The sequence below is a fragment of the Coloeus monedula genome, assembly GCF_965178545.1.
Source record: "Coloeus monedula genome assembly, chromosome: 3".
Taxonomy (NCBI): Eukaryota; Metazoa; Chordata; class Aves; order Passeriformes; family Corvidae; genus Coloeus; species Coloeus monedula.
The window spans coordinates 29,555,664-29,801,047 of NC_138783.1; the positions used below are offsets into that span (position 1 = coordinate 29,555,664).

The window sequence follows — 245,384 nt, forward strand, 5'->3', positions numbered from 1 at the left end:
TTGAAGGGGAAGGGAAGCCCACTTACCCACAGGCAGCAGGATGGCCACAAGGAAGCGGGGGAAATCCATAGAGAAAGGCCACCTCCTTCCAGCAACCTGGGCCCGGTGACAGCACAGACACGGAGATGTGCAAAGAGGAGAGGAGGAGAGGAAGAGATGCGTCTCTCAGTGGGTGGGCAGGGGAGGGAGAGGGAGTCTGAAATGTGACAAGGCAGTTGGCTGTCCGGGAGCGGTGGGGAATGACACCTGCAGGCAGCCATGAGGTGCATGTGCTCTGCTCCCCTGGCTTCCTGCTGGCTGTGAGCGTGGGTGTGCACGAGCAGGTGGGAGTTCAGTAGGTGGGAGAGTTCAGTGCTCTCACGGAGCATGATGGGGCTGTGTGGCAGCCTGAGCGTGTGCACAGGAATGCACAGAATGGCAGAAAAGGATGGGAAGAGAAGAAGATCCCAGGAATGTGTCTTCGTGTCTGTGTCCCCCAGTTTGTGTCCTCTGCAGCCACCCTCAAGCTCACAGATTCCCAGCCCTGCAAGCTGCAAGGTGGAATCCCTGCTCGTCCCAGTCGGAGCTGAGATGATGTCCAGGTATGGGAAAAGCTACTGACCTGTCAACCTGGTGTCTCCTGTAGCAAGACAGAGAATAGTTCTGTAACTTTTCGAGCTCCAAAGGGGGGGTCTCAAGGAGACAAAAGGCTGGTTGTGGCTCTGCACTGGGACTGCCCCTTCAGAGGCTGCGCCTCAGAGAGATTTCTGAAGAGAAGGAGAATGCCCCACAGGATATGCTGCTACAGACTGCCCTTCTCCATGCCAGGGAAGAACTGATACTCTCCTTGTCTCTTTGTTGCAGCACTCTGCAAAAGAGCAACAGGACACAAATGGATTGAGCTGGAGAAAAGAATGTGTTCTTCTCTGCACATGGCCTTGTTCAGCAGCCCAAGGCAGTGGGAAATCAGTGTAGGCAGGAAGAGACACTCGTCGTTTGTGTGCACTGAGTTTGGGTACAGAGGTCTGACAGAGACCCAGCCCATCCGTGCTGTGCTGTGTGCCCAGTGGTGCACGGCAGTGTAAGGCTGCCCACACAGGACATCAAGTGACCCAGCAGCTCCAGGCTGTCATGGGCTTTGCAGTGAAGATGTTCCCCTGTGTCCTCTCAGCAGAGGGGAGCAGCCATGCCTCCAGCTCCCAAACCCTCTGCTGCAGGTCTAAGTGTGTCCCATTGCATTCATTTCCCCAGCTGCCTGGAGAAGATTCAGGAAACACCCACGGTTCCTGTGAAGAAAAGGGAGAAAAACGCAAAGAGGTTGAGCTGCATTGTAGAAACCCCAGATCCTCACAGCACAGCAGCACTCCAGCTGAGAGGAGGCTGTGCCTGATGGGTCCATGGAAAGGGTCTGCAATTCCCTGGGCTGTGCAGAGGGCACAGCAGTGCGTAGGGAGCCTTGCCGAAGGCACGGTGTTTGAGGAGTTAGTGATGTTGAACAGGCGTGGCTGCTCTGTGGGGCCCTGTGTTTAGGTCCTGAGAAGCTTGTGTGTCAGCATGGGAATCTGCAGGGTGGGAACCACCTGGAGTGGCCCATGCAGGCCTGTGCTGTGCACCGGTGTGTGTTATGCATGACAGAAACACGGAATGGGTCAGCTGAGAAGGGACCTCAGGGAGTCATCTGATCCAACATCCCTGCTCAAGCAGGGGCTTCCTAGAGCACATGGCACAGGATTGCATCCAGATGGTTCTGGAGTATCGAGACAGAGAGAGACTCCACAACTTCTCTGGGCAATCTGTTCCAGTGCACAGTCACCCAACACTGCAAAGATCTCATCTCATATTCAGGTGGAAGTTCCTGGGCATCAGTTTCTGCCCATTGCCCCTTGTCCTAGTGCTTGGCAGCACAGAGAAGAGCCTGGATGCACCTCTTGGTGGCCTCCCTTCACATTATAGACATTGATGAAGTGGCCACTTTGTTGTTTCTTCTTGAGGCCAAACAGGCCCAGCTCCCTCAGCCTTTGCTCATGAGAGTGAGATGCTCCACTCCATTAATCATCTTTCTTTTCCTCTGCTGGACCTGCTCCAGGAGCTCCATGTCTCTGTGCAACTGAGGAGCCCAGAACTGGACACAGCACCCCAGATTCACCTCACCAGGGCTGACTGCAGGGGCAGGATCACCTCCCTCGCCCTGCTGGCAATGTTCTTCCTAATCCAGCCCAGAACACCAGTGGTGTGCTTGGCCACCATGACACACTGCCGGCTCATGGACAGCTTTTTGGCCACCAGGACCCTCAGGTCCTTCTCTGCAGAGCTGCTTTCCAGCAGGTCAGCCCCCAGCCTGTGCAGGTACATGGGGCTCTTCCTCCCCACGTGCAGAACCCTGCATTTGCCTCTGCTGAATTTCAGAAGGTTCCTCTCTGCCCATCTCTCCAAGCTGTCGAGGTCCCTCGGAAGGGCTGCACAGCCCTCTGGAGTATCAGCCACACCTCCTGTTACGATCCGGTTTAGACCCAGGAAAGCAAACCAAGCTAAGTCTCTGAGCATAAACCGGAAAGAACTTAGAACATTCAAAATATTCCCAGAAATGAGATTAAAACCAAACAAGGTTAGATGTTGTTTCCAAAAAATGGATGTATTTTATTTAATAGGAAAAGAAACAGAAGGGAAAAGAAAAGAAAAGAAAGAGAGAAAGAAAAAGAAGTGTGTGGGGGGGGTGGGGGAACAGGGAGAGGTGACAGGGGTTAGGTGGAAGCATATCACCCACCCGAGGGTCCCAATGACGTCTCATTGCTCCCTTCCATCTGCTCTGCTGGTGGTGAGCGTCCCCCATCGCCGCCGTGGCCACACTGCCACAGGCTACACCGTGCCACCACACGCCACCACTCCCCATGCCGCCACACGCCAAAGAGTGCAGAATTCCGTGGATTAATACACACTTCGGGCCAGGTGGGAATGCCCACGTGCCTCTCTTGCAGGGGCTGGCTTGACACACTGTCCCTTGCAATACTGGGGGTCTGCTGCATCATCTCTGGTGCAGGGTCTGGGAACCCCTTTGGGGAGGGCCCCTGTGATGGGCCATGTCACCCCCTCCTGCTGTGGATAAGCTTCCCTCTCTGGGAAGGACCCCTCAGCTGGGCTCCTCTGCACAGTGGAGGATGGGCAGCCACTGCACCTCTGACCAGAGGATTTTTCAAGATACCCAGAGCCTGTCCTCCCTCCACCCCTTGGTTTGAGGGTCTGTTCGAGTTTGGCAGCTGATAGCCCTCGGGCTGTGGTCCTCAACTTGGAGGTGTTAAGCCTATGCTCAGTGAATGTCCCCAGCCCTGAGTTGTTATTTTATCTTCATCAGTGAGCAGTGTCAGGCCTCAGTCGGGGTGTGGTAGTCTTCTCTTCAGCTTTTGTAATACAGTTTTAAAAGTCCTTTAAGAAAATGCTTAAGTCATAAAATATATATTTCAGTCTCTGACACCTCCAGCTTGGTGGCATCAATGAAGTCGATGAGGAGACTCTCTAGCCCTCCATCTGAGGCTCTGATTAATGGAACACTGTAACCTGTTGGAAATCTCTATTAGCTGCAGTTCTTGCTAACATAATCTCATTGTTATCATGTATTTGGTAAAGATAAGCTGAGTGTGGATCACGGGGTGGAAGGCAGGTGGATCCTGCCCCAGAGGCCACTGTAGAAGGAGATATTACTGATCCACAAAACACTTAACCTGAGTAAGCACAGGCTTTGGCTCTGCTGTAAATACTCCTTGGCCACAGAACAACCACAGACAAGTCATTGTAACAGAGGAGCATGTGGGCACCTCCCACACACTACTGGCTACTTCAGCACCTGCCTGGCCTTGCCTTTACCTACAGGTGCACCAAGAACTTCCCACACAAGCATTCTTTCTGTTTGGCAGTGAGAATCATGAGCAGGCTTGACTGGACTTAAGTAAGAGGAAGGCAGCGGAGTGCAGATTGAAGGCAAAAAGAACAAGGTGGGGATGGAAAGGGAGGCAGAGAGGAGAAGAAGGGTTGGCAGAAGTTAAGTGTATTGCAAGTAAGAGTTAGACCAAGAGTAACAAAAAGGGAGGCGTGGAGTGGCAAGGAGAGAAGGCAGGACAAATAAACTCTCAGCATGTGAGAAGAGGAAAAAGGGAAGGCTGGGAAGCAGAGGAGCTAATGAGTGAGAAGAGATCACCCTGCCTCCTGCAGCACCCATGAGGTGGAAAGCAGGTCCTCTTTGTGCAGGGAGAAGTTTGTGCTCAGCTCCCTCAGCAGCCTCACCACTGTGTTCACTCTCAGCACAGAAATATGTGCCAGAGTCATTGAGAAAGGCATGGTCTATCGAGAGGGTGATACTGTCTCCTTTTATATTGCTGCTCTTGAAATGGTTCTCAAAGTCCTTCTCCACAGCTGCATTACTGCCTTGTATTGCAGAAGCCAGTAGGGTCAGACTGGAATTCTTCTCTGAAGGCAGCATGAACCAGTACATAGCTGTGCTGGTGGATTTCTTCTTGGAACATTCCACTTTCACGGACTGGCCTTCTTTTATCACCATGTCTGGAGACTGTTCCAGGGCTAACACTGGAAAGGAAAAGAAGGAGCAGTGAGGAGAAGGAAAAAATGGGAAAATTTTTAACTAGGCACGGTGGGTTGGGAGGGCAAGAGTGAGAAGAAATAGGGCAGGCAAGGGAGCGGTTCAAGGCATGGGACAGATCTCCAGATCAGCAAGTGAATTTCCAATCTCTCTTCAGTAGGCAAGATGCATTCCTGGGCAGTTTGTGTGCAAAACCAGGAACCATCTATGGGCTGCACAAAGAAAGACAAATAGACAGCCATTGCAGAAGATTCAGGGATTCCTGCCCACCACATTCATTGCTTATCCTCAGCACAGGAAGCTCTGCAGAATGAAGCACTGCCAGCAACTGGCTACACAGCTGGGAGAGCAGCAGTGGGATGGATGGATGGATGGATGGAGGTGCTCAGGGCTGAGTTGAGTTCACTTACCCAGAGGGGCCAGCATGGCCACAAAGAAACAGCAGGGAACCATGGGGAAAAGCCCCCTACCCTCTCAGCAACCTGCCCCTTGCAGCTGCCCAAAGATATGTGAAGAGGGAGCAGTGAGTGAGGGTGAGACACCTTGGGGTGGGGCCGGCCAAAAAATGCGAGCAGGCATTGGCTGGCTGGGACAGCCTGGGGAATGACCCAAACTGTGGCAGGAAAGCAGAAACCCTGCAGAGATGCAGCAGGTGGAAGGGGCAGGCAGGGCGTGGGTGGGTGGGGAGGGAGGGAAGGAAGGAAGGGAGGGAGGGGTTGTATGGGCAGAACTGTGCTGAGCTTGCATGGGAGGCTGAGTGCGTGCAAGGCCGAGGAAGGCTGGCCGCTGCCCTCCTGCTTCTGAAATCCTTGGGAGATGGAGGAATGAGGGATAAAGGCCACATAGGGCTCCCTTGAATTTTCCCATGCGCTTTCCCTGTCTTCCCCAGACGTGGCTGGTTCACTTCCTGCCTGGCCACCCCACTTTGCACCCAGCTGTGTGATGGCTCTTCTTCTCTATGCAGCACTGTGGGCACAGCAAATAACATCAGTGAGAGAGAGGCAGGAAGCCAAAGACACCACAGCAGCCCAAGCACTCGGACTTGGGCTGGCTCTCATGGGCGTTGCTGTGAGAGCCGTAGGAGAGGAAGGTAAATACCTGTGAAGAGCCGAGGGACAGTCAATGCCCTGGCATGGGAAGAGAGAAAGGATCGAGTGTGGCCCACAGGGACAGCCGTGAGGGTGACAGGGTGCTCAGGATGGGTGTCAGAGTGGCCTCTCCTTGCTGACTGGAAATAGGCAAAGTTCCCCCAGAGATGGCTTCTCCGTGGCACCTGGGGCCTAGCTGGGGAGCCCAGGCTGTGGCAGACTGGTGCTGCCTGTGGCACAAGGGCTTCCAGAGGTTTGGCTTCAGGAACACACTGCATTTGGCAAATCCAGGGCACTGAGAGCATCAGTGTCATTGCCCCTCTGCCCTGTGAAGTGACCTGTCCAAGGAGATTTGCTTTCCTGGCAGGACTGAGCTTGTCCTCCAGCGGGGTGTGGAGGCTGCCGCTGGGATTCAGCCAGTGGGAGCACTGGGGTCTAGAAAGGAGCTGCACAGTGCAAGTTCATTCACTCGTGCTCTGCCAGTGACACCTCTCTGCTGCTCTGCTCCCAGGCTGAGGTGACCCAGGCCACTGCATCCTCTCCACTGCGCCCTCAGGTGTTTCTGCTCTGAAGAACATCCACGTGGCCTCTCCTGCGTGGGACAACCTCTGCATAGGATAGCTGGGGAACGCGATGAGCACAGGGATCAACATCTGGGACAGTGGGAAGGGTGACAGGAACACAGGGACCGAGTGACAGGCCATTCTACTGAGGTCTTCTGGCATCACATTTCCCTCATCCTTCTCCTTCCTGTGCCTGGAGCTCTGCCTGACAATAGAAAGAAAGGAGAAACAAGTTGAAATGGGATAGGTTCCCTGCTGGAATTTCTGCCCATGGACTCTGGGAAGGACAAGGCTAGTGGGGTGTCAGCCAACACAGTGTTCCTCTGAAGGAGAAATTCAGTGGAAGTCCTGAGAAAAACCCAATGCAGGTGCTAAACAGGAGACAGGATCAGCCAGTGGAGACCGTGTTACAGTGCTGTGCTCTGAATTCACCATGAGAATAATGTTGATAACAGAGTTTTAGTTGTAGTTAAGCACTGCTTGCCCCAAGTCGAGGACCTTGCAGTGTCTCATGCTCTGCCAGAGAGCAGGTGCACAAGCAGCTGGAAGGGAGCATTTCCAGGACAGCTGACCCAAACTGGCCAAAAGGATATTTCCTCCCATGCAACATGATGCTCAGGATGGAAACTGAGGGGAGCTGGCCAGGGGCTGCCTATCACTGCTCAGGGACAGGCTGGGCCCCGTGTCAGTGAGTGGTGAGTGACAGTATTGTGCATCACATGGATTCTGATGAGTTTTATTTCTCTCTCTTTCCCTTTTTATTTACTCCTATTCTTGCTCTGTTTGTATCTCAACCCATAAGTTTTACCCTTTCTCCCATCCCAGCAGGAGAAGGGGGTGGTGAGTGAGTGTCTGTGATACCGAATGGCTGATTGGGCTTACACCACTACAACTTGAGCAGCAGAAAGCACCTCCCTGTCCCCACAGCTATGGGCTGAGCTGCAGCACCTCTGACCAAGCCTGTGCCTCACACTCCAGTAAGGAATTTCCAGCTTCTGTTCTTGACGGATTATGAAAATTTCCGTGAGCATACGATTCCCCTGGGCCCTTGCATTCTGTTTTATGCTGGAGATAAAGAGGAATAAGCAAGTCAGGACAGCCCTCATGTCTTGCAGCAAGCAGCAGGGGATGTAGTGGATGGGCCAGACAAGATGCTGGCAAACACCAACAACCCCTGCTGAAGAGTTCACTCAGACTTCTTCCTCCCAGTCCTTGCCCTGGTCACCAGGGACATTCCATGGCCAACTTGGGCTGTCCCTCCAGTGCACAGGGACAGGTCTCAAACATCAGATTCTTCAGATGCCAGGGTAGTGGTGTGACTTGGGGTCCCTGCTGCACAGCAGTGTGCCCATTGCCTGGAGACCAGTGGGGCCAAGGACCAGTTGGCCTTGTCCTTCCTGCTGGTGGAGAAGGAAGGTGCTGTGCAAAGCATTCCACATCGTGCTTCTGCATGAGCTGAGGTAGCAGACTGAAAGGAAGGAGAGATGGATGAGAATGAAGGAAATAGGAAGGCGTCAGGGGATGGAGAGGAAAGGTCAGGGGGACAGAGTATTTCTCTGTGAATGGCAGAGAAATGAGGTGAGACAGTGAGGACAAGAAGAAAGGAGAGTCAAAAGGTGATTCCCCCATGAGAAAGAATAGAGAAGCTGCTAGAGACCATGAAGAAGACAGACAGATGCACAGACAGAAAGACAGACAAGCATAACCTCGTCTCTCCTGGAGAGCTGGAGGGCAAGTGAAGAAAATGGCGTTCTGTCAAACACAGGGCTCAGTGTGTGCTGTGGCAGATCCCTGATTGCCTGGAAAGGTTTGTGCTGTGCTGCACCAGCCTTTGAGTCACTGTGGATCTTGTTCAGCACAGAAATATGTGCCCGAGTCATTGAGTAGGGCATGATCTATCTTCACAGATAAACGGTTGTTCCGAGTCCCATTACTCTGGAAGCGATTTCTGAATTCCTTCTCAATATCTGCTTTGCTACCGGCAGCTGAATATACAACCAGCTGCATGCTGGCATCCTTCTCCATGGGCAACTTGTACCAGTACATGTTTACAAATGTTTTCACAGACGCAGAACATTCCAGAGTCACAGGGTCTCCCTCCCGGACGACTGTATCTGGTGATTGCTGAAGGGCCCAGCCTGGAAAGACAGGAGAAGAAATGTGGGAAGTTAAATACCTTGAAGAGGACAAAAATACACATCGTTGAAGTGTGTCATGGCATGGAATGCCACCAGGATACCAGAAAGCTATGGGACAGTGCCCTGTGTCTGCAAAGAAGACATATGGGATCAAAAAACCCCAAACAAACCAGTTTCAAATAGAATGGGAAATCTGCTTTGAGAAAGAATGACTTTGGTACTTTCAGGTGAAGTATTAAAATGGGACAGGAAAAAAGAAATCTGTAGCTGTGCAGAGTTTCCTGATTCAATAGGTGGTGGAAAAGCTCCCTTGGTTCATTGCCCATCCTCCCCCTGGAAGCCTTGGGGAAGGGGCACTGCGGGCACAGCTGAGGAGGCAGCAGCAGCTCCAGTGCAGCTGTTGAAGGGGAAGGGAAGCCCACTTACCCACAGGCAGCAGGATGGCCACAAGGAAGCGGGGGAAATCCATAGAGAAAGGCCACCTCCTTCCAGCAACCTGGGCCTGGTGACAGCACAGACACGGAGATGTGCAAAGAGGAGAGGAGGAGAGGAAGAGATGCGTCTCTCAGTGGGTGGGCAGGGGAGGGAGAGGGAGTCTGAAATGTGACAAGGCAGTTGGCTGTCCGGGAGCGGTGGGGAATGACACCTGCAGGCAGCCATGAGGTGCATGTGCTCTGCTCCCCTGGCTTCCTGCTGGCTGTGAGCGTGGGTGTGCACGAGCAGGTGGGAGTTCAGTAGGTGGGAGAGTTCAGTGCTCTCACGGAGCATGATGGGGCTGTGTGGCAGCCTGAGCGTGTGCACAGGAATGCACAGAATGGCAGAAAAGGATGGGAAGAGAAGAAGATCCCAGGAATGTGTCTTCGTGTCTGTGTCCCCCAGTTTGTGTCCTCTGCAGCCACCCTCAAGCTCACAGATTCCCAGCCCTGCAAGCTGCAAGGTGGAATCCCTGCTCGTCCCAGTCGGAGCTGAGATGATGTCCAGGTATGGGAAAAGCTACTGACCTGTCAACCTGGTGTCTCCTGTAGCAAGACAGAGAATAGTTCTGTAACTTTTCGAGCTCCAAAGGGGGGGTCTCAAGGAGACAAAAGGCTGGTTGTGGCTCTGCACTGGGACTGCCCCTTCAGAGGCTGCGCCTCAGAGAGATTTCTGAAGAGAAGGAGAATGCCCCACAGGATATGCTGCTACAGACTGCCCTTCTCCATGCCAGGGAAGAACTGATACTCTCCTTGTCTCTTTGTTGCAGCACTCTGCAAAAGAGCAACAGGACACAAATGGATTGAGCTGGAGAAAAGAATGTGTTCTTCTCTGCACATGGCCTTGTTCAGCAGCCCAAGGCAGTGGGAAATCAGTGTAGGCAGGAAGAGACACTCGTCGTTTGTGTGCACTGAGTTTGGGTACAGAGGTCTGACAGAGACCCAGCCCATCCGTGCTGTGCTGTGTGCCCAGTGGTGCACGGCAGTGTAAGGCTGCCCACACAGGACATCAAGTGACCCAGCAGCTCCAGGCTGTCATGGGCTTTGCAGTGAAGATGTTCCCCTGTGTCCTCTCAGCAGAGGGGAGCAGCCATGCCTCCAGCTCCCAAACCCTCTGCTGCAGGTCTAAGTGTGTCCCATTGCATTCATTTCCCCAGCTGCCTGGAGAAGATTCAGGAAACACCCACGGTTCCTGTGAAGAAAAGGGAGAAAAACGCAAAGAGGTTGAGGTGCATTGTAGAAACCCCAGATCCTCACAGCACAGCAGCACTCCAGCTGAGAGGAGGCTGTGCCTGATGGGTCCATGGAAAGGGTCTGCAATTCCCTGGGCTGTGCAGAGGGCACAGCAGTGCGTAGGGAGCCTTGCCGAAGGCACGGTGTTTGAGGAGTTAGTGATGTTGAACAGGCGTGGCTGCTCTGTGGGGCCCTGTGTTTAGGTCCTGAGAAGCTTGTGTGTCAGCATGGGAATCTGCAGGGTGGGAACCACCTGGAGTGGCCCATGCAGGCCTGTGCTGTGCACCGGTGTGTGTTATGCATGACAGAAACACGGAATGGGTCAGCTGAGAAGGGACCTCAGGGAGTCATCTGATCCAACATCCCTGCTCAAGCAGGGGCTTCCTAGAGCACATGGCACAGGATTGCATCCAGATGGTTCTGGAGTATCGAGACAGAGAGAGACTCCACAACTTCTCTGGGCAATCTGTTCCAGTGCACAGTCACCCAACACTGCAAAGATCTCATCTCATATTCAGGTGGAAGTTCCTGGGCATCAGTTTCTGCCCATTGCTCCTTGTCCTAGTGCTTGGCAGCACAGAGAAGAGCCTGGATGCACCTCTTGGTGGCCTCCCTTCACATTATAGACATTGATGAAGTGGCCACTTTGTTGTTTCTTCTTGAGGCCAAACAGGCCCAGCTCCCTCAGCCTTTGCTCATGAGAGTGAGATGCTCCACTCCATTAATCATCTTTCTTTTCCTCTGCTGGACCTGCTCCAGGAGCTCCATGTCTCTGTGCGACTGAGGAGCCCAGAACTGGACACAGCACCCCAGATTCACCTCACCAGGGCTGACTGCAGGGGCAGGATCACCTCCCTCGCCCTGCTGGCAGTGTTCTTCCTAATCCAGCCCAGAACACCAGTGGTGTGCTTGGCCACCATGACACACTGCTGGCTCATGGACAGCTTTTTGGCCACCAGGACCCTCAGGTCCTTCTCTGCAGAGCTGCTTTCCAGCAGGTCAGCCCTCAGCCTGTGCAGGTACATGGGGCTCTTCCTCCCCACGTGCAGAACCCTGCATTTGCCTCTGCTGAATTTCAGAAGGTTCCTGTCTGCCCATCTCTCCAAGCTGTCGAGGTCCCTCGGAAGGGCTGCACAGCCCTCTGGAGTATCAGCCAATCCTCCCAGCTTGGTGGCATCAATGAAGTCGATGAGGAGACTCTCTAGCCCTCCATCTGAGTCTCTGATTAATGGAACAATGTAACCTGTTGGAAATCTCTATTAGCTGCACATAACCTCTCATTGTTATCATGTATTTGGTAAAGATAAGCTGAGTGTGGATCACGGGGTGGAAGGCAGGTGGATCCTGCCCCAGAGGCCACTGTAGAAGGAGGTATTACTGATCCACAAAACACTTAACCTGAGTAAGCACAGGCTTTGGCTCTGCTGTAAATACTCCTTGGCCACAGAACAACCACAGACAAGTCGTTGTAACAGAGGAGCATGTGGGCACCTCCCACACACTACTGGCTACTTCAGCACCTGCCTGGCCTTGCCTTTATCTACAGGTGCACCAAGAACTTCCCACACAAGCATTCTTTCTGTTTGGCAGTGAGAATTATGAGCAGGCTTGACTGGACTTAAGTAAGAGGAAGGCAGCGGAGTGCAGATTGAAGGCAAAAAGAACAAGGTGGGGAAGGAAAGGGAGGCAGAGAGGAGAAGAAGGGTTGGCAGGAGTTAGGTGTATTGCAAGTAAGAGTTAAACCAAGAGTAACAAAAAGGGAGGCGTGGAGTGGCAAGGAGAGAAGGCAGGACAAATAAACTCTCAGCATGTGAGAAGAGGAAAAAGGGAAGGCTGGGAAGCAGAGGAGCTAATGAGTGAGAAGAGATCACCCTGCCTCCTGCAGCACCCATGAGGTGGAAAGCAGGTCCTGTTTGTGCAGGGAGAAGTTTGTGCTCAGCTCCCTCAGCAGCCTCACCACTGTGTTCACTCTCAGCACAGAAATATGTGCCAGAGTCATTGAGAAAGGCATGGTCTATCGAGAGGGTGATACTGTCTCCTTTTATATTGCTGCTCTTGAAATGGTTCTCAAAGTCCTTCTCCACAGCTGCATTACTGCCTTGTATTGCAGAAGCCAGTAGGGTCAGACTGGAATTCTTCTCTGAAGGCAGCATGAACCAGTACATAACTGTGTTGCTGGGTTTCTTCTTGGAACATTCCACTTTCACGGACTGGCCTTCTTTTATCACCATGTCTGGAGACTGTTCCAGGGCTAACACTGGAAAGGAAAAGAAGGAGCAGTGAGGAGAAGGAACAGTGAGGAGAAGGAAAAAATGGGAAAATTTCTAACTAGGCACGGTGGGTTGGGAGGGCAAGAGTGAGAAGAAATAGGGCAGGCAAGGGAGCAGTTCAAGGCAAGGGACAGATCTCCAGATCAGCAAGTGAATTTCCAATCTCTCTTCAGTAGGCAAGATGCATTCCTGGGCAGTTTGTGTGCAAAACCAGGAACCATCTATGGGCTGCACAAAGAAAGACAAATAGACAGCCATTGCAGAAGATTCAGGGATTCCTGCCCACCACATTCATTGCTTATCCTCAGCACAGGGAGCTCTGCAGAATGAAGCACTGCCAGCAACTGGCTACACAGCTGGGAGAGCAGCAGTGGGATGGATGGATGGATGGAGGTGCTCAGGGCTGAGTTGAGTTCACTTACCCAGAGGGGCCAGCATGGCCACAAAGAAACAGCAGGGAACCATGGGGAAAAGCCCCTACCCTCTCAGCAACCTGCCCCTTGCAGCTGCCCAAATATATGTGAAGAGGAAGCAGTGAGTGAGGGTGAGACACCTTGGGGTGGGGCCGGCCAAAAAATGCGAGCAGGCATTGGCTGGCTGGGACAGCCTGGGGAATGACCCAAACTGTGGCAGGAAAGCAGAAACCCTGCAGAGATGCAGCAGGTGGAAGGGGCAGGCAGGGCGTGGGTGGGTGGGGAGGGAGGGAAGGAAGGAAGGGAGGGAGGGGTTGTATGGGCAGAACTGTGCTGAGCTTGCATGGGAGGCTGAGTGCGTGCAAGGCCGAGGAAGGCTGGCCGCTGCCCTCCTGCTTCTGAAATCCTTGGGAGATGGAGGAATGAGGGATAAAGGCCACATAGGGCTCCCTTGAATTTTCCCATGCGCTTTCCCTGTCTTCCCCAGACGTGGCTGGTTCACTTCCTGCCTGGCCACCCCACTTTGCACCCAGCTGTGTGATGGCTCTTCTTCTCTATGCAGCACTGTGGGCACAGCAAATAACATCAGTGAGAGAGAGGCAGGAACCCAAAGACACCACAGCAGCCCAAGCACTCGGACTTGGGCTGGCTCTCATGGGTGTTGCCGTGAGAGCCGTAGGAGAGGAAGGTAAATACCTGTGAAGAGCCGAGGGACAGTCAATGCCCTGGCATGGGAAGAGAGAAAGGATCGAGTGTGGCCCACAGGGACAGCCGTGAGGGTGACAGGGTGCTCAGGATAGGTGTCAGAGTGGCCTCTCCTTGCTGACTGGAAATAGGCAAAGTTCCCCCAGAGATGGCTTCTCCGTGGCACCTGGGGCCTAGCTGGGGAGCCCAGGCTGTGGCAGACTGGTGCTGCCTGTGGCACAAGGGCTTCCAGAGGTTTGGCTTCAGGAACACACTGCATTTGGCAAATTCAGGCTACTGAGAGCATCAGTGTCATTGCCCCTCTGCCCTGTGAAGTGACCTGTCCAAGGAGATTTGCTTTCCTGGCACGACTGAGCTTGTCCTCCAGCGGGGTGTGGAGGCTGCCGCTTGGATTCAGCCAGTGGGAGCACTGGGGTCTAGAAAGGAGCTGCACAGTGCAAGTTCATTCACTCGTGCTCTGCCAGTGACACCTCTCTGCTGCTCTGCTCCCAGGCTGAGGTGACCCAGGCCACTGCATCCTCTCCACTGCGCCCTCAGGTGTTTCTGCTCTGAACATCCACGTGGCCTCTCCTGCGTGGGACAACCTCTGCATAGGATAGCTGGGGAACCCGATGAGCACAGGGATCAACATCTGGGACAGTGGGAAGGGTGACAGGAACACAGGGACCGAGTGACAGGCCATTCTACTGAGGTCTTCTGGCATCACATTTCCCTCATCCTTCTCCTTCCTGTGCCTGGAGCTCTGCCTGACAATAGGCAAGGAGAAACAAGGGGAAGTGGGCTAGGATCCCTGCTGGAACTTCTGCCCATGGACTCTGGGAAGGAGAAGGCTAGTGGGGTGTCAGCCAACTCAGTGTTCCTCTGAAGAAGAAATTCAGTGGACGTCCTGAGGAAAACCCAATGCAGGTGCTAAACAGGAGACAGGATCAGCCAGTGGAGACCGTGTTACAGTGCTGTGCTCTGAATTCACCATGAGAATAATGTTGATAACAGAGTTTTAGTTGTAGTTAAGCACTGCTTGCCCCAAGTCGAGGACCTTGCAGTGTCTCATGCTCTGCCAGAGAGCAGGTGCACAAGCAGCTGGAAGGGAGCATTTCCAGGACAGCTGACCCAAACTGGCCAAAAGGATATTTCCTCCCATGCAACATGATGCTCAGGATGGAAACTGAGGGGAGCTGGCCAGGGGCTGCCTATCACTGCTCAGGGACAGGCTGGGCCCCGTGTCAGTGAGTGGTGAGTGACAGTATTGTGCATCACATGGATTCTGATGAGTTTTATTTCTCTCTCTTTCCCTTTTTATTTACTCCTATTCTTGCTCTGTTTGTATCTCAACCCATAAGTTTTACCCTTTCTCCCATCCCAGCAGGAGAAGGGGGTGGTGAGTGAGTGTCTGTGACACCGAGTGGCTGACTGGGCTTAAACCACTACAACTTGAGCAGCAGAAAGCACCTCCCTGTCCCCACAGCTATGGGCTGAGCTGCAGCACCTCTGACCAAGCCTGTGCCTCACACTCCAGTAAGGAATTTCCAGCTTCTGTTCTTGACAGATTATGAAAATTTCTGTGAGCATCAGATTCCCCTGGGCCCTTGCACTCTGTTTTGTGCTGGAGATAAAGAGGAATAAGCAAGTCAGGACAGCCCTCATGTCTTGCAGCAAGCAGCAGGGGATGTAGTGGATGGGCCAGACAAGATGCTGGCAAACACCAACAACCCCTGCTGAAGAGTTCACTCAGACTTCTTCCTCCCAGTCCTTGCCCTGGTCACCAGGGACATTCCATGGCCAACTTGGGCTGTCTCCTCCTGTGCACTCAGGACAGATCTCAAACATCAGATTCTTCAGATGCCAGGGTAGTGGTGTGACTTGGGGTCCCTGCTGCACAGCAGTGTGCCCATTGCCTGGAGACCAGTGGGGCCAAGGACCAGTTGGCCTTGTCCTTCCTGCTGGTGGAGAAGGAAAGGGCTGTGCAAAGCATTCCACATCGTGCTTCTGCATGAGCTGAGGTAGCAGACTGAAAGGAAGGAGAGATGGATGAGAATGAAGGAAATAGGAAGGCGTCAGGGGATGGAGAGGAAAGGTCAGGGGGACAGAGTATTTCTCTGTGAATGGCAGAGAAATGAGGTGAGACAGTGAGGACAAGAAGAAAGGAGAGTCAAAAGGTGATTCCCCCATGAGAAAGAATAGAGAAGCTGCTAGAGACCATGAAGAAGACAGACAGATGCACAGACAGAAAGACAGACAAGCATAACCTCGTCTCTCCTGGAGAGCTGGAGGGCAAGTGAAGAAAATGGCGTTCTGTCAAACACAGGGCTCAGTGTGTGCTGTGGCAGATCCCTGATTGCCTGGAAAGGTTTGTGCTGTGCTGCACCAGCCTTTGAGTCACTGTGGATCTTGTTCAGCACAGAAATATGTGCCCGAGTCATTGAGTAGGGCATGATCTATCTTCACAGATAAACGGTTGTTCCGAGTCCCATTACTCTGGAAGCGATTTCTGAATTCCTTCTCAATATCTGCTTTGCCACCTTCCACTGAATATACAACCAGCTGCATGCTGGCATCCTTCTCCATGGGCAACTTGTACCAGTACATAGGCCTAGTTGCACTCCCCGATCCAGAACATTCCAGAGTCACAGGGTCTCCCTCCTGGATGACCGTATCTGGTGATTGCTGAAGGGCCCAGCCTGGAAAGACAGGAGAATTAATGTGGGTAGTGAAATACATTGAAGAGGACAAAAATACACATCGTTGAAGTGTGTCATGGCATGGAATGCCACCAGGATACCAGAAAGCTATGGGACAGTGCCCTGTTTCTGAAAAAAAAAAAAGTGGGATCAAAAAGCCCCAAACAAACCAGTTTCAAATACAATGGGAAATCTGCTTTGAGAAAGAATGACTTTGGCACTTTCAGGTGAAGTATTAAAATGGGACAGGAAAAAAAGAAATCTGTAGCTGTGCAGAGTTTCCTGATTCAATAGGTGGTGGAAAAGCTCCCTTGGTTCATTGCCCATCCTCCCCCTGCAAGCCTTGGGGAAGGGGCACTGCGGGCACAGCTGAGGAGGCAGCAGCAGCTCCAGTGCAGCTGTTGAAGGGGAAGGGAAGCCCACTTACCCACAGGCAGCAGGATGGCCACAAGGAAGCGGGGGAAATCCATAGAGAAAGGCCACCTCCTTCCAGCAACCTGGGCCTGGTGACAGCACAGACACGGAGATGTGCAAAGAGGAGAGGAGGAGAGGAAGAGATGCGTCTCTCAGTGGGTGGGCAGGGGAGGGAGAGGGAGTCTGAAATGTGACAAGGCAGTTGGCTGTCCGGGAGCGGTGGGGAATGACACCTGCAGGCAGCCATGAGGTGCATGTGCTCTGCTCCCCTGGCTTCCTGCTGGCTGTGAGCGTGGGTGTGCACGAGCAGGTGGGAGTTCAGTAGGTGGGAGAGTTCAGTGCTCTCACGGAGCATGATGGGGCTGTGTGGCAGCCTGAGCGTGTGCACAGGAATGCACAGAATGGCAGAAAAGGATGGGAAGAGAAGGAGATCCCAGGAATGTGTCTTCGTGGCTGTGTCCCCCAGTTTGTGTCCTCTGCAGCCACCCTCAAGCTCACAGATTCCCAGCCCTGCAAGCTGCAAGGTGGAATCCCTGCTCGTCCCAGTCAGAGCTGAGATGTTGTCCAGGTATGGGAAAAGCTACTGACCTGTCAACCTGGTGTCTCCTGTAGCAAGACAGAGAATAGTTCTGTAACACCTCCAGCTCCAAAGAGGGGTCTCAAGGAGACAAAAGGCTGGTTGTGGCTCTGCACTGGGACTGCCCCTTCAGAGGCTGTTCCTCAGAGAGATTTCTGAAGAGAAGGAAGTGCCCCACAGGATATGCTGCTAGAGACTGCCCTTCTCCATGCCAGGGAAGAACTGATACTCTCCTTGTCTCTTTGTGGAAGCATTCTGCAAAAGAGCAACAAGACACAAATGGACTGAGCTGGAGAAAAGAATGTGTTCCTCTCTGCACATGGCCTTGTTCAGCAGCCCAAGGCAGTGGGAAATCAGTGTAGGCAGGAAGAGACACTCGTCGTTTGTGTGCACTGAGTTTGGGTACAGAGGTCTGACAGAGACCCAGCCCATCCGTGCTGTGCTGTGTGCCCAGTGGTGCACGGCAGTGTAAGGCTGGCCACACAGGACATCAAGTGACCCAGCAGCTCCAGGCTGTCATGGGCTTTGCAGTGAAGATGTTCCCCTGTGTCCTCTCAGCAGAGGGGAGCAGCCATGCCTCCAGCTCCCAAACCCTCTGCTGCAGGTCTAAGTGTGTCCCATTGCATTCATTTCCCCAGCTGCCTGGAGAAGATTCAGGAAACACCCACGGTTCCTGTGAAGAAAAGGGAGAAAAACGCAAAGAGGTTGAGGTGCATTGTAGAAACCCCAGATCCTCACAGCACAGCAGCACTCCAGCTGAGAGGAGGCTGTGCCTGATGGGTCCATGGAAAGGGTCTGCAATTCCCTGGGCTGTGCAGAGGGCACAGCAGTGCGTAGGGAGCCTTGCCGAAGGCACGGTGTTTGAGGAGTTAGTGATGTTGAACAGGCGTGGCTGCTCTGTGGGGCCCTGTGTTTAGGTCCTGAGAAGCTTGTGTGTCAGCATGGGAATCTGCAGGGTGGGAACCACCTGGAGTGGCCCATGCAGGCCTGTGCTGTGCACCGGTGTGTGTTATGCATGACAGAAACACGGAATGGGTCAGCTGAGAAGGGACCTCAGGGAGTCATCTGATCCAACATCCCTGCTCAAGCAGGGGCTTCCTAGAGCACATGGCACAGGATTGCATCCAGATGGTTCTGGAGTATCGAGACAGAGAGAGACTCCACAACTTCTCTGGGCAATCTGTTCCAGTGCACAGTCTCATCTGCAAAGATCTCATCTCATATTTAGGTGGAAGTTCCTGGGCACCAGTTTCTGCCCATTGCTCCTTGTCCTAGTGCTTGGCAGCACAGAGAAGAGCCTGGATGCACCTCTTGGTGGCCTCCCTTCACATTATAGACATTGATGAAGTAGCCACTTTGTTATTTCTTCTTGAGGCCAAACAGGCCCAGCTCCCTCAGCCTTTGCTCATGAGAGAGAGATGCTCCACTCCATTAATCATCTTTCTTTTCCTCTGCTGGACCTGCTCCAGGAGCTCCATGTCTCTGTGCGACTGAGGAGCCCAGAACTGGACACAGCACCCCAGATTCACTTCACCAGGGCTGACTGCAGGGGCAGGATCACCTCCCTCGCCCTGCTGGCAATGTTCTTCCTAATGAACCCAGGACACCAGTGGTGTTCTTGGCCACCATGACACACTGCCGGCTCATGGACAGCTTTTTGGCCACCAGGACCCTCAGGTCCTTCTCTGCAGAGCTGCTTTCCAGCAGGTCAGCCCTCAGCCTGTGCAGGTACATGGGGCTCTTCCTCCCCACGTGCAGAACCCTGCATTTGCCTCTGCTGAATTTCAGAAGGTTCCTCTCTGCCCATCTCTCCAAGCTGTCGAGGTCCCTCGGAAGGGCTGCACAGCCCTCTGGAGTATCAGCCAATCCTCCCAGCTTGGTGGCATCAATGAAGTCAATGAGGAGACTCTCTAGCCCTCCATCTGTGTCTCTGATTAATGGAACACTGTAACCTGTTGAAAATCTCTATTAGCTGCAGTTCTTGCTAACATAACCTCTCATTGTTATCATGTATTTGGTAAAGATAAGCTGAGTGTGGATCACAGGGTGGAAGGCAGGTGGATCCTGCCCCAGAGGCCACTGTAGAAGGAGGTATTACTGATCCACATAACACTTAACCTGAGTAAGCACAGGCTTTGCCTCTGCTGTAAATACTCCTTGGCCACAGAACAACCACAGACAAGTCATTGTAACAGAGGAGCATGTGGGCACCTCCCACACACTACTGGCTACTTCAGCACCTGCCTGGCCTTGCCTTTACCTACAGGTGCACCAAGAACTTCCCACACAAGCATTCTTTCTGTTTGGCAGTGAGAATCATGAGCAGGCTTGACTGGACTTAAGTAAGAGGAAGGCAGTGGAGTGCAGATTGAAGACAAAAAGAACAAGGTGGGGAAGGAAAGGGAGGCAGAGAGGAGAAGAAGGGTTGGCAGAAGTTAAGTGTATTGCAAGTAAGAGTTAGACCAAGAGTAACAAAAAGGGAGGCGTGGAGTGGCAAGGAGAGAAGGCAGGACAAATAAACTCTCAGCATGTGAGAAGAGGAAAAAGGGAAGGCTGGGAAGCAGAGGAGCTAATGAGTGAGAAGAGATCACCCTGCCTCCTGCAGCACCCATGAGGTGGAAAGCAGGTCCTGTTTGTGCAGGGAGAAGTTTGTGCTCAGCTCCCTCAGCAGCCTCACCACTGTGCTCAGCCTCAGCACAGAAATATGTGCCAGAGTCATTGAGAAAGGCATGGTCTATCGAGAGGGTGATACTGTCTCCTTTTATATTGCTGCTCTTGAAATGGTTCTCAAAGTCCTTCTCCACAGCTGCATTACCGCCTTGTATTGCAGAAGCCAGTAGGGTCAGACTGGAATTCTTCTCTGAAGGCAGCATGTACCAGTACATAGCTGTGCTGGTGGATTTCTTCTTGGAACATTCCACTTTCACGGACTGGCCTTCTTTTATCACCATGTCTGGAGACTGTTCCAGGGCTAACACTGGAAAGGAAAAGAAGGAGCAGTGAGGAGAAGGAAAAAATGGGAAAATTTTTAACTAGGCACTGTGGGTTGGGAGGGCAAGAGTGAGAAGAAATAGGGCAGGCAAGGGAGCGGTTCAAGGCATGGGACAGATCTCCAGATCAGCAAGTGAATTTCCAATCTCTCTTCAGTAGGCAAGATGCATTCCTGGGCAGTTTGTGTGCAAAACCAGGAACCATCTATGGGCTGCACAAAGAAAGACAAATAGACAGCCATTGCAGAAGATTCAGGGATTCCTGCCCACCACATTCATTGCTTATCCTCAGCACAGGGAGCTCTGCAGAATGAAGCACTGCCAGCAACTGGCTACACAGCTGGGAGAGCAGCAGTGGGATGGATGGATGGATGGATGGAGGTGCTCAGGGCTGAGTTGAGTTCACTTACCCAGAGGGGCCAGCATGGCCACAAAGAAACAGCAGGGAACCATGGGGAAAAGCCCCCTACCCTCTCAGCAACCTGCCCCTTGCAGCTGCCCAAAGATATGTGAAGAGGAAGCAGTGAGTGAGGGTGAGACACCTTGGGGTGGGGCCGGCCAAAAAATGCGAGCAGGCATTGGCTGGCTGGGACAGCCTGGGGAATGACCCAAACTGTGGCAGGAAAGCAGAAACCCTGCAGAGATGCAGCAGGTGGAAGGGGCAGGCAGGGCGTGGGTGGGTGGGGAGAGAGGGAAGGAAGGAAGGGAGGGAGGGGTTGTATGGGCAGAACTGTGCTGAGCTTGCATGGGAGGCTGAGTGCGTGCAAGGCCGAGGAAGGCTGGCCGCTGCCCTCCTGCTTCTGAAGTCCTTGGGAGATGGAGGAATGAGGGATAAAGGCCACATAGGGCTCCCTTGAATTTTCCCATGCGCTTTCCCTGTCTTCCCCAGACGTGGCTGGTTCACTTCCTGCCTGGCCACCCCACTTTGCACCCAGCTGTGTGATGGCTCTTCTTCTCTATGCAGCACTGTGGGCACAGCAAATAACATCAGTGAGAGAGAGGCAGGAACCCAAAGACACCACAGCAGCCCAAGCACTCGGACTTGGGCTGGCTCTCATGGGTGTTGCTGTGAGAGCCGTAGGAGAGGAAGGTAAATACCTGTGAAGAGCCGAGGGACAGTCAATGCCCTGGCATGGGAAGAGAGAAAGGATCGAGTGTGGCCCACAGGGACAGCCGTGAGGGTGACAGGGTGCTCAGGATGGGTGTCAGAGTGGCCTCTCCTTGCTGACTGGAAATAGGCAAAGTTCCCCCAGAGATGGCTTCTCCCTGGCACCTGGGGCCTAGCTGGGGAGCCCAGGCTGTGGCAGACTGGTGCTGCCTGTGGCACAAGGGCTTCCAGAGGTTTGGCTTCAGGAACACACTGCATTTGGCAAATTCAGGGCACTGAGAGCATCAGTGTCATTGCCCCTCTGCCCTGTGAAGTGACCTGTCCAAGGAGATTTGCTTTCCTGGCAGGACTGAGCTTGTCCTCCAGCGGGGTGTGGAGGCTGCCGCTGGGATTCAGCCAGTGGGAGCACTGGGGTCTAGAAAGGAGCTGCACAGTGCAAGTTCATTCACTCGTGCTCTGCCAGTGACACCTCTCTGCTGCTCTGCTCCCAGGCTGAGGTGACCCAGGCCACTGCATCCTCTCCACTGCGCCCTCAGGTGTTTCTGCTCTGAAGAACATCCACGTGGCCTCTCCTGCGTGGGACAACCTCTGCATAGGATAGCTGGGGAACGCGATGAGCACAGGGATCAACATCTGGGACAGTGGGAAAGGTGACAGGAACACAGGGACCGAGTGACAGGCCATTCTACTGAGGTCTTCTGGCATCACATTTCCCTCATCCTTCTCCTTCCTGTGCCTGGAGCTCTGCCTGACAATAGAAAGAAAGGAGAAACAAGTTGAAATGGGATAGGTTCCCTGCTGGAATTTCTGCCCATGGACTCTGGGAAGGAGAAGGCTAGTGGGGTGTCAGCCAACACAGTGTTCCTCTGAAGGAGAAATTCAGTGGAAGTCCTGAGGAAAACCCAATGCAGGTGCTAAACAGGAGACAGGATCAGCCAGTGGAGACCGTGTTACAGTGCTGTGCTCTGAATTCACCATGAGAATAATGTTGATAACAGAGTTTTAGTTGTAGTTAAGCACTGCTTGCCCCAAGTCGAGGACCTTGCAGTGTCTCATGCTCTGCCAGAGAGCAGGTGCACAAGCAGCTGGAAGGGAGCATTTCCAGGACAGCTGACCCAAACTGGCCAAAAGGATATTTCCTCCCATGCAACATGATGCTCAGGATGGAAACTGAGGGGAGCTGGCCAGGGGCTGCCTATCACTGCTCAGGGACAGGCTGGGCCCCGTGTCAGTGGGTGGTGAGTGACAGTATTGTGCATCACATGGCTTTTGATGAGTTTTATTTCTCTCTCTTTCCCTTTTTATTTACTCCTATTCTTGCTCTGTTTGTATCTCAACCCATAAGTTTTACCCTTTCTCCCATCCCAGCAGGAGAAGGGGGTGGTGAGTGAGTGTCTGTGACACCGAATGGCTGACTGGGCTTAAACCACTACAACTTGAGCAGCAGACAGCACCTCCCTGTCCCCACAGCTATGGGCTGAGCTGCAGCACCTCTGACCAAGCCTGTGCCTCACACTCCAGTAAGGAATTTCCAGCTTCTGTTCTTGACAGATTATGAAAATTTCTGTGAGCATCAGATTCCCCTGGGCCCTTGCATTCTGTTTTATGCTGGAGATAAAGAGGAATAAGCAAGTCAGGACAGCCCTCATGTCTTGCAGCAAGCAGCAGGGGATGTAGTGGATGGGCCAGACAAGATGCTGGCAAACACCAACGACCCCTGCTGAAGAGTTCACTCAGACTTCTTCCTCCCAGTCCTTGCCCTGGTCACCAGGGACATTCCATGGCCAACTTGGGCTGTCTCCTCCTGTGCACTCAGGACAGATCTCAAACATCAGATTCTTCAGATGCCAGGGTAGTGGTGTGACTTGGGGTCCCTGCTGCACAGCAGTGTGCCCATTGCCTGGAGACCAGTGGGGCCAAGGACCAGTTGGCCTTGTCCTTCCTGCTGGTGGAGAAGGAAGGTGCTGTGCAAAGCATTCCACATCGTGCTTCTGCATGAGCTGAGGTAGCAGACTGAAAGGAAGGAGAGATGGATGAGAATGAAGGAAATAGGAAGGCGTCAGGGGATGGAGAGGAAAGGTCAGGGGGACAGAGTATTTCTCTGTGAATGGCAGAGAAGTGAGGTGAGACAGTGAGGACAAGAAGAAAGGAGAATCAAAAGGTGATTCCCCCATGAGAAAGAACAGAGAAGCTGCTAGAGACCATGAAGAAGACAGACAGATACACAGACAGAAAGACAGACAAGCATAACCTCGTCTCTCCTGGAGAGCTGGAGGGCAAGTGAAGAAAATGGCGTTCTGTCAAACACAGGGCTCAGTGTGTGCTGTGGCAGATCCCTGATTGCCTGGAAAGGTTTGTGCTGTGCTGCACCAGCCTTTGAGTCACTGTGGATCTTGTTCAGCACAGAAATATGTGCCCGAGTCATTGAGTAGGGCATGATCTATCTTCACAGATAAATGGTTGTTCCGAGTCCCATTACTCTGGAAGCGATTTCTGAATTCCTTCTCAATATCTGCTTTGCTACCGGCAGCTGAATATACAACCAGCTGCATGCTGGCATCCTTCTCCATGGGCAACTTGTACCAGTACATGGACCAGAATGCATTCCCCGATCCAGAACATTCCAGAGTCACAGGGTCTCCCTCCCGGACGACTGTATCTGGTGATTGCTGAAGGGCCCAGCCTGGAAAGACAGGAGAAGAAATGTGGGAAGTTAAATACCTTGAAGAGGACAAAAATACACATCGTTGAAGTGTGTCATGGCATGGAATGCCACCAGGATACCAGAAAGCTATGGGACAGTGCCCTGTGTCTGCAAAGAAGACATATGGGATCAAAAAACCCCAAACAAACCAGTTTCAAATAGAATGGGAAATCTGCTTTGAGAAAGAATGACTTTGGTACTTTCAGGTGAAGTATTAAAATGGGACAGGAAAAAAGAAATCTGTAGCTGTGCAGAGTTTCCTGATTCAATAGGTGGTGGAAAAGCTCCCTTGGTTCATTGCCCATCCTCCCCCTGGAAGCCTTGGGGAAGGGGCACTGCGGGCACAGCTGAGGAGGCAGCAGCAGCTCCAGTGCAGCTGTTGAAGGGGAAGGGAAGCCCACTTACCCACAGGCAGCAGGATGGCCACAAGGAAGCGGGGGAAATCCATAGAGAAAGGCCACCTCCTTCCAGCAACCTGGGCCTGGTGACAGCACAGACACGGAGATGTGCAAAGAGGAGAGGAGGAGAGGAAGAGATGCGTCTCTCAGTGGGTGGGCAGGGGAGGGAGAGGGAGTCTGAAATGTGACAAGGCAGTTGGCTGTCCGGGAGCGGTGGGGAATGACACCTGCAGGCAGCCATGAGGTGCATGTGCTCTGCTCCCCTGGCTTCCTGCTGGCTGTGAGCGTGGGTGTGCACGAGCAGGTGGGAGTTCAGTAGGTGGGAGAGTTCAGTGCTCTCACGGAGCATGATGGGGCTGTGTGGCAGCCTGAGCGTGTGCACAGGAATGCACAGAATGGCAGAAAAGGATGGGAAGAGAAGGAGATCCCAGGAATGTGTCTTCGTGGCTGTGTCCCCCAGTTTGTGTCCTCTGCAGCCACCCTCAAGCTCACAGATTCCCAGCCCTGCAAGCTGCAAGGTGGAATCCCTGCTCGTCCCAGTCAGAGCTGAGATGTTGTCCAGGTATGGGAAAAGCTACTGACCTGTCAACCTGGTGTCTCCTGTAGCAAGACAGAGAATAGTTCTGTAACACCTCCAGCTCCAAAGAGGGGTCTCAAGGAGACAAAAGGCTGGTTGTGGCTCTGCACTGGGACTGCCCCTTCAGAGGCTGTTCCTCAGAGAGATTTCTGAAGAGAAGGAAGTGCCCCACAGGATATGCTGCTAGAGACTGCCCTTCTCCATGCCAGGGAAGAACTGATACTCTCCTTGTCTCTTTGTGGAAGCATTCTGCAAAAGAGCAACAAGACACAAATGGACTGAGCTGGAGAAAAGAATGTGTTCCTCTCTGCACATGGCCTTGTTCAGCAGCCCAAGGCAGTGGGAAATCAGTGTAGGCAGGAAGAGACACTCGTCGTTTGTGTGCACTGAGTTTGGGTACAGAGGTCTGACAGAGACCCAGCCCATCCGTGCTGTGCTGTGTGCCCAGTGGTGCACGGCAGTGTAAGGCTGCCCACACAGGACATCAAGTGACCCAGCAGCTCCAGGCTGTCATGGGCTTTGCAGTGAAGATGTTCCCCTGTGTCCTCTCAGCAGAGGGGAGCAGCCATGCCTCCAGCTCCCAAACCCTCTGCTGCAGGTCTAAGTGTGTCCCATTGCATTCATTTCCCCAGCTGCCTGGAGAAGATTCAGGAAACACTCACGGTTCCTGTGAAGAAAAGGGAGAAAAACGCAAAGAGGTTGAGCTGCATTGTAGAAACCCCAGATCCTCACAGCACAGCAGCACTCCAGCTGAGAGGAGGCTGTGCCTGATGGGTCCATGGAAAGGGTCTGCAATTCCCTGGGCTGTGCAGAGGGCACAGCAGTGCGTAGGGAGCCTTGCCGAAGGCACGGTGTTTGAGGAGTTAGTGATGTTGAACAGGCGTGGCTGCTCTGTGGGGCCCTGTGTTTAGGTCCTGAGAAGCTTGTGTGTCAGCATGGGAATCTGCAGGGTGGGAACCACCTGGAGTGGCCCATGCAGGCCTGTGCTGTGCACCGGTGTGTGTTATGCATGACAGAAACACGGAATGGGTCAGCTGAGAAGGGACCTCAGGGAGTCATCTGATCCAACATCCCTGCTCAAGCAGGGGCTTCCTAGAGCACATGGCACAGGATTGCATCCAGATGGTTCTGGAGTATCGAGACAGAGAGAGACTCCACAACTTCTCTGGGCAATCTGTTCCAGTGCACAGTCACCCAACACTGCAAAGATCTCATCTCATATTCAGGTGGAAGTTCCTGGGCATCAGTTTCTGCCCATTGCTCCTTGTCCTAGTGCTTGGCAGCACAGAGAAGAGCCTGGATGCACCTCTTGGTGGCCTCCCTTCACATTATAGACATTGATGAAGTGGCCACTTTGTTGTTTCTTCTTGAGGCCAAACAGGCCCAGGTCTCTCAGCCTTTGCTCATGAGAGTGAGATGCTCCACTCCATTAATCATCTTTCTTTTCCTCTGCTGGACCTGCTCCAGGAGCTCCATGTCTCTGTGCGACTGAGGAGCCCAGAACTGGACACAGCACCCCAGATTCACCTCACCAGGGCTGACTGCAGGGGCAGGATCACCTCCCTCGCCCTGCTGGCAATGTTCTTCCTAATCCAGCCCAGAACACCAGTGGTGTGCTTGGCCACCATGACACACTGCTGGCTCATGGACAGCTTTTTGGCCACCAGGACCCTCAGGTCCTTCTCTGCAGAGCTGCTTTCCAGCAGGTCAGCCCTCAGCCTGTGCAGGTACATGGGGCTCTTCCTCCCCACGTGCAGAACCCTGCATTTGCCTCTGCTGAATTTCAGAAGGTTCCTGTCTGCCCATCTCTCCAAGCTGTCGAGGTCCCTCGGAAGGGCTGCACAGCCCTCTGGAGTATCAGCCAATCCTCCCATCTTGGTGGCATCAATGAAGTCGATGAGGAGACTCTCTAGCCCTCCATCTGAGGCTCTGATTAATGGAACACTGTAACCTGTTGGAAATCTCTATTAGCTGCACATAACCTCTCATTGTTATCATGTATTTGGTAAAGATAAGCTGAGTGTGGATCACGGGGTGGAAGGCAGGTGGATCCTGCCCCAGAGACCACTGTAGAAGGAGGTATTACTGATCCACAAAACACTTAACCTGAGTAAGCACAGGCTTTGGCTCTGCTGTAAATACTCCTTGGCCACAGAACAACCACAGACAAGTCGTTGTAACAGAGGAGCATGTGGGCACCTCCCACACACTACTGGCTACTTCAGCACCTGCCTGGCCTTGCCTTTACCTACAGGTGCACCAAGAACTTCCCACACAAGCATTCTTTCTGTTTGGCAGTGAGAATTATGAGCAGGCTTGACTGGACTTAAGTAAGAGGAAGGCAGCGGAGTGCAGATTGAAGGCAAAAAGAACAAGGTGGGGAAGGAAAGGGAGGCAGAGAGGAGAAGAAGGGTTGGCAGGAGTTAGGTGTATTGCAAGTAAGAGTTAAACCAAGAGTAACAAAAAGGGAGGCGTGGAGTGGCAAGGAGAGAAGGCAGGACAAATAAACTCTCAGCATGTGAGAAGAGGAAAAAGGGAAGGCTGGGAAGCAGAGGAGCTAATGAGTGAGAAGAGATCACCCTGCCTCCTGCAGCACCCATGAGGTGGAAAGCAGGTCCTGTTTGTGCAGGGAGAAGTTTGTGCTCAGCTCCCTCAGCAGCCTCACCACTGTGTTCACTCTCAGCACAGAAATATGTGCCAGAGTCATTGAGAAAGGCATGGTCTATCGAGAGGGTGATACTGTCTCCTTTTATATTGCTGCTCTTGAAATGGTTCTCAAAGTCCTTCTCCACAGCTGCATTACTGCCTTGTATTGCAGAAGCCAGTAGGGTCAGACTGGAATTCTTCTCTGAAGGCAGCATGAACCAGTACATAACTGTGTTGCTGGGTTTCTTCTTGGAACATTCCACTTTCACGGACTGGCCTTCTTTTATCACCATGTCTGGAGACTGTTCCAGGGCTAACACTGGAAAGGAAAAGAAGGAGCAGTGAGGAGAAGGAAAAAATGGGAAAATTTCTAACTAGGCACGGTGGGTTGGGAGGGCAAGAGTGAGAAGAAATAGGGCAGGCAAGGGAGCGGTTCAAGGCAAGGGACAGATCTCCAGATCAGCAAGTGAATTTCCAATCTCTCTTCAGTAGGCAAGATGCATTCCTGGGCAGTTTGTGTCCAAAACCAGGAACCATCTATGGGCTGCACAAAGAAAGACAAATAGACAGCCATTGCAGAAGATTCAGGGATTCCTGCCCACCACATTCATTGCTTATCCTCAGCACAGGGAGCTCTGCAGAATGAAGCACTGCCAGCAACTGGCTACACAGCTGGGAGAGCAGCAGTGGGATGGATGGATGGATGGATGGATGGAGGTGCTCAGGGCTGAGTTGAGTTCACTTACCCAGAGGGGCCAGCATGGCCACAAAGAAACAGCAGGGAACCATGGGGAAAAGCCCCCTACCCTCTCAGCAACCTGCCCCTTGCAGCTGCCCAAAGATATGTGAAGAGGGAGCAGTGAGTGAGGGTGAGACACCTTGGGGTGGGGCCAGCCAAAAAATGCGAGCAGGCATTGGCTGGCTGGGACAGCCTGGGGAATGACCCAAACTGTGGCAGGAAAGCAGAAACCCTGCAGAGATGCAGCAGGTGGAAGGGGCAGGCAGGGCGTGGGTGGGTGGGGAGGGAGGGAAGGAAGGAAGGGAGGGAGGGGTTGTATGGGCAGAACTGTGCTGAGCTTGCATGGGAGGCTGAGTGCGTGCAAGGCCGAGGAAGGCTGGCCGCTGCCCTCCTGCTTCTGAAGTCCTTGGGAGATGGAGGAATGAGGGATAAAGGCCACATAGGGCTCCCTTGAATTTTCCCATGCGCTTTCCCTGTCTTCCCCAGACGTGGCTGGTTCACTTCCTGCCTGGCCACCCCACTTTGCACCCAGCTGTGTGATGGCTCTTCTTCTCTATGCAGCACTGTGGGCACAGCAAATAACATCAGTGAGAGAGAGGCAGGAACCCAAAGACACCACAGCAGCCCAAGCACTCGGACTTGGGCTGGCTCTCATGGGTGTTGCCGTGAGAGCCGTAGGAGAGGAAGGTAAATACCTGTGAAGAGCCGAGGGACAGTCAATGCCCTGGCATGGGAAGAGAGAAAGGATCGAGTGTGGCCCACAGGGACAGCCGTGAGGGTGACAGGGTGCTCAGGATGGGTGTCAGAGTGGCCTCTCCTTGCTGACTGGAAATAGGCAAAGTTCCCCCAGAGATGGCTTCTCCCTGGCACCTGGGGCCTAGCTGGGGAGCCCAGGCTGTGGCAGACTGGTGCTGCCTGTGGCACAAGGGCTTCCAGAGGTTTGGCTTCAGGAACACACTGCATTTGGCAAATTCAGGGCACTGAGAGCATCAGTGTCATTGCCCCCTCTGCCCTGTGAAGTGACCTGTCCAAGGAGATTTGCTTTCCTGGCACGACTGAGCTTGTCCTCCAGCGGGGTGTGGAGGCTGCCGCTGGGATTCAGCCAGTGGGAGCACTGGGGTCTAGAAAGGAGCTGCACAGTGCAAGTTCATTCACTCGTGCTCTGCCAGTGACACCTCTCTGCTGCTCTGCTCCCAGGCTGAGGTGACCCAGGCCACTGCATCCTCTCCACTGCGCCCTCAGGTGTTTCTGCTCTGAAGAACATCCACGTGGCCTCTCCTGCGTGGGACAACCTCTGCATAGGATAGCTGGGGAACGCGATGAGCACAGGGATCAACATCTGGGACAGTGGGAAGGGTGACAGGAACACAGGGACCGAATGACAGGCCATTCTACTGAGGTCTTCTGGCATCACATTTCCCTCATCCTTCTCCTTCCTGTGCCTGGAGCTCTGCCTGACAATAGAAAGAAAGGAGAAACAAGTTGAAATGGGATAGGTTCCCTGCTGGAATTTCTGCCCATGGACTCTGGGAAGGAGAAGGCTAGTGGGGTGTCAGCCAACTCAGTGTTCCTCTGAAGGAGAAATTCAGTGGAAGTCCTGAGGAAAACCCGATGCAGGTGCTAAACAGGAGACAGGATCAGCCAGTGGAGACCGTGTTACAGTGCTGTGCTCTGAATTCACCATGAGAATAATGTTGATAACAGAGTTTTAGTTGTAGTTAAGCACTGCTTGCCCCAAGTCGAGGACCTTGCAGTGTCTCATGCTCTGCCAGAGAGCAGGTGCACAAGCAGCTGGAAGGGAGCATTTCCAGGACAGCTGACCCAAACTGGCCAAAAGGATATTTCCTCCCATGCAACATGATGCTCAGGATGGAAACTGAGGGGAGCTGGCCAGGGGCTGCCTATCACTGCTCAGGGACAGGCTGGGCCCCGTGTCAGTGGGTGGTGAGTGACAGTATTGTGCATCACATGGCTTTTGATGAGTTTTATTTCTCTCTCTTTCCCTTTTTATTTACTCCTATTCTTGCTCTGTTTGTATCTCAACCCATAAGTTTTACCCTTTCTCCCATCCCAGCAGGAGAAGGGGGTGGTGAGTGAGTGTCTGTGACACCGAATGGCTGACTGGGCTTAAACCACTACAACTTGAGCAGCAGACAGCACCTCCCTGTCCCCACAGCTATGGGCTGAGCTGCAGCACCTCTGACCAAGCCTGTGCCTCACACTCCAGTAAGGAATTTCCAGCTTCAGTTCTTGACGGATTATGAAAATTTCCGTGAGCATACGATTCCCCTGGGCCGTTGCACTCTGTTTTGTGCTGGAGATAAAGAGGAATAAGCAAGTGAGGGCAGCCCTCATGTCTTACAGTAAGCATCATTGTTCACACTGAAGGTACTGGAGAGCTACACAAGGCGGAGGCAGAATCCTGAATTGGCCTTTTTGAAGTGAGAAATGTGGAGGATCTGACATAAATGAAAGGTTCCAAAAACAACTTAAAATAGCTGACTGATAGACTTCTAAAAATGAGTCTGTAAAGTTTTCCAAGATCCTTCCACTTCTACATGACTACAAATATTAAATACTTTCTCCTGAGTGGCATTCACTGCCTCTGTGCTCCATATCACAGCCCATTGAAGTTCCCAAAGAAACAGTGCACAGAGTAGGGGTGCCTGAAAGTCTTTATTTGTTTTTCATAATTTTTGCTTGTCCAGACCCAAAAGAGCAGAAATGATGATGAGAAAATACAGGTCACACCAAAGGAGTGTCTCAGTTGGCAGCTATGGTGGACTGGATCCAGGAGACGTAGTTGCAAACCTTGGTGTAAACTCCGGGATAGCCCCTCTGGGCACATCCGATACCCCAGGAAACAATGCCCTGGAGCTCTCCATTGCAGACCACGGGACCGCCGGAATCTCCCTGTGCACACAAAGGATAGGGATATTCAGCAAATGGCATCAGCCTGAGCAACGAGCCAGAGATCCCTGAGATCACGGACTTTGGAGGAAGCCCTGTCAGGCTTACTCTGCACAGAAGTTCTACAAAGGCCCTTTCTGATTCCCCCTCTCCACCTGATGCTACCGTGCCTGACTTTAGCTCCAAGGGCACCACAGCTAAGGATGAGTCAGCTGCCAGTTTTTGTGGTACTCGGCAAACATTCAGGATACGTGCGCCTGAAGCCTCAGCTGTCATTCAAAAACTCAGGTGTGCCAGTGCAGTGAGTATAGCTGACTCTAATGTGAAGGCCTCTTCAGCTGGGAAAAGGCAGGAGAGAAATGAATGGGAGAGGCAGATGATTTACCTGGCAGGAGTCTTTTCCTCCCTCCAGGAATCCTACACACATCATGTTCTCGGTAATTTGCCCAGGGTAGGAATCGGAGCAGTCGGTGGCGGAGAGGACCGGAGCCTTCAGGCACTGCAAGGTGTCTGGGTAGTTAGCTACAAGGAAATAGGGAGAGATGGCTGATGGCATTGCTGAGTCCCTTCCAGAGCTCAGAGAAGATCTTAGCAGAAAAGCAAATGCTGGACATTCTGTTCTTGCAGCCATCCTGCTTCCTCTCAACAGTAAGCACAGCATGGGTTCCTTCTGTAGAGATGCAACAAATTCTACCCATGGACCCACCACTCTACACTGCAGCCACCTCAACTTTTTGGGTACCTGGAATTCCATCAATTTACAACAGTGGGGCCACTCCTGTGCCAAATGCCCTGGAAGAAACCAGAGCCTCAGGAAAACCATCTTCTCCTCTGGTGCAGGTTTAGATGTCATCAGTGGAATAGACACCACTCGCCATGCACATCTCTGACCATTGGTGTAAGAGAATGGAGCTCTCTAGTAGGAATTCTAGATCCACAGTCTCAGACTTCACCCTTATTCTGAGAGAACTGACAACTCTGTTGACATGAGCTGAATCCACTATGCTGTCCCTACACTGACCCATCGCTCAGAGAAACCCGTGCCACAGCACTTCTCTCTGTTTTAGCCTGTCCTGGTGGGGGTTAATGGTGAGGTCTTGGAGACTGTCCCGGGCCCCCAGGGAGCTGTACATTCCCCCAGAGTACTCACTGCCACTGCTGAGAGTGTTGCCCCAGCCGGAGATCAGGCAGGTGGTGCCGGTGGCCACGCAGCTGGTTGGCAGAGGAATTGTCTGGACAGCTTTGGTGAGCTGGGCTGGGGTGGCCAGCTTGATGAGCATGATGTCATTGTCCAGGGTGTAGGCACTGTAGCCAGGGTTGCGGATGACTTTAGCAGAGTTGATAAACTGCTGTGTGGATTCTGTGAGTTCCAGGTTGTGTTTCCCGAGCTGCACTTGGATGCGACTGGAAAAGAGAAGGCACAGCACGTACTTTACTGCTACTGGCAGGTTGAGAGGAACCTCCCTGTCACTGAGTGCACTTGCTCCAACATCACTGCCACAGAAGCTCTCTGGGGGAGGTGATCTTTCTTGTCCTGCAGGGAGCCCTGGGGATCCACAGTGAGACTTTAACCCACTCCCAGTAGGAGTGGTGAATTTCTCCAGGTTTGCAACTACATGACAGCAGTTAAATACATAGCAGCGCTTCATACAAATGTTCTGCGACAAATCAAACTGCTCTAGCCTGACCTCACTCCTTTTCCTGTTCTCCAGGGAGAATGCTTTAGCAAGATTCATGCAATTGATAAGAAATCACTTGATAAGAGCTCAGCACTCGTTGCTTGATTATCCCCTTGTTATTTCAGACAGTGCTCTGCAGTCACAGAAACATTTGCAGAAGTGGAAAAGGCCTCAGGATGCCTCGGCCCAGCTTCCTGAACGATCCACCCATCCCTTGGCCGTGTCCGGTCAGAATGGAGGCACTTACATATTTCTATCTCATAGCTCAGAATTCCTGCTAGAAGTGAACTGGAAGACAGAAGTAGGTTATAGGAGGATGTCATTTTTTCCACTCACGATTTGTAGCAGTGAGCAGCTGACACGACCCACTGGCTGCTGATGAGGGAGCCTCCACAGAAGTGATACCCAGAATTCAGGGACACCTGATAGGGCACAGAGTTTGCTGCACAGGTGTAGCCTCCCACAATCTTGTCATCATCATCTTCAGCAAAGGTGGGGAAGGCAACTGCAAGATAAGAAGTGCCATGTGTCAACAGCTGGCCTAAGGTAATCTGGTGCCCTGTGACTGCCTCTTTGAAGCCCCTCATTGTAGGCTCCCCTTCTATGGACACTCAGGGCAGCAGTGGTGGGCAAGTCTAAGGCACATTCATTTGCTGCAGCCTTAGAAAAGAAGGGGATCAGACTTACACTGGTGCCTCTCATATCTGCAACTAAAGCCCTGCTGGCTACTCCCTGAGGGAACATAAGGACATAGAAATGTTCTTATGTTGGACCAGATCACAGGTGTGTCTTTCCCAGGACCCCGTTTGCAGAAACAGTCAAGAGTTGACTGCGGGAAAAAGTCAAACCAAATGTGCAGTGACATTTTCTTGGAGCACCCACCCAGCGTCCAACATTTTGCAGTTGCTTTAGGACTTCCTGGGCCAGAACTATTCCCTGTGCACTCCTTAGTCCTGAAGAGGGAGGCAGCCTTTTTCTGAAGCTATGGCCACATCTCTATAGCTGGGTCAGGAACCTCTATGAAGGCGTTCATTCCCCAGGTTGTGGCACAAGGCATTATGAACAGACAGAAGACAGAAGTTGCAGGGCTCCACCTTCAAACTTCTGCAAGTCAAAACTGGACTTGGCTTTCCCACAATAGGCCACCTTGCAATTTTGCTTAGAAAATCAGCGTCCTATTAAATTACAGAAATAGAAATAAAAAATATACTCACCAGCCACCCCAATAAAGGCGAGAAGCAGCAGGCACTTCATGGTCTTGATTCAACCTCAAGCCCAGGCAGGCCAACTGGAAGTGGGAGCTGCTAGAAATACGTTTTTGGTAATGGCCTTATCTCTAGTCCAAGGTTTTCTCCAGACAAAAAGTACACAGTGGAAAATTTGAAGATCCAAATGTGGGCATTAACAGGCATCGGTAGAACGCACAAATAACATACCTGTTAATCATAAACCTCTGCTAAGATAGAGAGCTATTTTAAATTATTCTAGAGGGTAGCCTTCAATCTAAAAATACATTTTGGCTTTGGAAGATGTGTAGTTGTTTGTCTGTCTGATTCTTATATGCAGCACCTGTTGAGAAGAACTCTCAAACTTCTTTCAGATTCCTCTGTGCTGATGGTGTCTTTCTAAAAAATGCATATTTTTACCAGAAGCTGAATATTGTAGGTAGCAGACAGAAAGATACAATGAATTTATTGGAAAAAAAAAAAAAAAAAAAAAAGCCAGCAAAGCCAGTGGTTAACTTTGTTAAGTTTATTTCAGCAAATTCCTTTTCTTGACTAATGTGTGTTTTTATCGTATGCAACACAGTGTTTTCCTAAATCAAATTCCTGCATTGTAATTTCAAAAGGGAGGATAGAAAAACTATCCTGTGCCCCCCATTGCTTCCCAAGTTAAATAATTCCACTTTGGCAATGCTCAGCATCTCCCTTTCCTAATTTCTCTCTCCTAGCCTGTATGAAAATATCTGCCTAAGTACCAAACCATGTTTTTATTCATCTTTGGAATGTTCTACAGAGACTAATTTTTGCCCCACAAGAACTTCAGTATAATGCTGATGTTTATGAATGTAATGTAGAGGAGCAATAATCCTGCAAACACAAATAGTGAGGTCTTCTGAAATCCCTCTCTGCAGGAGTGGGGATTTCTGTCATGATGCAAAGTTTACTAAAGCTTAATGCTTTGCTGAATAATCATTTTCATTTTCCAAGCAGCTGCCAACTTGATCATGTTAGCTCCTGAAAGACATAGGATTCTCTCCAGAGACAGTAAAGGGAAACGTTTGTTTGGAGATGCTGGAATAGCTTGAGAGACTAAATAGGAATACTCTTCCTACTCCATTTCTTGATTAATTTTTTTGCAGGCCTGGAGGATTGATACACAAGTTTTTCAGTGTCCAGATGCAATTTTTTCTTCATGATAAAGTACAAGTCCAAGGCCGGTGACTCCTCCAAGGGGGTGCATGAATTCTGTTGGCCTCTAAACTGGCATCAGTGCACCACTTTCTTACAAGCATGTTTTATCCTGTGACAGAAAGAAGGATTAGAAGCTTCCTGTGGCAAAGGAGAATGTCCATAATAGGACTAAGAGTGTCAAAAAATACCAAAGCTGTCCAATCCTGTCATAACTAAGCAGAGCAAGAAAAGTTTCCAGTTTACAATAGTGTTTAGTTTGAAATTTCTAATTTCTTTGTCCAAAACATGCTATTGGCGTAGACAAAGGCTGTCATCAGATGTGCTGCTGAACATTCCATAGACCTGTTGTAACATTTTTAGCAGGGTCTTTCAAAGAATACACTCAAGGATGTACGCCTATTATTGCAAAGAGTTTCTCATATCGTGTATTGATGCTGCAGTAGAAAGCTGGTGGCTCTAGGGGCACAGGATGGGGGAGGGCTGGTGACTGAAGGGCAGCTGTGTTAGGTTTTATCAATGGACAAGCAATGGCAGCTGGTATTTCTAGAACTCCATGTTCCTAGTTCAAGTATTTCAGTCAGCTGTATCATTACAGGACTCAGATAAAGGAAATATATTTGTCCAGACTGATGCAAGATCCTGGGAAAGAGAAACCTGGTAAGACCATGGGCTGACAGAGATAAAACTTCCTAGGAGCATAAATCAGGAGGAGTTTCTGAGGGTAGTCCTTTTATACCTCACAGAACTTGCTGGTGGAGCGTCCATTGATTCTCTCTTCCCAACTGTTGTCTCCTTTCTGGGACAAGCTGGTATATACTCCAAAGCTTCTTATCCTCCAGCTCTCTGCACCTGAACAAAACTGCTGTCACAGCCTCTTGCCTTGTTCTCTATGCCTGTATTTCTCTTTCACATATGGCTACAATGCTTTTCTTCTATCTCTGTCCTTGCCAGAGACATGGATTCTTTGTGTCCCATAGAGAAAGAGGATGTAGGACATGACAGGGATTTATAAAATTATGAGTGGCCTGGGAGCCTGGGGAAGGATGGATTGCTTTTTGTCTGTTAGGGAGTAGCATGCAAAACTTGCCAGGGATGGCTGGTTCAAAACAAGGAAGGGACACTTCCTCTATTTTAGGAAAGCTGTGAAGTCCTTCCCACAGGTTTTTATGGATGCAAAACATTTACATGGCCTAAAAAAGAGAAGGGACACATTTACGGAAGAAAAATCCTTGGAGGGCTATGAGGTTGAAGGACACCCACTCCAATCTCCCTCATCCCGAGGAATGGCCTGGTGTTGGAATGTTCCCTGTTACTACAGGCCAGCAAGACACCAAAGATTATTACGGATCTCTCTGGACTCTCACCCTTCTGCCAGCGTGTCACCCATGACCCAGAGAAGGACAGTCAGGGTTGCTTAAGTCCTACATAAGTTTGGAGAGTTACCCAAACTTATGCCTTCATTTGCTGGAACATAGAAGGTCTCCTGGGAGCACCTCAGCCCCTTGAGTAGGATAGGAGGGCACAGGTCAGGTCTGACCTGACAGAGATGTGTGTTAGAAGGTGGGTTTATCTGACAGTGCTGCTGGGCTGTTCTTGTTCAAGCAGAGATGGAAGTGGGGATAGAACTCAAATAATGGGAACAGTTGCCCTAAATGATTCTGAGTTCTAAATGGTTTGCTGGGGGAGTAAAATATCTGTCTTTCCTGGGCAACATAAAGACTACTCAGAACACTGCTTTCCACACAACTTTTCTCTGTCTCTCAGAAAGGATACTTAGACAGAGATACTTATATCTTCCTTCCTCTAAAGCTGGTTTCTGTATTGCTTACATCATTATTTAAATCTGATCCAGAGAGCAACGGATGGTGATGCGCAGTTTCTTCTCCAGCCTTTGAGCAAAATTTCCCCATGTTCTGGAAATTCTCCAGTTGCCTTGGTATAATTTTTTCCTGCCCTCTTCTTGCTTCCTTTTCTGCAGCACAGAACCCAGGCATCCAGAAAGGAGTGTGGCCAAGCAAGGCTGTGGCAACTAAGACACAGTCTCCAGTTTTGGTGGAGAAGGAACTGGGAAAGTAGAAGAGGGAAGGGCAGAGTCAGAGGGAAGTGAGAGGCTTTGGGATGGTTAAAAACACTCCCCAAGGAGAGCTCCTTGTCTTCTTCCACTGCTGTTTTCTACCACAACCTGCTGTAGTTTCCTTAAGTCACCTCATCCTCCTTTTCTTCTTCTGCCATCTTCATCCACTGCCACTTCCACTGACTTATCTTTTTTTAATTCTGCTGCCTTCTTCCATTGTCTTCTCTGTTGTGTCTTCCTTCTCTAGTTATGTTGCTTTTCTTCACCACGGTCAACTCTTCACCTCTGTCAACTTTTCCATTGCTGCCTTCTATTCTTCTGCCATATTCTTTTGCCAGCTTCTTTGGTCACCTCCTCTTTTTCTTCTAACACTGCCTTCTTTTGCTGCCTCCCTCTGTCCCTTCCTCTGTCATCTTCTACTGCACACCATCCACAGCCCTGTTCCTCCTCCTCTTCCTGTTCTTCCAACACCACCTTCTGACATGTTCTTCTGCTACCTTATTCCACTCTGTTCTTCATCCCCTTCTCCTTGTCTTCTACTGCTTCCATCTTCCTTTCCCTTCTTTTGCCACCTTATTCCACTGTAATTCCTCCCTATTCTTCTACTGCTAGTATCCATTTTTCAGCTGGAATATACAGACCTCAGATCCTCTGTATCCCTGACTCCAAAAGCCTACCTTTCAACCTTGAGTCTCCCTTAGTGCTTTCTGCAAGAGGGTTTGCTAGAGGCTCTGCAAGCAGTTCCAGAGAGGGGAGGGGCGGGGAGGGGAAGGGAGGGGAGGGGAGGGGAGGGGAGGGGAGGGGAGGGGAGGGGAGGGGAGGGGAGGGGAGGGGAGGGGAGGGGAGGGGAGGGGAGGGGAGGGGAGGGGAGGGGAGGGGAGGGGAGGGGAGGGGAGGAAGGAAGGCAAAAGGTGTAATTATTAATAGTTCCCAATAGATGGCTCTCGAAACACAGAGGTGACGGCGATGCTGAGCACACGGATCAGATTAATTTCAAGAACAGTAATTCTATCATGTAAGCTGATAAAAATGAATGCTTTTTTTCTTTTTTTGAAAATATGCAAAAATTATTTTGTTTCATCACACTCTGGTCAGATCTGTAGTTATCTCAACCCTTCGTGCCCCACACTGGCACCACAAAACGATCATTATGCTTTAACCCCAGCCAGCAACTAGGTACAATGCAGCCGCTCACTGACTCCTCTCACTTCCTCTCCTCCAGCTGGATGGGGAGAAGAATCAGAAAAAATAGTAAAAAACCTTTGTGGGTTAAGATAAGAACAGTTTAATACTTAAAACAAAATATAATAATGGTAGAAAAAGAAAATGCAAGAAAAACAAAGTGCAATTGCTTACCACCCGCTGAGCGATGCTCAGCCTGTCCCTGGGCAGGGATTAGTCCCCTGTCCAACTCCTCCCAGTTTATATTCTAAGGATGACGTTCTGTGGTGTGGAATATTCTGTTAGCCAGTTAGTGTCTGTTGTTCCAGCTATGTTCCCCCACGGCTTCTTGTTCACCTCCTTGCTGGTAGAGCACGGAAAGCTGAAAAGTCCTTGACTTGGAGTAAGTGCTACATAAAAACAACCAAAACATCAGTGTGTTATCAATATTATTCTCATATTAAAAACATAGTGCTGCACCAGCTACTAAGAAGAAAATTAACTCTATCCCAGCCAAAATAAGGACAGCCACCTCCTCCATCTCCTCCACCTTCTCCTAATCTTCCAACATTTTCTTTCATTGCCTCCTCCTTCCTTTCTGCTGCCACCTTCTTCCACTGCCTCATTCTATTCTACCTCTTCTGTGTCCTCCTCCTTTTCTTTTTATACCACCTTCTTCTACCACTTTCATCCTCTGCTTTCTTCTGTGGCCTTCTCCTCATGCTGCCTTCTTCCATTGCCCCCTGCTCTTCCAACACCACCTTCCATCAAGTCTTCCTTCTCTTTTTTTGCTGCCTTCTTCTGACATCTTATCCCACCACCTTCTCCATTCCCTCTGCCTTCTTTTCCTCTGCCATCTTCTTCTGTCACCTGCACCATCATGTCCTCCTTTTCTTCCACCAGCTTTTTCTGGTGTCTTCTTCCATCACTTACTTCATCACATTCTTCATCACTTCCTTCTTTCCTAATTCCAGCACCTTCTTCCGTTGCCTCCTTTTCTTTTTCCGTCACACACTTCTGCTGCATTCTCTTACCTCTGCCCTCTCTTCCTTCACTGCCTTTTTCCACCACCTCCATTGCTGCCTCCTTCACTTCTTCTGTCACCTTTTTCCTTCACCTCCTCTGTTGTCTCTTGCTTCTCCTTCCATTGCCTTCATCACCATTGTCTTCCATTGCCTCCTTAGTTATTTCTTCCTTGTTTACTTCCACAGCCTCCTCCTACCCTTCCTTCACTGTCTTCTTCCATAGCCTCTTTTTTCTCTTCTTCCAATGTCTTCTGCCACCTTCCTTAATTGCCATGTCTGTAGCCTTCTCCTTCTCTTCTTCCAACACTTTTTCTTTGCCTCCTCCATTTCCTCCTCCTTCTTTATTCTGTGGCTTTCTTCCTCTGCCTTTTTTTGTTCCCTCCTCCATTGCCTCCTCCTTCTATTTTTCTGCCTGCTTCTGTTGCCTTCATCTGCCACAGCCACCTTCCAACGCAAATGCCTTCCTTCTGCCACCTCCACCTTCTTCTGTCTTCTTCCACCACCATTTTTCCTTCCACCACTGCTGCCTTCGTGCACCGCCTGTCTCTGCTGTCTTCTTCCACTGCTTTCTGCTGCCACCACCTCCTGTCAATGCAGTCTGCTGTCACATTCCATCACTGCCTCCTGTTGCTGCCTTCTGCCACCTCCCACTGCTGCCACCTTCCACTGCTGAATTAATCAGGCACTGCCTCCATATGCCAAAGCTGCCTTCTGTCTCACTGCCTTTACCACTGCATTTCACCACCACACCCTTCCATGACTTTCACTCTTTAGCCACTGTATTCCTCCACTTTTGGCCTTTGCCACCTTCCACTCCCTCCACCTTCCTTTATTCCTCACCTTTTTCTTCCAGCTTCTTCCCTCACCTACTCTGTCATCTCATCCATCACCTTCTTCTCTTCCACCACCTTCTTCGGCCTCCTTTCTTACATCACTTCCTCTGTCACCTCCTCCTTCTTTGCTTCTGCTGCAGCCTTTGCAACTTCTTTTGTCACCTTCTCCATTGCCTCCTCCTTCTGCTCCTGCATGGCCTTCTTCTGCTGCCTGTTGCCACTCCTTGCTTCTGCCACCTCTTCCACCATTTCCTCCTTCCCTTCTTCCACATTTCCAAGACATCCTAATGAAAATGTTATTGGCAAGCCCAATAATTGTAACTATAGTTGTTAATGACTGTATAGGAATTTCTGTATCAGGTCATTGGCAAATTACTACATTGGAAAACTTGTATTTTTCAGTATAATTATGAGAGAAGTGTAGCATTTTAACAGCATAAAGAAAATAGTTTTTTTCCCTAGTATATTGCTCAGGGGTATAGGTCCTAACTCTGCCTCCGACAGTAATCTTGTACTATTCCACTGATCCTTGAGTAAATAACATCACCCTTCTATCTGTTTGTCTTCCTGCCTTTTTTCTGTGTCTTAGCTATACATTCTGGAGATCTTAAGACAGGGACACTTTACATTAGTTATTTTCACTTTTTACCCAGCATGAAAGAAATACAGTGGGATCTTTATAGCAAAAAGTAATACTGAAGTTCCATATCCAGTGTAAGTGTCTATATACTTTGTGCTCTTGACAATCGAGAGACTACTTCATAGAATCACTGAGTACTTTTTGCCTGGAGGAACATCCAGGGGGTGGGGGTCTGTGGTCCAACCTCCAACGTAAAGCAACACCAGTTTATAACCTAGAAGAGGTCCTTAGGGACTTACCCAGTGGAGAATTGGAAACCTCCAAGGAGGGAGATTCTACAGTCTTTCTGGGCACCTTCTGTTCTAGCACAGTAGGACCCTTAAGGGCAAATTCTTTTCCTTTTATTTCTGCAACTCGTAACCATTCCGTCTTGTCATTATGTCTCCATTTCCCCATGCCTGCCTTTTTTGCTAGTGAAAGGTTGGAATTATACCTCCCCTGGCCCCACCTGCCCTTAGCTTTCTTCTCTCCAAGTCAAATAAAAACAGGTCTCTTGTTTTTTTCTTGTATGTCATGTACCAGCTAATCATCTTGGACACTAATCAACTCGTTGGCCATTTGCTGGAAATTCTCAGGTATATAACACTACTTTTGCATGGAGGGGAAGGTGTGAACAAAACTGGACTTTATTCAGCCCTTTACAATAGTCAGCTCTCCAAAAGGAGCAGAAGGGGTTAGTCATCAAAGTCAGTAACACAGGTCAAGCAGAAAATGGATGAAAAAGCTTTTTGCTAATGACGCAGTACATGTACTATTGACCTAGCAATGACAAATAGTCTATGATCCATCTTGCCCTTAATTATTGAAGACCAGATAATTTTTTCACTAGTTTTACATGGTGCAAAAGAAATTTAACTATTTTTCCTAGCCTAGGAAGCAGGATAAGAATAATTTTGCATTTTCCCCAGAAATTTAAGTCATTGTAGAGTGCCGGTGCCCTGGAACAGAGTTAAGTTTTTTATCCAAAAATAATAATTATGGCATCTTAGCATACTAGATTCTTTCTGTAGTGTGTGCTTGTTGACCAATAACATTGGTGTTTGGAATGCATGAGAGAATGGGCAGGTCCAAGTCACAATTCTTTGGTACTTGTGCAATCATTTTCATTAGTCAACACGATAAGAGTCAAAAACTTTACTTGAGCCTGTTATTACTCTTGCTCACACACAAAACTAAATCATTCCATGAAATGTACATCAAGCACCATGTCCAGGAGATTTTCCTTGAAACGTATTGCATTGAAACATATTGAAACGTATTTATTTAAAAATACATCCTGTTGGATGCACCAGCATCTGAATGGAAGGAGCACATGTGCATTTTCCCTGCAGGTGCTTCAGGGGTACACCTATCTCTGAAGGAAAGTGTAGGTAAGCCACCAGCTCACTTAGGGCAAGTGAAAACTAGAGCTTTCAAAAAATGATGGCCTGGAAATATGGTTCCTCACTGAAATCAAGGACTAGATCAATTCCACTGAAACACAACATAGAATCATAGCATTATAGAATCACATAATCATAGAATATTAAGGGATTAGAATGAACCTTAAAGACCATATAGTCCCTTTTCATCCCCCACCATATCTCTGGGTCACTAGTTTGGCACTTTAGTTGTCATGGTGCTCACATAGCCTCTTCTTATGCCTGTGACTGATCCCTCCTCGTTAGCCAGTTGTCTTGCTTTAGACCAGCAAATGAATGTGGTATTGAAATGTTCTGGGTTTCAATACAATTTAAAGGTGAAACTTCAAGGGTTTTGTGGACCTTGCACTTAACATTGGTGTCTCAGTTCCAGCAAAGCTATAGCATGTCATTTTACAGTTGTAGAGATAGAGAGGACTCTTCAGATGCAGCTGATAATTTATTATAGTGTGTAAATCTGCAGAGAGGTTAGGAAGACTTCCAGCAGGACAAATTTCCTAAACTTTTAATTAATCCAGAAAACAATTCTGGTTTTGTGAGGCCTTTTCACTATTTCCTTTCCCCCTCAAAATGTTTTATTAACTTTCTAAGGACTATGAATTAAAACTCAGACAATTGCTTTCTACTTACTGTATATTATGTATGACACTCAAGAAAATTCTCTCAGAAGTGAGGATAATCAAGAATAGAAGTCTCACTTTAAAGATTACCAATATCACAGAGTCTGGAGTCAGCCAGGCTTCCCCAGCAAGGGTCCTGTCTTGTCTGGGAGATCTTATGCAATGAAGCTCTTGCAGAGACGTTCATTTTGAGCAAGCAATTAGTTATTTTTCATACCTTTTTGATGTAAATACATAAGTAGGCATAGGACATCCGTGCCTGGAAGAGTTGTTGCTGAGTCCTAGTTTTCTGCAAAGTCAGTTCTTCACACAGTTTCTTTGTCCTGCACCCACCAGGTTTTGTTTGTGGGTTTTTGGGTTTGCTTGTTTGTTTGTTTGTTTTTTCTGAAAGGAACATCCTCTTACAAATAAGACTGTTCGCAAGAGAATTCTGTCACTGCACAAGACACGTTTGCCAGTAAAATAGACAACAGATTTGCTAAAATACTCTTTTTTGTGGAAAACCTTTGCTATTGTTATCTATCATTCTTCACAGCAGTGGCTGAAAATGATGAATGATGCCACCCATCTGTTGTGCAGCACAAGCTAATATTTTCAATAATGAGTTGGGCAGTTGGACAGAGTGCACCCTCAGCAATTTTGCAGATGATATAAAACTGGGAGGACTGATTGATACACCTGTTGAGATAAATAGAACATCCTGTACATGGGAAAGAATAACCTCATGTACCAAAGCTGGAAAGCAGCTTTGCAAAAAAAAAAAAAAAAAAAAAAAAGGGATGTAGGAGTCATAAAGCAAAGGTTGAAGATGAGTCAGCAACATGCCCTTGCAGCAAATAAGTCCAACAGCATTTCTGACTGCACTAAGAAAAGTGTTCCCAGGTCAAGGAAGTTATTACCTGTATTACACACCAGCAAGATCGTATCTGGGATATGTATTCGGTTCAGGACTCCCCAGCACAAGAATTATATGGACATGCTGGAGTAAGTCCAGCAAAGGGCCACTAAGATCATGAAGGGACTGGAGCACCCTTCATATGAGGAGAGGCTGAGAGATCTGGGATTGTTTAGCCTTAAAAAAGAAGGTTCAGGAAGAACCTTGTTGATGGGTATGAATGTCTGAATAAAGAAAACAACATCAGCCTATTCTCAGTTGTGTAAGAGGCATAAAATCAATTCCAGAAAATTCTGTTTAAACATAATCCCCCTCATTTTTTACTGTAAGGGTAGTCAAACACAGGAACAGGTTGCCCAGCTATGTTGTATAGTTCTTGAGTATCTTCAGATACTGAGTATCTTTGGAGATGTTCCAAACCTGATTGAACACTGAGCAAGCTGCTCTAGCTGACTGATTCGAGAGCAGAGGTCAGCCTAGACAATCTCCAGAGATTCCTTCCAACCTCAAGATATTTGCTGTGATTCCATAAATGGAATCTTAAAGCCAAAGAATCTTAAATATTCTTTTAATTTTTGAGATGTTTGCATAAATAAATGATAATTTCTAAATTGACTCTCACACACCCAGGAAAGAGGAAGATATGTTTTTCTGTACCAAATAAATTGACTCTTTGTATCTGCACTACATTCCAATGTTCCCTTTGGAAATTACTGTAATGCTGCCTGCAGTGCACTGAAGTAAGACACATTAAAAACAATAAAATTGTTCCATTAAACTGTATAGGTTTATGATTGAGGTCCTGCTCTCCTAGCACTCTTAATAAGTTGGAAGAAGCAAATCCTAGTCCTAGTCTCACAGGAATAGTTATATTACCTACTGAAACTACCAGAAATATATAGTCCATTTACTGGCTTTAAAGTCAACTAGGAGAGATTTTATGCACAATTTTAGCTGCAAGACTGTAATTTCTGTCTCCATTAGTCCTATAAAAAATGACATCAAGCACTGCAAAGTAAAGACTTCATCTATCCTTGACCCTGTAGACATACAAGCTATCCTCAAATTTTGGAACCTATACCTATCCCAGCCCAGACTATTTCAAGAGATAGGTCCCCCTCAAATCCTATTGCTCATTTTCTGCTTACTTTCTCTTGAAAAAGCTAAACAGAAGAGACAGCTAAGTCTGTAATGGTTCCTTCTGAAATGTCTAAGCTTGTGTAAATGAATTGCTTTAAAAGACACAACCTATTATACAAATCCCACTTAACAACCATTAAAGCTAAATGAATTCTAAGCAGGAAGAGGAATTATCCTGTGGGCCACCATTAATTCACTAAGCAGCAGTCTCTTCCTTCACCTCTCTGTTTCTCTTCTGCACTTTTTTCCTCTTTAATCTTGTCAGAATGCCTGAGGAAAATAAAAACAGTTGAAAGTGTTTTCCCACAGAGAACAGAGCTGTGAAGAATTCATCTCACTATTTCCTCAAGTCAGTGTGTAGGAAACCAGGATGGGCTTGAAGGAAAGATTCTGTGGGAATAGATAAGAAAATCCTAGCTCAACCATTCTGATCCTTGCTCTTCCCTATTTTTTTCACTGTCTCTTCAAAAAGTCTCTTTGGGCAGTTCACTCCTGAACAACTGCATGAAAACAGTCTCTCAACACAAAGGTCTTTTAGTTGCGGAGGCAAAAGGAGCAAGATGAGTATTTGGCACGGGCTTCCAGAATCTGGAACGCTACCAGTAAACACTGAGTAGTCGACAGCTTTATGGTGATGTAATTGCTAAATGATAATGGTTTCAACAGCTGTGTCACAGACCAAATGTTTTACACAATCCTATTCAGGTCATATTTATCCTAGTCCACACAATTTCAGGCCTTGGAGTCTGTTTATGAGATTATTTCAAGCTCCATGACTTGCTCAACAGGAGCACAGTGAAGGTTATTCATTAGACCTAATTGATTAAGGGACTAGAGCTCCTCTGCATCTACTGAACTTAGTGAAAAGTAAATCCTTCCCCTCTGGAATGCTTTTCATGATCTGCACCCCACATAAGGAGAGTATCCCAGTCACAAAGTCTGGTTGATACACAGCCTTACAGACACAGGCTACTGCTAGTACTGCTATGAATTTCACTGAAAAAAGATTGACACAGTTTTTGACATTTTCCCCTGTCCTCCAAAGGACAGCATATTTTCTTACATAAGACCACAGTTTTAATTCAGTGCAATTTCAGTCTTCAGGATAGGAGTAATTTTAAGGTATAAAAGCTGTATCACCCTAGCATGCATCCTTAGTTGCAAGGCTACTATTTAGAGCCAGTGTATGTTCTGTGCAGGTAAGCTGTAGGTAACACTCTTAGAAGTCAGATGAAGAAGATATGGAAAGACAATGCTTTGACACAAGCAGTTTGTGAAGGAGAGAAAACTTTCATTTGAAACTCTGCAAGTGCAGGTCAGTTAACAGTGGAATCAAGCTCAAGGGTATTTATTATTCCTATCTCTCTCTATTGCTGTATTAAGAGCTAGTGGTTATGGGACTTGGAAATATCATTCTTATTGGACAGCACAATTCTGTACAGCTCTTTATTGATTTCAATGTTCTATAATTGGGTTTATATGGTTTTGTAACCCAACACATCAGGCAGAACTTCTGTTATTTGCGGTTTATAGGAAGTCAGTGGCAGGAAGATGATACTTTAATCAGTTTGAGCAACACACTAATGCCTTTGGAATAAAAATACTCTCTGGATCAGATCCTGTGATTTCAGAGCTCTTTCCTATTTGAGTTGCTCTCACTTTTTGGGGTTTCACTTGATGTTATTCTAGCCTTTTTAAAACTAAGTATTTTACTGGGCAGCATACTGCAGCTTCAGGGAATACTGAAGGGCACTGCTATGACATTTTATTGCAGTTGACAAAGAATGTGGTAATATTTTGGGTGTGCTTGTCTTTGGAGTGTTCCCTTTGCATTCTGTTACCCTTCTTATTTCCCCATTCCTGGATGCTAAAATGGATCTCTTTGTAACTATAAACAAAACAAAATTTGAATCATGTGAATGATTCTGGATGCTCTCTGAGTAGGATGGTGTTTTACTGGAACAGAAACTCCTGTGGGCTTCCTGCACACCTGGATACAAGTGGTGAAAAATTATCTTGGCTTGCCCGTACTCTTGGCAGGACATGAAACAAAATCTGTTCCCAAAGCCATTTATACATGTTAACATAGGACTGAACCTGATCACAGAAACTCTTAGTCTCAAGACTGCAAAAGCCTTCTGATCCAGAGGCAGTTCATGGCGAGAGAGGACCTAACACACAACTATCTGATTAAGAAAGTTTTGTCTTGCTACAAAACCTTTATTTTAGAGCAACTTATTTTGCTCCCAATTTCTCCCAATAAAATACATGGCAAATTGCATGGCACTGATTTTTTGGTGGAACTTAGCACCACAGCTTTTTATTAGTAGTCATAGGGAGAGCATGATTTTGTTAGGTAGTTTGCAATGTCATGCATTCATAGCATGCATTCTACACTTGTAAAACTGAGAACAGAAATTGGCCAAGTAATCAGAGTCCTTTACTGTAAGTACTGCATGTTATCAAGCTTTTGTCAGTGGCCAGTTCGTTCTATGACCACTCTTTATATGTTCCTACTGAATATATACAAATACTTTTTAAAACAGCTTTGCTTTTTCTTTTCCCAGTTTTCTGCTAGTTTTTTTTACTGCATTTCTCAGAACAAGGTCTTTGATCTTCACTTGCTGACTCAATGACTTACTGAGATTTTAAACAAGATGGACTCATTCAGAGAATTCACAGAAACCTGAAACTTATGAAATTATTCATATGTACTGAATTATACTCTTGAGCCATTAAAAACTTTTGCTGCAACCTAGCCCCAGAGAGGAATGAGTTCAAGAGGCCAATAAAATCTTTGTTTGGGCTTTTGCTCAGTAAGCTTTCTGAAAGCCATTAAATCTTAACAGTCATTTCACACATGTGCTCTGTGTACCTTCTGAATTGTCTGACTGACAAAAACAACTAAAACAGGGCTAAAGACCTTGGAAAGGAACATCAAATAATGTTTACATTTATCCTGTCACTGATGTTACTTAAGAATCATTCTTTTGATGCCATTGTTCAGTTGCAAGAGGAGAAATTGGCTTCCCCTGGACAAACATAGAAGAGAAGCTGACTTGGACCAAATAGTAGCAAAATCTAAGCCCAATGTATGTTGGCTCAGTTCTTCAGAGCTCATGTATGACTGGTATCTTTTTCAGGCCTGAAATGTGAAGTTTCCATAGATTTCCCCAGTTATGGGAGGTGTTTTTTCACAAACTCACACCAATTAAAAAAAAAGTTCTACTACTACTAATAACAATTCTCACTTTATTTTGGAAAACTAGAATGCAATAAAACAACCTATAATGTCTCTCAGTCAGACATCTCTGGCAAGAGGATCAGGCAGTCAGGCAGATGGCCTTATTGAGTCTCTCCCATCGGCTGAATATACTGTTCTTAGTTCAGGTAAGCAGTCTGGTCAAGCTGATGTTAATGCCAGTGCAGAACACAAACTTTGATAGCGAATGCAGAATTTCTTTCCATGTTTCATTATTTTTAAAGCATGAAAAGATTACAAAGACAATATCCCTGTTTACAAAAAGAGATCATGGTCTTCAGAGCCAATGTGCTTACATACTCACATACCTGCTCACAGGTATGTAACTGTGCACAGCTGCAGCTCTTCTGGGGAACTGTCGGAGGCATCATGTCTCAGGAAACAAAAATTGGCACTGTCAAGGCACAAGATTTGCAACCAGTAGTGACCAGCAGCAATAGATTTTAACTATGAAGAACAACAAAAAAAACCCACCCCACCCAAAAACAAAAATAAAAAAACACCAAAACAAAAACAAAACCAAAAAAACCGACAAAAAAAAAAAAACCCAACCAACCAAAAAGCTCCAAACCAAAACATAAAGAGTTGCGGGATTTCTAAATTTATTTCTTTGTTAAGCAGTGGCTTTGATTAACACATGTGAAGAGTTTAAGAAACAGAACTACAAAAGGGTTAAAAGAGACAAAGTCCATTATTTCCTGGATGAAAGTCATCTTTAATCCAGGATGAGAGAAAAGTTGTGGGGCATCTAGTAAATTTCCCTTTGAAAAAGTCATTCTTTAGATGTTTATTCTGAGGCTTCTTGCATCTCCTTCTGAAACACCGGGTACTGGCCTCAAGGTCAGTCTATTACTCTGTGTTATCCTTAGCATGTGATGAACTCTTTCTGGTTGGCTGTAGGCTTGGAAAGAAGTGGAAGAAAGATGCATTTACTTCCTTTACCTTCATAATTACAGCAAAAAATATACTGTCTTTACTGACACCTTAGGTGTCAAACTATGAGTTAAAGACAAATAAAGACCAAGCATATTTTGCTGCAAAATTGCATTTATTCTTGCCATTTTTATCTGGATATCCCCTGTTCAGTTTGTGGTGAAGGAAGATGAAAACCATCATGTTGCACTTCCGATCCGTTAACCAGGGGATGTTTAGAAAACACCTGTATTTTGATCCTCTTCAAAGCTCCAGACGTCACTGCTAGGAATATTTTATGACTTCCAGAACTCCATGCTCTCTAGCATTGGCAGCTTGCAATTGTTTTTAATCTTTCCTTTCCCAGAGATCTTTATATACATGATTCCTAACAGCTAGAGGCATAATAAACCTTTATTGGATTGTTTTCTTTTGGAGAGCATAGTTTGATTACACTGAATTCAAATTTTGCAGCAATTGAAAATACACAGAATATAGGTCTGAATACATATTATTCTAATGTAACTTCTTGAAGGTCTAGTGACTGAAAGGCAGCTGTCATAAAGCCATATAACTAGTATTTTCTACCAGCAATTGCCTGGCTTTTTTTACTGCCTTTATGTACTTCAGTTGCTTAAAAATCTTTTTATGTACCTTTATTGATGCTGATATGTGTTCATTATACTCTGATGTCAGTGCCTGTGTTTTGGTATTCCTGCTTATTGAGTACTCATTACTTGACCCAATAAAGTTGTAAGATTATCACTTAAAAAGTGAGTTAGAGTCAGCTGCCATAAATCTGTTTGTGATCCCCAGAATGTGAGCGCAATCAATCAGCAGTTCCAGCCAGCAGACTTTAATGAATCATATGCTTTGGTCTACTTTTGGTGGTTGTATAAGATACATTAATCAACAATCCATGCATGTTTAGAAAATACTAGAATCAGTCAGCCTTTGCTTTGAGATTTTAATTTTTCACATTGCTTTGATGATTATAACATCATTTGGTATAGAGGGTGGTTTGCTCATCATGGTCTGATGATTTGCTTATGATTTAATCAAGCACTAAATTCAGAGAGGAATGTGACTGCATCTGGCTTCCCCTACTATTTTTAAAGAGATGGGGGGCAGTCAGTATTCCAGGAACATGACAGCTTTGCAATCATAGTGCTTATATTTAAGTTTTTTGTAAAGAGGTTCATTATGTGAAGTGTTTATGCTAAGGATGATTATGAAATCAGTGGTGAATAAGGGACTGCCGTTGCCATTTATGAAGTCTTAATGGGACCCCAGACCACTCTTGCAATGTCCAGCACAGCAGAGTACCAAGACAGTGGCAAGGTGGTCTCCTGAAAAACTTCATATGCCTTTTGAGGAGCTGGTAGTACAAGGTGTCTGCTCAGAGGAGATGGATTTCAGTGACTACTGTCAGAGAGAAAAGCACCCTGGCCTGACTCATATAGAGAGAAAATTGCCTTAAGATCCTACAAGAATTTAAAATATCAGTATACAAGTTTTTAAATCCTTTTCAAAGTATTGGGAAAGGGGGGTTTTGTTTGCATGAAATTTAAGAGTAATATGAGATTGTTCACAAAAAATCAATGGTAATCTCTGCATATAGAGCTATCTAGAAGACATGTTAATGATGAAAAAGAAATTGACTTTGTAAGATTTTTGTTGAAAAATGTTGCAAAGTAATGTTGGCTTTATGACTGTTCATCTCTTGCCAGTGTATCTTCCAGGTTCCTTATTTATTATCCTATTTAATACTTAATCTATGCCCAATCTCCATTGCATGTAGCAGCTAAAATTTCAGACATCATTGATCATTTCTGAACTATATGGTTCCAGAATTAATTTTCTGACTAATTATCACAACTTTGGCTTCACCCATCAGGTATGATCTAACTAAAATTACTATCTTATCAAGATAAATGTGACCGAAACATCCTTTCCTATTTCTCATGAACAAGCTGTGACATGTAAAATGTTACACATGATGCTCCTCTGACTGACATTAACATTCTCCAACAGAGTCTGTAGAAATGGATGGGCACAGTTTTAGTCACTTTGTCTCGTGGCCTAACATATTGTCTTAAAACATATCTTAAAATGGAATTTTGCTATGATACCAGACCATGGACATGGGTGTCTGAGGCTCAGATCTATCCTGGTTATTCTGCAAATCACTACCTCCCACGAGCCTCATTATGTTGTATTATTGTAAGAGCCTTTCAGGTAGCAAATCTATTATGATAAATGTCTATGTGAAGATGGCAACTTCTTGTTGAATAGACTTGCTCCCTGTATATATTCCTTTTGTACCTGTTTTTACGGAAACATCTTTTTGCTAGTTTTTATTTCTATTTGTCTTTCAATGCCTGAAAAGAGCAATGAGAAGACTTGGAAAGAGTGGTGATATGCTTTCTTTCATGTTATCAGTCTTTTTGATCTAGCAGACAATCATTTACTCCAGAAGCTAAACAGAATTCCCTGGGAGTTGTTACAAGAATGGGACTGAGATGGTACATTTGTAAAGGAAGAAAGGGAATTAGTCACTTAGTGTAACTTATTGGCATTAGTAGGTAGACATGCTGAAGCCTCGGGCCACAAGTTGTAAACTTTTTCCTAGATATGCTGAGCTCTTTATCTACTTAGGTAAGGGGAGGTTGCACACTGGTTCACGGTGGAAGATAAGGAAGCAAGGAAGGTCACTACCTCTGTCAGCAGAGGCTGCAGCCTTAGATATAGGAAGAGAAACAGTCTGCCTAGAGAGAGTGAAGAGAACCAGCAGAGAACAAGAAGACTCCAGACACTAGTACAAACATTGAAGCAAACTGTCACATGAGGGGTGGGAAACTTAGCTTATAACAGTATAATTCCTATGGATTCCTTTGGGGTACTCAGCTTGAGCCAAACCTAGTGTTTTACCACTCAAATATTAAATTATTTCTTCCTTGTATCAGACATCTGAGCCTACTGTGGGAAACCTAGGGTGGAGACATTTCTTTAACACATTCACATAGATGCCAATGAGCATCCTAATTTATCCTGCAGAATTTTGTTTCCTGTGACAATAGAAAGGAATCTCAGTTTGGTTCAGACTCCAGATTGTATTTCGAGGGATGACATCTAAACTGAAAGCAAGAACTATTTTGACTATACTTTCATCAAAAGCTTAAGCTTGGTACTTCATTAATTTTTTGTGCAATTAGAGCACAACAAAGCTTTATGAACTATAGTTCAAGCAATCAATTGTTTTTAATATTTGTTAATGCATCATACTACCAATACATATTCCCCTTTACAAAGTCCAAGAGGGAAGTCCTTACCTTTGCAACCCATTCTGCCTGGCAATGGTAAAAGCAAAAGAAGAACACTCTAGAAGTCTTTTCACAAGAATGACACAGGTTGACAGAATCACAGAATGGGTCCGTTTGGAAGGGACAACAGTGGGTCATTTGGTCAAAACTCCCTGCTGAAGCAGAGTCATCCTAGAGCACATGGCACAGGATTGCATCCAGATAGTTTCTGAGTATCTCCAATGAGGGAGATTCCACAACCTCTCTGGGAAACCTGTTCCAGTGCTCGGTCACCTGCACAGCAAAAACATTCTTTCTCATGTTCAGGTGGAACGAACTCTGCAGACAGCTCACTCTTGGACAGGTCTAGTAGTGGAAATTACCCATTTTGTTCCTGCCCATACAAGCTTCTAATAGACAAAAAGAAGTGTGAAGGTTCCTTTTTTTTTTCCTTTGTTTTGTTCAAACTTCATGATTCATGCCTGAAAACTTTCTCACATATGGTGAATTTTCTATAGCTTGTGGTGAAAACAGTGCTCCATCTGTGAGAGAGCACGAGGAGAGTGCTAACAGGAAGGAGCTATCTGTTTACTGTCACTTTCGGCAGTGTAGATTATAAGGGTCTCTGAGCCCTGCAAGGAGTGTTTTTGCAGTTTGCTTAACTATGACCAACAAAAGAATGAGTTACCAAATCAGCAGAACTACAAAAAAAAAAAAAAAAAGAGCAATCCTGGCAAGTATTGCCACTATTGGAAATGGCCTCAAGTTGCATCAGGGGAGGTTTAGACTAGATATTAGGGAAAAAAACTGCACCAAAAAGGTTGTAAAGCCCTGGAACAGACTTCCCAAGGAAGTGGTGAAGTCACCACTCCCAGAACTGTTCAAAAAATGTGTGGATATGGCACTTCAGGACATGTTTTAATGGTCAACATGGTGGTGGTTCTGGGTTGGACTTGATGATCTTAAAGGTCTTTTCCAACCTTTGTGGTTCTATGACCCTATGATCCTAAGAGCTAGGATTTTGAACATGATAACTGACAATATGAGGTGATTGCAGAATATGGGACAGCAGCAAGGAACGGCGGCCTTTTCCCTGTGATTTCTCTTCAGGGAAAACATCTTTTTTCTACTATGGTTTCTATGTAAGTTTGCATCAGAACTGCTTCTAATAGGGACCTGAAGCGACACATGTTGCTTTTCACAAGGTCAACAATGAGCAACTGACCGTTCTTAGTGTGCGATGTTCAGTTTGCTGCCACCCTCATCACTCAAAAAATGGATACGTGTTCTTCTCAAAGACCTCATCGCTGTTGGATGAGATACTGTGTGGAGATGGAAACAGGCTGACTCCAGAAAGACTGAGCTTTCTTGGCATCTTAGATGCCTTCTAGTCAGGACTGAAAGTTGAATGTGTTGAGAGAAAGCAGTTCTAGTGTGTCAGTGAATCATCTACATGGAACTGCAGATCTAGGCCAAGAATCCAGAATCTAGTGTTCAATTTGATATAGAATAACACAAATCATATGTGGAAAAACCCTAAACCATGAGGATTACTCCATGTCTTCAATGTTACAGGATTTGTTCTCTACAGTGCACTTTCTATTAATTTTCAGTACTGCTGACCACTATTTATTGACTTGGAAGGGTTTAAGTATTAGATTAAATTTCCATTCTTTACTCATCTCTGCCCAGTCGCAAAGGCTGGTGATTGCAGCTATGCTCTTTTTTAATTCCTTTAAGTTATTCCTATGATATGCAGAGTTCAGCTTTATTATGTTATTAATTAAATGTCTTCAGTTACTCAGCAACACCACAGTAGTGTATAGCATTTTGTAAATGAATTCTTGTCCTGGTTTCATATGGGAAAGAGTTCATTTTCCTCTTAGTAGTTGGCACAGTGCTGTGTTTTGGATTTACATGAGAAAAACATTGATAACACGCTGAGGTTTCAGTTGTTGCTATGTCGTGTTTACTCTAAATCAAGAAATTTTCAGTTTCCCATGCTCTGCCAGCAAGGAGATGTACAGAAGACTGGGAGGGAGCTTGGCCAGGACAGCTAACCCGAATTGGCCAAAGGGATATTCTACACCATGGAATGTCATGCTCAGCATATAAACTGGGGAGAGCTGGCCAGGAGCTGTTGATTGCCACCCAGGGATGGGCTGGGCATCTGTCAGCAAGAGGTGAATGAATGACTGTATTGTGCATCACTTGTAGTATTATTATATTTCATTTTGTTTCAGTTATAGAACTTTTCCTATCTCATTTTATCTTGATCCTCCTCCCCCAGGGGGAAGGTGGGGCCAAGGCAGCTGGGGTGTGAGAGAGCAGCTGTGTGGACCCTCATTACTGGCTGGGGTTAAACCACAATAATTTTGTATGTTAAACACATCCTGCTTTCATACCTTCTGTGGTGAATATAAACCCTAATGGTTCCCAGTTCAGTCCCTGTGAAATGAAAACAGTTGCTAAGGTAGTCAATTAAAAGGAGCTTAAAATAGGAAAAGATAGCATTTTTAGGACAGGAATATTTTTAGGATTTTTTATTTTCTTTTCTTTTTCTCTTCCTTTTCTTCATCTGGCTTTGGTTTTCTGAAAAGGTATGTATCTTCAGAGATTAATGTAATCAAGCTAAAGAACAATGTTTTGTTCAATTTCAGCCCATTTCTGTCGGGATTTTTGAACAGGACTCTTGCATCATTGAATGACTCAAGGTAAAGAAGACTGACTCTTACTGCCCTGTTATTATTGTCTAAGCTGAGTGCTATGAAAATAGTAAATGCTTGGTGCTGACACTAAAAAAACTGTTTAAAATCATCACCCTTTTTATTTCCCCCTAATTCATCTTAGGGTATTATTAAAGTTATCAGATTCCATTTTGATCATGGCATCACAATGGTATTTGTTATTCTTACCCTGCTTCTGCAGAGTTTACATTCAACAATATTTAGTGTCCCTACGTGTTGCTGGCAGAGTTTACTGTTTAGTTGTGGTGTGTATTAGCACCATCCCGTACAGCTTGTGTCTATTCTTTAACTAGAATATTCTCTGAGTTCATAAATTATATATATATATATATATTTTAAAGCCTAGAGGTTATCAGCTATAAGACATTTTCATTTAAATGTAGTATGGTCATAATGGTCCCTTCATGCCCTCCTTATACACAGCCCAAAACCTTTAGCAGTGATAGACTATACCATGCTACATGGGATATTAAAAAAAAAATTTGATGGATTGGATTCTTAGTAGTGCTGTTCCAGTTTACACCACTGAAGCTGTTGCCAAGGGTCTTTTCAGATATCTTTAAAGGTAAATTCATGTTTTATACAACAGCTTTTTAATACAAGTTTTTTCTTCACTTTGCTTTAAAGATGCTTATTTCTGGAAACCTCACTGAAAGTTTCTTAAACATTCTCTACTGTTTATATTACAGGATGTCTGGCTATAGATTGCTTTCAAGCACACAACTCTACTGCAATGTTGAGGGAGAACAGGTTGCTTGCCTTTTAGATTTGCTTTTTTATTAGCTTTATTTTAGCTCTCAGGAGGAGTATTTTCAGATACTCTATTTGCTCTCTTCGACCTGTTCTGACTTAAGTAGAAGTTTTTACATGAAAGAGCCAAAATTTGTTCACCTTTAATTGCAGCTTGCATCATGCTACCAGAACTTTGTGTAAGTTGAATTGAAAAACTTCACTTTTCGGTTTGGAAAGATTAAACGACTGAACAGAGTATAGTGGAGAGAAGCAGGGGTTGAATGTCTGTAGTTCACATTGCATAGGTAGTTGGAGTGCTTACATCTTATCCAGTTTTTGGTTAAATATGAGAGTACAATCTGAAGTACCTTGCTGAGATGTCCATTCTAGGTATTTTCTGTAAATATCTACCTTTGTACAGCATTACAAACAGTGAAGGATATTTGAGAATCTGAATGAAGCCTCTTTAACAGCAACACAACCAACCAAAGAATTATGTTTCCTAGAGGTCAATCTCCTTCACGCCAACAAATGGCAGAAAAAGATTGAGAATTAGGTTATGTCTGCATAGATTTAGGTTTGACTGAAGTCAGTGGAAAAACGCATGACTTTTAGGGAAGTCAGTATTTTAAGATAACGTTTAGTCAAATTAGTCAGATTTTTAAGACCAGGAGAAACGAATAAAATCTTTTCTGGTCTACTCCAAAATGCAGACTGTAAAATTTAATTCCCGGATATTTGTGCTGAATCTGTTCTGATTGCTCTTACAAATATATTTGGTTGAAACTTGCAAAGTAATTTAGCTGTTGCACAAGAATGAATAACATCTAGACCCCTGGCTGAATTGTGTGGGCTCTGCAAGGAGACAGGACAGGAATAAAAGTTGTAAAGGTATATTTTTGTCTTTGAGGTAAATAGATCTGACTCTGAATAAACACAGCAATCAAATCTGTTGAGTAGGAAGGTGCAATTTTTATGTAATCACTTGTGGAATAGAACTTCCAATATTCTATCCAGTTATCCAGTTTTTAGTTAAGTAAGTGAATACAATCTGACTTTAAGTACCTAATGTCCATTTAAAGTATTTTCTGCAAAATAATGCATTCAACATTTCCATTTGAACTTTCAATATAAACCTGAGTGCTCTCATATCTCCTTGTTCTTATGGGAGCAATTTAAATTTTGCTGTCAACTTTTTTAGGGTTTCACAACTTCAGCACTGTCATCTCTTCCTAAACACTTCTCAAGACTTTGTGCCTCTTGAGCCTAATGTGAAGTGTGTCTCTTTCTTCTTTCTTTATCCCTTTATTTGGCTTGCTCTGTTTTTTGTTTGCCCACTGAAGATGCACGTTGTCTTTGAAACAACACGTAACTCATGCGGAACAACAAACTGCCATTGAGATTGAGAGCATTGTGTTCTTAAAGAACTCTTTGCACTTGCCTTCTCTGATCAGTGTGCCTTAGATCAGAAGTTAAAAACTTGAGTGCACCACTGCATGCAATTCTTCCTCTTTCCCACTGCATTTGACAGGTAGAAACTGTTTATATTTAACTTTGGGCATTTATTTTGTTCAAGCATACAGCTCTCAAAGAGATATTATACTCCTCTTTGAAATCTGCTTGTCAGCCTCATTTCTCTGCACTTGGTTGACTTCACCTGTTCTCTATTAACTGCAACATTAACTGATTTTACATGGGCTAATTTGCATAAACTGTCAATGGAATTTTAGCTTTCCCCTCACAAAATCCAACATAAAACTTTTGTCCATAACTTCTAGTCTGTTTTCAGGCTTTCACATGGACCCCAATCAATTTCCTTACTCTTAACTTTGCCAATACATGCAGGGGTACTGGGATGAATTTTCTCTAGTTTTCTGACAGTGCAACTCTTACTAGGAATTGAAAGATCCTTTGTTCTTTAGTTGGTGAGTTTCAGAACAGAAATCAATTTTAACACCTCCTACCTTCACTATAAACAGCCCAAAATTTTCTTGCAACAAATATCAAATCAGGATTAAATTAAAAAAAAAATTAGAAAACTAGTCAGTGGCTTAGTTAGCAAAAATATTAAAATTTTCCTAGTATTTATTTTCCAGAAAATTCTCACAAAGGTTTGGATTGGGTTGGTGTTGGTTTAGTTTTTGGTGTGAAATTTCAAAGGCATACAGTGAATTTGTTTTTAACTGATGTCTCCCATGCGCAGGATAACAGTGCCAGTGGAAAGGAAGGGAAAATGGCAGAACATTGCAATCAACACACATTTGTTTATTTTACAGTAAATCCTGTTTTGTTTCTAGTGTATTTTTCCTGGAAAAGCCACCAAAAACCCCATACATGCCCCACATCACCCTGTCTTGTATCAACCCTTGAAGTGTAGGGGCTGCCTTGCTCTGAGAAAAGGTGTCTCTGCTCATTGTTAATGTCTCACCATGTGAGCTGACATCTCTAAATCCTTTAAAGCTTCTGCAGGACTTTAGGTGGTGTTGAACATCCAGGCAAGGACAGAGTGGTGGTGTTAAAACAGAGAGGGATATTTGTCCTGGTTTCAGCTGGGACGGAGTTATTTTCTTAGTAGGTGGCACAGTGCTGTGTTTTGAATTTAGTATGAGAATAACGTTGATAATAGACTGATGTTTTTGTTGTTGCTAAGAAGAGCTTACTCTAAATCAAGAACTTTTCAGTTTACCATGCTCTGTCAGCAAGAAGGTGCACAAGAAGTTGGGAGGGAGCATGGCCAGAACAGCTGACACGAACTGGCCTGAGGGATATTCTGTACTAGAGAACATCATGCCCAGTACATATGCTGGGGAGAGTTTTGCCAGAAGCCACCAAATGCTGCTCAGGTGTAGGCTGGGCAGTCAGTGGGTGGTGAGTATTGTGCATCACTTGTTTTTCTTGGGTTTTAATTTGCTTTCTCCTTTTCCTTTTAAAATTATTTTTGCCATGACTGTTATTATTATTAAACTGTTCTTTTCTCAACCCACGAGTTTTACATTTTTCCAATTCCCTTCCCTATTCCATTGTGGGTGGGAGAAGCATGAGCATGCGGCTGTGTAGTACTTAGTTGCCAGCAGGGGTTAAACCACAACAGTCCTTCATGGTGCCCAGTGTGGGGCACAAAGGGTTGAGAAAGAAACAGATCTGACCAGAGCATGTTAAAACAGAATGCTTTAAGCATTCATTTTATTAGTTCAATAGTCACTGGTCAAATTCCTGATTTATTTGCTCTCAGAGTTTCTGCCTGTGTGCTCATATAATACCTTACTTGATGTATGTGTTCTCTGTTGTGGTGACTATCCTTCTTGGGGTCTGGGCTAAGGTTGTCATTTTGTTGTTCTATGCAATACTGGCTTATGATTAGATAGAGTCACTGGTTGTGGAACTAATCTGGTATGTGTGATCCGTGTGCTCAGCATCGCCGTCACCTCTGTGTTTCGAGAGCCATCTATTGGGAACTATTAATAATTACACTTTTTGCCTTGAAGAGCCAACCTCGGGGAGAACCAGCCTCCCTTCCTTCCTTCCTTTATGTCTGTAGAATGGGATAAAGTTCCTGTAGTGGACATAAAAAACACGCTGGGAAAACAGTCTGGGTTATTCCTGCCTCAGGCAAAGGCAGCCCCATCCACAGGATTGCTTTAACTCAGAAGCCAGAGTGCCCTCAGTTGCTAAAGTGGAAGGATGGGGAGGGCTGTTGTGTGCCTCAACGGGATTTGATTTGGGGTAAGGATAGCCAATCAATTAAATTACATTATGTTAATTGCTAGATAGCACTGTATATTATGACTTCTACAGCAGCTATATTCTCATCATCACACTGGGATCTGAACCTCCCTTCCTTTTGCTTGCCACATTAATGAAAACTGACTTTGATGAAACTGGACAAGGGCAGCGGTGATGGAATCAGAACTGAATTCAACATGCAACAATTCACACACCATCTTTGCTGCCTTGAAAGATTGTTATGACAGATGGACCCCGATTTCATGGACTAAATGAACTCAATAAATGGTCCATAGACTAAGAGAATATATCTGTGTGCATGTATCAAAAAACAGGAAAGATGATAGGGTATTGGAAGTGTGGCATGACATGCATTATATGGAGTAAGTGGTGGATGCTGTACTGGTTTTAGCTGGGATAGAATTATTTTTTCTTCTTAGTAGCTAGCACAGTGCTGTGTCTTGGATTTAGTGTGAAATAATATTGCTAACACACCGATGTTTTAGTTGTTGCTAAGTAATGCTTACTTTAAACCTAGACATTTTCAATTCCTCATGCTCTGCCAGCAAGCAGGTACAGAAGAAGCTGGGAGGGAGCATGGACAGAACAGCTGACCTCTGCCAGCAAGCAGGTACAGAAGAAGCTGGGAGGGAGCATGGACAGAACAGCTGACCTTAACTGGCCAAAGACACATCCCATACTATGGAATGTTATTCTCAGTATATACATGGAGGAGAGTTGGCTGTGAGCCACTGATCTCTGCTCAGGGATGGGATGCGCATTGGTCAGTGGGTGGTGACTGACTGTATTGTGCATCACTTGTTTTCCTTTTTCCCTTTTAAATTATTTTTCATCATCATCATCATCATCATCATCATCATCATCATCATCATCATCATCATCTTTTACTTTATTTCAATAATTAAAGTGTTCTTAACCTGTGAATTTTACCTTTTCCCAGTTCCTCTCCCCATCACGCTGAGGGGAGAGGAGGGGGCATGTGGCTATGTGGTACTTACTGAGTGGCTGGGTTTAAAACACAGCAGTATTGCAGACATGGAAGCAGAGAAGCACATGATAAAGAACTGAGGAGAGAGCAGTGGGAGATGAGGGTGAATAAGGTTAATTCATCTTTTGGGTGAGTTGAGTGGCAGTGACAGGAACATGGGTTTGGGTTTCTGTTTAGGAGGTGTAAAAATATGTGATGTAAGGGTTTGGAGCTGGTAAGATAGGAGATGTAGGATCACACAATATTTCCAGTGAAATTTCTGCTTCTTCTGCCCTCTCAAAGGCACATAAAATCAGGAGTGATCTGTAAGATCATTTTAGAGACAACAGTGTGTTGTCTTTGTAGTATGGTGCATGTTTCTCAGGAATTCTTCAGTCACGCCAAAATAGCATATGTATGGTATCTAGAAGCAGTTAACCTGCTAGACCCACTTGGCTTAGAAGAGAGTCGTAGAAGGAGTTGTGAAACCAGAATGTCTAATACAATAATCTTGGAAGAAGGATTGGGAAGGATTCCTGTTTTCATGATAAAATTTCAGTAGCATGGCTAACTGATTAATTAATTAGTATTTATGAGTGTCCTTATCTAAGCATATGTGGCATACCAAGAATATTTGGTGCAAGAACATAATGCAGGATTGGGAACAGTTATGAAAGAAATATTGGTGTTGAGGGGGAAGCAATAACTAAAAATGTACTGTTGTGGTGTAACCTGGGTAGGCAGCTAAGCACCACCCAGCAACTCGCTCACTCCCCTGCAGTGGGATGGGGGAGATGAACGGAAGGGTAGAAGTGTGAAAACTCATGGGTTGAGATAAAGATGGTTTAATAGGTAAAGCAAATGCTGCATGCACAAGCAAAGCAAAAAAAAAGGAGTTCATTCATTACTTCCCACCAACAGGCAAATATTTTGCCATCTCCAGGAAAGTAGTGCTCCATCACACATAATGGAAAGACAAACACCAACACTCTGATCTACCCCCTTTCTCCTTCTTTCCCAAACCCTTATTGCTCAGCATGATGTTGTGTAGTACAAACATCCCTTTGGTCACTGGGGTCAGCTGTCCTGGCTCTGTCCTCTCCCAACTTCTTCCACACCCCCAACCTACTCATGGAGGTCCATATGAGAAACAAAAAAAGTCTCAATCTTGTGTAATTGATACTCAGCAATAATGAAAACTGTGGTCACAAATCCAAAGCATAGCACCATAACCTATTGTGAAGAAAATTGACTCTCCCTTAGCCCAAACAGTGAGTACTTATAAATTTTTAATCATATTAGTTGTTAGTAGAACATCTGCAAATAATGAATATTCATAAAAATCGTGGACTTTTCTTCTAGCAGCTCCTCAAGAGTCAAAATTTTCTCCCATTCCAAAAGGAGAAATAAACTGAGTTTGTGTTTCTATTGGAGATATTAACTATTGACCAAACCTAATCTATTGCTTGTTTTCATCAAAGGGAACTGTTATCCTGTACCTTGGAGCTCTTTGGATCATGCTAACTTTAGACATATTGTCTAGCTGCAGATGGTTCATTTTATTTAGAATGCAGAAATAGAAGGCATTCATTTAAATGCAAATTTGTCACTATGTCCTATGGAATTTCCTCTCACTGAACAGTGTTGTGAACATTTACTGTGACTGGAAAAATACTGACACACATGTATGCCTGCCCCTATTTTCCTGCAGTAAAGTGCAAGAGCTGTTAATCATTATAATTTGTGACAAACAACTGCCAAGAAGAAATCTTACATTAAACATCTTGACATACTGATGTATGAGTGGGGGATATATGCCCAGCTTAATGTTTTAATTAAAAGCAGAACATTAGACTACTAGCTTTTTGTAGAATCAAAAATTCACATTTTCTGCATTTTTCTTGACTGATGCAGAGGTTTTCAAAAGATGATAACCAAATTTAATATTTCGTGACAGATAATTTGCATCTTTTCAATGTCCCACCTTCTCACAGTTGTCAAATCTTACATATTTCTTTCAAGCAATGTCATGAATCTGATTGCTTTAACAAATATTAACCAGATTACATCACATCACTTGTTTCTCCGTTCATGTGGTATCAGCATTGCAGAATGAATCTCTGAACCTCAAGGTATTGTGACATTAATGTTTTCAAAGAGAGTATCAATGTGTCTGTGTTTTTTGTTTAGTTGGTTTCATCTGTATTGGGTGTCTTGCTTGGTTTAGCTTATTTTGTTTTTCCTTTGAAACAGGAGCCTGGAGGCATCTAACAACTTTAGGACTAGGTATGCTCAATATCATGTGGTGTCAATGTTGCTTCTAGCTTCATTTTTCTCTTACGTATTCTACAAAAAATCCCCTCTTATGGGTTTCTACAAAACCATACAAGAATAAAGCCAACTTACTCATGAAGTGTGTCTGTTTGGTTGTGTGGTGGCCTGGGTTCTGATCTTACACTCACTCTGAAATATTTATTTTGTTTATCTGCTTAGTGTGGTTTAGTTTCAATCACATAAGATTCCTTATTTCTTGAACAAACTAAGCACTTAGTCCTGCAGATAAACCTTAACATGCCACTCTAGTCAAAGCTACACTGGGCCTGGAATTTAAGCATATATTTAGGAACTGGGCAGAATAAAAGCCCATAATTGTGTAAGAAAGAATACTTTGGAAAATGCTGTTCGATATTACATTCTTTCATCCCTTTCCTCTTATATAATATTTTGAGAATAAAATCAATTTACTGTCCAAAAAATCTTCTAGGTATCACTTGGTAATATAGTTTTCCTGGTTTCTGTGTACATGGAATATTTGTAAGGAGTACTGATATTGAAAAAATACCCCAACATTTTTCAGAGAATTAAATACCATAGAATACAATAAATCATACTGTAATTAAAATTCGAGGTGTTAAGATTAGCTAGATGTTCTCCAAGTTGGGTAGTGTTCCCCATTTCCCCCTTTCTGCATTATTTCTTTACTGTAACATCCATTTTTTAACCTGTGAAGTCCTCATGTTTGATTTTTAAGGCCACGTCCTGGAGGAATTTTGGTGTAAAAGTTCTAAACTCCCTTTTTCACATCAGTAGCAAATGTAATAAATGAAGCAGAGCTTGACACCAGAACTCTGCTATCCCACTGGAGGTGTTTCCAACACTCCTCAGTGTAGATCAGAAAGACCATATGCACTCTGGTAACTTCCCAGGTTCTCCCTCACACTGCTAAGTATGGAAGGAATTTCTCTCCTCTGCCAGCAGGTGTGTCTTTGGACTCTCTTCCAGTCTGTCATGCACCTCTTTAGAGTAATCTGTGAGGGAGTAGCACATGCTGTACAAAACACTCACTGAATCATTACCTGAGCAAGCTACACTTTACATCAGTGTACTTGTTTATGCTTTTATTTATTCTAAATTATTTATTTATTCTAAATTATTTATTTATTCTAAATTATTATTGAAGAAGATCAGATGATATTCATGCACATTGTCCCCAGGTAACAGAAAGCCCATGCTCTGAAGAATTTACAGTCAAAATAGACAAACCAGGGTGGGGAACAGAAGAACTCTCTTTTAGCATATGAGCACAAAAGGCCTTGTACGAGGTCCACATCTCCACTTCCTTCCCTTATTTTGTACAACACATAATGTGTCACATGTGTTAATCTGTGACAGTGCCATCATTGCTCTGAACACAAAATCATGCATCAGCCAAGATACAGATTTCACCATTATCATACAGGCACCTGTTTGCTTAATTAGGTGACAACTCTGTGGTTGTAATAAACTATTTTGTGTCAGGATAAAACAGGTCAAAGGGGAGTGCTTTTGCAATGTGGATAATTTCAGTGCACTAAGTTCGTGACTGAAGTTTGTAGATAAAATATAAAATATAGGTTGTAGATAAAAATAGATAAAAATAGAACAGTAAAAACTGGGGAGAAGTCCAGTTTGATTGCAAAATGCAGCAGCATCAAAAATTCCGAACATTGATAAAAATTCAAACATTGGGGTCCATGTTTCCTGTACATGCTGCTTTTCAAGGAAAGGGAAAATTATGCAAAACCGCATATTTTGATGGTCAGTTAAGATACAAAGGCAAGAAAATCCAATGAGAATTCTCTTGTTTGACAAAAAAATCTATTTTACCATCACAGTCTTTTAATTGCTGGAGGATGTATTGCTTCAAGAAAACCATCTTGAAAGTGAAGCCTCCTCTGTGTTAAAACATGTAGATCTGTCTGTGGTAAACTGTGACAGCCCTGTGAGGCACCACTTTGCATTTTTTAGCTACAATCAGCCTATGAAAATGCAATCTTGAGCTATGAGCTAGAACCCCCCTGTCAGAGCTAAACCACTTTCTTTGCTCATATTGCTTTGGATGAAGTACAACAGTCATATCCATCTCTTGGAAGGCCAGGTCCCAAAGATCTAGCCTAGCTTTCCTAAGAACTTAAAATATATCTAATTAGGCAAATGACTTGGGGAAACTTCAGTCAGTTTTGAGATGAAGAACTCATGATAAATGAAGGATGTGGAAAAACTAGGAAAAGGTCCAGCAGAGGGATGCTAAAATGGTGTAGGGCCTAGAACACATGATCTACAAAGGAGATATTTAGTTTGGTAAACGGAAGATGAAAACCAATATATAACAATCTCCTGAAGTAATTCCAACAACTCTTTTTCATTTTTTTCTTTTTCTCTTTTTTTTCCTTCACTTTTTCTTTTTCTTCTGCTTCTTCATCTGCTGCTGCTGCTGCTTCATGCACTGCTTCTGCTTCTGCATCTGGTTCTTCTTCATCTGCTTCTGTGACTTCTGTCTCTGCTTCTACTTCTTCTTCTGCTTCTGCTTTTTCTTCCCCTCCTGTTTATTCTGCTGCTGCTTCTGCTACATTCCCGCTCCTTTTTCTTCTTCTTCTGCTTCTTTGGCTTCTGCTTCATCATCATCATCTTTTTCTTCTTCTCTTCCTCCTCTAGTAGATGTTATGTCCACTAACCATGATTGTTAGTGTGCTGTTTTGTTGGTTTTTTTCAATGTAAGCAAGGCTTATACCATTCCTTTCTCTATTTGTCTTTACCAGATGAAGCATTCCAAATACTTTTGATCTTTCCTGCTGTCTACTTAAAGGCATCTACAACTCTCTGGAGGGAAAAATTAAATTATTTATACATTTTAAAATCACTGTGTATAGGCAAAGAGAATTAGAATCACTGTGAAAGACAAATGAAAATTGTGAATGCAATTATTTGTTTCTTATTTAGATGTGTTTTTTTAAATTCTGAGCAGTAGTTCTGCTTTCATAAGTGGATAATCTAGAGAAGGATTACCTAGAGCATTATGATGGTGGATAGAACTGCCTTCCAGAGGGACCTTAGCAGACTGGAGAAATTACACAGGCTCCATTAAGGTACGTGAAAGCCCTCCATCTGTGACTGAAGCCCACATGGCCATGACTGACAGTGCCTTGCTAGAGCCTTTTCTGGGAACAAGTTGGCCTTCACCTTCTCAGTCCAATTCACTGTGAGGACCATGGAAAGTACACACAGGTACCTGTTGGCCTGGTGTGCTGGTTTGGGCTGAGACACAGCAAATTTTCTTCATAGTAGCTTATGTGGCTCTATGCTTTGGCTTTGTGACCAAAACAGTGTCAATAATACATGAAACTTCTGTTCCTGCTGAGCAGCACTTACACAATATCAAGGCCTTTTCTGTTTCTCACACAGCCCTGTCAACGAGTAGCCTGGGGCTGTGCAAGAAGTTGGGAGAGGACAGAGCCAGGACAGCTGACCCCAATGGCCAAAGGGATGTTCCATACATATGGCATCATACTCAGTATACAAAGCCAGGGAAAAGGAGAGAGGGTGGAGATTCAGAGTTACCATGTTTGTCTTTCCAAGTAACTGTTCCGTGTCATTAAACCCTGCTTCCCTGGAAATGTCAGGACATCTGCCTGTTGATTGGAATTAATGAATGAATTCCTTATTTTTGCTTTGCTCAGTTTTTGCTTTATCCTTTTTCTTTTCCCCATCTCTTTTCAAATTTTTTCTTACTCATCAGGCCTGTGGGGAGTAAGAACCATCTTTTGATTCTCATGTTTTTGCACAGTGGAAAAAAAAATGTCTCTTGTATCTGCAGTTGCTTTAATGATTTCTTCACAGTCAAAGCATTTTAAAGGGAACACTGTATACATCACAATTAGACAATCTCTCTCTGATAAAACTTTAGCCTTTGAAGAAGGAACAAATTTTTCTTTTCCAAGTATAGCTACTTGTGAAATGACTGGTGTTTAGCTTTGGTTGATTAGTCAGACATTAGAACAGAGGTAACTTTAAGAATGAAAGGACGCATATTTATTGATGCACTATGAAAAGTCAAAACTTGGAAGGAAATGAAAGTTAAATGGGATTATGATAATTTCAGCTATCTAAAATGTATCTGTAATTGAAGGGACTTCAATTTCTGTAGGCGATAACCTCACGTAAACATATCTTAATACATCTTTTTTATTCATGTCTCATAAAAATATGTATTTGCGTACTGCAGTGATCCTGACTGTGAGACTCCTGTGCATTGAGGAGTTAGTGATCCACACAACAGGTTCCTGAATAGGCCCAGGCTCATGCTGTGCTGCACGTACAGCGTGGCCTTTGGGCTTGTGTTGTACCACACAAATTCCTTGGATACAGACCAATCACTGGAACAGAGGAGCCTCCAGGCAGCTTCTGCTTGGTACTGGCTACCTGTGTGGCTTTTCTTGATCTAATTGTACAGAAAGAAGTTCTCATGGGAAAAGCCCAAGTGAGTGGGGAGCAAGATTTATTTTATTCTAGCATGTTTCAGGTATTTTTATGGGCTCAACAAAAATCTGTGAGACATACAGGTGACTAGAAGTACCCTCAAACAGTTGCACCTTCTGAGATATTTGCAGAAATATGCTGCAGAATTATGTTTTTAGGATGTTGGGGATCCTCTAAACATTCATTATCTCTGCCTTTGTGAGATCACTTTCTTACTGGAGTGTCCACCAGCACAGTACCCATCAAATAACATGAGTCATCAAATTTCAGTTGTTTCTAAAATACTTTGGGGAGCAAATAATAAGGGTTTAGACATAATAAATACAATTTCTAGTCAGATGTTGTAGAAATACTTCATGGATCTTTTGTGTGCCATTTATTTGAAATCTTACCATTGTTCAATCACTAACACTTATCTGCCTCTCATGTCTCTCTCATATTATTAGTTCAAAGAGATAAGCAAAAGTACTTTCCTTTTGTATTTCATTGCTCTGCTCTCTTTTGTGAAGCCTGACTTTGGTCTAAATCAATCCAGTCTAAATTCTGTCAGTAACAAGAGATGTTTGCCTCCAGACCTTGCGTGAAGATATTCTTTGAAATAGCAAAGACTGCATATGCTCACACACTTCCCAGAACTTTAAAGGCAGCCCACAAAACCTCATTGAAATGCATTAAGACCTAATAAGAAGTGGGATTCTGTCCATCCCTTTAGATGGGCATGGAAATCCTGGTGTATTACAAAAGACAAGTTAGATATGCCATTCTGTAGCTTTTTAAGATGATTAGTTATGCATGTTTACAAAAGTTTTTAATTAATTTATCAGCATATAAGACCAAATACCTAAGAAATTCCAAACAGAATTTCTCAATGAAAGACTTAGATTGTGTGTATTTTCAAAATAAGATCATTGGCACAGCACTTCGATTAGATGGTTTTACTTCTGGATATCAATGCTAGCACCTTTCTACAACTTCTTGTTCCTAGGTAATGATGAGGGCCCTTAAAGCAGATGATTCTTGACTCTTAATCCAAAATTTTATAACCCTTGGGAGAGAAATTTTGGTGCATCTCATAAATAGGTTTTAAATGACAATGACTTCAGAATTCCTAAAACCATCAGAACTGAATATGCAAAAAGAAATAATAACAAAACCACAAAACCCTCAAATATGTGGAAGAGATTCTACTAATGAAGATAACATGGGAGGTTTCTCACAGTAGCGTGTTCTTAGTTAAACAGTTGCTCACTTCTTGATGACTTTCACATTCCCAGCAAAACTGGAGGAACTATCAAAAGAAAAAGATGCTTATATCAAATGTGCATATGATAGCATGAGACTCAATGCATGACAAAAGAAAAGAAATGATGAGCAAAGTAAGTAGGAATGCTGAATGCCAAGATAAAATCTACAGCTAATATTAGCTAATAGCTAATAATAACCTCAACATGTTTATTGTAAGTGCAGTGAATGGAGTGGAGTTGAAAAGAAGATCGTATGTCTTTTAAAAAGTTACGTTGCAGCCTGTTGCAAGGCAATACTGAAACTGTTAGAGTAGAACTCAAAAGGAACAAAATGCTTTGGCCAGATTTTCCCTAAAGAGAGACACTTTACAAAGCAGGTGTAAAAAAACCACAGGAGTCTTTGTATAACAAATGAACTGTGCCTCTTAATTAAGAGACTCTCAGAACTCTTGGCAAGTCAAAGAAAAGCATGCTTATATCCAAATCAGCTGGCTGTTTTAAGTCGATTTAGGATTTGTGCCATGTATTGGCCTGACAGCTCGGGAGACTGAATTCACTCAATAGTAAATAAGGAAGCAGCTGTGCAGACTTTCCTACCTCCCTCCTGCAAAAGTGTTTTGTTTCTATCCTCTCAGAGCTCTCCCAAGATGCCTCCATTCATTCTCCAAGCCTGTTTCATGCAAGGCTTTTCTGATGACTACTCAAGGTCTAGTCCTGTCACCACAAGGATTCCTGCTGCACTTAAGCACATGACGTAGGGAGGGAGTAGGGAGTGCTAAGTTTGCTGCTGAGATAATAATGTTCTTGTAAAGAAAGCAATATGCAATTTCTGTGAACACACAAGTGGATTTTTATCCATCTTTACCCTGTGAATGATTACTGTTTAAAACTAAAATGAGAATCAAGAGTTAAATCTAAGTTTAGTCCCTACTCCTGTGCAAACCCTCGGCTCCACTGTGTCCGTTCCACAGATTTATCAGGAGTCTGCACATGGAATTTTATTGGCCTTTTCCCAGCTTCCCAAAGAAAGCTTAAAGCAGTTCTTAAAGAGGTTCAACCAATTTTAACATGCTTTTTTTCTATCTAACAGTGCTGCTGATCCACAGTTACAAATGGTCAAATCTACTTCATGTAAGAATTGGAACATCAGCATAAACAGGCTCACATAAATAAACTTGAGAACACCTTAGTGAGATCTGTAAAGAAGACTTTCATCTCGTTTTGCAGAGCACAATAAATTAAATCCAGGAAAATCAAACAATTCATTTTGAATGTGTCTGAAATATCTGGAGGAAGGAAAGCTTGATTCATATGATCTTATTCATTCTGTACTGTTTAGCTACTTTCTTTTACTAAGATGATATCTTTCTAGGTTTGTATAATATATTCCTTTCACTAGACAAGAAGAGGCATTGCCTTTGTGAATTTGCTAAATCAATTGTGCATTAAAACATGACTGCTAAAACATGCAAATCAGATTCTTACTTTTGTCATTTTTATTGTCTTTAGAAATTATGACTTTCCTATTTGGTAGATGAAAAGCTTTCTCATTCATTGCGTAGGTTAAGCAGCATTTTGTAAAGAAATGGAGTTCAACTCAAAACTCAAAAGGGTTTTAATTGATTTTATTATTTAGTGAAGCTGCTGTAAAGATGTTGGCTATACAAGAATAAAGTAGTTTATCAAATTTCCTGCACTGAAAGAGAATTCTTCTAGTAAGAAAGATAATTATTAGCTACAGTTACAGAATAGAAATAAATTGGTTTGGATCACCATGCCTGATCTAACTATCTTGGAGATCTTTCTTTTGTTTTGTTTTGGAACATGAGTCAGTTTTTCCATTTTGGACAAATCAAATATTAAGCAGCCACAGATAAACCAACTCAAATGAAGTGACTGTTCTTTCTGTATCCAGAAGATACAGAATTAGTTGCCAAAGGCAACTGGTGGATTGATGGGAAAAGGAGAAACCTGAACAGAAAACAGTGAGACACATGAATAGTGCATTGTCATTCAAGCATTCTACACAGAATCTGATCATCACTGGCTTTGATGGATTTTTATGAAGTTATGAGAAAATCTATCTCATTTTAAAATGTCCATAAGCAGAACATAACACTCATGAAGAATTATTTAATTTCAGAGTTTATTTTTAGAGACATATTCAAAGACTTAATCTGGAAAAAGTATCACAGGCTCATAGAATGGTTTGTGTTGTAAGGGACCTTAAAGTTCCAGCTCCCCCACGATGGGCAAATTTTTATGATCAATGCTTAATTTGCCTGGCTGCACCTGGAAAAAAAAAAAGCATTTTCTAATGACATTGAAAGCAAAACATTATTTGGATTATATAATCTCAACTTTTTTTTTCCTGACAGACTCTTAATATTTAACTTCTGACTTTCACTTTTGTGAAATTATTTTCCTTTAACAATTGAAAGAGTTACATATTCAGGGATGCAAAATTTCCTTTTGTCAAAAAGAGAACCCATCCCAACATATTTTCCCAAGAAAGGTGATTTTTAATTGATTATTTTGTTTTCTCAAAGAAAATAGGTTTCTCTGATTCACATTAGTTAATACCTCCACATTTGGAGTCACAAACAGCTACTAATAACTCTCCAGGTAAAAAACTGCTTAGATTTATGTCTGATAGTATATCCTGGGATCAGACTTTTTAAAACAAAGGAGTACATGCATGTGAAAAGGCTGCTGTTTTTGAAGATGCACTGAACTTGGCACTACATGAGCTGAAAAACTCCAGAAACTAGTTATTGTGGAGTCTAAGGTCTACAACAGAGCAATCTGCTCACTACTGTTTTTCAGTTTAAGAGATTCCTGCCTGTGTCTCTCCCTCTTGGCCACCGTGCAGCTTGCATCTGTCCTGGGAGTACGGGTGATGACAAGGAACACGATCCTTCGTATTAGCCATTGCAGTGGAAAATCTCGTCGCTTAGCGCATTCTGCCAGGAAAAATGTTTCGGTCTAAAATACCATGCCATGAACTGGAGAGTCTGAAAATCAGACATGTTGTTTTCTTTCTATTCTGTGGTTGAGCAGAAAGTTTCTAGCAGCAAAGACAAAGGCAGCTGAGTAATGCTGTGAGCTCCTTTAGAAAGGGAACACCAGAACTTGCTTACGTAGACCCAGGTCCTTAACCTGAGTTGTAACTGGGTGTCACTTTGCATTGGGAGGTTCCCCAGTAACTTCAAAAAGGAAAGTATTCAGTTATGGTTGTCCAGCTTCTCCTTTTCTTTAGTTGATGATTTTTATGGCACGTAGATTAATTTTATTGTTTACTTATTTGGTGGATGTTTAATATTGCAGATTGCACTTCTGTTTTTGAAACAGAACTCACAGTGGTTTTGAAAGCAAAGTAATACATGTTTGCAGTAGGAACAAGCAGAGTGCTTGGAAAATTTCCTGAGATTCACTTGAGTATGTCGAAGTGGGTGTGTGTCTAATTTGATTAGCTCATTTGCTGTGTTAAGAAATTGCTGTTCCTTTGGAGTCATGTTCTTTCTTTTATGGAACAATCTGATGGAAACACACACTCTCGAAAAAAACATAGGAAGTTGCATCTGCAAAAGCAAATTTGTGTTCAATCATCATCTGTAGAAGTAATCCCACTGACAGTGATACACAAATCATTTTTGTATTCACAATCCTCACACAGACCCCAGAAGCATGATGCTATCAAGAAAAAAAATGCTCTAAGATATTATTTAGCATATTGGATTAGTTTAAGAAGTAACTCAGCTTTTTCGTGTTAGCCTGCTTTTTTTTTCAGAACTAAGAATTCAAATTTCATCTTGTAGTTAAATATGAAAATTTACAATAATGCTGAAGCTATATTGGGGTTTATTTGGGTTTAAAATAGCCCAAGGCACTAATGATTCTGACACAGGGGCTTGAAGGGTCTCAGGAATGGAGAATCTGATAGTCTTCTTCGTGCTTTATATTTTCCATCTGTGCCTTAAGTATTACAGTCCCATTCTTTTCTGCAACATCCTCAGAAGGAATATGCTGTGAAAAAGCAATTTTCCAATAGCCATTTCTAGAGCAGAACTGCCTATTAATTTTGTTAAAATTCATGTTTGCTCATTCACCTGCAGTAAGTGATGATTTCTGACATGAAAAAAGGGAGCAGATTGGAATTTGTCCCAACCTAGAGCAGATTGGAATTTGACCCAACCTTGATGTGTTTAAAGTGAGATAGCAGTGAGAACCTTCTAAGTGCACTGCAACACAGGTATTCAAACCTTGGGAAGAAAAATCTCTCCTTAGCACCTAACAGAGAGTGAAAGTATTGGCTGAACTTGCCCTGCTGAAATCATAAAGTCAGTAGTACAAGTTACAAATTTCAAAGACCTGGGAAGATCAACCACTGATATGACATCTCACTCCCGTGAAAGCATAGACATTGAGAAATTTAATGTATAGCTTTCCAACTCATTGGACTAGCACTGGTTGCCAAAGCTTTATCATTAGCAGTAGCATGTAGAACCCTTAAGACTCTAGAATTTTTCTCTGCCATGTCTGTATTTCCCTTTTGAGGTAGATTCTTCTGCACTGTTCTTATTTAAGAAGCAAAACTCCATTCAAATGGAGATTAAAATACAGAAAGGAAGCACTGTAATAGTGTGGGAAGGAAACATAAGAGGCTCTGAAAGAAAACATGATAAGGATCACTAAGGAAGTCTCAGAGTGACTTTCTTTTCATTACTGCGATTATATTGTTCATTATCCTTGATAATGTTTGTATGAAAGGGGTTAATGGATTTGGTCAAATTCAAAAGTAGACCTGCTTTATGAGGTGCTGCAAGATATTGATAAAACCAGAAGATTTTAGAGGGAATTAAAGTTGTTAGAATGATGATAAGGAATATGTTTCACAAAACCTTCATTTAGAGGCCAATAGCCGATTGCTAGGAAATATTCAGAAATAAAAATTTAACACTATTAAATTTGGGAATAATTCAGTGAAGAATTAGAGGTGAGACAAATTTTTAAAGGAATGTGTCAGTGAAAAAGGCCTGTGGTACTGAACTTTAATAACACACAGTAGTAGTCTCTATCTTTCGCTGGAGCTGACAGAACTGCCCTCTGGGCAGTTCTAGACATTTCCTTAAAGACAGATAATCCCATAAAGGATGAGTTTAAAGGAAAAGAAAGAAAGAAAAAAAATTCTCATGGGTCTGTTTGGAGGGATTAATTTATGGGGAAAGAATATGCGAAGAAAGATATAAATATGCCTTGCTTGACTGAGAAACCATTAAAAAGGAGAAGGGACAGAAGTATCTACATTTTTTCCAAGAGTAAACAAGTCTTGAGTTTATTTTTAGACCATTTTTATTTCCCTTCAAACACATACTCCTATTGAAATTTCCTAGGGAAAAAAAAAACCTTCCCAGAATTAAGCCCGTTCATATCAGCAAAACAGAGAAGTACTATGTCTGACACCACCAATTAGTCTGCATTCTCTAGCATAGATTCTAATATCATACTTTATAAACAGTTAAAACAGATTTCTTGGGATTTTTAAGCAGTGTATAAGTCAAAAAGAGGAAAAATTCAAAATAAGAAAGAAATACTAATGTATAAATTTTTAGATACCTAAAGATTCCCTCATCTCCCCAATGAAGCAAAAGTCCTTATGTAACCAGCATTCAGTGTTTAAAATACTGCATTAAAGTGTGTAATCCTGAAACACAGTAAGCATTCTCACCGTCCTCTACTGGAAGGCTTTTGTAGCCCTACCTCTTATTAGTTGCAATGACACCATTTCCTCTGGAGTGCTGTCTTTGAAACATTCTGGTCCTGTCTGGCCTGTACTTTGGACTTTTAGTTCAAGAACCAGGCCCTTCATGTTTAATTAGGACTTCTGTGTTTGTCTCTCTTTTATTTAAAATTGACTGTAAATTGACATTTATTTTTGTTTGAAGTAATTCATCTTCAATTTCTGTTCAAGGTCAGCCTACCCAGATTCATTTACCTTTGGAACAGAAACTGTAGTAGGTGATAAGAGTTTTTTCATGGAACAAGAGCAGCTTGGAGAAAGGAAGGGAGCAGAGGCTGACACCAAGCAGAAAATACCTGGCAGGTCTTAAAGAGAAGGGGAAGGGCTGAAGGGAGTGAAAATTGGCCTGCATCAACATTTAGCAATAAAACCATATCCTCCTGGCTTGGACTGAATCAAGAAAAATAACACTGTAATACAATTAAATAATATGATAATATACATAATAAGATTTGGCATGACACAGCTCTACTTTGCTGTGCATGTGGCACGATGAGCAGAGTTAATTTTTCATTGCTTTTGGGAATGTGATGTTCTCTTGTTAAGGTGCAAACTGACTTGTCATCACTTCTGGGAATTCAGTTTTAGTGGTCTGGTATTATTTCTTGGGGTAAATATACACTGGCATTACTTAACATAGATTAGCAACAGAGTGTGTCTAGTTGAGAAAATGCAAATCCGAAGTTTTAAGACATCAATATGGAATATAAACTGCAACCTGGCAAAGAAAACTCCTAAATCTAAATTAGCGAGATTGGCAGATTTTTTTATTCTGTCATAGGAACTGATTACTCTTTTCACTTAGAAACCTTTGAAACTGAAACCTTCTACAATAAAACACCAAATTTTAAAACATTTTGTGTCAAGAAACCAAAGTAGATAAAACACAATTAAAAATCATATTGGAATATCTCGCTTTATTAGCCATATTTTAACAGCTACTCTCCATTCTATAACAATTTGTTAGATGACCAGAATGGTTTGAAAGATACGTCTCATTACACTGCCCATACTTTTATTTTAATCTACATTCCTCAGTTTACTGTATGAGGACAATAAGACCAAGGTAATTTATTTAATTGGTCTTGTGGTCAGGGAATCTGATACCCACTAATGTCTCATTTACAAACCTATTAAATTCATAATAGAGTAAGATAATACAAAGTCCATAACCCTTAAACTGTTTTTTAAGCCTTGGTTAAGAGCGGTCAGGCCAGGAAGAAAGCTTAGGCACAGAAATTAATTATCACTAGACCCTGATGTAAAAATGTATAAATAATGGTTATTTTGTAGCTTAGGTCTTCCTAATCCTCAAAGGTACTTAGAAATTCACTCACGTGCACACTTAAAAATTATTTCCCCTTCTTTTTCTGTTTATTTCTGTTCCATAAACATGATTTGTCTATACCACTGCCTACCAAATATGATTTTTCATGCCACACTAAGCTCAGTGGACTAGTATTCTTCTGTCAAGAATTTGTGATGCAAAGTAAGAAAATGTTAAGCTCAAAGCTACTAATAATGAATGTTATATAACAAGAAGAATCAGTGATATAAAGAAGCACTTAGCAGCTAATGATTCAGGAATTATAGAACCAGAAAAGCAGTGAATGGAATGAACCTCAGAGGTCTCCATCCAAATTTCATTATTGGAGTGGGACTGTTGCCAACCCTCTATGAGGAGATTACCCAGGCTCTCTCAGAGACATCTAGTGCTGCCCTACTCAATGAATGCTTTCATTTCCTCTAAGATAAAACCATCTTTCCCCAAGTTTTTGGGAATTCCCAAGCAGTTTGCATCCCCTTGGCCCTTGTTGTGTCATCTACACTAACTGAGAAAAGTTTTGCTCTGTCATCTGCCTCCTAAACTACCCTTCATGCAATTATGAAGAAACTCAGCTCCAGCTATGAGATCAGCTTCCACCTGTGGGACCAGGAAGGCCAGTGTCATGCCCTGCTCCCCTCGAGGTCAGAGTGCCATTAGCCCCACTGGTATGAAACCCTGAGAGCAGCAACTGGAGTCAGACCACAGATTGGAGGGGCTTATTTGTCTGTGATACCAAAATTGCTGATACAGGCATTAATGAATCACTATCTCCACCATAAACACAGGACTGAAGCTACATCTTTAATTATATTTTTTAGCACTAAAGGCAAAATTTCTGTCCCTTTCTCTTTGGACTTACCTTCCAACAGCCCCCAACATTGTATTAGTTCAGCTCTTTTTTTCAGCTTTACAATGAATTAGTTTAGTAAATGAAATGGAGTAAAAGTAAACCCTCCAAAAGAACAATGTCATGCTCCCTAAAAGAAAAATAAATTTGGTTTGTAAATTTAATCAGTACCCTGGTCTGGACCGACTTGCATGCACACAGACAAGTGGGTTTGCAAAGAGAAAAAAGCAATAGCGGGCAATAGATCTTGCTGTTGAGAAAATTGCCATCTTGAGCTGCATCTCCAACTCACCAAATCCTTTCATACACTGGTACACATAAATGCTCATTAGAGAACAATTATTTCTATAACCACCAGCTTCAGCAAACTTCTAGTTCTGTGATCTGGGATTAAAACTATGTTCCTCTAATAACTTCTTGTGCCACTGTTCCATTCTGACATGCACTCTCAAATTGATCCTTGTGATGTTGAAGTAGGAGTCTCAATGGAAGTAATTTCTTGTCTTTCTGGAAAACAGACCTTCCCTAAAAAGTCGGAACAGAGCTGCTCCAAAACGTCTGCACCTTTTGCAAAAACAAAACAGAAAAGCCCGACTTGTCACTTTCTCCAGAACATAGAGCGTGGCATTTTGCTGCACTTTAGGTCAGGACACACTAAAGCATTCTTAAATTGTTATGCAATAACTAGATCCACATGAAGGAGTTTGGGTACTTATTGCCTTTGTGAAAGAGTGGTTATTGGTGCATAAAACACTACAACATTACAGACCCATGGTAATTTCTATTTCTCCTTTCCTTGCTTACAAGAACAGCAGCTGACTGTCAGTGTTCTGGAGGAGTAAGGCTGTTCAGAGTAGGTTCTGGCCACATGAGCTTGGTCCCAGTGTCCCTGGAGGCGGGTCCAGAGTTAAGCGTTCCAGAGGCTAAGTTCCCCCCTCAGACAGAGGTGGATGAGCAAATTCAGGATTTTTAACTTTATTATTGATGGGCTGCTCTGAGGTGTTACATGCTGATCAATGTAGCAGGTTGCCAGGCAAATATTAAGTTCTGTTATTTCTGCCACTTACATGTGTTTTCATAATACCTGTCTAATTACAATTTAACTAATAAAAGTTACATCCCTAACAACGCCACAGCAGTATATCAAAGGCCAAACTCCAGGCCTCCAACACCAATCTAATTATTCTAGTCATGCCAGCTCAGTAGGGATTTATCTCTCCATAAGAAAGTTTGATTTTGAGACAAAGTCCCAGTTTCTCATGGGGTTTTAGCACCCCATATTCCCTCCTCTGTCAATTCCCCCCTCTAAACGTTCCACTGGAGGTGATGCACGTGAGAATGGGTGCACAGACACTCATAAGATATATTGTTTGTTAAAAAAAATTATTTATTTTTATTTTTTGCATAAGATAACATTCACATAGGAAATCAAATCTCACAAACAGGCTGGTCAACTGGTATCTGAACAGTGACCCTGTAAGTCTCTGTTGCAAGTGTCTTTGCAAAAGCCTCTTCAGCTGAAGCGAGACCCACTGAAGTGCTGCTCTGCTGAATTCTTATAACACAGCTGGCAAACAGTCTTATGCCAAACCTAGTCTAGATGTCTCAAATGTTATGTTTGACCATTTCTGAAAATGCAAGAACAGTTCTGAAGAGCAGTTACGAGTATCTATGTACAGTTTGGCCAATTCTACAGCATCAATTACCTGGGAGAATTTCTGAGACAATAGTGCCTGTCAATTAGCTTATAAACAGCAGGAAGTGCCTGAGAAAACCTCCAGGACCAGCTGAAATTCTCTCATGGAGAGCTTCTGCAATGGTTTGTCACTTTTTTGTGAAGGCAACTAGGAGTTTGGTTGGCCCCTGCATGTCATGTCAGTCCATTATCCCAAATGAGTTGTCTCAGCCAGCAGGATCAGTCTGGAGAGTTCCTCAGCCACCCAGGGAATCAGTGGTTGTGCTGAATATGCAGATTAGCACAGTCAGGATACACAGCTACACTGTGACTGCAACTCGTCACAAATGAGTATATCAGGATATTATATACCAGATAGGGAATTGCTGGAATTGCAACGTTTAGAAAACTGAGACATCAGGGCGAGAAGTTCCAGTTTTAAACAAGAAAAACAGATTTTTTTCTAAATTCATCCATCAGCAACACACTTCTTGGCAACAGTCACTACTTCTGTTACACTGATGATCATCACTACATATACAGAACTGTTAGTCTTTAACAATCATGTTTCAAATTCCTGTGAGTACTCATGGACCTGATGGCTCAGAGGTCAGGATGAGCAGACTTGAGAGCACAGTACAAGTCATGTTGGAATATGCTGATTAGTACAATTATATGTTACAGTTTTCAAAGGCTTCTGCAACAGTCAAAAATTATAGGTCAAATTCAAAGTTCAATCTTATATCACAATTAAAACTTAAAATACAAAATTCTTGCCACAAGGGGAATTCATGATTGCTTTTCTCTTGGGGTGTTCTCAGACGGGAGAATTTTTGGGTCTTTCACTACTATATTTGTACTGAAGGTAAAACAGCTATTAAATGTACCAGAGAGGCAAAATAATCATTCAGAGAGACAAAATAATTTTAAAAACATCTAATGTAAAAATATATGAAATACATTCATCCCTATGGAGTAATCATGATTAGGCTACTGTATTAGACAATGCTCTCGACCATATCTTCAATCTCTTTTGTTCTCTTCCTTTTGCAAACCACAGTTTGAAGAGTTCTTGTTCTTTGTTACTGTAAATTCTAAGATTGTACTGGATAACCAAACACTTTGGTTTGCAGTGCATGAAATGATTCATATCATATACATTTGAAGTCTATGCGTGCTTGCAATGATACTACAAATATCACTGTAAAATGATACAATAGTATTACAAATATTATTGTAATATCTGATGATGTTCCAGTCCACCTGAAATAATAATCTAGGTCTCTCCCATTCTTGTGTCACATTTAAGAAGTGCTTTAAATAATACTTTGCACTTAGAGAGACTTTAATATTGTCTTTAAACATGTACAGCACAAGACATGTACTGCCAGATAATCATCCACACCCCAAAATCCAGGATAATATTACAGATTAACTTAATATAATAGATCACAAAACTTGAAAATAAAATCATCTAGTATTTTGGGATAGAGTCAAGATGAAAATCTGATGCTTCTAACCATGTGTGTATTTCTAACATAGGCATTAGAAACTTCAATATGCTTTCCTATTAAAAATGTTCTTCAATGTTTATGCTCCTATTTGACCATAATTTTCAGAAATCATTATAGGATTCATAGTGGCTCAAGGTTGTTGGTGTTCACTTTTTAAATTTATCCTGGCATCAAAAGACAGAACAGCTCTAATTCCTCCTGAGCTCATACTCTTACAAAATGAACATGACCTTTCATATGCCATTTGAAAAACATGCTTTACATTTGCCTATAATTTAAATCTTCTGTGGTTTAGATTGCTGTAGCTTCCCTTTTCCTCCTCACCAAGCTGGTAATTCTTTATAAGCTGTACATACATGGATTTACTACCTATAAATCATAATTTTTATGTATTTCCAGAACATACTAGGTGCAAGGGAGGGAATGTGCCACTTTCTTATATTTTTTTATGTCATTAAGAAATTACATCTTTTTCAAACCTCTTGCAGGCTCCAACACTGCAGTAAAGATTAGCATATTTTCATTTGGAGTTGCAGTGGTGTACCCTTCTTGTTAAACCCATCTATACTATTAGTGTTGTTTCCACACTGAAGTAGATTGTGTTCCCAGTGAAAAGGAATGGAGCACACAAATTAGCTTAGTCACAAGAAGAGTTCTGATTCTGCATCATTTCTTCTTTCTAAATACTCCGTTTTTAATTATGTACTGTTTTGATTGAGCAGCTTGAATTTCATTTCAAGTTTTTTTCCAGAATGCCAGTTCTTAGGCTTATGGACAGAAAGATCTGTCAGCTACTGAAATAGACCTGAAAACTGGCTCTGGCCCAGCCCTCCTGGAATTTGTTTTATTTTTCATGTAATTCACTTGAGCTCTGTGGCAAAACTGTAAGGCAAGAATCAGGGAAATAATGCTTTGCTCTCATCTATTTAGTGGCAAACTACCAAAGCAGGATCTGAAGGGCAATACCCAGAACAATGGGATTTGAAGCCTGATGGGCTTCTCTAGGCCACATCTGTAACAAAAATAACTGGTGTAAGAAACTTCCCTTAAGAAAGAGAACTCTTTTTTTTTTCACCTTGTCTTTAGAAGTACTAGCTATGTTCAGGCTCCCCTTTCTTTCTCAGAAGCAAGCTTTCATTCTCACCCAAACTGTGAACTCTGCTACACTGACTTAAATTCTCTAATAAATTCTTTTAATAAATTATGTCCAATACATCTGTATTTCCAGAGGCTTTTTATTATATCAAGCAGGTTTCTGAACATTACAAGTAAAACCATTACATACTTCTTAAGAATTTTTTTTCTCCTGAGAGGAAATACAAACACGCCACATATAGAGTTCATGTAATTCCAAATATTGGCTCTTTTTTTTTATACCACCTTCTATTTTACGTAGTTTGAAGAAAGAGAGAAGAGGGGCACCATCAGCACCTAGGTCACACAATTATACCTGTATTATGGAGAGTTTAGTATAAATAAGTCAATCTTCTCTCTGGCACCAATCACAGATGAATTAGCAGAGATTCCAGATTCTGCTCAAGTCCACAGCTACATCAGGTGCCAAGGTCTACTACCAGATCAATAATCCAGGAGGCTGAGCTCTGTTTGCAGCCAAAAATATCATCATCTTAGGCACCTCAGAGTGCTGACTCCATGCTATAACCTGGCCAAAACCTGATTATATTTAATTTACTGGGGAACATCATCAAGCAACATTCTGAAGAGACATGACCTCATTTTGCTAAGTTATAGACAGTTCTGGAAAATGAGCTACATTGTTCTCAGCTCATGAAATACACGGTACTGATCACACTTTCTTATTTTTCACGTTTTAGTGGGAGGCAGCAGCATTTGGCAATTTTCCTTAATGGAAGAGGAAGGAAAATACCAAACTGGGGAGAAAAAAATGCCAGCCCACTATCATAGTTACCGTTGGTTGCTTGTCGACAGTGACAGCTGAACATGAAGAAAATGGTTCACAACAGGAAAACGTGAGAAACGTAGCAGAATGAATTACTGTATAAGACAGCTATGGAAGAGAAAGCAAGAAGACAGACAGCCATTTGCCAGACCTGACAGAGCCATCAAAGTTATTTTCATATATCTTCCAGTTAAAATGCTTTACAGGAGCGCTCCCAAAGCATTATGTGTATCACTGAAGGAGGCAAATAAATGCCTCATCCATTTTCTGAAAAACAGAAAGTGACAGAAACAAAGATGACAGAATGCCTGCTATTGGGCAAAGAAATAAGAGAAGTGTAATTTCAATTATTGCAGCTTCATGTGTGGTTAAGTTAAATTCCTCTAACCTCATGTGACATAGCAATTCAAAAGTTTAAGTACAGACTGTACTCTAAGAAGCAAAGAAACAACTAAGATTTGATACTTAAAAAGCAAGAAAACCTCGTTTGAATGAAAAGTGACATTTTTACATATTTGGTCTTCACCTCAGACTTGCTAATCATGCTATAATCCATGAGGAGAGACAAGCAGAGCAGATGAAAAAGGAATGGGTCTCCAAGTGTGGAAATTCAATCTCAGATTCCAGCAAACAGTATAAAGCAGAAGGTAGAGTTTTTCTCAGAAAGGAAAGTTTCTTAAAGCTATCACACAAAAGAAGTGACAAGATAGGATGGAATCTAGTGATTTGCATTTCTTTTCAGTGAGGATGGGTTCATGATTCTGAGAGTATTACTCCACTTTCTTTTTGATAAGCTGTGTGCCTAGGTACAATATTCTGCACCCATTGATAGTTTATGGGGGATGGCATTGTAATGCTCTTCAAACACCATTACACACCTTCTCTCCCCTGTGAAAACTCTAGAATAGAATACAAGCAACAGTCTGCCACTTCTCTCAGCTTATTTTTTCTGTGAAAGTATTGGCTGCACATATCAAATCACCATGGTATGAGATTATAAATATGTAATCTTCTCTTTTCAAGGCTTCAGGAATAATACAGAAGAGAAAGCAAAAAGACAGATGCCATTTGCCAAGTCAGGCAGAGCCATCTAAGTGACTTTCATAGATCTTCCATAATTATATAAAATCACATGATCACTGAAGTTAGGAAAGACATCAGGAAATCTTCTCGTCCAGCCCCCACTCAAAGGACCGTCAGCTACAGCTGGGGCCATTTGTAGCCAGATTTTTAATACATCTAAGGAAGGAAACTACAAAATATCTTTGAACACCTTCACAGAAAAAATGGATTTTTTTTTTTAATGTTTCCATGTCCTTTATTTCCATTTGTGCTCATTTGCTCTTCTCCTTTTGCTGAGAAGAGTCTGGCTTCATCTTTTTCACCCCCTCCCACATCAAGCACTCTGAGCCTATCTTCATATGAGAGAGTTCGTCAGTTACTGCCTAATTGTTGTGGCCCTTTCAGTGAACTCACTCCAGTATACCCATGTTTTTCTTGCCAGGGAATAAGTTTTGCAATAAAAAAAATTTATGCACCTCATAATTTAAGATAACTTTGACATTAAACTTCAGAAGTATTTTGCTGTCTGTCCTGAGTGCATGATTTGTAAATGCTCAAAAGTTTAGGCAGGAACTGAACAAGGTCAGTGTGTAACAAACATATCATGATTCTATGCCCATTTATCTCTGCCATTGTAGTAATCACAATTCTCAATAGCCTGCTTAACTCCTCTAATCCACAGAGCACTGGAGACCCACTTTGGTGCCCTTTACAGAAGTTGTCAGAATAGGACTTTCTTCAAACTGACCCAGTTACAACATGTTTAGAGTTTAGCATTCACAATGGAAAAAAAAAAATGGAAGAAACATTTCAGTTAAATTTTAATTAGATTAAGTTTTCAGGCTTGCAACTGCAAAATAGAGCTTTTGTTGTTAAATAAAATGAAGTCTACAGTCTTAGAAAAAAGAATTTAAATTTTGGGGATGAATCTTTGCAGAGATAGTTCTGTGGTGTTCCATTATCTGTAAGTATGCCTAAGGGCTTGTCCATGAGAAGGCGTCTATAAATTAACACTGAATTATCTGAGCCCTGGACGTATATTCTTGGCCTGCAGCAGTGGGTATCTCAGATCAGCTTAACTTCTGACAGACCCCTCCTCACTCAAACCTAGCATCAATGGTTGAAAACTACAACAATTCCCAGGAAAAGGCTGGAATATGCAGTGTTTGTGAAGAAAGATAAGAAGATGATGGCGGGGGAAAAAATGTTAATGAGGAAAACTAAAGGACCATGAAGGAACAGCATAAATAAAATAAGATCTTTAAATCCACTGTGTGAATTGGAATTCACTTCAAATTATTCAGAATTAACATGGGCAAGTTTCAGGAATAAGAGTAACATTTGAAGTACTGGCAACCTTGAGAGACATAGTAGGGATTTATAGTCCAAGAGTTGGCTGATACTGAATCTGAACTTCCAAAGCCACAACTTGCAGCTGTTGCCCTTTTTCAAATGATCTGACTGTACCAAGAGGAGTTTGGTTCATCTTAGTTATAATCCTTAAGGCTAGTCATAAGCCACTACTGGATGCCCAACAAGCCCAGTTTTCCTCAGAGCTTAGTGTCCTAAGAGACGACTGTAGTAGTCTTTCACTGAGCCATCTCCAATGTATCAGCCTCCTTCCTGAACCAGAGGACCCAGCTCTGGAAATGGAATCAACAGTGTGGTCTCACCAGTTCCAAGCAGAGAGAGAGAGAGAATCATACTTCCCTCACTCCACCGGCCACTTTCCATTTAACGTAGATCAATGATGCAGTTTGCCTTCCACGCAGTCGGAGAGCGTGATGAGTCATATCCAACCCAGCTACACCTCCACCCCATAACCCCCGGATGCTTTCCAGCAGGACTGCTGTGCAATTTCTCAGTCTGCACCAATGCACAGGATTGCCCCATCTCAGATGCAGGCATCTGGATTTCATCCAAGCTAATGACAAAGCTGGCAATAAGTCTGAATCTTCTGAGAGCCAGCACAGTGCTATTGCCACACTCAGCAAGTGGCATAGCAGCCACAACCACAGCTGCTATTATTGGAAATCTGAAGTAATAAATGTTTCCCTTTCCACTTTCTCTTTAGCACCATTCTACTCAATTCCTAATACTTGGTAGCCTTCACATGTACTTACACATGATATATTCAAACTCAGAAGATGCTTTTGACACCTCCTGGCTTTGCTGCAAATGCACTTCTACTACCATGACATTTTCCTCATGCCAGTTCTCTTTTTCTCAAGCTCTAACAAAACAGGGGCTCAGAAATATGTTCCCAAGATAGTTCCATTAATCAACTATCACCCTTAGGTGATGGGTGATGTCAGTAGGATTTTTTTTTCACATGATGGGAGTAGAATTTGTCCCCTAAACCATATGAAAGCTCACAATCCCCAAGTTCAGTGTTGCTGTGAATTTCAGTATCAATGGGAACTTCCACTATATGGAAAGCCTCATATTCAAACTGAAGGACTGGCCAAGTATCTCTCTGTGCTCACAGACATCTGTGTGTGTAAACAAACTGCTTTGAGTCTCTTAAAAATTATTAAAAGGAATAACTTCTACATGATTACAAAAAAAGATTCCTGTAGGACCAATCACTTCCCCTTTGGAATAAAGCAGATTGGAGCAAACAGTATGTGTGTTTTCAAAGCAGTTTCCTCAATCACATATAGAACATAAATGGAGTGAAGACACCAACCATCTGGCAGATTTCCAAAGGAGTTCGGGACCAAAACATTCATCCTTATGCGGGAAACTAAGAGACTGGAAGGCTTTCCCAGTATCCGTAAAACATCAGCACTACGTTCAAGGATGAGCAGTCAGGTATCATCTGTGTTGACAAAAAGGTGGAGGAGGACAAGAATAGGTGCCAGGGTAAGTCATGCAGTATCTGAAGCATAGGAGGGAAGGATATATTAAATCCCCGCCTGCCAACTTTGCTAGTTGCTGAGTGCTTTTGAAAACCTGATGCCTCATTTAGCTGACTAAAGAGTGATTGAGCTGTACCAGAAATACAAACCCAGCTGTCAGAGAAAACTGGAAAATATGTTCTGGAGTAGTTTTGCAAAATCTAATACTTTTTCTCTTTATAGAACACTGGTTTATTTAAAAATGTTTAATTAGGCTAAGTTTAGCTGTGTGTATCACCTGAAAATAGAAAAGACAGACAAAAACTATGCTGGTTAGTCCAAATGCATGCTGACTAAAACTTCATGCACTCACTAACCACCAGATATTCATGCCATCTGAAATAAACCATTGTGACAAAGATTGCAGAGACATTAAATTTTTATCTGCGGATTAGTTTTTCCCCTTACCCCTTCACCTAGAAATTGAAGTACTTGGTGAGAAAGAGGTCCATAGCCCAAGATTATGAGAGCAGCTTTGGAATATGTGGCAATGACTATAGAGGTTTTTATATCTGAAGGGTTTTAAGACCTTCAAAAGCCCTATGAATGTCACAAAGAAAAGGGGAGATGACCTGCTTCCACTTCTGTCATTACTTAAGCCTCATGCCTAGAAAGTGTGAAATTAAACTCTACTATATAAACAAAGAAGGTGTGGATTACTGAAAAAATTAGCAGTGATGTGGAGCTAATGAAAGAATTTGAGGTGTCAAAATAAATGTGAGATGAAAGGAATAGGGGGAAATCAGAAGCTTGTGAAAGACTGAGTGATCAAACGGCTCCACAAAGTGTCTCACAGAGGTCCAGTCTCAGACTGTACGGAATGTGTGCCTAAAATATATTCTCATATTCTGAAACCACTTCATATGGTGCCATTGTGCCCTACATGGCATACTCTCATTGCCACATGACATTTCAGCATACCACACATCTTCTGCTTCCCTAGGTTTCTTACTTCTGTGTGACTTATTACAAACTCCTGAAATTTATTGTATACCGACCAATCCGTTTCTGAGCAAGAATTTGTGAGGGTCACTCAAGTAAAAAGGAGAAATTCGCTTATTTAATTTTCTTGGTCCCACCTCCTCATCCCCAATGGGGCAGGAGAATAATCTTGCTCTCTATTCTCTAATTCACATTCTCTATTTCCATTCCCCCCACCCCCAGCAATATTTCTGCCTCCTGTGTACCCAGGGGCCTCCTGTTTTTTGGCAGTACGTCATGGTATGTCAGTATTCCAGAGGTCAGCTGAGGATAAACTCTAATTGAAATATATTAAAAGAGGCTGCAAGGGACAAAAATTCAAAACCCCAAATCTATCAAAATCTGTTACTGACGAAGCATCTGAGCTGCCTATGTCCTTAAAATATGCATCAAAAGTAATCTTTCAAACCTCTTCTTCAGGTCTCCACTGGCACCCCCAGAGGAAATAATTTCAAACTGTTCATAGAGCAGCAATCCTGTTCTGGTCCTTGAAATCCTTCGAGCAACACACACCCACACACCAGCATTATTTTCTCACCTCCTCCGTATAAAAACAAAACAGAAACGTGAGAACAGTGGGCTGGAGATGGAGCTGCGGAAAGTGAAGTTGGAAGGATTAATTATGTAATACGCCCCCTCTCCCGCCCTTACCCACAGCAACACGAGTGAGGTAAACCCAATCCTCCCAGCTGACAACTCAGAACTAGAAAGTGCCCGGAGGAGTGAAAGCAAAATAAACGTGTGGGGAAGGTGGCGATGCACTCCTACAGAGGAAGATGTCATTAGGAAAAGGCTAAAAACAAGTTCAAATCACCTTTAGCCTCTTCCCTTCCCTACCCAGCAAGACCTCTCCCTCCGCCTCTTCCCCTCTCCTCCCCCCAGCTCCTCCTCCCCCCTTTTCAGCAGGAACTGCAGCCGGATCGGGACTATATTCCTACAGTTCACGGCTATCTGACGGAGTGTGGATCCTCCTGAAAAACTTCAAGTAAAACAGGAGCTGGGAGCACACACACGAGAAGATATATTAAGAAAGCAGGTTTGCTACTTAACTCGGAGGAAAGAAGCTGGAGCAGACTTCTTCGGTTGCTCTCTAAGAGCCTTGCCGAGAGTCCTTGCAAAGAAAAGTGTTGCTGATTCAAAAGAAGAGGAGGGATGGGGAAGAGAAAAAAAATTGTGCATGTCTGTGTGAGAGGAAGACAACGTGTGTGTGTGTACGTGTGAATGCGTGCTTGTGTGTGAGAGGGTGTAGGCGACGGGTGGGGGGAGCTTGAAATTATATTTTTTTCCTGCGAAAGACACGTGAATGCAATTCCCAGTGAGGGGCACCAAGCTCTGCCCAAGAGCAGAAGGGGTAGGGAGAGGGAAGGGGAGAAGAGAGGGAAGGGAAGAGGAGAGGGAAGGGGAGAGGGGGGGAGGAGGGAGGGAGAAGGAGGAGGAGAAGGGATTTCTGTTTCAGAAGACATTCATAGAAAGAGGGTGGCAAATTCTGTGACCGTCTTTAAAGGAAGTGTCCTGGGACATAGAGAGAAGGAAAGAAGCCCAAAGAAGGAAAAGAAAGGGCTATGATTTCCTTGTCCTGTTGCTTTGTCTCTGGCTCCCTCTGCCTCTGGAAGAGTAGCCACAGGACACAAAGATGCCCAGCTGGTCACTGCACGCCCAAGTTCAGTTTAGCTGGTGCTTCTCTCCTGTTTAGCCTGACTGCTTTCTCTGAAGGGGAGGACTCATAGCCCGACAGCCTTTTAGTTTAACCTGAAGAGTGTGTGCCGCCTCTCCCTGCCCACCCCAAGAACTCGCTGGAGGTGGAGGAGAGGGGAGAAAGAGGAGGACTTGAAAGTGCCTGAGGAGCTCCCGATGCTAAGAGGAGACAAACATTCCTGTGGACGACGCAGAAAGGACAAAGCTGACTGATTTATTGCTGTTTTCCATATTTTTTTTTTTTTATCTCCCTGTCATTTGGCGCACACCAGTGTTTGGAGATCTTTGAAAACACAAACCAAAACACCAGCCCCGAAGCCCCAACCCCTTGGCTAGCTCTTATGGGAATGAAACACTCCTCCCGCTGCCTGCTCCTAAGGAGGAAAATGGCGGAGAACGCTGCCGACAGCACCGAGGTGAGTAAGGATGCGAGCCGGAGCCGGCGCCCGCGCTCCCCCAGACCCGAGCACTGATCCCTCGGCAGGAGCAGCAGTAAGTGCAGAAGAACTTTCCCGGCCCTTCCGGCCACCTCCTGCCTGCCTTGCTGCTACGGTTTCCCGCATTTGCCCCCCTTTTCCCCTCCGCTCCTCCCCGGATCCCTCCGTTCCCCGTAAGCAGAGAAGTTTGCCCGGCGCCGAGCCCTCCAGGCGCTCGGCGCTGCCCGGAGCCGCCGCTCCACGGCGGCTTCCCGGGAAGTTGGGCGGCCGTGCGGAGCGGAGGCTCCGCGGGGTGACGGGTCTGGGGACAGCGGGGGGCGGGCGGTGGTAATTCGGGTGGTGGAGAGGCCGAAAGGGACGGACCGTCTCTTGCGGCAGCACCTTGGCCAGCTCCCCGTGCTTTCCGCCGGCAGCCTTAGCTAGGATCGTTTGGGGGGACTTCAGGAGCATCCGTGTCTCTGCAGCATCCTGGGTATTACCAAGCGGAGCTGCCCGAGGTGAGGGCTGTCCGGCTAGCCTGGGCAGTGTCGAAAATAGCTTTGCTCTGCCTTTAGACCGGGAGGGTACCCTGCGAGCTTCCAGGCTTTCTGCAAGAAATCCACCCCCCCCACCGCTCCCCCACCCGTTACCTTCTGCTTCCTCAACATTGGGGTTGAGCAGCCCCTGTTTACTTGTCTGGGGCTGTCTTGACCTCACTGAGACTTCTCAAGGGATACAGCAGTGTGCGAAGTCTCAGGTCTGGAAAAGCAGAAGGATGCAGGATGCAGTCCCAGCATCTCTGGGAGCATGTGAGAAGGAGACAGGCGAAAGTGCGAGCGTGTGCCAAACTCGCTGTTGCTATTAATAGACTGTGCCTAGCACTCTGACTGAACACTTAACACATGCTTAAGCAAGATGCAGCATAGACATGTACAGACCCCATGGACACTGCACCCCAAACAACTTTACAGCTTTGCCCTTGCAGGGGCAGCACTGAACCTTCTCCCCAGTTACCCCACAGAGGTAATAAAGAGCAAAAGCAACTGTGAACACATGACTGTTCCGTTCTTTATTATTTCCACATCTCTGCCAAATGTCTCCTCCTTTCAGTTAGTCCTCCCAGCAGGTGTCCTGCTCGCTCATGAATTCCACATTTCTCTTTGTAATAGTGTTCTCTCTGCTTGACCTTCATAAATACGCCTCCTTTGCCATGCTGGGTGAAGAGCCAAATTTTCTTAAATGAATATGATGTAAGCACTGAATCAAAGAACATGCCTGCTACTGCACTACAACCCCACAGAGTACTGTTTGCAGAAGAGGCATCTATAAATAGCAAGAAGTCTGGCTGCACATCTGTAAATTGTCGTAGTCCTGACAGCACATATTGCATTATAGGTCCCAGGATCCCAGGACAGGATTGCAACGAGAAATGTACAAGCACAGACAGTTCCTTTCAAAGCCTTTTCTTTCAATGGAAATTGGTTTTAGACAGGGAAAATAGGTGAAAAGAGCTCTTTAAAGATTTCTATTTCATTCACTCTTAGCACATTTTTGTTGTTTAATCATGTTTTCCTGCTTGTGCAATGCTGCACACACTGCAATGTTATTTTATGGAGAAGGATTTTTTTAACAAAAACAGAGTCATTCCACTGCTGCATACAGGTTAGGAGAATATTAAAATGCTGTGCTTCATCTCCTCAGAGTATCCATCAGTGACAGACTTGTGAAATGAGAGTGAAAATATTGCAGATTAGCCATATCCTGTTCCACTTCTACCTTCAGAAAATAAGAAGGGATACATTTGTAACCCCTGCCTAGATACTTTCTGTTTTATTAATGTTCTTATTTCTGATATGTACTGAGAGAAGTTGTCTGTCTGTGTGTGTGCAGAGGCAGAAGTGCACCAAGCAAAATATGCCAAGACCTGTGAAGCTCTTTTACTTGTCAAGTGTCTATATTTAGCAAAGTCATATGATACCAGTTTGACCTTCAAACCCGTATTTGTCTGACTTTCTTCTGAAGTTAACAAATATGTGTGACAGAAGGAATGCAGGACAAAATATCTCACTTTTGGGCTTACCACAGTGTCAGAGGAAATTAGGAATTGGTAAAAATTTGATTCATTTGAAAGAAATGGGGTACCAATAATACTCATTATTTGATATTAAATTTCTGAAGAATTTTGATGTCACAATGATGTAGGCATTATATAAAAAAATCAGCTGTAATGAGAGAAGAATTAAAACGTTTAACAAACGGTCAGAATGCCCTACCACCAAATCATTCCAAAGACCTTCTGGTTCTTACTTAGATTGATTTGACCTAATTTACTTATGTTAGAGCTTCGTAGTATATTTTTATGTTTTGGAGGTTTTTTTTTTTTTTTAAATCTACCACAACTAAGAGCACTAATCAAAGTTTTGGTCAAGTATGGCAAGTGTACACTTCCAGTAGTTGAGCAGTTTAAAACAATACATTAAGTCAAGGAATATGGACACCACATGAGAAACTTTTTATTCCCCTGACTACCCTCTGCTGCCCATAGTGCTGCCTCTTCAGCTTAAAGAGCTTAAAGAAATAAAGACAACAGGCATAGAAAAGAGCAATACAAAGCTACAGTAAGACAATACTCACTGTTTCCTCAAGCATAAATACAAGAGAATATAAAAGCAATTGCTCACTAGCATTACTTTGCAGTCAAGGAAGACACCTTGTGTTACCAGGAAACTTAAGAGAAGTGTGCTCCCATGTTTCCAGGCTGTACAGACATTGACATCGCCAGTACCCCCATAGCCTTGTATCTTGATACAGAACATGGTCAGGTGTTACCACAGGTACTGTTGGGTCTTGGATGAGAATATCAGAACTATCAGAATAGTTTTGCAATTTTATTTCACTGATAACAGCCTGATATCAGTCTATCTGCCAGAGTTTAAGTAGGAGCAGTGGTTGTATGTGTTTATAGTACCTTGTTGTATGTGTTTATAGTACCCTGAGAACATACATTCTTTTGTATAAAAATAAAAGCCAAGGGGAATAAAACCATAAGTTTTTTCTGTTTAGACCCTCACTGAATACCACACGGTCCCACTAATAGGAAACTTGCCAGAATGATTTCAGATCCGTGTCTGGAGCACACAAGGAAAAGATGCAGAAAATCTTTATTGCCCATGGCCATCCCATGAAATTTAAGAGATGTTCCATTGGAACAAAAGCTGTAGAATCTCTCCTCAAGATATAAAAATGAACTTCTCTATCTTTAGTCCCGAAAGGAGGCTTGTCTAAATAAAACAGGATTGTTTGCATAAATAACAGATGCAGAACTGCGTTCTCTGCAAATAATTAAAGACACTCTGACAGAAAGCAAGGTAAAAGAGAAACTGTTCTTTATAGAACATATACACAAAGATTCTGCAAAAATCATGGTGCTGACCTGCTGTAGATTTTGTGTTCTGGGTTTTTTTATTTTAAATGTATTATTTGGAATCCTTGTCAATAGTAGGCCTCATATCAGTGATGGAGAAAAAAATCTGAAAGAAGTGTAATTTCACAAGAAGTGTGCCTGCCTGTAATTTGTGAACCTATGCCAGGTGAAGGGAATACAATCATAAAACCATGGAATAATTTGAGTTCAAGGAAACTTTTAAGGTCAACTACTCCCCCCACCTTGCCATGGGCAGGACATCTTCAACTTGATCAGGTTGCTCAGAGCCCCATCCAACTAGACATTAAATGTTTTCAGGGATGGGGTGTCAACCACCCCATCTGGGCAACCTGTGCCAATGTTTCACCATCCTCATTGTAAAAAGTTGCTTGCTTATGTCTTGTCTATATATAAGTCTAGACTAAATCTGCTCTCTTTTAGTTTAAAAACATTATGCCTTGTCCTATCACAACAGGTCTTGCTACAAAGTTTGCCCCCATCTTTCTTATAGGCCCCCTTCAATACTGAGAGGGTGCAACAAGTACAAAGTTCTGCAATAGCACAAAATGCCAGGGTTTATGTGCACATCCAAAAGATACTTACCTGTGACAGGCTAGTCTCTGACTGAAACAATCCTATAACTTGAAACTGGTCTGATTTTGTACAATCTTATTGCTCAGTAGCTTCATAAAAAGCAGTTCTTGTGCTGAAGACTTCACAGTGTCTGTAAAAAGAAAAGATGCCTGTCTAATTGCTAAGAATTGAGAGATCCATTAATTTATTTATGGTAGCAAAATAGAGTCCTCCCTGAATGTCCTATTATTCAAACCTTGGGCTTTAGTTAGATTTGGGGTAACATGCTTAATAGATGTGCTGCCCTAAACAGATGAGTATGACTGATTGAGGATTGTATGATCCAGGTCAGCAAAAGTAACCGACTATTCTGTTCTCAGAAGCGGGGAGATAACAATGTCCTATCTGCATGAAATCCAGTCATACCACTACTGAGGGGGGGAAAAAGATATTATAAAATCTATTGAAACCATGAGCTTCTATTTGTGATTCATGAGTAGGAAGAGGGCTTTCTCCTTAGTAAGTTACCAAAGCACAAATTAACAGAAGCAGAGCAGGAGTGTGTGTAACAGAGAAAATTGGACTGAATTTATTCAGTAGACCTAAGTTTTGCTCCTGGTTATTGCGCTGGGTGATCTTGCAGATAGAATTTAATCCCTCTAAGCTTTTCCAACCATTCTGTTGAATTCCGTGGTTTATTAGTGAAAGGTGTCGTAGAAATTTCTTATTTGGTGTTATTAAATTGCTTAGAACAGCATATAAGAATGAACATTAATGAGTGGGTGATGTTTACCCAAGAGAGAAATGGCACTGCTGTATGGTGTGCGTCTTAGACTAACAGAAGTCATGAGAGGTCTGGCCTGGTGTCCCAGAGCCAGCTGAGGAGGCAGTTTGTAACACAACTTTCAACCTTTACTGAGTGGTGTGCCACATGCCTGTGTCACATAACTTTGAACGGGAGAAGTTGTGGGTGGGTGCAAGCAGTGCAGGTGAGATACAGAGATCAGACCACTGGCTCATGATCCAGAGGTTTCGCACTGCTGACAAGGCAGTCAGGAAGTTGACCCATGATGTCAGTGAAGAATCTTTACGCTGTGGGTGTAGCCAAATTCCCAAGGGCTACAGAGGTAGCTATGAGTTAAAGCAGGGAATATTCCACCTCCAACACATTTCGATCCTTTACAGTGCTCCTACTAGAACTAAACAGCCCATGCTATTAGACTAGTAAAAGGTAGTTCTAACATAGTCATAGGGGCTTTTTTTGGTTTCTAGCCAATTCAGGAGTGGGGGAGCAGAAATATGGCTCTGAGCCATCTTCTACAACTTCAGCTGTGCAGAACATTAATTTAGCTCAGCTGAAGATATAGCTAAATGCATTCCACTCCTACCTCAAATTTAATACTAGAAGTTCAAGGTATTGACCATGATATTTTGGCCCCATTGAAGAAATGGGTTTTAGTTGGCATTAATAATAGAGATAGGATGAAGAAACATTTACGCTTAAGTAAAGAGTAACAGCAATCACTCAAAGCAGAGTTTCAAGATAAAGGTAATCTTAGCATGGTTCATCCTCTGCCAGCATAGGGTTGTTTTAGTGAGTAACATTTTATTGTCAAGAAGACTGGGATTTTTAGAAAGGGTATGGTTCATATTGGTGACATCATGGGCCAAATCATATTGTGTCATTGTGCCAATGCTAAAAGAGAACTTCCATGCTAGTGATTAGTCTTCAATGACACTTTTTTCCAACCTCAGTTTGTGAAAAGCACCAAAATCTTAAGAGAGCAAGAAATTCTGTAGATGATAGATTTTGTAGTTGTTCTACATCCATGCAAAAAGTGAGCTTAGCAAGACTGATTCACATGCCTTCCAGAGCTCCATCCTCAGCCTGATTGTGAAAGATGAAGGCTTGTGCCCTTACTGGTAAAGGCAGAGCAGAGAAATACTTAAAGGTAAAAAAGCATTGAACCTATTCTTTTCATAAGATTTTGCCTCAGCCTTTCTGAGTTTGCAACAAAGTTCAGTCCCTTGACAGGTGAGGTAATGAACAGCTCAAGGGGCTGAATGATAGAACTTGTTGCTCCTACCTCTGATTCCACAGGGAACCCTGTTACCTGCTGCCCTGCTCACTAGCTTTAATTCCATGTCTATTTTAATCTAGAACTTTTGGATTAAATGGGTCTTTTCCATATTTTTATTTTTTCTTTATGAGTGACCTCTAAATAACAAACGAGAAGCACTCATCTCAAGGAAGCAAAGAGGAGATTACCCAGTAAGTGGCTGAGTTGACGACCACAAGGGTGTCTTCCCCATGCCAGAATGGAGCAATTGTTGATTAATCACAGCCTATCTGTCTCTTTCCTGTGTCCTTGAACAGGTACTGACTGGCTCCATGAAGCCTCTTGGCATGATATTTCTTTCAGGGTCTTCAGGAGCTGAGTCACTTCATGGTGACTGCAAGAGGATGGGCACTACTTCATTCTTACTATTTCACTTCTAAGCTGAGATTAAACTTGCAAAGGGGCAGGTACCAATCTCTTCACTCTCGTGATCAGTGCCAGGACTTGAAGGAACGGCATGAAGCTGAGTCAGGAAAGGCTTAGGCTGGGTATCAGGAGAAGTTTTCTACCCAAAGGGTGGTCAGGCACTGCAACAGCTCCCCGGAGAAGTGGTCACAGCACCAAGCCTGACAGAGTTCAAGATGTGTTCAGACAACTCTCTCAGGCACCGGGTGTGACCCTTGGGGTGTCCTGTGCAGGGCCAGGAGTTGGACTCAATGGTCGTGGTGGGTCCCTTCCAACTCAGAATATTCTGTGATTCTATGACTCTACGATTCTATGATTGATTCTATGATTCTATGATTTAAGAGGTACCATAAGGTAAAGGATGATAGCTTTACATATTTCTTACAAGCTAGATTTTGTTAGGTCCCAGTTCTGAAAAATAAAAAATCCCAAAATTTCAAAAGGCATATAAAATGCTGTCTTTTCCATTATCTACATAATTATAAAAGTGGAAACTCACTTTAAAAATCTGGAATAGAAAATCTATTTATCTTCATTTTATTGCATCAACAATTCAGAGATTTAAAGACCAGAACTGCAAATAAGGCAGACTTATTTTCAGAAGCACTCACTGCCAAGTTCGCTTTTCTGAAAATTCTGTTAAGTGCAGAAATTAAAGATAATTTTCCTTTGCATTTTGAGTGTGAAATGCTAGGTGATCATAAATAAAATCTCAATGTTTTTGCCTTCCAAAATTAATAGAATATTTTAGTAATAAAACATTTGAAAGGATATTAAGGTGAGAACAAATTGTTTAGCTGAAATTTTTGACAGAGAAACAATAAAGAAGGTGAAGAAGAGAACATTATTCTCCTCATTTAAAATATCCTGTCCTGCTGTACATGTTCTTGGAAGTCTGTGTGTATTGAGAACTGTACCTGGGTCCTTTCCTCGCTGAGTGAATTCTTGTTTAAAATGAGGCATTACCACTTTTTCTAGCTATTGCTCACAGAAAAGGAGTTGCTTAAGCTCTTAAGATTTTCTCTTTTTTTGAGGAGGGGGAGCCCACCTCGGAAGAGGTGCATGGAGGTGGGTATTTTCTAAGACATTGTTTTATACCACTGTCCTCCTCAGCTTTTCCTGGTGCCAAGCTCTTCACCATAGTGCAGTTGGCAAGCTTCCCATTCAGCATTCTGTTTGGTCTAGACCGCACACTTCAGTTCCTAGTGTTCTCCTTGTCCTGTCCCAAGGTACCAAGTATATCTGAGGCATTCTGTCACAGTTCCTTCCCTGTCCCCTTTTTAAAAGTAGTACTTCCCTCTCTTGTATCAGGATGATGAAAGTAAACATCTACCGGCTGGGAAGCAGCAGTATGTCATGGTCTCCAAGGAGTAGTGTTGAAGTGTTCCCTCAGTGGCCACAAAGCACACTTGGGGTCATATGTGGCCTCACAGTTCTCCTGTCCTTCTTTTTTGGCCAGACAGCTTATGTTTCATTACTTCCAATAGGACCAGGAAGGCTCAGACCTGGTCTCAGAGCCCAGAGTAATAGGGGACCAAGCCAGGGCCTTCCAACAACAATCTACCAGTTCAAACTTATGTCTGCTTTGGACCTTAATTTCTCATTTAGATAGGAAGAGAGGAGATGTTACTGTCTGTTTCAGTTTCTAGCTGCGTCCTTGTGCCATTCATCAATCCATTGTGAAATCTGACCCCAGCTTGGGATAAAGACCAGGTACTGATATTCTTTTCCTTAGTCACACACAGAAGTAATTTACCCTTCCTGTAACTCATTCTGAACTACTTCTGTTCAAGGACCATATATCTCAGGATTGTGCCCTATATTAGACATTGACCTGTCTGAAGTACAGGATATGTACTTTTTTATTTTGCTCTAATATGATTTACATTAGGATATATCAGGAGTAACACCTCTGAGTCCTATATAAATAGGGATAACAGTGGTGCGGCAGAAACACAGACATGTTCATTAGAACAAACTTCTACAGACCGTCTCATGCAACCTCACACCCCCTGTAGAACAGTCACCAGCATTAGATCATGTTGGCCATTGCTGTCTCTGGACAAGTCTTGAAAATTTCCAAGCACAGAGATTCCACTGCCTCTCTAGGTTACCTCTTCCAGTGCTGTGCAGACCTCTCAGTGGACAAGTTTTTCTTATTGTCCTGTCTGAACCGTAACATTTGCAGCTTGTGACATTTTCACCTCATTATCTCATCTGCTGCTGTTTAGAAGAGTTCACTTCCGTATTCTTTGTAACTATCTTTCAAGGACTTCGAGACTACTGTTAGATTCTCCCTTAGTCTCCTCTTTCACAAATCAAGTTCAGCACACAGTAATCTCTTCTAACAGGTCATCTCAGGCCCATGACCACTGTATTATATGGTATCTTCCTTACCTCTTTTTAACTAAAGGGTGGGCAGAAATTGTTATGAGAATGGCAAGGAAGAATATTTTCCTAACAGAAAGAACTTAGCAGAAGACTAACTGATTAATGCACATGGCCAAGTAATGTCAGTGAAGTGTATTCGGCAGAAATCCCTTGTGACTGAGCCCAGCTGTGTATCTGGCATGTTTTACTTCAGTATTTTGGGTCAGTAGTTTCATATTTTCCCTAGAAAGACAGGTCTAATCCAAAAAGCAGCACTGCTTCTTACCCACAGTCTGCATCTTGCCTAAGTGTACATCTGGAACAGCTGTTTCAGGAGGAAATAAAATGAGAAAGAATTAACCACATCTCAGCATAGTTGTCTCCTTAGGAGGCAAAGGGTTTTAAACCTAATTAGGAGTAGCTAAATTTACTGGGAGCAGGGGATGTTCAGCAGTTGGAAGGGATGCTTGCCTATTGTTGAGCCTTAAAAAAAGGTAAGGGCCAGCATTACCCTTTCAGTTTCGTTGGCTTTGGTAAAAGCCAGTAGACCCTCTGCAAGCGTGAAGCAGACCAAGGATGCAAAATAGCAAAACTGAGATACAAAACAGTTATTGGGCAGGGAAGACAAAGAAAGGGAACATATTTTAGTGTGCAAGAAAGTGTATTGCCGACTGAAATTTCAGCTGAATCCTTTTTGGCTCTGTTAAGTTTGCTGATCTCTTAGGTTCTTTGGATTAGAAGTGACAAATGTAAAGTTACCCTCACATAGAAGCCCTGTTCTGGAAAATACTATATTTATATAGGACTATATTTAGCCATGTAACAGAATGGTTTGCAAATTTACTGGAGGTCAAACTATATAACGAAATTATTTTGTCGAGTTGGAAAATAAAAGGCAAGAGGGACAAAAGGCAGTCAGGAAAGTGGGTGGGCAGGTGGACAGGGAGGGAAGAAAGAAGGGAGGGTGAAAAGGGAAGCAAAGAAGGGAGGGAGAAAGGAGAAGGAGGGGGAGGGAGGGAGGGAGGGAGGGAGGGAAGAGATGGGGAATGCAGTCAAAATACAGAGAAACACAGGAAGAGTAGAAATACTTGCTTAAATTAAACTCCTTATCAGAAAGTCACAGAATCATTCTGTGACTCCTTGAAGACTGTTCTTATCAGTAAAGGCCAAGGTGAAGAAAGCACTGAGTACCTTGGCCTTTTCCACATCCATTGTCACCAGGGCCCCTGCTCCATTTAGCCACAGGCCCACATTTTCCTTAGCCTCCCTTTTGGTGCCTATGTACTTGCAGATCATTGTTCCATTGTCAGTTTTAACAAATGTCAGGAATCAGGGAGCTGTAGGCAGAGGTAGCAGGAGGCCTTTAGAGAAGTGAATCAATTTACCCTTTTACAGCCTGTCAATAAGGAAGTAATAGGGGTGTTTGCAACAGCTGGCAAGGTCTAATGCAAATCTCAATTTCTCTGTCAAAGAGAATAAGCCCAGCATTCACTGCTTTTTGACAGATTAGTCAGTTATGAAATGAGAAGAGACAGTATGTAGTTCTAGGCTTGTGATTCACCCCCACCACTCATGAACAAAGAAAGAACATAACAAAAGAAAAAACAAGACTCTTTTTAATTAGTTATCGAGGTATGTATTTTAAAGCTTCCTTGGAATTCTCCATTAAAATTTGCCTTTACCAGCATTGTCTGACAAATGGTTAGTCAATTGTTAATCTCACAAATAAGGGATTTACAATGCAGTGAGAGAGACTCTGACAGTGGAAACTTTTCACCAACTCTTATACCTTTGCACACACACCTCAAACCCTCCCCAATCTCCACTCCAATGAGAAGAACCAGGACAACGTCCGATAGTCCTCACTCGTCTCCATGTCAGGATTCTGAGCAGCAGCTCAGCTCCAGCTCACCTCATCTCACCTCACAAGCACACTGTCATCACTGAACTTGACATATTACTGAGAAGATCATTTTCCTAGCTTGCTGTTTCAACTACATTGCCCTTCTATTAATATCTAAATTGCTGAATCTTATATTCTATTAAATCTGAAAGCTGATTGCAGTTTCCAAGGCTGTTCAAAGCATGTGTCCTGCTACCTATCTGAATTTCTTTTTCAGTACCAAGAGATTAATTCAAGCCTCCAGTGCCAAACTCCATCTCACACTTCTTAGATTTTTCAAACATACTTTAATGAATAATAATCCCAGCACCGTGACAGTGTGTATACTGTTTAATGAAGGTTAGCCTAAACCACGTAAAACTAGGGCAATGGGTTTATATTTGTTTTCTCCGTATTTGACATTCAATTTCTGTCCTGCTTTTCTAAGAGAATTTTTTTAATCAGATAAACTCAATGGGAGGCAAAGGTAGATAAGGATTTTTAAGTAAAGAAGGTGCTTGCACCTTATTACTGTGAGATTTTCATGAAAATGTGGAACTATTCTCATAGCCTCAATACCACTATTTTATTGCAGAAAAAAATCTGTGCCATCTTCCTATCTTTTTAGGTCTGTTCCTTTCTCAACCAATAATGCTCCTTAGTGCTCATAAATTATGTCTTTGTTGCTTTGTAAAAGGGAAGGAAAAAGCATTTATGCTTGCAAGACCTATCTCCACCTGGTAAAACTGAGTATTCTAACCATGCCTACTAGAAGACAAAAGCATTCTGAGCTCAAGAAGGGTTTACCCTCATGTAAATCCATCAGTTTCAGCAGAATTATTTTCGATTTCTATAGATTCCAAACCAGCTCACATCTATATATAAAATTGTATTTAAAATGATGAATCACCGGTGGTTTTTCTCAAGAATAAAGTTTTCATTCTGTTTCGTGATTGTATAAAAATGTTAGGAGCATACTTTTCGTATCCCTTTCTTAACTGTGTTTAAAAGATGGGTGTAAGATACCAAAAGCTTATTTGATCATAACACAAGCCTGATTTATATCAGCACGACTATCCATTTCTGCTTTTGAAATACACTATTGAGATACCTTTTTAACAGGTGTGGTTCAGAACCCACTGTAGTTAACATAAATCACTGAAGATCTTTGAACATTCCAGTAAATGTTTGATTAATAATGCAAGAAATGCTGAACACACTGGTGTGCTCATGTGTGTCAGTAGCACTCAGCATGATTATTTCTTGTAGAATCATGTCCATGCCAGCAGGGTATTTAAAAACACTCGTCACCTACCTTGTATAATATTAAGCAAGAGTAATTCTGCTGAAACTAGAGATATTACCTGTGTTCTGAATGTTAGGTGCACATCCATTTTCTTAAATGACTGCTGAAAACACATTGAAGTCAATTGTGCCATCCACAGCCTTCCTGGGAAAGAATATATTACCAAGCCTGGAACTGACAGGTTGTTAATCTCAGTCTTTTCCAATGAAATTTCTCCCACTAGGTAAACTAACACCAAATAACATTTAATGGTCAAATGTGAGCAAGTGTAGTTCATTAGGCTAAATTTAAATTAGGGTGGTTAAGAACATATATGTTGTCCTTGCTATGAATGGGGACTAGTCTTAGAAACACACATGATTGCCTTTATAGTCTGCAGAAAGATTAGTATTTCTTTGTGCATTACTAAGCAGCCTGTCATGGTTTAACCCCAGTTGGCGAGTGAGTACCACTCAGCTGCTCCTTCACTCCCTTTCTTCCCCAGGGAGATGGGGAGAAGAATCAGGAGAAAAAGTAAAACTCATGAGCTAAGAAGAGTTTAATAATTGAAAGAATGTAAAATACAATCATAACAACAGTGCTATTAATACTACTACTAGTAGTAGTAGTAATAATAATAATTTTAATAAAATGGAGAGGGAGAGACAAAAAAGTGATGCACAATATAGTTTCTCACCATGGACTGATGCCCAGCCCATCCCTGAGCAGCAGTCAGCAGCTCCCAGCCATCTCACCCCAGTTTATACACTGAGCATGATGTTCAGTGAAATATCCCTTCAGCCAGTTGGGGTCAGCTGTCCCAGGCATGTTTCCTCCCAGCTTCTTGTGCACCTGCTCACTGACAGAGCACGAGACACTGAAAAGTCCTTGGCTTAGAGCAAGCACTGCTCAGCAACAACCAAAACATCAGTGTGTCAACAACACTGTTCTCATACTAAATCCAAAACACAGCGCTGTGCCAGCTACTAAGAAAATGAACTCTGTCCCAGATGAAACCAGGAGGAAGACTTATGAGAAGCTGTACTTTATATGGGTGTTTGAAACTTCAGATCTAAATTTAATTAGCTGCTTCAAAATGGTTATAAAATACCACCACCATTAAAAAAAAACATTGATACCCAGTGCAGTTCCAGAGACTGATAATTAATGAATTACTGTAAGATATTCAGTCATGCAACAGTTTCTTCTTTGACACTATTCGAGATCAAGGAAGTTACTCTACTCCCCATCTTAGATCTAAAATGCAAATGTGATATGCAACCCTAATTCTGAGCAGGACTATGCTATTTAATAATTCAATAACTGCCTTGATATTGTGATCATTTGTAATATGCTTGCTTACAAAATTCTTTACCAGATATGTGTGTGCATACATATACATGCAGTGTTTTATATTTACATAAAATTCAAATTGGATATCGTGCCATGACTTTCATTTCTTTGTGCACCCATGTTAGTCTTACTAAAACTGTGTCAGAGAAGACACAACTATGCCCATGTGGGCTCACACAATGTAAAATGATAAAATCCTGGTTAAAGTCTTACACCACATCAAGTGTTTGTGTGTATACGTATGTATACATATACATTTATGTGTTGATAGAGAAACTCTCTGTTTAAAATGGCAGTTTCATAGAAAAGTCCTAGCTTTGTATTTCTTTACATCCTTTGTGTTGACTGTGTTCCTCTGTATGGGTGTTGTAAAAAAATTCAGTTTAGTTGTGGAGAATCACAGGAAGATGCATTCTTCCATTTCGATTTCAAAACCAACCTCATATTTTAGATATAGCACCAGCCAAGCTGAAGTAAGTTTAAATTCAACTAGCTTGGTGAGCTGTAAGGAATACAAGCTCTCAGTGCAGAAAGGGAGCATTTTAAAATATTTGTCTGTTTCAGTTCAGATCACATCCAAGCATTCACACCTTTGATTCAGCAATTAAATATAATTGGTCTTGTTTTCTTAAGTTCCGTAACACCTAACACATCTCATAGCTCATAGAGGTCCTCACCTGGATCCTGGGTTCCCTTGCCTGCCCCACTTGCCACAGGTCCCCCACTTGCCAGCTGGTCCAGTTTGGTGCTTGTTGCAAATATGCAGCATTTGCACACTTGTCCCTGATGTGCTTCACATTCTCAAGTCCCCCCGTGTGTAGCAGCACAGACCCTCTGCCCAGGCGGCCGTACCTGGACCCCAGGCCTCCCAAGTCATTGGCTGTCCCAGCTTGAAGTGTGCTGGTGATTATGCACATGCATGGATGGGACTCTGAGCACCCTGGTGTAGTGGAAGGTGTTGCTGCCCATGGCAGAGTGGGCTGGACAAGATGATTTAAGGTCCTTGTAACCCAAGCCATCCTGTGATTCTCCAATGGACCCAGGCTCAGTTCAGTGGTGCCCCATGACAGGATCAGAGGCAGTGGGCACAAACTGAAATGCAGGAGGTTCCATCTGAAAGCCAGGAAATACTGTTTTACTGCAAGGATGACTGAGCACTGGCACAGATTGCCCTGGTGATTGTGGAATCTCTCTCCATGGAGATAATCAAAAGCCATCTGGACACACGTATGCAACTGGCCTGAGGTGGCACTGCTTGAACGTAGGGATTGGACCAGATGACCTCCAGAGGTCCCTTCCAACCTCAACTGTTCTGAGATTCTGTGAAATCAAACACAACATATAAATAAAGTTGGAAATCTAAGTGTTTTATATGGCTATTTCACACATCACAGTTGTCTTCTTTCCTGTGCTGATATTTTAAAATCTGGTAAATTTATGAATCTATAACAAAGGAACACAGTCTCTGTTTTTTGTGAAATATTCAATCCTGTGAAATGCTGAGTATGTTCACATTTCTATTCACTATGGTGTTTTTTACCCCTCATGAACTGAGGTCTCAATAAAATGGAAAAGGACCAATGATTTATTAAAGTCACTGGATTGTACAGACTGTACAGAACAAAGGAAGTCAAGTCAATTAACGTAATGTTCTAGGCAACGATTCTATATTTAGCTTTTTTTACTTTGCATTAGTTTTTTGACTGCTGGATATGACTTTGCTGTCTCTGGCATCAATTTAAAATCAAAATCCTTCTTAGTCATCTGGTTTTAGTGAGAAATCCTAGGTTAAATAAAGATAGTATTATTTATTTGGGATTTCTTAAGGAGTTAGGGGAGATGCTGTTGTCAGTTTCCATTGTTCTTCCTTCATCTTTTAACCATTTAGATCTTTCTCCACACTATGGTCTTCAAAAGAAACATTATTGTTTGAGGGATACAGTTTGGGTGTCTTGCTGCTGGTGACAGAATGTTGCATTCCTCTGACTCGCAACACGCTTCAGAGTTCTGCAGAAAATTACTGTGTTGTCAGTAAATGGAGAAAAATAAGCACTTTTTTTTTATGTGGTGCTGGATGATTTTACCTCCAGGGATTCAGTGGCTCAAAAAAAAAAAAAACAACCCCAAAAACAAAAAACCACAAAAACAAAAAACCCCAAACCAAAACAAAAAACTATCCCAAACATTTTTACAAGCCCTTTTTTGGGGGATCTTTTTGATGACAGTAATTTGTTTTCCATGGTATTTTAAGAAATACACACAACTCATTGGATAGAGTCCTAATGTTCTCCATCATTGAATCAACAAATCTTTATTATTTCCTGCTGTTATTATGTTACTTTGAATGGATCAACTAGGATCTGGAATCTGTTCACGGAAATTCAAATGCTTTAATAAGGTATCTGAGCTGCTGGCCTGCTTGTCCTGTCTAAGCAGCAGAGACAAACCCCTCTGAATGGCAGCTCTGCCATTCATAAACCATACTTTAAAGAAACCTTTTTCTTTCTATTGATCCTATACAGAGCCTAGGGTGGTTTGACGGCCAAACTTCAGTTATATTAACAGACCAAACACAGTGGTTTTTGATTTGTATTACAGTACTGAGGGCATACTCCCCTGATTTATATGTCTATGAAAAATCCTAATTGTTGTCTGCATTTTTCACATTTTCAAAATCTTCTCCTTGTCAGAAAGCCCTCCCTCCCCATTAATTCTGAATGTGCAGCCAGTTCAGAAGTGAGAGCTGATGCTTCTTCTCTTCCTCTGTCCCACTCAGCTGCCAGTCATTCCACGAACAGAAGAAATACTTAAAGAAACAGGCTCCCATGAAGCTTGATATGTTCTAAAAAGAAAAAAAAAAAAAAGGGCATTCCATGTCAATAAAACCGTGAATCACCTTGAATTGAAACACTATTTTTACTTCTGTTATTGCTCTGTTCTTTTTCTTCCAGTTTCTGAGATCATGTTAATGTTCAAATAGCCAGCAAGTGAAACATTCAGTCTTACTCTTTAACTCCGAATTATCTTAAGAAATTCACAGCTTCTTTTTTTTTGCCTTTTTTTTTTTTTTTTTTTTTTTAAATTTTAGGGGTTTTTAGGGCAGTACAACAGCACATCAGAAGGCAAGAAAAGCTGGAGGTCTGTTCTGCCATTGGAACACGGATAGGGTTGGTGCAACAAAGAATTTTGCATTGCTGTACATCATGCTGTGCCCATACTGTGGCTAAAGAACAATAATGCCAACCTTTTATATGGAAAGGTGGTAAGACTGGCTAAAAAAAGACACTGAATCTGCGTCAATGTGTTACTTTTATAGGCCTTTCTGTACCCAGAAACTTTTACTCAGTCTTTTCAAGGTTTCTTCACAACTGTGAATAGTAAAAACATTTCTAAGGCTGAGATTCACTCTCTGAGCTTTTCAGGTTAAGAAAAGTAGCATGAATCAGTGAAATTCACATCTCAGAAGCACTTTGATCAGAAAATATCAGTCTTCACACTGATTAACCTATTTACACAGCATCAGTGTAAGACTAATTTGAACAGAAGCCCAGTTACAGAGATCTTTCTACTGTCAGTTACATTTTCTTCTCTTGTTGTCGCTAGTAATTTCCTTTTTGCTCTACAGCTTTCCAAAGTGGAGCTACTTCTTCAGTCTGTAGTGATTCTACACCAATCATCTGTATTGCTTCTCTATTACTGCCTAAGTAAAGGGAAGGATGAACCACTCATGCATGACAAGGATGTCTTGCTACCCAGCTGCTCCTGTGGATGCTCTTGGCAGAGCCAGATCTTTTCACACAACAAGAAACAATCAGAACCCAGGAAGGATGTCAAGAGAAAAGCACAAAAGGGCATGTGGCCACTACAGAAATGGGGGAACAGGATGCAGACTGTCCTTGCATGCCTGAGACGTGCAGGAAGGATTCAGCTCCAGCTGACACCGTGTGGTGCAAGCAGCATTTGCTTGTTGCAAAAGAGGCACTGACAACTGTCAGGACAGTCACAGGTTGTGTTTTGTGGACAAAGGATTGTGCTTTGTGTCCATAAGTCGGGCAGGGATTTCCATGCTGTCTTAGCCAAGCGCGTACCCACTCTCATCTCAAAATAACATATGCTGCCTTATGAATCAGCATCAAGAGAAGTGCTGAGACACAAAGGGGAAGTGCTGCCAATCCTTTATGAAAATGGCAGCAACAAGAAAGGGAAGGCAAATTACAGCGGCAAAAGCCAGGATGGAGACAGCCTCTTGGTGAATAGCAATGGAGGTGGCTCAGGGTAGGTTGGTTGTAATATTTTAACTAACCTGAAACCAGTCAGTATAAAATTCATACAGTCTCACTCCTGGAGGGAGAAGATGCACTCTTCATTGTAAATTTCGTGGGGAAGTGTCTTCCTGAACTTCAGGTACCTGAGAGAGAACAGAGTCAGAATTTTCCTCCTTCCATAGACTTAACCATGTTTGTGAGGCCAGAAAAGCTACTGACTTAGTTTTAGCAGGTGGGGATCCTGAGCACAAGCTAAAATGGCTTTCTGCCAGTTTTCTCCCCAGTGATTTAACTACAGTTGGACCCTTCACATCTGATAAAAAAAAAGATAAAGCTTTGAATGTCATCACAGGAGTTGTATTCTAATGACTATAAACGAAAATAGTAATTGCCAACAGGCATCAGAGTTCAGTATGCTTTTGATCAGTTTCTTCTAGAAATTCCTGCATAGAAGATGTAACGTTAAATGTCTTATTAATGTCTCTTTTGAAGACAGTTGACATTAGATGGGATTTCTGATTTAGCTGAGGGATACAAAATACACTGAAAATAGAACATAAACAAAAGTTTAACTTAGAAAAATATAAGAACTGCAATTGCAGTTAGATCATGATACAAATGTGTGTTTGTAATATGTTCACAGTCATAAAACTGGGTGTCCCCAGTTATTGGGCAGGATAATGTGAGTTGAAGGCAGCTCAACCCCACTGCTCTCACTGAAATTATTCTGTTAGTTTTTCAACTTTTACACTTTCTGTCGGTTCACGTAATCTCAGTCCCCCATGCAAGTCTGGCTGACTCAGGGAGGTGTTCCTGTTCTTTCAATGAACTCAGGGAGAAACATTTAAACTACCAGCTGATTCACTCAAAATCGGCTTCTTTGCAACAGCTGTGGGCAGCTGCATTATTTGCTGAGTTTCACAGGCACTTCATCCTTGCCCATCTTCGGTGAGCCATCTTCCATCATAAGTGTTGATTCAGAGTCACATTCCACCTCTAGGGGTTTCACCTGTCACAAAAGGATGCAAAATTCTGATAATCCACGCTAAGAAATGGTTGATTCCTTCAAGGTCACACAGTGAGATGGACTTAACACCAACACAGAGGGCAAAAAATCTGCCAGGTGATGAAGAGGAAGTCTGTGCTATAACATATTTTAACATATATCATACCCAGTGAGCTCCAGCTCCAAAGGAAGTGGCAGGGTGTCATTGCTCTGTGCAGGGGAATGTTGGGTTTTTGCCGATTGACAAATGAAAGTGCCAAACGTGGGACTTCTATTCAGTGTTGGTGCCTGTTTGCTGGTAGTTCTGAAGCAGCACTGAACTGTAAGTCACTGTGCTGATTTCCTTTGGCACTTCAGCTCAGGAACTGCCATTTCTCAGTCTTGTTCTTCTTTCTGTCCTCACTTACCCTGCAGCGGGTAAGTAAGAAACCTGGACACTCCTTAGGCAGAGACCTCCTCTAGATCTGAGGTACTTTTGAGATGATGCTAAGTGTGGATCAAAAACTTGGCTACGACATGGAGTAGGTGGTCAATTGGATATTTTTCCTCCTCTGTATTAAGGCTCAGCAAAGCCTACAGAATATAATGTCTTCCTAAAGAACTTCCTATAGAGCTGTTGTGAAACAGCTGAAACTCAGTGAGAGGGGAAGAGAAGACTGGTATATCAGCTGCAAAGTGACTTTCAGAGATCAGCGCGTTAGAAATTTGCTAAGCAGAGGAGAGCTTCCATTAAATTTTCTGCTAATTTAAGAAAATAATTTGTACAGATAGAATACTCTGGTTATTTTTGTTAATAATTAGCCTCTAAAAATAGCGGAGCTCTACTTTTTCATATGAAGTTCAGCTTACTGCCTGATACTGAGAAAAGGCCTAAAAATAACTGGTTTTAAAGTTGATTAGCACTTTCTGGTTCTTGTTCTTTGTCACTGGAGAGTCAGTCGAGATGATGCTGGGGAGGGAAAGAGGCCAGTCAGTGATACAGCTACTTTTCCTACAGGAAAGGTACTGTGAGCATTGATCATGGAGGCTCTAACTCCCCCTGACCTTTCCTCAATTGCTTTTCATGCACTTGCCAGGGTGATGTAAAGTAGCTTGAAAGTACCCAGTCCTTTTTGTTTCCTTTCCATTCATTTCCATTTCCTTGCCTGTTCAGCAAGGCAGGCACTTATGCAGCAGCAATGATAGTAAAAACCAGTAAGAAAATCACAATGGAAAGTTCACACTTCTCTGGCTTTGTATCTTCATAACTCTTAATGCAGTGATCTGCAACAAACTCTTCACTTGCATTCAACTTTGATATTTTCAGTGCTGGCTTCTATAACTTCTGTTGCTATTTCTACAACAAGCTGTGCCTTGTGATGCGAGGCGTTCTAAAGTAATCTGGCACATGAATATCTCTCTTCACTTGAAAATCAATAAAAACCTTCAGTCACATTTACATTTCTGTGTACTGCTTCCAGATAACAGGAGCATGTCTTCCCTGGGTTATAGCTGATCACAAAATGAAAACAGCTGCTTGGGTATCATGCCTCAGAAGATGACCTTGTCCTTATTTTTTTTCTTGTCACAAAAAGAGCTGACTTGCCTAGCCATCCTTAAAATAGAACTAATTACCATCTGTTAACAGGCCCCTAGTGCTCTGACTATAGATCCTTATGCACCATTCATGGTTTCATAGCCATGATGATAAATTGTCTGTAATTTAGAATTCATGTGGAATTACATCAGCTTACCTGGGTGACCCAACACACATTATGGAGCCTCCTTCTGTAAGAGCCTTGCACACTGGATGTTGGACTCCACAAAGAAATGCAAGGGCAGTCTCTAAGTCCATTTACACTGTGAGTTATACTGTAGAAAAGAAGTATTAAGGCAATACTGATGAGTCCTCTCTGCTGCATGCAGAAGGAAAGGACCTGACAAGGACAGAGCAATGAGAAACCTGTATCCTCCTTCCAGCTAGGCCAGGTTTGTGCAAAGGCAGCCCTAGTACTGGCTCCTTATGTACTGAGCCCCACATTGCAGGAGGAAAAGGAGCTGAGTCGTGACTTGCTAGATAACGATATAGGCTTTGAGCTACTCCCAGGGAAACACAGCATGGAATGATTTCTTCGTTCTGTATGATTGCATAGTGCCAAGTCTACCCAAGCAGCAGGGAACATGAGTCACCAGCAACCTTGAACTTTGTTCATGTGCACACAAGAAGAACCACTTAGCCTTGTTCCAGCTACTCCCTCAGAGTACCCAGCCACCCTAGAACTGGTGCTGCATTCACAGGTCTTGGAGACTTCACTCAGCCACGCATAAAACTCAGTGTGTTTCCATCCTGTCTGAAAAAACGAGGCAAGACTGGTGTAATTTGACTACTTGTATTGCAGAATACAAGGGGAAGGGAAAGACTTCACAACAGTAGTTTAAACCAGTGCTGTTCAACCCATATGACACTTTTGCAACCTTCTCGGTCTGCCATGCCAACCTGAATGGGTCTTGGAAATGGTAGGGGGAGTTCAGTCCCTGAACAGCACCCCATAGCTGTGTGTTACTTGTTGATGGCATAGAAGTGCTTGCCCTGTCAGGCCAGGTGGGACATTAAATATCAGTATCAGTGCAATTAGTAAGCATATAATATTAACAATTATCACTACCAAGTATAGAGGTGACTCTGCAATGAATGCCCAGGAATGAAATTGATATGGTTTATTTTTAGATTCTTTCAGTTTGGGACCGATGTTTTAAAATCATCTGGAAGACCTGATGCATTTTATTAATGCAGAGATATTTCTTTCCCTTGTGTAACTCCCTGAAAGGCAAATCAGAAATAAAATGACATTAAACTTAGGAAAGCTCTTTATTTCCCAGAGGCTGTAGCCTAATTCAAATGGAAAATTCTGTTATCAGCTTTTCCTCTTTCCAGTTTCAACAATAGACAGCCAGTAGTCATACCTCAAACCTTCCCTCTGAATAACCACAAAAACTAAGCTTCTAATAGTTCTGTCAGAACAACAGGTTCTTTCCCCTTCTTATATCTGTGCATCTTGATTTCTTTTGTTCTGGAGAGTTTTGGATGTAGCACTTTAAAGGCAAGAGATCTGTCAAAACTCCCAAAACCCAGACATCTCAGAAGGAAAATCTGTTGCAGGAGAACATACAACATAGTTTATACCTACTGCTTGTTTTTTTCTGGATAATTGGGTGGAAGAAGAAAAGTATTCCATGGTGATCAGTCAATTTAAGTGCTCCCTGGCCTTTATTGGCTGTTTTAGGTATTAGATGCACTTCAAATTTTAATAGAAGTGATACCAATTATGTAGCATATGGTTGCCAATACCAATCTTAACTCTCACATTTGATCTCAGTTCTAAATTTTAAATTACCATGATGATACCAGAATTTCACACAGTCAACATTGATAGGCTGGGGACCACGCATTAAGGCATCTTCCTGTTTTTCACTACCAACTCAGCTTCTACCAAATCAATAAAGAATGAAATTAAATTACATTAAATTCTCATCTTTTAGTCAGAAAAGGAGAGGCTTAAAATGACAGGAAGGTAGGAAGGATTTTTTTGTTCATCTTTTGGTTTTATTTGCCTTTCATGAATCCTTGAAAAGGGTCAGGGTGCTCCAGCAGAAAGCAGGGACTTGCAGTGTTACCGTGTCAGACATAGCTGTAAATCTGTGTAAGTCCAGAAGTTCCAACCTGCAAGAGACACTGGCTTTGGGAAGCTGCTGATGTGCTGCTCTGTGGTCCATACACCAGAGTCAACTTTTCAGACTGGATTCTGGAAATGAGGAGGAAGGCTGCTGTAGCATAAACCAGCAAAAAAGCTCATACATCTTAGCAAGGCACTATATTCAGAAGAGCTCTGTTAGAAAGAATGCTTTTAATAGTAGTCCTGATATATGGTACTGAGTCAGGAAAAAGCTGAGAAGTCTGGAATGTCTCTCAGAAACACCTAGCCCTGTTGGCCTAGCCTGTATTTCTCAGCCTGCCAGATTTACTTATGGGTATCAATCTTGTGTGAAAATAACTGGTATGCTTGATTATATCCACCTCCTGATTATGGTGAAACATAGAAAGAAAACCACAGGACATCTAGTCACAGATCATCACAGATTTTTTTATTTATCTAAAGTTCTTTATTTAATTCTTCAGATTTCAGATTCTTAACTTATGTGGCAGAGACCATTAAACTACAACAAATCCATATGCTGCGTATGTGGAGGGAACAGCATGGTTATACATGAAGATCCGTTTCCAGATTATTGATAGCAGTTAGATTAGTCTCTACCCTATGAAAAGAAGAATGAATTTAGCCATCTGCCAAGTGTAGTTCACTTTTGGTATTATCCACCAGAGGACAACGCTTCTAAAACACGATCCCCCACTGAGCTGAAGCTGTGAAACCCTGGCTGTGATAGAAGTAGGTTTGAGACTTCAGCCAGTGCTTGAGAACCTCCTCACTGTGCAGCTTACCTCACTCCTAATGAGGCTCAAGGGGCTCCAAACAAACAGATGGGCAACAGAGTCTACTGACAGACCATCTGCTCAACACCACAGAGTACAGGTGAAAACACAAGGCATTTCTCCAGCTGTTCCTTGTATCAGGGATGTTGCAAACCAAGGAAGTGTTGCTGTGATCTTAAATCTAAGATAATAATAGACATTAGATCTATCAACTGCCAAAGATAATCAAAATGCAACCTTCTCCTAAAGAAAGATGTCTCTCAGCACTTTAAAAGTAATGCTGTGCTATCCTTCCATAAGGTGCTTCACAAAGAATAAATTTCAGTTAATACTAATACATTTCTCTCATATTTTCCTTTTGTTCTGTGCTGAACTAGGACTTTTCATGCCCTGCATGGGACATTCTACTCTACTTGCATTGCAAAATTTCCATCTTTATGAAAAGTAACACAAGTTCAATTAAACGCCAACATCTGTTAACTTGTCGCTATTTTTTTTCCCAATGGCACCATGCACTAAGCAGTCATGAGAGGAGATTGGATGAAGAGCATTTTAATTCCATGCACTGGCACACAGAATGTTCTAGAACTGCTCACACATTTATAAAAAATACAGACACTTAGTATTACTCCTGCCCTTAAATTTTTGTCAACTCATTTCCTATAATCTCAGTTCTGTTCCATTCCGTGTCGTTTAGAAGGTTTTCATTCCTGAGTGACATGTCCTCATCTTCTTAGAGTGTGCATTCTTTAATCTCATGAAAGCAGGTTCTGTTCTTTTTGTGTGTGCAAATCTATTAACCCAAATTTATAACCTACCTCATAATTTGCACTAGGCTCAGGTTTATAAACCTTGTTGCCTCTATCTCCTGCATAGTGCAAGTATAACTGTCTATGTCTTAGTATCATAGAATAGTATGTGTGGAAAGGACGTCTGGAGGCCATCAAGTCCAGCACCCTGCTCAGATAAAAGATAGCTTTAAAGGCTGGTAAGGGATATTCTCCAGCTGAGTTTTGCAATTTTCCAACTCTACACTGTTGGAGACCCCACAGACCCATTTGTTTCAGTGCTTAACCTCTATTAGGGAGAAGAATTACTCCTGTATATGCTGGAATATTGAAAACTTGAAATTTGTTTTCTTATTTTGTGACCTGTCACTAAGAAAATTCTGGCTTTGACCCAACCCATAGTCCCCATTAAAAATCTTGACAGTATGAAGTACCCTGGGTCAGATCCATAAAGGTATCAAAGCACCTATCTTGCGTTTACATATGTAAATTTCTTTTTAGCTTCTGCACAGTAAGTAACAACTTTGCAAACCGTTATGATCTTTACATTCCTTTTTGCTACTCGGTGCTATTTCTGCTGCAGCCTAAGTATGCTGACCACACCTTTGTCATACTGAAGACCAGCTTGCATCTTTGACTTTTTGGGGACTTGTACATCTAAGGTATAATCTAATTCCTTGTATGACTGATCAGTCTTGGTTGTTCTGGACAAAGGCTTTATTCTAAATTCAGAACACGCATCAGTGTTTTCACAATATTTTTACTATCACCATTACTTATGGATATGATGTCACAGTTGTAATACACTCTACGTTATGATTGTCTGTATAAAGGACAGTGAATTTCTTGCTGATAACAAATGGACAGGTTTGTCTGGGAGAGGTTGACCTGGCATTTCAAACAATCCATGTAGAAAGTTCAGAGCAGAGCTTCACTTCGAAGGACCTGAACAAGGGGTAGCCTCAAAGCAAGCAGTTTTAAGAATCAATTCTCTCTCCCAATTTTCTTACAGAGTTTGTCTGACTAGATTCAGTTTTAGACTTTAGATATATTTGCATTTGCATTCAACTCATACTTATGTGCAACTTAAAACTGACTGAGCCTGATTTTCATCAAGCAGAAAGTAGATTTATAGCTGCTGAAGAATTGGCAATTTCATCCTGATTTTGAGACAGCATAAAGCTTCTGCTAAGCAACTGTTCTTTACTGGTCTTCGAAGGTCCTAGTTCCTGAAAGCATGTGCCTAATACAGGCATATATAATATCCTTGTTCCCAAACAATTACATCTGTCTGCAATTGGATGTTGGAACTCCTTGATTTCCTGCCATTTTGAATTCCTTGTGAACTTCCCATCCTTAGCATGGAAAGGTTTTCCCATGTGTAGAGGAGCTAGCAAAGCCTTGTTTCCTGCAAGTATGTGCTCTATATGCCCTCAGATCCTAGTTTAGTTCTGAGCAATGCCTAGTCTTCTTCCTACACCTTCACTACTTATCATCCAGTATGGTGAGACTGAAAGCTGCACATTACCCATGTAACACAAGCCAGGTGGCTTAATAAACCTAGAGCAGATAGAAAGCATGATAACTGGAATCTAGCTGCTGCAATTTTAGTGGATAATCAAATCAGTTATCCCTCTACCTAATTTCTGGTTTTCAAGAAATGTACCGAAATACAATTGTGTTTGATATTTCTTCTGTCAAATCAGACTGGTTTGGAAAAGCTTGAAATTTATTCATGGGAGGAATGGGCAAGATACTGTAGAAGCTTCATTTCCTCAGAAAATCAGGTTAGAACTTCTCTGATAATGGATTAGAGTTTTGCTCTATCCAAAGATCACTTAAGATAAGTCTTGGACAAAGACTTCAAAACAATATAAGGTAAAGGAGTCAAGGGAGGTTTTAATCTGCGTGATGACTGCCAAGAAGTTTTTGTTGAAGCATAAATTTTGGCAGGAGGATATCAAATACCTCTTATATTTGGCTGTGCTTTTATATCTGCGGCAGGAAGAAGCTGTATTGTTGGAATTGCTATGCTGATATCAGTTGATAATCTCTTGCATGCTAGAGGTCTTGGTTATTAAATTCAGACCAATGAAAATGGTGTTAGGCATATTCTATGCTAGTAGTTCTGACATAGAAAGCTATCTGGCTCAAAAAATAAGTAAAATCAGCATTTAGATATGATAAAACCGTTTGTTTAAAGTGAAGACAATGCTGAAATTGAATCATTTTAAACTGTAATTGCATTCTGAATTAGTTTCTTAAGGAAAAGTTAAGCATTTCCCAGAAGAAGGTACAGTTAACCTCTTTAATGTCATAAAAATGCCATAAATAACTAAGAATTTGTCAAGAATAAAACACTGCAGCTTGAACAACAGTATTGAAAGGATTGGGATTTTAACCTCCAGCCCGGTGTCTCCATAGTAATATCAAGAAAGGAGAATTGAAATTCAAGTTTATTTTTACTCTACACACTACAGCTTTTGTCACAAACCTCCTAAAAAATGAATTGTGCACATTTCACCATCTTGTCTCTCTGTAGACAGATGGATATATCTAAAAGGCTCAAATTTTCAAAAATAGCCCATGATTTTTGAATACCAAGTTCTCTTTTGTATTTTGGGAGTTGTACACCCAGACAGCCTTGTCAGTCCATGTTGGATTAGGTCCAATTTTCAAAGAAGAAATTCAACAGTACCCACTGATGCACATGGGCAACCCTATATATCTCAAAGTCACACTGAGGTGCCTATCTATGTTTTAAAAACCTATGTCAGGATGTTGAGTTGAGGGATTTTGAGAAAGAGTGAGGATTACCAGTCTTATCTTTTGGGAGAATTCAAAGCTTTTATAGAAACCATTCCCGTGCTAGTACATTTGGTCACCTGCAATGTACCAGCCTTGTCCAGAGGAAAATAAAGAGGAAATAACCTTTATTTGATTTTTAAAGTTAAGGAAAAATTTCCCTAATTTCCTTTGATTTAAATGTTTAAAATGTACACAATAGGTTATCAGTTGCAAAGCAGTGATAGAAAAAGATTGCTTCTCAGATCCTTCAGACTCTCCACCTCTACCTTCAGTAGCAAATGGGAGATGGGAAAATAGAGGGCTGCATGTTTTGCAGTGAAGAATGAATTCTGGAGCAGCTGCTTCCATTCTTTCAGACTTCATCTGCATTAGCAGCAAGCCCATGTTCTGGAATTGTGTGCAGCTGGCCAGAATCCATACATGGGTTCTGCAGAGTTTTTTAGATTCTTTACATTGATGTGAGGCTTGCCCCCAGCCCAGATGCTTTGCCTTTTCAGGTGTTATTCAAAAGATGAGTTGTTCCTCATGTAGGCTATATATATCTGCTAAGCTTGTAAATCACATCAAGGATTCTTTTCTTTTCTGTAAAGGATACAGGAAGTTGTCTCTCCTTGATAGCTTTTGTCTTAAAAGCATGTTTTCTCCTAAAGCAGTTTTACCATATCCCTGAAGCATAGTTGTTTCTAGTTTACAATCTCAGAGCTGTACACCCAAAGACTTTATTGTTTCTGAAACAAATAATAGCTTTCATTGTAATTATTTATTCTGTAGTTGTCCACTGTGTTTATGTTTTCCCCAGATATTTGTTGTCATAGGGCATAAGTCACTCTTGACTGAAATTGTTCGTAAGGTCTATGGAAAGTTATTGACGGACGGATTTCCTGAGCCCCACTCACAAAATTATTCTTATAATTGTGACCATGTTTTGGAATTCCAGAATTACAGTGCTACAAATGGAAAATTCAGCAGGAGGTATTGCAGATGCTGCAAAATCTGCATCATTTTAATTTGGAAGGTCTGCGTTGTGTTAGTATGCCTAAAACAGAAATGAAGCAGCTCATCTAAGGTCCCTGTGACAGAGTGCTGCTGGCTGAGAAGATCACCACCCCTATTCAGTTTTCTATTGCCTGTTCTGCACGAGGCTGTGATACCCACAGCACAGGATGGACAGTGTGTGACCTATGGTCATTCAGAGCCTAATGTTGGCACACAGCCACCATCAACAGATTTTACCACAGGCTGCTTGGCTAGAAACTAAGGCAGGTGAGAAGCAGAAGTAATAGACTTCTAATTCTTCTGCTGTGTGGGATATGTTCTTCCTGGCGGAGATGTAGATGCACAGTTGAGAGCAGTAAGTCTTCAGGTAGTTTGAAAATCTGAAAAGTACTGCTAGTCAAAGGTGCAGTGCTGCCTTAGTAGCTGCATAAAAGTTATCTTGCCATCCCTTGGCCACAGTAATATTCAGTTGCAGACTAGAAAATAATGATGTTAATTCTTTTACAGGAAAGAAATTAATTCAGACAACTTTCCTAGCCAAAGTTGCTGGTTTTAATTTCATTCTGTATCTTTAGTCAGAATAAGCCTTGTTCTCATAACCCTATCCAGACCCTTCAATGCAGCCAGGAGCAGAACTGATACTGCCTGAGATCCTGACAGGAGATTCACCTTCAAGACCAGCCTCTTTTCCTGTAGGAAATGCTCTCTGTTGTACAGAAAAGCACATTTAAATTTGTAGTTTGACAGCAACAGAAATTAAACCCCCCAGTTTAATTTACGAAAACTGATGTAACTTTTCTCCATTACATAGCTTTTGAGCAATTGCTCATGATGCATGATCTTGTGCCTGGAGACCTTCTTACCTAAGACAGGAACAGAACTCATTGTCTGTTTTATTTGGTAATTTATATAATAAAACTTGTGTGTTTTGCTTGTAAAATGATGCAGAGGGTAAGATTTAGGAGAAAAGTGTAAGACCTTATGGATTTCATATTATATTAAAACAAAATTTCAAACACCTACAGTTTAAGTCTTTGCAATCCAGTAGAAAAATACAGAAAAGACTACTGAGAAAGGTAACTGCAAAAATTACATAGGGTGCATGCCAATGAAGAAAAAAGTTAAGATATAACCTCAAGTATGTAATTAAAAGTAGCAGGATTATATTTGAAAGAGTTGAGTATTAAGAGCAACACTTTGACAGAATGAGTTATCAAGGTTTTACTGCTTGCAGTGAACAGACAATGAAGCAATGTCTTAGGAGAAATTACTGCAGATGGACATTTTTGAAACTAGACCAGACAAAAATACAAACCCCAATTGGGAGCAAGTGTATTCTGCGTGGGAGGTGAACTAGGTGAGGTGAACAGGGTGAGATGATAAAGTAAAAAGTGCAAGAAGTAGGAAAGACTTATAAATAAAGCACTTCTGTATCTTTGGGGATGAAAAATGTTACAGGAGCATAAACCACTTGTATTTATTTTTTAACAGATGGACCAAAGAAACCATCAAAAGATGACACATATAAATCTTCAAATGAACAAGGGTAGAAAATGTGGAGGCTTTTTTCTTTTTTCTTTTTTTTTTAAATTGAAGCAAACTGAACTAGGCTAATTGATGCTATTCAGAGACAGTACAAGGGATTGATATCTCACAGTCCCAAGCTGCAGAAGACAGCATGAATTTTATGAAAGTAGCAAGGAGAGGCTCAGGCGAACCTGGTGCCCACTGGGAAACTACTGAGTCTCAAAAAAAAAAAAAAAAAAAAAGGTGCAAGAGGATATGATATATTTTAAGTAGGATTGACCTTAATATATGAAGTTGTTGACCCATAATTTGCAGGTGACTTTGTGCATAGCCAAAGCTGTAGCATATTGCTCAGTCTTTCTCAGTTTTCAGCGTTTTGCTTCAGGTTAAGGATTCAGGATGTAGATACACACATGGGCTGGACCAGGGTCTGTTTTACCTCATATTTGAAAAACATTTTATCTTCTGTCTTACGTGCTATAGGTATCAAATCTGACCCAAGGGGGTGTGGGGCATTCTGTGTCTATGGGAATGTTGGTATTGGGGCTGCAATATGCAACAAAAAATTAAGTGCTGGGGGCCATGATGTGTTGGAAACACATAACTCCTGCATCTCCCAGCAACAGAAAACTACATTAAGGGACCACACATGCCACACAGCTCCCTACAGTGCTCTCTGGACCTGCCAAGAGACTTTCAGATAGGGTCAGGGACTTCCAGATATTGTGAACCTTCTCAGACCTAGCTTATCAATACAGACAGGTACCTTACCTGATAAGAATCAATTGTGAATCCTGCCCTTGTTGGCAACACTGTGACTGGAATCCTTTGATTATGAGCTCTTCTTTTCAGGGGAACTATTTGTTTATTGCAGCTTGCCTCTCACAAAGCTGTGGCAGTTTGACAGAATAGGACACTAATGGAGAAAAGGTAGCTCTTTACTGCCTTGTGTCAGTGTTTGCAGAAACCTGCTTCGGCCAACACCAATAATTTGCCATTACTCTGCACTAATTTAGGTATCTGCAGAGAAACATTAAGGAAAATCCATTAGGGAAATTTTCAACGACATCAAATGCATTAAAGATCCAGAAAGGTAGCCTAAATTTCAGTTATGATGACACCAGGTGTCTTTGGACTTGTTATCTACTAAATAGTTAAAATAATGCCACTAACAATAATATACGCTAGACAGAGAGAGAAATCTTTTCTTTTAATGATGCCTCTTAACTATATTCCATGTTCTCCTAGGTTTGCCCTATCCCATCCCAGCCTCCACAGCCTACTGTTGTTCCAAAGCCAGTTCAATCTGTCATACATGTTCCATTACAACCAAGCTGCCCGGGCCGAGGCAAGATGGCAAAGCTCATCAATCCAGAAGAGATGACATCCAGGGATTATTACTTTGATTCCTATGCTCACTTTGGAATTCATGAGGTAATATTTATTTTTGTTTCAGCAATTGTTAAATAACTAAGGATATAGTGATAATAATTATTATTTCTTTGATTTATTACTTACTTATCTGTATCCCACTTGCTTGTGATTGTATTCCTCTGCCTTTCCTCAGACAATTGTGTAATCTAGTTAAGTGCCAGAGGTATCACCCACTTCTCTAGAGACCTGTACTTAAAACCTCTGTCCCACTTAGATTCTTACATATGAGCTCTCTGCCGAGCTTCTTGTAGCTGTCTGTGCGGTGGTGAACTTCATGAATGCATCAATGCAGTGCATTTATGAGGGCTGCAAACCAGCCCAGCCACAACCATGGACACATCCTGATTGCTGAGTCGGGGATTCTGTTCTCTTGCATGTTTGAGCACAGACATCAGCAGAACAGCTACTCAGCTGACATGAGAAGCCAAGCAGTTTCTTGACTCTTGGCATGTTACTTGAATGCACAGGCTGCATTGATGGGAACATTAAGCCAAATTGCTTCCATTAAATACACTTCTGGAAAGAATTTGAAATACTTGATGGACCATTTACTATCAAAAAGTTGTCTATAAGTGAGTTCTGAAGAAGTTACTTTGCCCTGTTGGTATTTTTGAGATGCAAGAGGATGGGATCTTTAAGAGCAGGATGCAAAAAAACAAATGTGAGATGACTCAGTGAACTCCTCACAAACAGCATAACAAACAATATCTATTTCCATTACTCTCATAATTGTTTGGGGGGGTGTATACATAAAAGTAAGATTTCTATCTGCCAATAGCATCTTGCCAGTGTAGCATTCAGAAATTCAGTCCAAGAATGGAAGAAGATAGAGAAACAATTGAGTAGGAAGGAGACCTAGGAGAAATTTTGAAGACACATCAGAGACCTTAAACTGAAGGGGTCTCCTGATGGAAGGATACAGCCATGTAGGTTGCAGGGAGTGCAGGGAACTCCTTGCTGAGGCTGGGAAGTTGGAGGTTTCCTCCTTGTCTGCAGGAGGTTTGCACTGGTAAAGGATCTGTGTCAACAAGTAAAGGAGTTGCTAGAGGAGGCTGGCAGACTTTGAAGCATCAGGGGCATGAGGAAGAGACTGACTGGATCTCTGAGACCCTGAAGGTACAAGAGCCTAAAACCCCAACTGTAGTGAAAGGAGGGACAGTCAAAGTCTGTACTTACCAGGTTTGGAAGTGGGGACTCCTCTGATGGTGAAGGCTGGAAACTTGTGACTTCTGGTAACAGGAGGGAGGCTCTTGATCCACCTGCAGATCTCTGGTTACAGAATAGGGTCAGTGTCTTCTTTGCAGATGAGGAGCAGGAAGTTCTGTCCAGCTAACCTCTGTCCCTTAGACCAGCCCTTAGAGCCTGCTGCTCTTCTGGCATAAGCACCAGTGAGACCTGGAGCATATCAAGTGTCACTGGGCAGCTCCTAGGATGGTGATCAACAGCAAGGTGTGCCAGGTGGATTTTTGACTCAATTCTAACAGCGCAAACAAGGACTTGAGGAGAAGTGCTACCACAGGTCCACAATTGCTTGTGCAGGTGGTGTCAATGACAAGTTTTCAGTTTTTATATCTATGGGACCCTCTTTGAGGATTGAGGTCTGCTAGGAAGAGATGGAATCCACCTGAAAAAACAGGCCAAAAGGCATCAGTATTGACTCCTGGAGAGATACCACTAGTGACTGGCCTCCAGATGGACTTTGTGCTGCTCCTTACAACATTTTGGGAGCAGCAGTTCAGTCAGGTTTCAGTCCACTGCACTGACCATTTATGTAGTCCATACTTCATCCATTTTTCAATGAGGATGTTATGGGAAACAATGTTGAAAATCTTGGAAAAAATCAAGATAAAACCCATCCACTCCTCTTCCCTCATTCACAAAGCCCATTATTTCACCATAGAAAGATACCAGGTGGTCAGTCATCTCCAAATCCAAAAGACTCCCGGTCACCTTCTTGTCCTTAACATGTGTGGAAACAGTTTCCATGGGAGTGTACTCACACCTTTCCAGTGGTGGTGGACTGCTCTTTGCCTGATACCAAACGATGCTTTATGATGATAAAAGTATCCTTTTATTCATCTGCAGTTATTGAGTATACATAGTGTCCTGCCAAGACAGGTAAGTAAGCAGCTGATACATGTAACAATCCCCTTCATGATTGCCTCAGGCTGCTGGGCAGTGAACTGATCCTTTTCGTCGTGAAATTGAAAAACTCATTTGTCTACTCACTTAAACTATGAAATTAGGCAGTAGTATAAGCAAACCTTCAGCCTTCTAGACATAACAGAAGCATTTTCAGAAAACTAAATTGTGTGTTGAATGGTCTGCTTCTCTTAAAAATGGCACCTGGGTCTTGGCCTGGATCCTCTTTATTGATATAGTTTGCCTGAAATATATACAAGAGAAGGCAAGGTATCCATGAAATTAAATGCATGTCCTGCTGCTATCAGTGCATCAAAAATCAGCACCGAACAATGACAACTTAAAGTGGTGAGATAGAGGTCTAGGTTATACAATAGTATCTTCCAGAAATTGGTCAGATAAATGAGTGGATAGAAGAGCAGTGAGGGAGGACCTTACAATACAGGATTTCTAAGCTCTGCTATGGACTTCTGCCTCAAGTTGGGCAAGGCTAATGGCTTATGGAACAATTTCTTTTCTGTTCAAAGTGGAACCACAGAAGGTCCCTCTGCTGAGGCTCTGGGTTGTGCATGATTTAGGTCTGGATTTCTGTACGGCTTCTGCCTATTCCCAAAGCAGTGCTGTGGTTAGAGTACATTCTGGTTGTCAATTGTGAGAGTGAATAGCAGAATAAAATCATACAGGGGACGTCATGCTGCTTCTTAATAATGCAGCTCTAAGTAGCTGGCGTTTTACAGCTGCTTTGATGTGCACACCCCAAAGTACTTGAGAAACCCTTCATGTTGTGTATTGATAATGCTTAAATGATAGCAAGGGAATGCATTCAGCAACAGCGTGGAATGCATATAAGCACTTCAGATGGTGACACAATGCTTTTATTTTCATCACAGGAAATGTTAAAAGATGAAGTGCGCACGTTAACCTATAGAAACTCAATGTATCACAATAAACATGTTTTTAAAGATAAGATTGTCCTCGATGTTGGAAGTGGCACGGGAATCCTCTCCATGTTTGCTGCAAAGGCAGGAGCAAAGAAGGTATATGGGGTAAGAAGACTTTATCTCACATTTTGAATTTGTTTGTGCATTTTGCATGAGAATTTGGCATCATGATTTACCTTTTTTTACTTGTCTTGGTTTGAAATTCTTCTCTCCAAGCTCATCTGGGGCTTGGTTTATAGTGACTTCAGTGGAGTTCTGTTGTAGTCTATGACTTGCACTACTGTGCTTTTTCCAAATTGAAATGCAATGTCTTTTAGGAACTTTCAGAACTTTCGGAACTTTGCAGAACTTTTGGTGATTTGGTACATACCCACATTTCTTCTTGGCTGAAAAAAAATGTTAAAGAGACTCACTCCTACTCAGAGGGGTTAAGGGAACTATCTTGCTTTTAAATTTTCAAGGTCTGCAACTTTGTAGTCTTGGAAACAAATTTCCTTAATACACTTTTCCCTGCATATTACAACTCAGCAAATTGTGCGAGAAAGCATGTGCATGTTTTCTGTGCCAACAATAACACTTTTCAGAGGCAGAAGGAAATGATTACCTTAAATACATTGAACTTTAGGAGCATGAATGTGCTGTTCTCTGCAGAGAAGTCATTACGGAGAGCATAGATTTGCTTACTAAGTATACTCAAAATTATTTGTACTGACTCTAAAATGACAAACGCAATTTCTTTTTGCTTTGGACTTCTGTTTGCCCTGAAGACACAATGCAACATCGAAAAGGGGAAATAGATATTATTTCTCTGTATACTTCTCTTCAACAAAATTGTTTGCTAAAACTTAATTGGGTATATCTGTGCATTTGAAGACACTGATGTCACTAAGTACCCAAACTGTGCGTCTTTATTACTGGTAGTGATACATGAAATACCATTTCAATTCTCTGGCTTATATTTTCAAAACCCAGTGTTACTTCTGAGTATCTCATCTGAATATCCGACTAGAGCATGAAACTATAGATGGCTGAAATCAAAAGGTGCTGGAAAAAGTTTCAGAGTTTAAGCCTGAGACTGGCAGCTGGAATGTATTTCCTTGTGAATCAAGTATTATTTATTAATACGATTTATTACCTCAAAGCCTCAGAGAGGATAAACCCGCAGCTTTCTGTGATACAGAAACGCAGGTCTCATGCAAAGATGTTGCAGTGCTCTGGAAGTATAAGCATATACAAAATGATGATGCTGTGCTCCCACCTTCCTATCTCTCAGATCCCTGGCCATATGGTCTTCCTCCCTCCCTTGTGCTGGCACTGATGCTTATCTGATTCTACAGTGAGCCAGCTCACTGGCAGAAAATTCACCAAGTAAAAGAAAAGTAAATACTTTTCCACATGTTTGTTGTTGTTGGGGGGTGTGGGGGGGTGAGGTTGTTTGTTTGTTTGTTTTTTCCTTTGGACTTCTTTACAGTTCAGGGTTTACCTCAGGCTTTTATAAAGCTCAGTGACACACCAGTGCCAGCTCACCCATGGACTGTTCATTGCTAAAGCTGGTGGGTGTGCTATCCATGGAACTTAGCTCTCAGAGGAACTCCCTTAGGTGTGAAACTCTCTGCTACAGCCGAAGAATTTCAGCCTTCTTGTCAGATGAGCTGTCTCACGATGAACCCTGTATACAGCAAGCTGCAGAGTGGATTTGTGTTGGACAAGCAGCTATTTCAGAGATCTAGCAGTGGCAATCTTGTAGTCAAATTGAGAATTTATGGTCATATTGGCAAAGACTGCCAATGGAAACAGTGAGTGTTCCATTTAAGAAGCAAACATTTGCCATGAATTATTACATAGAGCTGTGATGTTCCAGTTTCTTCTCTACAGTTAGATGTGATTTTTCAAATAGCATGATGTGGGAACTGTTGACAAATGCAGAGTGTTGGTTTTTCAACCACAGAAATCACTCTCCTCTTACTCACTCTTCTTTGGGTTCAAATTCATCAACCACTCTGTCTGATTCTTCCCTTCTTATTCACTGTTGGAACTTATTCCTTGCCACTACCTAAGCCAACTGCTAGAATTATCTCTGGGCCTTCAAGAGTTGTAAATCATAGAATCATTAACTTAAAGACGTATCAAGTTGCCCAAGGACATGGCCAGTCCGATTTGGAAAATCTCCGAGGACAGAGACTCTAAATCCTCTCTCAGAACCTCTTCCAGGCCTAAAATCAGCAGGAATTTCCCTTGCCACAGCTCATGATTACTGACTTTTGTCTTGTCCCTGTGCATTTCAGAAAGGAGTTTGCTTTCCCTGCAAGCCCTTTTGGGATACTTTTATATAGCTTTTAGATTGAGGGGGATCTCTTCTACAGCCTGAACAGAACCAGCCCCCTCATTTTCTCTTCTTTCTTCACCTGCTCTGAGCCCTAACCCTTGTGGGAGGGTAACAATATGTCATGAAGTGATGTTCATCTAGCAGGGGAGCTGTTGTAAGAAATGTAGAGATAGGATTGGCACATAGCTGTCAGTGCTTGGGAAGGGTCAGTGAAGGACACAAAAATACATAAAATATCCCTTGAAGCCTTGGTTCATCTGCTACACTTAGTCATACAAAATTCAGGACAATCCCTGCAGTAGAACTATCTGAATTCTATGGTATTTTCAGACAAGGCAGTGTAGGTAAGAAGGAGTTAAACAGACACAGAAGATGAAGGCTCATGTTAGATGTCAGCTGCTTTGTATAAAAGGTTGGTGATGAGGACACAGCCCAGGGGAAATCTGGGAATCTTGTGACTGTTTCAGGAAGAGACTGCAGTAAAAGAGGAGACATTTGCATCAGTAGATTGAAGCGGAAGTAAAATGAGAGCAGAGGTGAATATACACACAGAGAACCAGATACAGCGGAAGCAACTCAAGGGTCCATGCTGGGATCATTACTGGTTAATATCTTCATTAAGGACAAGAGAGAGTGGGATTGAGTTCACCCTCAGCAGGTTTGCAGATGACACGAAACTGCATTGTGCAGCTGGTATACTTGAGGGAAAATACACCACACAGAGGAGTCCTGTCAGGCTTGAGGAGTGGGCCTGTGTGAACCTCATGATTCTCAACATGGCCAAGGACAGGGTCCTTCACTTGAATCAGGGCAATCCTTTGAAGGTCCCTTCAAGCCCAAACCATTATATGATTCTGTGATTATAAACTCAGGTACAGACTTATTTTATTGGAACATGCACTTTTCATAAAATCCAAATGCTTTGCAAAATAGGCCAGATTTGAGCAGATCACTGACTTGAAAGAAAACTGAGAAAAAAAAAAAACCTGACAACACCAATTTTTCCTCTGTTTCTTCACCTACAGAATTCAGGGTTGGGGTTTTTTTCTGAAATGAGTTGCTTTTTAAATTAAAATTCAGCCACACTATAGAGTCCAAGTCAAAATGCAGATGAACAGCTTTAGCCACCCTAAAGCAAGTTTATTTTCTGAAATATGTATTCCTTCATGAAACATTGAAGTGTTGGAGTTTTTTATTCTTTTGCTTCTTTGTGAAGGAAGCAGGTTTTTGGAACCTTGTCATCATTCATGAGAGAACTTTTTATTTCTTTGCACCTTTTTCTTTAGAAGGGTTGGAAAGCAACCTCCAAACACCTACATATGCATTCTTTATTTAAAAACCATCCAAAATGGGCAATGTAATTAAAAATGTCAGACAGATATGAATAAAGACAGGGAAAATGAGTATAAGGGCAGTAACTAGAGATGGGGCACACAGTCTGTCCAGTTTACAGTAAGGGAGGAACCTGGATGGAGCAAAAGGATGGCCCTCACCCCAAGGTATTTCTTCCTTGAACTCTCTGGACTGGCACTCAGGCTTTCCTTCCCACCAGGCAGTTTTAGTTTATGCTCAGGCCACAGAGCCAGACATTTTGAGGAGTGGTTTTCATCCATGGGCAAGCTAAGCAGAATTAATGCTTGTGTTCCCATGGGGACTGGGATTGATATTATGACTGCTATTACGTCTGTTTCATGGACAATATAAAAACAATAAAGGATTTGTGTGTCCTTGCACCCGCTGTCCTGCCATCTGTGAGTGCTATCACAGAGGTCAAGCACAATTTAACTTTTAGAGATTAAATGGGATTCACTGGATATATAAACCACTTCATTAGAGATAATATAGTTCTATTTGACGTTCCCATAAGGGAATTAGAGAGACAAGGATTATGCAAAGTAGTATCGTCCGTTTAATGCCAAATTTGGAAGAGGTAAATTAGGAACTGATTCAGTGACTACAAGCAACTTAGGCCTTCATGATTTTCAAGGGGCACAAAACCCAGAGAGATCCATGGAATGTAGTTTTTCTCTAAAAGATATTAAAGGTCATTGCAAACGTGCTTTTATGCTAGTACGCAGATTTTACAGAGTTTAAGGGCAAATCTAAAACTAGGAGGTACTCTGTAATTATTTTCCTAGAAAAAGCACTGAACTGGTCAAAGAAAAATCCATGCAGATCTTGATGTTCTTGTAAAGAGAAAATTTCAGTCATTTCTTATGTGTAAAATGCCTGCATTCTTTTGGAATAGCAGCTTTGCTAAAGATTATGGATTTTTCACATAGAAAACAATTGTTTCTTGGCATAGACCAGTACTGGCATATTTGAATTTTAATATTATTCACAAAGTTTGAACGTATTTTGTTTTAAAATACGTATGGAAATTTAGCACCATCCTAATTCATTCCATTCAGCAGATTTTTGTGGGGGAGGAGGCAATATTCTAAAATAGCAGGAATAAATTAAATAATATAATTAATAAATTACATACATTTTGTAGGTAGAACCTCTCTTTTTTTTTCACATTTCAACAGTTTTCAAAGCAGTCTTTCCTACAGGAGCCAGTTTAACTCAGACACAGACTGCAATTTAAATATTAAGATGTCATTAATTATGATCCTCCCCACAGGTTTGATTTACTCTTTATCAATGGTTATATGCTCTGTAGAGTCTTCACTGCCTTCAGTAGATGTTGTTTTTATTCACAGAGCTGAGATCTCTAACAGATAAATTGCTCTTTATCTTGTTTTTCTTTTTTTCTTTTTTTCCTAGATTGAATGCTCAAGTATATCTGACTACTCAGAAAAAATTATCAAGGCCAACCACTTGGACAACAGTAAGGCATATATAATTTTGTTTTTCTTTCAGGAAAAAGAGAAGATAACAATTTTGCTTTTTCTGATTTATTTATGTTGTGTGTTTTATATGTAAGTGGTAGTTTTGCAGAGTTTACTTAGGTAATTACCAAATTAAACACCTCATTCTAGGCACTACAACAATTCCTCACTGGAATTACTGTTATATCTACATTTATTTCTAGGCTCAGAGATTACAGAAGTTAATAGGACTTATCAATAGGCAGTTCGGTTTAGCAAAGCAGAAGGAAGACCCTATATTAGAACTGAACTTACCAAATTAATTCTGCCATTTGAATTCCACCTTCTCTCTTAAACAGAATAGATGTACAAACACCCATACTGCCATTCAAGTTGAAATGATGTTTAAAGTAAAAATTTTTCACTAAGATTTCTGACTCCCAACTTTAAAAAAATACTTCAAAACCTTATCAAAATACACACTCACACAAATGAAAATGTTCAATTCATAAAATATCACATAAAACTTCTTTTTTACTTGAAAAGAAAGCTGGTGAAATTTCCAAGGTTGTGGAAATTCTAAATAGAAAAAAAACAACCAACAAAACCCTAGAAGTAACCCCAAGCTACTGAAAACTCTTAGCACAAAATAACCCCCGTCAAGTTCTATTTCATGCCTTCAGTCCTCCTCCAAATCACAGCACATAAGATATCTTTGTAGCAACCTAAAAAATCAGTCTTTTTTTAACTGAGGCTGTGAGACAGCTCCTGTTTAAAAGTGCTTTTTTGTGAAGAGCTTGCCTTTGCTGCAGAGCAGGTCATGGCTGGGCTGCACCAAGTGCCCCCGCTTTTTGCTGGGTCTGCGCTGATGCTCTGCCCGCACATGCGCAGGAATGGATTTCTGTTCTGGTTCAGATCTGTTCTAATTTTTATTGCTGTCACTGGCAGTTTCTGACTAACCCCGAGCTCTCTGGGAGGAATATTTATTGCACATCACGGGTGTTCAAGTATTGTGGTGTGAAACAGCAGTGACGTGGGATATAAGAGGCCAGCCAGTGAATGCAGCTCTTCGTTCAGGAAAAGAAGGAAGCAAAGGACTAGAAAATACTCTTCTCCACAGTAGGGATAAGGCACTAAAGCAGGGAGGTGTGACCTCCTTGGTTGTTCTGAACCTTGGATGCAGAGGCCATATGTTCCCAGAATGGTCTTTCATCCACTAGAGACACAAATAGCACACCACAAATCAATTTGCATTTGGATTTCCAGCAACAGGAATTGTGTGTGAGGGGACCATTGTCAGAATAAATTAGAAGGTTCCAGTGTGCTCCAGAGGGTGCAGAAGGTATTTATCTCTGCTCCTTCCTCCTGTTTCTACAAGGAGCAAATCATTGGGAAACCGTGGAGGAAGAAGCAGAGCCCCCTCCCTTTGGCAGGAGATTTGGCAGGACAGGTTCAGCAGCCCCCCTGACTGCAGTTTGGTCTCCAGACTGCACACCTGGACCAACATTTACACTTTCACACTCTACACCGACCCGCATTCACTTTTATTTCTATGCAGCCAGGTAGTGAGCCAAAGGATCTTGTTGCTCATGGAAAATTTTCTTTCCCCCTCCCATGCCCCCCCCCCCCCCCCCCCCGGGCCGGCCCAAATGTTGAAATGCAGAGTCAGCAAAAGGGGCTGAACCAAGAGAAAACCCACTGTTTCCAGAAGAGATACATACAATACATCTGGGGACAGCACAGTTTGTTCCCACATGATGCCTTATGAAGTAAAGGGAGGTGGAAGGAACCCATGCTGCTGCTGCTGCTGCTGCAGCTTACATTGTGACTGTTCTAGGTGTAAACAGGGGGCTTCAAAGTCTGCTGGTGTGTCACTCTGGCAGCTGTCAACAGTGCTAAAATTCACTCCAAAAGAATTGTGGCAGTGAAAGTTCTTGGGAGAAAAGAGAACTAAAGAGAGCTCATGGCTGGAGCTTATAGGCATGAAGAGCTTTCAGTAAAACAACAGATAAACTGTTGAATTACTAACTGTGAAAGAAAGGAGTTTAAATAGCAGCAAAGAGAGGAGAGCTGTGCGCTTTTCCAGTCAGGTTGCTCTTATCAGCTGATACTTTGTAGTACCCGTCTGAGTCAGAGTGTTCTCAATTTATTAGGGGGCCAGTCTGGATTAAAAATTTGCTACTCAAGTGAAGTGGCCACATCTGGTTAGAGTAATACTAGTACTGCATGTATTTGGGAAAGACAAAACCTCCTTTTCCCTGGGCTGAGTTCTAAAAATCACTCAACCCACACTTCCACATTCAGCCAGCTAACCTAGTTCTAGCTAAATTAAATTAAATTAAATTAAATTAAATTAACTTTTCCAAAACTGAATGTTGACCATTTCATCAGTAAAAGTTCCTATCATTAAAAATTGCCATTAATTAAGAGTAATAATTTTATCAATTGGTAATGGAAAGTAGAATATTCACCTTATTCCTAAATTTCAAGTGCCTCTGTTACCTTGTCAAGGAAGAATCCAGAACCATGAGACTTTATCCACTGCAACAAACAGTATAAACAGCAGAGAAAAACAAGCTGAAAATTATTTATCACAAGCTGAAAATATATTTGGAAATAAGAAATATTATTTTAAAAGTAGAAATGATTGGTGACTTCTGTAGTCGTCCTAAAACAAAAGTATTTGTTACAACTGAACTAAATATGGCCCACCATTTAAATATTCATGTGTAAACCTGCAGGGATGTTTAAAGGCTTCTAAGTGGATTCTTTGCCTTACTTGGTCAATGATCTAGAAATCTGCCAAATTCCAAAGAGCATTGTAAAATGAGATCGTACAGGTAACCAGGTAAGGCCTGTTTTTCTGTTGGTTTTAGACATGGTGGGTTTTTTTGTTTGGCCCTTGGACTTTGGGTTGGTTTTTTTTTTCCTTTTATAGTGATACTAAAAATTCTATTTATTATACTTACTCTGAATAGTTTTTTAAAAGTGTGAAATGCATTGAGTCACATGGAGTCACCCCTTATCGACAGGCATTCAAGAAGAGAATCATATTGAAAAGGTCAGCCTGACATTCACCAGAAAGGAACTTAGTCAGGTGTTTTATTATGTGAAACGTATTTCTTTGGATTCTCTTTTCAGTAATCACAATATTTAAAGGTAAAGTGGAAGAAGTTGAATTACCTGTGGATCAAGTAGACATCATCATCAGCGAGTGGATGGGTTACTGTCTGTTCTATGAGTCAATGTTAAACACAGTCATCTTCGCACGAGACAAGTGGCTGGTAGGTGCTCTGCATGTCGTGCTCCTTGCTGGGGCAATCATCATTTATTTTCTGACTACAAGCTTTCCCTTCCCTACTGTTGCCATAACAAGACACGGTTACATCTCCAAGTGCCATTTCTTAGGCTATAACGAGGAGATAACAAAGGGAACCTCAGTGAAAGAGCTTTGCTTTTGATTAAGTGCTGGCTGGCGAAGTTTGCTAGACACTATCTAATGACATTGCCACAGGCTGCAAGAGTGGCTGAGGTTAAAGCTGGTGTGACAATCTGACGGAAAACAATAAAGGCATGCAAGGGGTGCTTGTCTGGTTTTTGTATGTGCAGTTCAAAATGTGATGTCTTTGTCAGGTGAATAGATTACGAGATCCATTTCCCCACAATTCATCAACAGAAACCTGGAGGGCTAATGTTTCCAGACCGAGCTGCTTTGTACGTGGTAGCAATTGAAGACAGACAGTACAAGGACTTCAAAATTCACTGTGAGTAAGCACCTGCCAGCAACCCTTTCCTATGGCTATTTCCCTAAAATATTTCATTCGTAGTAGCCTTCTGTAAGCTCTTTGCAGGCTAGAATTCCAATGTAAATGTGAACTCTGAGAAAATGTTGGTCTGCTGATAAATTTGGGAAATTTGCTGTAATTTCAAGTGCACAAAGGAAAGATGCATGTATAAATTCATTAAGACTTTGCCTAGAGTTATATTAATACCTCTAGATGTATTTAAAATGTGGATCATAGGAGATTCAGTTTTGTTGTTGTTTTGATAAATATATAATCCATTGTAACAGCCACAAAAACCAGTAATATTCTTTTGCCATCCAGGTCCTTATTTTTATTTTTAACATAACAAAAACATAAAACCAGCAAGATGCAAATAAATTGTAAATGTGAAGAAATAAACCAAGAAAAAAATTGTACCTCCACGATAAGCTTGTCAAGAAGAAAAAACTCCACAATATGTAAAGCTTTTTTTAACACATTTTGTGTGAGAATTTTCAAATTAAAAATAAGGATCAGAAATTTAAATTTTACTTACATGTTAAAAAAGGGTTATAATTTTATTTTTTTTATACTTCATAGATGCATAAAATTGACTTTTCCTTTGCTTTTAAAATGTTGGGAGGGTTTCCTTGAAGTGTCATTGAATAACTGGTGCTGTTAGTGACATCTACAAGTGACCCAGTCCAGGCTCCTGCTCCAACCAAGTCAGACTTCACAGTTAAAGCAGGTCACCCACAGGGCCCTGCCCTGCAGTCAGGAGATGGGGATTCCACAGCTCCTCTGAGTGAAGCACCCTTAGGAGTAAATAAGTTTCTAAATATGTAGGCTGACTTCTCCTTGCTGAAACTTGCCTTAATTCCCTCCTCACCTGAAGAGAAGCTGACTTTTTCTTTGTTTCTGTGGCAGTGGACAGCAATTAGATCCCACCATTAGTCTTGCTGTCTCAGGCTAAGCAAAGCCAGTTTTGTTGGACACTCCTTATATCTTAGCATGGGGTTCACGTCCATCGCCACCAGATCGTACTGCTGGTTTGTGTTCAACTTGTCCCCATGTCACCCAAATTTGGATTGATTTGATCATAAGATCATAATACTTGTGATCAAATGAACAAGTTTTGCATTATTGCATTCTTCTTTTCAACTTTTTTTGATTCTATATATTTTTCAGAGCTGGGCAGTTTCACTTAAAGGTATTTTCCATTAGGGAATAAAAAATCTCAAAATTCCTAAGGAGGTTTATTAACCAAAGATAAATGGGAAAGTTTGAGTTAAATTAGTGGGTTCAGACAACCTTTAAATAAAAATGCCTAACTCCTCATTCTTTGCCTCTCACATCCTCCCAGAAAAGAAGGCTTGGTGTTTCTGTAATCAAATTCAGTGCTAATAAACAGAACTGCCAGTTGGTCAAAATTGCTATTTTGGGTCAAAAGTGAGCCAAGTGCAGTGGGGCAGTGACAAGAATTCTCTGTAGGTGCCAGGAAGGATTATATCTCCTCCTCAGGCACAGTCTAGATTTTTCTCCTCAGTTATGTGATGACCTTGACAGCTAAACTCATTGCAAAATGTACAGATTCAAATGGATGTATGAGGCATCCATTCTGTAAAGGAATCAGGGTCATTTTGGCCTAAGATCCTTTATGGGTTCTTTCACCTTGCTTTTGAACCCCTTCTTTTCTAGACCTTGAGTCTTTTTCTTTTCTCACAGACAATACTCCTGTTTTCAACTTATTTCTTTTTTAGTCATTTGAAAAAATGTTTCAGGTTGTTTTTTCCTCTTCTAAAATGTTGTTTACCTTGAAGACACTTTATTTTCTGATCTCACCTCTGATTTCCTTCCCCCCCTTACCTTATATACCTCTGTGTCTTCAGTTATTTCCACCTCACTACCCGTCTGTGCCACCATCTTGTCTCTCCTTTCCATTTATAAATGCTTGATGGTGTCTCCTTACATTTCAATTTTTCATCTTTTTCTCTCTTAAGGAGGAGAGAGTCTTGCCTTCATATGAGATGAGGGGCTGAGCATTTTAAAGGGCATTCAAGAACTGTTATATTGATTAAGAAATAATGCAATATGAGGTTTCTAAAAAAATCTAACTTCAGATTTTTCCAACTGAAGATTAATGCCACAGAGTACTGCTATAGTCAATTACTCTGATTTCCTGCAAAATGTAAAACATATAATTTTACTTTTTACCTCCTGTGACAGCTGTCTGCCTAATACAGATAAAGGCACATATTTCAAAGGTATCCCATGTAGGCTGAAGTACAGTAAATGATGGAGGCCCCAGTAATAAATAAACAATTAATAAACTGTTTCTTCAGGGTTTCCTAGTTAGTCTTTTCTGAGTAATCACATAGAAACACATGACTTCTATAAATGTAATCTGAAGTTCGCACATGCTCATGATGCCTGAAACAAAAGTTTTGAACACCAGCTCCCCTGAAATGTTGAGAAACTCACAACCCAATAAAGAGATAACAACGTGGTATCATTCATGCCTATATTCTTTCCAATTTAGAAATATGCAGATTTTTCTATCATATTAGTTTTTCAGTCATACTCCTCTGGAAACCCCAGTAGCTCAAATGCTATGCTCTGAAAAAAATGAGACATTTCAAACATGCTCGCAAATGTGTTTATGAGTGAACTTTGCTTTTTGTTCAAACCGTTTTTTAAAATGCTCCCAGTATTCAGTTTAGACTTTTAGATGAAGCAGTGAATGGACCTTGACTTACATCCTTCATAAGACTAAGATTTTACTTGTTTGAAGGTTCTTCTTTTCACTTTGTTAAGCAACCTTAAAAGCAAAGCCAGTGTACTTTTCCATTTCTCAATGTTTTCATTTTGTGCAAAAAATCCTCAGCATGATAAGAAGCATCTGTTGGAACAATCAGAAGAACTATTCAAATACAGAGGATTGGCATGACTTTTAAATCTTTTCAAAGTGAACCTTTTGCTTTTCTGTCATGATATACATGCAGATTATAACCTGCAGTCCCAACTATTGAAACACACCTGCAGTTCTACTCCTGCCAGTAATTCACTTGCTGAAACTAAAACTACTTAAATAATCACAAGAGCATGTAAACTTCTGATTGAGTGGCAATCTATGGGGGGAAAAAAAAAGAAAGTAAGTGTTAAGCAGGATGGATAGGAAAGGATAGCATCCCTAACAGCTATTCCCAAGACTCAGCCTGACATCAGATGATTTTGGGCAACACTCACAAGTGTCTAAAGCCACAAAAATCATTGAAAAATCTCATGTAACGGTTTTGGAGACACCCCAAAAAAAGGGTCACTTGTTCAAAGATGTACACTGAGGGCTTGTTTTGCTGCAACTGCATTGTCTGTAAAGTAGCAATGATTACATGGACAACTGGAACAGGGACCAAAGAGCTAAAGGGGGCATCTGAGAATTAGGGGATGGTAGAAATTCTTTCAAAAGAAAAATGCTTTGAGAAACAAAAAATATTTTCTATTCTTACTGCTAACCTTGACAAATCCATTTGGATTGACAGGGTGGGAGAATGTGTACGGCTTTGACATGACCTGTATTAGGGATGTTGCCATGAAGGAGCCCTTGGTGGACATAGTAGATCCAAAGCAAGTGGTGACCAACGCCTGCTTAATAAAGGTTTGGTGATTCCAAATATACCTAATTATTATTATTATTAACTATAGGATTATTTTGGGACCTGCTGCTTATGTTTTGCTACTATCTTTGCGTGCTTTGAACCAGCTGCAGAATGCTGTCATCACAGAAACATGTAACACTATGAAGGAAAATTGTGCAGTTTTGAATTAGCCAGCACTTGCATGTTGCACATGCTCAATACTGTCCCATGACCTGAGCATGAACATTGATACCTTGATTTCTTACGGAATTCCCAAAAGCAAGATGTTCCTTGTGTCTCTACTCGTCTGGTTACTGCAGGCTGTAACTGAAGACTCTTAAAAATTTTGCATGTGCAAATACTGGATGAAGAGAGATGTGGTGTACTTAGATATGAATTTGAATTGCCCTACCTTCTCAAAAATAGAGGTTGGAAATTACTGATTGCATGCTGCTGAGGAGAAGGGGTAAATGATTCTGTTTGCAGTAAGAAAGTCTGAAGCATCAGTTCTGAATTGACAAGGAAATAACTAACACCAGAACATGTGATCAGAATTGGAACTCAATTTATTTGTCTAACTTCCTAATTCTTAGCCTTATGTAGAATGTTACTGTGCTCTCTCAGCCCCAACATCTGCACCCAAAGATTAACTGGTACTCTGCTCTAGATGTAAGACAGAATGGTCACTAATCCCTGTTCACAAGATGGTGTTAACAATGCAAGAACTACCTGCAGGAACACTTGAAAGCTCTAAAATTCCCTACACGTGAAGGAATCCTCCTCATGCGGGACGACTCTCATGAGCAAGGCTGTCTGCATCAATAGCAGTGGTCGTACCAGGTCCATGAATCCAAGAGTACACTCACTTATCCCAAAGAGTCAATTCTAACTTTTCCCTTTCACTTTTTGCCAGTAACAAACACAGCATTAAGTATTCCCATATGCAAAAGGGAAAGCCATGCCTCCAGTCTGCAGAACCTTTACCGAAAGCAGCAAAAAGGAACAGAAGTAGAAACTCTACATGAGTATGTATGCATGCACAGTCCATCTGCACTGAGGAGAACACAAGATGGCTGTGCCTGAAAACACCCTCAACCAGAGCAGCTTAAAATTGCATTACACACAAAAGAAACAGCTATTTAGACTCTATGAAATACGTCCAGAGAGAAAGAGATTAGGGAGCAAAATGGGTTGGCTGCTCTGGAATAAAAAGCTGCACACCCGTAATTGAAGTGCAAATCTAATGCTTTATTTAGAAGGTCTTTGAAAGTAATTTGGTTTAAGATGACAGACAAAAATTTTCAAAGTGTGTCTATTCAGGTTTTATATTTAGTTTTGACATCTTTTGTCCATAAACTGAGTGGTGCTGTTCCATGTAGAGGTACCATGGGAGCAAAGCAGGTAATAAATACACAAGCACAAAGCACCCTCCATTCCAGAATCAGTCACTAATCTCAAAAACTGATCACTAAAGAAAGAGAAAATTGTCAATGAAAAGCATGAAGAAGGGAGGTTTATGTTCAAGCTAGCAATATGGAAGCAGGAAAAACAGACTCTGCAGTTATATATTTTTTAATTTAGTTTGCTTTTTCACATGGTTTATTTATATAAAGTGCATTTCTTTCGTCCTGAAAATATTTGTGAATTCAGAGAATAATATTAGCCTAAGAAAACATTTGAGAATAAACAAAGCCATCATGTTTAATTATTTAAATGTTTTATTACAGCACTTTTGGATAGCACAGCTTGTTCATATTAGATTCACAGAGGGAATTTTAGGGTTGTATTTAACCCAAAGCCAGCTAATTTAGGGTGCCTACCAAATGAATCTGGGTTCTCTCTACATTAGTCAGTGGATGGACTAGTCACTAGACACATTCCTCAGAGACCAGTCAGAGTCTTGTGCTTCTGCAGTTATTTCAATTCCCAATTTAGACACTCTGAATTGTTTTACAAAATCAGCAAAATAAGACATCAACTGTGCATGCTGTGTAGCCATGACACTTATCTAAAATGCTGGAGACTGGAGTAAAATTCCCTCTTTTGTACTCCTCAGAAACTGGATGTAACCCAAGTCCTGGATGCTTTAAGGAACTTCAGGCACTAGGCCACAGGTGCACTAGGGGTGGTGCATGCAGGGAATGCAACATCCTCTCTCTTTTGAAAGGCATTCCCTTTTGCATGGTCTCTTAAATACATCTGAGGGGCACAGGAATTGTCCTGCCAAATAGGAGTCCTTGTTTAACTTCCAAACCAAATCAGCCAGGGAGAGTAGTGGGAACAAAGCGTCTTCAAACCACCAGAATCAATAACTCAGGAGAAGGGTACAGGTGTCCTACTGAGGGCCTACTGCTGTCAGTAACACTGCCAAAAAAAAATGGAAAAGTTTGTTTCATACTTAGTAAAACAGTTGTGTTTTCTTCTCTGATCCAAAACCAAACAAATAAACAAGCAAACAAAAACAAGCAAAAACAAAAAACAAAACAAAACAACAAACAAACAACAACAACAAAAAAACAAACACAAAAAAACCCCAAAGAAAACGTGAAAGAACTCCACCAAACCCAGCCATCCAGTGAGATTTGAATGTTTAGCATATTTCCATGCTCACAAAATCCTAGCTGACTAACCTGACTGTCTGGAAAGGAGATCAGGAAAGAGGTCCCTTGGCACTCTAGAAGCAACCTTAACTCCAATTTGTATCATTTGTCCCCTGTGCAGTTAGCTGTAATGAGTGTTGCCATTTTAATTAAGAACATATAGTAGCCAGAGTATAATTCAAAGAGATTGCCAAAACCAGACATGGCCATTCTCAAAATTATATTAGTTAATAAAAAAGCCCCCACATTTGTCTCATACCTTGCATTTCAAAAAAGCTATGTTTCTGTCCTTAAAAAAAGGACTGCAGAAGTGACCAACAGTTTATCCAGGACATCTGTTCAGTATTTTTGAGGAGGTTCTACTGACTAATGAAAATATTTCCTAGTGCTTTTGATTTCCCTTTACCCTGCAGAGCCAACACAGCTCAGAGAGAGGGAGCTAGTTCCCTTTTATGTACCCCACCATTAGACTTAAGTCCCAATTTCCCCACGGTGAGATCACTCAAAAGACACCAAAAATTACAGAAGTCTGCAGTCACCCACCAGTCCAGTCTAGCTTGGCAAAGCAAATATTGCAGGCTGCCATGGAATTCTGCCAGGAGACCTCAGAAGTTCTCATTCCTACTTTTTTCTTACCTTCTTTGGAGGGGGAAAACCAAAAACATTTTAAGGTTATCACAGCTTTAAGAGACCAATTATATGCATAGGTCACTGATAAACACTAGTGCCTCAGGGTGTCATTGCAATGCAGTAGAATAATTTTCATGATGATTAAGTTGTTCTTGAGCAGTAATGTTAACCAGGCAGGCCAAAACTATGGCTTGCTTAAATCATCTCCCTGTAAGTTTTCTAAGTCTCAGAAACACAAATGGGGTCCATGCAAAGGCCTCAGTAACTGAAATATGGCTGCATCTTTCTATGTCTGTTTTTGCAGACTTACCTTAAATTATAGAAGGCAGTTTCTACAAGAGCCCTCTAATGTGCCCTAAAAGAGCCCTCTAATGGGCAGTCTAGACTCTGTTCTCCACTTCTGCAGCGCGAGTCTTAAGAAATGCTGGTAAGGTCAGAGACATGATTCCTGACTTCAGCTGGTAGAGTAGAGAATATTTGGATTTCTGCCTACAAAAATTCTGTTTCCCTATAGGCATGAGCAATAGGGGTATGAGAATGAGCAGTGAGGGTACCAGAAAGTGCACAGGAAGCATTCCCCACAGAACAGTACTTCAGACTTACCATCCTCCCTATCATGACTACACGTTTTGGAAACAACCCAGAGAAAAGCAGTACCTTGCTGGGAGAATCAGATCCATGTGAAAAACACACTCCAAGCCTTGAACAGTGAGATTTAAATATTGATGGAAATAAGCAATCTTGAAGACTACATCATTGCTTCCAACTACTGCAATCAAGCCATAGTATGATTTACATGGTTTGCTTCTGTCTTGCTCAAGAGTAAGATCCCTGTGCTCCCTGTTGGGACTGACACAGGACTAGAAAGCATCAAAAAGCAGGCCACTCTCATGCCTCAAATGTTTTGACTGCTTGACACAGTCAAATCACTTTCCTTTCCAGAGATGCACAAACAAATACGTTTATTTTTATTAAAAATCCAACTCTGGCATCTGTCCTCATGCTGACAGTCCCTGATGATAAAAGGTTTTTGAACTGGGACCTGTATCTATCAACATCTATCATGCCTGTATTTGTCAAAGCACCTTTTTACCTTGATTTTCTCCAGCTTCTAGAGTCCCTCCCTGCCATTCCCAAGAACACACACTCTTCAATGAGTGTCCTCTCTGTCAGCTTAGTCAGATAACTGGATCATTTGCTCATGATTTGATAGATTAGAATGAACCTCTGATTTCTTATGGTGTTAAAAGGCTGTCAGTCATCTTTGTGTCTGATCATTAAATGAAATACTAAAGTACATCACTTAACACTTACCTGAGAGTCACAGACATCTGCGTGTAAATGTCTTTTTCTTTCTCCTCAAAACAGGAAGTAGACATTTATACAGTGAAGACTGAAGAATTGGAATTTACTTCTGCATTCTGCCTCCAAATTCAGCGCAATGATTACATTCATGCCTTGGTTACCTATTTTAATATTGAATTTACGAAGTGCCACAAGAAGATGGGATTTTCTACAGGTAATCTGTATTTCTTTTGATTTCATTTCTGTTGCTATTAGTCTATCAGTGCTGCTGATTAGATGGTACAGGAAGGTTTAATGTACCACCACGTTTGAATTTCAGTGATAAAAACCATTGTAATTTTGGGGGAAGTAAGCAGGATGGGGAAAGGACAACTGCTTATAGGAATTCTGTGGAAACAGAGGCAGAGTTTCACAATGGCTATCAACCTTAGAGCTCAGCAGGAATTTATGTTCCCCACCAGTTTTAGCAAAATCCTGAGTCAAATTTCTCAGATTAGACAGGGAATTATCGGCTCAGTGAGAGATAGCAGCTCTGCATCCTAGTTTTCCCCAAATCCAAAACTCAACAAAGCTCTGGCTTGCCCCAGAGTCTAGAAAAAAACAACCATTTTTTCCAAGCTATAAAAATACCCGTAGTGATTATGTGAATCGTCTCTAACAACCCAGCTGGGAAACTCTAACTTGCCTTGGTGAGCAAATATTTAAAGGAATAACTCCATTCCCTTAAGGCATTGTTTACAAGACTGAATAAACCAGAGAGCATTGCAATTGCCTGTCCTGATTGCCAACTTGTACAGCCTCCTGTCTCAACAGGAGCAGTCAGTCCACAAGGATTGCAAAGCTTGCAGTTGTAGCAGACAGGTATTACCAAATACCCATCTTCCAAGAAATTTTAAAATATCCATGTATCAGTAGATGCCTTTTCAGGTGCAGTCTTTGCTTCAGTACATACAGGTGAGACAGCCAGTCATGCCTGTCAATTTTTTTTTGCATTTGCTTCATTACAGGTACCTAAAGATATAATAACAGAAAATGGCCCTGCATGCACAGCAAAGAAATTGGCTGATTTTCTAATGGATTGGAGAGTTTGGCACACTTTTGGTGTTCCTTACTCTCCCACCAGTCAAGCCATTGTTAAAAGAACACATCACTCTTTAAAACATTTTCTAGATCAGCAAAAGGGAGGGTTGGCACAGGCAACACCGCAGATGAGGTTAAGTAAAGCTCTATATGTCTTTAATTTTTTAAACAGCTCTTTTGTAGAGCCTGATCCACCAATCTTCAGACATTTCTCTAATAGTACAAGAGCAAAGTTAAAAGAAAATCCTCCAATGTTAATTAGAAACCCAGAAACCTCATCCTGTAAAAACCTCATCCTGTAGACAGCCTGCATGTAGACAGGAGGTTGAAGGAAGAGTTTCTCTGCCTCTGTTTAGTTTATCATGGTAAGGTAGGGGCAGAAGAAATTACTCCATAAAAAGGTCGTTTGGCCATCTGCTGCTGAAGGTCACCACTGTCTAGAAGACTGGTGTAGATTCTCACCTGGTGTCTGTTGGCAAAGCTCTAGTGAATTCAGTAAAATACACCAGTTTGTAGGACATGACAAAGTGCCACTTGATGTGTTATTTCTTAAATGATGAATAAGTGCGTAATTTGGGGTGGACTTGGAGACTTGGGCCTGTATTACACTCACCCCTACCCTGTTCATGGGGCACAAGTTTCCAGTTATGTCAGGCTTTTCTAGGGAAGATGGCTTTGCACAGGGGCATGTGCACATGTACGTGGGTGTGTACAAGGCAGCAGTTATGATTGAGAATATAAATTCAATTTCATTTTGGTCTAACATGTTTTCAGTTAGAAATTTTATGCAGCCATGTCCAAATAGCAAACAGTCTGGATCTGAACTCCTTCAAGAAGATATCTCATTAAACAATTGAAATTAACAGTCATTAAAACTGTCTGGACACATAGACAGTTTATGAAAAAGTTGGTTTATATCGGTCTTCTGATTCTAGAATTTTAGAAAACAGTTAAGAATTCCTGTCCTGCCAGTTTTTTTAAAAAGCATCAGTATTTGTCCAGTCACAACGAATTTTCAAGGCTAAGTATTTTCTTTTAAATGTTGACATTGAAACGAAAGAAGATCATTATTTTATTAAACAGTGTTAATTATGATACAATACAGTGACCTCATGTGACTGGGGAATACAAACAGAAGAAAAATAAATTTATCAGAGGCTTTTTTTGCCAGGCTAGGAAGTCTCTGTGCTTGTACAGCTATTCTTAGGTTCCTAGATCCTCTTGACTGCAAGAGTGGTAGGAACCAGAAGTGACCAATACAGGTTCATTAGGCATTGCTCAAAGCTTGGCATTTAAATCAGAAATAAAATCAAATAAGTAAATTAAAAGCCTGAAATGGATTCTGCTACGCAAGACTAGAAATTAATTTAGACCAGTTTCCATCTCTGGAAAATTGCCCAAAATGCCTTTTAAAAGTCCCAAAACAGATCAAGGTGCAAGTGCCCTTTCATCAGCTCTATCCTCCTGGAAACTATAAAATCTGCTGTTTGGGAATCACTAGTCAAATGTTTAATCTGTGAAATTGTGATTAATAGTTTTTGATGAACCTTTCCTTCATGCTTCTGTATAACTTTTTTTTTTAACTAATTTAGGCTTCTGAAATTCAAAGCACTTAGTTGTAAAGATTTTCCCAATTTGAACACGTGTGGGTTGAAAGGAGAGCATTAAAAAAGTGCCTATTTTGCCCTGTAACCCATTTTGCAGAATCCTTCTTGCTGGGTGTGATTCACATCTGGCATATTCCAGTAAAAATTAGAAGACAACCCACTGACACTCAGCAGAATTGTTCTGTTGTGAAGTATGTTTGCTAATATAGTACATAAAGCATTCTATGAGAAGAAAGGGTTTTTCCCAATTGTTCCCAAGTCATAATTTGATTTTCAAGGCATGTAGGAATTTTCAATAAGTGATATCCATACATATTTTTTAGCACCTGATGCTCCTTATACTCACTGGAAGCAAACTGTCTTCTACTTGGAGGACTATTTAACTGTGAGACGAGGAGAAGAAATTTATGGGACTATATCCATGAAACCAAATGCAAAAAATGTGGTAAGTCAGCATCCCTGATCCTAATTCCACCTCTATTGATCACAAACTACAATCAGCAATAAAGAAAATGAATAGGACTAAAACAGTGAGCATGCTAAAGGCATTCATGTTTATTAGTAAGAGCTCCAGCCACAGCTTCACCAAAGCTGATGAGAGCAATGATAAAGCAGTGCTAATGTTACAGAAGTCAACCTGCAAAGCAGGCTGGCATGGGAAGGCAGAAACAATTCAAATACGTCACCGAGTCAGCTGCCCTCTGCAATCAGCTTGACTGATTTTTGTGATGCAAGCAGGCAAGGGGCTCTTCACACTGTCACTGAAATCAGTACAAAGATCCCTTCTGCCAGCACAGGATGATCAAGTGTAAGTACTTCAGTTCCACATCTATGGGCACTGAGTGATTTGCCACTCAGTGCCCAAGGACAGTCCAACAGGAGATTAAGTAACACATTTCAGAGGAATGCTTGTATTGAGCATGCTTGAGTTGAACTCACTGATCAAATGTACTTGAGCTCACTAATTGAGTGTTAGGGTTGTTTAAAAATTGTGCCTTTCCATAGAAAATACAGATGCTTTATTTAAGACTACAGCTAAAGCATGATGGATATCACACAACCACAACTGCTGAAAACTTCCTCAGTTTCTCTGCTGTGGGCTGAATCCCCCTATATCAGTTATTCAGTGCTTCTTTTAACTTGTAAGGAGACTGTGAGACATGGTCTGATGGACAACCCATGGCTGAATAGAATAAGACATGAGAAGTATGGCTTCTGAGAGAAACACTGGCATCATTTTCTGCCAAAAACCTTGAGTAGTATCTCTTCATTTTCTATTACAGTAAACAGCAGTTAAAATAACCTGGTTATCCATCTATGCAGCTGTTCTAATTGTTGAAAAATTACATTTGTTAACTGCAACAAATCTTAACATTTCATTGTCTTCTCTTTTTGCATTGATTTTCCATTTTCCTACCAAACACAGATTGGATACTATTTTCATAGTGCTGTTGATACAGGGGGAGAAATAAACACAAAATAAACTTGGCATTAAAACAAACACATTCACCCCTGAAGCTACTTGCTGCGAGAGGAAAATAATCTGTTTCCCACCCTTGTGTTGTTCTAGGGGGACTGGAATAGGTTTTTTTGGGTTAAATGTATCAATTTTCTTTGAGGGAAAAATTAATAAAATATCTCAGATTTGTTCACACAGCAGTTAGCACCTGAATGCAGATTTAGGTGCTAAAATTAATGTGCTCTTGATAGCTGTCATGAGAGAGAAACCACCTTGGTTCAAAAGGATTTGCTCATGCTTTGTTCTTCTGAAACACAAAGTTTTTGAAAAGCTTGCATAGACACAACTTCCTTCTGTAGGGCTGTGTAGTGCCTCTTCCCTGAAAACGTGTCATTACAAGATAAAAAATTACTAAGGGCTTCTGTACAATGGGAAGTTTACCAGATATATTCTGGAATAACCCCTAGTGGGAAAGCCCTTTAGCCTAAATTAAGAGCATCTCAATGGGGGATACCCTTCAAAAATTTTCCTAGGATACGTATGATAACAGCATTTCAGAAGCTTCCTGGGAGTAACCAGGACACTGAATCCACCTCAGGAAGAGTATAGAAATACGACCTAGGCACGGATTGTATGGTGAATGCTATTACACATCTTACAGCCTGCTTTCTCAGTGTCAGCACCAATTAAAAACAGAGGAAGTTAGAAACCACCGCAGGAATCTCTTGAATCTGCTGGTCTTTTCAACCCAAGCAATGATAACTGCATTAATACACTAAACTTACGGTCTTACTTACATGTTACATTTAAATCTTTTTACAGCGTGACCTGGATTTCACAGTAGACTTGGATTTTAAAGGACAGCTATGTGAAATGTCAGTATCTAATGACTACAAAATGCGTTAGCAAGAAACCTTTCAGAGAGATGAAAAGGAGAATTTTATCAAGTCTTGAACTACTGAGCTTCAAGCTAGGAACAACTGTTCACAAGATTATTATATTAAATACTAGAATGTTTACTCTGATGGAGGGTGGTAACCTGATCTTTCTTGCAGATAGTACAGGGGGCTGGGATCCCACTGTGAATGTACAGTATACAGAACTGTAGCTTTTGTTAAACATAGGAAAAAAAATAAGCAACAGTCTTGAGTGTTCTGGTTAACTTTAGGATGGCAGAAGATGCATATACAAATTGTATTACTTACTGTGAATTTCTGGTTCTTCCAAGCTTTGCATGTTAAAGATGATTAGGGCAGTTTTCTCACTATGAAAGACTACTACAGCACATTACTGTGATAGTATTACTGGACTTATATTCAATATAAATGAATATATATATTGTACATGAGAAAAAAAGAACTCATTTCATAATAGGAATTTGTTTTGTGATTATTTAATTCTCATTATGCAGTTATGGAAAGATAATGATGTTACCTCTGGCACTACTCTAGGCAGTGATATATTCCATCAACTGTCCAATGTTATAGCTTTGGTAAATATTCCATGCAAAGTGTAGATAAGAGCTGGGCATTTACAGGAAGTTCAACAACTATATTTTTGAATGTCCTCTGAAAATGTGGACCATTCGTTTTGAAATTCACCTTCACAACTGGATGTCTGTTCAAAGCTTTTAAAAACATTAGCTTTTTATCCTTGAAAATATTCTGTGGTGAGTTTTTATAGCTGGATTTTGCATGAGACTTTCAGAAATCAGACACCTAGTATTTAAATGTGATGAATGCAAAGTCTCTGAAATGGTGGATAATTCATGCTTCTTGGCCATGCCATATTTCAGTTCTTTGCAAAATTCTTAATACAAAATAATTTTTAAAAAATAGGAATTAGTGTTACCTTTTGGTGATGTTTTAGATAAGTTTTAAATTACAAATACTATTCTCAAGAGTGCAGTAATTTGCAGGAGCAAGTTAATGTCTTTAAAAAAAAATGTCGATGGCTTCTGATACTACTAAGATGTCTGTAGCTTTCCCATCCCCTTGAGCCCCTTGTTTTTCTTACAAAATTTCCTGCTTATTGTTAAAATATTAAGTGCTTACAATTCCTCATATGTATGTATCAGGTCTTTTTACTATATGAATGTGGGCCATTTAATCACATGTAATTCATCAACTACTGCATCACCAGTCCTATCTACACATTTTCCAGTCCGTCTGGCATTAGGCACTAAATCATGTTCTATCTTGTACTGGATAAGATTGACTAGTTTTTTGCCTAAAAATATTTTTAATCACCTGCAAATAAAGCATACTTGAAGATGTATTTTGCCAGTATTTGTCAACTTCTCACTTTTTAGAAACCTATTTCTATTGATTTTCCCTCCACAGAAACTGTACAGTGCCTCCATTTTCTTATGGTCTAAAGAATATGGTCTAGGGATTGTATCACATGGTATCTATGTAGAGTGAAATTAAACTGTAATTCAGCAGTAAAAGATACTGTTTTCAATTTAGTTCATCATCGTTGTTTTAAAGCACTTTTCTTTCATATTTTTGGAGTGTGGATGAACAACTTTCCTCACAAATTCGAGTTTATCTGTCAAATATTGCTGTCATTTTCAGGAAATGAGTTCAGCTACTCAGTAATGGACTGGAACAAAACCCTCTGCAAGTCCCTTTCTAGTAACACTTTTGTGATTCTAGGAATTTAAGGTAAGGAATTCTACCAGATTTTTTTCTCAGGCCCTCCATTTATATAAATCTACTCAAACGATGTTTTCATCTTCTTCTTTGCCACTAATCACTGAGCTGACTATTACTGAAAGAGGAAAGACTCTTGCTTTGCTTAAATTATACTTTGAAAGCACTTCAAACCATCCACTTCTCTAGACCACTGCATAAATATTTAATAACTTTAATATTAAAAGAATAACAAAGAAGGGAAAAAATCTCATCTCTTGTTTAAAACAAGCAAACAAAAAAAAAGACAAATGAGGAAAAAAAAGAAAAAAAAAAGAAAAAAAAAAGAAAAAAAAAATTCCAGAGAGTCTTTACTGAGAATGTGTCATTTTTGCCTGACAGAAAGCACAGGTCAAGAAGCAGCAAAAAACCCCCACTAGATCAGAACAGCTCACTAACCAATTTGAGAAGTATTTAAGCACTGCTGTCCACTGTCTGCCCTTTCTGCCTCATCTTTCAACTACTGACAGTGAAGTGTTGGTCTCTCTTCAATAATGGCCCCTTTGCCTTAGTACTTGAAGCGCCCATTCACTTTAGTGTTGCAAGATTAAATCCTGACTGATATTATTAATGGCACAGTTCTGAGATGGCCACCACACCTCAGGCACGTTCTGTCCTGGAAAATTAGCTTGTGCTTTCCTTCACATCAAAAAAACCATCATGTATTTCTCCATCACAAAAAGAACTGAGAGTGCCTACTGCAGAGCTGAGTGTCTTCATGTCACAGTGATCAAAAAGCAAATTCAGGCTTCCAAAGCCATTAAAGCTGTTACCTACCAACAAGGCTTTGAAAGCACCAGTGAGTTCGGCACACAGAGGATCAGTTAGGTCAGCATTAGTGAAACAGGTATGCAAAGATCTTGCAGGTCAGGTGTAATCAGCTAGAAGGCTTTCCTCAGCAATCCACCAAGTCCGGGTAACTACCACAGAGCTTCATTTTCTCAAGGCTCGAATAAGGTCTCTTTCCAGGACTGAACCAAAGCCACTGATTTTCAAAACTTTGCATTAAAATATAATGACAAAATGACTGTTGAGAGCTGAAACAGACACATGTTTAAAACGTTTAATTCCCACAGACAGGAGAAGAAGATCATGAGCTAAGGTCAGAGCATGAGAAAGAAACTGAAATACAGTATTTACACAAAAGACTGTCCCTGATGAGTAACACAGCGCTGGAGAAAAGAGAAAGCAGGTCTCTTCTGCCTTGACTCTGATCTTAAGGAGAAAGTATTAAAACTCTTCTCAGGGATTGTTCTGTCACTTGAAACAAAAAGGAGCATCCAAAAAGAGCTACATTCTGAGCATGCTTCTGAAAGGCACAGTGGGCAATTCACACTTGCAGTGCTTGATACGATTAAGGAAGGAGTCTGCAGTGTTAGGGGGGCCACTCTGTATTCCCAAGGTTCTCTAAGGAACAGTGTAGTATGACTCTATTCTCATAAGCATTTCTTACTTCCAGCACCAATTAGCCCTTGCCAGATGTCCTTAGTTTCAAGTTTGGGTTTTGCAGGGGTTGTTCTGGGGACCTTTCTGTGTGCAGAATTAGGGGTTTACAGCCTTTTTCTACTGTCTTAGACTTCTAATAGGAGTTGAAACTGTCCAGAATATGAACAAGAATATAACCCAAGGCAGTAATATTTGCCCAGTAATACCTAAGGCATGTTTTTACCACAGAACTAATTTGAAGAACCTTCTCAGAGATCATTTCTTACAGGATTTGTTTTAAACTTAATATTAATTCAGAAATTAATTTAGCACATACAGATTTGATTATAGATAACTTCATTCACTTAGAAGGTAAGTTTATAAAGGATACATGGTATTCTATGTATTTAATGAAGAATAAATCCCTGCTTTAAGACAATTAGAAAGAACAAGGCTGACCTGCTGAAAAGCAGTTCTTCAGAGAAGGACCTGGGGGTGCTGGTGGACAATAAGCTGCCCATGAGCCAGCAGTGTGTCCTGGTGGCCAAGAAGGCTAATGGTGTCCTGGGGTGGCATAGGAAGAACATCACCAGCAGATTGAAGGAGGTGATCCTGCCCCTGCAGTCAGCCCTGGTGAGGTGCATCTGGAGTGCTGTGTCCAGTTCTGGGCTCCTCATACCAAGAGAGACGTGGAGCTCCTGGGGCAGGTCCAGCAGAGGGGAGTGAGGATGACTGGGGGACTGGAGCATTTCTCTTGTGAGGAAAGGCTGAGGGAGCTGGGCCTGTTCAGCCTCGAGAAGACTGAGAGGGGACCTTATCAATGTCTGTAAGTACCTTAAGAGAGAGTGCCAAGAGAATGGGTCCAGACTCTTCTCAGTGGTGCCGACCAATAGGACAAGAGGCAATGGGCAGAAACTGATGCTCAGGAAGTTCTACATGAGCCTGTCACTTGGTTTGTTCAGCCTAGAGGAGATTGAGGGGAGACCTCATTGTGGTCTTCAGCATCGTCAGGAGGAGAAGTGAGGGGAAAGTACTGACCTTTGCATCCTTGCAGCCAGTGGCAGGACTGAAGGAAGCTGAGTCAGGGAGGTTTAGGTTGGATATCAGGAAAAGGTTTTTCATGCAGAGGGTGGCTGAGCACTGGAACAGGCTCTCCAGGGTAGTGGTTACAGCACCAAGCCTGACAGAGTTCAGGAAGAGTTTGGAAAACACTCTCAGGCACATGGTGTGACTCTTGGGAGTGTCCTGTGCAGAGCCAGGAGTTGGACTCAATGATCCTGATGTGTTGACAGCATATTCTATGATTCTATGAGGGAGAACTTTACTGTGTGGGGGACCAAGCACTGGAACAGATGGGCCAGAGAGGTTCTGGAATCTCCTTCCCTGGAAATATTAAAAAATCTCTTGGCAACTAATCCTGAGTAATGTATTCTAAGGGACCCTGCTTGAGCAGGGGGTTAGACTACATGGCCCCCAGTGGTGCTTTCCAAACCTAACCATTCTGGGATTCTTTGATTTCCAAGAACAGAGACTCCCCAGCCTCTCTGGGCAGCTGTTCCAGGGCTACACTAATCTCACAGGGACACTTAATGTTCAACTGGAATTTCTCATGTTTTAACTTGAGACTGTTGGTTCTTGTTGCTTTATTACTTGCCCCTGAGAAACGCCTGGCTGCAATTAGTTCCCACTTTAGTCCCCTCATGGTAACTCCTCTCTTCCCTACACAACCCATGATTGCATCCTAGCCTTCTATATGAATTCCACCTCTTACCCACCTGTAATCCCCCTTCCTCCATTTTTCCTTCTAACAGTTTATGTTGCTGCTGTTACACAGTGCTTAACAAATGCATCTAAGGGGTTTGCAACGAATGTAATCCCAAGGATCACTGTTTAAAAGAGAACTTCAGTTTTCCTACTGTGTTGTGTTGGTGGCATGGAGGACACATTTTATGAGCAATTTCCATTGGTTTATAAGCTCTAAATTTATGCCAGTGTGTGCACTTGCCTAGTTGGAATATACAATTAAGCCAGGTGACTTCTTTTTCAATAGGCATGAAGCATTCACAGACTAGTTCCAGCTGGAAAAGTGGGAGGTTTTTAGCATTTTTTGAAACATTTCTTTTCAACATTTCTCAGAGATAATCTCAGATCTTAATCTGCTAAGCACACGGGTATGTGGGAAGAAGACAAATCCTTTAGATTGCATGTAAATTTCCTAGAAATTAACTGTGAATTAAGAGCACCTACAAATATTTTTTAAAAGCAACTAAAGAAACAAACCTGATGTTTTAGATCTGATATAACAATATGTTTAGAGTAAGGAGAACATGAATCATCAGCTAGAGATTTCCCAGAAAACTGGTATTTCTGCACAGTATGACTGGGGTGAGCCAGGGCAGTAGTACACCTACAGGGAACAAGAGTGTACCCTGAAAATAGCTGCTGCTTCTGAGGATAGACACAAAAAGGGTAAAAGATGTGTTCTATACAGTTGAGACAGAGAAAGAAGCAGACCACTGCTCACAGATGACTGTTAAAGCAAAGCACCTGTCTCTTAGACAAAAAAATAAAGATTATGCTAGGGTTCAGATACAGCTGACAGGAAAGAAAAATATTTCTATGATCTCAAAATTTTTGCAATCTCTGCTGTTCTCTTTGCATCTCTTTCAGGCTCTACAGGTACCAATACAATCTCCCCAACTCCCTTCCTTTTCCCTTTTCTTAGTATGTTTGATATTTTTCTCATTTTTTAGTGGAAACAAACAATGGAGATAAGTGATTAAGCAAACAACATGAAGGTAGCATTTTTTGAGAAAGCTTGGAGAGATGGTATAGTGTGATTACGAAACACAAAGAAACAAGATAACAACTGCAACAAAAAATCAGTCTTACTTCCTTACACAGCACACAGGTTTGGGATCCAAGTCATTCCTCTGAATCATCAAGTGTAGTCTTTTAGAATCACAGCAATCAGCAAGATCAAGCCTGAGCTGACCCCTAAATCTACATGTGGGAAACGGAACATCCTCTTTTGCAGCTTCGTTCTGTGCTTTTTTGTCCAGCCATTTCCCATTTACTCACATGAACCATCAGCATTTCCAGTACAACACAGCCCTAGAACCAGCAATGGCCCCTTGTGTTAAGGTCACAACAGAATTTAATCACAAACACTACATGCACTACCATTTTGATGCAGGAATATGAAATGGCAGCCCAGAAGGACACATGTAACTCATTAACAGTAACTTGCAATGCTGATCAGTTAGCAGAAGTACTTTATCATCATAGTGGCATATTTTTCACATTTATTGGCATGACAAATTAATGCCATTAGCGAATGAGATATGATTGAAGCAAATATAATTGCTATTATCACCACTGAAAGAGTGTCTCAGAAAAAAAAGTTCATTATTTTGCTTGCTTTCCTATGGGGTGAGTGTAGATTGCAAAAAATGTAAGTGGTGTGTGAAGCTGAAGCAGCAGCATGTGATGGACAGCATTTGTATGTCAAGTAGCCAACAACAAAACACATGGTGACAATACATTTTGAGCTGTGAATTGAGGGTATGGAAGCAGCAGAATTCAGAAAGTGAAGGTATCCTTTACCAGTAAAGATGTGCAGGTAACTGAGGAAAGAACTTCAGAAAACAATTGGAAAACATCCAGAAGACTGGGTAAATTGTCCTGATGCCTCCCACTGACAAACGTAGTGAAGACATTAAGGCCTTACATTTTCTGGGAGAAATCTCCATTTGAATTCTGCTGCTCAATGATACCATTAAGTAGGAATTAGGAATTCTCTTAAGCAGCAGGATGTCTACTCTCCATCTGGGCAAATTCCTAGACCCCTGCAACCTAATGTTCATGGGTCCAAATGCAAAATTCACTTCTACTGCCAAAACATTGACACTGTGTTATGTTCTTCCCATTCTTGTTCCTTCAACAGTACGGGCATAATATGCTGTTTCTTCTCCTTCATCTTGAGAAGTTTTTAGCTTGTACTTCAGTGATATACAGGATTCCCTTCGTGGAATCTGCTTATAAACCAAAACCAGACCTACATCAAACTTTTTTACTAAGCTGTCCTCATCTCTTACTTGCCTCTGTGTCATGTGTCCTTTTTATTACACTCACGTTAGTGCCTGTGGTAATGAGGATAAATCTAGTTGGCCTGGAGATACTGCCAGTCCCGTGAGACTTTGAACTTTTATAGACAGCTAGAATTTTAGAATACAGAAAGTACCACTGTGATTTACCAATCTCTTGAAAACATCCAACCCCACTGCTGAAGCAAGACAAGCTGGAACAGGTTGCCCAGGACCATTTACAGTTAGGTTTGGAGTATCTTCAAGGATGGATACGCCACTACCTCTCTGAGAAAACTGTTCCAGTGTTTGACCACTTCCACAGGAAAAAAAAAAAGATAATTTCTTCTGTTCAGATGGAATTTCCAGTGTTTCAATTTGTGCCTGTAGCCTCTTCTACAGTCACTGGGTACTCCAGAGAAGAGTCTGGCTCCCTCCTCTTCATTCCCAAGGTCCATCAAGTATTTACATTTACTGATAAGACCCCTCTTGAGCTTTCTCTTCTTTAAGCCCCCTGGGCCCAGTCATTCAGGTGGTTTCCAAAGCACTTTACTGTTCAATTATCTGGCATGTACTTTGTCACCTTGTCAATGAGGATGTTATGGGAGAGAGTGTCAAAAGCCTTACTAAAGCTGAGTTAAACAACATCCATGAATCTCCCATCATCCATGAATCTCCCCTCATCCATCAAGCTAGACATCTCATTGTAGAAACTATCAGGTTCATTATGCACAATTTCCCCATTGTAAGTCCATGCTGATTATTCCTGATCACCATCTTGTCCTTCGCGTATCTCAAAATGGTTTCCAGGACTAGTTGTCCATCACTTTCCCAGGAATTGTGGTAAGGCTCATAGTTGTCTGGACACTGCTTCTTGCCCTTCTGGAAGACAGGACTGACATTTGCTTTCTTAGAGATGTCTTGCACCACAGAGTGCTTTCATAACACCCTTGAATGCTCTGTTGCAGGTGTTGTGGTGGCACTTAGATTTGTTGGTATACAAAGCAGACAGGCAAAACCGTCTGCTTAATTAAAATGCTATTTGTTTAGGGTTTTTTCCATCTGTACCACCGAAATGTTGGTTGTAAGGAAACCTTGGAGGTTTCTACTCCAAGCAGAAATTTCCTCAAAGCTATGTCAAATCACTGTGGCTTTGTATAAAATCTGTCCTGAAAACTTTCAAGGATGGGGATTTTACAAGTTATCAGCAAATTGGACACAACTCCCCTTCACAATAAACCATGCCTAGCATATTTAGCATTACATTTTGAAACCTGCCGGCAGTTAATTTTTAATCATTTGATAGGTGTCTGTAATTCTGTGTGACTTCACTTTCTTGATCAATTGCACCCTACAGAAATCTCAGTATACCATGTTTGCACAGCTGCATTGTCTGCACAGCAATGACAAAAAGGTACATTAGCTACTGTTCTACACAAGAATTGTGTCAGCAAGGAACAAACATTAAACAAAAATTCCAATATTTAATCATCTGTGTATATGTTCTCCATGTGCCTTGATGTGAGCAGCATTCGATTGCTGTGCAGCATTCCCTGCATGGGACAAGCCAAGAGCAAGGGCTTCACACATCTTACCTGAGTTTAGTAATTCCTTGCACAACCTACCCTGGGGCTTCTAATGACACGAACTATTTCAGTGTAGAAGGTGACTTTACAGAGGGTTACAAATAAAAATGCCTATAGCATACCTGTAGAAAGTTTCACTCCTATCATTCGTCTTTGCTGACAGAAATGTCATTTAATGCAAATCAGTTTCTCTGTCAGAATAATACTTAAAGAAGTCCTGTCACCGAGAAGCTGCATTAGTGATTTATGCCTCATTTCATAGGGATGAGCAACAGCCTTATTACAGCTTCATAATATAAATCCATACAATACAGGGTTGCTATGACAACTGATGAGCCTTAATAGCCTAGATTCAAAGGACCTTGTTCAAAACTGTCAAGTAGTGCAGTTCAATGCAGTTCAGTCATTTGCACCTGTAAGACCTGGGAGAAGGCCATGCAGAAACAGAACAGTTCACTCACACTCTCAGAGGAGGCACCTGAGCTTTGCAGCCAAGAGCCTTCCTTACCTCTGAGCTATGCAGTGCTAGTCCTGAGCCTTTTCAGCCCCCAGCAGAGGTATTCAAACCGGTGTTTGGTTGCAGCAATGCTGAGCTCCCGAGGCTACCTGAGAAACATGGTTCACATCCAGTTCCATTTACTAGTATTTCAAGATGAGGTTACAAAGAGGTAAGACAATTAAACACCTTCCTGATACTGAAAATGGGCTGCCCACCCCTCTAGACTTCTTTTCTCGAAATTGTGATCTTAGCTGTGTTTTCCACCCATATCCTCCCACTAACTGTGGTATTTGTCAGATTTTGCTGGGCTAGATCACTAATGCAGGAGAGAATTCTGTCTTTTTCTTCTTTCCTCTATTATTTTTTTTCCCTTGAGATTCTGCCAAGGCCTAAAATGGCATGTTGCAGGGTTCTAACAACTTGTAAAAGGTAAAATGGAGGAGTAATGACTGGCAGGAAAGGAGAGCTGCAAACCTATCCAGTACTCTACCCTCTGAAAACAGCAGCACCTGAGCTTTAACAGCAGCTGTAGAGTCACAGCAATATTCACGTTCCTGATTCATAGACTTGATTTGCTCTGAAAAGGCAAGATTTAAGTGTAGTGCTGCAGCAGCCCTGAATCCTGAAAATAGGCAGACTGATGTTCCAAAGCTGGTAATACTCACTTTGCAATGAGTTCATTAAGAAGACAGCAAGAAAAAAAAAAAAATTAAGCTGGATACAGTGGCACAAGACCTAAAAAAGCATATTATGCATGCTCTGAGAAAAAGAACACGGATTTCACAATGTGAGGCAAAGATGGCACAAGACAAAACGCCAGGCACAACACAGTATGTCATAGAGGCATGACAGCTGTGGCTGCTGCTCTTCCTTTCTGCAAGTCCAGCCAAAAGCTGAGCTGACTACATACTGCAAAGATGCAGATGCACACACAACACACTAATGTCATCAGCCACACAAACAACACAGCAGCATCTTCACCGCTCATTACCCACACACACACGAACAGCAGCTTAAGTAATGCGAGTACTTGAGTAAGATTCAGAGCCACATAGTGTGTTACTTGAATGTCTCAGTTTCACAGGATTCCCTACTCCCTTCCTGTTCAACCCATGGAAACCAGATATTTCCAGTGAGAAAGATCCTCTGAATCTGAGTTTTTCTTCCAGTGATTGTTGTGCTCAGGAGAAGCATGTTGCAGAAAAGGCACTGAGAACTGCAGAAGCTAAACACAGCTGTCTGGTATAGCTGGACTTGTTTGAAGCACTTCCCTCTTCAGTGTTTGAAAGGAAAGAAGCAATGCTTATCTGACTAATCCAATGTCCTTTAACTTCTAAGTACATTTGGAAGGATTCAGTGTCACTGCATACAATACTTCAGATTAGTAATAGGAATGAACTTTAATATCCGCCCTGTAAACTTAACCTACCGGGGTTTTTTTTTCCCCTTTAGAAGCCTGTTTTCATTGTACAGTAATCAGGTGTCTTTTAGTAGCTTCATATTAAAAGAACTTCAGTTGTTTGATGTGTAAACAGGCCAAAGTGCCCAACTGTCTCCTTTTCTCAGAAGTGTATGTGAATGCTATTGCAATTCCTGTAATTTCAATAATCAGAAAGACCCATTATTTCAACAGCTGTGGATGAATTCAGGAAGTTGCTACTGATGAGCTTTATGAGCATGTTTCTGCTTTCTAAAACAAGCTTCCACTTGTGCAGATGATAAAGTGGATTTATTCCAAAATGATCTCACATGGTAGAAAATTCTGCCAATATACGGATGTCGCAAACAAAAATGGTCCCAAGTTGGGAAATTTTACTTGAGTTAATTTACTACCAAAGTACACAAATCTTTTATCGATGATTGAGGTTCTGAGGAGAGAAAAAGAGTGCAAACCATTAGATCAATGTATTCATGTACATTTTTTCTCTCCTCTGCTCCTGAGTTTCAGTTTTCTTTCTTTTCACTGTGGGGTCAACTCTGTCTGTCAGAATTTGTCCAGGGAGCCAACAGGCAGCACAGGAAAAGGAGGGGCTGCGTGTAATGCTTTGTGCCACCCCAAGTAATAGGGTTTCTGCCATTCAGTTCCAATGCTTCCAGTTGTCTTGGGCATAGGGATTACAGTTGTCCTGTTCCTCATTTGTCCCTGCTCCAGCATGGGGAGTGACCACTGACTGCAGTTCTTTCAGAGGCAAACTTGTTTCAGTGTAATTGTTCCTTATATATTCCTTGCGTGTGGAGCATTCCCACTTTAACAGCTGCAGATTACTCCTTAAATCTGCTATGTGACCAGGTGCTGTACACTTCTCTCAGGAAGATTATAGTGTGCAATGATTTTTTTTCCTCTGTTGCTCCATTCACATCTGAGCAGGCTGGAACCTGTTTTGATTTGTACACAGTAATTCATGGACATCCAGTTCCAAAGGGTTGGGAGCACTGTGTTATATCCATGTAAATGGGCTTTATATTGTGCACGATACCCAAAGATCTGTCACTATTGGGTACCTGACCAGGCAGAGATAAATTTCTCCCACTTTCTCCTTCCAACTCATCATCCCCTCTAAGAGTTTATGTAGGTGCACACAGCCTGTGAGCTGATTTACTGTACACAGGGTAGCATTAGAGGAAACATTAGTGAGTCAAAGAGTTACATCAGTGAACATGAGAGCAGGATGAAGCCTGCTGAGTGTAAGGAGTTACTTTTTCAGCAGAAGTTCTCATTCTCTATTGCTGGTACTTCATTCTAGTAAAGGAAATTTTCGAGACCTTACATATCCCTAAAAGAATATACTACTGTCATCAATCTTACACCAGCTGTGAACTTTGTTCAGGGAAGACTCCATGACCCATAGGCCAGTTTCCTGGTGTACAGCTGCATCACAATCTTGTCTTATCTTTATCCAAAAAGTTTTGGGGAAACAGGAGGGGGAGACTATGAGCAAGTTAAAGCTAATTCGGAAAGGGAAAGGGAAAAAATGGGAAGGGAAAGGGGAAAAAAATGGGAAGGGGAAGGAGAGAAAAAGGAAAAAAAGGACAGAAGAAAAAAAGGGAAAAGGTTCAAAAAAAAAAAAAAAAAGAAAGAAAGGAAAAATTAAAATACTACTATTAAGCCAGTATTAACTTTCTGAAGAGCTGAGAAAAATACTGCCAGGAGGTATGAAACCCTGGTGGACAGTCAGAAGACATCAACCCAGCAACACAGCATCAAGGAACACGAGAACCTGAAAATTCCCACACCAGTTTGACGGCCAGCTGGACAGCAGAATCTGTCCAGAAGTAGAGCCTTGTAGCATGTTATTCATACCTGTCTTCTGTGAGCATTAACCCACCAGTACCTGCTGTTTGTTCAGGTGTGCCAACAGGTGACTAAGCCCTGGCCTGAGGTTTAGATAACCAAATAGGCCATGAGAAACCCTGGACACGACACAGGCAACTCTGAACATTGCAAATAACAGAGTGAGAAGCTGAAGCAATGCAGGACTTCACAGGTGGATAAGGGGGAGTTACACTGTAACTTCACAAATAATTGAAAGGGAATAGTTGGGACTCTTTTGGGAGTGGAAACTTGCAAGGCCAGCAGCACCTCAGTAACTGTATCAATAACAGCACATAAAGTCAAGGTGACTTAGGAATTGGTAGAAGAAATAGGTATGTGGGTACAGATGTAGAAAACCTGGGACTAATAGGGAAAAGGCAACTAGGGACAAGTTGTTTCTTTGGGATATGAAGGACAGAGAAAGGGAGGGGTCAGGGTAGATGGAAGAAAAAGCATGGAAAAAAATCAAGAGAAGGTAGAATAAAAGGCACCAATTGTATGCAAGCAAGTTGCTGGTCAGAGTTTATCTGACTGAGCCTTGTGCCCCATAGCTGCAGGACATCCAGTCTTTTCATTGAACTTTATTTCCTGCATGATCCTGGGGAGAGTGGGAGAAAGAGAGCATTGCAAGTCACAGGAGTTGTGTACATGCACATCTTCATCAGCAAACTTCAATCCTGATCTGTTGGAAAGGAAGAGGAGGATTAGGTTATCTGTGTTCGTATTTCTAGGAATGCTGCTTGTGTATACGTGGGTAACAAGGTGTGAAGACATCAATCTCTGTGTTGTCTGTGTGGCTGATGACGTCAGTGCTGTGTGTGTATCTGCACCTTTGCAATGTGTACTCAAGCTTAGGTTTTGGCTGGACTTGCAAAAGGGATCAGCAGCAGCCACAGCTATCAGTCCGAGATGGCAGACATTGCCTGGGTCCTAGACTGCACCAGATTTTTCTCTAGAAGAAGAAATCCCCCTCATCCCAGGATTCAGCTGCTCCTTAGTATTGTCTGCTCTCAAATTGTGTACATCCTGTTGGCATGGTCTCAGTGCACACCGAAAGACACCCAAATAGACATGATCCTGTGGAAGTCACAGAAAGAAAATCCACTTCACCTGTCACTGTCCTTCAAAACCAAGATGAACTTCAGGGAAAAAGAAATTAAGGATCTGAATTTGGGCATTTGTGGGGCTAGAATCATGGGCAGTAAAGCTGAAATTAAGCATTCAAGCTGTCTTCCTGAGGCTGAGAGGTTGGAAGAAATATTGCTGGTTCCAATATCGATGGGGGAACAGATCACTCAAAGTCAATTAGCAAAGCCGATATTTAAACTGATGACACTTCTTTCCTAATTGAAATCGGGATAAAGTGTTGGTTTTGTTATTTAAATTAATGGTTTGCATTAGTTCAGCTCCAGCCAGGACTGCACACAGATGGTTCAATTCTGAGATTTCCATGATGGATAACACGCCACAGTCAATAAGGTGACTCAACTCTCCACAACCAGTAATGGACTTCAAGAAGCAACCCTGGGAAGTGAACAGAAAGCCTATTGATTTTCAGTAATGGATGCTCATTTTGCTCCTTTAGTGTTTTAGAGCTTCTTAGGCACCTCACTGAAGGCAAGGGGAGGTTTTTTTCATTTGGATGAGCAGATTCTCAGGAATCAACAAGGGAAAAACTCCTAATAATCAGCTTATCCTGGGCTGCTTGGTTCAGCCATCACTCCTGATAGAAGGAAGGCCCAGGTTATTCTACGTGATAGGGAAGGGGTCACATTTGGATCCCAGCTTACAGGAAAGGGCATTTGAGTGCTGGTATGGATATAGAAATTGCTGTAGGGGAAAGTCTGCAACCCCCTATTGTGCAGTTCTTGGAACTAGATAAACACCTTTGATCAGACTGAAATCCCAAGAGCACAATTAATTACTGACAAAGTTTTTATCCAAAAATAGAGTTACTTATTGAGCTAGTGCTTAATATTCATCTTTAGTTTTAAATTGATTCACTATTCAAACGAAAAATAACTTTTTAAAAACATTTAGAAAATGGATTAAAAACATAGTATCTGTAACAGTCTTATATAATGAAATCTACCATCCTGTGTGATATTTTAATGAAATAAATTATGCCACAGGTTCCACTTTCCCACACAGTTCACCATTGCAAATTCTTGTTCTTGAATGCTTACCACAATAGCTGGATGCAGTGAAGACATATCCCACCAGGAATAATTGTTGATCATGTGGTGGCTGGATGACACACTCTCAAGTTTCTTATTTCCATTTATATTCCACAAAAGCTTCAAAAGATAATTGACATTTGCGTTTCTTATGATCCAGGGTGGGCCATGGTTTTCTAAAATGTGTCCCCGTGGGTGCACTGTGCCTCAGTGCTATCAGGCCCTGGAGGAATGTTGTGTGGCAGCTGCTTTTGAAAAATCAGTCATGTGTTTAGCTACATGAGGAGGAATTTTTTCTTAGCATTGCTAAAAGAGCAATATCTCACTGGATTTTGGTGACATTTTTCACTCCTTAAATGCTGGTGAGTTTTTGAAAATCTTCAAAATACGATCTGCTGTTTCTGAACATTCTACCTCCAACATCTGCTGTGACACCTTCTGTAACAGACTTTTGGAAACAAAGATCTGTTCAGCCAGCCTTAACATGATTTGTACTACAAACAAGGACACCTATAGCAATTTTTAAAAATCTCTAAACAAAGGTTAGGAAAAAATCAGGATCTAAAGGTATGAACAGAAATGACATAAGCAGTACTCATAGGATGGGTCATTCACACCAATAAGAATTTACTTCATATTCCTAATAGTTTTCTTCCCATAAAATTATTTCTTATTATTAATAATTTGGCAGCTTCTACGAGCCTGATGACAAAGCAGTATTCAGTGTTGTTAGGCATCAAACAGAATAAAAGACTCTTACTGCCCCAAATACACTGTCAATTAGACAATATTTATAAAAGCAAGATCAGAGCATAAAAATATTTTAATTTTCACATACACCTACACTCAGAACACAGCAGAAGAAGTATTTAGAAGATAAAAGCGAATCTGATAGTAGTGTTGTATAAATGTATGAATTGTCTAAACATGCCTCAGCATTTTATTGCCTGATACAGCATGACTTTTTGTTCGTATCAGATTGAAGTTCGATGGTTTTCTCTTTCACTTTATCTTCATGTTCTTTTAAAATCCTGGGGGAAAGAAAGAATACTTGTGACAAAAGAAGTCAATAAAACCCATAAGAGATCAAACAAAAAAACATTTTCCCAAGAGTATAAAATTGTCCAGAGATTTAACAGAATAGGATAGAATTTTTTTAACTAACAAACAAAAAAGTGCAATTATGGCCCCATCACACAACTGCCTTGGTTCATTTATTTAGAAAAATTTAATTAGTGCTGATTGTTAATATTTATTACATATTACAGAGACTCAAAACAGTGACTTTCATATCTTCATATCTTACTTTTAAGGCTGGAACAAATCTAAAACAAATCTGGCTGCCTAGACACTTATCAATTACCATAACTTCCACAAAATTTCACTGATTTCAGTGACAATATTAGACATTTGCCAACTCATTACCTGTGTCTTCACCTCTCTAAGTAGTTCAGAGGGGCCATATTTTCCTGTATTTTTACCTCTAGCCTTTATATAACTTCAAAAATCCACTTCTTCCTGTCTCCCAGCCCCGAGGCAGACAGCAGAATTTGAGCTGTAATGAGCAGAGAGAAGAAAGAAGCATATCCACTGTCCTGCTGCAAGGAGTCAGCAGCATCCATTTTCAAGTATATTTCTCCAAACCTTCAGGAAATTCTTGCAAGAACTATCAAAACAGCCAAGGCCCTCAGCTTTCCTAGCAACAATTCAGATGTTTCTGGATCTACACAGAGCTCTACTAACTTAAGTCTTTATGAACCTGAGCAACTTCTCAGTCAGAGAAACAGGGTCAGGCTATGGAGCAGTTTAAAAGCAACAAATATTTCACCACCCTGAGTTCCTATAAAACTAATTTAACAAAGAGAATTCACAATGTTATCAGTGACAGGGCAGTGAGACATGTAAAAAACTCATTGATTGTATTTTCTTCTTACCTAGCTAAGTGAAGCACAGACTTTTCCACATTGTACCCAGAATATGCACTGCATTCATAGAAAATTATATTGTAATCCTACAATCAAACAGAAAGACCATTTCAATTACTTTTGCACAGTATCTCGCCACAGATATTCTGAAATATGAAAATAAAGAAGGAGAAATAGATCATCATAGGATCTTAATTCTAGAGCTAACAGTAAAGAGTAACAAATGAAGTCCAAGTGTGCCTCACAAACAACAACTATATGCTTCTCTTAGTGGATACTTGTTCTGTAGAGTGGCTTTTGATCTGAGAGCTCAAATGCAAAGATGTCTCATAAGGTGCTGAAGTCTTGTGAACTTTCCTTGTGATGATCAGGCAATTCCCACATCACTGAGTGCTGGACAAAGAAAGTGAAAAGAATTCCAGTAACACTTCTTTCATCTTCTTGTATTCATGAAATTTTTCTGCACCTTCTTCCAAAGTCAGCCTGCATCTTCAGTTTTGTACCCCCCTGGGAGCTTTGTAATTAAGAACAGTGGGTAAATGATCAAGTCTTGGGAGAGATTCTCAGCACTTCAGCTGAAGTCTTATCACCATAAATGCAAATGCAAGAGATCATCTGCACAAGAGCCTGGCCTGGCAGTTCTGATGGCATAGAAGTTTGAAAGGGAATGACAGATAATCCTCCAAAATAAACATCCGTCTATTTTCACAACCTACTACACTGGAGGTCACCTACATTGCCTCTGTGGTATTAACTGCATGTCCTTTTACCCATCCAGATTTCAAATTTCTATTCACTTTCTACTTTTCTATGTGTCTTATTGCTATTTATAGCAGTAACTTAAAATTCAAGTAAGTCAGTACCTTAAGAAATTACAATCTCGTCTGCATATTTTCATTTGCTTATTATTAACTGTTATTACTGCACTTACACTTATTCAACCACTCTTCAGAAGACACTTATAATTCAGTTTTCAAAACTTTCCATTAAGACGACCAGGTATTTCAGTTTTGGTTTGGTTTGGTTTTTTTCCCCTATATACCATGCTTCCAGAATTGCACAACTTTTGGAAATTCCTGTCATCTTCATGAAATTTCAGACACAAAAAGTGGGGAAAATAATTCCATAAATACAGTAGTTTATTTTAACACCTCAAAAAAAGTGCTTCAGTGTTATCCAGTGTCAGTTTTGAATATGTTGTCAATGGTTATAATTTTTGTTCTAATGAAAAACAGGATTGAAAAACTTGCAATAATTTCTGGATGACCAGATAAGCACAGAAGAGCAGAGAAGGAAGAAATCAGGCAATGTTAGTGTTGAATAAATATTTTATAGATCGTTTTTTAACACACAACATTCACAATGATGCCACCCTATGATTCTCTTGCTTTTCTTAGAAAAGTTTTAAGATAAAATTTGACTGGGTCAAATTTCTTGCTAGCTATGCAAACAGAAGCTTGAAATAAAAATTACACTCTCTTTTTCTGCTCAGATAATCAGAACTCTAATAGAAACCCTACTGTGGTCAGTTTATAGGTATTCTGTCAGTCAAGCTGAGAGTGATACTTCTCCAACATATTCCCCACATACAACAGAATGACACTAGAGGAGAACTCTCAGTGATAACATTTATGCTGGCATGAATCCAAATGGATTTTTCAACAAATTGCTTGGGTGGAAAGATAAAAATTTAAAGTTGACAGTAAGTGCTTAATTCTCTCAGTCTTGCAAAAAGGTTCTTACCTGAAAGGGGAGACAGTCTGCAAATACAAAGTGCCATTTCTTTGATTCAAAGAAGAAACTTTAATTGATAGCATACATAAGGAGCACAAAGTAGGAGCAGGCAGGACACGTATAATTATTAAGCTAGGAAATGCCATCCATCTCCACCCAGGAATTAGCTATTGAACCTTGGAGACCACTGGCAATTACTTCATTTTAAAAACTTACCTACAAATCAGCAGACATCTAAAGAATAGGGAGGAAAATGAATTATTACCAGAGAGAGCTGGGCAATTTCTGTCCTGTAAAGCAGCATCACTCTGAGAATAGCTCCCTCATTAGCGGTATTTGTGTAAGAATGGCACTGACAGGTTGACAAAGGAGACACTGTATGAATACACAGAAACAGTCCTCATTCCATGAAGCACATACACTCTGCAAAGCCAAGGCAGGCAAGGCATTATTATCTTACTTTATAGTTGAGAAACAGCGATAGAGAAGGATTTATTGGCCCATTTAAGATCACTCAGGAAGTATGTGCAGGGCCAAAATAAAATCATGCTGGGTATGAGCACGCCTGAGCAGCACCTTTATCATTTTTATTATGCTGCATCCAGCAGCACCTTTATTATTTTTATTTAAATAATTGGCAGTGGTTACACTTATCCACTCAAATAGAACATTGGCTGTTCCTGACACTCACAATATGATCTGAATACTCTCCCTTGTGCTCACATGCACTCTTGATCACTGGATCAAGCTAAGCTAAAGAGAAATTTGTTATATGGAGTTTTCCTTCTGGATCCTCTGCTAAAAAAAGTAATCCAGAATCCCTGTGCTCATTCCATTCCCCTTTTCACAGGGTATAACAAACACAGTGGAACTACCAGTCTTCTCAAACGACAACAACTCCCTTCAGGCTGCCATTATTCCTTTTAAAAATTAACTGTGCTGCCTGCCTTGCAAAGAAGTTACGTGACAAGTGCATTATAATGGAAGCCCCTGGATTTCTGACCAAATTTGTAGTACAGTACAATACTTGCAAGATGTGGGACTGAAACAAAGCAAGACTTAATACAGCTGGCCTGAAATGCCCTCTGAAAGTACATGTTCCTTTCTGACTATAGAAAAAACTGGGTAAAACCAATCCCATCCTGTGAGACACTGAAACAGTCCTTAAAACTGTTGGACTTCAGGGCCAGCAGGCTCAACTGATTCTTTGTCCGCACAAGAAGAGCTTGTTTTCACCAAATATGGCTATACAAATCAGTGTCAGCTCAGCATCTAGCCCTGTGTATTTGGGATCATTCGTGAGTAATTCATGGGATTATTCACAAAATAACTCACTCAATTGCATACACTAACAGAGACAGTGGTATGTGGTTTCACAGGAATTACATGGCCATTTAGCAAGAATTAATATTTCATTAAAATTCATGGTTATTATTAGCTCAGCAAGCAAATTATTATAATTTAATTATATCTATGCTGCTTTTCAACTAATCCATTGCCATTAATCATTCCTTCTCTTAACTACCTCAGGCAGCACATTCAAACATTCAAATGAGTCATTCAGATCCATTCATTTGATTATAACCATCTTATTTGACAACTTTTTGTTTTACTTATGCAAAACATTTTATTTTCTTGCATGACATGTTAGAATTAATAGCCTGGTGGGCTGTGAGCTCTATATACTAGAATGATTCATCTTTTTTTTGCTAGTACAACTATTTTAGAGTGAGATGACACGCAAGACACCTACTCTCTGTCCATTTAGCATTTATGTGTCACTTGTTTTTTCACAGAAGGATTCAGTGTTACACCCTGGAGTTCCTCCTAGCTTCCAGGGTCTCAAAGTTATCTGCATTTCCATGCATAGGAGAAAATAAAGCTGATTTCCTAAAGGGAGGACCTTTGGGGGATAAAGTTCAGGGCTGATAATCCTCTCTGATAAAAACCAAATAATGGACACAAACCTGAATAGGGAGGTATGTGAAAAGGCTATGTGAATAATCAAAGTTAGACAGAAAGAGATCTGGCCCTAATTCTTCCAGTTACAGAGAGGTGCCTAGCAGCAACCTTTCCTGGAAGAAAAATTCAGCTGCACTTCAAATTTTGAAAATACCCTTTTTATTACTGGCAGTAAATTCATTTTCAAAGGCAAAACAGGTAAATATGTGAAATCCAGCACACTGTTTAATTTAGGTATATTCCTACCGAATCAGTGAATTTTCAGCAATATTGTGATGACTTATTCCTAAATAAATGAATATTCTGCAGGCATTCATGTTCAAACTATAAGCAGTGCATAGAGAGATTCAAAAGAAAAATTGATGGGCATGGTATACAGGAATATAAACAAGTATCTGGTATTTGCAGTCCCTTGAATGCTTAAATTATGCCCATGGATCACCAGTGCTCTGGTAGATGCAGACTGCTAACTCTACTTATTTTATCTCCTTGATGGAAAGTTACTAAAAGTAAACATGTTTTCTACTCCTACCACAGGAGTAACAGATGGTCTTCTGTGGTTTTACAGGAGGTAGGAGGGAGAAAAGGTCCCCAAATTATCTCTATGTTAAGAATCCTTCCACAGAGAAAGGGGAGAAAAAAAGAGAGAGAAAAAAAGCAGCAAGGAAGGAAATAGAGAAAAAGAGATAACAAAGAGACAGAGGAGACACAGTGAGAGTGAATTCTTAAGCATTTTTCTTCTCCACTCACTTTTTGGTTTGGTTTAGGGTTCTTTATTTGTTTAGTTTGGTTTTAGGGTGTTCTCTTTATCTAGGCAGTGTTATAAGTACTGTAATTATCAGCACTTACATCACTGAAAGCTGAATTGATGACTATGATGGGGTTCCTAATCCTTAAAAATACCTGTCTGACTAATATTAATCTGTGTTTCTATGAATTTGGACACACTGGGACTCTGTTTTAAAACCTTCACCTTGTAAGGGGTTCCCTAAGTACAGTACCTTCGCAAGATGGTCTCCCATTCCCATCGGGACCTCGCGCTCCTTTTCGTTGTCGGTTTTATTACCCAACAAAAGAACAGGCACATTCTCCCCACTTGCCTCCTGCAGAATAAACAGCAAATATCAACTGAGGCATTGAATTCAAAAGATCACAGACTAAGAGGATAAAAGCTAACAAATGTCACAATATAACAAGACATTTAAGACTTCACACAAACCAGGTACATGCCACTTTGCTTACAAACATCAGGAACTGAAGTTGGATAAAAGATATGAAAAAGACAGAATGCTAAGGTTACACTAACTAGGGATTTTTTTTAATAGCAGCACAGAAGCTCATTAGACTATATTAAAATGGGAGAGAGAAAACCACCATGCTACACAGGCTCAGATATTATGTGTTTATAGCCACTGCTTTTCTAATTACATGGCCAGGAAAAATAATGGCAACACCTGGGTACTATTATGCCAAATGAATTACACAAAATAGTGGAGAAATACGCAGAATAGGCCCCCAAAAATACACAGAATAGACAGAAATCAAAATTCATTCTGAAAAGGGTTATAATTATCACAGCGAGTGCTTTCATTAGGTGAACTGAATGCTACAGCAGTAAATGGACTTGGCTGTATGTCCAAATTAGCAACAGTTTGCAGCAAACAAAAATTAGTTAGTAAAGAAGAGTGAACTATAACAGCTCGGAAAAAAGTTTTGACCACAAAATTCTGCAATGCTCCTCTAGCTTTTACCATACTGAATTAAAACATGCCAATGCTTTATTCAGATCATATAATTAGCAAGGGCCTGTTCTTCCCAAATGCATGCTAATAGTACTTCAATAAGGCTACTCATATCTGGAATAACTATGACTGTTTGGAGGCATTTAAATGACTGAGTCCTAATCTGAACTCCCAAAGCCATCTCTTGGCTATTATGGAAAACAGTGTGTTACACTAGAGCACGTGCCAAATAAAATCAGACTAAATGATCTTCACATATCAATTTGTCCCTTACTCTTCCAGTGAGCAAACAGGAAGTCACACTTTGTTCTTGCTACAAGTCAGCTCTTTGTGGCAGCTGCCTCAGTTTTATTTTTACTCTTTGTTCTGGCCACAAGCAAATTCCATTGCTGACACTCATAATATGTTTTAATTTTTAATTAAGTGATGTCACTCAGTGGCATGGGCTATGATTTTCTTTTCAAGTGGTTGAAGGATGATCCCCAGGACACTGAACTGTCTTTCACGAGGCAGTTTCATAGCACTGATGTAGATTACATAGTTCTAAATTTACAGCTTATGCTCACAATATAGTCTATTTTCCACGAGCTACACACTTGGTTATCAAACTGCTAATGATCATCAGTGATCACCAGATCACCATCACTGAACCAAAACACCTCTCAGTGCTAGCAGTGATCAGTGGGGGTCATCAGCTCCTTTCATGAGAAATCACAGAACTCCATGCTGTGATTTTCCCACCACTCACTGGAAGTCCTTAAAACCCTGGAACTACAATTTTTTTTCATAGAAATAGAGATCAAAACCAACTTCACCTTCAACAGTGCAGATCAAACTCACTAGAAAAAACATAATTGTGACAACACAAGAAACATGCTGCTCTCTCTTTTACCCTGCTAACAGCCCTTGTTCAGAAGAAGGTAGAGAATGACACAAGGGCTTAGATTTAAAGTTATGTCAAGTTACCTCAATGCTTATCAGCCACTGCTTGACAGCTGTGAATGTGTCTTTTGCTGTTATGTCATACATCACAATGACACCATCAGCTTTTCTGAAAAACTGCTTGGTAATGCTTCGGTACCTACAAATAAGAATGTGGTTACAGCTCTTTTCAACAGAAGCAACAATCTGACAAGTTAAAATTTATAGTAATTCCTCCATGCAAAGGTAAATAAATTATTTGGGGAAAAAAAAAAAAAGGGAAAAAAAAACCCAAATGAAAAATAAATAAGGTAATTTTTTAAAAGGAAGTGTTTGGAAAAGTTCCCCCTGCCTTCTTTAATTGATTCTGGGTCAGACTGGATAATTAGTTGCATATCTCACCTTCTCCCACCTCTTTCATTTTAAGCTTGGAGCAGAAATTTCTCCCTCACTAAGTGCTTTTCTAAAGCTAACTAGGTTTTTGGAGACCTTTTTTCCAAGGTTCCTGTAGAAAATGTAGATTGTCATTATCATCCTTGCTTTTAGTAATAGAAAATTACACAACAGGTGAGGAGATGGGGAAGGAAATTACCACTGAATGCTTACAAAAACCTGGTGTTCTACTACAATGTTATAGTTTTGGTAGAAAAAAAATAAACACCTTTTTTTATCTATTAAGGCATTTTCTTCTATAGAAATAATTCTAGGTGCATTTTAAAATCAGTCTTGCTTCTAAAGAAATAGTGTGGTACTAAACTTCGCACAGCTTAATTAAGAGTCTTTTTTACAGACTGTCACTTTTTCAGTGGACTTAGCAGCAAATCAGCACATTAGTGCTGCAAGGGAATGAGCTAAACTGGGAATCCACTGGCTCTATTAGGAATCCTCCTATATTTGTTCCTCTCCAAGAAGCAGGATTAGGTCCATGCTTAGTAATCTTCAAACAGATGATTCAAGGAAGTGAAACTTTAAAACGCGTACAGGTTTTGACGGGCATGGTGTTCAGTTTCATCATACTGTCTGTATTTCAAGCCACGAGTTTTGTTGCTTTCATCCCTCCAGTTCCCTCCTCCATCCCAGTGGATGGGGCAGTGAGGGAGCAGCTACACAGCCTGGCTGACTACCAGGGTTGAACCACAAGAGAACCTTTCTCACCGTTCCTGGCCAGCGGTGTCCCAGAGCTGCAGCGCTACCTGGGTGTGATCTACTGCGACAGTTCTCACGTTGTAATCCACACCTGCAACAGAAATGCAACGAAAGTTGTCTCTTTACAGGCTGTTTGATCTTCGAAAACTGGATCCAGAAAATAGCAAAACTTCCAGAAAAGTAAAAAGATAGGCACTACATTAAAAATTATGCCCATAGTCTCCAGCCATCAGGGGACAAGAGCTTTTATTTGCTTGGAAGTTCTCCAACAATAAAATACTGAATGGTAATAGAATAGTTCAATTTTGTAAAATATGCAAGATAAGTCACTTTCCAAATCACAGAACATGAGTCAATGGTCCATTTGACAGTCCACAGCAGTCCAAGCCATTTAGCCTGGAATTCACTGTATAACATCAGGTGCATGAAATGTGTTAGTTTAGTCTGAGCTAACCACATAGGTACCTTCTACAGTTAGTGGAGAAACACAAGGCATGGCAGGGAACAGTGGAACCTAAGATAAATGCTGAAGATAGATGGACTGAACATGTGGAGAACCTCTTCCTCCATTTGTAACATAGAAGATGAGCTCACTTCACTTAGGTTAGTCGAGATAAAAATTCATTTATTTAAACTTTTAAATTAATTGTCTCCTGACTCCTCTAACCTGTGAAGATGTAAGTATTTTCTAGATATTTATAACAATAATTAGAGTCTTAAATGTAGAGATGTCTCTACATCCTCCTAATAACAACCTCCATTTTTTTATATCACACTGAAGTGCATCATAAAATCACACAATCATTGAATAATTCAGGTTAGAAGGGATCTCAGTAGGTCAGCAACAATATCTTTGGGGCCATTTTCCACAACAATGGGATTTTTGCCAGTGGCATCAATGGAGCAGCATCCATGCCTGCATTCCTTCAATAGGAGATAAAAAATCTGGATGGAGGCTATATCCATTGCTTACACCTCAAGGGAAGAAATTTGAACTATTCTGTAAAAATGCATTGAGAACACTCCTCTCCATATTATTCACTTGACTTTTCCACGGTCTGTACCTTGTCAGCCACAGCCCATACGTGTGAAATTCATTGAGGTGAACACTAAATCAAAGCTATGACAAATGCTTTCTTGCTGTTTTCTTTGCAAGAACCATGGATGACCACGCAAAAGATGAAAAAGTTCAGAGGTCATTCCTGTGGTTATTTTCCTCTGGAAAATTGCACACACGGTGTAAGACCTCAGAGTGTAGGGAAGTGTATCGGCCAATTACAGGACAACATGGACAGGAGACAGCATTTAGGTCTATAGAATATATATGAATAGGCAACTACATATAGGTGTCTAAACTCCCATTCCAGTTAATGAAGATACAGGAAATGAAAAACTAGGGCATTACTAAGCTCACCTTGAAGTAGGTAGGTTTTATTTCATATATGCTGCAGAATAAGTAAGGTCTAAATATAGGCTAAGCATAAAGAATCTGGTCATTTAACCCAGCTGCACTGCAATAACCTACGCTTCAGTTTTTGTGCCTTGGTTTTGTATCTGAGTTCTGAAAGCTTGGTCTACAACTTCAGGCAAGGTAAGAATAAAGTAGGCTTCGAAAACTTTGGCTTTGAAAACACTGGTCTGACATTTTTTTTTGGTGATTAGTAGAATGCAAAATCTTCAAATGGGTGATTCAGACATTCTATGCTCTCTTTAAAACAAAATCAAATTACTTAGAGGGAAACAGACAAGGTATGAAGGTGGAATGCTTAGTGCAGTGCAGTCCAGAGGACAGGATATCTGTTTCAGAACTGCGAGACCTACAAGGAAGTTCTAGCTCCACAGAAATCAGTAGATTTTTCTGATTTATTTCAGTGCTGCCAGGATTTCAATACAGAATCTACTCTGAAACCTCTCCATCAATTATGTGCTTCCCAGTTTAGGAGAACTCACTTTGCATGTCCTACTTTTACATCTGTATGCTTCTGTTTTATAATACAGGCCCTGATCTCAGTAGAAACCGTTAAGTACTGTCAGAAAAAAAAAAAAAAAGTTATATTGTTTCTTAAACTTACCTACAGTAGCAGCTGTGCCTGGGAAAAAACGATCTTCACAAAATCTTCTTAAGAATGAAGTCTTTCCAACACTCGAATTGCCAACAAAAATGATCTTGAATAGGCGCTCTGGGACAGAGTTTATTCTCTCCTCCTTTAAGTAAGAGCAAAAATTAGCCTCCAACTGTTCTATAAATCCTGTTGCCTCTCCAGTTTAAGGCTGATATGGGGAAAACAATAGATTTTATCCTATCATTTTCTTCCTTACTCATGAAGCAATATTCTGTTTCTTAAAATAACTCAGCATTTCAGATGTTTGCCATGCATCATTCCAGATCATCTGAAGTGCAGTGACTTGCACTGAGCTCTGGAATTATACCAAATATGAACCTTTACATGAAACTGCCAAAATAAAACAGTTTATGTTCATGGCCACAAATCAAAATTTATAAAGCTTCACACAGCTCTGCTCAGTAGATTCATCCTATACCAATGCCACAGAGGAAGCAGCACATCTCCATCTAGATAACAGAAGCAAAGTCATAATTTTTTGGCTTATGCCACCAGATTCTTCTCTTTGCTACTACCATAGAGCCAAGAACTTCCATCCAATTACCACATTTCTACATCTGTTTAACATTACAGGCAGAAGCATGGAGGAAAGACACAGACAAAGAATTAGACCAGTTAATCAGGCTGTAAACATTCAGCTATGTTTCTGTCATTTCGCTTTTTAAGCAGAAGGAACAACAATTTGTTCTGCTCATCCAGGTCCTGTTTACTGCAGGCTAAGCTAAGTGGATGCTGGAGAGAATATTTATATCCTCTGTCAAGTAGGTCATCATTCTTTTGTACGTAGATCAGGAGTTGCTTAGGGAAGCACTCTGTAGCACCAGCTGGTTTGCAGCCCTAGCTGGTCTCTTCTATTTTGTGCAAAGGTGAAGGGAGATAGGAAGTTTGTTTTAATGCTGCAGAAGGGTAGCAAGATCATGGATGGTCCTGACATTAGTTTGTTGAGATGTGCGTTGCAAGGAGGGAAAGGAGGGAAAGGCCCTCTGCCAGTCATTTGATGTGCAGAATCCATGAAACTGCTGCCTTCATGAAGACATCAGAACCAAATTTACTGCCCGACAGTCCTTTGAATGAGACATTGAAGTCTACACTTGGAAGTCTTTTCTACAAATATACAGAAGTCCTAGAGAAAGAAGAAGAAATAGAGAGCTGCTCTTGATGGGGAAAAAACCCAAACAACAAAGCCTCGAGTACCTGTCTTCCTGTGAAAAAGAAAATTCACTGCTGTAAATTTTGAGGACAAAAATACACGTCTCTTTTATGAGCTGGGCTTATAGCCCATCACAGTTACAGAGAGGTTTCTTATTCTCCTTTTCTATTAAAATCCCAAACCCCACAGCAACTATAGGCTACTAGTAGTACCCATACATTTAAACAAAGCACATTCTCAGTCCTGCTGAAAACCGTTCCCAGCTTATTAGTCTGTGTGCTCTGGGAAATAAAACAAGCTAACATACAATCATCAGCATGGCAGTATTATCACAGTGCTTCTGAGAACCATAGCTAAATATATGGACTACATGACCTGAACTACTTTGTCCCTGATGGTCAAACACACTCCAGTAGCACTAAGACTCAAAGACCCCAGAGGTCTTCAGCTCAACTTCTAACACAATAAGAAGCCGTTTGTCACTGAGATGTATCAAGTCCACTTATGGAAATAACCTTAAAAATCAAAGTTGATTATAAATCTGCATGTGAACACTATGCTAAGGGATAAGCTACTCCATAGTCTGCTTCAACAAAGTGCTGATGGGAAAATGGAATAGCAGTAGGATGTAAATTTATTTTAGTTTACAATGCAGTCTGAAAAAGTCTTCCCTAGATGTGTCTTTTGAGTGGTCTTTATATAAGCAGTAGCCAGGTAAAGTAACACATCTAGCTTTTGTACAATTTAACACAAATGTGGGAGATTACAGGTATAAACATAGTGGTTCATATTCCATATTGAAAGATCAGAGGGGAGGGGAAGTGAATCTCATTGAGAAGTTTTGGACAGAAAATTTTGCTTTAATTTCCATTATGGTTCCTTCAGGGGCTTTCCAAATGATATTTCTGGTAATGTTAACTGCACCTTCATCTTCACGGCCACTCAGAAAAATGTTCTACCTAATTATCAACTCCCAGATAAAACAGTTGTTTGGCCTCATGCACTGCTGCCACCATTGGTTCTACTCACTTGTAAGATGCAGTAGGTCATACAGGATTAGCAGCTGAACTACTGTGAATATATGGTTATTAGGAAGGCTGAATGCCAGCAGCTAGGAGCCTGAGTTCCATACAGCAAGCAATAAGATCATGGAATGCAGTAATACAAAGCCTTTGCAGACTAGTTATAATAAGAAACAAGGTCTAGTTCCTACCCAGCTGAGAGGATGTGCTTTCAAGGGGCATGCCTGCTGAAACAGAGCAAGCAGGACAGGTTTGTCCTAGCTGGATAGGATGAGTTACCTGGCTTTTGTCATCCTAAAGTCCAGTGATGCCATGCTTTGAAAATGTGATACAAAGTAAGTCATACAGCAAGCAAAAAGCATGCATTGAATTAAATAATTTCAAAATATGAAGCTCTGTTCTGTACCCTCGACATTTTATTAAAAGGTACCACTTAGAAATTATTATGTAACCATGGCATAATTCTATCATAATTTTTAAGATATGCCTGCTTCTTCTAAAAGAACCATATAATTATGACCAAGCAAACCAATTTTTCCTATACTTTAATCTTTTTAATATGTGCTTCAAGAATCTAAAAATGAGTAATACTTAACAATTATTCTAAAATTAGAAAACAAGCACAGCTAGCTCTGAAGCAATAGCAGTGCAAAAAGAACTTTAGACTCCACAGAAATGTACCTTCCAGCATATTGTTTTAAGGATTATTACTGAATGGTGAATTCATTGCTAACATGCTTATACAAGCTAGAGCTGAAAAAAAATAGGATTTCAATTTGCTAAATAAAAGTAACTCCAAAAATAATTAAAAAGTAATGATATTCCTCTCATTGTTCTCAGATAATGTAACAGCTACCAAAGCTGACTCAAAAGAATCAGAATATGGGAAATATCACTTCGTGGCAAAAAAAACCCCAACCAACAACCAATTTTTTAAAAAAAGGACTTGCTTCTTTTTTAAGACAATTTCTACCTTCCAGTGGATCTTCTTGTATCATCTGTTACAAGGCTTAACTTCGCTTTCCCTAAACAGTCCTTCAAATGTAAGTCTATGCACACATTGTCTGCAGTTACCACTCCTTTAGGTTGAGTTTGCCTTCTTCACACCTTCAGCACTTGCCTGCAGTACATTTTCATCCCCCACTTCATGCAATGGCTTAATCTGTCATGTTTCAACTTAGAAAATGAAATAATTTTAGATTCTAGGAATAACGCATTAACCTTTGACACCACTTCATGGCATCCGAAGTCCTTCAGAATAGAATAGAATAGCCTGATCACTTCAGGAATGACCAAAAGTTAAAGCACATTATGAAGGGCATTATCAAAAAGCCTCTTAAACATTGACAGACTTGTGGCATGGACCACCTCCCTAGGAAGCCTCACCACCCTCTCAGTAAAGAAATGCTTCCTAATGTCAAGTCTGAACCTCCTCTGAGGCAGCTTTGAACTATTCCCACACATACCGTCACTGGATCCCAGGGAGAAGGGATCAGCACCTCCTTCTCCCCCTCCCCTCCTCAGGAAGCTGTAGAGGAGCAAGGGAGTTGTCCCTCAGCCTGTTTTTCCAAACAGGACAAACCCAGAGCCCTCAGCCACTCCTCAGAGGACACACTTTCCAGCCTTTCCATCAGCTTTGTTTCCCTGCTCTGGATGCATTCAAGGACCTTCACATTCTCCTTAAATCATAGGGCCCAGAACTTTACACTCAAGGTGAGGTCTCCTTTGTCCTCTTACATTTGGCAGTGTTTCCTTCCCTACAGGCTGCTCTCTAGAAGATGATGACGAGTGTTCCATTGAGTGCTCTCTGGTTTCATTATTCATTTCTGTCTCAGAAGTATTTTCGTCTTCTCCAGTCCATCTGCTCAGCTGCTTATCAACCAGCCTGTCAAGAAGCTGGGGTAGGTGATCTTCTTCAATTGATATTATTCTCTGGAGATGTGATGTTTTAGGCATTCCTCCAGTGACTCCGCTATCAGGCTCTTCAGAGAGAACTCCATTCAGTCCAGCAGAATTCCTTCTCTTTGAGTTACTGAAAATATCATCTTCTTCAAATGAATGGCTAAGCAGAAAAAAGAAAGTACATCACAAAAATATAATGGACCTGCTATTTTATTCTGAATTTAACCTGAAGAACTGAATTTAATCTCCAGTGTTTTTGACTAGTCACAGCAAGCAGAGTCATTCCAATGTCGGCTGAAAAGTCAGCTCATCATACCATGTGTATATATATAGCATGCTTGAGAATTATAAGCATCATGGGGAAAGCCAATAACTTACAGGAGAAACCTGAACCAGAATGGAAAACATTAGATTAACCTCAATTCTAACCTCATAGAAGAGATAAAGTCAATTTCTCTACTGTGATTTACTCCTTTCCCACCTCCCACTCCCATTCTGGAGGAATAAAAGAGCCCCCCAACCCAGATCCTTTCTGTGTGCAATCTAATTCTCTCTTTAGTAGATAGGAAGGACATGGGTTTGTTTGATATGGATAAAAAAGTCCAAGTGGAGATTCAACATTGTACCACATTAACGTAGAGCCATGGGCAAGTTTTTGTGCCTCCCAGCGTATACTCATCCACAGTAAGGAAATTCTCTTGCCTTTGCAGACAGTACACTTGTTTCATGTGAAAATTTGGCTCTTCATTTTCAAATTTCTTAATGAGCACAGTAATCTTATAGTGACAGACACTTTAGAAATACACTCTTTGAAAAGTTCAAAAGTATCAGAAAAGAAGCATTCCACATCTTCTTTCTATAAGCCTCATTATACTCTAACAGGGAACACATGAAAAAAAGTTCTTACCTGTTAGGCAGCATCTTGCCCTCTATGTATTTCCCAATGATAGACCCTGATCTTTGCTTCCAGCTGGCTTTTGGAACAGTCGTTTTGCATTTCTGCAGAAATACAGAATACTTCTTAATGATTTACTTCTGCTGTCCATTATGGTTAACTACCCTCATGCCTAATACTTAAATAATGCAATGCAAATGAAAGAAAAAAATGTAGGAAAAATCCTAGAGGTATAAATGCTTCAGAATTCCCATTGTTAAACAATCAGAACAGGGAACTCCAGACACTGCAAAAATGCATCTGCTTTGTCAATAAAACAGCACAATGTCATGGAAAAAAAGTAAATGGATATATATTTTTTTACAGCAGCTTCTTGTAGGACTAAGCAAATATAAACTAAGTGGCCTTAGTCTCCTTATGCCAGGGTACTTCTAGAACATCTTATAGGTCCATTTTTTGCTGCTGCTTAAAAAGTTAATAGGATCTGCTTTTACCCCAGTCTGAAGAGGTATTCAGGGACTGATTTGGGTACTCAGTTATTGTACTGTTGTATAAACGTTTCAGGATAAATTACCTATGCTTGACTGAGTGAATTAATGCAATTTAATTGTTCAATTTTTAGGTTATTTAATCCTTTAATGATTGCATCCTTAGTTTCTTCTAAAATACATTCATGTCTCCTCAGATAGCTCCCACTTTGTAATTCTAAACATGCAGCTCTTAAAATTGTTCAGCAAATTAACAAAATCTTATTTTCAAGTGAGAGAAGAAAAGACAGTACAAATTAAGACCAGGGCAAGATTTAAGTGTCACAAAAGTCCATCTCCTGCACAGCCTTCTGTTCCCCTTCTTTAGAAGCTGTTCTCCTATGTGTCTGCTCAACACTGGATTTGAAAATAATGGTTGGTTACCTGTAAAAATATGTCACGTTCATCCTTGAGATGTTTGTTCCTTTCTCTGCAAAGAGAACACAAACAAAAGAAACACTGAAGCCACGTATTTAGAACTGCTGAGTTTTCTACCCCACACTAACAAAGAGACTGGACAGTTGGCAGCGTAAAACTTTCATCATCCTTTATTTATATTCTCACCTCAGCCAGTTCCATATCTGGGCTATTGATTCTCCAGCAGGGCTATGCTGATTAAAGCCAGATGGAATCTGGATTTCTTTCTGTATTTCATCTAAACAAATGCCTTAACACATAGAAATTAGTTGTGGTCAATATGCCTTCACCTACTATAAATTAGAATGTTTAATGATTTTCACACTAAATATGATCTCTTAATGTGGAGAGGGTGCAATGAACACCATCTCTTGTTCATCTGGTGACAGCTGTGAAGGCCAGTTATGTCCCTCTGAGGGCTGCAGTTGTGGCTGCCATGGAAAAGTCAGCCTACGAAAACATCCATCTTCCATCCTTTGTGCAGAAATAATGAAATTGTCAAGAAACACAAACTCCAGGCAATCAGCAAGCTCTGATCAGATCTGACAACAAACCTGCTTGGTACATCATCTGTTGTCTCCATCTGTTGCTGGCCTGGCCACAGGAGAGACTGAGCAGCCAGGTTGAACAGAAACAACCTCTGTTGTCAGATGTTTCTATCTACGCCCCCAAAACTTGCAGCAGGCAAGATCCCAGAGTGGCCGATGGAAAACACACACTGCAAAGTAAGAGCCTTTCCTCAAGCCTGCAGAATTTTAGGTAATTTTAAAAGGAGGCCTCCTGAAGGATATGCAGTCAGTGAAGGCCTATGGGCAGGTGAAACCTTCAGCCCATGCTGACTGACCACTGAGCTAACAAAACCCAGTACTGCTGAACATTACAAAGAGGACTACAGTTGTCTGAACACAGCTCCAAACTTCGAAGTCTATCAATAAAGGAGTGTTATTTAAAATAAATACAATTTGGTATCATTTCACAAATATTTTGGGGAAAGAATCTTCATTTTGGCTCAACTCCCAGCACTTGAAAAGCAACAGAGCCTTTCAGCAAGCTCCTGCAGCCAGGCTTCTACTGCAGAACCAGCTTAGAACTGTTCACTGCTCTTCTATTTTACATTTGACTTTCGGAAAGGACATTGTCCTACAACACTGAATTGTCAAAATGAAGTGTATTTTTCAGGTGTGCTGCCTTCTACTCTATGCAAGAACAGAGCATACAAAAGTCTTTTGTAACCATTTTTACTGGTTTTTTGTCATTATCCTGTGGCAGGTTGACCTTGACTGGCTGCCAGATGCACACCCAGCCACTTTCTCACTCTCCTTTCTCAACACAACAAGGGAAGATAATAACATGGAAAAGCTTGTGGGCCAAGATAAAGACAAGAAGATTACTTACCAACTACCCATTACAGACGAAACAGATTCAATTGTAGGATTATGAGAAACAGAGACAAAACTAAAATCACCTTCTCCACAATCCCCTTTCTTCTCAGCCTCAATTTCACTCCTACACCCTCAGCTCTTCTACCTCCTTACCAATCCTGAGTGGCACAAGGGGGTGGGGAATAGTGGGGTTTGTGGTCAGTCCATAACAGCTTCTCTCTGTGGCTTCTTCCTCCTCACACTGTTTTCTTGCTCCAGTGTGGGTTCCCTCACACAGGTTACAGTCCTTCACAAACTCCAGCACAGATCCTTTCCATGGGGCACAGTCCTTCAGGAATGGAGTGCTCCAGCATGGGTTGCCCATGGGCCGCAGCTCCTGCTGGAAAACCTGCCCCTGCATGGGCTCCTCTCCATGGACCAAGCTCCTGCCAGGAGCCTGCTCTTGTGTGGACTCTGCACAGACTACAAGAGACTCTGCTCCAGTGGTGCCTGGAGCACCTTCTACCCCTCCTTCTTCACTGATCTTGGTGTCTGAAGGGCTTTCTCACACGTTTTTTCTCACTCCTCTCTCACAACTGCTGTGCTGTTTTCCACCCTTTCTTACTGGGGCTTTCCCAGAAGCACATCGTGGCTGTGGGGCTCCACTGTGCCCTGTGCTGTGTCCACTGCCACAGGGCAGCCCTGGCTTCTCTCTGGCACAGAGGCTGCCCTGGTGGCACTCCACTGTCAACACCTGGACACCTACACTCACTACATCTCCCAACATAATTTCATCCTTTAATGGACCTCTTTAGAATTGTATAAGAAGTTCTTGAATGGAAGATCTACATTACCTTAAAAAATCCAGCTGCTTCAAAAGTCCTGACTTCTCTCTCTGTAAGGTTTCTGTCACCCGGTACACCTCCCTGCAATAAAAAAAAAATAAAAGAAAATTGTTCTAACCATGGTAAGAACACTGCTAAAATGCTTCCCCCTAGGGGTATCTACATTTGAGACCTCAGCTTCTTCAAACCTGTAGATTCTATTCTGCAGGAATGGTTACAAATTTTAAAGAAGTTTATTCAGTATAAGGCCCACAGTAGCATGGCAGCATGAGTTTGCAGAGGAAGGAGTAGAGGTTCTTTTTTATAAAAATACAGCTTTTTAATTTCTTTATCCAGAGAGCTTAATATATGTTGATACTGGCACTTTGAGCATTCAGAAAAGATACACTGCTGAAATACTTCTCACTCATGGCCACTAAAAAACAGGTGACATTTTATCCAAAATTAGAGCTTATCTTGCTGCTGGGAACCATATGTCAGGCTCACACATGTCTACAATCCCTACAATTTCTTTCCAATTCATGACACTTATGAAGCCACTTTAACACCATTTACTTTGATTTAACACAATTTGGTGTTCGGCCTTAAATGATTTTTTTTTGCCTTTCAGTGAAGCCTCAAGTTCTTCCTGTGCACTGTCTGAACATTACACCTGCTTCAACAGCTCAGGTCCTACCAGACTGACACAGATGTTTAAAGAAACACTGCAGGTGCAGTTGAGTAGGGCTGAGCTCTAATTCCATAAACCACTATTGAATCCAAAGTGCTTTGTAAATGCAGTAGTATTATTCAGCAGTCTGACCACTGGACAGATTTCCTCTGTAGCTTTTAAATCAGATCATTCCATAGTCTTTGCTCTGGATCTGAAAAGAGAGGCCTCAAAGAGGAAACAAACCACCTTGAGGAGGAATATTTCTACTGTCTACTTCCAAAACACACATCAAACATGCAAACCTAAAAATTCTAGTCACAGTGGCCATTCTTTAACACTAATTTATCAACAAAGTTCATAATTCATACCCTCAAGAAAAATTAAACAAGTAATAACGAAGCAGAGCTTGGCACAAAGCTTAAGAGTAAAAGAATGTGACATTTGAACTAATGTTCTGCTCTATCCTGAAATACGTCAAACAACAACAGTTCTGAATTATGTAGTTCATAGCTGCAATGGCTAGGTACATCTGTCATTCATGTGCTATCCATTGGCAAGGAGAGGGTTTTACAGATCCCTGAGCATTTCTTTTAAAATGGACTTCAATGAACATTTCTGCCAATTACAGCTCCAGGGTAATGATTCTTCTGCTTTATGCAGAAGGCTGGAGCAAGACAGGTAGCTTGATCTGTCAGAGGTAATTTTTATCCCTCAAAATATGAACCATAAATATTTCTTTTTGAATTTTTTTTTTTTTTTTTGGTAATTCAGAGTCAGAATCTGAAATCCACAACATTTGAACTGGAAACCCCAAAATTATGGTTCTGAATTGCCATAAGGCCTTGTGGGAATAGTGATAAGCTTATCTTGCTGGCCTTACTAGGCTTACTTTTGATGAAGAAAAAAAGAAGATCCTAGGCGTCTCACAGTCAAGAGTGCATTCTGAGAAGCAAGTTTCAGATAGACTCAGCTTTGAGGAAGATGGAGCATCATGTGCCACAACTGTAAGGCATTTCCATAAGGAATTCCATTGGTATTTCAAAACCAAGACATGACATGGATTTTTAATTCCAAATACCCTCAACAAATGGCAGCAGGGAGAACACTGACAATTTGAACATGTAGCAAAAGATTCCATAGAAGCCAGATATGCTACAGAAAACATGCTGAATTACCTGAGGGAAAGCAGCTAGAACTGCACTTGGCTTTGCAGATGGTTTCTGCTTATGACACGAACTTAAATCACAGCACTGAATACCCTGGGGAGGCTCACAGGCACGCTAAGCAAGTGCCCCACAACTGCTGCACCTGGAGACTTACATTTCCTTCTCCTCACTGAGCCTTGACGCCTCCTCCTGAAGCACCTGTAGCTGTTGTTGAGCCAGGCTTAGTTCATGGGATGTTCTCTCCAGGTCTCTCAGCAGCTCCTGGTTAGTCAACTTCAGCTTGGTGTTCTCTACTTTGGTTTCTTCTTTGCCACTGAGGAGTTCTGTACACTGATGCTCTAACTGGGGTGGAAGAAAAGAGAACAGAAAGCATTAAAACTAACTGAGGCATCTTGGTTTTGAGGCTTTCAATTTGGGTCTTAGAGGTTAGCTGAGTAGGGAGCTATTTCTATCAAAGCCAAAAAATTATTAAAACACATATGGTGCTCTTCCACTGTTCTTTGTACAGACATAATTATGTTACACAAAAACAAAGCCATACTACTCTATGACTGAATTTTATCCAGTTCAAAAACACACCAGTACAAACCATAAAAAAGGTGCTACTGAGCAGATTAGCAGCATTAAGTTGATATTCACAACTGCTATTTTAGACTATTTTCCACAAAGATCAGGCCTACACAGAGTGATTCAGAGTTCTACCTAAAAACTGTTAGATTTAAATCTGATAGCTGATAAACCTTTCCATCCCCAGTAATATGAACAAGCAGTAACCTTTTTGCCACCTCAGACAGACCTGCCAAGAAGTGTGAATTACAGCCTTTTTATCCAGTTTTATATTCACTCTCCAAAGTACATCAAAGGAAAGATACACCTTCCCTGTGAAACAGGTAACAGCAGATGTTAGTGGTTTCTGGTACATAAAGAAGTTCCATCTGCTTCTCCCTGGCCAACTGAGCAAATTTAAACAGAGCAAAACTTCACATTAGGGAAGGCATTGATGACCTTAAAATATAAAAGCTTTATTTTTTACTTCTTTTTTTCTGTATTCATTTTAAGGGATGTAAAACATCCTAGGAGAATTATAGTTCTACCATTTCAATCTTCTGGATCTGAGACATAATGTTAGAACTCTCATTTTGCCCATCAGAACAAGCAGAGCTCACCCAACCAAAACCTGTCTTCACCCAGCTCTTCCACTCAGTTCCTACCCTAGAACACTGCTATTGTTCTAGTCTTGGTTTTGAACAAGGCCCAGGCTAAAAACAAAAGCAGAAAATACTTTCTAGCCAGGATTGTGAGAAGTAAGGAACAAGTGTGGAGTGGGAGCACTTAATCTCAGCAGCAGCAGCAGCTTAGTGTCTTTGCTGAACTGCAGCCTCAGCAGGCTCACATTTCACATGGAACACTGGCTGGGCATCACATTACTGCTGAACAAGGCTGGTCTGTGTGGATAGATTACATCAGTTCCTGAATATTGCTTCCACTCCTTGACAGAATGAAGTTCTCCATTCTAAGTAAAAGACCAGATGCTTCAGGTACTGAAGACAAGATTTATCCAGAAGAGTGGCTTTGGGAGAAGCAAAAAGTGACCACTCAAAGATGAACTTTCAAAAATCTTAGGAGCAACAAACAGCATAGAGAAATCCCACTTACAGAATAGTATGGCCATCTGAAAGCTTACACAGAGACTGTTCAGGAAATGTAACTGCAACAGTAGCCAACACCAGCTCCCAGAATCATCTATACTGATGTTAGAAGTACTTGCTATAAATCCTGGAGCTCACTCTCGTCAGAAAAACTGTAACACAACATCTAAATCCCAGAACATAACGAGAGAAGAAAGGGTTGTTTCCCAGCAATTCAGATCTCCCTTCTTCTGCTGTACCCATACAATCCTTTGAGAAATGCCAAACACCACCTTTAAAGCAGACATTTAAACAACTCCCAATACACAGAAATAGCTCATTAGGTGAATGCTCAGCTGGTATTAGAATGGCATAGATCCTATAGCTTCTGGCTGCTTATTGAAGCTGAATATTGGCTCCTATGCTCATCTGGTAGATGGAAACTGATGGGAAAAAGACTCATGGCCCATAGACATGTTTAAAAAAATCTAAGTAGCAGAGAGAATTAAACCATTACCACAGGTCAAGCACAGACACAGTAACTGATGGTACATATTCTCTTTTTTTGACAAAAATGAGAGGAAACCAAGTTTAAGTTAAGTAAATAACTGGGATTATTCAATGCAAATGAGCTGTTACTGAGAACCACACACATTGAGCACTCTCCATGCAACCCCTTGTTCTTAGCTCAGCATGCTTTCTGTAGTTTTTATCATTTTTTTCTCCCTATTTATTTCAGTTGCACATGAAACATGAAATATTGACACAGTGCCATGAGGCAGTTATAAGCACTTGAGTACTACTGATCCATGTTCTTATACATCTCATTCCCAATCCCAAGATCATGTTCTTCAGTGGCTGTCATCAGTACAGAACGCAGCATTTTATGTGAGAAGTCCAGTAACTCCCCCGCATTTCACCTGGTCCACACCTACTTTCTTCCCCTCACACAAGAGTCTGTGCCCTAGAAGTTATGCTGGATATCCTCTGTCCCCAGTGTCTCCTCCTGAGACGTACCATCTCACATCCCTTGAGGAACAAGGCAAAACCTCGTGCATTATCTAATGCAGAGCATTATACAGAGCAAGCTGACAATTCGAGATCATGGCAGCCAGCAAAAGGGCCTAAACAATGGAATCTTGGCCAGTCAACATGGAATCAGACCCACATTTCAGTCATGCCAGCCAGACAACCCTCATAAGGAAGAATCCCTCTGGCTGTGTCAGCAAAACAATGCTGAGCTCATCTGGTTTAAAAGCTCCCTTTCACATTTTTGTTAATAATTTCCAACACAGAAATAATAACATTGTACTTTATATTTTCAAAAAAAGACTTATTAATGAAGTTTGGAAAAAAGCATTTGTGTGCCTCTCAAGAGGTTCTCTCATACAATCAAGCATAGAAGTTGTAATTAAATCAAGCTACCTTACTGTCTGCAAGAAGAGATTTAATTATTAAAGTATATTTCCATACCAGAGGAGGAGGCAAAAGTGAAAGAGATCTCTGGGTAAGGCAAACATTAGACACCACACACAGATATCTCAGTGAATGAAAAGCAATATCAGAAAATGAGTGGGGCCATGGCATTACAAAACCAGATCTGAATAAAGATGAGAGTCACATTCAGAGATGATCATTAGAAATTAGAAAAATATATGTAGAAAACAGTGCCTCTAACTACACTGAGTAAAACACTCAAATAAATAGGCTAGGTTGCTATATCAGAAAGAAAAATCATCAAATACTGCATATCAGATTAGCAATAGCCAATCAGTTAGTTGAATGACAAAAGTTTCAGTTGTCATCAATCATCTGAATGAAATTATGTCACTCATCCCACCATTAGAAATAGTGAATTCCATTAGCCCGACACAGCTTCCTTTCCATAAAACTAAAATGGGATAGTTCAATCTTTATGGTGTATGAAGATCCTGTCTTTCAAAAGCACCCTTGTGATTCATGTAAATTCATAATGGAGAGGGGAAATGACAAATGCTAGAAATTACAAATAAAATAAAAAACACAGTAATACTATTAATAATAAGCAATGTAGAAAATAGAAATGGAAAACATAAAATCAGATAAAAAAATAATACTAACAAAAATAGCACAGACACTGATTTATGTTCTCCAAGATAGGCAATAGTAGACAATGGCAATGTAGACAACAATTGTAAGGTAAGACTTCCTGGTATTGTTGCCTATATTGATTAATTATACCAGGCTTAACATTGAGTGAAAGCCTTTGAATAGTTTCTGTGGGTTTTATACCAAATTTAGCAAACATGTTCTTGAAAAAAACACAAGAAGAAGGTTTTACAGAATTACTGGTTGATAACTAAGTTTTAAACAGAGCTTTAAAGCAAAAACAAACAAAAAAAATAGACTAAAATATAATCATTACAAAATGATAACAAGGAATTTCTTATACTTTTGCAGTTAGTTTCAGACTAAAAATGCCTGATCTGTGTGTCCCCACAGATATCTTCAAAGTATAGATTATATCACTCTAGTGCTGCAATGTGGTAAAGAGCCTGCATAAAACCACATATATTCTGATTCACAGTGGTACTGAACAAGGGTAATTAACGCCAGGCAGTTGATTTCAATTATGGAATGGACTTTTAGTTTAGTCCTGCATCCTCATCAGCTAAACTTCACAGAATCACAGAGTACCAGGTTGGAAAGGGAACTCAAGGTCCATCTGTTCCAACCTTTCTTGGCAAAAACACAGTTTAGACCAGATGACCCAGCATCCTGCCCAGAGAAATCTTTAGTGTCCGATGTTGGGGAATCCACCACTTCCCCAGGAAGTTTATTGCAACAGCTGATGGTTCTCATTGTGAAAAAGTTTCTTCTTTTTTCCACATATTCATATTCTACAGAGGGAATTGCATTTATAGCATTCCATTTCTGTCCTTTAAATTCCAGTGCTACCTCCTTTCCCTATTGCTAGTCTTTCCTGCAATGACCTGGGATCCGCCTTACAGCAAGTTCTCTGCTCCCCCAAGCAGGCCATGCTTTTTAAGAAGTAAAACACATCAGGTTTTAATATGGGAACTTGACAAGCTGTTACCAGTGGAAGGGAAACATCCACTGCTATAAAACTGCTATCACAGAGATATATCAGGAGCAAGTTGTTCAGGAGGGAGCATTTCAAGTTCATAGTGCTGAGTCGTCCAAAACAAGTAAATGAGTGGCTGGTACAGGCTTTGAGCAAAGGTGGGCACTAGAAGAGCCAAATCATTGTTCTCTGCTCTTAAGCTGTCTGGGTGTTAAGCCAGTTCCTAGAACATTGAAGGTAGTGGAATTCTGCTATGTTTTCATAAAAATTACCCTAGGACCTGGGGAGAATATCCAAAGCATTATGTTATTTTCCATTTTACCACATAAAATGAAAATTACTTTAGAAATAGAGGTTAACATTTTTCCTAAGCACATGACACAAAAACAACAGAGGGTCACAATTTGGCAGAACAACATCACACCAACTTGCAGTTTCAGGACCTAAAATAGTACCTAATGAAAATCATGAGAACAAATAAGAGCTATCTATTTTTCAACTCTGAAGAATATCAGTTAGTACCCTTTTCTGCTTCTGAACCAGCTGTTCGAGTTCTTGTTCTTTTGACAGCAGCTTGCACTCCAGCTCTTGACTGTAGGACTGAAACCTCTCTGTGTCCTGCAAAATTCAGAGAGGAAATGGATTAACAGAACAGCATAACTGCATCAGCAGGAGGAGAAATAACAAATCAGGGATGAAGTTTTCCACAGTGAATATAACAAGACACAGGTAGTACTCAGTTTAGGGATGGTATCACCCATGAATCTGTAAACTGGTGTAGTCCCAGCAGCTTCAATGACTGTGGTTTCTACAGAATGTGCTGATTGCGTATGAGTAGGTATCAAGTCTAGAAAGGGGAGGCAGATGTCTCAGGCAGGAGGCTGAGGAGCTTAGCCAACCTAAATCAATACAGCCAGAAGGTATCCTCTCATTTCCAGCCACAGCAACTCAGGTTGATGTGAAACAACAACTGCCACACTTAAAATCCATCACTAACAATTTTTCACAGATGTTCCACCGGTATAAACAAGCGACTGGGGCTTCAAGCTCTCCCTTTCACTTAGCAATTATATTAACCTGTCCACTTTGTAAGTATCCTGCAATCACTGGGAACTCCCAGTCATATTTGGGATTACTCCTTCCGACACTCCTCAGCTGAGAAAAATTGTCAGACCTCTCCTGAGTAAAATCAGGTTCCACTAGTTTGTGTCAGCTGAGAATCTGTCCTGTTCCTCCAAAAACAGGCTTCTACTCTCTAAGGTCCCCAGGAAAATGCCTCTAAACAAAAACAAAAATTCCATCAAAACAGCAGTGGTTCTTACATGTGTTTTCCCTTAAGCAGTACCCGTAATGGGGTAATCAAATGCATGATAACTGGCTCTTTCTGGGGAAGAATATATATCCAAATGAAAAAACAGACTAACTGCCCCTTTTGTGTAACATTCAGTCAGCAGGGTATTAAGTATTGTAAATAGCTACAATTTGTACTTATTTGCATCTTACCAATTTCTTTAAATGTATTCTTCAAGAGCTGCTCTTCATTCAAGCCACAATAATTTCCCCTTTATATGGCATCAATGCATCTCTCCAGGCTGTAAAGTCTTTGTAAGACTTTGCATTAGAGAAAGAATTTAACAGTCAGATCTCCCCAGATCCCAAATTAGTCATGCAAAGAAACAATACTTCTTGAGTGTCTGGCAGCCCTTAGTGTGGCTGCTGACTAAACTGTAAATAGCTTGAGTGGGAAGCTTTCATGAAAAAGCCTGAAAGAAATGGCTTAACCTCAAATATACAACTAATTAGGAGATCCAACAATCACTGCTTATGGAAAAGTCTTTGTTGTTTGGGGGTTTTCAGAACCACTTCAGCTGTGGGCTATTAAGAGCACATAAACTATTTTTTCCACAAAACTGCTGTCAGGCAAAGTTGAAAATACTTTTTATCCTTCAGCTGATATACAAACTTTTATTTAAAGGCTTCATCTCATCCACCACTAAAAACCGCTCTCAGCTTGGAATGGAAAAAACTTAAAAATTTGAGTCAGGTTCACTACCCTGTAAGGCAAGTGAAAAGAATGATTCCTTAGACAGCTGATAAAGGCACCTTTTTTTTGGTTGGCAGGAAACAAAAAATACTTCATGTATTTGCATCATGAAAGGAAGCTTTAGATATATTTGATTATATTGTATAGATATACTTATATATATTTGATTGAGAGTGGAGACAATAACCACTATTTTGGCAACTATTTCTATCATGTACTGCTGAAACCCTGTGTTTGTGTCATTTATATGACTGATGCCAAGAAAACAAAAAGGGATGAGCCAGTAGCTCAGTAGATGACTGACTCTCCCAGGCCACCCAGAGCAGCTGTGAAACCTCCAATATTTTAATACTCAAAACGTAATTGGCCAAATTCCTGAGAATCCTGATCTAGCTAGGAAGTAAGGCATCCCACCTACATGGTTTTAAGATTACTCTTTCCTAGAGCATGCTGGAAGTTCTTGTTAGTTTCCTTGTTTTACAAGAAAAAGCACGACAGAAAAATCCAAAGAAAAGACTATGAACACAGTAGAGGAGATTTAAAGACTTCCCAAGGAAACAGAATTCGTTTTCAGGTGTTCTGGAAGCACCATAGGTGTGACAAAATAATCTGACCCGTGTTTATTTCGCAAATAACCTGTGGTTGTTTTGCAAATTACCATCACTTGAGTCATCTCTTGTTGTTATCCCCTCCCAAAAAGCAGAGACTGTAGAAGTCAGCAGGATTGGTGCTGCTCTGAACAACCTCACAGACTGCACCTCCTAATTGAGACCAGAGGTTGGACCTAGAGTAGCATCAGTAATACAATGTTTGTAGTAAACTGACTTTCAAAAGAATGCCAGTCGATGCTGCTGAATGCCAGCCACTGAGCACAGGACATCAGTGCTCCTTCATCCAACTTTATTCACTCAGTTTGAAGCTTCAGAGACTAAAAGTTTGAAGCTGCAGTAGAAAAGCAGCTGTGAGGTGAAAGGTGTTTTTTCTTCCTCACTTATGAAACACATTTTGTGGGCTTTAATTTCACACCCAGAATGAGTTTAAAACCACTGAAAGGGGGAGCAGAATCCATGGCCACCATAACAAAGAGACACTCACTTTCAAGAGAAACTGCTCTTTCTCCTTTTTGATTTGCTGTTCCATTTCCTCATAGAGATGTTGAATTTCTTCATCATAAGCAGCAATTTTCCTAATAAGAGATAAGAAAACACTGAGTGGGTCTTTGTAGCATTACTTCAAGAGATGGCTCACATTACCAGCTAAGCTCCACATCTCTGCCATAACACAAAACTCCAAAGTATGTTCAAGGTGTCAAGGAAATAGAAATTTTTGTGCAGCAAAGCTCACAGATTAATTTTTTTTTTTTTTCTCATGGAAGTAAAGCTTCAACAACTCAAAAGCTAATATAAAGCTGATGTTTCCATATAAAGCAGCTGTTCATCATGCAATTTTAATGACTACTAGATCTTAGGTAAAAGGAAGAAAGTTTACTAATATCTTGACAATACCAAGATCTCAGAGCCTAAATTTGACAGTTAAAACTATTTTCACTGCAACTTCCTTTTTTTTTACTCTTGGACTGCACTGTTCCCCACTCAAGGGTACTGAATGAGGTACTTCCATCTAAGACACAATAGCTAGAATAGAACTCTTGAAAGACCTTCATGAAAGCAGCCTTACTGCCTCTCTGACAGCTTTGCTGAAACAAATTTGAAAAGCCCAGATGAGGAACAGAAATAAATACGTTGTGCACAAGTATATATGACTGTAGGAAAAAAAAAAGAACCTACAAAGTTCACTTTTTTCCAGTAGAATATTGCAATTAATATCACTGCAGCTTGATACATGAAGAGCAAATGGTTTCACTTGGGCAGAAAAAATTTAACTGTTGATAGGGAACAAGAGATCTACTTTGTTCTGCTACTACTCTATTCTAATTAATGCGGAAACTGAAATGCAAAAATCTCTTTGTATCAAACTCAGGGGACATCCTAGAAAAAATTTTAATTGAGATTGTTAGGACCTTTCTATGACAGTACTGTATATTCCCCCATATACTTCCTGCCATAGCTGTTCCTTGAGCAATCTGCATAATACATCTGTTCAAATAAAGTACAGAATCTTCAAGGGCATTCACATCAGCAAGAGCTAGACAAGGAACATCCAGCAGAAAAAACCACCAACATTTATTTTGTATCTACTTTTTTTTTTTTTTTTTTTACCTAATGCTCTATATGTTCTATGGTTTTGCCTTATTGAAGGCCTGGTTCTCTTCTCATTTAAAACAAACGCAATTTTAAAGAAAATTCAAAAACTTTACCTAATCTAAGAAGCGTGAGTAAAACCAGAAACAAGTCTATCTTTCCCCCTTTCAACACCAGAACACTTGACACTGCCAGCTTCCCTTTTCAGTCACAGATAAAAAAATATAAGACATTTTCCCAGGATCTACAGAAGCAATAATCAACTGTTAAACTACAAGAATTTGAGGAAAACTATGGCTGTCACTTAGACTTTTGTAAACTCTGACTAGGTGAGAAAACCAGGCCCCAAAAGGGCCTCTGCCATGTGACTGCAACACTTGCAATAGAGAGCGTCAGAAAATCCAAAAGCCCTTTTTTGCCTTGCTCCCCTTATACTGTAAAAGTGGTTCATGTTCTGATCTCAAATTTTATTTTCTTGAAACTAAGAAAATGCTTCATAAGGAATTAGCATTCATCAATGCAATCAAATCACACAAATTCATGGAGAAATAACAACTACTTAGAAAGGCATGGCAGAGATGCTAAGATCATACACCTGCTGTATTCATGCAGTATAATACCACTTTGACCAGCGCTAGACTGACTGCTGAAAAGCCCTGTAACTCTGCAGAGGCAGAACATATTGCACAGCTGTCAGTGTTTCCATGGGAATCATAAAGATTTTCTTGGCTTCTGTGTGACAGGGAGAATATCTTTAGTCCTGTGTTTTAGCCTGCTGATTTAGGTATTTCTTTCCTCTTCTGTGTTTGGGAGCAAAGGATATGGTAGCACCATGAAGACTACACCCAGGAGGTACTGCTGGATGTAGGAATCTTTTTAGTTGGTCTGGCACATAAGCACATGCCATTTCTGTAGGCTGAATACTCTCCAAGCATTTAATTCATAGATTTCCATTCTTATCTCATGGTCAAATTAAACAGAAGGGGAAAATAATATCCCCTTGTAATCAAAAGTGTAACAATTTTCAGTAAAATAACTAACAAAAAGCAGGAAAAATAATCCAATACATTAGCTGGAAAATATTCCTCACATATATTCAGGAGGAAAAAACTGAATTCATAAGGATATATCACTGTTACATGAAAAAGGCAACATGTTTTGACTAAAAGTTCTATTCCCTTGGATTATCCCTTCAAGTCTTACTTAACACATAATTTTATAATTTCAGCAATATTTGATAATGTAATCTCTCTTTTCAGTAATGCTGCAGAATAAACAGATGGAGAAGAAAGCAGATGAAATGTAACATGAGCTCACTAAGTTCAGATAAGTTCAGGATCAACACATTCACAAGGGTTTAATTTTTGCCCATTCATGTAGTTGCAATGTGAATTGTTTTGATTTCACAACTGCTGTTCATGCAGTTTGTCGTAATGGTTCTTTCTCCTTAAAAAAATACAGTGATTTGTGCACAGTGTGAACTAATCTCCTGAGGTGCTGATTTCTCTCCTCTTCCATGAAGATGGATTCTGACAGTGTCTCATGCTAAGCCCAATGAGAAGTGAGCTCATCCTTCCCTTCTCCTTTATACCCTTTTGTTTATCTTGCCTGTTTAGAACTCTGTTGTTTGAAACACACTCTACATTTTTATTAGGTTTGTCCTTCAAATGCAAAGCACAGCAGCAGACAGAGCTAATGGCAGTTGAAGATTTTATCTGCTATTAGAAGAAAAAGGTCTTTCTCATCTGTTTTAGGCTTACTTCCTACCAGTCTTATTAAAAGCCCCTTGGTTCTACTGCCAGGGATTTGAAGAATAACAAGGTCTGTCATATCCCACTCCAGCCTTTGCCTCCTCATTCAAGAGATATGACCTCCTAAAAACAGCTCTCTCAGAATAGCTGTTCTATTCCTTTAACCACTGACTTGCCATTCTCTGCACTTTTCCTCATCCCACTACATTCTCCCTGTGTTGCAGAGACCAGAACTTCCCACAGTGCACTGAGGACATGGGTGCACTAAGATTCTATGTGGTGCCAAAAATGTGCTTTACCACATGCTCAGTACCTTCCCTGGTAATGCCCAGCAGTTTACTGGGCTCTTCTGGCTGATTTCAAGAAGCTCTCTGCAATGCCCCCATGGGCTTTCTCTGCAATTGTAATTGCCCATCACATCGGCTTGATTTTATTTTCTTCTCGTAACGTTCACCTCTGCTTTTCTTGCGTGCTCAATACATCACCCTGTTATTTAAAAAAACACTAGTGCTAAATTTAAGAAGCCATCTAATTTTAAATTCACCCTTAAAATGAAACACAAGTATCAAAAATCAAGGAGAACTAACTTACCCTGGCAAATAAATATTGTACCCACAAAATTGCATTGTGTTTAGATTTAAAATCACAGTTTTTTTCTCTCTAGATAGTTACAGCAGTATTAACCTACACAGTCCCTCGTGTGTGCTGTATTTGCATGTTTGTGTATTGAGAATATAGGTCCAGACAGCAGTGAGGCTGAACATAGAAACAGGAACAACAGCAGCCTAGCTGATCTATTGAACCAGAACAGGAGGAAACTCCTGGATCTCTTAGACCACAGGACTCAGGTTCATGAATGAAAATATGCATGTGTGAAAGCTCCAGAAGAAAAGACAGAAAACAGGTAGAAAAGAACATCATGGGTTAAGAGCATAGATTTTTATGGCATAAAGCTCCCCGCACACACACATGAAGCTTCTCAGAGCATCCAGAATAGAAGAAAAAGGAACAATTTAAGACAAAAGCACAGCCTACACCCAGGAAAGGAGACAAAAGGCTGAGAGTAGACTGCCTTATTGCCTAATGACTCACGGAGGTGAGTCAGGAAGGAAAGATGAAAGAACAAATTCATATTCTATTTCCAAAGGGTATTATTCTCACCAATCAACAACAAGCCAGGAGATATTACAAGACCTCAAAACCCAGCGTTCCTTATCTCCTGTGATCCCACAGTAAATCCTGGCCAGTCTAAGCAGATACATGCACCTTAGTGCTAGTAAGTATGTGGGTATTACAAAAAATTAATCTTCTCCCCTATATGGTGCTGTCTTGATCTTTGCTGTTATTCGTACATAGTTTAAAAGAAAACAGGTTATTCATCCCCACCATTACCAAAGACAACATTACTACTCTGTTTCCTTCCTGCAATCAACTACAAACAAAACAACAATCTACGTGCAGAAATCAGTGGTGTTATCAGGAGCAACAAAAAGAAGAAATTAGCTACAACATGTTTTTACTACAAAGGCATAAAAATCCAATGTGTTTTCAAGGTAGAGATTTCACATCAGCTAGAAAAGATAATGCTAATGTACTCTATGTACTCTGCATTGATCAGAGTTATTAAACAGATACATTTATTCATTCACTTCCCAAAAAAACACTCACAAAAACCCCCTCAAAAAAACACAGAACAAACCTCTCACCACACACGGTAGTTAATCCTCTCTAGTCTAAACAGACAGCAAAACTCACTGTATGCTGTTTCCAGCTGTCTGAAGGCTAAAACCATACACAGAGACTTAGATGAAAATGCTACTACAAATATAAACCAACTGTCTTTAATGACCATATATATTTAGGTTTTTTCCTTCTCCATAAGCCTTGTTATATACTCAGAATAGTCAGGAGAGTGCTGAACAAATGAAGTAAATGTTCAACAATATATTTGCCTTTATTACTCAGTCTGTAAGAATCTGAAAATCAGAAGTGACACTTTAAAATAAAAATACAGTGGAACTTCAACTATGCCCATAATTTTGCATTCTGTTTAGATTTAGCATCACAACTTTTTTCCCTCTAGATAGCTCCATATAAAAGAATGATCTATCAACTTTAGTCCTTACATATATTTTTTGTATACGCATTTTATGCATTTGTTTATATATACATTTTATATGTTTTATATATAAAACATACACTCTGTTTCATATTTCATAGGTTTGTTTTATATATATATGTATTTGTTAGCTTACACTTTCACTAGTATCAGTGCTTTGTGCTACTCTAAATTCTTAAACCTCTTACGTCTCTGGCCAGTTAATCCAGGTTTATAGCTTTTCTGCACGCAATGCTTGCAAAGCACACAGACAATTTATCAGATTTACTGTTAAATATGCCTTTCCTCTAGAATCAAACTGATTAACTAGATTGGAATCACTCAATATTGTCTTAAAACTTCAATGCAATAACAGACATCTGCAAAAGAATTTCAGTCAATAAAATCTTAACTGGAAAAGAAAAGCTAATTTCATTCAGTTCTGCCATATGAATAGTTTTACCAGTACTCTTAATGCCTGATAAAATTTTACTTTATGGGAAGGCTTGTCCCCAGTTCTCCATTGAAACACCTTTTTGATTTCAAAAGTCCAAATAGTAGGTAAAATAGCTGTAAAACTAAACAAGAAGTCTAACACAGAGAAATACCAACTTTTTTAGAGCACACTCCAACTCATTCTTCTCATTATCTGCTTCTTGGAGCTGGGAAAAAATTCTGACCAAGAACTCTTCAAAATTGGAAAGCAAATGAGGTTCTTCTTTTCTTAGCTGCAACCAAAGTTGCTTCACATCACTCTCACTGAAAGAAGAGATCATAAAGGATTCATTAAGAAAGAATGAATATTTCCCAGGCTGCAGTAAATGTTCTTAGCACCTTTAGTAGATAGAGGCTTCAGGGCATCACTAGTCAGAACACAAAACTTATTAAAACCAACTTAAACTGTGCCAGATTTGAAAAGGAGGAGAGGGTGGGAAATCATGGAGATTGAATTTATTCAAAAAAATGCATTGTAACATCTGGTCATTCCTGACTGCAGAATAGCACGGGAACTGCTTGTTTACTGGGTGCCTTGCCCAACACTTCACCTAAACAGGAATGGGTGAGAAAGACAGATGAGATACAACATGCCCTGCCATCACTTCTATTAGAAGCAAAGAAGTTCCCACAAATCTAGAGGGGAGGGGGCAGTGGGAAAGCTAATCAAAATGCCTTCCTCATAAGAAATGAATGAGATTCAGATTCCTAAGTTATGTTGACAAATTGCATTTGTACTGTATTCTTTCATTTTCAACACAGTTATATTCCATGGTGAGTCTGCTACAAAAATCAGAACAAAACGTCTTGAAATTCTGATTTAAAGATTTACCAAGATAATGTTGTCTTTCTAAATCTATTCAGCAGACATTGGAAAAGAGATGCTCTATTGTGAATGATAACAGGTTTCTAATACTTTGCCAGAATTCTCCTGAACCACTTTGTCTCTTCCTGACTCATTCTCTTCCATGTGCATTGCAAGCCTGAACCTAGCCAGCAAAGAGTGCTATATTTAAAGGACAAAATAAGGATAAGGACAGAAGAAGTGGGTGATAAATATCTCTTCATAATGAAAGCCTTTCAGGATGACTGACAATGAACTGTTTCCTGGAACAGGCAGTCGGGGGAAGAGAAGGACTGATGAGCACTTTTATTCCACATTAAGAATCGCTGATGTATTTCTTAAATATTTGTACCACCTGTCCAGATTTTCTCCCATTTTTGCCCAATGCTTTTTTTTGTTCTGCAATATTCATTGTGATTGACAAATGAATGCCAGGCCAACACACAAGAAGCTATTTGAGCAGGTTTTATGTTCCATGTTTCAGAATGAGCCACCCTGGCCTTGGAAGACATAGTGTTACCAGAGCAATCACAACATGCAATTATGCATGAAGGGGAGAAAAAGCAGAAAAAGTGGAGAAAACCTCACTACTTATGGTGCACTTTAAAAACATCCCTTGCCAAAAATAGCAGTCATCATGCCTTGATTGAAAATCAGTGGCATCTGGGGATTACATGCTTGTAATTATCTATGTTCAAATGCCATGGCACATCAAGTGGTGGAGCTTTCCCATGGCAGAAAAACATATTTCATGTGCCTGGAGTATAACAGTTTTGCTCTTGAAAATTTTGGTTGAGTGGCATTTTATCCTGACAACAAGAAAATTAGGTTTTATAAGGTTTTTTTCTCTGTGGTTTTGAGCACCTTTCGTTCTCGCCATTCATCTTGGATTCCATTAAAATCAAACCCAGAGGTGAACCATAAAAGGTCACACAACTGACTACTATTGCTGTGAGGACTCACTCATCCAAAACCTTTTTAGCTCCAAGCCGATCCATCAGATTTGAGAACTGGAATTCTTCATCCTCATCACCACTCATGGTCTCCTCGCATCTAACTGGGCCAGCTGTTTCACCTTCTGATGGTGGCACCATGTCATTTTTCAAAGCAATCTGCTCCAAAAGAAATTGGCCTAAGAATTAGAAATTGCACACATTAGCATATTCAGAACTTACTATAAAAAGCAATGTCATACTAAACATACTAAAGCTCAAATTTTACAGTAAATAAACAACAAAAGGATGAGACATGGCAAGAGGATCCCTGAGTTCTATGGCTGACTTTGTGCCCAGTTTAATGCCTAACCTTCAGTAAATCATCCACCTCAAAATTCACAAACATAATAAAAAAATTCATATCTCCATGCAAAAAATAAAGGGACAGAAATTGCAGTAACAACTCATCATAAATTTTGTGGTTTTCTTTCTTGATAGGTTTAAATAGGCATTAGGAATCTAAAATAACCATAGCACTAGTACTGATAAAATGTACATTATATAAAATTTAACATTCTTTTTAGTGCATGACCAAAGACACACATTCAATTCCTATATAAATTGCATACAGAAAGCTGTATTTTATTAATAGTAGTTGTATGGTGAGGATACAGAAGTGAAACTGCCACAGCGAAATTGCAGGGGGGTGGAATATTGTGATTTTATGCAGAGGATTTTTTGTTATATTCTAAATTCCAGTACAGAAATTACTATAGACCCAAGGAAAGAGAAATACTGGTATGGTTTTATATTTTTATTAACTCCATCTTGCATTCTTTCTCATAGCACCCAGAAGAGCATGTTGGCAACAGAACAGTCTGTTGCAAACAGAGGTTATAGTAAATTTCAGATTTGCCACCATTTAGAAATATGAGTAGGACTCTCCCATAGTAATTGGTGCAGTATGACCTTTATCCAGACACTACTCTGTCTTCTCCATTCTCTAGCTTTCTAAGGCAGCTTTTACCTACTACAGCTTCTGCTTCTATCAGGAATGCCAACATTATCACCTAGCCAAATGTAGGACTACCTGGTCTGGAAAACACCTGTCAGTGCTGTGTAGCAGGTTAAAATGTAGCACGCTTTACACTGCCTATCCTTATCTTTTATGGGATGTGGTCCATGTCCCTCGTGTGCCTGTGTGGGTGTCTTTGGGGTACATGTTTAACTTTACGACCAGCTGAACATGCAAACAGGAAAGCAGTGGCCACATCCACCTTTGAGCAGGAGGAATCCCCAGGATCTGGAGCTGTTTGAGATGGCAGCCACTTACAACCTCTCTTAATAAAGAGTTTTGGTTATGCAGGGACTGCTTATGAAAGTAATCTTGATTTAACTTAACTTTAACTTATGAAAAGCAAAGCAGCAATACATTATTTCATTTTTAAATAGTGTCAATTTTCAGATTAGAGTATACTCTATGAAGATACTTGATCTACCTCCACAGTGGGAGAGGTGGGACATGAGAGAATTAGGATTTCAAATGACTGATGATTTGCAAGCAAAAATGAAGGTCCTGTTTGCTGGACTTATACATAGTAATTAAATTGAGATTTACTGTTACAATTCATGCATAGATGAGATTCAGTTTTCTAGAGAAAATGCTTAAACTTCAGTCAGCAAAGCTAAAATTAAGTACAAAACTGACTCTGTGTAAACAACCAAGGACAGTCTAACACTGTCATCTTATCTGGAATGTCACAGCTAGGGACAAACCACCCTGTGACAAACACAGAGAACATGACAGTAAGAGTGCTGTTGCAAAACAGGCAGTTACAAAGAATTTATCAGATCACATCTTACAGTAATAATAATTGCCTCATCCTGTTTTGTTTTGAAATAAATTAACATCACTTGAGGAATTAATTCATTGTAGAAAGCATTCCCACAGCTCTAAGGACTGTGGTTTTAACACACTCCTAGCATTGTCTCACATCAGTCTTAGAGATAATTTTAATTCTCTTTCATGTCTTATTGCCTGATACGAAATAACACACAAAACTTTCCCTCCCAGCCCCACCAAGGGAAACCTCCAATCAATTGTACATAGATTTACTCAACAGCTTAAAACAGGTGTAATTCAGATGATTATATAATTTTTCTCGTATTGTGTCATGGCTTGCCATTTTACATAGGAGAGAAAGAACCCTGGAGCCCTTTGTCTATTTATTGACATAATTTGACTACTTCTTCCTCTGCTACATACATTTATTGTATCTAGGGGATAGTCTGGTTCCCTGTGTGCATTATTAAGTGTACTGTTAAGACAAAATTCTTCTTTACTGATGTGGAGAGTACAGAACATGAATAAAGCTCAAAAGAGGAGACATGCTTTCCAAAACTCACTGAATCCTGTGATGAACTCCTTTGGGGTAAGTGAGCCATTGCCATCAGCATCCAACGTAACAAAAACTTTTTCAAGTTCTTCCAGGCTAAGAGGTAACTCAGGATGCAGTCTCTGTAATGACAAAACATGCAGCAGCTTTATCCATCACTACAGGGTAAGAGGAAGACTGGGTTCTACAAAACATCCATAATACAGAAGGATAGGTCCTTTGCTTCCCTGAGTGAAAATCCAATTACGGAGCAAAACAAGATAAACTGAGCGACATTTGGTTTAATGACTTCTCTGCTTGCCTTTATGAATCCATTCTGACGAAGCAATGAGAACAATGGCCTTGTGCCACAAATTCCAATCCCACAGAGAAGAGGAAGAACTTGAGCTGGAGTCTCAGCATCCTGGTGAAATGACTTGATTATCTTGGTGAAATGCCTTGATTATCAGGCTACTGGATGAACTTGGCAGCAGAATTGTACAACGAGTTCCTTCCACATTATAAAGTCAAGCAAGAGACATCTCTAGACAACTACATTATAGAGGATATACTGTCCTAATAAATGCTGATTCAAAAAAAGTACATAAATAAATAAGTAAATAAAACAAAGCTAAGAAAGCTGCATGGTCTAAGGACCAAACCTGTTGCTCCCACAATGAGTTAAATGGAGTTCATGACTATCTACTTCTGAAATGCAGCATGCTCACACCAAGAAAGAGGTAGCTGCATGAAACTAGCTCCACAAAAATCACTTACTTTTTCCTGATAATCTAAAGAAAAGTACAAAAGAAAAGAATTCTGTAAAACTGATCCTAATGGTTTTAACCTAATTCTTTTAACAGTGTAGACAAATTCCCAGAAATAGGAGGAAACTGGAGTGGCAAACAACCCCACTAACCAGCATTTCCACTTGGAGACAGCACTAGGAAGATTAAAACCCTTCCTCAGCTTGAGAAGCAGTATCAATGCACACTGGTTCAGTCTTCTGCCTTATTAGTTTACATTTTAACCCCCCCGCCCCCCGAACTGCTGTTGTATATACAACATATTAAAACTGCAAGCTAGTAGGTTGAAAAAGTTCATTAGATTAAAAGTGTTAATCTCTTCCACTGTGGGGGAGGGATTTAGGGCCAAAAAAGGTTTCTTCTGCAAACCAAAACAGCAGAAACCACTATTCAACATGTTAAGCAATATAGGCAAGGTAAGAATTGGCTGAGTACATTAACCAGGAGTTTCCTGGTTGCCACGAAGGGTTTAGGGTATGCTTTAAGAACTGTATGAGTTAAATGAAAGCGGTAGAAGGAATTCCAAGGTGGTCCTGAGAAGGGAATGCAACAGAGCTGCTAAAGCACACAACTATCTGGAATAGTCACAAAGGGATTTCTGAGCAGGATTAGTTGTGTATTGCTGCCTGCTTCCAAAAAAACCTGGAAAACTTGACGCAGTTTAAAGAACTTATTTCATCAGTGATACACCTGTCTTCAGTTTCTTACTTAAACACACCCATCTTCCCAAAGTCTGGATATTAATCTCTAAGATCTAAAGGGAAACTTTTTAAAATCAGCTTCTCCTGTAAAATTCTTACAGCCACCACTGCACTGATGAGGGAGAAGGTGCTTCAAACCAATTTCTCTTTTTACATTCAGAAAAACAGAAACTGTACTCTTACCACCAGATCTTTGGGACGTGCTGAAGGAGCACTCGTCTGACCTTGCCATGAACACAGACCCACCTGCTATTCCATTGCAGTGGCCTGCAGGTCTTGCTGCAAACCTGACTGACAAACATGTGCTTCTCCAACCACAGCTGCAGTGCTCTAATGTAGCATCCAAATTCTGATCAGAATTACAGTAAATTTACAGTAGAAAACACCACAATTACTTGCATTTTCTTGAAAAAAAAAGCATGAAAATCTAGGACAGTCTGAGGAACGTACCAAAAGTTTGCTCCATTAAATTCCCTCTGGGTAATTTACAGACTTTGATGAACTGGGCCACACTTACTAAGATTAAGTGAATGTTTTCCCAACATCTTGGGGTTTTTTCTTAAAAAAAAAAATTAAGATGATTTGTGGCTAGGAAAGCAAAACGTTATTGGCCTCATAGCTGTGTTTTTGTTTATTTGCTCATTTCAGGCTTACTGTAAAAATACATAGACCCTTTCAATATGAGGCTACTAAAATCTTTAAAAGAAAAGAAAACAAAATAAAAAATATTCGGAGATACCACTGGAGTTTCAAAAGAAGCTATCTGCACTGCCACCAAATGTGTTCTGCGGTTTCATGACGTCTGTGCTTAATTCTCTCAAAATACCAAGATTCTACTCAGCTAAATAAAAGGACAGAGCTCAAATAGCTAAGAGGAAGATCTGAACCAAATCCATAGCTAAGAGCAAGATCTGAACCCAATCCTGCTATGCACATTAGAACAAAACATTTTACAGCACTAATTCTCATTATTCATTATAACCTCAAGGACCAATAGATGAAACTGTGGTTTCAAGTCTCACACAGAATTTGCTTTCTTGCCATTTCAGAAAATCTCCTGTTGGTTTGAAAATTGGGTACATTTAGTATTTGGAAATGGAATGAAATTTTTTAAAAAAAATAACTATTAACGGAGTCTCACAATAAACAATATCATATAATCAAGGAGGAGTAAATCTTTAGTATAGTTACTATGTTGCAGACACAAGAGAAAACTCTGTAAGATTCCTTCCATCAAGATTAATTGAATTTCAGATACTTAGCACTCTCTGTTGAAATCATGCCCTGTATTACATGACTAAAGACTAAAAAGCTTAGCACTAGCATCCTATATTTGAAGCAAAGCTTCAGGAATGATAAGCAGTACAGACCCACCAAATGCACAATGCAAAAGCAATCAACACTTAGGACCTTTTAAGGAAAAAACTGATTTTTTTTTTTTTTTTTTTAACTTTATTGATTTGTGTCTTTCCTATAGGGAGTAAACATCACAAAAAGTGCAGGAAATAAAAGTAAGTATAAAGAAACATCATCTCAAATGTCCTGAGCACCTTTATTTCTGTATTAAAGAACTTACATACACTTACATATATATATATGAAGTTTTCAGATATAGTAAACAAACACTCATGATGAAATAGATGAATGAAACAGAACTTTATTTGTTCTTTGAAATTCTGTTTCTACTGCATCTTTTGCAGCATCTGTTTTAGAACCTGAAGCATAAATTTAGCAGCACTCTAAGTACAAACCTAGAATCAAACAGAAACAAATATTTTTACATTCCTTGCGAAAAACAGGTATTAAAACTTTTTATATACATAAACATACATATAAATATATGGGTTTTCCATTAGGTAAAAATATATACCATTCAGTTTTTAGAAAGACTATAAAATTGTAATCCATTAAATTCTCTGTGGGTTTGTATTTACCAAAAACAACCACTGGCAATATATTTGGTTTTTTCACATTCAGTTACTTCATTAAGATAATGTAGGCTGACAAAGCCTACAGCACAGCAAGCATCTGCATTCCTCTCTTTTTTCAACTTTGCATAATTAACAGAGGTCATCAGAAAACTCAGCAACACACAACTGCAAAGAAAGCTCTTGAGAGCAAGTAAACTGAGCAGTTTACTTAGGAGACTTTTGCTTTTCCAAAATAGGTAGTTAAAGCTGTTTCAACTGTATTTTCATACATACAGACATCTTTGTTTCTGAGGACAGGGAAAGTTTCTAAGTTTTCTATGAGATGCTTTCTTTGGCAGTAGTTCATAACGAATTTGTTTTGCTCCTGCTCCCCAATTCTGTTTCATCCATAAGTACAGAAGTAAAAATGGATTAACTTATGTTTTGCATGTGAAGCATGAGTACATTCCTGTTTTCTGCCACATAATGGTTCAAATCATCTTATCACTTCTGCAATGTGCAACAATCACATTTTCAAAAGATTTTGTTATATATAGTCACTCTTTTTCATCAGCATATTCAGCAAATCTGATTTTGACCCCTCAAACCAATTAAGCACCATTTCATGAGATTACTGCAAACACTGAATGATGCTCAAAATACTGTTCCTCTATACTTCCTACATATATATGTGATTCAGCCGAGAGTTCACCATTGTCTGACAGTGAAGCCACAGTGAAAGACTTTATTTACACAATTTTGCTGAAAAAAAGGTTGAAATTGGCAGACTGAATACACTCCTGACACTGCGGCAAATCGCAAAGTAATGAATTTAATGGTGTTTTGATGTTTTCAACAAGAATGGAATTAAATTCCTGGGGCATTGTTTTAAACTTAATTTACTTTGATTTTCCACTTTTTTGTTGCTTTGTCTGTGAGAAAAAATGCAAGCCTTATGTAAGACTTTAAAGATATTATTTTAAATCCCACATATTTCTTTAAAGTTATGAGAAGGGTGTTAACATTTTTAACTCTAAATTAATCAGTCTCAACTCATTAAGGGTTTTAGGAGCTTCTCCCATTGTGTATTTCACATAACCAAGTTTGTTTTACCTGCATGTCTTGACAAGTGACGAAGCCTTTGCCTTCCAGATCACAAATCTGAAAGAACTCTTGTGCTTTTCCCAGCACAGTTAGTTCTGGGTCTTGTTCTCCAGTCCTGCTCCTCTCTCCATCTCCTGGTTGCACAGGACTGGTGCAGTCTCCTTTTATTCTGTCCATGGTTACAATCTCAGCTCAGGAATATCCTGGGATGCTGCTATCCCATTTACCCATAAATTCTGATCTGAAACCTGTGTATGGAAGGTAAGGAGAAAAGCAAATCAGACCCTCTTCATGATGGTTTCCACAATCTCTTAGCAACCATCTCTTTAATTAGGCACTAAATCTTAGAAGAAGAAAAAGCTTTTTGAAAATGCTTGCCCTTGATGGGTTGCACTAAAGACACTGCAAATGGGATGATGAACAAGGAGGGGGAAGTCTGAGGGAACAAGAAGACAAAATTAGCACTGAAATGGAATCTCAGAGCAAAATCAGCCAGTTTGACAAGAAATATGGACAATCAATCAACATGAACAAGAAAACACAAGAAGAACAGATAAAGGCAAAAGTAATTTAAAGCCACTACAATTTGACTTCATATATTCATCTTGAATTTTTAGTTCTGCTTATCTAAGTAGGTCTACCTAACATAGACACAGATTTGTCTGAAAATATTTAACAGAACAAAGAATTTTGTAAGGCATTTGACGTTTATAAGAGAATATAGCCTGACTGGCACAACCTGGAACAACTCCAACAGAGGCCAGTGAAAATTGTTTAAATCTAAAACATATGTTGTCTTCAGAGCAAAGGCCTCTGCATTGCATGGGTGTGAAGGTAGAACAAGAGGAAACAAGACCTCTCCCTCCCTCCTCTCTTTTATCACTCCAATCATCCCAGGACTGTTGCTCAAATACTTACCAAAACTGAAAGAATTTTGGCTATATAGCCAAAGAACCTAGCTGTCAGCATCCTTGCTAAGAACATTACAAGCACGAGAAGGAAAAACACTGAGAGAAGCCAAGGGATGTCAAAACCCAGTATCATTCCACCTTAGGAAACTCCTCCCTCAGAGTGGGTCTTGCTTGAATTTTAATGTACAGCAGTCAGGGGTGCCTTATAAACCCCAAAACCAGGTATATGAATGCAGCTTCTGCCCACACCTGCACCCAACATGAGCTCTCTGCTAGGGCAAGCCACACTCCACACCCCAGGAGGCACCAAAGCCTGCCAGAGCACCTGTGCCAGCAGTCCTGGATAATTAACAAGGCTAAAAAATGCTGTCACAGGGAATTCTGGTCACACATAACAAGGGGCTTTTGCCTATTACAGCTACCTGAACACCTGTAATCTCTTTCTCTTATGAAGAAAATTTCTAGCTCTGAAAGTCTGACCAACATTCAGTAGCTGGGAAGATACACAAAGGAAAAGATCACTCCGTAATTGGCCTGTTTCTTAATCCCTTCCGTGACGTTTCTAATAACAGTCTCAAAAACAGTATACAAGCCAGATGAATCTTTGCCCTCATTGTATATAGCCACCCACAAGTGGATCAGATGGAAAGCCACAATCAGGCTACAGTGGTATAATAGTCTGCATGAAATTCTCCTTTCATACTGCTTTTACACACCTGAACCTCACTTACTTCAATACAGCTCACTCCTGACTGACACCAGTGTATGAGGTGACAAACCAGGCGATCAGTTTCAACTTAGCAATGACACTAACTTAAAAACAGGTTTAAAAATACCAAAAATCAATGGGACAAGTGCAGCCTAAAGATGGTCTTGACAAGATCTGACCCGGACTCAAAATGTATTCGATTGTTTTTCTTTTCTTTTTTTTTTTTTTCCCTTTTTTTTTCTTTTTTTTTTTTTTCTCACATCTCAACAATTTCTCAAAAGGCCACAACTGCAGGAGCAGGCCAAGCTAATCATGATAATAAGTGCTGCTAGTGCCTTCCTCTGCACAGTCCATTAGACTTCCTTAAGAAAATAGAAAAATTATGCAAGGAATAGATAGCCAATTGCAAGTGAAAGAACAGAAATACAAAAGCTGATTAAAAATGGTTGAACAAAAAGGCACTATATACACTTCGATAAAGCTGTTTGCAGTTAGCAAACAGTACAATTCAGCAAACATCACCATGCCTTCTAAATACTTCCATACCACAAAATGAAATTACATGCATCATGAGAGCCTCACCTTCTTATAAGTTGCCCCACCTTTTATACACATCATAAAAACTTGCTACACAGTGAGTGTCTCCAATACAGCAGAAAATTAAATTAGAGCATCTGCAAAAATGCTTAATCCTTATGGCAGCTTCTAAAGCTGATAGAGTTCATCGTAGTTCCTACAGTGTTCTGATACTTTGCAAATGCTGGTAATAACATGAAAAATTAAAACTGCAATTTGTCCCACATTACTGAATCAGCACTGTAATTACCTCAAGGCCAGTTTTAAATAACATAGGTAGTTCCATTCACTCATCCATCTCCTTTAGAAAACAAATGGCTTACAAAATCAATTCTTTTAAGACCTCTGTTTTCCATTCTTTTAGCTACAAACACACTTCACTATGCAAAATAGGTCATATCATGACCGGATGCAGACAAGCATAGCTCCAAATATTAAACAAGGATGTGTGATTTATGAGGTTTTTGTCCATTAATCATGAGGTAAATTCTGGATCTGCAAAAGGCAGGTCACTGTTAGTATTCTAAATGATATTTTCATCATTTCCAGTCATGTCTACTGTAAATCACCAAACTCTAGAAGTACAGAGCAATGTTGAACCACAAATTTCACAAGTCATGACATGTGACATCCCCGGTCTCCCTAACTGTGATAGTTAAAAACCTAGAGAGATGTTTTTCCTGCCCTCATATCTCTTGAGTTTTTAGGTTTCAGAGAAATATTTTTCTTAGCATGTGTTTACAGGTAGAAATTTTCTGCAGCACACTTCAGAACATACCACCAGCTGAAAAATAGAGTACGCTCACTTAATACCAAGGTCACCTTGGATTTCTACAAAACACTGTTATGAGAGAGAACACGTTTTACAGACACTAGAAAATAAACAATAGATTGCATACTTTTTCTACAAGAAATATTTATTTCCTACAACCAAATTATCTTTGTCAAAATTACCCACAGCTGCAGCGTAGTACGCCCGACACATGAACAGGGACCTCTTCAGAAATAACCTAGTGTCAGAGTTAGTTATCTTTCAGCATTATGCTGAAAAGCTCCTAAAGGTAGAATGTATCACCACAAATATTCTCCACTGGCACAAGCCTGCTGAAGGAAGTAATTCTGTTCCCTATTGCTCTGCCCTGCTTTTGAACAAGTGTTCATCCAGTTAGACAGTGAACTCTGCTGTAGAATCCTTTCAATTTAAACTGAAAAGTTATAGTTTATTTAACTTAACTAAGGCCAAGTGGTCCATCAAGGAAGAATCAAAAAAAGCAGGACCTACAGGGAATGACAGAGGAATGGGACTGCTAAGACCAAAGAGCACGATAACCAACCTCAAGTACACAGGAGTTTTCTAGGTACAGGATTGGAGAAAAATGCTCCCTATGCACATAATACAATCCATAAGAAGCAAACATGTCAGAAAAGCTAGACATGAGAACCCACCTAAGGACAGAGAAGGTGGAGCACTGAACCCCTGGCTACAAGGGCAGTGCAGTTCTGCCATCATGGAAGGACAGACCAAACACAAATCTGCAAATAATGGCAGAGATGATCATTCCTTGAGAAAGGTGAGTAGATCAGTGGGCCTCAGTGTTACTTCTATCCATTTATAAAAAGGTTTAATGACCGTCAAATGTAAAAATTCAGGTCCCACACTGAAAACAACTAGCAGAGATACAAAGTTGTGTGCTCAAAAAAATACCTGTTTTTTCTCAACTGTGACTAAGACAATTAACTTTTAAGCTCTGACAGAAGCATAAAAAAGCTTGGCCTAACCAACACCTAGACAGAACTGGATGAAAAAAGGGAGACTTTCATTCTTCCAGATTTGACTTCTCAAGTAAAAACATGCAAGTCAGAAAGGCTTGTGATGAAATGTATCATTAAAGACTCTTCCACACAGCCTGCAATCACTTCTCTCATGATGTACACAACCTCTCATGACTCTTCATCTTAGGAGATCGTACACCATGGAATGGATGTGGGGAGCTTAACTCTGGAGGGAGATCTGAGGCAGGCTGGAGTTCCTAGGAGGGACCACAAGAAGATAGTCTGAAAGAAATGCGTCATGAAAATAATTTCAGGGGAGTAGCAAAGGCAGACAACAGAGGAGTCCTACATCCACTGGTCTACGGAAGAAAAAAATTGGTTATGTAGAAATTCTTTTCTTATCAGTAGATATGTGTGGGAGAACCAAATGCTGTTCAGAATCAGTCTTAATAGACTGCTTAGACTCAGTCTTAACAGAAGCTCTCCAGGCAGACCCAATTAGCTTTTAAAGATTAAGGGAATCACTAGGATCACCTCCTTTGCTATCTGCAAGCTTAAATCTTCATTTATACCACAACAAGGTTTTAAGTCTCCATAAAATTACTTACAATTTATTTCAAGGTAAGGGAGCTCAGCAGAAATAAAGGAGGAAAAAGACCTGGGAGAAGGTATTGTGTTATACTTACATCAAAGTCACATAAATGAAATTTCTCTTCTTGAGAAGATTACTAGTTAAGGAAAAAAACCAAAACAAACCGTTAAAGCTAAAGAAGGATAAAAATCCAGGTTATATATCTGAAACGAAGACTCAACAATATTAACTGTGAAATGGGAGAAAAACAGAAAATAAGCTTAAAGTGACAGCCTTAAGGATTCCAAAACAGGTAGCCAAAGACTTTGGACAGACCACTTACTCCCCACTTGGCATTTGTCCCTAGAGGAATCCACAAATACCAATGTTGAGAAAAAACAAACAATGTCAATTCTGTGCACTATGATGCAGAATACCAACTCTGACTGGTGAACATGCCTTCATTGAGCTTTTTTATTTTTAACATTTGCATCCAAGCAACTAGTTTTCACTGGGCTTGTAAGAAGATTTTCTTCTCCCAAAGGCCACCTTCCCCAGAGGAAGACAAAAGTCTCCTGCCTGGCTTCTTGCTGGCCTCTATGGAAGCAGTAAACAAAACTATCCATGTATTAAAATTCAGATGTCCAAAGTAAGCAGGCATATTCATTTATGCCCACCCTGCTCTTCAACACTGATGAAAAACAACTAATAGGATATTTATTGCCTTAATCTAAACAGTTCTTAGGGATCCATACTGAAACAACAGGGTGAAGTTAAAATGGGCCTGCTAAGTGCTGCTAGGATCCTTGAGAAGTAAAGCTAGTCTAAGTAGTCATGATTTTAGCAGAAATGCATCTTTTCCTCTTGTTTCATTGCTTTGGATGCTTCCTTTTTATTGTATTTAAGAAATCAAAAGCTAAGAACTGCCTGGAAATGCAAACTTCTTATAAAGGGACACTGAATTGAGGAGCAACATTCACCATGGAAACCAAAGTTGCAGAATAATCACAAGATCATCAGAACTGAGAGCACCCTGCCTGTAGTGTCTGCATGTTTAAGGACCCATTGTCTCCTCTCCCTCCTTCTGCTCTTTCCTCCCTCTGCTCTTTCAAGGACACTGATTCCAAGAAGAACTCTTCTCCTTCCCTCTTGTTCCTTGCCTGCATGCTGGTTGCAAGAACCTTGTGTCTTCTGCTGACCTACACAACACCTGAGCAGGATGGTGATACAAATGCGCGTGTATCTGAGTGTGTGTTTTCCTCACAAAGTCTGTCTCTTATCTCTGTAATTTACAAATAAATCATTACTGCATACAAATACAGTTTGGCCAGTTATGTATTTTGGGCTAAAACTCTGGCTAACATTTGTGGCTGCAACACGAGTTTACATAAACATCTGCATGTAAATTGGGCAAACATCACCAGTTACAGAACTTGTATTAGGACTATTACAGAACCATGTAGAACTATTCTACCATTATTTTGACTTCTTTCTAAAACATAAATTGTTAATTCAGGGATGTAAAAACTATTGTTAAGAAGGAGCACCTTACAACATATGCAACACATTCCAAATGTAGCAAAGTTAAAACTGACCTGAGTCCCTCTGACTGCAAAGAATCATAGAATCATTTATGTTGGAAAATGCCTCTAAGCACAATTTATTGTGTTGTATTGTTCCAAGTACTGAAATTAAATGTGATTAACTATATTGATAACAGCATTATATTAGTAAGTGGTGTAACATGACGTTCTGGCAGGAGATACTGCCAATTCACATGAGCTGTTCCATTTGTAGACAAATTATTTGCACTGGAAACCCCCTCACCCTGAAGTAAAGATCTGGAAAGAGTTTAAGTTAAACCTTATATACCCCTTTTAATTGTCTTATCTTTCAGGTTCTCCTAATGACTCACTGCTAAATGGAGCTACTTTTGGCTGGTGAAATCAGGTTGACAAGAACATCTTTAAAATACACCATTTCCACAAAAAAAAAAAAAAAAAACCAAAAACGCTTGAAATATTCTGCCTCCTCCAAAAGTCCTTGCTAAAAATGTAACTTCTGAAAAAAATCAAAACCTTTTATCTGCCTGAAAACCAACAATAATTTGGCTTGAAGTCTAAAATATACTCTCTATTTCTAGTTTTTCAAGGAATGTTACATCTTCAACCTAAGTTAAAGGATTTTGAGATGCAAATTAAATAGTCTCTTCAAATAAGAATTCATTTTTCATGGAAAAAACGTTAGTGGAAAATTTCAGTCTACTCTGCCATGGACCTTAGAGGACCCAAGTTAATGCAGATTCCACTAGAAGGGAGAGAGGCATATTCCAAGTGTTTCCTTAGTTATTTGGCACTCGGTTTGCAGCTGGGTTGGCACGAATTATTGTCTTCAAAACTTCCAGAATTTTTAAAACTACAAACTTGCCCTTGGAAAATACCTTCGCTTGAGTCAGTGGGACAGGTTTTATGGGACAAGAGCACGTCAGTGAGGCACAGGAATATTCAATTTGCTAGTCCACTGTTTTTCTACTGCAAAAAGTAATGGTAAAATATGGTCCTAAAAGAGTAATATTTTCCTATATGCAGAACAAGATAACCTTCATGTTATCAGCTCTGCACAGCTCACTTCCAAGGCCTTGGAAACACATATAAACAAATCCACTTATCTGTGTTTGATTAGGAGGCTTGGTGTACCTCATCCTGTTCAGTTCTACAAAAATAAGTCTCGCAATGCAAACAATTAAAAATGCATCATTACAGATTCTTAATTGGATTTTAATTCACTACTGCTTTTGAGTAGAGATACAACTTCCACATCCTCTGAGAGCCAATTACTCAGAAAGTTATCCTTATGATGGTGCAGGGTCTCTGCCTTCATTTATGCTGCTCTTCAATGAATGGAAGTTCCCCAGCAAGACCCTTCAGTTTCCTTGACACCCCCTCTTGAGACTAAGGAATAAGATGGGTCCAAAATCTTTAATCTCAGTTTCAATCAGACACAGACTTCCTGGTGCTTTTGCATGGATTAGGTCATGAACAGTGCAATCAGTTATGTTTCTAAATCAGGTTTAACTTAAACTGACTAAATCTGCATTTTTCAACAAGAGAAATGAAACCCTACATATGTATTACTCCCTCCTTACATGTAGAACTATATGTTCATATATACTTACACTGCAAATTAACGAATGGTGGAGAGGGAATCAGGGCAGACCACTATGCTCTTTACTCCTCCCATTTATCCACCATTTACCCATCTACAAAATCATGAGAGTATATCATTCATCAATGAACAGAAATGGGAGGAAAAGAGAGATCTATTTGAAGGAATACATTCATCCTGTGGTCTGAAGAAACCACAAGCAAAGCTTGTAGACAGATGCTCTTTAGTGCAGTTATTTCTGCTACTAGTTTCACCATTATCTTTTAGCCCACCACAAGATAAGAGAGGTGGGGGCAGAGATATCTCACAAGGAACCAAACATACCTCATTCATTTCAGCAGCAGTGAACTTAAGTCTCCAAGAGCTGGCAGACCATGAGACTGTAAACTATTATTGCCCTAAATCTCATCTACTACTTAATCCATTCACAGAAATACATCTGCCTTTTTGTACTTCTGACACTGACTTTTGACTTCTTTTCTTGATTTCATGAAAGATGAGAATCTAGTTTAGAGAAAATCAACATTTAATTTTCACTCTTGTACTTTTGGGTGTAACAGTTCCCTTTTGATCTGTACAATTACTGAAGCTCAAATATGGGGACCAGAGTTCTTAGAACAACCCCCAGAAATCCAATAAATTTTTACTCATGCATCAGAATAATTCACATATTCTAAAAAGAAAAGCGAAACTAAGCTGAAAACTACTGTTGAAAACCACAAAGTTGCAACTAAGAAAATAGAAGAGCACGTTAAATTAGTCGAAGTGTTCCAGAGGGATTTCACCATTCTCCCAATTGTGACACTACCCACGTTTCACTACATGCAGTTAGAATCTGTTCTACTGGTGTATATTAAGAAATCTATTATCCTGGTAGCAGTACATTTCTTTTATAACTGTCATTTACAGTCATCATAAGCCTTCAGTATCAAGAAAGACAGAAAATTAAATCAGGTATCACATAAATGCTAGAGCAGAGTAAGAGACACCAAACTATTGCAGGGGGACACAGGAACCACTTTTACAACCACCCGGAACAGCACTGCCTTCTTCTTCAACAAGTACTTGGTGGGCCTGAAGGCAGTCACCAGCCACAAACTCAATTATCTTCTGTAGCTGCAGAGAAGCGAAAACCAGCGGCGCAGCTCCTGAGGTAGCCGGGCCATCCAGGGATTTCTCTCTGACAGCGTCAGTCAGCCTCGGCACGAAGCTACACGAGGCACGGCGGGAGTGCCAACGCAAGGACTCCCCGTCACCAGCACTTTCGGGCACCACCTTTGGGAAACATTCCGCGTGTGGGAGGAGTCACGACAGTCGCAGCCTCGGCTCTGAGCTGTCGCTCCCCACGCCAGCTCCGGCCCCACGGCGGAGTTGGCTCCCTCGCCGTGCGGGCGTTCGCGCCGCAGCCGGCGCTGCGGGGGCTGCACCAGCCTGCTGCCGGCCCCGCCGCTCCCAGCCACCTTCCCTGCCCCCTGCCAGCCTGGCAGCGAGCTGAGGGAGGGTCGAGGGCAGCCCGTGCCCCCCCGCCCCTGCCACCCTGCCGGGCCGCCGCTCCCCTCGGGGACAGGGCGCGTTCCGTGCCGGCTGCCCGGAGCCCGCCCAGCCCCGCCGGGCCCTGTGCCTCCGGACACGGCTCAGGAAGCGCGGCTTGCGACAGAGGAAGCTCCCTTGGGACACCGGGGCTCTGCAGGGGACGGCGGCCGCGGGTGCCTCCCCGACGGCGGCTCCGCGAGGAGCACGGACCGGCTGCGCACGGACCTCGCCGTCCCCTGCCCCGGCTGGGCCCCGGTGCCGCCCCGACTCACCTGCCGCCGCCTCCCGCAGGCGCCGGCCCCTCGGGCTGGCCGGGCCGGCGCTCCCCGGGCTGGAAGCGAGACCGCAGAAAGGCTGAACCCACTTTGCTAACTTTGTTTTGAGCACGGGTGACATAATCGGGCGAGGCGGGCTGGGCCCCAGGGGCGGGACGGCCGGCCCGGCCTCTCTCCTTCCCTCCCTCGCTACCTGCAGCCGGAGCGCGGTTGCCCCGCCCGGTCTCACCTCGCCTTGGGCTGGAGCGACTCGCCCGCGGCGAGATCAGAGAGCCTGGGGAAGGTGAGGAGGGTGAGCCTTCGCTGGTCCCTCTTGCACCCAGGACTACATGCGTGATGGCTGTCCAGGGTAAGGGTACAGGAAACCTAAACGGCACAGGGCAGGAGGGTATGGAAGAGCACCAGAACGCTCATCCACACCAAGGTCCTAAGGTGGTGACCAGTCCAAATGGAGCTACTAAGATCATCCCCACCTTGTCATTTCAAACTCTCCAAGTTCTGTTTGCAGAAGGTGGCAGTGGGAGACAGAACTGGTTCACATTCGATTCAAAGATTTCACTTAGCCCAAAGTAAATTTTGAAAAATACCTGTTTTTCTGAGATCAGGTTTTCCAAGTAGTCCCAAAAGAAGAGAAAAAACTTCAACATAATTCTCATCACTGTAAGGTCTCCCAACTTCAGAAGAGCTTCTAGGGCATGGTGCCCAAAGAAGGCTTCACCTCCTTCTTTTGGTCGCAGACATTTCTGTGACATCAACTGCACTGGTCTGTTCTTGTGTCCTTACCCATGCTCTCCTCGGGTTCAACAGCTGTCCCGAGGTAAAGCTCCACGCTTCTTTTCACAATGTACAAGCCCTCCTACTTACCTTCCCAAGCCATCTTTCCTGAACAGCCTGTAACCCTTCAGGCTTACCTCCATAAAGTAGGCTACAATCCCTGAGCTCTGGTAAATAGCAAATCTGGCAGCTACAAGGGGGAATGTGAGGAAGACCACAGAGAAGGTAGTCTGCCAAATACAGGCACATACATAAGCCTGATGAAACTACTTACAAAGCACTACAAGTAATCATTTAATACAGTTATTACGCATCGAGTAGATTACGTGCTTTTAACTAGGAAGGCTTCTGCAAAGCGAAATATTACTTCACTCATTACAATGATTGACTGTAGGCCTGAACAAGGCAAGCTTGAGTGTGGATTTACCATACAGTAAGGTGCTACTTAACAGTTACTACTCACATTAATTCTCTGTGAAAAAGGTAAATATTTGAAATTTGCTTGCCACAGCAGCTGCCTGATGTGTACTGAGGGTGAAAATAGGCACACAGGTACTTACCATGAAATCCTCAGCATGTCGAATAGCTATAATACTCTGCACATGCTGATTTGACTCAGCCTAACTTTTCTATTTAACCTTTTGCTAAGTGAGTAAAATAGTGGGTAAGAAGACAGAATTACATTTCTTTTAAAGGTGTGGGCAACCTTACAAGATTTTTTCAGAGAAATGAAGGCACGCTATCGTCCACAAGGTACTAGACATAATTCAAAAGCTTGTGAAGAAACTGAAGACAGCATATAGAAAGTTTCAGAAGTGCAGAGAATTTGTGACATGTATGGGGAGAAAAGCTCACTGAAATAGCGATTGCAGACTTACTGGTAACTTTCATGTATTAAGGCCCCAGGGAATATATCTTAAAACTGAGGATTGCTTAGGTATCTTGTTGCAACCAGTCATTCCATTTTCTTCCTTACCATCCAGTATGAGGCAGTTTTAGACTTTTCAGTTTCTGTAAGAAAGTTTTGGGGCCTGTGAAGCAATAGTAGAAGCACTGGTCAATGAAATTTTCTAGGTCTTGTCTGGACAGCTAATGCTGTTCTTTTATATATCTGTGAATACTTTGGACTATAGCCTTACAGTGCCAGCTAGAAAAGGGCTACTGCTCTCTATTTTTATTCTCTCTCATAGCAAAAGGTTATGGATTGTATTGCACTGCTGTGATTTCTTTCAGCAGTTTCTGATCATACACCTTCATGTGCATTCCATTGCCTGGCTGGCAATGGTGGAGACAAAGACCCCAATGGACTTGAGCAGCCACAATTTGTTCTTCATGAACAGGCAGAATCAAATTCATTACTGTATCTCTCTCCTGAAGTAAGTGGATTGAAAAGCAGTAAACTCATATACTCTGATGTCAGAGTCTGTGACGCTAACTGCAACGAGACAAAACAGCCCAAGAACAAATGTGCATAGGCATGAATCTACTTCTTAACACAGATAGCACTGCAACACAAATTACAGTGCTAAATGGAACACTTGAAAGAATTAAACCCTTTTATATGGTCTAAAATTGTCCTCTATGAAATCCAGATACAAACTCACTTGGTTTTCTTCAAGGACTAAAAGCAGGACATTTTGAAAAATACTGGTGTGCAAAACATATTGTTTGGAGCTAGGATCCTTCTGACTGCTATGTTTAATGTACAGTGAGTTAGAAACTGGATGACAGTTTCTACCACTGGGTTATACAAATGCCAGAACTACAAACAGAAACATGTGGTAGGCAGAAGACAGCTTGCAGCTCTTAAATCAGGAAATGCCAAGTGCAATATAAAAATAAAACCACCACCCTTTAAATAAAACAGGCTGTATTTCACAGTTTATTTAGGGTGATGTGTGTTTATTTCAGTCGGCAAAGCCATCATACTGCTGGGATGCAAGGGGCATTTTCTTCTGCATTTAGGCTGTCAGTAGCAGGCCTATTTTATCTTTTCACTCTAATGCAGCTTTTAATTGCCTGTGAAATTGCACCACCCTGAGGGAATTTCATACTAACATGCAAAATTGTGTTTTCCATCTTTATGCTCAAGGATCAGAGGAAAAGTTACAGAACTGGAGTCATAAACATACTGCAAGAAATTTTCAGATTTACAGTAAACTTTACCAGAAATTTACAGTAAAATGGAAATTGTATTAAGTGACCGGAAACTGGAGGTATTCCAGCTTGACCAGCTCTAGAGTCATCTTGCTTGACAGAGTAAAGGAGATACATGTTTGACTTCATGCTCATGTCACCTGCAGTGCAGTATGAGTTTGATTGGGCTATGCTGAAAAAAGTAAATGCAAGACTTTTCTAAAAATCAAAGTTTAATTATGGAATTCATCTGCCTGGCATCTATTCCAACCAACCCCTTGCTCACAGCAGAATCAGGTTGTCCAGGGCCTTGTCCAACTGGATTTTGAAAATTTCCAAAGATGGAGACTCCACAACCTCAATTGACAATCTGTTCTAGTGCTTGGCGTTGCACACAGTAAAAACGTTGTTTTGTTATATTTAGGTGAAGTTTCCTGTATTTCAATTTGTGTCCATTGCCTCTTGTCCTTCCACTTTGCAGTACTCAGAAGAGACTAGCTTTGTCTTCTTTGTACCCTCCAACCAAGTATTTATACACATTGATAAAACTCCCTCTCAAGCCTTCTTTCCTTGAGGCTAAACAGTCACAGTTCTCTCAGTACTTTCTCAAATGTTTCAATGCGTTAATCATTTTAGGAACCGATTTCTGGATTCACTCCAGTACATACATGTCTTGTACTGGGAAACCCAGAACTGCATACAACACTCCAGGTGTGGTTGAGTGCTCAGTAGAAGGGAAGGCTCATCTTCCTCAATCCTGCCAGAAACACTCCTCCACTCCAAGGGAACTTGCAATGGCACTGGCCAGCTCCCTCCCTCAGGGATGCATGCCATCAGGTTCCATAGAGTTAGAAACACAGAATATCTCAAGTTGCAAGGGATGCATAATGATCAACAAGTCCCAATCCCTGCTCCCCACAGGACTACCTAAAATTAAACCATACAACTAAGAGCATCATCCAGATGCTCCTTGAACTCTGGCAGGTTTGGTGCCACGACCAGTTTCCTTGGGGAGCCTGTTCCATGGATCGACCACCTTCTCAATGAAGAACCCTTGCCTAAAGTTTAATCTGAACTTACCTGGTGCAGCTTCATTGCACTTCCTTGTATCCTGTTGCTGGTCACCAGAGGGAGGAGATCAGCCCCTCCCCTCCACTGCTTGCCATCAGGAAGCTGTAGACTGTGATGAGGTCACCCCTCAGCCTTCTCTTCTCTGTTAAACAAACCAAGGCAACCTCAGCCACTTCCTCCTAAGTCTTGCTTTGAGACCTGTCACCATTTTTGTCACCCTCCTCTGGACACACTCCAATAGCTTTATATCCTTCATTTATTGTGGCGCCCAAAACTGCCCCCGGCACTCGAGGTGAGGCCACCCCAGTGCAGAGCAGAGCGGGACAATCCCCTCCCTTGCCCGGCTGGTGATGCTGTGCCTGATGCCCCCAGGACAGGGTTGGCCCTCCTGGCTGCCAGGGCACTGCCACTGCTGGCTCATATTCAACTTGCCAGGGTCGCCCACGTCCCTTTCCACAGCGCTGTTCTCCAGTCTCTTGTGCTCCAATTTGTGTGGATAACCAGGATTACTGTGTCCCACATGGAGAATCCAGCACTTGGTCTCGTTAAATTCCATACAGTTGGTGACGGCTCAGCTCTCCAGCTCTCTCTGCAGGAGCTCTTTACCCTCGAGGGAGTCCACAGCTCCTCCTAATTTATTATCATTGACAAACTTACTTACTGTACATTTGATTCCTGTGTCCAGATCATTTATAAAAACATTGAAGAGCACTGGCTGTAAAATTGAGCCGTTGGGAATCCCAGTGGCGATTGGCTGCCAGCCTGATGTAACCCCATTTACCCAACAGATTATGGATTTGTCTAGCTTTGTGCTGGGCAGCTGATTCAGAGTAGTATCAAAAGCTTGGTAAAATCCCAAAACACCACATTTACTGGCTTCCCTTGGTCAATTAGGTTCGTGACCTTATAATGAAATGAAATTAAGTTGGTTAAGCCAGACTTTCCCTTTGTGAACCTGTGCTCACTATAATCAATGACTGCATTGTCTCTCAAAAAAACCTTCTCCGTAATTTTACCAGGCACTGGTAAGTAAGACTGGCAGGATCTTAATTACCAGGGTCTTCCTTCTTACCCTTCCTGAAACATTGCCAGCTTCCAGGTGATTGGGACCTCTCCAGACTCCCAAGACCATTGAAGAAAAATAAGGCAGAGAGGTCCCATGATAACATTGGCCAGCCCCATCAGTATCCTGGGATGAATCCCATCAGGCTCCATAGATTTACGTGCGTCCAGCTTGAACAGCTACTCTTGAACAAGTTCAGGCACAGCTGGGAGTTCATCATCCCCTCAGTCCTGGTCTTCCAACACAGGGCTCCTGGGATCCTAGGGCCCATCATCGGTGTTAAAGACAGAGGCAAAGAAGGCATTAAATGCTTTGTCTATGTCCCTATGTGTGGAGTGCCTCACCCTGTCAATCAGACCAGTGTTCTCTCTGATTCTCTGTTTGCTGTTAATTTATTTTAAAAAGCCTTTTTTGTCCTTCACAGTGCTGGTCAGCTTGAACTCCAGTCAAGCTTTGACTGCATGAATTTTCTCCCTGCAGTGCCAAACAGGATCTCTCTAGTCCTTCTGCATTGCCTGTTCGTGCTTCCAGTGTCTGTACCCTTTCCTTTTGCCTAAATTCTGTAAGAAGATCCCTGCTCAGCCAAGGCAGCCCTTTGCACTGCTTGCTTGACTTCCCTTCCTTTGGAAATGCCTGCTCCTGTTCTCTTAAGAGATGGCTCTTAAAAAGTGACCAGCATTCATGAACCCCAATACCTTCAGAAGCAGATCCCCAGGGGTCCACACTAGCTACTCCTTCAGCAGCCCATAATCTGCTCTTCCCATATCCAGGGACAAAGTTTTCCTGGTGTTTTTTTCTCCAAACACCAACTATTTGAAACACAACTACTTCATGGTCATGATCAAGACAGCCACCAGTCACCACTTCACCCCTGAAACCCTCTCTGGTAACAAACAGCAAAGCTGGGAGGGCACCTATCCTCAGTGCCTCCCTTAGTACCTGCCCCAAGAAGTTATTTTCCATGCACTTCAGCAATTTCCTGGACCTGTTTGTGTCTGCTGTATGATATTAACCAGTTGATGCCTGGGAAGTTAAAACCTTCCAAAATGACAAGGACAGCTGAACTAGAGATATCCCTCAATTCCTTGTTGAATAATTCATTGTTGTTGTTTCCTCTCCTAGCTGTTTTGCCTTTCCTCACCTTGTCTGTGCAAGCTCAGGACAGCATTGCTGTTTTCCTCTTAGGCCACCTTTCTGTGCTGCCACCATTTGCGTGCTTCCTTTGGATGTCTGAGTTCAGTCAGGAGCTCCTTGTTCATCCATGAAGGCATTTTGACACTTTTGCTTGACTTTCTAGGTGTAGGGATGGACCATTCTTGGGCATAATGTATAATAAACTACCAAAAAATAACAAAAAAAGTATTTCTTTCCATATAACCCGCATTAAAAACATTTTCCTTAAGCCACGTGCAGCTCAGCACTGGCACATGAATAATTAGAGCTGTTGCATAAACTGGCACTTTTTCCAGTAAGGCACCATCAGCTCCATAAGAAAGCATGAATTAACAGGTGTATTTGTGTATACCAATAGCTTACAAAGCCAGGGCATCTACACTGCTTATTTGCCCTGTCCCCCAGAAGACAGGGCAGCTTCCTAACTGCAGCTCAGCACTTTCTATCTCGTGTGGCTTTAAAGGAAACCAAACGAGCTATCTAATACACAGTGACCTATTTCTTCCCCCTTAATACTGAACATACAGTCTTTGTGCATGCTCATGTCTATCATGCTCTTCCAATTCCTTTCCCTCAGGGCTAAGCAAACCCATTTCTGAAATATTAAAAACCACAACATTCCCAGGGGAAAATTAAAACCAGTTCTTCATGTTGGTATTTTTTTTCCTATCACATTTTACAGCCACACTCTTCATATTTCTCAAACTGAAAAGAATTAGCATTTAATTTTTATTTTAAAAAAGAAACACCATTTGAGAATGTTTCCCTGTGAGGATGTGGAGCCAGCAATACAGTGGAAGGACTTCTCTCTCAGTCTGTGCCATGATACAGTTCTAATTTTACTCAGTATTCCACAGTTTGCTGAACCATAAACCGGTCTTAAAAACACTGCCACTAAAAATCTCGATCTTCTCTCCTAAGGGAAAGGTATCCTGGATCAAATCCAACATCAATTATATACCGCCTTACCAATTCCCCCCACGGCTGTGCTGAGGTGGTAAACTGTGTATTTTTGCCCACAAGCTGTCCATCTGTGATGAAGCATTACATAGATTCCAGCCCTGAAGTGCACTGATAACTCAAGGCTCTGTTAGACACACACTTTCCACTCAGGCATTTTCAGTTTGAATGAATAGTTACTAAAAAGAGGATTATATTGTCTTACTGAATGCAATTCTCATAGATAGACTATTAAATTCTGTTCAGTGAGGGATTTGTGCATAAAAGAAAACCTTTCAGAAACTCACCACCTTTATGAGCATGCTTGATAGAAACCTGTTTTTTACAAAGAGACAGCCCAGGTTTATATTCTGAAATTTGAAAATTGGTCATATTTACCACCATAGCAGCTAAAGGTCAAAAACCATGGATATCTATTGCAATACCTAATGTAATACACAACAGAAGACAGTTTCTTTCCACAAATCAATTGCTTCATGAAGCAATTTAGAGCAATAGCACAGTTTTCTCCGATTTGTTGACACAAACCATGACATTTTTGACCCTTTTGTCACATTACAGTGATCAATTAAACACAGTAAATTAATGACCACACACTTGCCGTGGAAGAGACGCACTAGAGTGGGAATATTTCAGAAAGCATGGTGGCCTGATGAGAAGCCAAAAGCCAGCCAGTTATGTTTACAGCAGATTGCAACACTTTGCTGTCCCCATGCTCCTTGCAACAGTGCTCAGAAGAGGTGCTGTAGCTGTATCTCTCATTTCTGACAGCTCTGTATCATTTGTGCACCACTTCTGTAAGTCTTCTCTCATCACAATGTGTCAAGAGACATGAAAATTTGACTGCAAGTCCCCTGACTCTCCATCCAATACTCCATCCCACTGGGAATATATAAACATTGCCAAACATCCAGGAAGATCGTCAGCATGAAAACTGAGTTTAAAAATTTTAAAGGACAGATTTAAAGCAATAATATTCTTATGTTCTCTTCCCTTCTTGCATCCACTCCCCGGCCCCAGTGCACATGCACACTCATGCACTCATGGTTACTTATGTAACCATCTTTCTCCCATTGATTTTTTTTTACCCCCAGCTTTTCCATCTCTTGTCCTTGTCTTATCCCATTGCGTTGGGTCATATTTCTTATACTAAAAATAAAAACCAAGACAATTAAAAAATATCAGTCTGGAGCTGCTATTTAAGTCACTCTCATAAGCATGCAGTAATTAGCTGATAGAGCTTTGTCAGGGATACTGTATTCTCAACAGCTGTGTTAAAACAAAATCTGTGATGATAGTATTTGTGGCAGCCAGTCCCTTTACAGAAATAATCTTTTAAAAGTAATCCCCCTACTTAATGCATAGACAATAACACAGAGTATGCAGTATCCAATCATCCTTTGAAAGGCTTATTTGCACCAACTGTTCTCAGTCGGGATTACTTTCTTGGACAACTTTCACCAGCTCAAAGGTAGATATTGACTGGAAAAAAAGATCACATGTACTAGCTACTTGGTCACCTCCAGGTCTGTGACCAAACACATCACTTAATATAATAAACTGCATTAGCATATTCCCACTCCAAATTAGTTTTTATCAATGATCCAGATATTTCATCTGTTTCACTTTATGGCAACATGAATGCAAGCAAAGCATGGGAACAGGAAAAGGGAGGTGAGCAGGCCATGTTGTTCCTGAAACCTGGACATGAGCCTGATGCTCACTACGTGTATTGGTTTATATATTACATTGCTTTATGAATCCAAGGGAAGAAAACTGTATCAGTGGAGAAGCTGAGTGAACATAAGAAACATTTGAAGTTGTTCTTTTCGGTGTCAGTATGATTTCATTCCATTTAAATTAACTTTGGCATTTATTGGCCACAAGACTGAAACAGGAAATGGATGTAACTGCTCTTGGCTTCAGATGGGAAACATAATGTCATTTCCACTACCTGCCTTCCTGATTTGCACAGTCTCCAGACATGGACCCAGCAGCTTCCAAATGCGGATACATTTATCCTTTCTATTTTTCTTTCATCCCTCTTTAATTGCAAAAAAAGTTTTTCTAGAAAGGAAAATACTGAAAAAAAACCACCTCAAAGACGTTCAAAGGCAATAGGCAAAATACAAATACAGAAATGAATTACATTTCTAGTTAATAAAGTCAATAGCTGAGAAGAGCACAGCTTCAGTTATTTCTAGCAGTGGAATCACAATCTCTTTTGCAAAAGATTCTAAAAGTAGTATCAGTAAATTAATCTTCAAATATCTGCAAATAAGTGTGCAAACAGCCAGAACCACCCGGTTTGCCATCCTCAACATGACAGCAGTATCAAACTCTAAACGGCTCAAAGCACACAAGAGAAACTCATTTTATGGTATTCCATGGAACTGATTACTGTTTGAATGGGTCCTTTCCCTATACTTACACTCTCTATTACACTGCAATTTATTTTTTTCTTTTGCTTATTGCACTACACACCAAACACTCTCCTATTTCTGTACATTCAAGTGACCCCTTTCCAATTAATACACTCAAAAGAACATGCAGCTTTCCAGGCTTGGTGTTGTTCACCTTGCCTGTCTTTTGTCTATTCATTACCATAGGAATGAAATGTGACCTCTCCAACTAAATCCCCAAGTTAGGACAAATGTGGGACCAAAACTCCTGAACATGTTATGTGGCACAATTATCTGTACAAGTATGTGGAAGGAGAGTGACTACTCCTCTACTACCTTTTCTGACACAACGGAACAGTAAGAAAAGGAGGAAGCCAAGAACAAGAAAATATGGGGATAAACCTGGCTGACATGATAAGGGAAGTAGTAATGAGAACCAAACCTGGTCAGATTGATAAGAGCATGTAAGAGTGTGTGAAAGTTTATTTCAGCCTGGACTTTGGAAATGGTATTGGGGGATCAGACTGTGTAGCAGGGGGAGGGGTCCCAGGAGCAGGGGAATCCAGCCAGAGTCACGATACGAACACCGACACGATTTGAGCATCATGCTCCAGTTTTATTATTCGGTTACACCCAGTTATACTTTTTCCAAAGTTCACGCCGCTTTCCCATGAGAAAGCCTCTAAGCAGCAGGGGAGCTGACCAGTGTATACCTTTTCCCAAGGCCGTTCAAGGCTGCCAGCTAGCAGGTGCCTTGCAAGCCTGTCTTCAGCCTGAGGCCCCATCAGGGGTACTTCTGCAACAGCCCTGGGATGCCCAAGCCCTCCTGGGGTATCCTATATTCCACAAGGAATCCCTCTACAGGACTGGGAGGGGTGCAGGAATCAATGGAGCTGTACACACCCATAGGGTGGGGGATTAACAGGGGAAGGCAGAGTCGAGGCGAACAAAGGGGCATAACAAAGAGGGGTGTAAGAGAGGCCAGTTGGCTTTGAAATGGGGCTGGTCAGTACAATTGTCTGGCCAAGCCCTGTGCCTGCCCAGTGCAGTCTGGTCTTGCTTCTTCTGTCTTATGAAATCTTTTTTTAGGCATCTGTGTATGCTCATTCTGTGTCCCCTGGGAACACGCTGCAGGGACTCTGTGCCAGCTGCTGTCAAGCCTCTGTGTGCATGTGGGGCATTCAGTGCCTCCTCCTGGGGTCAGTCCTGGGGGGTGGGTGCCCCTGGCCTGTGGTGCCAGTGACTGGAATGAGTGGGGTTTCCATGCCAGCAGGGGGATTGAACGTGCAGCCACTGGGGCAGGAACAGCATCCGTTCCCCAGAAGAGCTGTTGGGAGGACACGAGTGAGGTGAGCAGGGAGTTCAGCGTGGGACCATGGTCAGTGCCTGTGTGCCTGGTGCCAGCTGTGGTGAGGGCAGAGTCTGCGCCTCCCACAGCGTCAATGTGCCTGGGCATGTGCATGTTCACCAGCAAACTCTAAGCTGAACCACCCAGAGACTTGGAAAGCCTAACACCTAGGCCAGGATCCCCCAGTCCATTTGCTATGAAATACACACATTTTGCAAAAAATTCAGTTGACCTTTAGTGTGGCTTGCTCACAGAGGGCATTTCTATAAAGAAGTCATCTGTCTCAGTTAAACAAACAAAACAAAACAAAAAAAAAAGCAGCCAAGCAACCACATTCTTATTTTGCTTGCTCAAAGATTATGCCTCTAAACTTCCTCACTAATTCTGCAAGTTTCTGGCAGCAGATAAAAGAAAGAGAAGTTTGGGAGAAGCAAATACATTACAAAGTATTCCATCTGTTGTGAAGACTAGAGGGCTATATTGGAGCAGCCCTATGCAGTTTTGCAAGTCTACTGTTTTGGAAGTGCCTAAAAATAGTTACAACACTGATGGACATTCAGGCCACAGGAACTTTAAGACTGACATGTGCTCATTTTCCTCAAAGTAATTTCCACTATGTAGACTGCACAGACTCACTTGAGCATTCCTGCTACGATCTTCTGTGCTGATAAAGGTTTAAAAAGGGTAAGAGTTGTCCTCAAGCCACCAGCTGAACTGCCATCCAACGTACTCCTGACATTTAAGTTGTTAACTTCAGCCAGCACATTACATATCTCACATCTAGCCTGGATAGGAGTGTGCTGGGACGTCTATTAAAAAATAGAGCTGTATCCATTTTTTTTCTTCAGCTTCTAACTTAAAAATGAGAGTTTGTGCAAACTGACCCTGTAAATGAACTGGAATGCAGACACTGTCCCAAACTGCTCTGGATGAAATGAGATCTGCTCAGCAATAATTGAAGTACACACCCATTGTAAAAAACAAAGCTGTCCAGGAGGCCAGTATGAGCTGATCTTATTTTTCTATGTCATCCTGAAGTGCTGTGCTCATATGAAAACATTCTGCCACAAGAATATTTTAGTAAGAAAGCTTTACCTCAGATCAAGACACATAAGAGAATGACATGCTCTCTTGCACAGGTGTAAAACCAAAATGGAGAACAAAGTTTCACCACATGAAACAGTAACAGAAAACAGCAGGTTTCCTTCCCCAGAATCACACCAAGATCCCTTCTCTTTTCTTTAACACTCTACAGGCCAAGAAATTATTTTCCTCCCTTTCTTTCTCACTGTTCCTTTTATTAAGTCCAACTGTTTCCTGTATTGGCTACTTGTACAGTTCTGGACTTTGCTTGCAATAATAATCGCTCTCCTCCTGTCAGAAAAAGGACGGTTATTTTACAGACATCTTCAATAACAGAATTCATCAGCACAAAAACAGACACCAAAAAGCATAACATGTGTAACATTGAAAGAAGAGGTAAAACTTCAATTGTGCAGTAACATTAAGATTGTGCCATTCAATTCAAATTAAGCAACAAACAAGACATCACAACACAAACAATCAGAAAAGTCTCTGAGATCATTAAAGATTATGGTACTTTGTGTCCATGAGATGCTAAAAAAGAAACTTCAGTTTTCTTAACTAAAAAGGTCTGTTCAGACCTCAGAAGAAAAAAAAAGACCAAATCAAAGGAACAACAGCACATGTATTTGTTAGTTTCACAAAATTTATGCTCTGTACAATACTGTGTAAAAATAAAAGGGAGTCAGTAATACACAAATTCCCTGCGTGATTCGCTATTATTTCATACAACGGGGAAAACAAAGTGCCTTTTTGCAGAGCTAGTGTAGTAGTGAATCAAACACAAATCACACCCACAAGAGTAGAACCTAGAGTTCCCAAGTGGAATCAGAAATCATACTTCCTAAAATAAAGGAAAATGCATTTTAGCCCTAAATGGTTTAGGGACAGGAAAATTGCCATGAAATTACAAATAGATACACAACTTGTGCAAGATCCACTGACAGGCGATGGTAACAGCACTCAGGAGAAGAAGAGATATTTGTGTCCTCAGGTATGATGCCAGATATGTTGTCATGTTCTGCTTCCAGTTCCACCGGTTTAGTATGACTTTGAGCAGACCTGGCCATGCTAGCAGCTGCAGTGCCTTTTAAATAAAATACATTTTAAACATAGCCTTTGATCCAAAAAGTCCATTAACAATTCTATAACAAACCAACACAGATCATTCTACATCTGCCACAATTATATACTGTTTCTACAGGGACTTGTTACTGCCCATAGCCAAAGAAAAAGCCTGGAAAGGTTTCAACTTTGACTTTGTCCATTAGTGCTACTTAGGTCGTTTAACAAAGAACACTAGAGACACAAATTCCATACCAAATCATTTAACACATCAGTACATTTCACTGTAACAGCTCCTTCCTCAGCCTCTTCATGTGTTTAGGTACTCAGGTTTGTTCTTTTCCCAAATATTGTCCCTTTTGCTCTTTCCACATGTGAAAAATACTCTTTAACTTTACAACTATACCAGTTATGAAAATCTGGTCTACACAATTGTTACTGAAAGCTTTCTATTACAGTCTTTAAAAACTAAAGGATGACATCTTTTGAAATCTTCATTGTTATTTTAACTGTATTATTTCCAGTTAAGCTAATCTAAACATTGTCTTCAGTAACAGCACATACATGAGCACTGAGTGCGTCTTAAACTCTGACCAGACAGGAATCACAGCAGCACATGAATACCGTAACAAGATGGCAAAAATTCCATAGGAGAAGAACTGAGAAAGGTGTATGGCACTGCTGATACCCAACAGTGAGCCCAACAGTTACATACCAAACAACTAACAACCACAAGTTTATGGGCCTCATTTCCATCAAAACCAACAGTCAAATCCTAGTGCAAGGGTTTTGTAATCTTCCCAGTATATAATTGAAGCTTACAGTAAAATGTACATAAAGTTAAACCTAACAGCTTTGTTGAACTTTATCTAGAGGAAACTGATGAAGGAGCTGTAAATTCGGGGGTTTTTTAAGTTTAGAATCCAAACTAAGAGACCTCCAAACAAAGCAACATGTACTACAGAACATAGACACACACACGCACACACATAGCCATGTCCCCTGGGGTTTCGCTGTTGTTGTTCTTACTTTATGTTTTATAGGCAATCTTTATAAAAGATTAGTTTCATCATATGCATACTATATTAGAGGCATATTTCTACCACTTCTAATATACTTTAGAAAATCAGAACATAAATCTTGCCTTTGAAAACTTACCAATGCTCAATGTATTTAAGGCTCACCAAGCAACTTCAGATTTGTAATAGTCTCTACATTTGAAAAATGCATTAGTAAAGTTTACACATTTTTAAACAGTTCACCAGTCTCTCTTAAATATTTAATAGCTTCCCTCCTCCATAAATTTATGCCAGCTTTTCTTTCACCTCTCTTTCATGCATCATGTTTCTATGTTGTTGTCTTTACAAAAGGAACAAAAGTATCAAAAAAGCACAAACAATACTCAGTTCAAACTTAACAAAATTCTATTAAGTACTCAGGGTAGATTTGGTTGGCATCGAAGATGACAAAGATCTTTGGGTTCCAGGTATTATCCACACAGCTGTCGTACAAGTTCACAAAGCTTCCATCTTTTGAAGGAGGCCTCATGTATTTTGAATCACCACCAATATAGTCACCAGTTAACACACGAGCAAGAAACATGACTTTATCTGGTCTATGCAGATGAGGCTGCAGATTCACACCATGAATCTGAAAAGTATCTCCATGCTTCATGCTCTCTTTGCAGAAGTGGCTGGAATATGATGCATCTCTTGCAAAATAGGTCCCTTTCAAATAAAAAACATAGAAAATTTGATGACATTCTTGCCATGACAGCTTGACTACTAGAGCATAGCTATCAAGATGATGAAAAATGTCAGTTCTTTTATGTCCATTAACAATATTTTTTTTGTTGTTATTAGATCATGACAATATGACCAAATATTTCTAGTGTGAACATTTTAGCAGGGAGATTGTCTTGTGATCAACACTGCTTTGCTGGGCATCCCTTCCCCATGCTCCCTGGTCCTACCAGCGAGTTGTGACAATTACGTTCCTTACTGCATCCTTAATTACACTTGCCATAAAAGCAAAGCTGTATTAAACAGCTCTTGGGTAAACAAAAGGCATGCATCATAAAGTACACACTATAGGGAACACTTAATGTTGAGCTGCTAACACTACCACTGTTGTATGTGACAACAATACTTACCTTTTCCATACACAGCAGCATGCATCCCATTTATTCTCCAGTCAAAATTATGAATACATATTGCTTCTACAAATTCATTACTGGTGCCATGAAACAGCATCTGCTCATTAATCGTTGGGACACCTCTTTTCTTCTTCAGCTGAGCTTTTTTCCTGCAGAAAACACACAATAAATACATAAATAAGCACATAATAAATAAATAGCTGTGCAAACACACTAAATTACTACTGTGAAAGCACTGCTGAGGGTACAGACCTAACACATTTCACTTTACAAGTACCTAGATGACTCTAGTTTTTAAACATGTCATAATTCTTAAGGTACATATTTAGAAATCACACATTTCTGAATGCTGTGGAACTATTTTCCGACATAGTCTAAGATTTGGAAAAAAGGCCATCCTACACCAATTTTATCAACATTGTTCATTTGTTATTAGTTTCAGTGTGGTCATTTTCTGCAGATACATTTTTAAAAGAAAGGTAATTTTGCACATTTTGTTCTCTCCACCTATTTCAATGTCATGGTGGAAGGGATAAAAAAACTGGTAGATTATGAAGTACTATTGCCTGTGTAAACCAGCAAAAACTGATCTAAGGGCTAGTTATGCTGAACACCTGAAATTTCTTCCATCAGCAGCCCCCTGCTGTTGGCTGCTGATCTCTGACAATATATAAATGTAGCCTGAAGTAACTTCTCTTGAAACAGGGGAATGGAACAAATTTATAGAAAAAGTGAATAATCCATTCTCAAAAGATGTTCTGTAACAGTCCTTTACTGTCTCTGACCAGTTCATTTCATAAAGCTAATTTAGAATTGTCATTAATATGGAAACTATTGTAAGAGGCAAATGTGTTCTGACCACTACAGTGATGCAAATAATCACTCAAGCATTGATCAAATGTAAACTCTTATTTTATCAATGAAACAAAACACTTTTTCAAAACCATAGAAGTTTAAGTAGCAATTGTTCCTCCTAAGTAGTAGAATATACCAGACACACTGGAAATCTGGATCTGCAGAATGCAGGAATGCCATAACATGACACTTTGGTAATTTGGAACAGAAATCGGGGAGTCCAACTGTTCTAAAAAGCATAATTTTAGCACTTTCCACCACCAGTGACAAGCTAATCCAGTTCAACAAAATTAACTTTATCCAGCATTGAGAAAATTCTCATTCAGCCAATTCACTCAAAAAAAGGCAAGACCTACAGCAAGACTAAATACCCAGAGACATGCTCTCTGTACATATGTAAGCACATAAGCTTTTACTAAAAATGGTCAGCAATCTCACTGACCAACACCTGTTTTTACTTCCTGTACTCCTCGACAACTCCAAACTGAGATGCTGGACTAAAAGCATCATCCTCTTTTCAACTTTCCTACCTGGGACACCAAAAGAAGTGAATTTGAAATGCTGGAATACCTATCTCTTTGTAAAATACTACCAGGCAATAATTTCTTCACCAGTGTGTGTAAGCCTGTAGCACTGCCATGTGACCCAAGGGCAGGACCCAGCATTTCACCTTATTAAACCTCATACAATTGGTCTCAGCCCATGGATCCAGCCTGTCCAGATCCCTCCGCAGAGCCCTCCTGCCCTCCAGCAGATCAACACTCCCACCCAGCTTGGTGTCATTTGCAAACTGACTGAGGGTGCCCTTGATCCCCTCGTCCAGACCACGGATAAAGATATTAAACAGGACAGGCCCCAACACTGAGCCCTGGGGGACACCACCTGTGACTGACTGGACGTAACTCCATTCACCACCTCTCCCTGGGCCTGGCTGTCCAGACAGTTTTTTACCCAGCAAACAGTGCACCTGTCCAAGCCATGGGCAGCCAGTTTCTCTAGGAGAATGTTGTGGGAAAACAGTGTCGAAGGCTTTACTGAAGTCCAGGTAAAAAATAACTGCAGCCTTTCCCTCATCCACTTAGTGGGTCACCCTGTCATAGAAGGAGGTGAGGTTGGTCATCTCAAGTAGGACCTACCTTTCCTAAACTTATCCTGGCTGGGCCTGGCCCCTGGTTAGCCCCTACATGCTGTGTGATGGCACTCAGGATGAGCTGTTCCATGAACCCCCCTGGCACAGAGCTCAGCCTGACAGGTCTGTAGTTCTCTGGATCCTCCTTCCAATCCTTCTTGTGGATGGGCATCACGTTTGCTCACCACCAGTCAACTGGGACCTCCCCAGTGAGCCAGGACTGCTGGTAAATGGTTGAAAGTGGCTCAGTGAGCACTTCAATGGCTCCTGTGGTATCCTCCAGTGGATCCCATCCATCCCTATAGACTTGTGTGGTGTAGCAGGTCACTGACCACTTCCCCTTGAATTATCAGGGCTCCAATCTGCTCCCTGTCTCTGTCTTCCAGCTCAGGGTCTGGGTGCCCAGAGAACAATTGATCTTACTGTTAATGCCTGCTTTGCCTCACTCTTTAAGTACCTCACCCTTTTCCTCATCCTTTGTCACTATGTTTTGCCCACATCCAGTAAAGGATGAAGATTCTCCATAGCCCTCCTCTTTTTCCTGATTTATTTTGAAAAAATCTTTATTGTCTTTTATGGCAGAGGCCAAACTGGGTTCTAGTTGGGCTTTGGCCCTTCTAAACTCTCTTTTTCGTCTGAATTCCAGACAAAGTTCTCTGTTCAGCTAGGATGATCTTATTCCTTGCCTGCTTGTCTTTCAGCACATGGGGACAGCCTGCTCCAGAGCCTTTAGGATTTCCCTCTTGAAGAGCATCCAGCCTTCCTGGACACCTTTGCCCCTCATGACTGCCTCACAAGGGACTCTGTCGAACAGTCTCCTGAACAACCCAAAGTCTGATCTTTGGAAGTCCAATGCAGCAGTTCTGCTGACCCCCTTCCCTACTCCTCCAAGAATAAAAGAAACTTAATTAAAAGTAGGATAACTCTCCTACCCATTAACATGTATGAGGAAATTCACTTCCTCACACGTTAATGATATAGCTTTAAATTAACAATAAATTACATATCTTTAAAAAAAATCATGTAACTTACGCAAAATTTTAATATACATCTGGTTAGTTATTTCCTCACTCTTTAACTTAGTCCAGATGATTTTATTACTGCAAAACATGTTTAAACCTTCTGATATGTACTCCTTCCTACAAGATACACAAATACCTTTTGTCATGTACAATTGCTTAACTGACACCACAAAATAAGTGGACACCAAACCGGGCACTTCCTACTTCTTCCAGGACAGCATAGTATGAAGAGGGAAAAGCCAAGAACTTTGAACAAGGTTTTGTAGCACATTAAACTTAAAAGAAATCGCATGAATATGTGTTAATTCAACACTTAATTCTGTCCTACACTTCATAAAGTTAAAAAATCCAACAAGACAGAAATATTCATTTGCTTTATTCAGTAAAAATTAAAATAATACAAACCTCTCAAGGAATCATTTTACAAAAAGCTAATTTTTGTTCTCTTTACTTCACTGTAAGGATCATGAGCATCTACCACATGGATATTCTGAACATCTTTTAACACATTATCTGTGCTACAGCTTTATCTAATGCATTTCTACAAGTATTACATTTCTGCACCTGTAGAAGCTACAGTCTTGAAAATTAAATTTTGAATAGAGAGAAATGACAAATAAGAAAAATTTTAAATGTTAAAAAGTAACAAAAATTTTCATTAATAATAAAAACAATTAAACATATTTCTGCTGCATGACTTAAAACTTTTCTCCATAAACAGTCCTAAAACTGTTGGTTTTAGAAATAATCTCACCTGCAAAAAAACTCCCACAAGTCTAGATTTTGTATTCTCTTAATTCTTTTAATTCGGTGGCTATCCATTGTTTTTCCAAAGAGACTAGAAACTTCATTATATTCATTTGTTTTCTTTTGCAAAGGAATAAGCTGGAAAAAAAGAGGTTAGTACGATTTCAATTCGATGCATTATTTCATTGTCACATGTTTTTGACCAATTTGTATATCAACTCTTACCTGGTATGGCTCCTCAGTATTTACATTCTCCCAGTGTGAAGGCATAGGGATAGCCTCATTTTCACAGATGAAACTTCAAACAAAAAAGGTAAAAACACATCACTTCAAAGACATGAGGCATTTTCTTCCTGTCAAACTCCTGCTCCAAACAACACAGTAGGCAAAAAAAGCAAACCCTCATGAAGTGTATACAGAGCTACTAAAAAAGAGTAATTTAAGCACATGCACTACATACATAAGCTCTTCAGAATTAAAACTGGGACTAAAAGAAATCTCCTGAAAGTTAAAAATGTCATCACACAGAAATAAGAGTACTGAATGCAATTATTCAAAAAGCAAAGTAAATTGCTACATCATTGTATGCACTATTTAGCCAATTTATGTCGGGGTCCCTTCCCCCCTGCCATGTGGTCCTGGGAGAGGGGCCCTGGGGGGGAGGCACGGGGTTTCCCTGCCCCTGCTCAGCCTCATTCCCATGGGTTGGTTTGTGTTCCCTGCGCGGGCAGGGATGCTCGGGTCCCATGATTGCAGCAGTTCCTGAGCAGAGCCCCGGCCATGCGGCTGGAGAAATAAACATCTCTCTGAAACAGCTATCAAGAATCAGTTCGTAGAGATTTCTTTTCCACGGGACTCATTGTCTGATACGCATGTTACAGTATCCCCACTGTAACAAATGGTGGATAATGCGAGCAGAACGATCCCCGATCCCTACAGTGACTGATTCGTGAGTAAACTCTGGATTTCTCATCTTGTTTTTGTTTTGCTGTTCCATCTCTAAACTCTGGAGGAACCATGGAAAGACTCTTGGCTCTCAGAACCGCATATGGACATTTATCTTAAACTTGAAAAGATTCTCGAACAATGGTTTGTAAATTTTAGCTTAATTCAAGCTCAAAAGGAACTGAAACACTTCCTGGCATGGTTGTTTAAGAACATTTTCTATGTTTCTTGGGATTTAATTCTTACCAAAGACTTACGGAATACTGCTTGGACACAGTTAATTTCTGAGTCAAAATATATGCCGATGGAAGAATATTTTCGTGAATATTATTTAGTTACCAAGAGTGTTGAGCAATGTCAGCTGTGTCCTGGCGAAGGGAAGCCTGGCGCAGGGACCGTGCGGCCCAGGCCACGTGCACCGAGCGCTCTGCGAGCAGCAGCGAGGCAGTTCCCGCGTGCAGGCAGAGCAACGTGAGCTCCAGTGTCGGCAGTGGAGCGAGGCGCGGCGGGACCCGGCGGTGCCCGCCCAGCCCAGCACAGCGCATGGTGGAGCGAGCCCCATGAACACTCGACTGAGAGGGGCAGCGTGCGGGCGGCGGCGGTGGAGCGGAGCCACGCGCAGCCAAAACACGCGCTGGAGCAGGGAGCGGGGGGGTGCCAGTGCCAGTCGCTCTGGGGCCCGGCCGAGACGTGGGCGCGGCCCCAGGCAGCGGCAGCGAAGCTGAGAGCAGAAGCGGCAGCGCGCGGGGAGCTGAGCGGCCCGGCCCACGCGGCTCCGAATGCAACCCCAGGAAGAGCGCACAGGCACGAGCAGCCCCAGCGGCCCCAGCAACCCTGGCAATTCCAACACAGGAGCGAGCAAAAGTGAAAGAGAAAGCAAAAACGCAACGAGACAAAAAACAGCAGCCACTCGGAAAAAGGAAAAAAATCACCATAGCTAAGGTTTTAGGAATAGTAGAATGGTATAATGTTAAACAAAATTATGGTTTTATAACAAGATGTGACAACCAAGAAGACGTATTCGTTCATAGAACTGCTATTAAAAAGAATTAACCCTGAAAAATGCATCCCAAGCTTGGGAGATGGAGAGGTGGTGGAGCTCAAAATTGTGCAAGGTAGAAAAGGGTTAAAAGCAGCAGAGGACACTGGGCCTGATGGTGCTTCTGTAAAAGGCAGTATATATGCTAAAAATCGTAGTCATGTTAGACAATATCTCCATTATAAGCCCCCCCTACAGTCTCCCTTTCCTAATCCCACCTTTCCCTTTTATCCTATATCCTATTACCCCCAGTGTATTCCCAATCCATTTTTTCACCCATGGTTTCCCTCACAAAACCATGCCTTTGCCAATTGTTTCCCCAAAAATCCCTTTCCAATGCTGAGTGGGGAATGAAGAGGGGGAGGAAAGAAATTAACTATTTTTGTTTGGCGTTCCAACAGGTACAAATAGAAGAAACCCTCTCCTGCCTCAGTTTCCCCACAAAGCATGCCCGGCGAGTCCTGTCTCCCTTCTGTCAGCCTTAAGAATGTTCCAGAGAATCTGTTTGGACATTTAAAGACTCAGGAGGGGGGCTTGTTTTGTTTTGAAACTGTCCTTGTTATCTCATGTTTATCCAGTTGTTTTCAATGTTAAGTTTTAAATCTCTTTTGTTTAAAATAAACGGGTGAAATGTTGGGGTCCTCCCCCTGCCATGTGGCCCTGGGAGAGGGGCCCTGGGGGGAGGCACAGAGTTTCCCTGCCTCTGGTCAACCTTGTTCCCCATTGGTTGTTTTGTGTTCCCCTGCGCAGGGAAGGACCCTCGGGTCCCGTGATTGCGGCAGTTCCTCAGCAGAGCCCCGGCCATGCAGTTGGAGAAATAAACATCTCTGAAACATCTATCAAGAATCAGCCTATATATATTTCTTTCCATGGGCCTCATTGTCTGATACATCGTGTTGCAGTATCCGCACTATAACAAATATCTACTGAAAAAAATGTTCACTTCAAAAAAACAGGTCTTCTTTAAAGTTAGTGTAAACAGATTGCTACTACATTTCTTATGACAAATGACAAATTTCTTTTTGAATGTATAACCACACTACAATTCAGAACTAAAATTTTTCTCAGAAACTATTTGGGGAAAAAAACCCAGACATCTCATGTACTAAATTTCACCTGTGGCAGTAACACTGCATAGCTCAGTTTATTGTTTGCCGAGTACCAGATTTACTTAAGCACAGATTTACATCTAATGACTGATCAAATAGCAAGAAGCTGACAATCTAAGGCAATTAGACTCATAAAAGACAATTTTTTTAACTCCTAGTCATTTTGGAGCAAATGAGTAAATATAGGCAAGAAATATAAATCAATCTTTTTTTACTGTTACAATAATACTTCTAAATAATTTATGAAGTCAATGGATCAAACTATTCCATTTTTTGGTGCTGCTTCCCTGCAGCAATTCTGATTCAACAGGTATTCAGAGCAAGTGACTCCAAAAGCAAATAAATATAAACAATAACGATAAAACATTTTTGTTTCATTTTACTTAGAAGAATCAGGAATAAAATAAAAATAAGCAGTCTTCCTCTTATTTCCTTACCTGAATGAATTGATTGCAAAGGGAGCTCGCTTTATTGGACGCTGCTTAAGGGTAGTTAGGTTGATTTGTTTCATCACTGAGCATAAAACAAGAATTAGGATGAAAGTTTTGGGAATTCATCTACAGCATATGAAACATTTAAGTGTCATTTTTTAAAAGAATGTTGCTACACCCTGAGTTACTTGACAGGAATTCCTATTTCAACAAGTAACAAATCAGCATTTTCAATAAAGGTTTCTAAACGCATTGTCATTTATATGAGTTGGCAAAATGTCCAAATATTACAGACACAAAACATTTATTTTTAAAATATTCATCTAACATTCAGCCCCACTAAATCACAGGCAAAACTCCCACTGACTTTAATGGGACGACAAAGAATACACTATCCTTAATGTAAGACATCATGACCTACAGACAGTAACATAAAAATTGTTCTTCAACATTTGCTTGTAGTGTATTTATTCTGGATGCAAAATGTAGTTTTTTATAAACAGACATTTCAACACAAGTAAGCGTAAAACTCCTTGTATAGTTAGATATTACTTTACTGCCAGTATATTGCTGTTTTACTCAGCCCCCACTTTCTGTATTTGAAATATTTGAAATTTGAATACAGATACTGGAATATGCATTTATTTCCTTCATAGGAAACAGCATACAGCTGTTTTGTAATTTAATCAGAAAATAAACAATCTATGAATGGAAAAAAAAAAAAAGTTATTAGAATACACCTTTGAGCAAAGAACAGATTACGTTTATAATTAGCTACGTACACTAGAAACCTATAATACTATGTAATTTACAAGAACAGCATAAATGAGATCTTTACAATCTACTACAAAATCCTTTAGCCCATCTCCTTGTTATTCTGAGAACAGAACTGGCTTCAACTACCTGCTAAATTATTAAATCACTTTGAAGCCAGTATTTTGCAGGAAGCCTCCTTCACAGCAATGTTTCTTACACAGACTGAATGGAAGGGGTTTTCCAAGCTTACTGACAGTTGCACATTAATAAAAAAAGGTTCAAACTTCCCAGTTCAATAGATGTATCCTATGTGCCACTGCAGCTGAAGCAAGCAGGAGGAACACAATGGACTGCTATTCAACAAAATATGCTACTTTATTAATAAACTACACAAAAAAATGTAACAGGGCAGCTGTCTCTAAAAACTCCTATGTACCTTCCAGTACAGAAGACATTCTCAATCATGTTTTCGCACCAGATACGAGGATAATAACCTGCTGAATTAACAGATGTACTGGTGTATCTGAGACCTTCCATTACTTAAATTTACTCTTTGGAAAGACACATACCTGAAAAGTCCAGTGTGTAGTTAAACTTTGTAGTGGTAAAGGACAGAGATCCATGAGGGTCTGTTCGGAAACTCCTTTCAATATCTTCACTGCTAATAGAGCAGTGACTGTTTGAGTCAGTCTTCAAAATAAAAGAAAGAGCACATTTAGGCAAACTCAGCAATAGGCAATTTGATGTATGGAATCCATCAGAGCCAATATAACTTCATAGGTATTTACCTGAAACATATGCCATTTGCCACACTCGGCCAAATAAAACCAGCCCCACTGGGTATCAGAGGTATCCATCTCTTCAACTGAACTTTCCATCTTTGCAAACACATCTTCTGATGGTCCTTGAAGCATTTCCTGAAATATTCACACACAATACCAAAAAAAAGTTTAGACAAATTTATAAAAAAAGCAAAATAAGGTGCATTTGCAATAACTACCAAAAAAAAAATCCTATCAGGCTGAGGACAGATCTGTTCTTTCTCTTCCAGAGAAAAATTCTCAATTTGCTACTTATCCAGTATTATTCTTTAAGTTAGTTAAACATTTTCAAAATTCTCTTAATTGTCTGTAAAGTGTGACAGTAAAGGCAAGAGCTATAGGCTTTGTGTGATCAAAGAGAGGTGCTAAATTTCATATTGATGGTTGTAGGATCAAGGCCACTCAGAAATACACAACAGGCTCTTCATTCATACTTCTCAGGAATGAGGTGCTGGGGTTACATCCAAAAGCTTGATGGAAACATCCACTAGGTACTCACCAGCAGTGAACAAATCAGACTGGAAATCAAAATTTGTAAGACAAAAAACTAAAACTAAGACAAAGAATACAGTTATTTAACTGTGCAAGACGCCAGTACATTATTTCTTCACACTGCATGAATTTTCCCCCTAATGCACCCACCTAAAAATGACCCAGTAAAATTCCTGGTACTCGGTACTTGTATTTACAGAGAAGGTTCACACCAAAAGCCAGAGTGGCTCCCACAGAAGCAATGACTACCACACTTGAGGTTCTGAGGGATGGAACAAAAAGAACTGAGGAAAGGATATAGCAGAGGTCTACAAAATCATGACAAAACCAAACAGGGAATAAAGAATCACATGTTCTTCTGACATACAGAGGAGACACCTATTGAAGGTTGCACATGTCAAGTTCAAAGTGAAAGAAAAACTTCATGAACCAGATGGCAACCTATGGAATTTCTTTTCATGGTATGGTGTGGATGCTGCAAATTTATGGCAGTTCAAAAGCAGCTAGACAAGTTCAAGCCTACCAAAAGCTATGCCAGACTACCTTTAGAAGAACAGTCCCTGCCAGATTTCAGCTCATTCTTCATTTGTCAATAAAATCCTGAAAACTCTCAAAGTGCTTACCTCTACTTGCACATACTTCCTAACATGTCAACTTTCTGCAATAACCTCCCCAAGCAAAAATTCTAAGTAAGTTTCAGGGAATCTTTCAGAGAAAGAAGCTTGCCTCACTCCCAGAAAAGGTCAACAATTCATCCACTCTAACTGTTTAAGCAAAACACTTTGGCACTCGTCCCAAATATGTCCTCAAGTTCACTTTTTCTTCCAAGAAGTGAAACAACACCCTCCAGCACAAGTCAAACAATGTGCAGTTAGTATCCTGGAGGCTTCAGTTGTTTCCTGGTCACTTCAACTCAGAAAAAATAGAGACCTGAAGAAGACAAATACTGGCGACTAAAAGGAGGCATCCCTGTTTTGGCCAGTGTCACTGGGGCAGCAGTTCAGAGCAGGAGGCACTTCTAGCACTACCCTTCACCCCTCATTTTTCCCAAGCTAGCCTGATGTAATTGTTTGGGAAAAAAAAAATCTGAGAAACCTTTGTGGTAATAGCTAGAGGCTGTATTCTAATCATCAAAAGCTCCAAAGGGTTACAAAAATCTAGATGCTTAGAGATCAGGGGAATCATAAGTGGACCTCCAAAACATCACCAAATTGCAGAATCTGAGGGCAAACCTTCTTCAGTGAAAATGGAAGCCTACCCAAGGCTACATACATGGATTGCTGCCTCAAGTTCAAGCAGCACTACACAAAAGGTGCATCAGCTGCACAGAAAAAGTATTTTGAAAGAGAGAAGAAAACCATTCTCTACTTCACAGAGCATCTGTCAATGTCTCTTCTATTACCCACAGCAAGCAGCCACAGAGCCTACCTTCACTTGGTATGATGGCCAACATCTTTTGATGAAAATCTTTCCCCTTCAGCTTGATTTTTCCTCTCGGATAAGTATTTGGCTATGTTCTACCCTACTGAGAGCAGGCAGAGGTAATCTGCCCTTCTTTAAAGCTGAGGAAAGTAATTCAGGCTTTTCTTGGTAATGTTTTGTTTCCTCATGTTCCCACTAAAATGGTCAGAACTCGGCTCCCTCCCAGTGTCAGTTCAGGGCCTTGACTCTGATCAATCAAATCAATGACACCTTTTGAACAAGAGGACACGCCTTCACAAGCAGAGAAGGCATGACTATCTGTGCCTGTCAACATGCTCAGAGTCCTCCAGGGCAACTCAGCCTCCAGAATAAACTATTTAGTAAGAAGATAGTTATTCCCATGGCTTTCAAAAATCTTACATTCAATCCACATATATTCCCCTAGTCACAAAGTCTAGGGTAAGCAGGTAGATTTCAGGATACTTTAGAAATGTGGAGGAAAGACCTTAAGGCATGAACATGTAAAACCATAAAAACAAGAGAGCTGTTATCAAAGGTGACACGAATCCAAAATGTTTGAACGAATTACAGATTAATTCAAAATCAAATGCACACCAGTTATAAGCATTAGGTAGCATTTTGAAAAGGCTCCCAACCCCCATTATTAGCACTGTTTCTACTGGTCTGGGAGTTACCAGAAGAGCTCAGATTAAATTAGCTTCTCAGGAAAAACATCCTCCTAAACAGGAAAAGCACTTTTTGTGCGCTGTGACTGAATGGCTTTACTAGTACTGGCAATGCACTTCCTCTTTTTTCCAGAAGTACTTTGTGTTCGACTGATAGACATGCTTTACAGTGTGTAGAGTTACAGAATGCTTTGGGTTAGAAGAGAACTTTAAGACCATCTGGTTTCAATCCCCCTGCCATGAGCAGAGACACCTTCCATTAGACCAGGTTGCTCCAAGTCCCATCCAACCTGGCCTTGAACACTCCCAGGAACGGGGCATCTACAGCCTCTTTGGGCAACGTGTGCCAAGGTCTCACCACCCGCATGATAAAAACCACAGCAGCATCCCAATGGGCTACTCTGTGGATTCCCGCACTGTCTGCTTCACTTGGCACATCGTGCTTTATTGCCAAAGGCTCCACCTACAAACATCGACTTGGCACAGAACCCTGCTGAGAACACAGGCAGCGCTAAGGGGATCTCTGGCTCTTCCTTAGAGAGCAGGACACCTGATTAGGAGACTTGCCTGAGGTGAGCCCGCAGGGCCCGGGAGGGGAGGCGAGGAGAAGGAACAGCATTAGCACGAGTACGGGACACACGGTGAAATGACAATGCCCTTCCCACCTGCGCCCCCACGCACCCGCTCCGTGCTGCCGGGGGCCACCGTCGCGATCACACCCGTAACCGAACCCTCCAGAGCGGAATCCACTGGCGCTCAAGGGCACGGCCCGGCGACCGATCCGAGCACAGAACCACTACTCCTCCATCGGGACCGCAGGCCGCTCCTACACGTACAGTGGCCGACGCCTCCCACTCCCGTGCCCAACCTGGCAGCGCGCTGTGCGGCGGGGCGGGGCGGGCAGCGGCCTACGGGGCTCGGCGCGGGGCTCGGCGCGGGGCTCGGCGCGGGGGCGGCGGCCGTTCCGCCCCGCCCGCACTCACCGCATGGGCCGCGCGCACCGGGCGCGCTCCCCACAGGCCGCCCGCGCGGCGCGGGCCGGGCGCGCGGGGCCCGCTCCGCTCCCGGCGCTTCCGTTACCGGCGGCCGCGAAGGGCGGGGCCAGCTCCGCGGCGGCCCCGCCCCATTGAGCCGGCGGGGGCGGAGCCGCGGCCGTGGGGCGGGGAGGGGACGGGGAGGGGGCGGGCCAGGGCCAGGGCCCGGAGTTGGTGTGGTACCTGTGCCACAGCGTCAGCACCGCTACCAGTACCGGCCCAGTCCCAATCCCAGCACCACTTCCAGCACCAGTCCCAGTGCCAAAAAGAGTCCAAACACCTGCTCTAGTACCAATACCAGTACTAGGCCCAGTTCCAGTATCAACACCACTGCCTGTGCCTGTCCCAGTACCAGCACCAGTCTCAGTTCCAACACCGGTCCAAGTACCTGTACCAGTACAAATACTGGGCCCAGTGACAGTATCAATACCAGTTCAGTGCCAGTGCCACTTCCAGTCCCAATCCCAGTGATACACCAGTACATGTACCAGGCCCAGTCCCAGTTCCGGCACCAGTGCCAATTCCAAAACCAGTTCAAGTACCTGTACCAGTACTAATACCAGTACCAGGCCCAGTTCCAGTTCCAATCCCAGTACTAGTACCAGTAGCAATCCCAGTTTCAGTACCAATTCCAGTTCTGGTTCTGGTACCAATACCTGTTCAGGTACCTGCCCCTGTACCTGTATGAGTACCAGGCCCAGTTGCAGTCCTAGTATCTGTGCCAGCCACAGTTCCTGTTCCAGTCCCAGTGCCAGTACCAGTAACAGTCCCAGTCCTAGTTCCAGTACCAGTACCGGTACCAGTCCCTTGTGGTACCAGAGCCATGACACCATGCTGGTGCCAGGCACGGCAGCAGATGTAACCATCACACTGTGCATGGCGTAGGTCACACAGAGCAAAGAGGGCAGCAGAAAGAGGCTGCTGCAAGCACTCGAGGCCCGTGAGCAGCTTTATGCCCCAACTGAGGTCTGGAAGCAGCAGCAGCAGCTCTAAGACCAGTGAGTAAGAGAAGCCACAGTGCTGAGCATAGATCACCCCAGGCCTTTGGTGCAGACAATCTAGGAAGGGAGCTGCTGAGTGGAGAAGCTGGCAGTGACACCTGCCACAGCACTATGCAGTCAGCCAGTGGCCTGGTAACTTCCAAAACACAGGCAGTCCTCGTACATGTGTGCAGTCATCGCAGCACGTCCTGCAGTGAAGGATTTTCATCAAGCAGCATGCCAAGAACAACACAGGTGGAGTGAAAAAGATTAATTTCTCCAGTTCTGAGGGAGTGTCAAACAGGATGTGTATCCAGATTCTGGCTGTGCTGACCTTGCCTCCGAGTACAGAGTTAGAAAAGGTTATTTATTTGAGTTAAAAAGTCAAGCAGCCTGTGATGACTCACTGGAGGTATTTCACTGGAATTAATATAATGCTTCTGGAATAAAGGAGTTTTCTGGAAGTAGAGCCATCTTTTTTCAAGTATATTATTTGTATTGACACTGTTGGAAAGCACATGAAGTTTGTTGCGATGTATCCTGCCTTGCTTTATGGATCTATACAGAGGCTAGAAGCAAGGAAGGATTCTGCTACTGCCTTAGCTGCTGAATGTCTGTTGAACATTCTTTTTTTTAATTGAAAAGACGCTGACAATGCTTTAAGTGTAATGTGGTCCTCTTCGAGCCATCTACTTCTATTGCTATTACTGTTTGTTGTGTATTTTTTAAATAAGGGTCAGGCTTTTTGCAGAATTTGTATATTTGAAGTTACAGTAGCACAATGCACAGCCAAAAGTTTTGAAGAGGTTTCTGCTTCTATGCTTTGAAGCCTGGCATAGAGTTGAGATTTTTGTTGTGTATTTCTTCCCTTTGTTTGTATGTTTAGACTGATAATTAATAATGTAGCTTAAACCGCTCTTGAGGTACAAATATCTTCATTGCAATTAAAACATAGCCTGTTATGAGACTGTATTCTCAGGAAGCTACATGTTAATGCCAGACTGCATATGGCAACAACAACATAAAAACCTTTCAAATCCAAAGATCTCTGTGGGCGTATTATGTACTGTATGCAGACTAACAGCCTATCTGAAGAAGACATAATTGCATTTGATTCTCATCAGCCTCTACTTCAAGCAGTAAAAAGGCAGGAAGTAGAGAGGTTTGGCCACATGACTTGAGCTACAAACCTGTTGTTGCAGGGAATGGCCAAATGGAAGTGAAAGAGAGAACTCCCTGGTACTTCCTAGTACATAAATTGTAGGATCATAGAAAGATTTAGGTTTGAAGGGACTGATGAAGTTCTTTAATCCAGTCTCCTCACCAAAGCAGGCCTAACTTAAAAGCTAGGTTAGGTTGCTCATTCAAACTTTTTTTTCTCTCCAGGCATGTCTGCTGAACGGTTTTCAAGGGCAAGAAGTTTTTGTCCTTCTGTCCATCCAGAATTTCTTGTGTTGCAACTTGTGCAGTGTTGCAACTTGTGCACATTGAATCTTTCCTCACCCTGTGAGGTGAGCTCCCTCAGTCTTTCTTGCAATGCCTTTCCCTGGGTAAGAAAATGACAGGCACAGTGTCTCCAAGCTGTTAAAAACCAGCTGAAGTAGAGGGAAATTACAGTCAATTACCCGAGGATAGTGCTTCTTTAATTGGATCAGACAGGGGATTAAAAGAGAATTCAAGTTGGAATGCACCTTGGTCATCTTTGAGGAGGGCCAGAAAGGTGTTCAGAGGGCTGGAGCACCTCTTCTATGTAGACAAATTGAGGGAGTTGGAGCTGTTAGCCTGGAGAAGAGGTGGTTCAGAGACCTCATTGTGGCACTCTATCCTTGGAAGTGTTCAAGGCCAGTTTGGATGGGGCTCTGAGCAACCTGGTCCAGAGGAATGCCCACGGCAGGAGGGTTGGAACTAGATGATCTTTAGGGTCCCTTCCATTCCAAACCATTCTAAAATATATGATCTAGCAAAACCTCCTGCTTAAATCAGGGTCAGCTATGAGATAAGGTTATTTTGTTCAGGACTATATCCAGTCAGGTCTTGAAACCTACAAGGATACAGACTGCACAACCTCTCTAGCCAACTTCTTCCAGTGTTTGATACCTGACTCTCATTGAGGTGAAGGAATTTCCCCTATATGCTCTCATTCCAGATTAAGCCTTCTGCCTCTTCTCCTACCTCCACTCACTACTGTGAAGAACCTGGCCTGGTCTTCTTAACCTCAGCAGAAGCAATTTTCTGTTGGAAGATTGCAGTTAGTTGCTCCCACCCAAGCCTTCTCCAGGCTAACCAAGTCCAGGTCCATCGGTTTCTCCTAACAGAACTAGTGCTCCAGCCTCCTGACTGTCTTGGTGCTCCTCTGCTGAAATTGTTTTGGTTGATCAATTTTATCAGCCTTTCGTATACTGATGAGCCTCAAACTGGATGCAGTATTTCGGATGGGGTTAAAAAATCCTAGTATTTCTTTCTTTTGACATCCTGAATATGGTCCTGCTATTTTATAGCCAAGGGTGCAGGTGTCCCACACTGCCTCCAGGGCACACTGTGGGATCACATCCAGCTTTCCATCCACCAGGACCACGTTGCCTTTTCAGAATAGCTGCTCACCATTTCCTAACCCATATTGTTGCCAGAGGTTATTTCCTCCCAGGTGCAGAATTTTGCCTCTGTCCATATTCAGTTTCATATGGTGCCTCTGAGCCCATTCCTCCAGCTTGTCTTTGTCCCTCTGAAGAGCTGCTCTCTGCCCTTGAGTGTATCACCTAGGATAAGACAAGGAACATAAACTGCCATTATACATTCTCCAAGGGGGGAAAGTAGATGATTCTTTGGTATTTGCCATTTCATAGTAGATTAATTTTTAATAATCAGTGTAATGATATATATATGCAACTGAGTGATAATGCAAATAATAATGAGATATAATTCTACCAGCATTAACTGAAAGTAAGCAGAAACCAAACAGAACAACCAAAGAAGGAATAAGATATAAACACTCCATACCCCACAAAACCCCCATAACAGTACAATGACTGTGCTGTGAAAAGAAAATATTGACAGTGTTTTGCACCTTTTCAGAAAACTTTCAGATTTTATGACGGGCATGTGTATTGCAACATAAAGGAAATTGTAGGATCCATGTGAAGCCTGTGGTATCCACAAACTTGTACACTCACAGATATAGTTGCCCAGAGGCAAGAGAAGAGATGGAGGAAATACTCTGCTTATTATACAGAGCATCACATCTGGAGGCCATGGCTGTCCACCTCAAATATGGCATTGGTCTTGAGATGTGGAGGAAACTATATTATTATTTTGCATTCTTTCCTTGAAAGTCTACATTGGCATGATTTATTGTTCAAGGAGCTGTTATATGTGTCAGGGGATTTTTCTTAACCTGACTCTCCTGCATCCTTCTGTTTTCTAGAAGATACTTTTCTAGCCCTGTTCCTGCTGTGCTTTCCCCAGTTCTGCCTATTCTGCACTCTGTAGGAGATGGAAGAGGTCTGGGATCATCTCAGTTCTTTGACGGTTTTTTTTTTGTGATACTGGCTGAAAGCCATTGTCCCAAGCAGAACATGTTCTACCCCTTATTAATGGAGAACAAAACCCACACCCAGGAGAATTCCTTTTCTTTCTTTCACTTTTCTTTCATATTCCTACGTGCTCATTTTTCCCCTAGTTGTCTCACTCTCATATCCAATACTTCACCGTTACTTGGTTACTTAAATATCCAGTTGCCTTTCCATTTATGGGTAGACTGAGTTTAGAACATCAGCCTGGGTTTTGTTTGGGGTTTTGGAGGGGGCGGGGGAAGTTGTTGGGTTTTTTGGTGGTTGTTTTTGGGTTTTTTTACTGAAGGGAGAAGGAGTCCAGAAAGTTTCCAGATCTTCAGCTGACATTAAAAGAATTTAAATACAAATAGATGAACTTGTAGCAGATGCAGAAAGCAGAGATCTTTTAGTTTGTTTGTTTTGCTCTGGTGATGAACATAGAAGACCCGTGAGGAAGAA

The 245,384-nt window shown here is 41.6% G+C and overlaps 4 protein-coding genes across 7 annotated transcripts; 1 reads left to right on the plus strand and 3 right to left on the minus strand.

Annotated features, from left to right (window-relative positions):
- Nucleotides 1-31,044: 31,044 nt before the first annotated feature.
- LOC309570556 (trypsin-like) lies at nt 31,045-34,124 on the minus strand (the record flags this gene model as incomplete). The annotated part of the gene is made up of 5 exons (XM_082277432.1): nt 31,045-31,194; nt 31,577-31,713; nt 32,342-32,595; nt 33,207-33,375; nt 34,085-34,124. 5 exons carry the CDS (start codon nt 34,122-34,124, stop codon nt 31,045-31,047), a joined length of 750 nt encoding a protein of 249 aa, XP_082133558.1.
- Nucleotides 34,125-88,128: 54,004 nt separating this feature from the next.
- PRMT8 (protein arginine methyltransferase 8) lies at nt 88,129-144,848 on the plus strand (the record flags this gene model as incomplete). Its single annotated transcript, XM_082279336.1, has 11 exons — nt 88,129-88,176; nt 88,793-88,936; nt 119,455-119,640; nt 122,673-122,828; nt 127,819-127,882; nt 131,004-131,146; nt 131,539-131,626; nt 135,166-135,281; nt 139,860-140,010; nt 142,807-142,928; nt 144,765-144,848. The coding sequence occupies 11 exons, from the start codon at nt 88,129-88,131 to the stop codon at nt 144,846-144,848; spliced, it is 1,302 nt and encodes a 433-aa protein (XP_082135462.1).
- Nucleotides 144,849-160,525: 15,677 nt separating this feature from the next.
- CRACR2A (calcium release activated channel regulator 2A) lies at nt 160,526-212,726 on the minus strand. 2 transcript variants are annotated; one of them, XM_082279478.1, is made up of 18 exons: nt 212,677-212,726; nt 203,176-203,414; nt 198,677-198,788; nt 196,299-196,467; nt 194,609-194,755; nt 189,042-189,132; nt 186,425-186,520; nt 181,365-181,552; nt 179,402-179,473; nt 177,154-177,199; nt 176,255-176,346; nt 175,183-175,507; nt 171,223-171,355; nt 169,160-169,241; nt 168,050-168,164; nt 166,343-166,444; nt 161,655-161,731; nt 160,526-160,751 (listed from the first exon to the last, which is right to left on the minus strand). In XM_082279478.1, exons 2-18 carry the CDS (start codon nt 203,341-203,343, stop codon nt 160,661-160,663), a joined length of 2,106 nt encoding a protein of 701 aa, XP_082135604.1. In that variant the 5' UTR covers nt 203,344-203,414; nt 212,677-212,726; the 3' UTR covers nt 160,526-160,660. The 2 variants fall into 2 exon arrangements, with proteins under 2 accessions (XP_082135604.1, XP_082135603.1); XM_082279477.1 differs by lacking the exon at nt 212,677-212,726 and adding an exon at nt 211,196-211,309.
- Nucleotides 212,727-223,000: 10,274 nt separating this feature from the next.
- Nucleotides 223,001-240,428, minus strand: PARP11 (poly(ADP-ribose) polymerase family member 11). Of its 3 annotated transcripts, none has more exons than XM_082277596.1 (8): nt 240,347-240,428; nt 236,731-236,859; nt 236,512-236,632; nt 235,193-235,268; nt 231,888-231,960; nt 231,670-231,800; nt 227,907-228,058; nt 223,001-227,481 (listed from the first exon to the last, which is right to left on the minus strand). In XM_082277596.1, the coding sequence occupies exons 2-8, from the start codon at nt 236,854-236,856 to the stop codon at nt 227,168-227,170; spliced, it is 993 nt and encodes a 330-aa protein (XP_082133722.1). In that variant the 5' UTR covers nt 236,857-236,859; nt 240,347-240,428; the 3' UTR covers nt 223,001-227,167. The 3 variants fall into 3 exon arrangements, with proteins under 3 accessions (XP_082133722.1, XP_082133721.1, XP_082133723.1); XM_082277595.1 differs by lacking the exon at nt 240,347-240,428 and adding an exon at nt 240,045-240,327; XM_082277597.1 differs by lacking the exon at nt 240,347-240,428 and adding an exon at nt 237,406-237,445.
- Between the last annotated feature and the right edge of the window lie 4,956 nt (nt 240,429-245,384).

Excerpts from the sequence above, each read along its gene's own strand:
- CRACR2A (XM_082279478.1), bottom strand. The coding sequence starts at position 203,343 with ATGGACAGAATAAAAGGAGACTGCACCAGTCCTGTGCAACCAGGAGAT. Across the intron at positions 175,508-176,254 it reads GGCAAGATGCTGCCTAACAG|CCATTCATTTGAAGAAGATG; the intron begins GTAAGAACTTTT and ends TTTTCTGCTTAG. Across the intron at positions 161,732-166,342 it reads TGGGAGACCATCTTGCGAAG|GATTACAATATAATTTTCTA; the intron begins GTACTGTACTTA and ends GTTTGATTGTAG.
- PARP11 (XM_082277596.1), bottom strand. The coding sequence starts at position 236,856 with ATGCTTCAAGGACCATCAGAAGATGTGTTTGCAAAGATGGAAAGTTCA. Across the intron at positions 236,633-236,730 it reads GCAAATGGCATATGTTTCAG|ACTGACTCAAACAGTCACTG; the intron begins GTAAATACCTAT and ends TTTATTTTGAAG. Across the intron at positions 231,961-235,192 it reads TTTGCAATCAATTCATTCAG|TTTCATCTGTGAAAATGAGG; the intron begins GTAAGGAAATAA and ends TTTTGTTTGAAG.